The 266,800-nt window shown below is 35.9% G+C and overlaps 4 protein-coding genes and 3 long non-coding RNA genes across 15 annotated transcripts; 4 read left to right on the top strand and 3 right to left on the bottom strand.

Annotated features, from left to right (window-relative positions):
• The first annotated feature begins 26,659 nt into the window (after nt 1-26,659).
• LOC121070100 lies at nt 26,660-37,602 on the top strand. The gene is made up of 4 exons (XR_005819888.1): nt 26,660-26,996; nt 27,893-27,948; nt 36,514-36,565; nt 37,233-37,602. It is a non-coding gene; the product is annotated as an uncharacterized LOC121070100 (long non-coding RNA).
• Nucleotides 37,603-41,630: 4,028 nt separating this feature from the next.
• LOC121070150 lies at nt 41,631-46,730 on the top strand. Of its 2 annotated transcripts, none has more exons than XR_005819926.1 (3): nt 41,631-42,713; nt 42,882-42,999; nt 45,779-46,730. It is a non-coding gene; the product is annotated as an uncharacterized LOC121070150 (long non-coding RNA). The 2 variants fall into 2 exon arrangements; XR_005819927.1 differs by lacking the exon at nt 45,779-46,730 and adding an exon at nt 43,631-44,431.
• An 8,343-nt stretch (nt 46,731-55,073) lies between these two features.
• On the bottom strand, nt 55,074-60,142 carry LOC121069524. Of its 2 annotated transcripts, XR_005819478.1 has the most exons (5): nt 59,918-60,142; nt 59,734-59,820; nt 58,683-58,788; nt 56,902-56,984; nt 55,074-55,248 (listed from the first exon to the last, which is right to left on the bottom strand). It is a non-coding gene; the product is annotated as an uncharacterized LOC121069524 (long non-coding RNA). The 2 variants fall into 2 exon arrangements; XR_005819477.1 differs by having other exon boundaries at nt 59,734-60,142.
• An 83-nt stretch (nt 60,143-60,225) lies between these two features.
• On the top strand, nt 60,226-119,925 carry WDR17 (WD repeat domain 17). Of its 5 annotated transcripts, none has more exons than XM_040555887.1 (30): nt 60,226-60,261; nt 82,724-82,852; nt 83,938-84,121; nt 85,876-86,106; nt 90,484-90,735; nt 91,388-91,510; nt 91,861-92,048; nt 93,211-93,379; nt 95,278-95,369; nt 96,450-96,532; nt 97,215-97,301; nt 99,717-99,881; nt 100,331-100,533; nt 100,642-100,791; nt 100,879-101,009; nt 102,833-102,958; nt 104,749-104,904; nt 105,183-105,247; nt 105,637-105,769; nt 107,250-107,341; nt 108,309-108,408; nt 109,486-109,625; nt 112,049-112,069; nt 113,256-113,367; nt 114,081-114,222; nt 114,307-114,409; nt 115,269-115,370; nt 117,611-117,706; nt 117,890-118,073; nt 119,777-119,925. In XM_040555887.1, exons 2-30 carry the CDS (start codon nt 82,730-82,732, stop codon nt 119,894-119,896), a joined length of 3,873 nt encoding a protein of 1,290 aa, XP_040411821.1. In that variant the 5' UTR covers nt 60,226-60,261; nt 82,724-82,729; the 3' UTR covers nt 119,897-119,925. The 5 variants fall into 5 exon arrangements, with proteins under 5 accessions (XP_040411821.1, XP_040411822.1, XP_040411823.1 ...); XM_040555888.1 differs by lacking the exon at nt 60,226-60,261 and adding an exon at nt 60,300-60,589; XM_040555885.1 differs by lacking the exon at nt 60,226-60,261 and adding an exon at nt 71,621-72,449.
• A 3,142-nt stretch (nt 119,926-123,067) lies between these two features.
• Nucleotides 123,068-129,150, bottom strand: SPATA4 (spermatogenesis associated 4). The gene is made up of 7 exons (XM_040555344.1): nt 128,967-129,150; nt 128,214-128,598; nt 128,002-128,131; nt 127,491-127,609; nt 126,863-127,083; nt 124,216-124,329; nt 123,068-123,319 (listed from the first exon to the last, which is right to left on the bottom strand). Exons 1-7 carry the CDS (start codon nt 129,148-129,150, stop codon nt 123,228-123,230), a joined length of 1,245 nt encoding a protein of 414 aa, XP_040411278.1. The 3' UTR covers nt 123,068-123,227.
• Nucleotides 129,151-130,563: 1,413 nt separating this feature from the next.
• Nucleotides 130,564-159,268, bottom strand: ASB5 (ankyrin repeat and SOCS box containing 5). 3 transcript variants are annotated; one of them, XM_040556200.1, is made up of 8 exons: nt 158,670-159,268; nt 156,270-156,562; nt 136,664-136,743; nt 135,420-135,527; nt 133,693-133,843; nt 133,438-133,572; nt 131,450-131,641; nt 130,564-131,184 (listed from the first exon to the last, which is right to left on the bottom strand). In XM_040556200.1, the coding sequence occupies exons 2-8, from the start codon at nt 156,463-156,465 to the stop codon at nt 131,057-131,059; spliced, it is 990 nt and encodes a 329-aa protein (XP_040412134.1). In that variant the 5' UTR covers nt 156,466-156,562; nt 158,670-159,268; the 3' UTR covers nt 130,564-131,056. The 3 variants fall into 3 exon arrangements, with proteins under 3 accessions (XP_040412134.1, XP_040412136.1, XP_040412135.1); XM_040556202.1 differs by lacking the exon at nt 158,670-159,268 and adding an exon at nt 139,764-139,831 and having other exon boundaries at nt 156,270-156,367; XM_040556201.1 differs by lacking the exons at nt 156,270-156,562; nt 158,670-159,268 and adding an exon at nt 144,295-144,667.
• A 9,615-nt stretch (nt 159,269-168,883) lies between these two features.
• SPCS3 (signal peptidase complex subunit 3) lies at nt 168,884-176,735 on the top strand. The gene is made up of 5 exons (XM_040556016.1): nt 168,884-169,200; nt 171,495-171,568; nt 174,261-174,337; nt 175,749-175,864; nt 176,311-176,735. Exons 1-5 carry the CDS (start codon nt 169,058-169,060, stop codon nt 176,441-176,443), a joined length of 543 nt encoding a protein of 180 aa, XP_040411950.1. The 5' UTR covers nt 168,884-169,057; the 3' UTR covers nt 176,444-176,735.
• Nucleotides 176,736-266,800: the final 90,065 nt, after the last annotated feature.

Below are 266,800 nucleotides of genomic sequence, written 5' to 3'. Positions count from 1 at the left end.
TAATCACTGCAAATTATATGCACCCTATATATTATTTGTCATCAATGTTGCAATAAAAAGGAATTCAGGGGTGGCTCAGATTTAAAACAACACTTGCACCAATTCTTTCTCTGATTGCTAATATCCAAAATTATCCGTACACTTCAATTGCCTGTTAAAAAATTGGACCTTCTTAAAATAGCGAAGCACCACACTTGTGAGTGTACATGAGGAAGCACATACAAACATGCACACTTATGAATTTACTCAGGAAAAGCATAGGTTAAATACACTGTGAGGGCACCTACTCATTTGGGGAGCTCTGCAGTCTTATTTGGAATGCAAATTGGACGCTGCAGTCTAGCAATAAATTAGCATTTTTGTACCTTAATCTACGGGTAATGTGACATTTTTAAAGTCTCATCAATTCACCAAAACTGCAATGAGAACACAAATTCACTTTTTCTGTAGAATTTGCACTTCTCAGCCTTCTGGGGAAAAATGTGATTAAAACTTACCCACAAATAAAAGCTACTATGGCTGAAAATTCCTGTTTACATATAAATGATAACTTTCTCATTCATTTACTTCATGCTTCCTAAATAGAAGGAAGCAATAGGTCAATCTATGTCACTAAACAAAAAAGAAAAAAAGTTTTGGATAAATTTTATATATAAACCTGTTAAAAATGATTCATACCAGAATAATTTCTATATATTAAGTTACATTTCTATATATAAATTAAATAATTGAATACGTAGTTATTTAGTTAGCCAGTGCATTTTCTACCCCTCTTTTCCCCTCTTAACTGACCTTTCTAGGCTTCTATTTTCTGGAATAATTGAAAAAACAATGATCAGTAGTTTTAGCACTCAGATCTAAGTGATTGTCTCAAACTCAACACATTGAGACTGCCTATACACATGGAAGTGCTCCGACATCATAGCATCTCGGTGTCTTCCCCCTTTCTAGGAATAATTTGTTCATTCAGATTTAAATATATATATATATATATATATATATATATATATATATATTTTAAAAGAGAAGATCTGTGCAAGTCTCCCCTGCTATAGAAGTGACATTTACCTCAATCTCTCCAGCCCCTCCCCTCCCTCTGGGGAAAGAGAGAAAAAAAAAGTATATATAAGAAGTGTATATATATATATATATATATATATATATATAAAAGATCATATGTGTATATATATGATCTGACAGAATCCTGGGTTTGGAAAAAATGTGAAGGAGTTTTGTACAGAAACAAAGAGGAATGGAGGAACTCGTCACCAGAAGAGAACAAGTCTAGAAGACGACATGCCTTTTATTCCCCCTCTGCACTGCATTCTTTTAATCCCATACACATGCAAAACACAAACAAACAGCCACTAGCTTAAACATTGTTACTGGTACTTTTTCATGCATTTTCTTATATAAATATTAGTAAGTCTTCATATTTACAAAAAGTCTGGAGAATATTTTGATTAGGCTGGTACTTTCTTCTAAAGTTTGTTTCCTGTTGGTAGTACCAAATATTGAGATAACCAACATCTTTAACAGGGATGTTTGCAATAATTGAATCTATAGGTTGCTTATGACACCAAATAGCCTTGTTCCTTTACACAATTGTACAATGATTTGTTGTTTAAATTTTAAAAGCATCCAAAATAGAAAATAGGCTAGAAAGACAAAATTGGAAGAGGATACAACATATCTGTATAATCATGAGTGACATAGGAATGGCAAATAAGAAAAACTTGTTTACCAATTAGTTCAGTAAAGGGAGAGGGCTGAAAAAAAAAAAAAAGGAGGCTTAGAAGAAAAAGGTGTAGGAACACAGTGGGTAGTTAAACTGTGGACATTGTTGCAGCAGGGTACAGTGGAAAAAAAAAGAAAAATGAAAATCTGGATCACATAAAAAATTCACAGATCTGAAGATGCACCTCTGGATCAGGAGACCCCTGAGGTGCTAACTATTGGATGGTAGAGAAATATTTTGTAGAACTTTTTTTCCTGTACTATTTCCAGGAATATCTGCATTGGAACACAAAAAGATGAGATGTTGGGTTAAGTGAATCCTTGATCTAGTTCCTGTATTCATTTTCATATCAGGTTCAACACACCTTGATTTTTATGATGGGATTTTTAACTTCCTAAAAAAACTGCATTTATGTATCAAAAGTTAAGCTGAAATCACAGTGACTGGTGAAGCAAAACTCAGCACTGTCAAATAATGGCTTTGAGGTGTGTGCTTTTTTCCCCCCTTGCAATGGTCAATTTTTCTGTGCATATATTATTATAATAAAGGCACTAAGAGCTCCACCAGGTAAAGATCAAATCCTCCAAACTACAGGAGTGTTGAAGCTCCTTCTTAAGAGGACTCTGATAAGTTTCAGGTGTTATTAACTGCCATCCATACAGAGAGAGAGATTTTATATCAGCTTCCTTCACATTTAGCTGCATTTTATTGACATATTCATTGTACAACAGAAGTCTGTCTTTCTAGACATGTAAGAACTGTTCTGAGAACCTTTGCAGGTGAAATTATGACTAGGTGTTAATCCTAAATCAAACAACAGAAGAGTTCTGCAAGCATTAAGAGTAACAACAAAAAACAGAAAATGCAAAATTTATGCGACTAAGGTATAGCAACAGGGACTTCCATTCTTCATTGTATTGTGAAAAATGGTTGCCACCAGTGACGTACAAGCTACATTAAACCCATAACCAGAAACCACCCAGAGCTGCTAGCCTCCTCTTGCTGGGCATGCTTCTGGTGTGGAAAGAAGTTATTTTGGTAGGAACTACAGATGACTGCCTAAAATTCCCTCCTAATATGAGATGAGATTACTGGTGCAAGTGATCATTGGACAGCCATGCCATTTGTAAGCAGCAAAGCAAGACAGAACATCCAACTGTATAATGAGACTAAATAAACAGTTAATCAAGAGAATAATTGGAAGCTGATGACATTAACAGATCCCCTGGTATCCATTATGATATTATGAAATGTGGTTGAGCACTTACAGCTTTAAACAGCATGACAAGACACCTGACTTTTACTCCCAGTTTTATATGGCCTACAAATCAGTTTACCGCTCCATTCCTCAATCCTATTGATTTCCAACTACATAATAAGAATAATGCTGTGGTGCGATGATGTCTTGATCAACACATGAAAATATTATTTAAAAAGCATAATGTTATTTATGTTGCTAATACCACTACCTCAATAACTGAGAAAGAAAAAACGAAAGCCAGCTAGAGTTACCCCAGCTGCATTGCAGCACTTTGCCCGTGACCACATGAGCAAGTTGCGAAGTTTAGCTGGATGGATCTGGGGAGCAAAGCAATACCAACCAGTTCTGCCCATTTCAGGGGAACTAACTTCAGACTAACTCCAGTCTGGTCCCATGGATTCATTGCCCCTAAGGGGTTAGGAGGCATTAAGTACGCTCCTGAAAAGCGTGCTCTATTTTATTATATGAAAAACAATCCAATTTATGGTCTCAGAGGACATTCCATGATACGAGCCCAAATATAGCAGGTGGGGAAAACTGGGGCTTTCATTTTAAAAGCTCACTCCTGATGTGAATCAAAACACTAACATAGATACACATGTAGTAATTATTTAATGAAAATTAGGCATCAGCTTAGGGAAATCCGTGAAAGTCTCACAGAATAATTAAAATTGGATGATCAAATTTGTTATTTAGAGTGTGCCACAATTAATATTCCTATTTTTGTATTCAAAATATTAATATAACTATAAAATGCTGTAACAAGAGATTTCATCTTTGGATACCCAACAGAGCAGTTTTAGTGGAAACACTGAAAAACTTTACGATTTGTCCAATTACACATTCTAGAATGCCAATTTCTTATCTACAACTTCACAATGTACTTGTCAAATAAATAGCACACAGTCCATCCCAGAGTTTAACTCATGCCAGACATTCATGCAAGTGTCTGGGGAAAGGAGAAATACTTAATGATATGACAAATTATCAGAATTAGTAGGGAAATGGTATGTTAACAGAGAAAGGAAGGAAACAGAAGGTAAAAATGTAACTTTGGTTGAATGTTGTTAATCATCCCAGTTATGGTATTGTGCTCTATTTTTATAATTGCTCTATTAATCCCCAAAAATTATTTTTATGAAATGAAAACATATTCATCCAAAGGAAAAGAGTAGCAATTTAAATCAGGCCATTATCAAAGAAATATAATCTAAAGACGTTTCAGAACAGGCCTTCACTTGATACAAGTCCATTGCTACTGAAAGAAATATTCAGGTTCTGACTAGTATCAATCACTGACTGCTAAACAGAGAGAAAAAAGAAGTGACATTCAAATGCAGAATACCATAAAAGAGGTTAAAGAGGTTATTATATTCCTATTTTGCTCAAGTCTGGATTTTACAACTGACAGCCTAATGGACATCCTTTAACATCCTTATTCTCATTTCCTTTTAAATCTTTCTTTAACCTAATACTTCTAGCAGCAGGGATTTTATTGAAGGGTAGGGTATGAAGGGGATGTCCTTGCATGTAGCTTTATTATGTTCGAAACTAATAGATATTAACATAATTATCGTGTTCAGAAAAAAAAAAAAACAAACAACCCATTTGGGAAGATTTCATCTGGTTGAAAAAAAAATTTCTTCAGTAAGAAACTCTTTCACCGCTGTTTGTGACACCCTACCTTAAAACACTATAGCTAAGAATTTGTTTCTCTCAGTACTTAAATCTTTTCTGTGTGCTTTATTAATCAAGAGGAGAATTATACTAAAAGACTGATTAATAGGACCTTTGAATCAGTCTTAATATACTTCTGATTATTATCTGTAACTATTAATAGTATTAATTATATCTTAAAACCTTCACTTTTGACTATATGTGTTCCATGACTATTATTAGTAAGGTTTTATTTTTGGAAATAAGCAAAAATTTCCAATTTAAAAAGAGTTAACACTGCTAATACTATCCCCAAAAATAGACAATAGTCTTTATTGTTCCCCTAAATCGGAATTATACTTGAACTGAACATGTCAGTACATTCACAGCCCAACAGCAGCTGGCTGTTGGCATCACCTTTCAGAACTGGAGGCCATGCTATAAGTACAGCGTTGTGATCCTTCAAGAGAGCTCTTTCCCTCAAAACAGTATTGTGTGTATTGGATGTTCAAAGAACATTTCACAAGGTAACATACACGCACATTCTAGTTGACCCTGTTTTTATCAGGAAACTTGAACTACACAGTCTCCAGAAGTCTTCACCCACCCCAGCCATACTGTAATTCTATTCTATTATCCCCTACTGAATATTATTGAAATATTCCATACAGTTTTTGGTGTCAGCAATGCAAAGATGCTTCTATAAAAACTGGAGATACTTTCAAAAATGGCCATGCACATGGTTACGTAAAACATCCTTTCACTTTTTAAACCTCAAAGTAATTAGTCTGGTAAATTTAACAAAAAGGTTAAGGAGCATCTACATTACAATCAAAGTATCTGCAGGGAAATAGATCTAATTGAAAGCTGTTCAATACTGCTGGAATTTGAAAGCCAGATTCATAACAAATTATATATATTTTTTTTTCTTTAAAACACTAGAGAAATTTGTGAAGATTGATTTGTTTTTATTATTATCATCATTATTTTTGGTGATAAAGGATCCAATCAAGATCTAATATTTTCCTAGTTACATTAGAGTTTAATTCGATCATAGGAATTCTCTGATTCCTGCATTATGCAGAATTTTGGACTAGATGACCACACTAGTCCCTTCTGGCTTTTTAATCATTAAATTAATTAAAGCTGTAATGATGTTTGCTGAGAGATTTCATATCTTAATGTGTTGAGGAGCTCTGAGATTCCCTTGACTTCTGTGGTTTATGTACACCAAAGTCCACATTGACACAACTTCAAAATCTACATTTTGATGTACGTAAGAGTTAGTTACCACCAACACTTTTGCTTTGTCTTCCCTTCCCAACGATCTTTAGGTGCATGTTGTTGACACACTGTGATGAAAGATATTATTTGTCCGCATGTAACAGCTTGTATTTCTCTGGGTGCCACTGTTCCGTTAATGGTATCAGTCTATTAAAGGTTTCAAGCACCTATTTGCCTCTGTAAAGTTCCTCTCTTGTGTTCAAAGTCTGAGGCTTCTGAAAGGACTTTTTGATGTTTTCAAATGGTTGGACTTGGTCTAACATGGCTTGACAAGAACATTTCTCTCATAAGTTAGGAGCTGAGAAGACAGCTGGGCACAGAAGAGCGTGCAACACACAAAACACGCAACTAAAATAGCAAGAACGAATAAGCAGGGAAGGAAAGAACAAGAAACAAGATAAAAATGCACAGACAAATGTGTCTGTCTTCAGACAGACATAATTTCTTGCTTCTGCTTATCAGAAAGAGAAGTTTGATACTTCCCTTTGAGAAAACATAGGAAATACTGCTTCACAGGGAAAGATATCATCACATCTTTCTAGCTGAATTCATGCTCCTTCACTTCCATCACTATTTGGTGTGTGCAAGTGTAAGCAACAAAATTCAAGTTAGCACTAAAACATAATTCTTCCTTAAACCTTATCTTAAGGCTCGCTCTTTGTTACCCACATCCTACCTACAAGATTCAAATGGAAGAGTTTATTTACACTTAGTGATTGGGGGGCATATGCTGTTAAATATATATATATATATTAATTTAAATGACTCAGTTTTATGACTCAACCTCATGACCTACAAAAAGCAAAAGATAAATCTACATAAATTTGTGATCCACTGCTTTTTGTGATGTACTGCTTTTACCTTTGTCTTCCTAGCTTTATGCTCATCCATTCCTTTTGCTTTACACTTCAGGTTCTACTCTTTCTCCACATGAACTACAATGCAGACGAGATAGCCAAACTTCTGCACACGTGAAACAGACAAACCACGGAACCAACAGACTAAGCTACCCAATAGAATACCTGCAGTACCCTGGACAGTTGAAGTTATCTCTGTCATTCTACAAGTTGTAGTTTAGACACTGTGTTTGTTCACATATTATTTGTCACAAAAACAGTCTTTATAAACCTTTGCAGTAAAGAATTCTGACATCACAAGACATAAGAATAATAACAAGGAATTACCAGTGCTTGGCTTTTCACGTACTGGAGTAAAAAGTCATGTGACATAACATGAATGCAAAATATAACTATGAATGATACCATGATACCACCAGATTTTAAATCAGAAGTCCATAGGGAAAAAATAAAAAAAAAAATCTTCCATGCAAAGTTATTTTTTTCCCCTCAACAGATACTCAGAAAACACAGAAATGAAAAAAAATTATATCTCAAAACATGTTCTAACTGTTGCTTTTTAGAAACTAAAATATATAGTGACACATTTGAAAAGAAATAATACAATCAATTCTGAGACTTTGTCTACTATATAGTCATGATTTTCCTCGGGAAAAGTGCAGCACATTATGGCTTCTAATGAACCACATGGAAACACTAATGAAAATTATGCATCTAAGACCATCCGCACGTCACAAGTGCGTGGGAGGCACAGGCAGGGTGCTGAGGATGTCATTTTGCTTCAGAGAGTTGTCATGTCAGCTAATACAGTATTTTATGGAAGATTCAGCTGGGCTTTATGCAATATAAGTTAGAGAATGAAAAAATAGTAATAATACAACAAACAAGATGTCCTTGCAGAGGCAGTAAATATTTGGTTGCTAACGAGTTCAGATGCCCAACTGCAGACTCTTTACTTCAAGGTCTGGCTAAGGAGCAACTACAGTAGATTCTTTGTGTAGGTGCCAGCTACATTTTCGCTACCACTGGCCTTCCCTCCAACTGCATCCATTTCATCCAAGAGCTGAAGGGAATAAGAAAAACAGCCAAAAAAAAAAGGGGGGGGAGTTAACAGTAATGTGAAAAAAGAGAAACAAAAGCCTGCTGGGTGAGTCCTCCCACTGGCACAGAAAGCTCAAGGTTCTTGGACAATTGCGAAGCTGACAAAAATTCTAGATGTTGAATGCTTTATTTCAAGATAGAGTTTAGTTGCCTGTGTAGAGTTGTTAAAACTGAAGAGATCACAAATCAGTGATTTGCAAAATAATGCAAGTTGAACGGTGCTTATAACAATTTACCAGCAAGCTTTTTACTCCTTAGTATATCCTCTAATGAGCAATGCATCACTCTTTCTGATAGTCTATACGTGACAAACGAAAGCAGTCTTAAACAGACGTCATTGTCATTCTCTTAAAGTAACTGTCATGACAAAACTAAATAAAAACGAAACAACTTTCTTAAGAAAGTGATAGACATTCACAAGTTGCAATCTGTTTTTTCCTGTGTTAGAAGAGAGAGGACCCATACATAAAACATGCATACACATATGCATATAGGTATATACATATGTATATGAATATATGTATACATTTTATGTATCTGAACAGAACTTCATAGGCATTTTCTATGTATACGCACATGTATACATATGTATATAGATACACAAATATATAAGCCACACACACTCCTGTGTAGTTCTATTTAGCTGCAAAGTATTCAACAAGTTAGACTTTTTGGCAATATGGATGCCCAGCAACAAACAAAAGGCATATAAATTGTGTCCTAGTAGACCATACAGTATGTGAAGTGCTGCGCTACATCTCTCACCCCACCCCTTCATCGTTCCTAGAAAATTAGAGAAAGATTTAGAAACCATAACTAAAATGGACCGTGCATTCACAGGCTACAAAAGAACAGTTTATAAATATCGTCCATGAGCACTGATTTAATGATGCTGGTTCAGCAAACTCTCTGAATCCTCTAATCCCTTTTTTAATCTCTGTTATATACTTAGTGCCTTTGAAAGGATTGAAGTAGCATACAATATCCTTATTACACAGCAACACTATAACAGCACAGCTTGGGGGAAAAGGAAAGATTCAGAAAACATTTCTGAAGTGGTACATTTTAGGTGGTATTCAAGGTAGGATTCCTTTGCAAACTCTAATTGCAATTGGTTAACACAACGTGATTAGAGGATCTTCCTAATGTGGAAAGCTAAATCACATAAATGGATTGCAGATCAGTTTTCAGACAACCAAAAAAGAAAAAGATCACATGAAGAGAGTATAAGCAGGTGATCAACAACAAAACAAACAAACAAACCACGTCAAAACAAAATATATTTCCTGAACCATCTCCTTTCCTGAGAAAATACTGAAATACTTTAGATATCAGATACCTCTATGACTTCCTTGCACCTATTAAACTGTAGTACTTTAACAACGGAGGAGTTGTAATCTCTTCTAGAAATTTGGCCAAATAAGATATAATAAAAATGTTTCCGTAAATCCTTGGATAAATACAATAATTTTAAATCCAACACTTATTTTTATTACAGACTCTAAAGAAGTTTTTCTAGCCTCTCTCTCAAATTATGGTCAAAAGTATAATTAAAAAAGAAAATTCTGGCTGAACAAAACCATATTTTTTTAGTTGTCATTATGTTCGTGACATCTATCCTGCTAGCATAAAACCAAGTGATTTCGTTTTTCCATCAAGGCTTCAGATGTGGGTCACAGTAATTTGATCACTATTTCCTAAATCAAGCAATGCATTGTAAATACGAAGATTCTTTAAGTCTTCCTGAATTTGTCTTTTAGATAAATAGAATTCCTATCCAATTCATAAACTATTTTCTACCCATTTCTAAAATGTCTTGTATACTTAACAGGCAGTACCTGAAAGAAGTAATATGAGATGTTCACAGGTGTGAAATAATCACCTGCACAACCTTTTTTTTAAAAAAAGTTTAAGGCAACACTATCCTATTAGCACACTTTTTCAAATTATAACTATCAGAATTTTCCCCCACATTTTCCTTCCTCCAAACAGTTAGGTAAAATTAACTTATGGTGTCACATCTGCAAGATCTACCTCTTAGGAATTCAGCTGTAGCCATCATTCACGACTACTATTATAACAGGAAATTTAGAAGAAAGTCTGAAATACCATATCAGAGGAAAAACAACAGTAGATACAACAGGAAGAAAGCCTCCCTTGGAAGAAGAGACATTACGTAGTTTACTTCTGAAGTATGATCCCTTTTAATATTTCACACTTCCTCAGAAGTAACACGTACCTTCACAGTAGAGGCAGAAATTATGTAGTCTGAATCATGCTCCCTCTCCTCCTGAATCAGCACAAAAATGTTTATTTTTACAGATATCACATGCTTACAATGTGTCAGTTCACCTTCATGTATACTTACAGCAAAAATGTGGTAGTGGGAACCATGTTGGAAGACGTTATAACAAGGAGAAAGTGATCCTGATGTCTATTCTGACCCCGCTAAGCCTCCCTAGCTAGTGCCCGTACTTAGCCTGAGTGGCCTCTGAATGACACGACCCCACACCCTGTTACGCTAGCTTGCAGGTATAGTGGAGGATGTGCAGATGTTACAAGAGGATGTACAGATGGTCCTACCTGGTGTTCTGACATATATGACCTGTTCTTTGTGGACATTTCACACTCTTTAGGTGAGAAATTAGTGGTGGGAAAAAAGATTACCTTTAGCTGAGAGATGAGTGGTTGTCTGGTGAGGAAAAGGACTCTGAAAGCGTGGCAGGTGGCAAGGTGTGCTGAACCTCTTCACAGATGGGAATTCTGTGCAGCATGCCATGGCCACCTTGAAGAGGACTAATGCTGACACGCCTCAGCAGTCTTGGCATCAGAAGGGACATAGGATGCCTCTCACTTTCTATTCAGTAAATAGAGTTTAACCACCTATGTTTGAGTCACCTTTCTTACTGAGATCCAGAAAGACTCAGTATGAAAAAAAGAAAAAAAACTTGAATCTTTCTTAAAAGCACAAAACCTTTTGTAGCAGCAATTATCTTTTCTTCAGTTAATTGAAAGAAGAGAAAATAAAAATTGCATTGTTTTAATTGGTAACTTAACTTTGCAATTTACACATAAATGTAAAGGCAGGGGCTACCTTTTTGTCATGCAATTTTTATTCATTTATTTCTAATTCATACTTCCTTGAAAACGTGACCTCTTTTTTCATGGCAGACACACTAACTGCTTCTACACGGTGAAATACACTCCTGGTGTCTTCATATCTGCCAGTATTTGTTTCCTCCTCAGTCTTTTCAACATCAAATTCTAATGGACATAAGAGAAAAGTAAAAGGATGATAAAGGAAGGATGGCTGTTCTTCCATGGTGTACAACACTTCCAGTACAAAACCAAACTTACAATGATGGGAAGACTAAAAAGAAAAGCAGAACAAAGAAACCTACTCAAAAAAAAATATATATATTTATATCATTTCCATGACAACAGAAATACATCATTAAGGGCCAGAATACTTCAGAAGAATTTGTTTTCCTCTAACAGAGAGTACACTAGTTGCATTTTTTATTTTTAAACCAAAAAAACTCCTCCTCTGGAGTCTTCCCATTAACAGATAAGGGAATACAAGACAAATAGTTTCTTTTGATATGTAAGCAAGAAACCTTACTGCACTTAAAGGGAAGAAACAGTCATTGCAAGCAAAACTGAACACATTTGTTTCTTAGAAGTCCACCAATTAGTTAAATACAACTAGAAAAGCAACAAAGTTCTCTCACAAGCGTTCTAATCAGCTTTAGAATTTAAGGAAAAAATAATTTTAATTTTAGAATTTAAAACATGTTCATTTAAAAAGCACATCCATATAGTTTTGCTACTGAGATTGTTGTACATTGTTAGTTATAGCTACATAAATTTCCCTTTTCTTTGTTCATTATATGTGCACAGCCACCATCGCTTCATGATATGCCCCACCATTTTACACATTTATCTAAGTGCACAGCAAGACAAACAGGATCAGTTTTCCCTAACTAGGAAAGTATACACCAGTCTAACTATATCTATACAGCCCCTTAACAGAGATCCCTCCTGGGAACAAAAACGATATTTTAAGTTTTAGTTACCAAAACACATAATGCCTTTCTTTACACTGTTAAAAAAGAATCACACACCTCCTTCCTAATGCTGTCTTCATCTTGTTATTCTCCCTGATTTCTTCCAGCCTTATGCAATTACAGAATTTTAGCTATATACCAGGTTCACTAGCTGGACAACATCATTTACTGAATGAAAGTTTTCTGCTATATCCTGCTAGTAACATAATTTTAGGACCCAATCCAACTTCAACATTGCTAGTACCTCTTTTCATCTTACCAATGCCATCCAAGAAGAAAAATCTCATCTCACTTCATAGCTTTTTGATTTCTTGTTCTTCCAATTTCTTACATATAAACTGTTATTTCTGGAATTTACTTCTATCTCTGTTGCGCAAAGTGACCATTTAATTTTTTTCCCCCTCCTTCAATCTTTATCCTATCTTTAAAAACAAAATTTACAACTTCCACTACTCTGAAATATTGATACACAATCCTAAAATGCAGGCACTTTTTAAACATGCTAGGAAAGTATGCTGCTAAACTTGCAAAACAATGTACTCTAGGTTGGAATTGTTAACATGCTTCACTTGAATAGATGTCTACTTGAGACCTGGAAACTTTTGGAAACAAATGAGACTGCTACATTTGTAATATGACATAACAATACATTATAAAAGTCCTGCATTCATGAGACACCTGTTAACATCAGCAGATAGATTTCCTAACCCAACTGTTTGTCACTACCAGTTCAAGCTTCGTGGGGAGTAATAGTGTCTGTTTTGTTCAGTACAATGGAAAATGACATTGTTTAAACAAGATAAATGGACCAACACACATATCCATAACTTAAAAACAAACTATCCACTGTAAAACAGCAGAAAATTCTAAACCATGAAAGGTATCCCTGTAACAAATGATGGCACATGCGTGTTATCAATCGTGTTAAATATAATGATGGAGAATAATGACCACCTACGAAGAAGTCTGTTTAAGTTTTCTGAGGTATAGGAAAGGCATGAAATACATCTCTGGACCAGAGCACTAGGTGACAGTGACAAGAAGTGGTGAGGTCAGACATGACTGGAAAAACACCAGGACTGAAAACTTATTCAAATCTTATTTAAATGAAATAATTACAGGTGTGTAACTTTGGATAACTAGCAGTCAGTCAGTAGTACATTCTGTCCATTCAATGGTGGGAGTTTTATCCTTTGGAGGATATACACATCCTTCTGAGTGTGACCAAAGGAGGTTATACAAATAGTGTTTTGTTTTGTTTTTCAATTTCTTAGTTTTAACAACTTCGTATAGGAAATTGGTCGCTCAGGTTCATTTAAGTACTGCCTGACATTGATGAACTTCCTTCAAAAATACCTTCTTGGACTTCATGAAGCATCAACTCTGACTGGAACCTAACAAGCTACCTGCTATGAAGTCGAAGAGAACTGCTGATATGTTCTCATTATATTCTTCATTGGAAGGATATGAATATTTGGGAGTAGAACATTTAATAAAATAGTAATTCCATTAAATCTAAGTAAACTACCAATCTGCTATCTTATACATAATTGAAACTCACTGTACTACCGTTCACTTTGCAGTGCAATAGTATATAGAAAAATCTCTCTATTTCAGAAATGAGAGTGAGGACATTTGAGTAAAGACTCAGCAATTGAAGTCCAAGGTAGTTCTTGCTGTCATTTTGTAATGTATATATATGTAAATATAGTATATATCCTATGTATTCAAGTAGTACAAAAATACTTCAGAGAGAAAAAGATTTTTCTTCTCCTTTTCTTGGAAAAGGAGTACAAAGCACTAAATCAAACCAGCAAATATGGCAACTTATTATGAAGTAGAATCCAAGATTTCTTCTCTAGTAGAGTTGCACACAAAAAGTAGTCTATTTCATTGATAAATAAACAATAAAGCATAATGTTCAGATTTTTATCTCTACGTCATCTTCTATCACTTAAAGGTTCACTCTGACATTTATACAGAAAGAGCTTAAAATTATAGATTTTTTTCTTAAATGAATAGAGACACTTCCATGGTAAATTGAGGCAACCTTCTCACCAGGCAATAGCTACAGCAAAATACGTGTGTCTTGAATTCTGTCATACATCCTTAGAATGTATAAAAAAACAAGACAGAAGTGGCATTTATGTTTACTGTCTTGCCTATCTTTTCTATTGTGTTATCAAGTCTACTCAATAATGTGGATACAGGCTAGTAAAAACAGACACAAGTCACTCAAGACATACTGTGCATGCCAGAACTCTACTTCTGCCCTCTGCTACAAAACTTCAGAGCACTCTTCTTTTTGAAAGAGTAAACACATTAAACTTTACGCCACAGATAAATGTGAATTCATCTTAGAGCCTGAAGTCACAAGACAACAGTCTTACAGAAGGAGGTATAGAAGTACTGCATACTCTTATATTTGGATAGAAGTCACAAGACAACAGTCTTACAGAAGGAGGTATAGAAGTACTGCATACTCTTATATTTGGATATAAAATTTATAGGGGAAAAAACTGACGTGCAAAGTATTGGAACACCACCAAGGTTTAGTTTCTTCTGTAATAACCCTGTTAAGCATTAGTGAATTTAAATCTTATCTCTGAATACCACATAACATTTTTATATCTAGATAATTGAGAAGGGGCGGGGAGGGGAACTAAGTTTTAAAAACGAACAAAAAACTACCCACATTAGGGTGTTAATTTACATATCGTGTTAAGTACCATTAACAAATTAGAGGTCTGCATTAAAAATTGAATACATGATGTAGAAAGAGATATTCTGTAATTCGAATACTGTCTGTGCTGGGGGGGGGGCACATTTTTATCTTGAAAAGGACGAATAATCTGCTCAGGCCCTATCAAAGCATCAGAGTCATTAGCGGTCTACTTTCTATCAATCTAGAGAAAAGCCACGCTTTCCAAATAACCCCTGAGCAGTGGAGGACAAGCAACATTGCAGTAAGAGACTGAAACCGCTTTCTAACTGAATTATAACTTTATAGAGCTTCAGACAGAGAAGGAACAGAAAAAGAAAAGAGAATGTCTGAAATTGATTATGTAACTATCAGTTTGGGGTCATAATAAAAAGATGACACCTCCAAATCCACATACCATTCCATAAAGACAACCTGAGGACGTAGGGTTGCTGAAGAATGAAATCCTCAGCCAGAAAAACTGAGCATCTCATAGCACATCAGCTAGAATTTACTGTACAAAACCCACTTCTGGAACTAATCCAATATATAGACATATGCAAGGCTTTCATATCTGTTTAAATGCTTTGATGAACATTGCAAAGCTCTATTTAGACTTTCAAAAATAGTTATTTCATTAATTCTACTTTTTTACCACATTATTTTACACATATGCAACCACATTAGTTTTAAGCCAAACCTAAAAAATCTACGAATCTTTATTTTCCCTTATTTAAAGGGTTTATGTGAGGGAACTATAGGAGTATCTTCAGGGCATTTTTTGCCACTTCACATTTGTGAGGACAGCCCAATATCTACCTCCTTTTTTTCAAACCGCAGTCCCAATTTCCTTGACTAGCACAGTGCCTGCAGCTATCTTTACTGAACAATTGTCAAAACAAGCTATAGCCTGGTGACTCTGAAAAGCTTCCTTCTAAAGTAGTGCTTTGTGAAATGTTCGTAGCAGTATAGTTTTAAAGGCAAAGTTACTAGCTGGCTGTTCAGTCTGGCTGAGCTCTCAAGCATTGCTATCCAGCAAAGCAGGCCTCTTGCTATATACTCAACACCAAGAGTTTTATGTTTTCTGAGCACCTGTTCATTCCCAATAATGCCCTAATCTGCCAAATAACATACTACTCCTGAGGCTGCTGGCCTGTTTAAGACACCATCATGAACTGTGATGGATAGCACCTGCTTCAGTTATTGGTTCACCGCTTGTTATCTGTAAGCTCTGCTTACATATGGGCCCTAGCTGAGCACAACTGAGCTAGGGAGAGGGGGGCTGTCCATTTGCCTTGTGTTTGCTGCTGCTAATGGGGAAAAATTGAGCTTTTTGGAGGGCAAAAAGATTGCTTCAGAGAGCAACTGTGCACATTCATTTGGCAAATGCTTACATAGAGCACAACGGGGGCAGGCTGTGGCTGCGAAACAAGGCAGGCAGGAAAGCTGCCAGGGTATACACCGAGGGAACCTAAAAAGGAGAAAGGAGCACGCTGCCAGCCAAGCCTTAGAGATGGCTGTAAAAGCTTTGCCCAGGGAACCCAGCAGTGACTGCATTGCTTACTGCAACCAAGAATGTCATTGAAACATGTCGGGCTCACCAGGAAGGGGGAGGAAAGGATTCATCACACATTTTCACTTTAAATTGTAATGCCCAACAGATCTGAATTTCTATTTCAAAAGCTACCATATTTTAGCTTTTGTCCCAATAAAATACATCTTCACATTTACAAATCTGTTCGGTGTACACACTTTTAGTGATTTTCTGACAAAGAGTCCCATCAAACAGAACTGAAGAAAGTGATCCAAAGATCTCTGACATCCAAATAATGCCTGAATTCACACACAAGCCCACCTGTGAGAAGGCACCTGATGTCCAACACCTGTGCTTATGACCATTTAAAACTACCCCCTTTTCACAAATTGCTAGGAGCTACTATTTCCTCATTTGAGCTCTGAAATAATTGTTCATGTTTAGAAATTTGACTGAAATTTTAACTGATGCTAAGTTTACCTCCCAGGATGCCATTTTCTTGACCATTTTCATCAACAGCAGCACGATGAAATGGAAATCACACTAATTCTATTTGCACATGTCATACAAATTGAAGGGACTACAAGTATGTTAGAGGACAGGAACAGAATACAAAGTGATTTTTACATACAGGATAAGTTTTCTGAAAAAAATAATGTAAATAACTTCATTAAGGTCAAATGTAAGATGCTACAGAATCAGCTGCAGAGAGACTACAGTTCCACTGAAAAGCTTTAGATAATTGTAGTGAATCACAAAACTGAGCACCAGTAGGTATAATACTGAGAGAAAGATAGACGTCATATTGGGATATATAAATATGATTTGTAGGCAAGAAAGAAAATCTCTCCCTCTGTTTAGCATTCCTAACACCACAGCTGGAATATCACTTCCAGCACTTTGCTTCCAAGAAAGATGCTAAGAGTCCAAAGAGAGAATTGGAATGATTAGGGTTTAAAAAAAATATAAAGTACAAACAGAAAGATCAGAGAAGAAAAAAAATAAAAAAGAATGCGAAAGTATTAAAGAGAAGTACCTCACGTTACATTTTTCTAGGACATGAAAAACAATAGCAAAAAAAATGTAATAAAAACTTCATTTTTGTTGTTTGTCTGTTGTAAGTTTTATGGAAATAGTGGCTTAGCTTTGTTAAAGTCATGTTAGATATCTTGGAAATCTTGGCACTGGCAAAACCAGTGAAGTGGAGTCGTGGCATCCATGTCAGTTGTGGAGTTTCCATCCAACTGATGTCTTCAAGAATAGATAAAAAACAGATGCTCACCTAACATAGTTCAATCTGCTTTGTAAAAAGGGGGTGGACCTCACGGCATCTTTTCCATTCTTTTTCTATGCTAGCAGGAGACCATGTTTCCAAACAAGTTGTGTAAGAGGCAAATGACTGGCCTTGGTACATTCACATCTTTTATATAAAACCTTCTTCATTACTGCCAAGATCTGAATCTTCATTCCTCCATTTACAGTACCTCTGGGCTTTGGAGAATGTGATAGGCAGAAACCCTTATGATAATTATTCCTTTACACCTTCACCTCCTCATTTCCTACTCATATACATTTTCTACGTAAAAATTAAACGGGACTGTAAAAAAAGGGGGAAGAAATGAGATGGTGGGGAGGCAGGAAAACTACAGGAAAAAATATTTTCGAGACGTTTAATTTTCTTACTAAATATTTCAAGTATGTTCTAGGATATTATTTAAATTCTTAAATTAAAATGATTTACCATAATCTGGAGCAACTCTACTAATAATATCTTAATACTAGATTTTTTCCCCTACCTGGTACAGAAAAAGTAACATCAAATCCAACAGTTCTGTGAATTACAACAGGGTTCAAAGACATTTAGCTAACTAGGAAAGGATGCACATTTCACATCCTCCCACAATTGTTTTCGTTGAAGACAACATTAAAAGGAATAGCATATCATACATGAAAACCCACATACCTAACCTGTGACTGACTGACTGACTGACTGGTCCACCCCCCCCTCCTTCTTCCTTCCCCACTCCCTCTCAAAAATTTTGGTTCCATCAATACTTTTTTTTTTTATTCATACTTCATCGCATTCTGAAAGGGCTGCCAGGGTGTATGACTATTTCACACAGACCTATCATTGCCTTGCTAACTACTTACTCTTAGTGATATCTTACAGCATGATAGTCACATTTTCTGCTATAGTTCTACCATGAAAGGAAAAACATCACTAAATGCAGTACAGCAGCTTCAAAATACAATCAGGAGATAACTACTGAAGTTTTGTCAATTGCTACATTGAAAAAGAAACAAGACCCCTGAAGACCCATGTTTGGGAGTATTGCTTTGAGAAATGAATAAACATCTTTCACTCCTTCCCATTGACATCAAGCAGAAATGATAAAGGGAAGTTGACAGAGGTCACACACTAACATGAAGAGCTCAGTAGAAAAATCTCTGGGTTGCAATCCAGACTGACAGCTATCCTATTCTTTACCAGTGTTACTTATGATACACACACAATTCCTATTTCAGAGTCAGAATAACCCTCTAACTCTCTGAAGGCAGAATTTCTAGGCTTCGTCCCAGTCTCCTGAGCCAAACTACATGTGAATCAACTATTTACTTGCCCATCTGGTAGTCCAAGACAGCATACTAAAAACAGAAGAAGTCCTCAATATGCATTGTATTATTTATGCAGTTCCAAGAAAACTGGCACATCTATTACCTCTATGGTCTGAAGAAAATTGTGAATATTTAACTGTAATGAATAAATTCAGGGCACTGAAATGTAATATATGGATAAGGAAGAGAAGGAAAGCAATCCCTCTCTAAATTCTTGTAGTGAAAAAATGCTTATGTAATTTTCCATTGATGTTTCATTGATTTGGATATTTAATTTAACTGTGGTTGATATAATCACCAATTTACTTCCACAGTATCAATTAGATATGTGTTCATCTGTCCCTAAATCTGATTTTTTTTTTTTAAACTTCCTTTCCACATGTAAAATTGCACAAACATCAATTCTATTTTACCTATTCTATTAATTCTGTTTCACCCTACCCTACCCGGCCTCAATGTAACATATATCAGATCAAGGTTAACTTCTCCAATAGAAATTTATAGTTTGGAGGGGGGGGGTTGTTTTTTGTGTATTTTTTCTGAATTCACTTTTGCAGAAGAGCATTGCCTCCGACCCTGACCATAAGAGCTAAGCTTTTTAAAATGGCATCTAGGTTACTCCCACACAATGCTGCAGAGCCCTTCTGATTAACGGAAAAAAAACAATGTCCTCTTGTGCCTTAGATCAAGATGGGTCTCGAGACTCTTCCTTATTACAGTTAGGGAAATTAGTGGCAAAAATGGTCCCTCTGGAGGAAGAGGAGAGCCATCGTTCCAAAAATCACTATTTCTAGGGACCTCCAAACTTTATTTTGACAGTATTATATGATGGTATAATTCTTATGCAACGGGGAGAGAGAGAACACATAGCAGATGAAACCAGAGATAATTCAAATTTGAGAAATATCTGTGAAACATTTTGAATTCCCAAAGAGTCTCTTCTCAGTGGCTACTGAGCATTTGCAGAACAGTGCTTCAGAAGACAGTGCTGTCCTCGCTAACAATATACTGTCATTGCAGACAAATCTATTAAAAGACAAAACTCAGAAGGCTGGGATTGCCCAGGGACACAGTGATGCTGCAGAGGCTCACACACTGAACAGTTTATGCCCACAGGTTTTACCTGTTCGGTTTTCAGATTTTCAGTCATATGTGGAGAATTCTGCTTCCTTCACCTTACGCAACTCATCCGAATAACATATAGCTTCCTAGTCTAAATATCTTCCTAACCATGGTAACATCCCCCCAAACTCTCAAAGAGCAGATCTCACATTCAAATTTCTTCAAAACAAGGTGCTTAATGCCCAATGTAGTACACATTCTTTACCTGTATCTCACTTAGTGTTTGATTTCCAGGTAACTAATATCAGGCAAACTGGGGGGGGGGGGGGGGGGGGGGGGGGGGGGGGGGAATAACAAACAACCACCTTAAATAGTTTGGGCTGAAGAAAGACATCCCATTTATTTTCCACAATTTCTTTTGCATTACATATTTGTCTCAGCTACAGCTTTTATCTGCCACATATCTTTCCTATCAATTTTCAGTTCCACTAATTCCTACACTCTCTACTGGAGACCAAAACTGATACAAAGCAAGTGTAGAGAATGGAACGCTCCTACCAAAGGCTTAAAAGAATCATTTAGAAGGACTCACAATAACCTTGCTATTGCCAATTAAATGCTGATAGTTACTTCTACGGTGATGCAACAACAGTGATGGAGTAATAACCCCATTTTACTGAATTTTGAACTTCCAAGTTCTTTCAAGCACGGACAATTTGACTAGCTGGAATACCTGTAACCAAACTGACAGGATTTTATACAATGAGAATGTAGACTTTTCATTGTGTTGCTCAAAGGGAAAACTATTTAGTAAGCACATTCATCCACTTATTGGAAGTGTGGTTAGAGAACTAGCAGGCTTAGCCTTCCTCTTCCCTACTTCTATTTATAAATCAGAAGTTACTCAGAGTTTATATTGCAATGAGAACTGTTGGGGGTCCAATCTCAAAAAAAAAAAGCTATTGTAAATTAACATTAAGGGAAGACAAGGGGCTTGTCTAGGAATAAAATTAGTGTCTCAAATGAGAATCAATCTGTACATTTAAAGTGAATCTAAAACACCCTCATTCACCTCGCTCCTATAATCCATCTGTTTATCATAACAGTATATCATAAAGCAAAATCTTTGATTCCTTGCAATTAGGTGTTTTTCATTCCTATTATATAAATGAAGCCATAAAGCATGTGTGTTGTAGAATAACAGTGAGGTTTTTTTTAAATCTTCTCTCCCTTCCCTATAAACAGCAGAGGACCTTAGGTCAACCAAGATGTTGCATGAGAAAATAGCAAAGTAAATTGAAAATTTGTTTCATAATTTGTTTCATGAAAACTTTGCTCATGGTCTGGAAATTCTAATCTTTATTGTGGTAAATATTCAGTTCTTTCTCTGAAAAGAATGTTTTTTTGTATGCCCAAGATCTCAAACAAAACTCTGAAAAAATACCCACAGAGGCTTTTCTGAAAACATAAGGATTTTTTCTTCAGTAGTTACAACAAATTCTGGAATTCATGTTCAATGCGATAAATAAATGAAAAGAACAGTCATAATTTGTGCCAGGAACTTAACCCAGCTAGCTCATAAAAAAGACTTGATTAACCATATGTTCCTTGGCATAGAGAAGACAATAAACTATTTGGGCACAATATATTCAGAATTCAGCAAGCATTTTAACTGCTGCCACAAGTTACTTCAAAATTTACAGTCATAGGCACTTTAATTCTTTGACCTTAGGAAGTTATTAGCTGCAATGAATTGCTCAAAACATAGGGTAAAAAGTGAGTGAAATGGGAATACCACAAAATATTCCTAGAATTTCCTTTTTATTCCTCAGAGTTTTCAGGTTTAGGATGTATGTGTGAGAGTGTTACCATTTTTAAAAAAATGAGAGCTTTAAAAGGCGATGGAGGGGAAAGATAGTATAAGAAAAGTAATTCTTTTCTTTGCAAATACTTTGTGCCAGAATAGACATGGTAACAGACAATAGTCATGGCTCTGACAAAATCCTGAAATTCAAGATTCCAATATATAAGCCACATCAACCAGATTTTCTTATCAGATCTACAGCTTGTATGCACAGCAAACTAATGAAATGGATATTTGTTTATTATATCATACTTCAGGATGTGACCGGGTCATCTCAGATCCTCTTCTTTCTGGCTAAATGGGGCACTGCATTCTCATCATGTTTCATTATAACTGTTGATTTTATATTTTCCTCCAGATCCCTGATAAAAACGTTAGGCAGTATACAATCAATCCCTTCAGTCCTGCTTAAAACACAGGACATAGGTGCCTACTCCTTATTTAAAAGTAATATGAGAGCCATCAGCCAACTCCTATTCTATTTAAAGTGTATCATTTCAAATTTGTATCACATCTTTTTTTAATCAAAATATCAAGTTCCAAAAAAAATTGACTTTGATTTCCAGTGTCCCCTGCCTGCTTTTAAATACATCCTTGCATCATTACTTTTGTCGAGCAAGATCTACTTTCCATTAACTCCAACTGACTGCATTAATTATATTATATTCTTTCAGTTTCCGATTAACCAAGTCGCATAAGAACCATTTAATCACTTGCCTGGGATCAGCATCACACTGGTAAGAATACAAATACTTTCTTTCACTCATTGCTTTTCCAATATTGGAACAGTTTCAACATTATGCCATTTTTTGGAAGCTACTAGTTCTGTTTTACAAACAAGGTGTTTGAAGGTGTTTTCTGTTTGTTTGTTTTCCTGTTGTGGCTTGGTTTTAGGAAACCTAACAGGGCTAGTTTTTTAAAACTGTAAGTCTTTTGCAGGCTACTATTTCATCTCTTACTTTTATTTTATCTCTCAGTATAAGAGAGTAATTGCAAAATGCACATAAACAGGATGCTTGCTTTGACAGTCAGAAGGGTCTCCGAGCATCATCTCCTCCAAGCATGGAGAATAAAACTAGAATCATAGTATGAATTCACAAAAGCTGGAGTTTATTAATATTTCTTGAAAAAAGCCCATCTTTTGCTCTGACTTCTCAAACATAACTAAAATAAACATTTTTGCTAGTATATGAATGAATTTGAAGACAAAATGTTGGATTTTCAAAGACACCTGACTACATAAAAAGTTTCTGACACCAACCGTGCTGCCAAGCAAAATTTACAAGCTCTTAGGATCAACTCCATCATTTAGAAGTTGCATTATGTTTCATGACCAGTAATGACTCCAAGTAATTACTCAGTTTTTCTTACAATTTAAGTTCAATACATACAAATTAGTCTGGAAATATCAGCCTGTAAAGCATACCTGTACATTTAAGTGTATGTTAAGTGTTTTTGATAGAACAACTCACACAACCATCTTATCTTACTGAGTTGGAGACACAAAGGACTAAAAATAAAAAAATAAATAAAAATTAGTGACTATTCTATTGAATTAATAATGTGATAAATGTTGTCCTTGATTATATTTCCAGAAAAAATAATCACATACTTCCTATATTCTCTGCAATAGTAAACACTAACTAAACAGTACAGACATTAGAAATAATTTAGTTTTCTAGGTGACAGTGATATAAACCTGAGAGGCTCTTGGGGTTTGAAATTAAATTTCAAAAGCACATATACAGTATCTCATATTTCCACTAGTCAAGTGACATGATAAACCACAGAACAATTTAAAGTACTCTTTTTTTTGGAGGAGGTCTCTGACTCAATATTATGTAGCTGACTGCCACAAAGAAAGGACGCTAACTAATATTAGCATGAAGAAAATTTAATTTCTATCACTGAGCACTGATGCCACACATTTAAATCAGTAAGAATGCTGGGTGATATCTGCTGATAATTCTGAAGATTCAGATATTATGAACAGAAACACTACGGAAGTTCCTTTTCTTGAAGTGTTATTTTATCCTAATAAAATTAGCATGTTATTAAAAGAGGCCAGACAATTAATATGCAGTTTTCTGCAAGCTGAACTCTTAATTAGGCTAATCATTTAGAAGACACAGGAAATAAAGGAGTTAATTTAGGCAGTCTGTACATGAAAAGAATTAAAAGTTAACGTTAATCATGCACCAAATAAAAATGAAGCCAGATGGCATAACCTGTGAAAAAAACTCAAAATTTTCATTTTCCAAAAATTGTAATGTGAGCAGCATCTTGTCTACTAATTAGCAGAACTTGATGATCCCACTTTCAGTATATTTAACATATGTACACGTGTAACATATGTATTTGAGCATATGTACAACTTTATATAATAAATATTGAGAGAAATACCATACCGTTTATTTGATCTTTTTTCTGAAAGCCCTCATATAGCATCGGAGGAAGTATACAATACTGTATACAATACATATACACAATATATTCCTAATCAACCAGGAATGTTACTTACATGTAGAGTGAAAGTGAACAACAACATTTTTATAGTAATACTGTGGTAATGCCTAGAAATTCAGTCAAGTAACACAAACCTGCAGTGCCATACACTGTGGAAATCTGAAAGTCAGAGACAAAAGCCATGCCCTGAAGAACTTTTAACTCAACTATTAAACAAAATCCTCTGTTGCAGAACTCAACTATTAAACAAAATCCTCTGTTGCAGAAAGAAGAGAAACAACAAACCACTTAAATATCCCCATAAATAGACCTTAAAATAAAATGCTAAGTAAAAAAAAAAAAAAAAAGAGGGAGGAGGGGTGTTAGAAAAGTGTCAGAGGATTAGGAACATAGATTCTATATTCATAATTTGAGTATGATACTTGGTAAGCTCTTAGTCTTCAGAACATTTTGGGACTACAATACAAAATTCCATGCAAGACCAAAACAGCAGTCATGTTTATCTACATCTCTGTTTTCAGGATAAATCACTGCACCTAACCCCTCAAGAATCACTGCCTATACAAATCCTCACTTCTCATCTCCCACACCTTCTGTAAGCAGGAAGTAAATTATCTGGACTTAAACACCTGCTATGGTGTTAATTGGATTTATTACACCTTGAACTACGCTCTCATATGTGATTTGGTGGCTAGCTAGGCTATCTAATGCAAAAATAACACTGAAATAACAGGCTTAAAACCTGTAACTCTATATCTCTACACCAAGTACAGCCATCTAAGGAATTTTCTCTGAGCAACTTACAGCAAGAATTAGATGTCCTCTGAGTAGATATCTGTCCTCCTATTGCTCTTCATACATGATGTATCCACAATACTGAATGGTTACATTAATGTATGATAATTTGTGCTAACAATTTGCCATCAAACCACTTCCATCACTGGAGTGTAATGGCAATTCTATTTTTTTTCTGCATTCAGAGTAAGGAGAAATATTACTTAGAATATTTTTGCTTTTGTATCATGATGAACACAAGCCTTTGGTGCTCTTACAGAAAAGCTATTGCATGGATATTTCTCTGACCCTTCTGACCCTAAAATTTCTGTAAGCTCTATGATAAACCAAGTTTGCAAAAATATGTGTATTTTCTACAAAAAAGATGTATGATTTGTTAGAAATGGTGATGAAACCTAATGCTTTCATTATGTTCAATGTGAGAATTCTTGTTGCACTATCCATCAGCAACTACAAGTTTTCCCCGCATATTTCTAACCTGAAAAGACTGTCTACTTGAAGTACAACACTAGAAAAGCCAAAGAATCAAACTAGTCAAGACGCAAATTTTTAATTAGCAAAACTGAATTTCAGACTGAAAATAAGTCTTCATGTTAAAGTTAGATGTCATCAACTCACCGTGTAGGTAGTCAGAGAGATCTTCATTAAAATGATGAGATAGATTAATATTTGATGTACTTGTTCTTCAGGCTTCTGCTGATTCTGTCCCAAAGAGACTACGAAGCAATGAATCAAGACAAATTGCAATGCAAATTGTAGCTCTTTGCAGCTTACTAATTCCTTCTTCACTGTATGCCTTTGGTAAACTTACGTTTAAAAAAAATTAAAAAAAAATGCAAGATTCAAAGTCCTTAACACACACACACACAAAAAAAGTGCTGTTGTGGGTTCTAGCAGGCAGTCAATATGAACCTTAAGTAGCCAAATCTTTGTTTAGTTATTATTGCAGCTATTATCCTTACCAATGCAGTGTGAGCTACTGTGTTAGCTCCATCAAAGAGGATGAAGTTATCAGTGGAAACACTTCTGTTGATACAGGAGAAGACATTAGGAACCATCCCCATGCATTTTGCAACACTAGTTGTGTTTATATTATGACATCAGGCTGAACTGCTACCTGAAATTATGACACCATTTATATAGTCTTGATGCTCAGGGACCCATGGACCTTGGTGCTCATGGCCTCATGGACCTATTAAAACAAGTCCAGAGGAGGGCCACAAAGATTATCAAGGAGCTAGAGAACCTCTTTTACAAAGACAGGCTGAAGGAGTTGAGGTTGTTCAGCCTGGAGAAGAGAAGGCTAGGGGGAGACCTTAGAGAGGCCTTCCAGTACCTACAGGAAAGCTGGGGAGGGACTCCTTTTCAGGGAGTGGAATGACGGGACAAGGGGAATGGCTTTAAACTGAAAGAGGGTAGGCTTAGATTAGACACAAGGAAGAAGTTTTTACTCAGAGGGTGGTGAGGCACTGGAACAGGTTGCCCAGAGAGGTTGTGGATGCCCCATCCCTGGAGGTGTTCAAGGTCAGGCTGGATGGGGCTTTGGGCAACCTGGTCTGGTGGGAGGTGTCCCTGTCCATGGCAGGGGGTTGGAACTGGGTGGGCTTTAAGGTCTCTTCCAACCCAAACCATTCTATGATTCTACAACCTACTAGTCTTCGGTTTCCAGCTGAGTAGCCATTCCAGTTTCTTATTTTCTCTTGAAAGTGATCAGCAATTAACAAACCCTGATTCACTAATTATTAGTTTTGCTAAATACAAACAAAGTCTAACCCAACCACATACCATGCTATTGCATTGAGGAAAACTGTGAAAAGCTATAATGCCACACTACAGACTTAACAGACCAAACGTTTAATAACTGAGGGTTATCAGCAGGCATTAGTATATTAAGGACACTGAACTCTAGGGGCCAAAACAATCAGTCATGTCATTGAAATAACCAAGAAGCTAAGCCACAGTAACTGGAAAGGAAGAGATGATGAGGAATAGAGGTATGTTCAAAACTGGCAAGAGGATAGTAGGGATTAAATGTAGCAAGTAGACTAACATTTAGAAGTCCTCAAAAATACATCATTAAAACCTGTTACATGCATTTGAGGAAAGATATATTATTTTCTATATATACTTTTATATCTATCATCCAGACAGGCACATACACAGTTAATGTTAATTCTTCCAATGGAAAATAACTTAAGTGAGCCCAGTAATATAATAAAGAGCAAAGCAGTTCTTGGAACCATAAACATGGCTTTCAGCAAGCACTAAAGGAACTGAGTAAGAGCAGAAGCATACCTTTTATAATTTTAATTTTTATTAAGCCATTCCCTGCCAAAGAAAATAACTGAATGCTTCCAGGAGCTAGAAATATTTTCAAGGTCTATTAATAACAAGATGAACGTTTTTCATCTAATAAATATTCAGCTAATCTTCATTCAACCTATCACCTCATTCAGTGTAAACGAAAAAAAAAAAAGTACAAGCCAACACTGCATGCAAGAATTATTCAGATGCATAAATAAGGTAAGGTATTTAGACAATAGGGTGTGCTTTAAATATTGACTACACATCCAGAGACACCTCAGTTTTTAGGTATTGCAGATCACTTAGACAAGGGACAGTATTAGAAAGACAGGTAATTTCTTCAGGTATACAACATTTGCTTTTGTATCTGGCACATTCTACACAATCGTTTCTTTTGCCCTGGATTCAACTTCTGTGACATTCCTGGAAGTCGTACCTAGATTTTAGGTCATAGTGTAGGTACATATTCTTAGCCTGCCAGATTCAGACTTTTAATAAAAGCAGACCTATTATCAGTTCTTCAGAGATCATTTGATTTGTCCTTATGCAATGAGGCTGATTGAACACACTTGTATGTTTATCACAGCACCAGCTCCTCAGCAACACAGATCTACCAGAGAGCAGCATCCTACATTGCCATAGGTAAGTACTGTAGCCAGAGGAAATCTGGAACAGCGCTATTCTCCAGTACCACCAGCCTTCTCCCCAAACTGGATATCTAGTAAAAAGAAAAAAAAAGTTCTAAAGGGGAGTTTTGTACTTGCAAAAAATTAGATTTTAAAAGAGCTCCATGGAAGAACACTGAAATTCAGAAAAGACTTATTGTATTCTGTAATACCATGAGAAAATGCCACTCCATCTCCATCTTTTGTGGATTGCTCCTTATACCTAAAAAGTTACCATTACATTTCCTTAGTGCAAGTGTTGGTGATGTCCATAGTAGGAGAAAAAAAAAAAAAAAAAAGCATTACAAATTAACCAGGTCACTACAGAGTGCCTTTGCAACTCCTAGTTTAATTAAATCTTTAAAATGTAAATCTCAGTCTCTCTCATCAGAAGGTTGGACTGGCTTTAGCCCAGAGTGTCATACAATGATTAAGGTCTAATCCTTATTACACGGTTCGGCTAAGTAACAGCTTTGACTACCTCTCTAGCCAAAGTGGATAGAATCAATTGCAGACTAAGTGAGCAAGTATGTGGTAAATAGCCACAAAGAAAGTAACATTGGCTATACTACTTACACTAGCTGCAAAAGCGAATAATAATAGAAAAAGTAAAACATCCTCCTCAGAATCAGTTTCATGCAATCTTTTCTGTAAGAGAAGTCAAAGAAAAGAGTAAAAACAGTAACAAATCAGAGAAGCAGATGAGAAAAGAAACAGATGAAGACCAGACTTGAAAGGAAACTTAGGAAAGACAGCTTTTATAAACAAAAATGCCCCAGTCATATTAACTTTCTAATACCAGGGAGAAAAATATTTGGTCTGATGCTCTTATTATGTAACCAGGTTTAGTTAGTATACCAATTCAGATTATTTCAGTTTGAGATCAGCTTACTTTATAAAAGTTTAAACAATTATATGTGTTTCCAGATAGCTAAAAGGGTTTTCATGTCACTTACTTTATTATGCTATGATAAAGTCCCTAAGGAACTGAAGCAGAAGGCTCTTATTCAATTCACTGATAGGATCACATACTGGCCTTTTAAAAATTTACTGAAATTAAAAGCATATGTATATATGTAAGATATTGGTTTATTGGTTTGTTCTTCATTTATGCTATGTATCTTTAACAGACTAGCTGAGGTATGACACCTCAGGAAAAAAAAAAAAAAAAAAGGAATGGAGGGCAGGAGGAAACTTTTCTTTCCCCAAGGAGCAACTGAGAATGCTTAAAGTGGAGCTGCTTTTCTCTCTACTTTGAATAGAATTTGTCAGCTATTGGTGTACTGGTCCTACAACTAAACGAAACTAATTTTTTCCCTCTCTGTTTTGCTGATATGAAGTAATATCAAACTGCTAATAAAGCTTACTTTAGATGCACTGCTTCTTCTGTGTACAGTAGCCAAGTTACCCTGACAAACAAAATAGAACATGTTCCAAAGAGAAAGAATTATATTGGCTAGCCCAACACTTCAGAAGTACATACTGCATTTTGCTTCTCATGGGACTTCACCCATCCTTTTCAAATCCTCCACTTGTTTGGAGAGTGCATCCATTAGCACAGTAATTATTCTAGGGCTCTGCAGAGCTAAATGTCTTCGATCTTTAGCTCCTCTGCACTAGTGTCTTTTGCTAGTTGCTTTTTAAGGATAAACAGCCGATAAATAACCTTATTTGAGAAGACTGAAGCTTTAAATGCATTCTCCACATCAGTCAGACATTTCTCTTTACTGCTATAAAGATCCTTTTTAGCAAACACACACACCTATTCCATTCATCAATTAATGTAATTCATTTGGTATCTTAACCTTTTCAGCCCTATCATTTTCCTGCATTTTTTTATTGCTTTGTATTCTTTGAATACTCTTCCTTTTTCCATATTTTAATATATATTTCTATAACATTCAGATCTTTTGGGGTTTCTGGTTCAGTCTCACTGTTCTATCATTATTTTCCTGTCATCCCTCCACGTCAGGATAGCTTCAGTTCACAACTTCCTTCATTAGCAGTTAGATCTTCTGCATGATAGTTTTCCAGCAGATGGTCATCCTGTAAGTTCTCAGGTATGCTGAAGTCTTTTGACATCCCTTCATCCCTTTTTTTTAAAGGGTCATGAATTCTGACTTGCATTCATTTTCATCTAAATTCTTACTCAGTTTTTCATTTCAGGAAAGTCCTCCTTTCTACTAACCAGAGTCAAATCAAAGCTATCTCCCTTACTAGTTTTTCTACTTTTGAACAACAGATTTCCTACATATATGCTCAGTGCATTCCCTATAAACTTCAAGTCAATCCTTTGCATGTCATTCTCACTGATTTTGCTATCTCCTTTGCATTAGTGATTTGAATTAGATAGACTTCTACTATTCCAGGCGTCAGAAAATGACAAATGAGGTAAAATGAGGATCTTCTGTTACGGCTGATTTCACTTGATCTTGAGTGTCAATTGGCTCTCAAATTTGAATTCTATATTTGACATTGAAGGTAGTGAATACTGATATCTTGTTCTGTGATCTATGGGAATAAAGACAAAAGGCAGTAGGAATCCAGCACAAAGAACAGAATCTCTCTCAAAGCTCCTGAATTTCAGGTTGCTATTGAACATCCATAAGACTGAATAGGGAATATGGTGTTCTGTGGGAATTTACAAGAAATTTTGGTAGCAGTCTATAATATCTAGAGAATGTTTCTTTGTAACAAATGAAATATTTTGGTACACTTCACTTTAGTGTTTTCACAGTGTTTTTTTTAAAGCCTGTCTAATTCTCATTCCATTAAATCTATCATTACTTTCACTGACGTAGGCTTTAATTTTTTCTAGTTTTTCCTCTGCTTTGAACACCTATATATGTTAACCTCTCGATGACAGCTGGTACTAAGAAGTGCTGAACTGGCTAGTGAAATTTGAATACCAGGAACTGGATTCATTGCTTCCATTTGTTTCCTCAGTCAACATAACCTAAGGAAAAGTTCATTAACTTTGAAAACGTACTGTAGTCAGGCACCATCTTTGATCAGAAGTCTAATTTGAAAATATTATGCTTAAAATAGAATTTCATACGGTCAATTCCAGAATTGTTATTTGAAGTTTTATGCAAATTGCATGTATGCTTAGGGACTGTACAGGCATATTTTAAACATATGTAAAAGGATATTGAGATCCATTATTATTACACCTTCTACTTATTGTTGTGAATGATCCATTCCCTGCAGAATAGCACTTCACTTCCTTCAGCATTCAATTAGTTTATTGTACTCAGTATTTATTGCTGAAGTATAGTTAAAAAGTGTATTTTAGAAGAAACCTGTATGTCACAGTGGAATAACAATAAACTATAGTCCAAATACCGATGAGAGGTGAGACATTAAAGGACATCTCATTCATCATAAAAGTATTGTACATTAAGCTCTCAGTTTATTTTCTACTTAACTCTAGCTGAAATCACGTTCCTATAGCAACTCCACAAACAAATAGATATGCCTGGAAGAGATATTTACCAGTAAGGTTTCTGGCATCCAGTGTGTACAGGGAGGGCACTGCAATTTAACAACATCTTTGGGTAGTAGCTTCCATTTAAGGATTGCCAAAAAAAAACCCCTCTCCATTCCTTTAGGGGAATTATGGTCCTGTCTGTTCAGCCATCTCAAGAGCCTTACTGTTATGCACAACCATCTCTGCCTCACTGTTAGCAACCTCTTTACTTAAATCCCAATCTCATCAATTTCAGCTGGAAACATCAGCTACTTGATCATGACACTGAAAATAAAAAACGTCATTGCATCTCCCAAGGTCCTTATAACCTTTTTCCTTTCATCGAGCATCTGAAAAATATTTTCATCATGAAAACACTGTGATGGAAAATGTAATGTCTGACAAGTAAGAAATTAAATGCTTTTGTGGTGTTTAAGAATAACCTTCTCAACAAACAAACAAAAAAAATGGTCTCCATTCCTTCTTTATACTTCCTAAAAGCATTAGGACATTGGGATTAGGATGACAGTAGATATAATATGTAAAGAATGCAATGGCTTCTCTAAAGGCCACAGATATCTTGATGGATTTTCAAAAAATTCAGCCCCCCGAAGTATCAATTTTTAAAAGACTCATGATCTGCAAGCTACTTTTTCAAATGATCTAGCAGATCTTCAACTGGAAAAAATATTTTGCAATGAGAAAATTCGCCGTAAGTCTGAGAAAATCACCTCTAAACAGAACAGTTATATTCTAGAGCTGTATTAGGTCCATGAAACTATAAACCCAAATGGCAGCTTCACACATGCAAAAGAAATTGATACCCATTCCTTTGGACTCCTTGGAAAGCATTGCCTAGGTTGGCATTTAATCTCGTGGCCCCTCAAAGAGCTTTCTAAACTTTGCTTTGCAATTTCTAGAATCAGAAGAAAATAAAGTATTAAAACACAGGATCTTGGACAAGTCTCAAGAAGGCTTCTGAGGTGATTTCACTGGCACCATGCTTGTTAGGTGACAGTTCTTGCTGCAAAAACTATTTATTTCTAAGCAAAGCAAATAATTTTGAAGCAGCACCACAATTTATCTGCTATTTAATAGACATTTTTAATCAAATTTACACTATTATGGAAATCTGGAACAGTTAAAATATTAATTATTTGCAATAGAACTTACTAGCCTTGTCTTCATTATTCACACTGTAGAATAGAAATTTTGCTAGTTAAGATTAAAAAAAAAGAAAATATGTTACAGCAAACACTGCAAAAGGCAGACAGAGAGGAGGCGGATTATTTATAGCCTTGGTTATAGCACACTGGTATAGGGGTTATGAACAAGGCCTTCTGTCAACTAATTCTCAAAATGATTTAGTTACTATTTAGCCAGGAATAGAGCTCCTACAGAGAGCTTTACAGACACCACAGTGATGCTCCAGGTGGCAATACAAAAAATAGCACTAGGCTGTAGAAATAACACTGGTAATACTCAGTCCTAAATAGCATTGAACTTTATTCTGACACACACTAAGCACTTACTTTGTACCAGTCTATCCTCACTGATTTCAGTAGGGCTGGTCATGACTGACCTGGAGAAAGACAGATGAAACCCAGCCTTTTCACTTTGTTCCCATAGATCACAGAACAAGGTATCAATATTCACTACCTTCAATGTCAAATATAGAAATCGAATTTGAGAGCCAACTGACACTCAAGTGAAATCAGTCATAATGGGAGATCCTCATTTGTCTGTCTAATTCAAACCATTAATGCAAAGTGCCACAGTCTTCAAAAGAAGATACAAAATATCATGGAATTCCACAGACTGCAAACTATTCTCAGCTGAATGCAGCAGGAGATCCATATATCTCAGAAGAGAAGATCCTAAAAACACTACCTGATAAGCAGGAAAACATTACTGTGTAGAACATTTATTTGTTTGTACTCAATGTAGCACTGGGTTTAGCAATCTTCCACTGACTGATCTTGTGAACTGATAATCTAGCATACAAATAATAAGACTAATACAAATAAGACTAATACTTCAAAGTAAAAATGGATCAGAATGGTGAGGGATAAAATGGGAGGTGATAATCAGAGGAAAAGGGAAGACAGAAAACCTTATGAAACCATAGTTCTTCATCCGTCATGGCTACACTATAAAACATCCTGGACCACAAACAAAAATAACTTTTCAAGCTAAGTGATTCATGTGCTACTACTTTAAAATCTACCTAATCAATTAAGCAGAAAGATCTTCAAGCTCATTAAAAGTAAGGATTCTATCCCTTAAGAATCAACAAAGCTGGGTCACCCCAAACTAGTAAACAGCTTCCTGGGATGATAAACCTCTATGTCGCATATCATCTTGCATTGGACATCCTATATGAACAGCGTAGCAGAGATTTTCTTTGAAATCCACTGATTTGAACTCACCCACTAAATCAAGACAAAATTAAAATAACATATTGTTTAATCTGATGTTGATGATCTTTCTTTTTTAGGCTTTCCTGGTACTTTCTGCCTCTGCAGGCATCATGGCAACGTTCTAACTTGCATGAGGATTATTCAGTCAGAATTTCATCAGACCATTAAGGGTGGGGAATTAAGAGTTTTACAACCCACAGCACATTTTCATCTTCAGCAAAGATTCAGATAAGAAAAGCACCAAATGACCTTTTTTTAAACAAGACAAGAAGCAGTAGAGCATTTAGAATATTTCTATCCTTTTTTATATTTTCTTTTGCAACCAGCCATCTGTTTCATCCTAATCCAGCTACATAAAGAGGCTATAGTCTGAAGACTGTTCCTGGAAAGGATAAGGCCTTTAGACCTATGATACAGATGCTAAAACTCTAGTCAAGCAATGAAGACAAAAAGTTAGCCTGCCATATGTTAAAAAGGAGCTTTCTTAGCGGAAGGGCTTTGGAGATGGTCAGGTTTTTGTTTTGCATATGATTTTTAATCAGCATGTTCTACCTTAGATATCTCCTACATATGAATAATTTGGTATCTTGTTCTTCTGGTAGATCATACACCTTTATCATAAATCTGAGATTGACATGAAATAGCCTTGGTGATGTTTTGATACTGTAGCATACAGCTAGGAATTAAGAGATTTCACAAGAGAAAACATGGTAACCTGCCTTAAGGCGGGGAGGCGAGGCAGGACAGAAATCAAAATCCAGTGAGAGGGCTACCCTCCTTTGACAAAATCTTCATTAGATACACCATCTGAAGCAAGGACAGGGCTCAACAAGAGCACTGTCAAAACTCATGAGATAATACGAGCCGCAGCAGATCATGGTGCTCCCCCGCTTTTTATCCCCATCATCACTACTGAATGCCCATCAGAATCCAGGGCCTTCTCCATGCTACCCTTGAAACAAATTTTTACATGATTTAATTAATCTAGGGGCTATTTTAAACTATCCTTATCACATACAGCCAGTAATGACAGCAAACAGAGCATAGCCCAGAAGATGCACCTTCTGACAACAGACTGTCAGGCCTGCGTATTCCACCAAATTCCAAAATCTGTGAATTTGATACTCAGAGCAGCTGGACTTTTAACAAAGATTTCCAGTTCTCAAGACCATCCCTTTGAAAATTCTAAGCACAGATGTAGAAGGTTAAATAAATAAGAATCAAATTTATAGTTTTAAATAGGCACTACACCCAAAAAAAATTCCATCAAGAAGAAAATTAAATTACCAACACAAGTAACTGAAACTTAGATTACAGCTTTATAAAGATATAAAACAGACTTTCATGTCTATATATTGTCACTCAATTGGAAGGTTACAGAAAATTCCAGAAGTTCACAGAGCTGACAGATGAATTCTCATTTAGGTACATATTTAAGGTATTACAATTTCAAAGGAAATAGCGTATCTAGTTTCAAATGTTGAAAATAAAAAGAAAATGGAAGACTCACTGCAACATGCAATTTTAGATGTTTCTGAGAAAGGTATGTACTAATTCAAGGGAGAGTGAAGAAGCATACTTTTGTTAAACTGTCAAACTGGTAAAATCTTAAGAGTAACCACTTAACTTCTTATGTTAGTCACCACATCAGCATCTGTGATATGACTGATGCTGGAATGCATTTTTCTTTTGGAGACTGAATTAAAAATAGCAGAATATACTGCATTCTTCTGCTAACAGTTCTATGGGCAATGCAGAGATGGAAAGAAATACATAATTTTCCATTTAGAAAATATTAAATTAACTAAGTGTAGTTTGCTAGCTTTATAAATTAAAAGCTATAGCCAAAGTATTACACCAAAAAGGATGGCGTGTATCGTGTGTGAATATCTAAAAACAGTCAATTCATTGCCATAAAATAGACGGCTGCATACCATTCAAAGTTCCTTAGAAAGAGTTCAAACAACAGATGTTCTTGGAAAATAAATAAATAAACAAACAAGCTAATGTCTCCCAAACTGAGGAGAAATTAATTCTTAAGTTGTCCAGTTTCAACAGCAGAATGGTCTAAAAGCTTACCATACAAGACTTGGTCACAGCAGTCACACCAGTACACAAAGGGATGATCTCCTGGATAAAGTCTTTATATACACCAGCATACTCAACTGAGGGTATTCAACTGTCAGTAGGAAACAGGTAGTAAGAATACAAGCCCTGAAACATATCCATCCATGGAAAGAGCCTGCTGCAAGCAAACCCACAGTAAATTTACAGTACCTAGAGTTTATCATAAGTAAACCCACCTTCCCAGAACTCTTCTCAGTTCAAGACAATACAGAGAAGCAGAAAGAAGTAGCTAACATATTTAAGTAGCTAGTTGGTAAGCACAGAACTGCACAACTTCCACATTTAAAATTGATTTAAAAAATGTTTAAAGTTAAAAAAGAGTTTTAGCACTGTCAAATCCACATGTGCTTCGTGATACAAAGGATGTTAGCATTATTCATTAATTCAAACCTGTGTCAAGGGAAGAATAACTTAAATTCTATCCTTGATTTAGATTTGAAAAAACACCTTACTGGAAGAAAAAGAAAAAAAATTGTTAGTATCATATACTTCTGACATTTTTTTTTTCTCCTAAAAATATAATCAGAATGACACCAGGGAATATGGAATGGACCATGGGAGCAAGTGAAGGAATTCAGGTATTTCAGGAATAGCTTCAAGTGTCACCTCTTCCCTTTTTCCAGCTTTTTTATAAAATCCATCTTCAAGCATATTTTTTACTTGGATCCAGTGGTATACACATGAATCAAGTCACATTAGAGAAAATAGTTAATGTTTTGCTAAATCTAGATATGAGAAGCCCTTCCTCCCTAAACAACCATCTGAAAATATGCATTCTTTCTGATTGCCTTTCAGTTCATTGTCCCTCATGAGACTGTTTACCCAAACATGAGATTAACTGAATACTGGATCTTAAAATAGGTCATCTATCACCAAAAAGTACTTACTGGAGTAGACACACAGTTAATGCTTGTAGGTATTTGAGGCTGTGTTTATCCCACTTTACTTCATCTGAGTTATCGCCTGCCTCACACTTGGCTGCTGCAGCCTTAATCACAAAGAAATCCTGAAAGCTGTTTAAAGTTTGATGAACAAATACAATATATACGGAGCATTTATATAAAAGCTGAATATGGCTCAAGCTATGCCTTCATAAACAAGCAGCGTAGCACAAGAGAAATGGAGCTGCAAAGTAAAATAGCTGATGCTACTGGGAAGGGGGGGGGGGGGGGCGGAAGTTTACAAACAAATTAAAAAACGTGAAAAGCTGAAACCCTTTATTTCTCTATTAAAAAAAATCATAAGGTATCTCGGAAGACTTGGGGTTTACTAAGAAGGACACTACCAAAGGCATTTGATGATGCACCTCTTACACCAAGCTGCAGGTAGAAGGTGAATATCCAACTAGGCATTATCTCAGGAAGAGGTAAGTTGCAAGATAAAACACTTCACTGTTCACATACCACCTTTAGAAGACAGTATTACCTTGCTTCTACAGGACAACAGTAGATTTGAATTGGAGGATTTAGGCAGAGAGCCATTATAAGTAAATTTTCAAACACTTAGAAGAAGAGCTAGACAGTGTATATTTGAGCTAGATGGAATAGTTTATGCTACCTTAACATAAACAACTTTAAATTCTGATTCAAGTGGATCTAAAGCTAGAGGAGTTTAAACAAAACAATTTTGCCAGTGTGGATCAGATATAAATACCAAGGGTAATGGTATTACTATTCACACTTAAAAATAAAATATGTATTTTCCTAATATCCATGTCAGCTTTTCTGCCCCAAAGTATTTGACAAGCTATATTTAAATAAGAAAATCTCAGCTGATGCATATTTCCAAACAGGTACATCTATAATTCTTTTAAATCAGTACAGACAAAGATATTAAATACATACAGATACTATAGTATGAACTACTGCATGGTAAAGCCATATTGTCTTCTCTCTTTAAAATAGCATAAGTATATATAAATATTTTCAAATAGTGGATGAACTGTTCTTAGAGTAAGTCTTTTTGTAGACTTCCTTAGAACTCAAAATGCAATGGCAATTCTAAAATAGATGCACTGGTAAGGAATAAAATTATTTTAGCTTGCCTGGAAGGCAGTACATTAATAAATAAAAAAATCTGATTTACTTTTAGAATAGAATTTCTACTATAAATATAACTTCAGTTCAACACTTACTGAATTTCACTTAAAGAAATAAAAATGTTTGCACTTTGGGGCATTCAAAGTAACATATGCAAGTAAATATACCACTTGTCTTGGATAATGTAGCAGTATATTTTGACATATACTCTTATTTCCATTTATATAGTGGGGAAAAAGTAAATAACATTTTAAAGCTACACTAAAACAACTCCATTCGGTAACTTAAAAGCAACTCTTGCATTCACTGTCACTTGGCAGTATGACTACTCTGTTTATAGTATTGTTCTAATAACAGGAATATAAATGTTCAAAGAACAGTATTTAAAGAGTCATTGAGATTCTAAAATCTTTGCTGTTTACAAAAAAAAAATGGAAAGAAACACCTCTAGAAAGACATTTTAAAAGTCAAACTTATAACAAACTTTTCTTAAGTTAATTCATAGAACTGCAACTGCTCACTGGCAGTTGCAACCAAAGGATCCTTATTAAATAATTATTTCTTTGAGGCTTGAACAAATTCCCAGAAAACAGCACTGGAATAAGAAAAACTACTTACACAAGTAACATCTACTTGATGATTTGGGATCAGTGTGCATTAGTCACATGAATCCCAAATCAGTGTGAATTCAGAGTTATTTTCTGTTTCTTTTTTTCTTACATCCATTCAATAGATTGCAAAGTTAAATTTTAGAACTTGAAGATCTCTTTTTGCTACTTTTAATATTTAAGAATCAAAGCTAGCAATTAGTTGTTTTTTTTTTTCCTCAGAGATTTTTAATATTCTTTCGTGATTGCTACTGAGCTCATTACACAGAGCATGAGGGACCACCTGAAGTACTATAAAGATACTCATGCTGAGAACAATGGTACAATATGAATTCACTAACAGCTAGCAGGCACATTTTACAGGAAAATTTGACATATCCCTTGCTGGCCTAACCTTTGATAGGATCTTTCACTCTTTAGAATACCTTCCCACTCATGAGCAAAGAAGCCTAGTCGAAGTTCTACCAGCATACTAAAACACAAAACCACTTGAAGCCCTACTGGATCAGAACAAAACACCTCGCTAGCTCAATACTCAATTTTCAAACAGGCTCATAAAAATCATTTAGGTTGGAAAACACCTGCGAGATCTTCTAGTCCAGCCTTTAACCTAGCAATGCCAAGTCCACCATGAAACCACATCACTAAGCACTACATCTGCACATTTTTTGAAGACCACCAGGGATGGTGGCTCAACTCAACTACTTCCCTGGGCAGCCTGTTCCAGCGAAGAAACTTTTCCTACTATTCAATCTAAACCTCCCCTGGTGCAACTTATAGCCATTTCCTCTTATCTTATCACTTAGTGCTTGGCAGAAGAGACCCATCCCCACCTTCCTATAGACTCCTTTAAGGTAATTAATGAACGCTTTTAGAAGTAAAATGAGGAATATATCTTTTATCCAACACAGCCTCATAAATCATACAAATTTACTGTGTAGCACCCTAAGAAATTCCAAGGAGCCCTTTTACCCCTTTTAAAAAATAACAATGATTTTAAAAGTACCTTCTTTTGCTATCTGCCACTTACATATAGTACCAAGGCTGGTTGGAGTTGTAGGTTAAACACCACAGCTATCAATTAAGCAATTTCAGGATTCTTTCAGTATTCTCAGATGAGTTCAGTTTGATTCTGGCAATTGGTCACTATCTTACTGATTAAATACCTCTTCTACTGCATGTAATTTGAGGTAACGCTTTGGGTTTGTTCCCCATTAGCTGGGTTCTTTTTCCTCTGTATTGAGTAACAATCTGGTAAATAACGATCGTAATGATTTAGCTTTATGCGTTATGGATCATCTAGTTTCAACCTGCCTGCTATTGGCAGGGACACCTTTCACTAGATGAGGTTCCTCAAAGCTCCATCCAATCTGGCCTTGAACACTTCAGAAGAAAGATTTACATTAATCTCAAATCAGAAGCAAGATTTTTAAAAGTACATCAATTAAATAATTTGAAGAAAGCCACCTTCATAGCAGTTTGAATGACAATTATCTCAATCATTTTAAATTTTTTAAATCAGCTCTTTGTATGACCTGTATTTTTCACTGCATACTGCTTCACTGAGCCAATGAAATGTCATAAAAACCAGTCAACTGACAGAACACTTACCACGTGGCAATCAGGAAGTCTGGATTTTGCAGTTAACCTCCAAACTGATAAATGGATGACCTGTATTGCAACAGTTTTAAAATGGTTTGGCTTCTATATAAAGCAAGAGATTTTATATTTCTTAACTTCAATTTTAACTCCAGTTCAAATCTCTACAAATTTGCAAGTCTCTACCCAAACCACATTAGGAAAGACTATTTTGGATTCCTGAAAACACAGATTATATTAATAGTCAAAAAGACAAAGACATTTTAATTAAGCGTACTATTGTTGTCAGACAAGAACCGCAATGGAAGAAATTCTCACTCTTTACATTCTACTTTCCATTGCAGGAACCTAGTTATATAGATAATCCGTTAGTATAGACAGGGCATGGGAGGTGGAAGAGAGTTGAATAAATAAATAAAATATAAATATTATTTGATATAACAGAATATTGTAAACTAATAAGCTAAAATATTAAGACAAATACCTGTTTCATTTAGGAAATAATTATCAACAAGTTTTGTCATGGTTTTGATGGCACTGATCGTCAGCTGCCACTGATTTCCCTGTTTATGTTTAGCACTTCTTAGAAAACACAGCATTTTTTCATTCATGACCTACCCCGCAGTTACTGCACTTGAGCAACTTCTCACTGAAATATATGGCTGCTTCACCCATACTCAGCTGTAGAACCTGAGTCCTGCATATTGCAGGTTCTTCAGGACAGAAGTTATATCTAATCTGTTCCATTACTCTGTAAGGAAAAATACATATTTGCATAAGAAAAAATTAAAGACATCACAGACTTGACACTGATAAAAACTATTTGTAAACAAGACTGAATTGTAATGGATGTTCAGTACGACATCTTTTCTACAATAGCTACTGATCATTTACATGTGCTATATAATTTGAAATGAATTCATCAGCCTTGGATACAATACATTCCATCATCCAAGACACTCCCTTGACACAGATCTGAGCAGGTATATATTTAAAAACTTATTTTATTTTTAATAAAAGTGAACAGATTAAATATGACGTGCTAATGTGCTACTTCAGGATGTGTGGTAATAAAATGCCAAAGAACAAGCTGCAAGCTGCTTGTTACTTAAGATACTCAAAGAATTAATTTTATGCTGGCATATACTGTAATTAGAAATAGCTCCATGCATCATGATTAAACTAGTAGCTATGGAAACCAAGGCACACTCGAATAAATGTAAAAGGAGAATACTGAATAAACCAATCATAAATCTCCTTTAATCTGTTTATTTTTAATCTTTGTCATAATGCAAATTGGAATACTAAGGGTAGATATTACCTTGTTTTTCTTAACCTTTGTATGTTTGGAAAGAATACTGCTTCTTATCAAAGGTATCAGATTTTGTTTTCACATTAGAACTTCACAGCCCACACAATCCTAGGTATCAAAAGCACACGATTTTAATGACCCATTATTTAATAATTGTATATATTTATCCCTTTATGAAATAAGAGATCTGTGGTTTCAAGAGAGTAAAATCCCCATTGTGCTCAGTTCCTTTAGCTATCCTGATGGCTGACTGCTGAACTTACTCCAGTTTACCAGTCTCCTTATGGGTGATGGGAAGGATGGACATACAAACAGCATTCTCCTGATGCAATCTCGCAAGTGCTTACTAGAGGGAAGGATCACTTCCCTTGCTGTGCTGGCTACACTTACTGTGGCCACCAAGCATAGAGATAGCTTTCATCTCACAATACTGACTCATATTCAACATGGCATTCACCAGGACTATCAGACCCTTTTCTACAGAGTTGTACCTTAGGCAGTCACTCACCAGCTTGTGCTGTTGCATGGGGTTATTCCTGCCTGGATGCAGGACTCTGCATCTGTCGTTACCAGATTTCACCTGGTATCTTTTGGCCCACTCCTACAGCTAATCAAGGTCCCTTTGAATGGTAGCCCTGCACATAACCCAATGTATATACGCCTTCCCCACCCATTTAACTTTCATCCATGAACAAGATAAGGGCACCTCCCATCCCATCATCCAGGTCAAAGATGAAAGTGTTAAACAATATTTGCACCAGTATCAATTCCTGAAGAGCATCACTTGTAATCAGCCATAAATTAGGCTTCAAGCTGTTCACCTTTGCTCTTTGAGGCATACATCCTCTTTTGTGTCTCTCCAATCTGGCTACAAAAAAAAAAAAAAAAGCTATAAAATCATGTCAAAATACTTGATTAAGTTGAGGTAAACATCACTCACTGTTCTCCCCTCATCCACAGAGCCAGCTCTTTCATCACAGAACGTAATCAGGTTAGTCAAGCATGATTTGTCCTTGGTAAATCCATGCTGGCTGTTCTCAATTACCTTATTTACCTTCCTGTGCCTGGAAATGGCTTCCAGGAAGATTTATTCCATAATCTTCCCAGGAATTGAGATGATACTGACCTGCATACAGTTTCCTGGATTTCCTTCCTAACCTTTTTGAAGGTGGGTATGCTATTTGTTTTTTTTCTAGTCACTACAGACCTCTTATAACCACCACAAGCTTTCAAAAATTATAGGAAGTAGCCCCTCACAATAAGAGCAACATTGGATGCACCTCCAGGAGTCCTAGTTTGCTTATGTGGACTATAACTTGATTTTCCTTGGTTATAGGTAGCACTTCTCTCCCCTAAACTATCCCATTATGCACAGAGGTCTGGGAGTCTAGCAACCAGAGGCCTGGCTCTGAAGAGAACATTTTAAGGATTTCAAATATTAAAATGGGAAAACAGTAGGTATATTACAGAATCATAATATGTATCTACCTTCACGAAGTGACAGCTTATGACAACATTTTGTTATCCTATTAGGCTGCTAATGTAATAGACCTGTTCAGGTTTTTCAGAAGACAACTGTCATAAGATCTGGTCCAAATATATGCCATTCTCTATGCTGTTGCAAATGATGAATAAAGATTTCAGATATTATTACCTTCAGGCTTAAACAAATTTTAGATAAGAAAAATCTGACATTCACATGGTCAGAAAATATTTCCTTGTTAATTAGGACTTTTTTTTTTAAATGAAAAAATCATATAAAATAAACTATTTTTTCCGACCACTAATATAATCAATACAAGAAGTTATTGTTAAGCTAAGTTATTACACTTTCAAGTCTCTTTTCAAGAAAGCACTTGGCTAAAAAAGTTTAATTTTTTCATTCTCGCATAATATCCTATAGTGCTTTCCTGGACTATTCCTTCTGCTTCCTCTCTACACCAGCACAAATAATCATAAAACAAAATATGCAGAATAACACTTTGAAGGGCACAGCCATTTTTTATTTTTTTTTTCCTGCTGCTTCTGCCTGTGCTTTTTGCTTCAAAAGGTGTATCCTACTAACGTCTATCCCCTGCTTCATAGGAACTAACAGCACTGCATCACTGTGCTAGAGGAAAGAATCTAGTAGAAATGGCAATATCAACAGGACCTCATCAAGTTTCATCATACCAATAACACTTGAGTAAGGAAAATGGTCATGATACCCATCTTTAAATTCAAAATCTGTGATCTACACAGTAACTACATTGAACATTTTTTCTGCATTTAAAGTCACACTCTTGACAGAGGTCTTTCCAATTTGGAGGAAAACTAGTTATAAATCTCATTTTGTTTTTTCAACAGTATTTTTACAATGGAAAGAGAATAGAACGTAAAAGTCCACTTCTATAAAAACATGATTAGCAATGTTCATTTCTCATAGCTTATGCAACATTTGCACAGAAAACTCTCCAATTAATATCTTTATTATGATATAGGAATGGTTTTACTTTTAGAACCCAGTTGAACATTTTTACCTCTCAGATTTCAGGTTGTTGCTAATGAATTTTAAGTGTGGGAAGAAAAGAAAATAAAAAAGCATCGTTCAAATGAATTAGTACCCGGGATAAAGAAATCACGTCTAGCTAGAATACCTGTAAAATTTTATCAGCATCATTATTAAAAGTAAGAAGTCCTAAACACAGAAGTCACTAGCAAAATATTCACTATTTTTTCCTATGCTATATCAGTCCCTTCATTTGTTTATGCTATTATCATCCTCTTGTTCCCCACATTAACTTCAATGATTGCCCGAGCTTTCTCATACAGTATCAAAGCATATCTAACAATTCTGTGACCAATTTCACCACTAGAAACAGGATTCTAAGTGAAAGTCAAAATGACTCATGAAGATATCACAAAAAGTTGTTTCTTTTTTGTTTGTTTGTTTTGGGTTTGGTTGTTTTTTTTTTTTTTTTTTGGGGGGGGGAGTGCACACTCAAGAGCACTTCTTTTTTGAAAGATCACTGAAATGCTGCATATTCCACAAGCAACATTTTGGAACTAGTCTTTTCCAACAGACTCCCTCCTACTCACTACCAGCAGCATATATTATTTAACAGAAAACATTACTGCAATTTTGTTGAGCCACTGCTTACCCACCTCAACAACATCTGAAGCAACCGCTTCACATGTTTAGAATGACAGAAACAGTCACCTACCAGCGCTAAATAAATAGTTCTCTTGGCAAGAACCTGGGTGCGCTGGCATGATGTCACCAGCGCCTACTATCAGTCTGTACTATTGACCTGCAGCAAGTCCTGGGCCACAACAGCCAGCACCACCATTGCTGCTGTTTGGTAATGTTTGGGCACCCTTCCCGTGGCTCCACTTTTACTAAGAACAGCTCTAATATGGCATAAGTGGCAGTTTAAAACAAGTGCTCCTACACAGGATTATCATTCTGTATGCAGCGTATGATGATTAATAACAGAAATATGCACAAATGTATAGAAATATGTTCAAGTTCAAAGCACTGTAAGAATCACCTTTGAATTTTTTAGATCTATTTCTACCAAACATACAGAGCACATACTAGCATTCTGCAATTTCAATGCATGCTGGGTGGCAGTGGCAACAGCAGATCTACATGAAAGAAATCAGTCCATCAAGACTGAGAAGCTGAGAATGCTGAGAAGCACAGAATACGATATGAGGAGGCTGCACTTGAAACTGGAAAAAGTCCAGATGTGACATCAATAACACATTTGCCTTTCCTTCATTACAATAAAAGGACTTCAGAAGATAAAGAACCAGAATGAGAACATTTAAACTGTTTTTTTTTTAGGGTTCTGCTCTTGGAAATAACAGCTGCAGTACCTTGAACCACTAGCACAACCAAGAAAGTTTCTATTTTTAGCAGCCATACCAGACTGCATTATTATGTGAATGCCTTTTAAGCACACACATGATTTGCCAGAAGTAGAACGATGAGCAAGAGTGAAGTACTTGAGATTCTATACATACTTCACATTGTGGAATTACAAATATTCCAACTAGAAAAAAATAATAATTAAATCATATTAAATACATTCTTAAATTAAGGAGCTTAACCTGCGTTTTTAATCTGGGTATGTCTGATTCTATATTTAAAAAAAAAGAATCATTGATAGGCTTCGTAAGAACAACATTATAAATATAGATGCTAACATTTTCTTGATAGCTGACAAAAATAATTTATCTTTTCTGCAGGGTACAATCTGTAAAAAACTTTAATACATGTCTTCTAAAAGATGGTATGAAAACAACTCATCTCACAGACTACAGTCAAATGGAAGAGCCATTCCCATAGAAGTGACTTGGAAAATTAGATATCATTATTTTATTATGACTGTGGAGATGAAGACAACTCCACTGAAAAGAAAATGTTCAATATTTTCTACAATATTCATGTCTATGAATAAATAACAAAGTTGAGTCTAAAAGTCTGTGAAATTGTGACTCTTCCACAACTGAAGAGGGAGCCATTTCCCACTAGTACTAATATAATGCCCTATTATACAATATTTTCTTTAGAAGAGTGGAGTCTGAGGGCTCTGACTGACAGGAACAGAGATTTTTCACTCTGTCTCCTTGTACAGGTATGTGAGCTATTCCTCAATAACATACCAGACTACAGTTTCCAAACTCCATCTTACAACACAGCATTTCCAAAACAAAGTGGAATCACCAATACCTAGATTGGAAAACTGTGTGGTAACCTTACAAGCAATCCTCGCTCATTTATCAAAACTTTGTATTTTTACCCAGGTTGATTAGCACATCATAATCCACATCACTATCTCATGTTGCACCACAGTTAAAAGCTCCTAGAATAAAAAGGATGTAGTGTCTATTCCCGTGCTTTTTTTTATGCCAGACATGATACCCAAAACATTTTCTAAGCCGGTATCTGTGTAAAAACCTGCTGATCTGAAGTCCAAGGGAAAAAACAATCCCTCCTTGAGGTTTTTGGAGGGTCTGAGAATGGGAATCTGAGTCACCTGAAAAGTCTTGCTGGGAAATAAGGGAAGGTGAACAGAAGGACATAATGAGGCCTTGTCAAGGTCTTTATCAAGACATAATAGTATTATTAGGTTCTCTACCTCTAAGCAGAGATAGCTATAGTGCCCAGATGATTGTATTTAGTTTCCCCATTTTTTGAGAAAGGGTATGAGCCAATTCTCTTAGTGTATTACTATAAGCCCCTTGAATGTTAATCTAACCCATTGCAATCAACATCAGAAAGGCTATTTAAAAAGAATTAACACAACCTCTTTTATTTTCAAAGATGCTGAGAGAGAAATTCTTTCTTTCCAGATGCAGGTCCATAAAACAAGTTGAGCCAACACAGGGCTCCTACATCACGTGTTTTTCTGGTCCTTGCTTTATATTGTCCTTAGTTACCTATCACCAGCTTGATACATGCTGGCTTCAATACAAACTGCACTCCTCCATGAACCAAACCAACTCTAACCAATCAGAAAAAAAAACGGCTAATTTTGTGACGGAATTAGTGACTTGAATCAAGATAGACAATTTTGACTTCAAGAAATTCCTATGATTAGGAACTGTGTTGTCTTCTGTGTCCTCCCCCATGACGTGCTCCCTGTCAGACCTTATCTTATCCTCCAGTCCTCCATCTGCAGGCAGGCAGGCAGATGCACCCACATTCAGCACGTCCTGCTGGGAAAAACATTATCAGCCTGACTTCACTCTTCTCCTCAAAGAAAAAGCATTTCCATTCACTTTAAAAACAGATGATGAAGTCATTGTGATTTTTTAATAGAACAGAAGTGACTACCATAGGCTACAGGAAAGGGGAAGGCAGAAATAAATGTCGTAAAGAAAAAGCAGGATGGTAAGAGACAAAATTATTCTAGATAATGTTCTCATTTTCATTTTGTTCCATTGTTTTTAAATGCTCCCTAGTTAGAAATTGTGCTCCACTTCTCACGAATTCTCAGCGAATTTACAACTAAAGGGAGAGATGAAGGAATGGGAAACGGTTTATAAAAAGGTTTACAAATCTAAACCAAGAGCATCCTTCCGAGTCCGGAGCAGAAGGCTCCTACCAGTTTGCAAAAGCGCATTGCCCTCTGCTGGACGCGCTCCCGCACGGCCGGGCGCTGCAGCTCCTGGAGCCAGGCGGCTTGAGAGCACCAGGGCTGGCAGGACGTGGGTGTTCCTGTATTAGGGCTTTAGGTGTGAAGTCAGCTGCTGCAGAGAAAATATAGTCTGGGGTCTGTTGTGTTTTTGCTTGGTTGGTTGGTTTTTGTTTTCTTTTCTTTTGTATCTGGAATGAGTGGCTTCAAAGAGCCACACATCTATTTATTTATTTGTTTATTGCTAGCTCTTGCTGTAAAACGGGACCTTGCCACAAACCTATTATCCACACTTCCCTGCTGCTCTACAGGACACCAAAATAAGCAGTGTTTAAGTTCAGAGAACCCCAGTCAGTCCTCTGAGTTCACTCAACAAACGGAGGAGTCTCAAAATCCTAGTGACCAGCCGGCAGATAGCAGGTAGGAGCATTTGCAATGCTCCCATGTTTACAGGGACTGGTTTTGACCTCAGCTTCATACAGCAGTCACAGCATAAAAGAAACTCCCATGTGCTAACTTTCATAATGAGGAAATGCTTCACCAGGCTTTAACCCTGCTGTTTTCGTACAGGCTGGAAATATCTGCTCAGATAAATTGTGTTACTATCTATTTTTATGCTACAGAGCATTAGAAGATTGTAAAGAAAGCTTTAAAGAAATCTTCCCCACTCGCCAACAGTCAACTCACCTTATTCAGCTGTGCCAAATGCAGTACGTCACTGGCATATGCTGCAATTCAAATATAAATTGCCTGCATGTGGTGCAACAAATAAACAAGCCTGAATGGAGTATGGAGGTGATCATGCAGCCAGAAATACCATAACTCTTACATGTTTTTACAGGACCAACTACCATTGACCAAAAAAAAAAGAAAAAAAAATAAATAAATAAGTGCAAAATGAGCCCGCATTTCTTGACAGTGCACTGATTCCTCTGAGAACATCAATTCAAAGTCAGTATCTTTTATGCCGATCTTTAAGATTCCCAAGTCAAATAATCCTGAAAAAAAAAAAAAAAAAAAAAAAGCATTTCTACATCCTCAAAACTAACCCTGCTGATGCTACATTTCTCAGTAGTGCTGAGTGAAGCAGTCAGCCTCAACAAGCAGTGTGTAAGGCTGGGAGATGGGGTCCCAGCAGGAAGGCAAAAGCTTTGAGCCTGTTACTGGAGAAGAGCGTTCTGAAAGCTGCAAGATTTGCGGTTAGAGAGGAAAACTCACTTGGCTTATCTTTTCTAGAGCTACAAGTAAATGTACCAAGGATTAAGGAAGGAAAGAAAAAAAAAAAGGGGGGGGGGGGGAAGGGAAGGGAAGGGAAGGGAAAGGAAAGGAAAGGAAAGGAAAGGAAAGGAAAGGAAAGGAAAGGAAAGGAAAGGAAAGGAAAGGAAAGGAAAGGAAAGGAAAGGAAAGGAAAGGAAAGGAAAGGAAAGGAAAGGAAAGGAAAGGAAAGGAAAGGAAAGGAAAGGGTCATATAATGAAGAGCAAAGAATCTAAAAATATCCTTATCTATGATTTGGTTTGGATATCATTGTCTTAAGCTTCAGTTACACAGCAAAGGGGACATTATAATGATTTCAGATTTGGTAAATCATATGGTACAGAGTATTGGATTAGGACTGTGTTGAAAGTAATGGAGTATCCACTGGAACTGGATTATGAATGTTCAACATTATGAAAAGTAAAATTAGTTATTTTTTTGAAGAATATATTACTCTTGTTTAGGCAAGTCAAGCAGATATATGTAATTATTTAACAAGTATAGCAGACCAAAAAATGTTTTTGTCTTATTAACAATGTTGCATTATATAAGTTTTCAGCAACTGATAAAAAAAAAAAAAAGCAATTATTACCTTTCACATTCTGTATTTGCACAAACACATATTTTTTTTTTGCTTACGAATTCTGGAATGAAGGCAGAACACCATGTTTTTTTAAAATGTTCAAAAAATCTGAGCAAGACACAGACACAGAATACAAAACACATCTTCAGAGCTGTTAGAATGTCAGTTGCAAGAATTAGGAATATGTTTACAGTGTGCCAAGCAAACTCAATACTCTGGGCTACAGAAAACTCGACTGTCACCCTTCATCTGAAACACGTATGTTTTCTAATTGCACATAAAAGTAGATTGTTACACTCACATATTTAAGATGGTAGGTAATATGAAGAATTAGCATTCTCCAGGAGGTTAAATTGTTAACTAGAATTACAAGTCCAAAAACTCATCAGCTCCCTCCAAAATATTTGATATTAACTAATACAAAATTAAATCTATCTATATATATACACACACACTAAATAGCAGCTACAGATAGGTATTTTTCTTTAAACATTCCAAGTAAACTATCAAGATTTTACAACAAAAATTCCACTACTGGAAAAATGAGACAGTGTTTCCACAGGAAACTGGTTTATTTTAAGGGGTTATTTTCCTGTCAGAGATGTTCAATTTCATGTTTTTCATCAAAAAGAAAAGCTTGCTTTTGACAATGTTGAACATGTTAAAAACTTACATTTTATAAAATAGGGCATCTAGTTGGAAGGCATCTGATGAGAATTCACTGCCCATGATTATTTCTTCTATTAATCCATTGACAGAAGACAGCATGAAAGCCCTAGCAGAGAATAAATTGAACAGCTTTCTGGCCCCTAGACAAATTCTTAATGCCAGCAAAGAGTTTTTATCTACAATAGCTGTACATTATCAACCACTGACTCTGAAACATGTATACATACCAACATCAGAGGCTAGTAGAATTTCTAGTGTAGTTATTATTAGAAATTAACATATTGATAATTTTAATAGACTATGGAAATATGTACTTTCAAAGATAACAAGCTCTAAAACTCACTGTTAAGTGTCTAAGTGTCACTTAACTGTGCACATATACTGAAAGTATTCAACTGTTTTGCTTCCATTTGTTTCCAAAATGGATTAGACCAGTATGAATATCTGCACGCTTCCCACAGGAAAGAGGGACAAAGATTATTTCTTGCTATTCAGGTTAAGAGAGCAAGTTAATAATAAACCAGTGCAAGTCTTTCCCTTTCACCTCCCATTTTGTGTTAAAGCTAGCTATATATTTTGAATCTTTCTCAGGTTTGTTTTTTCAAGGCATCAAGATAAATTCAGATTATGTTTCATTTTTTAATTTGGGTCTTCTTGCTAGCAAACTAATTTTACAATAAGTCTTAGAAAAGATTACTCCAAACAGAAATACATATAGCTTCTGAAGTCACAAAATGGAACAGAAATAAGCAGCTGAAAAGGAGTAAAATGAAAACTCATGCTTCATGAGCAATCACATGCAGACTGAAAGAAATTCACATTCTTAGTGTAATATTAAGCCCATCAACTAATCAATATATAATACCAATTAATTATAATTTGTGCCTCAAACAAATATTTTCAAAACTCTGCCTACCCCAATAATAAATGAACTGTCACTTGCACTTATATCAATGAATAAGACTGAGTTTGTAGATATGATTAGGCAGAGACAGAATACATAATATCTATGGTCAACTGATTTTTGTTTCCACATTTAAATAACGATTTGCAGATGAAAGCTACATTCCACTCTAACACCAAGGAAGTCTAAAAGCAGATGCATCCTTTCTTCTCTTGCAAAATTTTGCGTAAAAGAAGGAAGGTATGCTTCCTATGCTTTTAAGGGTTTCAGACCTTTTATGAGAGCTAGTGGGAAGTTAACAGATTTTACGTTGATAATGAGCATGTCAATCTGAACAGTCATCATTTATTTCTCTCTTGCTATTTACTTAAATTAGAATTACACTCTTCAGTAATTTAGTACTGCACCTACAAAAAACAAGAACTTACAATGATATACAAATGAAATTAATATATCTATATAAAGCACAATATCAACCTAGTAGCAATTCCACTAGGTTTGCCATACACCAACTTAGGATATGCTTATACATAAATGAAAACTTTAAAAAGGTAAAAAATTAAACAAATGAATACTCTAACTAGCTTGTGTCAGACAAATTTTGAACAAATTTTGCCTTTTCCTTCCTCTGCTTTGGTTAAGATAGAAAAAATTACATGATAGATCAAAACAGTGATACAACCAGACACATTAGTCTAGATTAATATAAATCTGAGCCACTGTGACAGCTCTTGAAAGTAGAGTTAACTAGAGCTCAAAAATGTAGTTTCCAACACCTTAAATTGAAATGGTACAATGCATTTATCTACTACAGTAGTTCTGTCGTACTTGCCTAGCAGTACGTTTGAGGTTTCAGTAAACTGTGAAGTCACAGCATCTTCAAAACTTGACCTTGATATTCATGTCTGTTTCAATTACCTCCAAGTGAAATCTTGCTCCCACTGAAAACAACAGCAAAACTTTTGTTTGATATAATGACAGCTAGAATTCATTATCCCATTATCTCAGTACTGTAAAGTTCTCTAAAAGGCAAGTTTTTTTGGTGTATTGCTTCTATAAAAATAGTTACTGTACATTTTATTTAATGTAGATTACAGAATTTTCTCAATTTGAAAACAACAAGGTCTGAATTCTGGATCTTAGTCCAGTTCCAGTTACATTCACTATGTTCCTCTCCTGAAAAACACTGATTTAGCCTCCAGAGATGAGTAAGCAAGCATGAAGAAATTACACCTGCATGAAAGCACCTGACAAGAAATATAATATCCTATTTTATTCAATGAAAACTGAAGGATTTGAGTGACACTGAGGTGATGGGAGGGTGGATATAGAGCAGGGAAGATTTTGGAAAGAAATGTGAAAGAAGTGGAATTGTTCTTTAATCCTCTATTCTCTGCATATGAAGGGTAATACTTATACCATCCTAGTATACATAAGAAGAGTATGTGAACTCCAGATGTTGGGTTTTTGTTTTTGTTTTCATTTTTTTAATTCTTCAACTGAAGAATTAAACTGTCACTACCTGATATCACATCCCTTGGTATTGACTGAGTTATCATCCCATACTTACACTGCCAGCTTTCAACCTGTAATCAAGAGAAAATGATAGGAGAAGAAAGGCAAAAAATTCAAGAGAACTCCTGCCAAGGAGATGCTACAATAAGGTAGATTTAAACTTCAGAAAAAAGCATAGTAAGGCAAAAGGTTTAGAAAAAAATAATTAGCTGTGCACTTGGTCCCTGAAAGGCCACTCAAAGATAAAAGAAACAGAAGAGGGACTGAACGAAGTAGCAAGGAATCAAAATAGGCGGGGACAACTGAAGTTCATGGGAGGACACAGCAAGAGCAGTAAAGAGATGACTTCACAGATCCAGAAGGGCAGAGATCAGACTCTAGCTCTCCCTCATGATCTAGTGCACAAGCAGTGAACTCATAGGACTATCTTAAAAACAAAGTTCTAGCACAAACGGTAAATAGACTCCAGGCAACTTCTGGTCTCTTTCTCACAAAGCAGTGAGGTCTGTCCCAACACGTGCCACAGACCCTGCAGTGGCTGTATGCAGCACCATTGCATACCCCCATCCCACTGTGTGCCCCAGGGAGCTCCACAGCCCATACATGTATCAACCTTAGCCTTGGCAGTGAATCTGAACTCATCAAATCCACCATGTCTGGATCCAACTGGGATTGTCAGAACATGACAAAAAGACTTCTAGCCAAAGTGGTAACTTCAGTCTTTGTGTCTCAAAGCTGATGGATCCAGGCCTTAGCAATGCTGTGACATCTGACTACTTGAGACAGGGTGAGGTACCCTGTGAGACAGTGTTTCCTGCTTCCTGACATTAAAACACTTTGGTTCAGCCTTCATAAACATACATAAAGAAGCACTCAGCAACTGCTTTGCATGAATGCACGATACAAGCAAGATTTCAAATGCATGCAGGTGCCTCTGCGGCATTTTTAATAATGGCCAAACCTTCTAGCCTGAGCCTGACACTGATTTTGCACGAACAGCATCCTATTCATATGTTAGCCACGTCCTCCCACAGCCCTGTGAGGGGAGCCGTGGTTATGGACTGTAAGGGCACAACAAGGCCTGCTCTCTCCCTCCAGTCGTTTACAACAATGCTGAGACTCAATCCACTTCACCGAGCTTCACCGCACATCATTCTGCCTCATGGCATCTCATCCTGTCTCATGGCACCTCAGGCCTCATTTTCTTGTGAACCTAACTTGGGGTTACCCCAAATTCCTTGTAAGTGATAAGAGTTTGCAGCACAAACAAGGATAAATTTAAGCCAATTCATCACAGTTGTAGTAGAGTTTGCAATATATTCTTCATCCTTTCTACCTGCAAAGAGTTACTGAAAACGAGTAGAAAATATATTTATCATTAAAGACTAAAATTACTGCTGTATTCTGCAATTATCTAAAACTAAACAAATTGAGTGCTTTGTTGTTATAAAATTTAAGCAACTCATAACAGTAGCTTCTGAGTCAACACAAATATTTCAGACTTCTTTATCTATTAGTTCAAATTAGTGCCAAGATATTTAGGAAAAAAGAAAGAAACCCAGTTCACAGGGTTTAATTCATGCCAAATGTAAGATGATAATAATTGCTTCAAGTTTAATTTGAAATGTATGAAATAAATCACTTGAGAGAAAAGATGATTGCTACCTGTGAAATAGGAAGTGTTGTTAGTGGGACTGAATGACAGGATAGTTAATACCCTTCTCTTTCTCTTTTTATCTCCAAAGGCTACAAAGAGGAAGGAAGCAAGCAAGAGGGAAAATACAACATATCTTGAAACCAACAGGTCCATTGACTACATATTTTGTAATATCTGGGAAAGTTATAAATGTTAGTTCTCAGATTTATCATTTTAGGTTTTTCATTCACTTTGCACTTGATATTTAGTTATGCAATACGCTGTAGTGGCCTCCGCAGAAGACACTTTAAGACAGCAATTTCAAGCAAAATGTTAGCAGTATACCTTGGTTGTACAGGCCCATACGTTAACAGGAGTGACTGCTATATGACCTGAGCGCACACAATGACATGTGCTGCCTTTTACAATGCAACTTGTATGTACAAAGAGCAAGAATTCATTCCAATGGAGATGAAAATAATAGCTATCATCCTTCAGGGGAACCCAGAAAAAAAAAAAAAAGAAATGGCAAAAATGTTGCTCACAGGAATGGTGAGCAGAAATGCAAGGTGTTTGAGGGGTAGGAATCAAAACTCCTGAGAGGTGATAGGTGATGCATGCTGTCCTGATGCAGAGCCTAATAACAGGAATATGAGGAACAGGCAAGAGACTTAACAGAACAGTTATGAAATATGAAAAGGCCTATAATGTGAAAAAACAGCATTTTTAACTTCCAACACTGCTTTAAAATCCTCAGATAAGATAGAAATTTCTGATTTAAAAAAAAAAAAAAACAATAAACAAACAAAACAACAAAAAACAACTGAAAGAAACTGTCCACATTTAATTAATAGAGAGAGGCAACCTTGACTTATCTTAAAGCCAAACTACAGCAACCGAATGGCCCTGATAGGTCTCTTCATTTTGTTTTACAGGGTGATCCTCTCCGGAACACCAACTTGAAAAGACGCAGCCAGTGATAGAATTGTCAGATAGAAGCTGTCTTTCTGATATTGCTGTCAGATAGAAGCAATAGTGATAGAATTGTCAATTTCAGCAAACTTTTTTAAGAGTAATAGAATGAATCTAGGAACTAGAATCTAGCTAACATTAAAGGAGGATGGCAAGGATAATCATTAGAGGATACTCATACCAGTCCAATAACTAAGCTTAACAGCTGTATTCCAGTATTTCTAAAAGTTAACCCTAGCTAATGCACGATCCTAAGAAAGGTGCTAACACTTTCCCTTTGTGTTGTGTATATATGGTTGTTCAATTGTTTCCTGGAGATATAATTAAAAAAAATAATAATCTGATTCTGAAGTCTGTAGAGTACTGATAAAAGCTTACAGAGGTTAATGGCTTATGATTGCTAATATTTCAGAGCAATTTCCCAAAAATTCACAAGTCACATGGTTTTCAATTGGTCAGGTTCTTTCTGGATCTCAGTAAGAGAGGTGGCTCAACATGTATAGACGGTTAAATGCTATTTCCTGAATAGTTAGAATGTGAGAGTAATGAGTGAATCCTGTGTCCTTTCTGATGCTAAGACTGCTGAGATGTGTCAGCGTCAGACAGTCCTCTTAAAGGTGGCCATGGCATGCTGCACAGAATTCCCATCTGTGGAGAGGTTCAGCACACCTTGCCACCTACCACGCTTTCAGAGTCCTTTTCCTCACCAGACAACCACTCATCTCTCAGCTAAAGGTAATCTTTTTTTCCCACCACTAATTTCTCACCTAAAGAGTGTGAAATGTCCACAAAGAACAGGTCATATATGTCAGAACACCAGGTAGGACCATCTGTACATCCTCTTGTAACATCTGCACATCCTCCACTCTACCTGCAAGCTAGCGTAACAGGGTGTGGGGTCGTGTCATTCAGAGGCCACTCAGGCTAAGTACGGGCACTAGCTAGGGAGGCTTAGCGGGGTCAGAATAGACATCAGGATCACTTCCTCTGTGTTATAATGTCTTCCAACATGGTTCCCACATATAAACCAAAGCTGAGATTGTGCTATAAAGCCACTATTTGTGACTTAAAATATTAAAGAGTTAGAATATTAAAATTTAAAAAAGACTGGACAAAATAAGTGCTGCATTTTTTATCACAGAAGATGAAGCTAGGGCTTTGGATGGGCAACAGATTTATTCTGCATTTTTATAGTCCTAATTCTGAACTAATTTGGTTTGCAATAATTGTACTTTGGCTTTACAAGCCTTAGCCATTTCCCTGTCCTCACTAGTCCTCTAGCACAGTATCTATTCTGGTCTATTTAGGAAGGAGAAACACATAATTGCATTTTCCAAACCTTTGCTCTTTCTGCCTTGAAGGAATCCTGCCAAACCAATAATACCCAGAGAAGGGAACAAAATATGCCTTGGCGCTTTTTGGATTCTTAAATATTTGTTTTAACTAGCATCAACATGCCTTTAAAGTTATTTTTTCACAGTAGGCTAGAAATCCCACATATGTTTCTGAAGAAAAAAAAAAAAGGAAAAAATATAACAGAAAGGGAGGTGTTTTGCACCAGGAGATTCTGGTTAGTTGTTATCCCAGTAACAGGTGCACCAAAGCAGTATATGGCATTATTTAAAAGGTATTTATCAGAGTTAACAAAAAAAAAAAAAAAAAAGGAGAGAGAGAGAGAATAGTGTAGTTAACCTTACCTCCCTTCAGATGCCAGGAATCCCAAGCTGAGCAGCATCAAATCGGCCTCTGAGCAGAAAGCAGCACACTGTGCAGACCCTGTCTGTGGAAAAGGTATCCCCATGTTGGTCATTTGAGTCACTACAGGATTTTCTTAGAAGACAACTCTATTAATTATTTCTACTGCCAAACAGAAAACAGATATTCACATGAGGACTTCTTGCTGTGGTTTTAGATAAAAGCAAGGATGAAGATAGATAAATAGATAAAGGCACGTGCTGTAACTGCCAAGTCCCAAGACTGGGCCGCCTGCAGGCTCCTCTCAATGAGCTGGCCAAGTTTATCCTGCAGCTGAGGGCACCTGCACCACAATAGAGGCCTGAGGAGACCCGGCCTCTAGCAAACTGGGGTGCTCTGAGAGACTGCAAGATCTTGGGGGACTCCTGTGAGAGACTGGCTGCAACAGCAGGTTAGATAGCCACAGGCAAGTGCAGGTAATTGCCCCAGTCTCAGACTGAATCTCACCCCAGTGCGAGATTTTGGAGCTAGGGCCTCACCGTCAGCCAGGTTGGAGTAGTGAGCACCCCGGGTTGTTAAAAATGCTGCTTTTTGGAAAATATTGGTAACCATCAGCCCTAAAGAATCTGTCATTTTTCACTTCCTTAGGTCGTTCAGAATCTCTATGTTCAAAATCTAGCTAGTACAAGTTGTTATGGGCAAGTGGGACTTTCTGATTTTGTCTGATCTCATTTGCAAATGTTGGATTCTGTGACAAATATTCTACTTCCAGAAATTAATTCTAGGCAAACATAATGCTGTAACTACCAAGTGACAGCTTCAACAGTCCTGCCAAGGTGGCAGCTCCTCCCAAGGAACTCATTCTGGATTATTAAAAGCTACTGATTTTTGACATAGCAGGGACTGTATGCATGTAACAAAACAAATACATGAACTAAATGTAAGGAACAAAACTTCTTTCAAGTGTTTTCTTTTTTGACACCATTCTGTAAGCACTTCTCAGCAAGAATGGAGAAAAACCATCAGCAGCCCGATTCCTACATGGAATCCTTTGCTAGAAGCAGTTCAATAGTTATGATGAGGTAGAAGAGCACGCAATCACTGCCAGGCAGCAGGATAATGATGTCACAGGATCACTAGTGGAAATAAAACATTCCTATCGAAAAATTAAAATAAATTTGTATTTGCTGACTCCCACCAGAGGTCAGTCACATCATAGGAATAAAACGAAAGTCAGCAAAGTTTTAAATACTCATTGATTCTCCACACGGTAGAAACTGAAACTCCATTTTTGACCCATTTAAAAGTTATATTTCTACTTGTTTTATTGTTTTATTCATATCTGGGATAAATGCTTTCTATCTTGATTTAATAAAGCAAGTAAAGGAGAAACTATAGAACTCTGGTAAGAAAAGGAACAACTAGTTGAATAAACTCCAGTTTGGCTTTCAGTGATGGAAAAAGAGCAAGACGCATTTCTGTAAAAACCTAAGGCTCTGGTAACTGTAACTAATGCTCCAGATAAGATTTTGTGTGACAGAATTGGATGGCAATAAGCCAGCACGTTTCACCATGATACATTTCTTGATCTCAAAGTCACAGAGAAGTTAGAATTAGGATTTGCTCTTAGTAGTGCAGTAGAGAGAGACACCTTGCATAAAGGAGTCTGTATGTATGCTGAGATTAATCACAACTCTTGGCAGTTAGTAAAAAATTGCATTATTTTTCTAGCTGAAGAAAATAAAACACAGCATTAGAAACTTTGTAGGAAGGAAGAAATTACAGCAAAAATTTTCTCTGTCAGGTGGTATGTGTTGGAGCTGTATGCTTTCCATCCAGTAAACCATATATAAAATGAGATTCTATCTACTTCCACTCAATTTCTTCTGCTAAAAAATAAAAATAAAAAAAGAATCTATTGGAAGTGTCAGGAATTACATAGTAGGACAGCAGACAGCACCCATCTCCTCAGGCAATGGATCCTTTTTATCCAGAGAACAGAATAAGTAGACAGTTCTTTCTTATTTGAACACTACCTGAATAAATTCCAACTGCAGGATGTTGAGTTAGTTTTAATTAAAGAAATAGAGAACTGCCTTTGGAGTTTTAGTTCCCCAATTTGTAGGCTATTCCCCCACTACTGGTATTGCATTGACATAAATAACAGCACTGTTGACACAGTGAGTTGAATCAGGAAACTGTTCTAACTGAAAAATAATCCAAGGAGAAGCAGTTGTTCGGTAAACAAATAAAGTTCCCTGATGCAAGTCACCATCTAACTGCACAAACAACTGGAGGAAGGAAAAAGTAGAAGAGGAAAACAGGCAGGTGGGAAGGGGCATAACTGAATAGGGCTACAAAGCTGGTGAAAGGCCTGGAATGCAAGTCCCATGAGGAGCGGCTGAGGGAGCTGGGGTTGTTTAGTCTGAAGAGGAGGCTCAGGGGAGACCTTGTTGCTCTCTACAACTACCCGAAAGGAAGGTGTGGGAAACTGGGGGTTGGCCTCTTCTCGCAGATAGCTAGTCACAGGACTTAGAGAGGATGGCCTCAAGTTGTTCCAGGGGAGGTTCAGGTTAGAAATAGGAGACGTTTCTTCTCAGAAAGAGCAGTCGGGCATTAGAGCGGGTTGCCCAGGGAGGTGGTGGAGTCACTGTCACCGGAGATGTTTAAGGAAAGGTGCTTAGGGACATGGTTTAGTGGGTGACATTGGTAGTAGGGTGATGGTTGGACCAGATGATCTTGGAGGTCTTTTCCAGCCTTAATGATTCGATGATTTTATAAATGTGCACTGTTGTCCAGTGAACACCTGCAGACTGAAAGCCCACAAGAAGTACCTGATGGCTCCAGGTGGGTGGCATTAAGTCCAGCAGAGTAGATGTCCTGACTCATTGCTGATGGGATTATTCTGTGTGATGTGGGCTCTACAAACAAGTCACAGATACAGCTAAATGGCTCAGGATTCATGACATCTTAAAATGCTTAACTTTTTCTATGATCGGACTGAGGCTGAGTAAATACCTTTTAACCGGAAATTTTTAAGTTTTTAACAACGGGAAGTTTTGAAAAATGAGAACTGGGTGCACAACCAGCCCCTTAGCCTCCACCGAACGCCCCGTGGGCTGTGTGGCCAGCGCCCCTCGAGGATCCTGCCGGTCTCTGGGGCACTCCCAACCCCTCCGAGCCGCCGCCAGCAGCGCTGCCATGACAGTGCAGCGGGCAACCACCACCTGCCCTCCCCGCTGCCTGCCGTTAACGGCTCCAATCGGCGCGCGGCGGGGGCGGGCCGCCCGGGTTGCCGGGGCGACGGGGCTGGGGCGCCCCTGCGCGGCGGCGGCGCTGGCGGTGGGGCTGCGGGCGGGCAGGTGAGGGCTGGGCCGCGGGCACAGGGGAGGCCTCCGGGGGTCTCTCGGGGGGAGCCCGGGGTTGCGCTGGGGTTCGGGGCGCCCCGCTGCCGCGTGCGTTGTCTCCGCGGGTGTGGTTGCGTGGAAACGGACGCTTAAAATCGCGGAAACCGGCGGGGGAGCGGTCTTTGGAAGGGGTAAAAAGGCTGGAGCTGCTCGCCCTGCCTCCGGAGGGAAGGAGGGAGAGCTCTGGGGTTCGCCCTGCTTCCCTCAGCTGGGAGGGACAGAGCTGGATTGGGGGCAGAAACAAGCACGGAGAATTAAAAAATTCTCCAAGTGCAAAAGCAAGGTACGCACTAAGCAAACAAAACTCACGAAGGCCAGCTGAAGCAGGCTCTGCAAATCAAGAAGTAAATATTTAAAGCTGTTTCTTATTAAATAATTCCTCTGATGTCTTAGGGCTGTTCCTTTACGGAGAACTGGTCTGCTTTGGAAGGCTTGAAAGCAGCAGGTGTGAATGACATTGAAGGCTGAGGGAGCTCTTTGGTTGCTTGGGATGCTGTAGTAAAGGTCGCAGTCCTGGATTTCAAAATCAATAAGGGGCCCAGTGTTCTTATCTTAAGCACATCATGATGTATAACACGTATAGCTGAAAATTTGTTTTTGTCGTCCAAACTGGCTGTTTCAGGAATATCTTTGATGGGCATCCACTCAGTCTTTCAAAAACATGTGGTAGAGAGTCCATTGTGCATCTGATTCATTCTAGGGTTTAAATCTCTACTAGAAATGTAGAGCTTGCTGCTTATGTATACCTTGTTTAAAATTTTTCTCATTACGTTCTGCAGTTTTCTGATATTCATAAGGGCGTTTAAGGGCAAGAGTTTTGATAATGAACACACAGTAAATAATCAGATGTTCCTCCAGTATTATTTTGCCTATGTAATTCATGGCAAGCCATAATTCCCATTATTTTAGATTAAAGTTGCTAACCTTTGCACTTCTTTGGTAGCAAAAAAATAAGGGAAATTCCCTTAGGTTGTGCCATTTGCAAAGAACTTTTTGTCTGTGTCTTTCTTGCCTGACTAAAGGCACAGCTGTATAGGTTACTGATATATATTTAAGGTTTGTGTTAGAGAACAAGCACTTTGTAGAGTCTGTTACATTAGCTTTTGTGTTTTACATAGCAGAATGGTTCAAAATCTTCAGTTAAGACCATAGACATCTTTGGCTAATTGTTGTAATCTATATGGGGACGTGGTGATCCAAAGAATTTGAGAAGAAACATAGGTGATACAGAGTAATACTAATAATAAAGTATTAAGGTATCTTGCAGGCATTGTTTTACTTGATGATTTATTGCTAATGTATTAATTACTCTCCCTCACAAGATATCTATTATTTTCTTTCATCTCTTTGTTTCAACCATTGTCATTCTGTGAACTCTATTGCAGCAAATCTGGGAGTCACTGGGCAGCTCTGGCTATTTAAAGGACCCAAAACACAGTGATATAACTGTAATTTAGTCCTCTGCTATAAGGAAAATTTTCCCATAGGAAGAACAACATAAGTCCTCATTGTCTAGTGATCTGTTTAACTCTGTGGGCCAGTATTTATTTCCAACAGCACTAATAGGAGATAGCGTAGGGAAATATTTCTTCTTCGTGCAGTCCTTAAGTCAGAATTGATGTGGACAATACTGCCGCAAATCCTGGTGAAGATACAGCATAACTTATATTTTGCTGTTGTGCTTCTTTTGTATATGCAGTAAAAGAAGAGATGTGAGCGTCAATCCAACATTGAAATTGCAGCAACTGGTTATAAGAGCTGAGAATTCACCAGTAGGATATAGGTACTTCAGTGACATAGAGTGTCATTCAGGATAGCAATTATTTATGGTAGCAGCTGAGCTGTGCTCTGGGCATTGGAGAAAGACGGAAGCTTTGTACGGTATTTTTTCCCCATTTAAGTACTATAATAACTATACCCTGGCTGAATCCATTAGGACTGTTTATTCCTTATCCTGTTCTGGCACAGATTGGAGAAGTTGTTTTTGTTGCTGTGTGTGGCAATTTGATGGACTCTTGAAACCAGTCTCTACCTGCAGTTTGTTTTAGTGAATGGAATTCATTGCATACTTTTGATTTATGTTTGAAGATCTTCAGTTTTGTTTCTGTCTTGGATATGGCTGTTTACATTACTTGCTCCAATTGCACAACGTGTTTTTTGCCTCTTATTCAGTAGCTTCTTAATGAGATGTAAACTTCCTAGCTTGCTGATAGCCTGGACCCTAATCTCTGGTTTAGACTTTTCTGTTTTTTCTTTTGCAATCTGGTTAAAGAATTATTCTGTTGTTGTTAGAGTTGTTTTATTTATTTATTTATTTTTTCTTTACATAGACAAATCAAGATGTAAGAGCACTAATTAATGCTACAGTTTTCATTCTTTTAAATTTCTTTTCTAGTTGCTGACAATTCTCTGAAAGCAGATGTATTGGGAGACTGCTGGTATTGGAATGAGAGAGGATAAATCAGATTCCAGAGATAAATTTCATAAATAAGTTGATATGCCAGGATATAAAATTAAGACTTATTCGAGTGGGAGGTTAGTGTTGAACAGGGCTCTGTAATCATTTGTTACTAACTACAGAATGTTTTCTGTACTTAACTTGCTAGTTCTGAACATGCAGGTGGTTGTATCCTGTTCAGATTTCCAGAGAATGGAGTGCGGTCTTGTTGCAGGTAAAGGGTTTTCTGGTGACAGTGCTTCCTTTGGGTCTTCTTGCTTCTGTGGTTGTTAGGGCACGTGTCCCCTTCAAATGTCTGAACAGAACTGTTAAATCTGCAAACTGCCCTGTAAAAATTGTGTTTTAGAACATTATGTTGGAGACAAACATAACCCAGCATTGAGCTGTTTTCACAGAAAAAAACATCTTGGTCTTGCCTGTGTCCAGTGTTACTTAGCTTTCCAAATTTGGATTGTCAGTTAGCATTGGCAGATCTGAGAGAGGGTACAGTTTGATCACAGACAGCTGGATGCCATCCGCACTTTTTCTATTCAAATTCTCAGCTCACCAAAATCTGTTAATGACTACAGAGAGATGATGAATAGCACAGGGACACGACCAAGCTCTGAGGGATTTTAAATACTTGCTTTGAGCTTCACAGACAGAATTATTTCTTTTTTTTTTTTTTTTCATAAATTTTGTCCTACTTGTAAGTTATGTATTTGTTCTTCAGATGCTGAAAATTGGTTTTTGCGAAGTAAAGTTCTTGACGTGTTGAGATAAATATTCTGAGGAAACCTTTTTTTATTTCTAATTTATATTTAAATATCATTTCTATGGCAGATATTAAATAGCAAGTGCCATTATCTTAACATGCAAATCAGAAAAATACAGTTTTAATAGTTATTAAAATTTTCTTTCAGATGTGTTCGTTATCACTCCAGTCAGAGACTTGCACTACCATTGTCTAAACTTTTTTCTTTGAAAAACATGTTAGAATGGAATGACTTGCATTCTAGCTAGACACATCCTATGGACATGATACAACAAATACAGGTAGTGTCTTTCTTGTTGTGTTAACCATCTGCTGGTAAACAAATGGGTACTTAGCTTTGCGTAAGTCCAAATTTAGTACATGTGCAGTGATTATGTAACTGAGACAAATAATTCAGTATAGAATTAGCTTTAGGTTATAAGGTTAGTTATAAGGTTAGGTTATAGCTTTTCTCAACACATAAGCAGTGTGCCCTTTTTTTTCTAAGAAATTTGAAAATAAAAGATATATAAATTTCTCATTTCTTAAAAGTTGTATGTGCTCTTCACTGAATTTGAATGGAGGTATCTACTGAGCAATAGTAACTGTGATACTGCATACATACTCATTTATATTTTTTTCTTAACAGGTGTTAAAGTTACTTACTTAAAAGGAAAACGAAAAAAAATGACCAAAAGTTTCATTGAATTTGTTTTTCAAGATCCAATTAGGAAGATACGTGATCAAATCCAATCCACTGCTATTGTTGGCAGCTAGAGCCTAATCTTCATAAACTGATAAAGCCCAGTCTTAAAAGAAGCTACGACTTTGTCCTTGCACCCTTACAGGAAGGTTGTTGTAAAGTTCCGTCCCATTGCAAATCTGGTGATGATGGTGCTGTTGCATATGTTACTAACAGCTTATTCTGATCCCTGTGGGGTGGCCTGGTCATCCTGTTTGTGATCTTGTCCTGATTAATCCATACAGCTTGTTGGGAAAGAGCAAATGGGGAGAGGGAGGAGGAAGGAAGGACAACTGATTAGAGCCCTGCTTACGTTTGTACCATCCGTAGCGTGGGATGAGTAGGGGGAGACCTAATTGCTAACTGACCTCGTGGGACATAAGATCACTGTGACAGGTTAGCTGTGTTGTTATCATGTAATTGTTTATTGCACAACCTTACTGTAAACACTTATTTTAGGATTTATTTTAGGATATTTAGGATCTATACATGCTTCTTACTCTAACTGTAAAGATTCATAAAGCATTAATTAGTAAATAAAACCCGAGGGTTTTTAACTGGTTTCTTTACTGTAGATACTGATACAATTATTTTACATAATGTCATACATATTATGAAAGAAAAATAATGCATTTCTATGCTCTTGTAACTTAAGTAGTTTTTTAGATTTTTTTGTTCTTGGGTTTTTGTTTGTTTTCTTTTTTGTCTTTTTTTTTTTGTTGTCTTGAAGTAGACATTAATTCCCTCATTAATTCCTATCCTAAATTCTGTGGCTTCAAAATATGAGAAAAGAACTAATGCAAACTTGTAGCATGTTAATCTTTAGTATATAGTCAGTATATAGTTTCAGTGCTGTGACGGGGCATAGTATGAAATAACACCTACAACCTGGATTGACAGAGAATGAATTTAGTGGACTGGATATTCTCTCGTATGATGAAAAGGCTGAGAGAGCTGGGCTGGCCTGTTTAGCCTGGAGAAGAGAAGGCTGAGAATGGATCTTGTCAATGTATGCAAATATCTTCAGGGAAGTATAAAGATGATGGGGCTGGACTTTTTCCAGTGGTGCCCAGCAACAGGATAAGAGGCAATGGGCTCAAACGGAAACAGAGAAAATTCCTTCTGAGTCTGAGGGAAAACCTCTTTACTGTGAGGATGATGGAGCACTGGAAAGGGTTGCCCAGGGAGGTTGTGGAGTCTCCCCTCTGGAGATACTCAAAACCTGCCTGGACATGATCCTGTGCAACGTGCCAACCTCAGACACTCAGATTGGCTCTGTGATTTTTTTCACAGAATTAATTGAAGTGAATTCAGAAATGATGTGTAAATATAGCCCAATTATTTGAAAATCATTCTTAATTTTGAAATGTGCTTAATGCTACTGTTTTACAGCAAGCATATGTCAAACCTGACTGTTTTAAGAAATGATGTAGGCAAATGTCTGAGTATTTCTCTGTATAAGATTTAAGCAGAAACCTAAACAATGGTTAGAAATGTATTTGGAGAAAAATAGAAACACATAATTGATTTGACACAAGATATCAACTACAGTTTATTAAATAATTGCAAGCTGTCTGGAAAAAGTGGCACGTTAAGATAGGGAGATTTCTTACCCTCTTATTCATGAAAGTCTTTTGTCAAAACTGAAATGAGTTGTTGACTTGAGATGTTGCCAAATAACATGAGAGAACAGTGTCAGCTTGTTTGTTACATCTGAAAATAATCTACATGTCACTGAAATCTTCTATTCTTTGTTTTCTAGATAAGCTATGTATGTATGTTATATTTAGGAATATATTTTAGTGTATAGGGATTGAGGCCACATTACTCTTCAGCTTATCCTCTATGACACATCCCGTGTCATGCCTTTGTAGAGGGCAGTAGCTTAATCTCTTAGTGAAAAGTTACCTGCACAAGTGTCCCAAAGATCAACTTTCATTTCATAAACAAATGGAAGAAAATCATGAATTTTGTAAGTCTTGAATTTTGTAACTCTGAACTTTAACCACACATTTCGATGTTTTTATGCTGAAGTATCACAATTTACCATCACTTCCATTTTATCCTTGTCAGGTTTTTTTTTTGATGTGTGTTTGTTTATGCCTTATAAGCCAAACTTTGGGGCTAATTACTCATCTGTTTTATCTGCATTACTGGAGATAGTGACCAGCTCAGGAACTGTCATTACACTGAAATTGTACATCTATCCTTATTATCATAAAAGGCAGAATGATTAAAAGCAGTTGTAAAAAAAAAAAAATAAATAAACAAAAAACAACAATCCAAAACCTATCTCACTCTTGTTGGATACTGTCTTAAAGGAAATTTTACAGTGTATGTGCTTTCTGTGTTGGTGAAGAGCCACACTTAAAGTAATCAGAGGTCCTCATTGTCAGTGAAGTAAGTCTTCATTTGCAATGCAATCCTCCTCTTGAAGCAAGAGGAAGCTTCTGATTCTGAAATTATATTAAACAGTTTGGTATTCAACTGTTTTGAGACTAACTTGACTTAGGAGTGCAAATAAGGATTAAAGATCCTTGTATATGTGGCTGAATGATCTGCTGTTGCTTCATACTCAGTAGTTCTGTAAATATGCACATTTTCTGTTATCCTTGACAGATTATGCTCAGAAACTAGAGAAGCAATTTCGTGTGAAGTCTCAATATCTGGGACTACAAATGTTATTAAGTGGTAAAGCTAAAAGAAAAAAAAAATAGCATAGCAGAGTACAGACCTCATTTCCCTAATATACACACATTATGTGAAGAATTCCCAAACTTACTGGTTTGTGTGCTGTATTCTATGGTAGCACACAGCTGCTTACTACAATTGTGCTGATCACATATGTAACATCCTTCATAGGAGTTGCTTGTATGTGTAAGTAGAAATGAACGTTATTACCTCCTGTATGACCTACCCACCCAATAAGCTGTATACTCCATCCTTTTCCTTTATCTGCCTAGTTTGTGTTCTTCTTCCTGAATCAGCAAGCTTCTATGTATCCCTGTAGCTTGTGGTTTCAGAGCTTGCAGTTGTGGGGTTCAGTCCATCTACACTTTATATAGTCCTTTGTTTCAGCAGGGGCTTGGCTTATGGAGCATCCAGGTGTCTTTGACACTGGGGAGCTAGACAGTATAGCAGGTGCTCCCTGTCTCCACTGTAGCTTTCGCCTTATTAACCATCCCTTGTTCCACTTCTGTGTGTCCTCCCCATTCCAACTCGCTTGGAGATATCAAGCAGATCAAAACAAGAAAAAACATCTCATGGCACCAAGACAGAAGTTTTCATTTCTCTGTTGGGGTGGAGGATACCAGTGACTCAGTAAGCAGAGGAGGTTTTCAGAACCCACAGCTAGTTGAACGTTATTACCTTCTCAAAGGTAATGCTGCCACGAGCAGCTTCTTCTTGCTAATCAGTGTCATGCTGTGAGAAAATAAAATTGGCCAAAGGGTTGCAAGCTAAAGATCCTTCTAGATCAGAATCCCAAGGTGGTGACCTCTTGCCAGCCTACAGGACTGTCTGACCTGTTGGCGATGTGGATTTGAGAGTGCTGCTACTCTGCATCTCCTGCTTCACCAACACCCAGGCTCTCGTTGGCCTGACCAGCCCATAACTCTCTCTGCAGTCTCCTGTTGTAGGTACCTTTTTCCTCCCAGTGCTGGGAGTTTAACACTGTGTTCAGCAAGCTCTGCTTTGGTGCAGCAGGATAAACTTGGATCAGACTGTGAAAACAGCTAAGTTTGGGGAAAGACATATGAGAAACCTTGTCTGGGACCTCTATCCACACACCTCTGCCCACAGGCTCTAGAGCAGTATTGAAGCTTGGGCCCCTGTCTTTGTCTTTTGCCCAAATTGTGCCATGGGGATGTTGTGCCCGGCCTTGCTGTCTTCCTCCCTTGGTCTCAGATTTGCCTTGTCCTTGTGAACCTGTCTGGTTATCCCTGGACTATCAGGTGAACCTGGTTGCCATCACCAGACCTCTTGACTACCGAGGGGCTGTGCCCCTAATCAGCAAGGCCACCCCCCTGTGTGCCTTGCTGTCACCTTTGGCTCCTGGCTTCAAATCCTTGCAAAGCAGCCTACTCGTGATGCACCCTGTTAGTTTTATCACAAGTGGGTAAGAGCTTTTCTCCTAAAGGAAACTCGTCCTCCAAGCCCAGACAAAGGGATAAGGAATACATATTGCACAGTTATGTGAAGGGGATAAAACAGAGTGTGATCCTGCATTGCCAGACTACCTGCGTGGAGCTGTAGAATTTGGCCTGGCTCATTCACAGCCCTGAGACACAGCCTCAGTGTGACAGTGGGACTTGGTGAAGGCTGTGGTGGTCGGTCTGGACAGCACTCTTGAATACATTCTAATGTAACTGCAGATGCAGAAGGTGCTAAACACTGTGAAGTTATACAAAACAGCGTTACATCCAGAATGCTATTTCTGTATGCGTTTAGTTGGCTTAGTTTGCATATCTCACTTGCCTTATAAAACGTGCGTGGCAATTTAAAAAAGCTGAAGTGCTGCATCTGGCAAGATACCAGAGTATGATCTTTGATTTCTCTAAAGTATGTTTTTATAATTGTATATATTTCTCTAGAAGCCTTATATTACAACTCATAGCTATTGCAATTCCCACCCGAAATGATAAGCTAATGTTTGAGAGAATTAAACAGTAACAGATCTTTTTGACTTGAATCACACATTGACAATATTATTTTCTTTGCATCATATGTTTACATATTAATTAATACATATGCATAAAAACTTTACTTTCTAAAATATAGTTACTTTATCAGAATTGTTCCCTAGGAGGTAAGTCCTGACTCAGAAAAGTGTAAAATAATTCTTACATTTGCTGAGTACCTATTTCCAAAGGGAGGGTTGTAAAATATCTGCATCATAGCGTTTTTCACTAAGTCGATATCAGCTCAAGAATTAAACAATTATTTCTGCGTGAAATGAATAGGATTTGTGTTTTATTCCTTCTGGAATATTTTAAATAGATGTATTGGACAATCTACTTTAAGGCTGTATACACCTTAAAGAAGTCTCTTTTGGTCTGATCTATTCAAATACCTTACTAATCACAGAATCACAGAATTGAAGGGGTTGGAAGGGACCTCGAAAGATCATCGGGTCCAACCCCGCTGCCAAAGCAGGCTCCTTAGAGCAGGCTGCCCAGGTAGGCGTCCAGACGGGCCTTGAATATCTCCAGAGAGGGAGACTCTACAACCTCCCTGGGCAGCCTGTTCCAGTGCTCTGTCACCCTCACTGTGAAGAAGTTCTTTTGTATGCTGGTGCGGAACTTCCTGTGCTCTATCTTGTGGCCATTGCCCCTTGTCCTATCCCCACAAACCACTGAAAAGAGGTTGGCCAAATCCCTCTGTCTCCCACACCTCAGGTATTTATACACATTGGTAAGATCCGCTCTCAGTCTTCTTTACTCCAGGCTGAACAGACCCAGGTCTCGCAGCCTTTCCTCATAGGGAAAAATATCCAATGCTTGAACAAAAACTCAGTTTTTCAGTTTGCTGTATTAGGACTTCGATGTCATGGTACCTTTAGTTGCCCTTAAAAGAGAGAAGAAAAGAAGACTTGCTAGCTGTACAAGTGGATTTTTGGTTAACTGCATGCTAAGTGATTTAGGAAACATTTAATAATGTTAAATTTAGTTATAGAAAATTAAGGGATTATATGGTTTGAGATTTTTCACATATCTTTATTGCAATATCAGTACATGGAGTTTTACTTCATCCTCCACTGGATTACTAATGTGCCTACAGAAATAGTTTTGCCAGCAGTTGGAGACGGATGCAGGAATAGGCAAAGATAATAGGCCTGCGATGCATTTGCAGCTACTAGTCTTCCTTGTCTTATTTTTTTCATATATAATTGAGACAAAGCTTTTTGCTTTATTTACAGGTAATCGTAACAGTTTTGAGCAGTTTAAGTTCCCATCCACTGTCACATGAAGATTTTAATTGCATCTGTACCTTTGAGCTGAAAGTATCACCAGTTTGTTGAAAGGATAATACAGTATCCCTATTCATTTAGTCCATGCTGCCCTGATGATCCTGACACTAAATGTGAGCCGGTGTTAGGTTCTCTTGACAGACTCGTCGTACTAACGTGTTGGTGTTGAGACTAGAAAACTCAGTTCACGTATGTTGTGGGACTGCTGTAGGCTTTGAACAGCAACAAAGCTCAGTTAGTGCTGAACTAGGGGTGATGATTAACATCATTTGGAATCCTGAGTAAGGTGCCCTTATACAGAGGCAAAGCAGCCTGAAAGCAAAGGCTTTCCTAAAAATGGTAATATAAATCTGTTTGAAATTGTGATTTTAGGGTGTAACAAGCAGTAATAATGTGGGTATGATTCGTTTAGCATACTGTAAAATTTTCATTCCCAAGAGAGGTACATCAGTAACACCTTTATCATTTAGTCATAGACCAAGACTACTGTCAGGCATTTCTTCAGCTGCGTGAGTAGATGTGTCTGAATTAATCCTGTATTTCCCATACATTTTATGAGATCGCAAAGTGCACAGAATTGTTCGTTGCTTGTGGTTGAGGTGAAGTCAAATAGGCAAATATTGAGGCAAATAATCTGAAAAGTTTCAGTAGTAGGGTGGGAAGTTCCTTTTCGTTCTCATGTGTTTGTCTGGAGGACTACATGACAACAAACCATCTTTTGTTAGTCTGGGAATGCCACTTCCCAGAAATGTAGTGGGTGTCTTGATTTAATTTTTGTGTGTTTGTTTTTTTTCCCTGGGGTGTCATAATTTCTGACTAAGAGGTTAAAAAGTAAAAGTATTGCTTCTATTCTTCATTTGCCTGCTGTGTATCTGAGAACTTCTTTATGTGATAGCCTTAATGGAAACTGTGCTGGAATAGGACTGATGCTGACACCAAGGTGCGTACTGGTGTTGAGGGAATTCTGCTCTTTTAAAACAGAGTAATGTTGACCACCAACTCCGAGTTAATATCCGGCACTTCAGGCTGCTCTTTTCTCATTTTGCTTTGTTTATTTCTTGATTGAACAATTCTAGCTTTTGCATTTATTGTATTAATAACTGTGGGGAAACAACTCGTTAATCCAGTCCAGAAGGGCATGGGTCGTCTGGGTTCTAAGCTTCTTAAGGAATTGGGATTTTTATTTTAGTTCTCTGGAATCTCTTGAGGATTTGGTAGTTGCTGTAACCACACAGCTGGAAAGCTTTGTATGATAATGTCCTAAAGAGCACAGCTGATGAAATGTGCTGCTGCAGTACTGAATTGTGGTGTGAACAATACATCTTTTATTCCCCTTCCCACCTCTTTTTTTTTTTCCTTGGTACACTGCACTGTCTGACATGAAACTCAGGAGCATACCAAAAAAAATTATAATTAGCTGCTGAAAGAATAAATAGTCAGATCTCTGAGACTATCCTGAGGGAGAGAAAAGAAGCATTCCGATGAATTAGGGAAAATCAGGCTTTCTAAATTTACCAGCCCGTGCTGGTGGCTGTAGACAAGCCTTTCAGGCTCTGCTGGCTGTGATGGAAATACAGTGCTTTTGTGGGTTTTTGTTTGTTTTTTTTTTTAATGTTGTTAAACATAGAATGTTCTGCATTTGGAAAGGTCGTGGCCACTCCTCCTCTGCCAGTTGAAGCCACTCCCTACATAACCCAAACACGTTACACTCCATGATTCTGAAGGTATTTTACATTTTAACACTAGCTTTTGTGCACTGAACCACATTTCAGTACATTTTGGGGAAAAAAAAGAAGAGGATTTTTTTTTTTTTAGGAGGCAAATAAGAATGATTCAAACAGCACCTCATTTTCAGAGCTCAGAAGCACTGTAAAATCAAGCTTGAAGCACTGACCAGCTTTAATTTAAAAGACAACAATATATAATGCATATTTGTTTTAGTGCTGGTTTCTGTGTTCCAGTTCAGAATCCAACACATAGATAGCATGTAAATTGCTGCTAACAGTTTTTCAGATTATATATTTAAGAATTTAAAGCTTATTGGTATAGAATCATGTCACAGAGTTCAGATCTGATCTCTGGGTAGCTTGTAGTCTTGAATAAAGTTTAGCACCGAACTCATCGTACTTGCATATGTTCAGGTTCTGTATTTTTAGTTTCCACTGTGCCTTCTGTCATGGCTTGGATGACTTACATTTCCCACTGGTTTGATGAAGATGATTGGTATGAAGGACAACAACGAGTAAGATTTGTTTAAATTAATATTTTCTCTTTTTATCTCCATTGTTTCTCTTCTTTAAGCTGCTGTTTATTACATTGCTAGTACCAAAAATAATGTTTCCATGGTACTAAGAAGGGATTTTTTTAGTAATTTTAATGGGATCTAGAATCATAGATAATGACATCTAAAATGATTTTAAAATGTTTCTAGCTGGATGAAATATATTGGAAGTTCGGTGGACAGCTGTTTGTATTTTTAGTTTGCATAATTTAATGACTAGAATCCTTTAATATCTAATGAGATAGAAATCAAGCACTTAAGCTCCTTGTATGAGGAGGAAATAATATACTGTGCATGGAATAAACTAATTATAGGTGTTAATTGAATAAAACCAAGCAAAACTGGGGGAGATGAAATTCATCTAGGTTCATTTCCAAGCTGTACCTTGGATATTTGTACATTTTTATCCTAACATTTTTCTGAAGAGGAGGAGTGGTTACTATAGCAACATTTGCAGGATATCTTGAATTCTTTTTATGTTTATTAACTGCATGCCTTGGGCAAGCTTGATCTACTGCTGCTTTCACAGATTTAGGGTGAGAAGTGAACATAAGTCACGTTTCTTGCACTGTATTAAGCTCCTTTACATAACCATGTATTTTTGTAATTTCTATTCCTCATTTTGATAGTATGTTCTTAGCTATTGAATCAGAATGCAGATGATGCTACTGAAACATAAGAGACAGCAGCTTTTTTTATTGTATTGTCATGTATCACTTAGTAATGCCATTTATATGTTCGTAAATATTTAAAAACTAGCAGATTTTTAATGCTTTTTCAACTGTTGTAATTTTATATGTCTCTTACCATATGAATGTCTCAGATGTGGAATAATCTGTTAATAGCTGCTCATCGGGGACTCAGATGTAAGATGTGTCCAGAGGTAAATTTGTCTGTTATCACAAGTGCTTTCTTGGCAAGTAGCCAGCACAAAAGCAATCTTCTGGTGATTGTGATAGCTCTGGGTTGGAAGATGAGAACAGAATTCTTATGGAGGGTATGAGATGTTTTATAGCGAGATAAGACGTGGTTATATGTATCATATAAGGCATCTGAAAGCTGGAGTTCTAGTACCAGATAAATAATTAATGCTCTAGTTTTGTTACCACTGTTATGTATCTCAGTTTGATTGTATGTAGCTCAAGATTCCTGGAGATGTATTAATGAATCATCAGCATTTCTCCTTAGTCTGTTTCAAACCCTAGTATTTCTATTCAGATTGTCTTTGTAAAGTTGCACATTACAAGATTCTCTCATTAAACTTTACAAGTAGTGTAGTCAAGAAAGTCAAGAATGCTCCTTTGCAAAACTTTTGCCAAGTTAGTTTTTGTAATGTTAAATTATTATTCTTACATTTTCTAAGCAGGGTATCTGTCTTAGATTAATGTTTTGACTTTAATTTCGGATAAGAATTTGTATCTGTTTAAAATTCTTATAGTCATGTCCATGAGATGCTTCTCTGTGTGTTGTGGAAGAGGAATTTGAAATTGTGGAGGGTTTATGAGTGTGGATTATAAATATAAAAATACATCCTTAGCAATGTTTTCATAGCTAGTCAAAGTGGCTGAGTTAAAACTTCATGCAGCAGTTACTTTATTGTAATTTCTAATACCTGAGTGCTTGGCTTTGAAATAGCATTCTGTTACTGTCGATTCCCTTGGATATGATTATATACTTCTGACCTGAAATATAAAGAGAGACATTTGATCAAAATTGTGTTTCAAATTTTTTTTTTTTGTCATTTACTACATATCCTTGCCCCATGTCATCAGACATGGGCAAAAATACCAGTTTGCAGAAGGACAATTTTGATTATAATTGCACAAATGATGTATTCGTGCCTGTACAAAGGGATTAGGGGAGCAGGTGAATGGAAGAATCTCTGTTTGCTGAGCTGGCACATAGTACTTTGGCTCTGTGTTTATTGTGGAGGTTTAAAATCATTGTGAAAACTAGTAGAAAGTTTTGCTTTTTTTTTTAAAAAAAAAAAGTGTGCTTTTCCTAGTCAGTGTCTGAATAACTGATTATGCTCATTTTGAACACTTGTTAGGTTGTTTTCCGTACATTAGGAGATTTGCAGCCAGCATTTGCGTAACATGAATCTAGCCCAGGTTTCTGATATTTTTGAAGAATCTTGCTGAAATTCAAAGCCTTTTTCAATTTTTCAGTACACTGAAAATGGAACTCTCTTCTTGTCTGTGATTACTCCTCTGACCCTGCAGGAGCCGCAGCCAATCTGTGCGCTGTGAAGTGTGCACAGAAATGGAAAACTTTCTGATTTTTTTGCAGAGAAGCATACAGTCTTTCTGTCTGTAAGCTGGTCAGTGTTAAACTAACAACCAACCTGACACTTTAACAAGCAGTAGACTACCTAGGTTGAATCTTGATGGGAAGTATGAAATGCTTAACTTCTGTAAACAGCACTAAATATGTAAATCCCCATAGTTATTCTACATTGTGACTGTCAGGATTAATGTAGGCTTCTTTGCTCATCTTTTCCTCAGAAATGATTGCTTGAAGTAGTACATGTACAGTCTTGGTAAGGCTGTTTAGAGATCTATCTTAGCAACTGCAGTTTGATTTTCCGTATCAGGAATTGAAACTTCTTTAGAATTTTGTGGTACTCCACACATAGAAGAAGGAATTTTTGTTTAAAGGGAATAGCTCAACTGATACTGAGATATCTGGTTCTTAAGCAATTAAAATTGATATATGACATGGCCATCTATTTCTTTGTTTCTGACCTTTATTTCCTGTGGATCTACTTAAATCCATGACAGGTGCTCTTCGACAGTATTCATCAGTTTTTCATAGTGTCAGTCAAACTTCTCAGTCAGATTCTTCATAGTGTAAGATTTCTTCTCATCTTCTGATGTGCTTACTTTTACTTTTGAGGTTCCCCAAATTCATAAATTGACAGAAATATGTTTTATTGCTAGGATTATGAGATGTGGAATTGTGAATATTCATCTACATGAATCGGTATTTTGTACCAATATTTTCATACTTTTATGAACATTGAATATAATTCAAAAAATACACTAATTTCTTAATGTTTCTGGAAGAATCATTTGTTTAGAGTTTTGGGGAGGTTCATTGTTCTGTTTAGCAGGTTTAATTTGTCATTGACTTCTAAGTTGCCTATGTATAAGAATACTTCCAATTATCCTTTATTTGATTCTTTCACCTAAATCTGGGTAGATTATTAACCAGATTTAATTTCTTAACATGGCAATAATGTGCTTGGTGTTTTCCCTCTCCTTTGGAAGAGGACTAGCACTAATTACTCTTCCATTCTTGCATAATGCTTGGTGCTACTGAGGCAGGCACAGTCAGGTTGGTTTCTGCTCTGTCTTGCAGACGTGAAGAGACTTCTTGTTATGCTTAAAGACCTCCATGTTTTTAACGAGGTAAATTCTTTGTCCGGTGCTTCAAACTGGCCCAGTTGAATAGGGCAATGAATGTGAAATGCCGTGGTTCACACATCGTGTTTTCATCTCTAATGGATTTTCCTACAAGGATGGACACCTATGTCGAATGTTTTTGAGACTTTTTTTATGTCAGTAAAGTAGGTCTTTAATTATGACATTATCATTGACATTGACAAAAATGGGGACAGTGGACTGGATGAGAGATAATACTGGTGTGTGCCACCCCTACAGGTGTGACAGCAAGTTTTCCTTGTAAGAAAACATACAGACTTAATTGGAAGATAGTGACGATAGAACTAATGGAAGCAGAAGCACTTGACACCTGAGTACATACAGCTGCTCCAGCTGGATTAACCAGCCTTTTGGTCTATACAGAAGTGTAATGATTAGCATATGGATACTGTATATTCACTTCTGTGCTCATGCCACATTGTAGATGTACTCATATGGACCCCAAAGGCTCACAGTGTGGGTGCACGTTATTTGTTGTGCTTGATGGTTGTAAGTTTGGGAATACTTGCAATGTGCAAGCGTAGCTCCTGATAATTAAAGGGTGCCAATTGATGGATTTAAACAGCTGTTATTAATGTGTAAATGTTGCTGTAGTACAGTCAGGAAAAAAAAAAAAAAAACAACAACAAACAATGAAATGCACTGAGTACCTGAAGCAGAGGAAAAGGAATTAGTTTGGAATTAAAATGGTGCCTGTTAAAGAGCTGCAGTTGCCAGGCTACTGACACTGCTGCTGTGTGTGTGGGGTGCGACACAATGCTCAGTCTTTCCTCCTGCATCCTTTAGTAACTGCATTATTCTGTGAACATCAAGGTTTAGTTCCTTCATCTGTCAAGTTAAGTGATTTCATTCGACAGCCAGAACAAGATTTTACATTTTTGGGAGCAGCAAGGTATTGGAATGAACATGGAAATTCTTAAGTGGTTTACAAAAAATGATACCTATGCTAAGGTAGGGATTATTAGGCATTTATCTCTAAGTCATTGATATATAGCCATGTCTATGTACCTAGTCCATTCAGATGTTATTTTTAAATAATATTACCTCTGTGGTATACAGAATTTCAATTTTTTTTTCCTATATTTAGCAACAAGAAAGGACTTAAAATGTTGCTGCTCATGCCAATTGAAAAAAAAAAAAAAAGGTTTTGTTGTCCTCCCTCTTCCCCTCATCTCCTTGGAAACTATGGGCATCCTTTGATAGCTTTCCCAGTGCAGTATTTTTATATGCACGTTTTTTTCAGTGTATTCCTCAGAGCCTAATATAATTTTTTGTATATCCTTTATTTTGAAAGAAAATATTTTTTAACAAAAGATGAAAAAAATCTCCATTATTTAAAATGCAACATGTGTGGTCATATATATGTCTATAATATATATACCTTTATATTGCATTTGTAGATTTTTTGCCATTTTACTCACGTTGTTTTGGTGAATGCTGTTTTATCCCACGTACTATAAGCGTGTCCAACAGAAATCTATAATGGCTGAAAAGATCTGTGGGAAACTGCTTTGATACAAGGTACTTGAGAGATATAACAGTGTCACGCAACTGCGATTTCTTCTTCAAGATACAATTATACCACATTTCAAAGCAAATGTTTCTTACTAATTACAATATATTTAAAGAATAGGGAGTGGGAAATATTAACAAGGTTAAAACTGCACATATTAGCAAATAAAGTTTAAAGTGCTTTTTAGAATACAGCTCAAAATACTTCACATATGCAATGTAATTTAAGTTGTGAATATTTTTTCTTTTTTTTTTTAACCTAAGGAAAAAACTGTATCAGGAATCAAAGTTTAATAATGCTTCTTAGGCATAAGCTACTAAATGGAGTGAAATAATGGAGTATCACAAAGCAGCATTTTTTATCCAAATGGTAGTCTTATTGAGGGGACATTTTCATTTGGATATCAGATTTTAAGAAGAAAACATAATACCAAAAAATGGTTGCTTTAAATTTAACTTATGAGTGAGGTTTCTTATGGTGAATTTCTTCAAAAAAACATTGAATTTACCTTTTGTCTTTAATGTAAGTGTGGAATAAAGAGAAAGCGTAGTCAGATGTGTTCTTTTATTTGGGAAACAGTACTTAGTGCAGCATACCCAGTAAAACTTACAGGCATACATTTAGAACTAGGCTGAAATACTTTTTTAGCTATTTGATGACAATGATTTTTGATCATGATTAGTGTAGCCTGAAATCTAATCAGTGACGAATGCATTTGGAGACTTAAAATCCTTCTCAGCTGCTTAGAATAATATTTTCCTATGTTTCTGTGTTTCCTGTCTTTATGTAGTCAACAATTATGTTCCTCTCTCATATGAAGTTGAAAAAGACAATCTTCTGATTATGCTAACAGGATTTATTTTTTTTTAATATAGATTACTGTGGAATCCTACAAGACAGATCTGTTGGTAAAATGGAAAAAAAATTAAGAAATTCTGGTTTATCATCTATACGAGTTGTTAACTTCCAGTTAGTTTTGCCTGTAATCAAACCATGAACAAAATTTAAAATATTTAAAATATTTTCTTACAGATTAAACTTCATCAAATCAGGAATATAATAGCTCCCAGGTAAAGAAAGAAGGTAAAAAAAAAAAAAAAAAAAAAGAGAAAAGAGGATCTGTACAAAATATGAGACAAATCTGTTGTTAATTATATGAATATTTGTGGACTATTAATTTTTAAAGAAGAGTTCATTTTTTAATCACTTTTATATGCAGTAAACCTGTAAATTAAATCTATGATAATCTAATATTATGTATCTATCTTCTGATTATTCACGTGTTTAGGTTCTGTTTGTTTTTTCCAATTTTCATTATTTTTGTGTTCACATATCCACAGTTTTAATTGTTAGACCACCATTTTCTGAGTTTTGGTTCATTATGCTGTTTTGCCTTTTAGTAAATTTTTATGTAATCAGATGGATGACTTTAATTTCAGAAAACATGGCTGTTAATGGTACCAGCTATTTTTTCATCATGACTGGAAGAAATCTTTGTTGCAGTTCTAAATGCCCAAAATACAAATATTTCTGAATGTGATTGATACTTTAATTGTAAAGAAAGGACCTTTGGATTTTGTAATCTTACTAAGATTACTAATCTTACTTAGAATCTTACTAAGTGGCAAAATCAGAAACTTGGAGACTATTTACTTTTGTCAGTTTGTGAGAGTGGGGGTGGTGATGATGATTGTTTAATTAATAAGATAAATTAATTTCCTAGGGACTCTTATTGATAGCACGAGAAGGATTGTAAATGAACTGCAGGGTAATGCAATTTATAGCATTTACGGAATGTTTATGTGCCAAGTATATGCCCCAAGCACATAAGAAAAAATGGAAAATAAAATTAATCATTCAGCTTCATTTTCATCCCTAGTATGTATGCATTAAAATGAAATTCCAATAATACTTTTGTCATAAGTTTTTGTCAACATAGCCTGTTAATTCCCTTTGCACTATAGGTCACTGTTGTAGTTGTACAAAAACAACCCTTATGCTTAATCAACAATTGCTTTTAGCGTTGCTTCATATCAAAAGTCGTCTTTTTTTTTAATTCCCTCTCCTTTGTGGGGCTTAAATTGACCTGATGCTTGGTAAATTGACCATAACTCTCCTCACCTTTTATGTTTATAGGCTCAGTTCCTTGAGTTAAAGACCCCATCCTCCTTACTCCATATAGTGTTTTTCTACATAATGTCCCTCAGTCTGTTTACCAATCCACAATATAAGTATGTCCTTAAATGGGACATTCTTTAGTGTAGTTGCAGATGTTAAATTGTCATGTCTGGACCTTACCTGAGCCCGCGCTGAAGCATGCGGCGATATGGTGAAACTCAGTAAAATTTTCCTCCACCCTTCTGTCCAAGAAGAATCTTTTCTAGAGGTGCTCTTACTGATGCGAGTACAATTGTTTTCCTTGAATTCCTTCTGCAGTCATTTGGACTTTGTTCTGACACTTGGATCACCATGTCGTGATCCACCTAGTCATCTTTATCAGCCTCAGTTGCAGTTGTTAGGCTATTGGAGTGATCAAAAAGTCATAAGTATGTCTTCAGGTTGATGGAGTTGGCATTGCATCTGTTTGCAACTGGGTTGAACCTAGCTGTGTGTCACATGAAGACTAGTTTCTAAGTGAAGTCAGAGATTCTGTAAAAATTGGTGGCCTTCCCTACTTGTCTGCTGTAAATAAATTCACTGAGGCTCATTGTGAACTTTTTCTTGCATCTCAGAATCACGGAATGGTTGAGGTTGGAAAAGACCTCTAGAGCTCTAGTCCAAACCCCACCCGTGCTTGAGTGGGGCTGCCTGGAACAGACCATGTCCAGACAGCTTTTGAGTATCTCTAAGGATGGAGAATCCATAACTGCTCTGGGCAACCTGTGCTGGTGCTCAGTCACCTGCACAGTAGAAAAGTGTTCCGGTATGTTTAGGTAGGACCTTGTGTTTGAGCCTGTGCCCATTGCCTCCTGTCCTGTCACTCAGCACCACTAGAGTCTGGCTCTGTCTGTACAGCCTACCTTCAAATATTTGTACAGACGGATCCTCCGTGAGTATTCTCTTCCCTGAAGAGTCCCAAGTCTCTCAGCCTTTCTTCGTGAGAGAGGTGCTCCAGTCACTTACTCATCTTCAAGTTCCTTCATTACATTCTCTCCACTAAGTCCATGTCTCTCATGTACTGGGGAGCCCAGAACTGGACCCAGTATTCCAGGTGTGGCCTCACCAGGGCTGAGTACAGGGGATAACCTGCCTTGACCTGCTGGCAGCAATTCTCATGCAGCCCAGGATACCTTTAGCCTCTTTTGCCACAAAGGCATGGTCCCTCCAGTATTCCTATTACTACCACTTTCATGGTTTATGTATAAAAATAGCACTAAAAATTTGTTAACATACTACATAAATACTTATACTTTAATGAAGTGAGCCTCTCCTTAGAGGAGGCACTTTTTCTGTTCAAAGTGTTTTGTTTTATTCTTGTAAGCATATAACTATGCTTAATAAATAATAATTTAACTAAACTATTTCTTGATACTTTACTTTCGTATCTCGTAAAAGAAAACTTTGAGTTTTCTGCTTCTTAGTGAGTTTTTACTCTGAGCTCCAAGTTTGATATGGTCTATAAATGTAATTATGGTTGAAGTTATGCCAGAAGGTAGTTCCATATGCAATGACACTTGCATTTCTCAAACATATAAAATAAAAAAATTAACCTGTACTAATCTAAGATTACTAATAATTGTCACTACCTCAATAAAATAGTGAGAAACTAGTGCCTATCCTGTCACTAATACATGCATATGGAATAGCCAAGCTATCCACAGATAAAACCTTAGCAGAATTCTTTCTTCACATGCATCTAAATGACTTGCCAGATTTCCTTAATAAATAAAAAACAAACAAGCCCTGTTGTGTTTTTTTTTTTAAACAAAATAATTAATGAAGTCTTGATGAAAAGTGCCTATTGATAGGAAATTCTTTTCCTAATTTAGTGTGCTAGGAAAGTATGTGTTTGTATTGATTTGTTATGTTTCATCTTAGTAGCATTTAACATATTGAGCCTTTGTGTTGGTGACAAAATGTTTTGGTTGAAGATATTGCAGCACTTTGTTAACAATCTGTAGTCTTATAAGGATGAGACTGAAGTGAATTGTAATATGAAATTGAGAATAACAGTATGATAAAAGAATTAATTTGCAGAGAGTGAGTAAAGTTTCAGCAAACAATTCCTTTGTAAATGTGTGCGTTCTTGGTATGTCAATGGGGAAATGGCCATGCTTGTGCTCTATCTAGGCAGCCTTTTGACATTACCATTGATCAAATACTGACCTAGGCATATAATTGATCTGGCTCAATAGAGCATTTCTTGTGGTTTTATGTTCAAGTCCCCTCATTCTAAGCACAACAAGTAGTTTGAGAAACAGTATTAAAAAAGCATCTAGTATATGTTTTTCCCCTTAGTATTTCTTGTGTTACGCCATTCTTACAAGGATCTTGTGTTACAGCTTTTAAATTCCCTGCAAGTGGATATTTCCCTCATACACAGTAGAGAAAATTTATACTCACAGTAGTGGTCAAATAGTGTTTGAGTTATTTTGTGCGGACTTTTAGTGCTGGTTAGCAGAGCTGGTCTGAAGGAGAATCCTGTTTAGGCCTCAGACGCAGGTTGTTGTACAGTAATGCCTACAGTAAGCTTTGCATTTATTTTTCACAGTTCAACTTTTTTTTATTACATAGTAATTAAGAAAGCCTCTTCAGAAAAGGATGATAAGTAATTCATATTTGTACTAAGCTAGTGGTTTGAACACCTTTGTAGGCATGTTGCTTGACATAACTAACACCAAAGTATTACACATAGTTTATTTTGTCCAGCTGACTTTGTGGGGAATGAAGGGGAGAAAAGATCAGAGAGAGCATTATGCTTTTATTTAGAAAGTTTTGAACCTGAGTGTAGGAGAAAATAAAAATGGTGAAGAACAGCTTCAGCTAGTGCAAACCAAGATCTGTTCAGGTTTTCGTGTGCTATCTCCCACTCCCACAAATAGACTCCTGTGAGTGGTAATAAAATCCCTGCCATGTGTAACACTGAAGCCTGTGAATGTCTGCTCAGTGTATTTCTGGTTGTTCGTTTATACCTCATAAACACAAGATTTTACTGTTAAAACATAAAGGTTAGCTATATTGTTAAGGTACGTATGCATAAATTATGGGAACAAAACTGCATTATTCTGTTGTTTAACATTCTGCCTTCATGTTGTAGTTAATGATTTTCTGTTTTAAAGGCAAAAATGTCACAGGTTAAACAAGTGGGTCTTTTAGCTGCTGGATGTCAGCCATGGAACAAAGATGTGTGTGCTGCTAGTGGGGACAGATTTGCCTACTGTGCTACCCTTGCTATTTATATTTATCAGGTAAGACTGTTTATATTTAACAGACTAGTTATTTTACATTATTGCCTATCTTATTTTGAGCCCTTTCAATAAATGTTTCTATTATGCTTTTGAAAGTATGATTACTGCTGAGAAGATATCTGTATAAAACTCAGTCTTCCATTCAAGATACCTCTTCCAAAGTATTTTTTTCTGCTAGTTACAAATAGTGCATAGAGTTGATGTGTAAGCATTGTATTTGAAGTTGTATGTATCTGGAATTATTTGTAAAAGACAGGCTCTCAATCCAGCAAATGCCTGAGATGAATGAAAATCTGTCAAAGAAGAACAGCTTTTGAGAGAGAAATGAAGCAATTCTATGGTTTCATTTGAAGCTGTAGTGTAGAAGTAGTCATTTGAAGCAGTTTTTAATCCACTCTGGGAAACTTCGAAGATGGAGCTACAGAGCTGTGGATTCAGTGGCCCACCTATCTTTGGTTTGGAGCAACTTACTACTTTCTTTGTTTCTGAACTGCACAGCAGTGTGCTCATTTAAAGTCCCCAATTACTGTGCATCAACATGTAACAAAAAGTATAAATGCTATCACGTGGAATTTTCAGATTGAGAAATACTGCATGAAATAAGGATAACCTTAGTTTAACTGCCTGAGTTACACTGTTTGTGGGATTAAAATAAACTTTTCTGTGTCAGGTTTGGGGTTTCATTTTTTGTTTTTTGTTTTTAACTGGACCAAGCAAATTAAGGAATCAGAAAGATTTCAAACTCATTTCTATGTTCCATCCCTTGTAGATTAACTGTAAAGAATGCATTTTAGTATCCTTATATAAAAATCATGTTAGAGTGCAGTTTTTAAAGAAATATAATAGTTTATAAGTGAAAATGATAGAATGCTAATAGTGCTTGGGATAATTGAATATTTTACACCTTTTCTGTGTAAGTAAATTACATCGGAATTTCATTTATTGAGATGTCAAGTACTGAGAATTGTTAATCCACCACAATTTCATTTGTAAGTCTGTTACATGAGCTGTTCTCTGACCCAACAGTATTTAAAGTGAGCTTTCAAAATATGTATTTCTAAAATGAATTTTTACTTTTTGTTTAGCTGGATCACCGTTACAATGAATTCAAGCTCCGGGCAATTATGTCTGAGCATAAGAAGACAATCACAGCCATATCCTGGTGTCCACACAATCCTGACATGTTTGCAAGTGCCAGTGCAGACAGTTTAGTAATTATTTGGAACGTGACTGAACAGAAAGTTGTGGCCAAGCTGGACAACACAAAAGGTACTTCAAACATGGAGATCTATTTGTTCAATAAAGTTCTTTTCATCTCCAGGTATCAGAAATACTTGATATACAGTAAATTCAAAGCATTCAGTAGACCAGCGGTTTAATAATTACATAACACAATATTCTTCTGATTGTTATAGTTCATTTTAGAAAATTACGATAGTGTGTTCAAGGAAATTGCTGTGAACTATCTAGTAATTGGTGAAAAGTTTCTTTTCTCTAAAGTACTTGACCAACTGAAGAATTTACTTTGCCATTGATTATTGGTTGAGCAGAAATAAACCTTTTTTTATCATAAAAAAAAAAATAAGATTTAAACATTGGATCATGTATTTTCATGATAACTTTACAGAAGTGAAATCAAATAAAATGTAGCATTCTTTACAGAAGTGAAAACAAAATATAGTGTTCAGCAGGTTCAAGTATAAATTATCAATGAAATTGAAAAATAGTTTTTGTTTAAATACCTTAATTCTTGTCCACCTGCATCTTATCTAAGTTCTTGAAACTGACGACAAGACTGTAATAGAGGTCTAGGGAGGTTAAAAGTCTATACCTGTCACCTTTCCCTGCCCAGTTCTCATTCATTCCCTTCAGTCAAAACCAGCACCTCTATCTTCTGTTCTTATAGGCATTCTCTGTCAGCTGTGCTTGACTCCTACATTTGCTTTCTTGGAAAATAGGTGTAACCCAAGGACAGTCGGTATCTCAGGTTCTTCCAAGATATTTTGGGACTCTCTACTCTGTTCTTTCCAGAGGATTTGGAATACCCCTAAAAATCTTGTGTATCATGCATATCCTTCAAAAGGAGTAAGTAGGGAAACACACAATGATTTGATCTAATCCAAACAGAATATTGGCTCAAATTATGCATTAATATGAAAGCTGATACTTATTTTTCAACACATTGCTTGCTTAAAAAGCTGCTTCAACCAGTGAATACATGTGAAATAATCTTATTTTAAATTTTCTAAAAGTCATATTATTTTTAGGATAATATGCTTAAACATCCTATTAATACAGTAGTGTTAAGAAAGCAAAAATAGCATTAAAGTATCAAAATATGAACAGTTGTGAATCTTCATCTTGAGGAGTTTGTCTTACTGCCATTCACCCCTTCAGACACGTTATTAAATTATGGGGATAATTAGTGTTGGAGTTGTTAATGCCAAAACCTTTAAAAAACCTTTAAACGTCAGTCCTCACAGGTGTTACGCAACTGAGTTAACTGGCAGATGTCCAGAGAGAAATTATCAAGAGTTTGCTTTGACTACAGAGTTTTCCATCACAAATATCTGCCTCTGTTTTATTTATCCCTAGATTAAATTACATTATGTTTTGGGAAAAAAAATGTAAAATTTTCAGTATTTTACTAGCTTAATAGCAAATAGCTAGCAATAAAACAATAGTGGTAAATGGAATTGTGAATGAATGACAGGATTGTTTACAGCATCAGATTTAACCTCTCTCATATATGTGATTGGCTTTGGCACTAATGAAATCAAGAATAAGTATCATGAAATACAGCCTATCAAAGTAGTATTAAAATAATTTGAGGAATATTTCTGCTTTCTGCATATGGATATGTATAGTTTACTTTTACACTGTTTAAATTTCAGTCTAATAGTCTTTATGTAGATGAATAATTGTTTCTACAGCTTGTCAAGACAGTTGCTGATACTGGGCCCAACAGTATATATACTGAATTTCCTATTCTGGTTCTAACAAGGTTTACCTGTATGTTTCAGGAATTCCTGCGTCACTTAGCTGGTGCTGGAATGCAGGTGATGCAGTTGCATTTGTGTCCCACAGAGGTCCCTTGTACATTTGGACTATCTCGGGACCTGACAGCGGAGTAACTGTACACAGAGAAGCACATAGTTTCTTGTCAGATATCTGTCTATTTAGATGGCATCCAAAGAAAAAAGGAAAAGTAGTCTTTGGACATACTGATGGAAGTCTGTCTGTTTTTCAACCAGGTAAAAACTGATATTGGAATATATATGTATATATTTTTGTTGTTGGCTGTTGTCTCTTTGCGTGTAATTCTGCATTTTTTTTCATTTAGGTTTTAGAAATATAGGCATATACATAAAACTTGTTCTTAATTCATAGTATTTCTCTTCCTTCTATATCACAGAAATGTATTTGTTTAGTTGAAGTGTGCAGAGCATTTTCTTTGTTGCTTCCCCCTTTTGTGTTCAAGATAACACTGCAATTTTTGATAAGTCTAACAAACTTTTTGGGGGGAGTGATAACAGCCACAATTTTCTACTGAATTTTCTGTATTTCCCAGTAAGTTTGTTCATTCAAATGGACAGACTTGAATTTTTCACTAGTCTCTTACTCTGTTTGTTCTAGAGCCCCCTGCTTCATATTCTAGAGTCTGCTGCCTTTTTGTAGGTAGAATTTCATTTCATGAATAACAGTGTGTCGGTCTTTAGGATCCTCTTCTAAAAGAGACTACCTGGGCAAGAATTTTTCTCCATACGTTTGTAATGCACAGAGCATGTGGATGCATACTTCATCAGCAGAGTACTGGACTAATTAAAAAAGGGGTTTTGCTGAATGAGGACCTGTCCTTTCAAGTTAAAATTCAGCACTCTTTTATAAACAGTTTTCTGTGAAGACACATAACAATATGGGATGGACTATTTAGATTTTTTTTTCTGTCTACTTCTTTTTCCTCCACTGAAAAATAATTTTTCAACTTTGAGGAAAAAATAGTTCTTTAAATAATTCATTCATTTTACACAATGTTATACTCCAACAGCCATTGAAAATTTGTTCCCCTTCAGTTCACTGTAATAAGTTGTCACTAGGAATGTTACAGAAAATAAATTCCCTTGCTTCAGCAATGCTGTCTGACTTAGTACTAGCATAGGGAAATTAAAATCAGTTTTAATATCACCTCTAAATATGTATCAAACTGAGAGTTTTCATGAATAGTTTGCCTAGAATTATTTCAATATGAAAATAGCATTAATAGCAAAACCTTTAAAATGTCAGAATTTTTGTTATGCAAATAGAACATTGGCTAAAAAAGCTGGCATCAGTGGCAGTTCTGTATGTACCGCAGTACAAGTTCCTGTATTTTTTTAATTGAAAATTGTTCATACTGCGGGGGGGGGGGGGAGGGAACAAAAATTTTGCCTGTATCTATTTAGAGTATTTTTTAGTTCATTATTATTGTAATATTATAAATATTTTCTAAAATCATTTAAAAATAAAAATAAATAACACTGGTATACATTTTCTGTTCTTAATCTATATAAAATTCTTGGTTTCCAACAAACTGAAAATTCATAAGCAATTGAGTGAATTTTTTTTTTCAGAACTTTTCCACTGAAACTCCTGGATATAAATAATGCAGGTTACTTCTTAAATTATTTGGAACAGAAAGGGAAGTACTGCAATTGACACTTGAAAATGAACTTTTCAATTTTTTGTTTTTAAATTATGTTAAATTTCACTTTTACAAACTTTTTCAAGGAAATTAATGCATTTTATGTTGGATTCTATTGTGTGTTTTTTTTAGTTCCGAACACACTTCTTTTAATGAAATGGATGTAAGATAATTTCGTCAAATAGGATTTTTATTTGTTTTTTAGTAACAAAAAATCATGGATCTGCAGAGGTCCACTTGCCACTTAGCTCTGACAATTAATTTGTAAGTTTTACTATGTGGGATGAATTAGTTTGACAAATTCAGATGTATTCAAGAAGAGGCACTAACTGAAATACCATATTGCTGCCATTCAAAACCCAGACTTGCATGCAATAAGAAAATTGAATATTTCAACGGATTATATTCCTGTAATTAGGACAATGACATTTGAGCAATCATAATGATTTTGAAAGAACACAGACAAGTCCTAGTTTTTTTTTCCTTGCTGTCTTTACAGTATTAGAAAAAGATGAATTTATTTAGATAAAATCATAGATGTGTTGAAAAATAGATGATCAAAATTCTGATGGACAGTTAAATTAACATATGTTTCAAAATTAAGTAATATTTGAATATAGGTTGCATCATTGTGATAAAGTACAAGTACCCTTACTGTGGTTACATCTTCATGAACGACTAGTTCTTTAAATGTAATTGCACCTTCATGAACTACTAGGATGTCTTAACATTTGGATATAATTGAAAATGTAGGCTTACATAAGCTAACTAATTTTATCAACCTTGGTTTTCTAGTTTACAGTTTATAGTCAGTATTGATCAGATGTTTGTAACTGGTGGCTTTTAAAAAATAACAGTACTTTGAACAAAGAGATGTCAGTGGGTTAAATATAGGCCCTCTGTGTTTGTTATTTTTTATTAAAAAAAAAAAAAAAAAGGATGGGCAGGGAATTGGCAGTGTCCAGTACAGGCTAGTAAGCTAATATTTTGCATTCTGAGCTTAAAGTTCAGCCCTCATGTACCTCCTGTAAAATGTGTACAATGGCTTGTTGTTGGACCAGGACTTACTTAGACACCAAGTGAAATCAATTAAAAAAAAAAAAGTACCTGTTCCATTCTTTTAAAGGGTCCAGTCCTTTTGTAGGATAAGTAAAATACTTACAGGACACTTACTGATTCTTCAAAACACTCTCTAGAGAGAACGTGAACATCCACAGCTTCCTGTTAAGTGTTTGAGAGTGCAGTGTGTTGACTTGTTGAAGAATCCAGTTTTTCTATTTAAGTATGAGTCACTGCTGAATAATTAGCAGACTACACTACTTAGGTCTTTCTCTTGTAGCTATACTTTCTTTTAATTAATTCCAGATTATCCATTAATGTAGCAGAACATTTAGCGTAAAGAAAAAATATGCAAGGATTTAAGATTAGTAACCTATTTAAAGAAATACAGTGCAGTCATTTAGAACCAAGTGTTCTATACTAGATTACCTTTCATTTGTTCTCAGAATTAAGTACAGCTTACTTAAATCACCTGTGACTCAATCACATGATTCACAGTACAATTGCCTTCTTTTAATAGAAGATAAAATTTAACAGTTAGGGTTCCCCTGAGCTTTGCTTCCAGACTCTTTTTTGAAGCAGAGGTAAAATTGAATAGCTCCTAGATGTCCATACTTCCCCAGCAGTTGGTTGTGCTTTCTAAAGACGGAGGTGTTTGAACGTGACTGGCATTGCTCGTTCAAGAGAACTTTTTAGGGGGGGGAATCCTAAAGTTTTTGGCTAATTTAAGTCACTTACATAATGGTATATCCAGTGTTTTTCCTGTTGTTATTCCAGATGCTTGAGAAGAGATGATTACACCTTAGCATTTTTCTTGTATGAAAACATAAGTGGAATGGAGGAATCAGTTTATGCAGCTATTAGTTGTAAAATCTTAAATCCTTTGCTCAATTTCTGATAATTGATGGATAAAGTTAATGCCAGATACAATGTACAATAATAGAATTTTTATTAGAAAATAATAGTTATTTCAATATTAAGAATGTTCCTAAGTGATCAACATTTTTTCTTTTTTGGTTCTAGTTGGGATAGGCTTTGTTCTACACAGAATCATAGAATTACTTAAGTTGGAAAAGACCTCCAAAACCATCAAGTCCAACTGTTTAACCTAGCACTGCTAAATCTACCACTAAACCATATTCCTACGTCAATCATTAACTAATACAGTTAGGCCTTGGCATTTATCAAAATATGATTAATTATATTTTTTGTTATTAAAATTGAAAAAGAGATTTAAAACTGAACAGTTGAAGATGTAAATTAATTATTTCTAGAAAAGTGGTGCAAAATAGTGGATTTTTTTTCTTAATACAAGGTCTGTTCTGTTATGCAGATGTCAAATTCAATATCTAATGGCTTGTTCTGGCTTTAAAATGTATGAATGCTTCATAATTGCACACGTAGTTTTGGACAACCAAAAAATTTGAAAGCAATTGTTTGTAAACATTACTTTGCTACAATTTTTTCTTGTTCACATTGCTTTTCTTTTGCCTATATTTGCTGTTGTGCAAATATAATATGCCTGTTATGCATATTTACTTATATTAAAATAGCTCACATCTTCAACTGTGCTGCATACCTCTTTGCTCATGGAAATTATTTAGACAATGTATATTTAACATATTTTTCTGTAGTATAAAATTCTGTTGTTAAATCTGAAAGTTGTTTCTAACTTCTGCTGTATTAAAAAATAAAGTCATATCTGATGGAGCTAGGACTACTTTAAGTCAAATATTGCAAAGCCAGCTTCATTGATTTCACTGGTACAGACAGTAGAGCAAGCTGCTAACAATTGCAGGGAGAAACAAAAATTAGATTTGCAATCCTTGTAAGTATTCCAAGGATATATTTGATTTCATTTTGAAATAACTGTATTCTTGTACTCTTAAAGGCTCTAAAAATCAGAAACATGTCTTAAGACCAGAGTCTCTTGAAGGAACAGATGAAGAGGATCCTGTTACAGCGCTGGAGTGGGACCCTTTGTCAACTGACTACCTTCTTGTTGCTAATTTACACAATGGCATTCGACTAGTTGATTCTGAATCTCTGTCCTGTATCACAACGTTTAATTTTCCCAGTGCAGCAGCATCTGTTCAGTGTTTAGCCTGGGTTTCTAGCGCACCAGGAATGTTTATAACTGGAGGTAAGCCTTTTCTTTCCTGATTTATGGAAAAGTAGTGAATATAGCACTGAGTCTTCTGTTTCTTAACATTTCTACAAATTAAAGCATACATGTGTTGTTAAAAAAAAAAAAAAAAAGTATGGAAAAGAACAGAAAATGACAATGAGCAGTTTTTACATATTTTCTATTTGTAGGGTCCAAAAAAGTGATATCAAACTATTTATGCTAAATAATATTTTCCTTATGCACACTTAAGCAATATATATTAGAGTTTTTTGGGGAATAGGAATGCATTGCACTGAAGGGTGCCATTTCTTGTTCTCCTGCTTTTCTTTCTCTATTTCCAGAAGGTTGTTTTTTTTTTCCTTTTTCCTGCTTCTTTTCTATACTGTATAGTTTCAAGGTAGGACAACCAATGAATAAGGAAAGTGAAACTATGAGATTATTTTTTTAAAGAGAGAGTTTCCATAGAGTTTATCTGCTGAATTTTAATTAACTAATGTCACTAAATGCTATTGTTAATAGTGAAATTACCATGGAGGCGACTGTGCCTGCCTATAAATATTTTTAGGATTCTAAGTTTAATTCATTGTCATATTTTTTTTTTGCTTAAACAGACAGTATACAGTAAAAAATAATTAAAAAAAAAAAACTTTGTTTTTGTTAACCTCAGATTCTCAAGTTGGTGTGTTACGTATTTGGAATGTTTCACGTACAACACCTATAGATAATTTTAAATTGAAGAAAACGGGTTTCCATGGTTTGCATGTACTAAGTTCTCCTCCAAAGAAAAAGTGTAAGTTTACTTTTGATTGTTATTCATTACAGTGGAAGCAAGTTAAGAAAATATTTTCGTGAATCTTGGTATACCCAAGTTAATCTCTGAAAACTTTTCTTGTCTCTCTAGTTCTTAATTAAGCAAAGTGCTTGCTCTCTGGTGCCGATGGGTGGGACAAATGAATGTGTAAAGGATCAAGCTCTTTATAATGTCCTTCTTTAGTAGGCTAGGCTTTGTACAGCAATTTTTTCTTTTTTTTTTCCTTTTTAAATCTCTTTGTAATACAAAGCAATTTCCGCTATATAATTGTTATTCATTACTAAATGGAAAATTAAAAAAAAAATCTTATGTTTCTATTTTTTCTTAAGCATTTTTATCACCATCTCCAACTAAAAATCATCATACATCCTCGACAAGTGAGGCTGTTCCTCCTCCAACTTTAACCCCAAACCAAGCATTTTCTCTTCCTCCTGGTCATGCTGTCTGTTGTTTCATGGACGGTGGTGTGGGGCTTTATGACATGGGAGCCAGAAAGTGGGATTTCCTTAGAGATTTGGTATGTCTTATCTCTGTCTTTGGAATGACAATTTTGCTTATATAGCTTTTTTTTTAACAGCAGAAAACAGACAAACAAACAAAAAAAAAGAATAAAGTTTTTATAGGAATCTCAAACAAGTTTTATCATTAAAAAAGAGACTAAATTTGTTGTTAGCCAGTAAAGATTTAAGGGTGTTGTGGTGGTGGTTGTTGTTTTGCTTTTGTTTCATTTTTTTAGCTAAAATTTTAGTTTAATTTCATCTTCTCCACTGAAATATTACCTGAATTGTTTTCTATAATCCAGAATGAAGGTTCTAGTCAAATCTGAGAGAAAATGTAAGCCACTCAGGTGGTGAGGTCACTCAGTTTAAAATGACAAAGACCAAATTATTATTTAAATTTTTTTAAGCAGAAATTCAAAACTGAATTTATCACATATTAGGTAAGCATCTTCACTGGTCTGTTGGTTATTCTTGACGATTTTTCTCTTTTCCTCTTTCCCTACTCCCTTTGCATTGAAAAATGTCAGTAATTTTCAGGTGTACTCCAGAATGTGTTTGAATAGAGGTTAGTGTTCCATGTTAATTTTTAATAGATTTTTTTTCTGTAAAGCACCTGAGGCTTAACATTTTTTTATATTATCTATTTTTCATGCGTGTGTCAAGTTTAATTCCAGAGGACCGTGTCTTCGAAAACAAGCAATTGAGATGCAAAACTTCTGAATGATTGAAGTTTAAACTTCAATAGAGCAGACTGTTTTTAGAATACAGAAAACTTGTCCTAATACTAGTAAATGTTTTCAAATATAATCAACATACAGAGCTTTATTATTTCAGTCAGATCGTTTTTACCTGAAGAACAAAATTATTTCTGTTTTACAATATTTTTTTTTTGCTTTTGTCTAGTGTTTTTTTAGTAACTCATTTTCAATGGACAATGGTAATGCATCCCTGGCATTCCATCACCTTGTTGTTTTAAGGCAGAATGTTTCTGTTTTTAATAAAGATCTATGAAGGGAAGGAGTGTTATAGTCCAAGCTATTTTATGTCTTTTAATTTTGACTGATTAGCCATAACATATAGGTTATAATATGGTTTATTTTAGAGTTTGTTCTAGAGTTGGGGTTCTGGAAAAAAAAAAAAAAAGTAATAAAAGTGGATTCAATATTTGTTTCATTTAAGGGACATGTTGAGACCATCTTTGATTGCAAATTCAAACCTGATAACCCTGATCTTCTTGCTACAGCTTCATTTGATGGCACAATAAAAGTTTGGGATATAAATACTTTAACAGCAGTTTACACTTCTCCTGGTAATGAGGGGGTTATTTATTCAATTTCTTGGGCTCCAGGTAAGAATATTTTACTTTAAGTCTAAATGTTCTTTGAATTAGCATTGACTAGCAGCAATTTGTGTTATAAAAGTATTAGTTTTAGGTAGGAGGGTGTCTTAAAAGTTTTTAAACATAACTGAAGTAATATCTGTAAAACTTGTAAAAACTAGTGGTTCAGAATTCCTTGAGGCTCACCATTATAAGGACTGATCTCTGCCTTTCATACTGAGACTAGAGGAACAAAGCTCTGCAAAGTTCTTCTAGCACTACATTACAGAGATGATGAGGCTTCCTCTGCACAGTAGGCAAATGATTACAGGAATTCAAATTCTATTTTATGCTGAAAAAGTGGAATATATGTGTTCAGTTCAATCTCGTCCTTCTTCATGTAGGATTCTATTCACTGAAGAGCTCCACTTTTATTTTTCTATTTTTTTAAATTATTTTTGGGATAGGGAGTACCTTTTCCACAAAGTATCTACTCTTCCCTAGAGAAGCCACTGAAGTTGGTAGGAAGTTTTCTTGTTAGAACTGTTCTGCAATCCATTTAGATGAACCTAAAAGTACATTTCTGATAAAGTTACTGATGTCAGTAGTTGATGATAAGAAGGCTTTCTTGTGATTTAATTCTTTGGACAGCAGATACAGTTGTTTGGTTTTTTTTAATTCTAAATTCAGCTCGGTGCTTTACTCTCCTACGATTCTAATGGGAAGCTTAATGTAGTCTGTATAAGTGAAATGAGATGGCACTTTTTAAAAATAAATAAATAAATAAAATTCAGAGAGTATCTTACACCATGTTCCTCTTCACAGATAATTTTTCGTGCTACATGGAAATTATGACAATATCACATGTTATTCCATCTTTTGTGTTATTTTGTTCTAAAATTTAAATTCAGTTTGTAATAGTATCTTGCATTAAGAGAATAGTTTGTTCATGACGGTGGGGGGAAGAATGGGGGTGTTTTAAGATTTGTATTCTGAATTATTAAAAAAGTAAATTTAAGCCAATTGAAAGTAGGTACTTCTGCTCTTAACTTCGGTTCCTTACACTTCATTTTTGCCCATTCCAGACAAAACGTTTCTTGTTTCTTTCACATCCCTTACTCCCAGCAATTTCCTTTCCACCTTGTACAATCATATTTCTTCATTCCTAAAATATAATCCAATGCATGCCACCATGTGGTTTGGTCTCAGAAGACCTTTAAACATGGTGATACCTCATTTTTTTTTACCCCTGACTTTCTCCTACCTGAGTCTCTTGCCATTCTATGTATGTATGTTCTAAACCTCTTTTTTTTTTCCCCCCTGACTTTCTCCTACCTGAATCTCTTACCATTCTATGTATGTATGTTCTAAACAGCTTTCTAGACGACTCCTGTATGGATTGCCTTTTCTGCCTCTGAAGTACAGTATAAAACAACAGTGGAAACTTACCTAACTGTGTCATAGAGTTGTTCAGCAAAATTATAGCTCTACTGGCATAGATGATCACTGGGGTGAGGAGGAGCCAGTGGCTGTTGGATTAGGCCCAAGTTATGTGACCTGTAGCATTCTTCCTGATTTGTCTTTAGTATATATGGAACTTTAAAAGCAAATGCTCTACTTCAAGCTTGAAATATTGAGACTGTATATGTTTTTTAGTTTGTCATATGCATAATGGACATGACTTTTTGTCACCTTAATTGCAAAGCTTTCAGCAGGCATTGAGAATACTTTTGCAACTATTCAACATCTGGTTTGCCCTTTGCTCAAAATAGGAATATAGAAAAGTAGGTCAGGCTTTTAATGAAACTGGTATTTGTGACTTAATATCAAATGCTGGCCTTAAAGCATGGAAAAACTGCTGTTTATGTGCATTGATGACTTCATATTATGTTTATTATGAGAGCTTATAAATGTCTTTTTTTTTAAAGGAGATCTGAACTGCATAGCGGGTGCAACATCCAGAAATGGTGGCTTCATCTGGGATGTCCCAAGAGGCAAAGTGATAACCCGATTCAGTGAGGTATGATGAGCCTACTGCTCTTTTGTCTATTGCATATAAGTTAGTTATTCCCTCTAGTGCCAATAAATGAAGATCTGTCACATGTTCTTAAAAGATGATATAACAAAAATCTGTAGAAAGATTGATATGGGTACCAGTTTATCTCTGAGGCAGGTGAAATTTTTCTTACTTCCTAAGAGTAGATTTGTGACCTGAGAATCTTGAAGCACCAGAAGGTCTCCATTATTTTAAAATTGTTTCTGTAGTGATACATAGGAAAAGCAAAGCCAATTCTTTCTTAAATGTGTATGGACATAAAACTTCAAAACATAAAAAGGTGAATTGATGTTCCATATTTTCAAATGTAAGTCCCCCCCAAAAAATTAATTCCCTGAAGTCTAGACCAAGAAGCTGCATTTTGCAACACGCTAGACAGTATGGTTTATTTAGAATCTTGCCTTGTATTACCTGTAATCTATGCAGGCTTTTACAAGTCCTGAAGTGGTGCCATAACTAGTTAGTGGCAGAAAGAGCTATTTAGTAGTGTAGTATTCTGTACTGTTTTGTGTATTCTCAGTATATATTTTCTAATATTATTTTAGACAGACAGTTAACTGTGGCAATATCTGCATTGGAGGTAAGGGCTGCTCTTTAAGAAGACTGATGTGGAGAAGAACCTTTTGTAATGAAATAAAGCAAGCAAATGAACAACAAAAAAAAACATTTAGAAGTTCTCGAGTTTTAACATGTAGAAGATTGGAGCGTGTGCTACTAAACATCTGTTCTCAAATACTGGTCCTGATGCATGCCCCCAATTAAGTTTTCACATAACGCAATTATTCATTCCCACTAACGTCATTATTAGAACAAGCAGCTAACCTTTATTCAAGCTTCAGATTCATATGAGTTGCTCATTCTTTGTCTCTTGAATACTGGAGAGTAGGGCAGTTTTACTGTCTCTGTCCCTCTGTCCTCAGTCCCAGTTTTCTGGGAGAAATGGGCTGAAACCCATAGGAGAACAAAATAAAACAGATGAGTCAATAGATAAGAGAAAAAGGGGTGAATTATTTCTTATTGATAGGTATTTTGCATTTTTTGAAGCATGGAAAGAATGGAATCTTCTGCATTGCCTGGAGTCATAAAGATTCCAAAAGAATAGCAACCTGCAGCGGTGATGGATTTTGGTGAGTGTTACTGGAAGAAAAAAAAAACAAACAAAAACAACAAAAAAAAAACACCAAATGCACATCTCAAGTCAGTGAACTTTGGCAGCACCATCAGTGATTAATTTTAAAACTGTTCTCACTGGCCAGAATTTGGTGTATATAAATCTCCTGTATTGTTAGGATATATTTTTCATGATTTTAAGAAAAAATAAAGGAATTGTATCCAAAAGGAGTAGTGTCTAAAACACTTTGATACTGAAACTGATTATTGATTTCTATTTAGCCAAGAATATTCTTCCAGGTTTCTTACCTGTAGGCATAGAGGACACTTATCAAAAAGCTATCCCTCTTGTCTTCATTGTTTTGTGTTGTTGTTTTTTTTAAAGTTTGTTATTTCAAGAACTAGAAATCACTATTACAGAGCAAATAAAATTTACAATTGTATTACTACAGGAGGATAATAATTTATTTGCAAAAATGATCAAATGTCAAGCAAGAACAAGGTTGTGTGTATTTTTTCAGTACATTTTCAAACCTTTTTTTTCCTTTGCTACCCACATTCTTTAAATTCTTTCCGTATACTTTTTTTTTTAAGTTACTGCTATCTGGCTTATTTGCATATAATCAAACTTGAGTTTTGGATAGCCTACTCAGAATGGTAGCTTTTTTCCTCATAATATTCTATTGTAATTGGTTTCAGTATTATTCGAACCATTGATGGCAAGGTTCTTCACAAGTACAAACATCCAGCTGCAGTGTTTGGCTGTGATTGGAGTCAAAACAACAAGTGAGTGAAAATTAACCCAAATAATTTATATGTACTATTTAATTGGATTAATGTTATAAAGTAACACAAAGTTATTGATTTTAGAATGTGATACTTACTGTCATATTACAGCACAGAAATTGTTTCTGTTTCACAGTAGGATGTCTGTAGTAGCTCTGCATTTCCAGTAGTGTTCATTGTCCAGTATGCTAATTTTTTGTGTAAGACAAAGACTATTTAACTTCTAAAAAGGCTATCTTTGTACTAGCAGGAGGAAAACATCTCTGATTTTAATGCCGTATAATGGCAAACCTATATGACAAGGTATGGGGTAACCTCTTTGTAAGGTTTGGGAGATACATAAACTGCAATGAAATAAGGCATAGGGATCTCTAAGCTACTTTTGAACACCCTGGACATCCACTAGGGCACTGCATGCTACGAAGAGATACCAACTTCAACCCTGAAATGAATATGATTATGTCAACGGTATTGTGCCTGAGACAGTAAGTTTCAGTCTCTCAGGTGCTAGTTATTTCTGTCAAAAACATAACAATGCAAAGTAAGTACTTCTAGTTCTGGCAACCTGTACTGAACAGAATTACATGTTAGAAATATGCTGTTAGATCCTTCTCAGAACTGAAGCTTAATGTAATAAATTTAAGACACTTTTAATACATGTCTAATTATTGCTGGTTGTCCAATTCTGAGAACACTTTGATAGTGATAAATATCCATAAGTAGCTATAAGAGAATTTATGTCTAGGTAAGTTGCAATTCTTCGAAGTAAAAAATTAAGTATATTCCACACATAATGTCATCAGAAGGAACCCAGTGTGTATCTACACTTTGGCAAATAGTTTATAAATAATAAGTGTAGTTGAATAAGAGTCATGTTACAGCTCTTCAATTATTATATTATATATTTAATTTGAAAACAACTCCCTGAAGATGAATCAAAACATAACTTGAAGTAACACACTATAATTTTAAATGTTTGTACACTATGTAATCTTATAAATTGATAATAAGAAGCATTGAAAATGTATTGCAGCATTCTTCCTGAGTAACAAAAAATAATATTTGAAAAACTGAATCTATCAATATAAGGCTTATTTAAATAATTTTTCAAAGAATTATTTGAGAATACCCCAAATTCTAATATGTGGGTTTTGCTAAGTGATTTTTCAAATACTTTCGATGACAAAGTAGTCGTGCTGTTCTCTACATCTCTTCTGAATTTTCAGTTTTGTCAACTTGTTTCTTGGTGAGTTTCCTAACACATAGTTTGTTCTGATAGTGTCTATAAAGTTTCAGAAGAGAAGAGGAAAAAAACATCTGTTTTAGCCTCATCCTTCTTGACTACTTGTTTCACTCACCCATACTTTATGGGAATTGTAGAAACCTTTGTGTTAAGAAAGTTATAGTCTGTGAGGGTCAATGTTTTTCTTTACTGTGTTTTTTCTCTGTGTTTTTCAGTAAATTATAAAACATGCAGTACATGATAAAAAACTGTATATGAAAACAAATACAGATGTCATTGCATAGACTAACCAAAGGATTACAAGAAGTATAAGAGTTAATTTAGAATATGTCAATCGAGTGTGACAAGAACACACTTCTTTTCTTAGATAAATACACTAAAAAGCAAGGAATAGAGTTAATTGGCAAATGATTTCTGAGTTATAAAATTGAGTTGTACTTGCCTTATAAGAGATTAAGCAGCAAACTGAGGTTTCAGTGTATCTAATAATAGGAATGCATTTTTTTATAATACTAATACTAGCAACAGAAATAATTGTCTTCATACTGTCTGGTTTTAATGCAGGTATGGACAATTTTGTGTTGAATTTTTAATACAAATTTTTGCACGAGGATTTGAACTCAAGTTTGTGTTAAGGGAGAAGCATTGCAGGGGAATTTGGTAGCTGAAAGCTGACTTATACGTGCTGGCCGTCAGAGGCATGGAAAAGAGCAGACATTCAATACCAGGAAAGGGGAAGTTTAGATTGGCTTCCTTTTAATGACTGCTAAGCTGAATATTTAGGAGGCAACTGAATATACTGCAATATTTTTGCAGATAATTGCTAATAACAACATGAGAACTTGTTGTCAAAACCAGTTATACAGTAATTCAATATACTGATAGTTCTGTGCTGAGTTCTGAATACAATATACTCACTATTTTCAGAAATGCTTGGTCAGACTGTAGTGCAAATACTATTCCCTATTTTAACTAATGGATCTTGGTCTTTTTTTTCTGATTTACTCTGAAATACGCTTATCAGTAGTGACATCATGAAGAGACAAAGTAGGAGCAAAATAAGATACTTTAAAAGTAAATTGTAAAATATGCATCATGCTTATTTTCAAACTCAAAACCCGTAAGTACTTCTCATGATTCCAGTGACTGATTTTCCTGTTTTATTTTTGCAGAGATATGATAGCTACTGGTTGTGAAGATAAAAATGTTCGTGTTTATTACTTGGCAACCAGCTCTGATCAACCGCTGAAAGTTTTTACAGGGCATACTGCAAAGGTGTTTCATGTACGATGGTCTCCTCTGAGAGAAGGAATCCTCTGCAGTGGCTCTGATGACGGGTGTGTATATCAGAACTATTAGGAAAATTTAAGATCTTTAGTTGCACTGTTTCTGGCACCTTAAAAAACTCTGTGAATAATAGTCCAAATCTCAGTGTTGGTCAAATTCAGTGTTGCTTTGCTGTTAGTTTAACACAGTGTTTTGGCAGCAGAATAATTATCTAAATTTGTCACAACTGCTGTATCAATGCAGTTTTCCAAATACTTTCCCAAGAGCAGAAAGTGCCTGATACTTGTTAATCACAGGAGTTGAGACAAGGATGATACTACATGCTTATTCTACATTTAAAGATACAGGTGCAAGACCTTTGGTCTTGAAAGAGGAATTCTTTGAAAATAAATATTCTTAGAAATAAATATTTTGAAGTTTAAAATACTGGCTGAAGTAAAGACAGTCTTATTTCAGATAGGTGATTTGATGGACATAGATCTTTTGTATCCTTTTTCAGTACTGTTCGAATATGGGATTATACGCAGGATGCTTGTATAAATATTCTTAGTGGACATACAGCTCCAGTACGGGGACTGATGTGGAATCCTGAAATTCCTTACCTTCTAATATCTGGCAGTTGGGACTATACAATTCGAGTCTGGGACACAAGAGATGGAACGTGTTTGGACACAGTTTATGATCATGGTGCAGATGTGTATGGTAATATTTTAAATATGTTTTATTTCTGTATTAAAATGGATTTTAATCAAACTGGGTTTTAGATAAACTTAATTATTTGACTATATTTTTAAATGCTCTCTCTACTAGGATTAACATGTCATCCTAGTCGTCCATTCACTATGGCATCTTGCTCTCGTGACTCCACTGTGAGACTCTGGTCATTGACACCTCTTGTAAATCCTCTACAAATCAATATCTTAGCAGATAGAGGTTGGGATGAGGTTATTGGTAATACAGGTAAGTAAATTGCATATACAGTTGTTTTAATTTTCTGTATGTTACTATACTTAAGGAAAAAAAAGTCTAAATCTTTGTGTTTGTTAGATCGTGCTGTGGAATCTGGTGCTCCTCCTTTGCTGTGTGGTAAAGTTTCCAGGGATATTAAGCAAGAAGTGGAAAAACTGACAGGAAATCCTCGAGGAAAGAAACTAAGATGGTTTTCAGAATGTTTTTCAGTAAGTATTCTACAAACATAAGGATGTCAGTGACATCTTAAGGATGTCAGACAGGTTAAGGTTGTCAGTGTTCTCTACTCACTCTTCTAAAGTTAATCTCTAAAACAAAAGTTGCTTTCTCCTCTACCATTCTTTTCTCTCTTTCTAAAAGGAAGTTCAAAAAATATTCAGAAATCAGCTCTCTTAACAATTCTGCTTGTAAAAACATCCATGACTGAATTTTTTGTCACTTGTGAACGTCAAACTTTTGTAAAGGAAGATAGGTGGAATAGCTTAATTTTTCATAGGAATAGTTTGCTTTAATTAGAATCTTCCTTTGAAGAAAAAGAAAAAAATACATTTTATGAAACTACATTGGATTTTTTTATTTTAATCCATTAAAGAAACACCTTCATTCTGGGTGAGGTTTGAACTACCTGAGTGTCTGTGCCAGAACTGCTGGGAGATGTGGATCACCCATGCCCCAGTATCCATCTAGTGATTTTGCTCCACTGCACAGTAACATTTCCTATAAATCATTGCAGCCTTTTTTGTGCAGTTAAGTTAAAATTATAAACTACTGGGTGCCTGTGCGTGCTTACCTACATGGGAGCTAAAATTGAGGTAGAACAAGGACAGAAATGTCCTAGAAATTACAGTGTGTGTCAGACAGTTGTTATTTAAGTGAATGCCCTGATCTACAAAGATCAAGCAAAAAATACAAAATATTTTCAGTATGTTCAAACAAATGTTTGTATGTTTTGATTTCTGTCTAAAGTTTAAGGTATAATTCAGAAATGCTGAAATGCTTTTCCTCAATTACAAATCCTGAAATTTCCTGACTGTTTTATTAAAAATATTTTTAATGCAATTCTTTGTTTTACAGAAATTACACATTTGGATGTCCCATATTAATTCTTGAATAAAACTATTATGGAATACTAGAATTTTCTAACAACAGAAACTTTTTTGATCATCTCTGTGCAGTGCTTTTTAGAGTCCAGAAGCTAAGTGTTATGCTTACACTATTGTGAGTCAAATGACAGCTTTCAGGGATTGAAAAAGGAAAATTGAAAAGAGTGATTTTTTTTTTTTTTTCTGGTACATTCCTCTGTTTTTCACCAGCTCAGAAATGACTGAGCTTCTAAATATGTATCCTGTTACTCTTAAAAAAGCTCCTTCGGGTCAAAGGTTTAATATTTTTTTCTTATTATCCTTTTAATGACTCATTCACTTCTAGACTTCATTGAATGTTAAGCCATCATCCTTGTTTTACAGAGGGGAATATTCAAATATTAGACCTATATGAATGCTTAAAAGTTCAGCAACAAAAAATTTGCCTTGAGGACCTGCAAAATTTTGTGTGTATACTGTTATATGTATCTATTTTAAGATTTTAGTGTTGTAAACTGCATTGTGGCAGCTGAGACTTGAAGTTGTTTCTTTACCTCACCCATACCTTTGTTCTACAAAAGAGAATAAACAATTATTTGGTTGCACTCCAGCAGCTGAATGTTGTTCTATGCCTGCAGTAACCACCACATAGCTTGTAAACACTTGGGAGCACAAGGGAGAGCTCAAATGATGAGCCCTCAACTATGGCCACACATAAGCAAGAACGTGAATTCATGAATCTTAGTGTATCTTCAAGTCTTTGAGAAAAACGAAGAGGTTATAGTATCTTGAACTGTCATGTCTTCACGGTAAAGCTTCTAATATTAAAATGGTCTGAAATTATATTTCTTGGAATTGACTGAGAAGAATTTTCAAGGTCTTTACAAGTTTAATTTCTCTTGAACATTATTGTAATTCAACATTTTTTATTTTTCCCCTAACAATTCTAGCCTCCAGGAGGCAGCAAAAATTTGTGGGATTTAGTTGCTGTAATAAAAGGACAGGATGATAGTCTGCTTCCACAAAACTACTGCAAAGGAATTATGCATATGAAACATCTCATTAGATTTAGAATGGTAAGTGAGTCGTAAACATTACTTGAAAATGGTTAATAATCCACTTAGTATTTCACTCTTTAAAAATAGCACTTGATGCTTTACAAAAGGATCAGAACTTATCTCATGCCTGAAGATATTTGTGCATTATCAGTTCTCTGTGCAATACTAATCTGTTAGAACAATGGCATCTAGGTGAGTCTGCATGACTTCATACATAGTGTTAAAATGCTAGGCTACGTATAGAGTACTTCTGTATTCAGTAAAATTAAATTCTTTGTATAAACACAAGAGTTTGTAGTTGTGTTCAGATGCAGGGGCAGGAATTCATGTCTGAAAATGGAGGAGAGGCAGCAGAAATATGCAAATATGCTCTGTGGCTCTCTGGAAGGAGGGGTGGAAAAGCAAGAACCTGTCATTAATAGAGATACACAGTTGAAGAGTGACTCAAATGTGAAATTCCAGAACCAGGCCACAAATTTATTTGTAGTTGCATATGTGAACATGCAACCGATGTACAATTTGTACAGAATATGGGGCTATGTGGTTCTTTCAGGGACTTCTCAGAGAAACTAATCAATCCTATACTCTAATGACTGGGTTGGAAATAGAGGAAAGCAATCTAGTGGTATGGATTAGAACATGTTTAACTGTCCCCTCACAGGATTAAATACCTGCCAGGTATTACCTGATGTTTGCTGTCGTAGGCTGTCTCTTTTGCATAACTTATAAGACTCTTAAAGAATGGCTCTTAAGCGATGGAAATTTTCTACTGGTGATATTGACTGTGATTATAGCAGTTACTTTGCTAATACTGTGAGAGAGACAAAAAACAAAACACGCGACAACCATTTATCTCAGTCAGCTAGCCTATGAAGAAGAAGTTCATTCTTGACCCCTGCAGTGTAAGAAATCTCTTATCCATGTAACTGATGTTGGGAACTTAAAACTCAGGTGAGCCAGAATAACTGCCGTAATTGCTGATCACTCTGTGGTTAAATGTTCCCATTAGTTAAAAGCATTTTGTCACCTTTTTGTCGACTTGGAATCCTGCTTAAGCCCTATAGGAGAAAGGAGGGATAAGGTAGTGCTGACATCCTGTGTATGTCTGCTAATATCATTTTTTTTGTTAGGAAATTCAATAATAACGTTGCAGCAACTAGACATTTCATGAGAATGTAGAGATCTAGAGCAAGTGTGCTTTTTGTTTTTTTTGTTTTTCTTTTGTTTTTCTGTTTTTAGCAACCAAAGTTGATTTATTGATTTATTGGAAATTTTAACATAAAAACGACACACAAGATAAAGCTGCCAAATAAGAAAGTAATGTAGTTTGTTTAAAAAAAAAAAAAAAAAAAAAAACAGATGCTTTGCCTTTCTTAGCAGAAATTATTCTTTCTTTATTTGGAATTACTATAAGAGTAATAAGTAATTTCCAGCTCTATGCTGGAATTTAATTTGCAGCGCTATTCATAAATATTTTCAAAAATACTGAGATTTTTATGGTGGACAACTGGGTGGATTAGTGTTACATATGTGAAAATGTTTGAGAATGAAATGAAAATATGTAAAAGATTAAAGGAAGATAAGGAAAATGTATATGTGCATCAAAATACTAACAGTTGTTATAACAATATAAATAGTTCACTGTCATTTTACTGTAATCTCTTAGAATTAGTATTTTCTCAAAAGGATTCTTTCTTAAATTATAGCTTTTATATTTCATTGTAATGCTTGATTATAATTCATTCTTAAGAAAACTTGTTTTCATCACAGAAAACCAACTGGAGTACTCTTTAATTTTTTTTTATCAGTCCAAAGCACAAGAACTGACGACAGTAAAAATGTCCAAGTTTGGAGGTGGTATCGGTGCACCAAGCAAAGAGGAAAGGCTTAAAGAAGCTGCAGAAATACATTTAAGATTAGGACAAATTCAGCGATATTGTGAACTGATGGTAGAGCTTGGAGAGGTAAAATATCAGACCATTATTGAAAACAATAAAATACAAAAGTTTATGAAAACCAGCTACCCAAGCAAAGCTGGTATAGGAACAAAAGGGATAATAAATCCAGAAAAAAGTGATCCAGAGATATTGTTTTTAACATACACAGACTAATAAATAGCTCATTAATATTTTAAACCTTTTGATGAATTTATTGTAATGGAAGAAACATGAAAAATAATTAAAAATTCAGCTCTTTCCGAAAATAAAATGCTCAGATAAAACATATTGCTGCTTTCTTCTAGTGGGACAAAGCTCTCTCAGTTGCACCTGGTGTATCGATGAAATATTGGAGGAAGTTAATGCAAAGGTAAAGTGATAAAAATACAGTGCTGAATTGTAACTTCTGTTCATAAAATAACATAAGCAGGAAAGATATCAGTAGTACTTGGGTTCTCTTACAAGATTATAGTGATGTTACATTTTGTTCAGTAAGGTTTGGGCTGGAACTGTCAGGGATTTCAACAATGATTGGGGGTATGTAAATCAAGTTAAAATGTTAAACATAAATTACAAGTTTGACCTAAAAGTTATTATGCAGTAGAGAGCAGTATCCTTACAACTCGGAAGTCTTCTGAGATCTGGAAAAGTAGATGTGTTTCAGTGAACTTGAACTTCATCTAACACCTGTACCATAAAATGTGGTGATCATTTTTATATGTAGACCTTTTTTGTTTGTTTATTCATTTGTTTAATTAGGAGAGCTGATCAGTTGATTCAGGAAGAAAATGATGATGTCATCCCATACTGTATAGCTATTGGAGATGTAAAGAAACTAGTTTCTTTCTTTACTTCAAGAGGCCAGCTTAAAGAGGCTCTGCTTGTTGCACAGGTATTATTACATATACCAGTGTATGCAATAGCATTTATGTATTTATTTCTGATTCTGAAGATGACGAACATATTTAAAAGGCTAGCTCTGTTCACGTTTTCAAAATGGCTAAATAATGAAACCCTACTCTTCACTTTCATTCTTTATTGGCCAGTTTTTACTAAGAAATCATAAGAAGGTATCTCATGCTTACAGATTTTAAGTCTGATTCTTCTGAATTGCAGTCAAACAACTATAATGAAAGCTGGTATATTAGTGTTTGGTTAAAGTGAAAAATTAACCTGATTTTATCAGTCAGAGCTGCCCTTAACTTTTAAGGCATGTAGGATTTCTCTTGCATTTCTACCAAGGTCTTGGTTATACTGCTTCCTCTAGAATCTTCGGGTGAAACCATTCAATTTCAGTAGTAATCAATATAGAAAATCAATAATGATTCTATGATTCTAACTTTTAAATGAATGCAAAAAAATAGTGTAACCTATTATCAAGAGGGACGTGTCCCTTCTGCTTCCTAATGTAAGCACAAGTTAAAGGGTGCACAAAACATGCAAGACTGATATTTTGTTTCACTCTTTCTCCCTGTCATTTTATTCTTTTTGATTTTTTTTTGTTTGCTTAGTACAGCTTGTTAATAAACTGTCAAGATATATCCCTGGCACATTTTCTCATGCCTACCTGTTCTCAAGAGTTTAATTGGCTCATACCTGGGAACTTGAATAATAATGCATGTGAATTGGTCCCTTAGAAACTGTCTATCTGTATTTTGTTAAATTTAACAAGGTATAAATTGTGAACCTCAAAGCACCTTAACACTTTATAAATATCTTCACATAATTTTTTGGAAGACAGACATTACAGGGTTTGCTTTTATTACAATTAACAGAGTTGTCTGTCTCAAATGTTTAATCAGATAATATTAAGCAATAAAATGCCGGGACTTAATTACCATTTTAATTGAGCCTTGAATTTTAATGGCATTATACAAGCTGCACCTTAAAGGGCATGAAAGAATTTCATTTTAAGCCACACTGATCTCTTTTCACTTAACATTAGAAATAATGTATTTCAAGAAACAAAAAGGTTTGGTTTATGCCACTATATAAACTTTCCCAGATTGATTGGATTGCCTATTGAGGTGTGGCCATGGAGTTCATCCTTCACTCTCAGCCACTTGTTCCTAGGAGAGTAAAAATCAAGCTTGCAGTCTTCACTGTCCGTTTGAAGTTTATTGAAAAACTGGAAAAATCCTCTACAAATGCACAGGGGGGAAGAGGTCTCTTGCTTCTGTAGAATTTCTTATATGGCTGAATAAAAACAGGCTAAGATTTAGCTATGTATAGGTTTGTTGGTCTAAACGTTTCCTTTGTTATAATTGGGCTTTAGAAGAATTTTTACAGATCTCAAATTTATCTTTGAAAATAACATTTCATGTCAGTTTTGATTGGCACATTAATGAATCTGTCATTTTATTCACTTCTAGGCAGCTTGTGAGGGAAATATACAAATGTCACCACTCTCCACAACAACTGGATCTTCACATTCTGATTTAAACAATACAGATGATTACTATGAGTAAGCTTTTCTAAGTTATAACTAAAGCCTCATTTTGGTGCAGTATATAAAGTCATCAAGAAACATAAACCTGGTTTAATTTGGCAACAGCAATGTAGAATTTATCAACAAAATATTACATCTTCTAGTATTTAGTTGATAGGGAGACAGTTATAACTAACTGATGCTACAGTGTATAATTTCCCCAGTTATGCCACTTGCCCTTTCTAGTTGCATTTGTCATACGTATTTATTATAAGTATCCTTATATTTATATTATTATAAGTATTATATTAAGTATTATATTTATTATAAGTATCCTTTTTTTTCCTTGATCTTTAAGGAGCTGCACTATTCCTATGCACTTAAATATTTTTAGATATATAGTTTTATTACATTAGAACTTTTGGGAAGTGTAGAGTAAGACTTGGTAAGTATCTATGAGACCCTGTGTTTTATGCGTCTTCTTCTGAAGGCTTCACTGTTTTTCATCAGTGAAGTTTCTAAAATTTACACTAACAGACATATTTTCTTTGTGTGTGCTGACAAAGAAGCCATGCGTCTCTCCTTGTTAAGAACAACACTTAAAAACTTAAATCACGTTGTCATGCTGTATGTATAGTAACAAAAACAGTTTGGAGTCTGTGTAGCTACTTCATTTACACACACAGTTTTTGAGTAGTTGGAGTGATATTTATGCAGTGTTCCCAGGTACGGAATAAATCCAAACATTTGATCTCTCTTCCCTCGGTCTGAAGAGACATTTCAATGCTGGTGTGGATTTTGTGAAACTGACCCACCTGAATGTGCACCAACATAGGTGGATTCAGCTCAAACCAGTTACATTTTTGACTGTGTGGTGTCCTTATTTGTAAGTCAAATATAAAAATTTTAGGGTACATAAACAAACGTGACTTGTATCTAAATACAGAACCAAACAACTGCAACCTTAAAGTGATCTTGCTGAATTCATGTTTTGTTATTGCAGGCTCCTTCAGAAAGTCAGTAAAGAATTGGCAGAATGGTATTTCCAAGATGGCCATGCAGTGCTTGCAGCATGTTGCCATCTGGCTGTTGAAAATATAGAGGTAACATTGATTTCCTTATTAAATCTCCACATATTGACAGTTTTTTCAAATGTCTGCCACATTCTAAATTCTACTAACTAAAATTATTTGCTCTGTATTTATTTATATTGGTCCTTACAGTATTGAAGTTAGTGGCAAAACTCCCATGATTGTTTTAAATTCAAGGTTTCTCTCATGCACAGGACATGAACATATGTTGTTGTTTAATTGAATTTTAGTAAATAAAGTATTTTTTATATCAGAAAATATACAGTACATAAGTACCTTATATATATACATAAGTATTATCGTTTACTGTTTATGCTGACTAAAAAGACCTACTCAGAATTGAAACTTTGTTGTACTACAATGAATGCAATTTCCATCAAATTTGCAATATAAATGAAGTAAATAGGAAAAAAAAAACCAAAACTCAGCCCAAAAATATGGCTGATGTGTGAGGAACGTAAGTTTTTTGTTTGTAGTTTTACATATTATTTCTTTTCCTCATGGACTTTCCTCTGGAATTTGTTGTTGCTGACCCAATATGTTCTTCCTTCTCTGTCCCCCCAAATGAGTAAAATTCCATCTTAATATGTTGTTGAGAGAAAGCAATAATCAGTTAATGCCTGTATTTCAAAACAGGCAAGTTTCAAGTTTTGTATAGTCTCTTACTGTTTAATATGCTATTATCCCTATCAGGAACTCCAGTTACCCAAAGAGGATATGAACAGGATAGTCATTCCTGTTTTTTATATTCCCCATTTAATCAGAAGGGGGGAAATATGTACTCTGAATACTACTGTCCTTACCTAGGACTAAAAGGAAACACTATCGTGCTTGTTATGTATGATGTTTAATCTCTCTCAATATAGGAAGTTTCTGCTAAAGGAAATCTATTTGGTTATTTGAAAACTAATAATACATGGTACGTGATGGTCTCACTCAAGTGGCCCAAATTTTATATAAAAGTTGCTTTAATTAATGCTTATTTTGTCCTGTAAAAGGCAGTTTCATAGGTGAATGTCATATGCTCAATGCAGTGAATCCACAAAAATGCTTGTGTCCCTTAATGATATAACTTTTTCATTGAGCAAGCTTGCCATGGCAAACCTGATTCGTGGAAATGAACTGGAGTTGGCAATCAGTGTGGGTACTGTCTTAGGAGAAAATGCAGCACAAGCAACACATTATGCCCTAGAATTACTAGCAAGAAAATGTATGACAGTAACAACATGGTAAGAATTTTTTTACTCCAAAGATTTATTTATTTTTTTTCCCCCTGACAAAACAATAAAGGTGTTTCTCATTCTGAAACTTATATGTATGCCAGACCGCTATGGGTAGATAGATGTCTGCTTGAGTAAAAATTAGACTTATAAAGCATGGAGAATGCAAATGTTCCACTTTAATCTCAAAATACATTATGTATGCATTGTAAGGGAGAGAAGAGTTTTTGTCATTTGGAGTATGAAATGTGCTGAAAAAGCTAGGTACATACTTGGGCAATAACTAACATAGTAAGTCCTAGTCTGTACTCAGTAAAAATGACTGCTTCAGACAAAGTAAGGCTAGAATTGAATTATGAAGTTAATAAGCACAGAAGTTCAGGTAGGATCTGCAAAGTGATTTTAAGTACTTGCTTTACAATATAAAACCCTAAGAGGCTGACATATTATTTTACATCTGTATTGGATATACAGTACAGGACAGCTGACAAGATCTAAAGATGAAACAGGTTTACTATTTAATTCTGCAGGAGTAGGTAGTTTCTCTGTTGCATATAGGGGAAACTTCATCCCTCTGCTAAACTTTCTCTTCTTCCTCATTTTTTTACTTTGAAGGGTACGGTTTGGGTCTGTTTGTTGTCCACCAATGAAACAGAAAATCTTGCTAAGATATATTTGGAAGCTGTACAGTGTTTCAGAATTGACATTCAGTAAATAACGTGTGTTTAAACAGATATTTTAATCAAGCCTCAGTTTTGCTGCTAAAGTTGGTACTTGCTCAAGCATCTGGGGGTAGCCTGAGAGAAATATAGTGGAACTCCTTTCTACAGAGCATTTAGCCTACAAAAAGAAGCACTGCAGAAAAAGAAATAATAAGAAATGGATGACTTGCTACTTTGGATCCATAATGATTTAGCATGTCCACATTGCACCAAATCTAACAGAGTTATTCCGGCAACTCCATCTGCATCTTCTAAAGTCTCTGAAGCTCTTTCTCTGTTCTCCCTGCATTCATTGTGAAGATTGTTTCACTTTACCTGCAGTGCTTCCTATTAGAGGGTGTTTCACAATTGATGTATATATCCAGTTCCATAGTTAAAACTTGTTTTGATCTTACTGCTATAAGAAACACTAGTAAAAGTACAGCGTTTACATGTAAGTATGTATATAAAATTTCTGCAAGCCTATGGCATGTGTACATTGCAGTCTCCATGGGTGTACACAATAAAATTTTAAACTAGTCTGGTGTATGTTGCCCAAGTATACATCTGGATTTATCAGTGTGTTCCGTATGCTATACAGAATATCTGTTATAGCTATACCATGCAATCCTTGATTCTGATTTGCAGCCAATACAGCATATTTCTCCATTCTGTAGAAATGATCAGAGATCCATATTTTGTAATAAAGAGATGCTGACAGCATAGCATAAGTATCCTTTAGTCATCTGCATGCATAAGATGATGAATGGGAAAGCTGGAGTTCGAGGGCCTCTGGGCCTATTTGTTGAAGGCCTCGTGTTTTCTTTATACTGATTATTATGCTTATGGAAATCCACCAATCAAAAGTGTTTCATTGCCGAGAAACACTTAATTGTGTTAATTAACTTAATTCCTCAGGGAATACCAGACGGCTGATTGCTAATGAAATCAATTATTGATGGAATGTTTTTTTAGAAATGCTCTAAAATATAAAATCCAAACAAAAAAAAAAATGTCAAAACCAAAGATGCATACCCTTCCCAACCAATCCAAATCTGCAACCTTGGGAAAACACGTGAGCATTTGGGAAAAATGAGTGAGTTTAACAAGACCATTTTCGTTTTATGTGTTTAGTGCCTAAATACTGCTAAAATGAACTTCCTTCTGCTATCTAGAAGGCTAGTGGCATTTTACTTGAAACACTGAATTCTGCATATTCTGACTCAGACACCTTACTTTGTTCTTGAGGCTAACTGTCATTTTTTTACAATCCAATTCTTAAAAAAACATTCAAGGTAACAAAATTTGAAGCCATTATATGAGGTTTGCTTTGTATTTTTTTGTAATAAACATTTGATTTCAGTTTTCAGCTGAGCAGTTTCTAGTCACTTAAAAAAAAAATTACTACATTTGAAGTTGAGTACGTGTGACTAACTGATCTTGAAAATAGTCTAAAAAATTGTGAAATATACTATATTCTGAAAGGGCCTTTCTGTGTCTTAGAAAAGTAGCTATTGCATAATAGTAATAATAATATAATACATTTTCCAAAGACCTTTTGGCATTAGGTTTGTTAGGTTGTTAAAAGGCATTGGAGATTTCTTTTAAACACAGTCAGCTAACCTATTAGATTTGCTTTTGTAGATGTTCTATTAGATTTTTCTTCTGTATACGAAGTTAAGAATACAAAACAAAGTTTTGTTCATTACTGTTTCAATGTCTTCCTTTTAGCTCTCCATCCCTTGGATACAGGTATTTTGCTTCTTTCTAGAAGGAGAGATTAGAAAAGTGTGTGACTTCACTAATGCTAAAAATAAATTTAAAATGTGTCCTCATTATTTAATCATAGATGGGAAGTGGGGTGGAAAGCAGTTACAGATATTGGACAGCAACTTACATTTTTAAGCCAAGGACTTCATTCTGACAAGCCAGGGGAACTCAGTAGGAGATTTTGCCTTACACAGTGGCAAGTCAGTCTTGTGGGTCACAGGAGAAATGATGCCTGCATGAGTAGGAGAGACACAGAACAATAAGAATAATTAGTTATTTAAAGCTCAGTATGATTTTTTAAAAAAATCATTTGCTAGTATTTACATGCTTTCTCTCCAGCTGCTTCTTGTGTAAAGTAGGGTGGGGAAGTAAACAAATGGTAAGAAGTAGAGAGTACTTCAGAAACATCAGTCTGCTAAAGCACATTTTTTTGTGTTTAATCAGAAGGATGAAAATAGGTATCATTCTTTTCTTGTATAATCTCTTTTTTATCACAGAAGCTGTAGCCATTCTGAATGACTGAAAGATGTTTTGTGCTGATGTCATGGTGCTCTAAAAGCCTTTTACCCTCAACTTCTGGCAGTTTGACTGAGGATATGGTTTCAGGACAGAGCCACACTATCATCTTTCTTTCAATGGGAGAGGTCCTACTTTCCCTTCCAATCTCTGCTCATGTATTCTTCCATCTCACGTTGAGGTGGTTCTTACACTTGAGGATTGCACAGTTGTTTAATTCAACCACCTAAAGTAACGTTAAAAAAAAAAATAAAAATTAAATTCTCAAAAAAAAAGACAGAATTCGATTTTTGCAAGGTAGTGACCTGGGTCTGCCTACCTTGTGATGATATGTGCATCAGAGAAATTGATGAGGGACGGGATGATGCCTTTGAAAACTGGAACAAAAAGATATAAGAATGGTAGGGAAGTGGAGATATAAGGGAAGGAAGAGGTAGAACCTCCTTCTTTAGGCCTTAGTAAGCTACTGATTGAAATCTTAAGCCTCATTTATTGTACCAAAAATAGACTCACAAGTTGCTTCTGATCTTCTCTAAAAATAGCCTTTTTTTTTTTCTCCCAGTAAACTCATCTGTGTAGAAGGAAGGTAAAGGGAAAACTGTTTCCTTTTATTACAAACCATCAAGAATAACATGTCTTTGTGTTTGTGCAGGGATTTAGCAGCCGATCTTCTTATGATGATTCCTGATAATAAACTGCATTTGGTAAAGCTATGTGCTTTTTATCCTGGATGCATAGCAGAAATAAATGACCTACATGAAAAGGTACAATGAGAAAGAATTTACCTGAATCCTAAAAAGAGGTTTTGTAATGATCTGTTTCTTATTTCAGAACATATAATGCCAAATAAATTTAAGATGATTTTGTCACTAACATTTTTATATATGTTTAATACCTTTTTTCTCTTTCAGTCTTTATTGACTTTATTTTCAGTACAAGAACTTTAGTTCTTTAATTCTAGTATGTGCAATATTTCCATGGCACAGATTACTTCCAGAAGTAGCTTATGATCTTCACCATTATTTGTCAGTAGGATTTATAACCTCCTCATCACTGAAGTGCAGCCTAATCATGTCTTGGCAGATCACCTTTCTGTACTACCCTGAATTGTTTTACATCTTGATGTCTGTAATCTCCTTAAATCCTGCCCCTCCCCTCCACCCCCCCTTCATCTTCAGCAGTGAAGGAGTCTGCTCCACTAACTCCCTCCCTTAAACTCAGGCTGTACATCTTCAAAGGAATAGTAACAAATTCACAAAATCACTAGCAGTTGAAGCTGATAGTTACAGAACCTTCTCCTTCAGCAGTGTCATCTCTACTCTAGATGGCTTTTTAATGTCTATTATATGGAGGTATGTCCTTCAAACAATATCTTCAGAGAGTTTGATCTTAATGATATATACAAGCTTCAGTATTTCTGTGCATCTTAGATGGTTGAGTATTACAATAATTCTTTAGCAAAAACCTTGTTTTCTAGTGTAATCTTCCTGATGCAGAAGAATGTATGCGATTGGCAGAGACAACTGAGGCAGACGGGGATATATTTGAAACTATAAAGTACTATCTGTTAAGCACAGAACCAGAGAAGGCTCTCCCTATTGGCATTCAATATGTGAAAGGTACTTAAATGAAGAAACTTTTTTAAGCATAAGTAATTTTTACAGCCTGCCTCTTCAGATATATTTGTTTCTGTTTTTTGACAGAACAACTTCGTGGCTCAGATTGGACTTTAGATTCAATCTGCCCATATCTTGATCTTCTAAGTTACATACGTACCGAACGATTAGTGTTGCATAAATGTAGCAAGTGAGTATGTTTTACCTGTTTATAGAAGTGCAAGCTTAAAGGAAACATTTGGAATAAAAATAACTATAGGTACACATTGTTAATGTATTTTTTGCTGACCAGAAGAAGGCTACAAAAAGATTGCAACAAGCAGGCTAATTCCCAGTATGGAGAATTGAATGTGGAATTCTCCTAAATTTAGCAAGAAGAAAAAGATATTTTTCTTCTTCTTTCTCTGTGAGGCACTTACAATGGGTGAGTCAAGGTTGGCCGTATTTGAAGAAGTTCACTTGGATCACAACTTGTTTCAGTTTCCTGAAGAAAAGGAGTAGTGGTACCACACACAATATGGGTTTTTACGTCAAGGAAAAGTTGGCACTCTTAAAATTAACTCTAAAATATTTGGAGCGCTGTGGTTTGCCTTTCATAAAAAATGAGGTTGAAGCTAGGTCTGGGTATCTGCACAAGTGTATGTGTAAAGAAAGAAGCAGAAAGCTTAACTCTTACCTCTGGTGTGTGGGGAAAATTGACGGTACTGAAAACCATACAAATATGTGAGACAATTTTATTTACATTTTAGAGTTTTATTACATTAAAATGTCTGAGTGCATTCTTTTCGCAGCTTTATGTGATTGGGCTTATTAACTGTGTTATACTTGCTATTTAAAATTTAATAACTAAAATCAGTACACAGCAGATTAAATCTGTTTTAACAATTACATCACACCACAAAGAAAGTAAACAATCAGCTAACATGTATTACCCATGAAAGAAGGACTGATAAATTAGTTTTTAAAATCATATACTTGAATATAAGTTTAAGGTTTTTGCAAATGCTTGAAATCCTTATTGTTTTTGATTAATACTTGTCCATTTATAGGTTTCGGAATGAGTTGTTGATTTTGTGTGGTTACATTGGTGCTTTACTTGCTATCAGAAGACAGTACAATAGCATTGTACCTGCACTTTATGAGTATACAAGGTAATATTAAGCTTTCAATAACACTTAGAAATCTCAATCCCTATTACGGTGTATGCCATAGATAGTCCACGCTTCTCCCCCACAAAAAAATCTGAGGTCTCAGTTCTGTTAGTGGTGTATAGTGGTGTACCCATGCCTGCTATGGAGCCTTCTTTACTTTTTTTTTGTGCATTATGTTAATAAAAGTTTTTGAGTTAGCGCAACAAGTTGTAAATTCAGGATTTCACTCAAACTTGTAGTTCTTTATGAAAACCAGATTATTAGAAGTAGATGAATATTCAGCATTGCCTCCATGCATGATTAGAACTGTAACTGTAAATATATAATTTTGTATCAGTGTAGACCACTTGTGAAGACTTGTTCAGTAACGACAAGGACAAGCTGTGACTGTAGACCTCATGACTTGCTTGATTTCCCACTAAGACACCTGTCTTGACCTTCTGGTACTTGCTAAGCTAATATTCACTATCTGCAAGCATTTTACTTTGCCTAGCCCACTGACTCCTCTTGGCTCAGCCCAGCCTAGTCACTTGACTTGACCTGACTTACCTTTACCCACTTGATGTGGTCTGGCCCCTTCAACTTGATCTCACCAACTTGACCTGACATGGTGCACTTGACCTGACCTGACTTGGCTTAACCTCACCCACTTGGCCCAACCCATCTTGACCCTACCTGACCTGTCCCACTTGGTTCACTTGACCTGATCTGACTCCATGTGGCCTGACCCACTTGACCCAATCCAACTTGACCTTATTTGACCCAACCTGGGTCCCAAACCCACTTTGACTTGACTGACTTGACTCAATCCACTCAACTTGAAAGGAGAAAAAATAAGATCTATAATCTTTATCTTATCTGGTAAATAAAACAGGTTTATATACAATATTTTAGTATTCCTTCATCAAACTTTAACTATTATTTAGTCTTCCTCTCTGATTTGTAAGGACACTGCTGTCCAGATAAGTAATTTCCATTTCTAGCATAACCTCTCCCTCACAATTTGGCACCATCAGATCTTTTTGGTTTTGTCACCCATTTTGCTGTGTAGCAAAGCCATGTCCAAGATGTCGCTGATTTTGTAATGCAGTCTGCTTTGGCATTGCTCCAGCTAATATTGAGACACTATCTGCAGCTTTGCTAAAAATTACAGCTTGTTTATCTCTTCATTGAGAATAAATGTTGCATGTTGTCCAGTCCTTTTGAACCCTAAACTGTGAGCTTTCCTGATGTTTTATCAGAATTTTCTACCAACAATAAATAAACAGTATAAATTTAACAGATCTTAGATCTGTGTGTTTGCCCCATTTCTTTGACTCCTCTCCATTAGATTCTAGACAGCACTCCTTTCCTCTTAGCCACTGTCATCCCTGAAACCTGAGTGTGCAAACAGGAAAGGAAACAGCACTGGTTTTATTTCTTTTATGAGCCACAGGTTTACATATTGAAAACAACAAGAAGAAATATAAGCTTTTACAGAAGGGCTATTCTGATACGGAAACTAATAGGCTAGTAACAAACAGTCAGAGACTGTGATACTTTGGCTGTCAAGCTTTAAGTTTTCTTGGGATTTAAAGAACCACTGAACAAAACTGCTCTATTTTTTTTCTCAAATTGCACAGTATTTTTGGGATTCGTGGATTTTTAGATTTCAGGCCATCTGAAACTGGATGCTTGTATACATACATGCTTAAACTGGACATTTTTAAGGCAGTCCAACAGAGATGGAAGCTTGCTGAATTAGGTCTGGTAGTAACTGTCACTTGTATTATATTTTAATTTAAAATAATAACAATAAATCCATTGGAAGTTTTTTGAAACTCTGTTTTCCCCAGGTAATCAGATAAAACAAGGCTATCCCAGAGCATGTATTAAACCACCATCATTGTAACCATATTTTTATCACATTATATATATGCCCTTACTTTTAGTAAACTTGTCATAAGAAAATAAAAGCCTTAAAATATAGAGAGGCCTTAAAGAAACAAGCAAACAAACAAACAAACAAAAAACAAACAGATAATTGAAGAGGAGCTTAATGTAAAAGTATACTTTTTCTAGTATACTAGAATATCTAGTAATTTAATATTTCTAAGGTTTTATATTCGTGATTATTATGAAGGATCAAATGCTAAAGTTGCATCAAAATATTTTGATTTTACTATTGTCTATCTTATTTTTCTTTCAAGAAAATATTAATAGAATTGATTTGGACTTTAATTATTTTTATTCCTTTTCAGTCAGCTTTTAAAAAGACGGGAAGTATCTGTACCTTTGAGAATTGAACAGCTCTCCGAGGAATTAGATGCATGGCAAGCTTGTACTCAGTTAAGCAAGTAGGTGCAAAGTATGAAATTAGCATGAATGAGACTACAGGCATTTAAATGTTTATTTGTAAATACAGTATTTATCCTTTTGTAAGATTTTAACCTGAATGTAAAAAATTGCTATTATGTCGACATTAATTTCTAATGCATACTATGACGTATGGTTGAAAAATAAGTGTCTTTTGTTCATAGGCCTACAGATGAATTGCCATGCACCCCACCATCTGAATCGCAAAAAATGGTGTATTCAATACTGGTATCACGAATACAAGAGGAGCCTCTCAAAGGAATGATTGGGCCAGACTATGTCACTGGATCAAATCTTCCTAGTCATTCTGATGTTCACATCTCTTGTTTGACTGGGCTAAGGATACAGGTACAGTTTCAAAGAGCCAAGGTATTCTGTCTTGGTGATAGTGTTGGCTAGTTGTGAGGTTACCGTAAGTCTAATGTCTAGCCCATCATGTGGGAGGAATGTGTTGTCAGAGTAGCCGAAGTTAAAGAGGACAAGTGCTGAGATCTGCTGTGTTAGAAAAGCTATATAAAGAATTGTCCAAACAAAAAATTGCCCAATTTCCCAAACCAAAACTTTTAAATTTCCATGGGAAAGACAAAATTATTTTGCCAAATGTTCTTTTTAAAGTGCTTTCAATTTAATAACTCCTACCTCACTGCAGTTTAAACTTAAAAAAAAAAAAATCCTGTTTTTCTGTTTTCAACAACATACTGACATTATTCTATTGTTAGAAGTAATCATTATGGAAATGTATAATATAAAACTTAAAATTCATTATTTAAAGCCAAATATTAGAAAAGTAAATATTCAAATATATTTATTTTTCACTTGCATAGGGCTTTATGATCAAAATGTACTAGTCCTTTTAATGCTTCTTTGGTATATGTTAGTATTTTCGCAAAGGGGAAATTGACAGGGCCTGAAAACACTACTCAAAGGCTTCTTTCTCCAAGCACTGCTTCAATGTCAAATTACTCTCTTGTATGAGGCTGTGTCTATTTCCTCTGTCCAGTGCAAGATGCCAGCCCAAAGAATGAGAGGGTTGTTCAAGGATTAAGAGGGATGGTTTTGTATCAGAAATTGGAGATCACAAAATGCTAGTGAGGTCCTTGAGGTAAACAGAATTACAAACTGAGCATCCTCAAGTCTAAAAGATTTGCTGCCAACATCTCCACATTAGACCAGTGGACTTTGCTATAGCTCAGAGGAAAATACATGCCACGTGTTAGCTGTTGCTAACAGCCACAGAAAGATGTCATTGTTATAATCCATTCGACAAGAATAGCAAATATGGTGTCACCAGTTTGTTGTCTACAATATCCTAACCTCTGGATTAGCAAATATTAGGAGTCATTGCTTTAGGCATGCGGATCAGCTCACAATTCATTGGGTTAATACTAAGGTATAGTAACCTAATTGCTTGGTTTTACAGTTTTAAGTGGTAAGTTCAGAGAAGAAGGCACTTAAAACTAAATTGCAGCTTTGACACTGTATTGTATCAAATGAGGAAATTTAGCAGATAGCTTTTCTCCCAACAGATAAATTGGTGTTTTGTCCTTCATGTTTTTCTTAGTAAACAGTTGAAATTTTCCTGTAGACTGCATGTAGCCTCCGTGCAGGTGTTATATATACATATTTATTTACTTTTAGGATGAAGAAACCCAAAGATCACCATAGATAATTACAGCGAAATATGTACAATATTCTGAAGGGAAAAAAAAAATCTTACCTCGGACTCTTATTTTACAGTTAAATTTTGCCTGAATTACTGACAAACATATAGAATACAACAATTATAAAAATCAAAAAATAGAAAAATTACAAAATGTTGGGTCTCCAGATTTTAGAAGATAACCAGTTCACTTAACAATTGTGCATTACAAATTCAGTATCAAAGCTTTGAGTTGACTAGGTACTATTTTTGCATAAATTTAGGTGATAGATGTACATCTGATTTTTACATGCTTCTCAGATGTAACAATGTGTTCGTCATTCTGGTAGTCTTTACTCAATACTTGTGTACTTTGTTTTTCTTTCCCTCTCCAAACATTTTTGCTGTACAGGGTCCAGTGTTCTTCCTTGAAGATGGAAAATCTGCTATTTCACTGAATGATGCTTTGATGTGGGCCAAAGTGAATCCTTTTTCACCACTAGGAACAGGAATACGACTTAACCCATTTTGATGCAATGTTTTCCTCTGTTCTTTGTAGTGCTTAGAATAACAGTTTTTGGGGGTTAATAGCAATTTAACCTTGCTTGTCAAAGGACAGAAAGATGGCAGTTGATCCCTCCTGAAAGGCAATTACTTGGACTTTGAAAACTGTAATATGAGAACAAGAAAAAGATTTCTATATAAATGTTTGTTGATAATCCAAAGAAAAAGTTATTTGAGAATCCAAAGAGAAAAAGTCCTAACTTAATTGACAGCCATGCCTTTTTTTTAAAGTAAGAACTGTTGTCAGACAATGCAGACACATTTCTGTTAAATTTGTGTACACAAATGCCTTGTAAAGCAAGTAGGCAACTATCTGCACATTATCAAAATACAGGCAACAAACTGTGAAATTCATAAACACACTTTTAAATACATAGTGACTTTATGGATAGCCACTGCAACCCATTTTTAGAATGACTGAAATCCTGCAGCTGATTAACACATTGTGTCCCCCTTTTTAATTTTAACTAGTTTTTACATACAGAATTCTATAGCAAAAGTAATATTTCAAGTGCTTAGATGATTTTTTCATCCATTACTTAACGTGCTTTAATAGGAGTACAAAGACGTTTACTAATGTTTTGTTTAGATAGGTTTGAATATCTACATTATAATACTCTATTTTCTAATAAGTTCGTCTTTGGCAACTGTCCCCATTATAGTTCCCTAATCAGAAACTAAAATGTATAGAAACTTTTTTTTTTTAAACAGAGGGTTTGTAAGGGACAACCAGCAACTGTATTGAAATTATTTAAATATATTATATACATTTAAAATGTGTTTTCTTTTTACATTTTATATTAGTTATACATATAGTATGATGGACCAGAAACAAATACTTGTGCATATATTTTTATTTACTAATGCTGCGCTCAAATGGGAAGAAAAATATGTCAATAGAATACTATGAATATTTAAATTTTAAAGATGTATATAGTATGGAATTTAATTATAGGAGAAATCTTATAATTGGAATTATTCACCTGTAGAAAAGATGCCTTGGTTCTTTTCAGCTTGATGGCTCCCAGTCAGAAATCTACCTAACCCGTTGTTACATTTTTTGCTGCATCTTTAAAATAAATTTTAAAATCCCGCTAGTTATATAAAATATAAAGAAGTTACATTTAGAAATTGGCAGAATTATTTCTAGAGCAACTTCTGTAAAATCAGAAGTAACACAAGGTCTTTTTAATAGACCTTATCCAAGACAACCCTCAATAGGTCAGTAAGCAATGCCCTCATCTAACTAGAAATCATAATGCCCCATGCCAAAAAGGTGGGATGGAGATTAGAAATCAACAAATCCTTTCTTTTTTTTTCTATTTTTAAAAGGTTAAGATTTCATTTTGTCTGTTTTAGAGTATTATTACAGGATTTCTGGTATAAGAATATGTTGGAAAAAATCATAGCTGCTTTGTAATCTATACAAAAACATTTCTGTACATACCTAGGTGTTAGAACAATTTTTCACTTTTTGCAGGTATTGTTTGGAAAATGTTTTCCGTTGTTCAACCCTGTGGAGCTTGGGGAATTAGAGTTGGATTTCAGAAATAAAAAATCATAGTTTGTGAAATAATTTTCCAGCAGTCAATATCTGATGGGTTGCTTGAAAGACTAGTTATCTTTTAGTACACGAGATTGTGTAATTTAATACAAAATCTATTACACACAAGATTGTGTAATTTAATACAAAATTGGAGACCAAAGGTAAGAACTGAATGTGCAACCCTACGTCTGATGATAGGATCTGAAAGATTGACTCAACTGCCACTCAGCTGTATTTCAAAACTTATGCTGTGTCTTAAGGATTTTTACGAATACATCATAGTTCAAATATCTTAGAAGACGTAGTATTACTGCATCAATTGTTGTGCCTAAGTTGTGCCTTAACATGGAGTCTTAGACAAATTTACTCCCTCTTTAAACTAGAGAGTGAGGGTTAATAATTGTTTCATTGTTGAAATACAAAAATTAAGTCAAAGGGCACTTTTTATATTGGGATCCATCAGGTAACAGTCATTGTGAATAAAATGAGGTTGCATTTCTTTAACATAATTGTACCCCATCTGGTGAGTGAGGGGAACATGCAAAAAAAGTTAAGTGTGTCTGCTGCTAAAACTGGTTGCAACTGTCAAAACATAGCTACATTATTTTCAAAAAGAATTTCAGGTTGTTTGTTAATGTGTGACTTCATTGTCCAGCACAGCTAGTCAAATACAAGTATTTTGCTTTAATATTAAAGAATCCTTTGTCTTCAAACAATTGTTTGACTCTTCTGTAAAAATCAGTATTTCTGTTTGAATGAAGAAATTTAGCAAGCTATATACCAAGTGCTTCCTAGTTACTACAAATCTCAGTATACCTAAGGTAAGATTTTTTTACATGATTGTATCCCTATAAAATCATTGTTCTATTGAAAGAATCTGACCACTGTTACGAGTGTCTGTAAGCTTCACAGGCTGTAGCCAAAGGTGAGATCCTCAGAACAGAACACCCTCCTAGGTGGGTTCCAAAATGATTAAAAAAAAAAAAGTCAAACTGTGAACTCTTCCCATTGCAAACACTGCCTTTAAAAATTAGATATGACACTTTAAATCCATCTTGTTGAACTCTTCATTGGGAAAAAATATTAAATCCCAAATTGCAATAATTTAAGATTACACTAATGCAAGAAACTGCCTTCATTCTTTCCAGAGAAATTAAACTACGAAGTCTAGATACCTGTTTTTTCAGACTAGGTATTAGTATTTTTAAAATTTGAAGCTTTTATGTTTATATAGAAAAGAAATAAAATCCAGAATTAACTTTGCTTTAGTTAAAATTACTAGAACAACAGGAGGAAAAATAAAGCTTCTTTTTTAAAAAAAAAAAAAAAAAGAAAAAGCATTTGTGAAGATCCTGTCTTCAAGTCTTCATATCTTCGTATACTTCCATGTAGTAGTTATACTTTGTGGGTTCTGATCTTGTATCAATATCATCTGTATCAGAAAATTATACTGATAAATATCAACTCTAATAAGAAATGAAGCTGAAAAGGAAACTAGGCAATATTATAGAGACAAGTAAATTAAACTATTGTTAAAATAAATAATAACAAAAGCTGTATTGTAGAATGTGACTACAATTAAACCAGGTTTTCCAATTTATTTGGCTTAAAATAGAATTGTTCCCTAACAGGCAGTAAACTTAGATTTCTCTTTGTTGATTATACAGTCAACAGAACTGTAATTAGAATGAGGTTTGTGTTTCAAAGTTCCACATCTCTCTGGTTAATCCGTTCAGTGGTATCCTGGAAGGTGCTAAATAACCATCATAACAGAGGATCTGTCAGCTTGTTTCTCTTGGAGTTCTTCAGAATGCACATCTGTTTTGTCTCTCTTTCCTGAGGAATCTACAAGCAAGTCAGAAAAAAATGTAAAATTATTTTTTAAAAAAGGGTGTGTGTGTGTGAAGATTAGAAGTATTAAAATGCCATAATTTAAAGGTCAAAGCATTGTTTTAATCAGATTTAAATGTAGCGTACAAACTTATGGTTAAGCTTTTAAAGAAGGCCTCATTTTCCCCTGTGAAGGCACCATTTTAGCCCTACAGATAAAGTCAAAGCTCTACTATTTTCTGAGGGTGTGTTTGTTTAAATCAATACTGAGTATCCTTGATGGGAAAATGGAAGAACATATACAAACAAGCTGTAAACTGATCAGTCAGCTCAATTTGTGGCTACTATCAGTACCCAAAACAGCCCAACAAGATGACATCTGTGTGCCTAGGGCCATCATGTGGTTCAGCGTACCTACATGCTAGGCTTAGTAATTTGCTACAGAGCTGACTATGCTGATTCAGTTCCCACTTTTCCAGGACTACATTCTACAGTTCCATATGCAGGCAAGATTATTGCTTAAGTAAGGACTACATCTACCCATTCACACATTCAACAAAATGAAAATCTCCATTATGTAACAGGAGCAGAAAAAAATGATTTCAGTACGGTGAACGTATGCAAAATAAAGTTCTGAGGAAAGTAAGAGAAGCACTTTTGAATATCAGAATAACTTCTGCAGATGCAAGACCAGAGAAAACCTTGAAGCAATTTTATGTTAAAAGAAAAAAAAAATACTGCCAAACCCCTCTAAGCCTTCTATTTTCTAAGAAATTGTAGCTGGTTTCTTCCAAGTTTTTAAACATGGAATCTCTTGGTTGCCTGTATAGCAAAAGTACACCAAAACCACCCAACATTATAATCTGAAAAGATTAAATTGAAAACTTAAATGATGTGAGAAACAAACTTACATGATGGAGCAAATGCTTTTTCCTTTGGGATACTAGCTATATTTGTAGAGGACATTGTGCAGTTAAGATGGTAAACTGTACGATGTCTGAAACTTCGTTTAATGTTAAACCGTCCTTTAAAGCAAAAATCACAAGTTGTTCATTTCAGCAGTATGTCAAGCATCTGACCACTTAGTTGATCAATTCCCCAGTTTAGTTGAAAACAGTTACTGTCCCTGTCCCCCCACTTGACTTAGACACCCAGACAACCATGGCAGCTGTATAAAAATAAAATAAACCCTCTAAAATAAAATAAAGAGAAGGGGAAATATTAAACAGGTTGTATAGTAAAAATTCACTGTATCTTCATTTCAAACATGGTATTTTTTATATGTTTAAAAAATAAAATGAATTTTAGCATTTTTGGACACAATATGCATGAGTTCATAAATAAGCATGAGATAAAATGTTGAGATTGCACAGGTATGTCTCGAAACCACACATTCTGAATTTCAACAATTTCAAAATATTTCAAGAGTATAATCATTAAGTCATTGTAGTTATTAATATATTAATAGTAATAGTAATATATTACTTGGCAAAGTAGGTCCTCTACTGGAGAAAACAAAAAACAATAGAAAAAAACCTGAAAACTTTATACGTTCTGATGCAGATTCAGAACAAATTCTTTGTTTGATGTCTGTTGATCAGAATACTCGAGCCTCTTCAAACATGTTAAAGATTAAGTTAGAAGAAACGCTACTTGAAATGTGATTTCCAATTTCTGCCTGCATAAGCTTTGTTTACTCCTGCAACTACCATTGATATCAAGAAGCTGGAAGAACTCTCAGAACTCACACTCCCAGTACATGCTATGCACAAAACAGAAAAAAATTAGAAGAGACCTCAACCTTGGTCTATGCCATAGAAGAGACCAATCCTGGAATGTTAGGCTCAGATTTGGTGCCAGCATTTTCAGAAGGATACTGAAAATTCACAGTATAGAAAAAGGCTTCAATATGAAAACAAACCAGAGAACTCAATCTATTTTGTGAAATGCAATGGGCATAGGTTTGATGTTTTTTAGTTGATACAGAGCATCTTTGACCAAAGGAGGTTGAACTACATAGCCTGATGATCTATCTCTTCAAACCTCAAAATGGGTGAACTGGTTGCGATGAGACTGATCCATGACTGATGTATGTGCAAACATCTGCAAGACTGAGTTTTTTCAAAGGTCTTATCCTTTGTCTTGCAGAAGAGAAGAGCAATAAACATTACAATGAACAGAATTATAATAATTGATTTTAAAAATGTTTTTGCACTGTTGAAGATCATTCGATAATGGCAGTGAAAGGCAACAACTGGTCTGATTCTTTATCCAGGTAAGTTAAATTAACCTAATAAACAAAAGGAAGAAATAATCAGCTGTTATATTATCATTTCACATTATCTTATAGCTGAAGAAACCCAATTCTTTTCCACTTCTCATACATCATGTGCACCAGCCTTCTAACCACCTTGGTGGCCCTTCCTGGACTGACTCCAGAATGATAACCTGTTTGTACAGGGTAGTCCAAAACTGAGAACAGTACTCCACGTGCAGTCTCTTAAGTGCCATAAAGGGGCTAAAAATCAATTCCCAAACCACTGACATACTATTCTGTTACTAGCAACCCAAGATGCTGCTGGCCTCCACTGCTGCAAGGGCACTATTCAACTTGTGCACCAGGAACCTTTCTGTGCAAAGCTCCTCTCTAAGCGGCTGCCTGCAGCCTGTAGCAGTGCATAGGTTACTCCATTCCCACGGCAGGACTTTGTGATGAGCATCACATCCTGTCAGCCCATTTCTCCAGCCTGCTGTGGTCTCTTTCAGCCTGAAGGGACCTTCATCCAGCATGCCAGTCACTCCCCCACTTGCTATGAGCGCCCTCCATCCCACCATCCAGGTCACTGATAAAGACATTAGGCGGTGCTAGCCCAAAAAGTGATATCTGAGGGAAGTCACTCGTAACTGGCCATCGTCTAGATTTTGTCTACAACCAGTCCCTTGAATGTGACGCTCCAGCCAATTTTCCATCCACCTCATCAATCACTTTTCCACTCTATGTCTCAGTAGTTTGACTGTAAGAATACTGCGGGTCTTTGCTAAAGGCAAGATATACAACATCCACTGCTATCCCCGTGAACCCAGAGCTGTTTATTTCTTCAAAGAATAACAGTGGCAAGTTATAGGATCTCTGGGTATTGCTTCAACAAAGAAGAGTGAAGGAACTCGGCAGCTTCTTTCAGTAATACGAAGTATCAGAGGGAAGTATTAATTGTGTTAATGGTGGAAGTGTTATTAAAATTAAATTTGACTCCAATAACATAACATTGATATACTACCCAAGGAACGTTGAATGCAGCCACACAGTGGTCATCAACCACGAAACTTCAGAAAAAATTCAAAGATTGTACTCACAACCCAACGCATCACATCTAAAGGTTCTCACAGTACTCCCCAGCCACAGTGAGGCAAGCGAGACAAAGACAACCAATGCAGGCCTGCTACTTGCTATCTTCAGCTGTTGTTCAGAAATTTTGAGCTGTAGCTGTGGGAAAACGTGGCTGTCCCAAGCTCTGGTCCTGCTTGAGGAAAATAAAAAACAACAAGAGAAACACTCACGTGGATCCTCTTCCCTCTCTTGCATTCTCATTCTCATGTGCATATTACTGATGGCATTAGCCTTCTGTCTGTTTATGGTAACACTGGGTTCCATCATTATTTCTGTCAGCCTAATGTTATTCTTGATAACCTTGGAAGCTGTTGATCTGGCAACCATTGGTAACTGTGTCTGGTAACAGTAGTCTGTAAAATCAATCTCCCTGTCTTGAAGGCTTTTAATACTGGGGGTAAAAAAAAAAAAAAAAAAAAAAAAAAAAAAAAAAAAAAAAAAAATTGTTTGGGAATTAATTACAGTAAGAAATGGCTAAATATTAGTTTTTACTGTTCTATAATGTATGTTATTTTCATTTTCAACAAATAGAAACCAATACACAAACTAATAGCTTGACCAAAATGATATGTAAAGAGCCAGTCCAGGAGCTGAACTGAATCAAGAAGCAGTCAGTACCCAGGGCTGTGGGCTCAATCCACTCAGTTACAGCTCCTCAAGCTCTTCTTCCAGAGTCAAATTTCACTTTAAAATACATTTTTCATTTATGACTGTGCTATTTCTTGCCAAATTAGGATACGATAAGAAACGTTGATTGATCAACACCGTTGAAGCCATCTATAGGCATCATCGACTCACCATCTGTTTGTTAGCATGGAGTAGATGTCCTGCACCAGCCTTTCTGCTGCTCCTGGTTTGCAGTGAATTGTTACCTCTATCAGTTCCTGGGCCACGTTGAGGTTGTGTTTTGCAAAAAACTTTATGCAACAGGAAAAAAAATATATATATATACATACATATATATATATACACACACGTATCCTTGTGCATGACCAAGTGCAAAGATGCCTGTCTTGTTTGAATTTGTTACCCCAAATGAGATTTTTCTTGTTGCCCCATGAAAGGTTACTTCACCAAGTCAAGCTTTCAGCACGAAATTTGTACCAACCAAGAACACAACAAGCCCAGAATTCCTGGCAGCAGCAGCTTGTCCCAATTGTGCCAGTTTTACACACCTCATTCTTGTGGAGCGGGAGCTCAAAATGACAAATGACAAACTTTAGACCTCGTTAAGAAGCCACAAACTGCCCATTAAAATTTTAGGGGGCGGGGAGGGGGGGCATAGCGCGTTGCAGTGCGGAGCCCTCACCCGCCGCAGCCGGGCCCAGTTGCTCAGCTTGGCGGTCAGCGAGCTGCCGGTCCCGCAGGCGCGGCTCCGGATCTCGACGGGGAAGTAGCGCGCCAGGATCTCCGGCACCAGGTACCCGTTGGAGAAATCCCTGCCGAGACAACACGAAGGGGCGCTGGCACCGGCTCCCGTTCCCCGGCCCACCCCTCTTTGCCCGGCCCGGCTCGGCGCACCTGCGGCAGTGCCTGGGGCAGGCGGGGAGGTCGAGGCTCTGCAGCCAGCGGAGCACAGCGCGGGGCAGCCTGGGCTGACGGGGAGCCACGGCGGCGCCGAGCCCCGCTCCTCGCCTCACAGCAACTGCCGCAACGGCCCCAACGGGCGGGGCCGCGCGGCGGGCGGCGCTATGGCGCTGCCAGCACCGCGGAACGGGTCGGGTCTCCTCGCCCCGCCGTTCCCCCTGCGGCCGCACTTCACCTTTGTTTTGTTCATACAAAGGTATGGCAGCTGGCGAAGAAGGATCCTTGTAAGACTGGCTGTGTTGTAGTAGTTTCTTTGCCAGGGTTCTGGCTTGGTTCAGTGTTTGTTTCAGGTCTGATTCCTCATGTTTTAATACATTAGCTAAAATTTACCTCATGCTAAGAGTTCAACGCATCAGAGCCCCATTGTACAAACGTGACAGTTTTCTTCAATTTCTGACTAAACAAAGGATCACTTTTTGGAAGGGATTTTACTGACCCCTAAGGTCGGTTGTTTTGTTAGCGTGTGTTTCTGGTATGTGGTATTAGAGTGGTCTTATCTGCCAAGGACCTGTTCCACTATGTAGTCCTGCCAGGGCAACAACCCACATTCCCTATTTTGTTTGTCCCTGTTACATAGTAACAGAAGCCGTGCCTGTCCAACTTGGCGCAGTTGGCTCAAGTGACTCTATTTTCATATTATTATCTGGTAGCAAAAGATTAAAGATTATGTGGAGAACTGCATGTTACCTGAGATTAAAGGCATAAAAGTACTACTGCCAGCTGGTTGTGGTTGTCTCCCTGCTAGGCTACCATTCTGTAGAAGTAAAGAAGAAGCAGTTCCCAGTAGCTGCAAGCACTTAAAATGATCTCGTTTGCTTTTTGGATGATTGCAGATATCAGCGGCAATAGACACTGCAAATGCCGTGCGCATGTGAACATACCTAGGGGCGGTGAGATGAGATGGTAGGCACTGTAATGTGACTCTCAGCAAAACTAACGTTTTTTCATGCCACTTTTCCTGAGTCGAATTTGAAAATCTCACACCTGAAGATGAGAGCCTGAGTGATCGTATTCCATATATAAATGTCCAGTGGTGCTGTGGTTGGCTTGGCACTATCCTGTTTCTTGAAGTAATACACAGTAATGGTGTTGTACATAAAACCAAGAAATTACTAGTTTCTGGGTGCAAAACAAAACTACCAAACTTGCTCACTATGTACTCTAACTTCTGTTAAGAAGAGTATGCACAGTATGGGGTCCTAACCCATCTAACCTTCCTTTAGAGGGACCCCAGAAGAGGCTCCCACTGGAGCTTTTTGCAAGGAGCAGATGTAAATTAATATTCCTTTTAACAAGGATAAGGGTCAGAGAGCTGGATTTTATTAGGTGGACATAAATTAGCAACTGAGTAAGCATTCTTCTTTGTGAAAACTTCCTCTATAGTTAGTTCCTCGCTTAGCATCTTTCCATACTAACGTAACTACTGAAAGGAGTCACTGAAAAGGAATGGAAGAAGGTGAATCACAAGGGCAAGTGGTAAAATTTCAGGTATCATGCTATGGTTCGCAGGAACTGAGTGCCTGTCACTTAGGAAGTTCTCAAATGAAGATCAAATTAAAAGACAAAATTAGGAGTGCTATATTTTGATTATCTAGTCAGATCACCTTTTTTGATAGGACTGGTTATCATTACCATGCAAGAGCATGAGTGCAGTAAAAATCCTTTGGATTTTCTGATGTCTCCTGGAGCTGTCTGCATCCCTTCTCTGGCTAAAGAGTTGAAAAATATAATTTCAGTATGGTCACGGAAATGCCTGCATTCTGGGATTCTGAAACACATTTTTTGGAGTTGGGAACCTGTTTATGAAATAGACAGTAGAAGAAGTAATAGCTCTTTCACAGTGAGACCTGCCAGATTACAGGGAATTGATGTATTTCCAGAGCCTTGCGTCCACCTCCTGAACTTCAGGTTGAAGATGTAGTAGCCTTAAGAAACCTTGCAGATGCCCTACAATAATGTATTTCTCTGAGGCAAATAATTAATATGTCCCTAAGTTATGAGATAGAGTACTGTTATGAAAAGGTATGGAAAGAGCCCAAAGAATCCTGTTACAAGAGGGTACCAGAAAGTATCTCAGAACTAAGGCTTCTGAGGAATATTCTCCTAGAATTTGTAGACTTGTAACTTTACTAATTTTTAAATTAGAGAATCTACAAATTATGCATGGCTGGAAAAAAAAGTTCATAGCACAGAACTCCAGTTCACAGCACAGGCAGTAAGAAAGTATTAAGGGATTTTTTCACTGTTGTTAATGAATTGTTTATATAAAGAAAGGGAAGAAAAATAGATATGTATTTATTTTATTACTTTTTTTTAATCAATGGATATAGTGTACCTACTAACAAGTAATTTTAGGTACACAAAAAACAGAAATTTAAAAACACATAAAATAATGACTCTAAATGGACAAACTTAACAAATAATAATGAAGAAACTTTTTGCATTTCAGGTGTGTCAACCAAATTTTAAAGTATAAATACAATTAAAATTAACAGCACTAAAGCTAATTAGTAATTAGTGTTAAGCTAAAGCTATACAATCATTTCCCAGAGTATCAGCACACATTCAATTCAGCCTTATTAGCACCTTGGTACCAGTTGCTGAATGGCTCCCAATTATTATTACATATCAACACCAGGTGTCAAAGATTTGTTTTCTTAAAGTAATATGCAAAAGGCATTTTTTTTTCCGCCCAGCAGTTCTTTAGGTAAAATATACAATAAACAGAAAGAAGAAAAAGTATTTGTTATTCAAGCTTCTAAAGGTTAATTACTACATTATCTATACTGTAAGAAATTCTTCAGTATTGTTGGCAACTGGAGTTGTGGCACAAGATGCAGTCTGGCTCTTCCTATGTAATTTCGGATACGTAGTCGGCAGAGCTGGCAAAGAGAAGAAGGTGTGGCTGCAAAGAAAAAAAAAGAGAGATGTATAATTATATAAGAGCCAGTGTTTTTGTTTAAAACAGCCTTGCACAATAATGGTATCTCTGTAATGTAAATTCTTTATCCTTTTTCATTTTCCTTTATGGCCTTTTTCCCTTTCAGAGATAAAGACTAGGGGAAACCTTATTAATAAACAGGCAGATATTCAAAAAAGCAAGGTCAGGAAGGTTCAGCAAATAATTTGTTTTTAAATAAAAAACCTACACACAGAAATTATCTGATTACCTTCATGGAGTAGCAGCAGTCTCTCCACTAAACTGCTTGGAGCAGCTAAATCTACAGGCCTCTCAAAATCTGTATTTTTGGCATTTATGTCTGCCCCAAATTCAAGGAGTAAGTTTACGATCTCTGTACTTGAATGCTGGGCAGCAGCATGGAGTGGAGTTTCCAAATGCTTTCCTTTCTGCACGTTGGCACCTGGTATGTATATGCATGTAAAGAAATGTAAAGAAGAGATCAATTAAAACTGCAATCGACTAAAGAAGATGCTACCAAACAAAAAAATATCCACTGTCTGGGGATTCCAACACTTATTTTAGCCATTTTATTAATTTTATTCCATACAACAATAGCTAATCATATTAGTGATTCTTCTGATCCCATATACTTTTCCTAGACACAACTCGATTTTAAGGGAAAACACTTTATAAAAAGCTGAAAAAATCAATTATAAAAAAATTATAAAAAGTACACGTTTAAGAAAATTTGCTACAAGTAAAAATATACTTTCCTTATGTGTTTAAAAAGAATCGCTAAACTGGAGTATTTCAATTAAAATGGACTAAACGCAATTGCAATAATGAATTTCTATTCATGAAAAAATGTCCACACAAGAGCTAAACAAAATAGATAGTATGGAATAACTTCCTTGATAAGCAAGCTGTTAATCCCTCCTAAAACTGGGTTCAGCCCAATAGGCTTCTAGACTATCTTGTAAGACGAAAAAATAAAAATAAATTAAAAAAAAAATATCTTGAGAGATCTACTGAGACCAAAAATTAGCTTCTGTACCAAATTTTCTAACCGATTAAAAGTTTTTGGCCTTTTTAATTCCCATGTGAATAAAATAACTTTAAAATATCACAGGCCTAGCAATTCAATTTGGAGTCCAAATAGGTCACCGTTAACAGTATTAACAACTTGAGAGTATTTCCCCAGTATTGCCTATTTCATTGTCTATTTGCCTGTTTCATTGTCTATTTGCTTTTCACCTTCTAATACACTCTCACAAACTGATCAAATAAATTCAGATAGATATAAATAGTTAATTATATTGTCTATTTACATATCCTATTCTACATTAGGGCAATAATGAATCTAGAATATCCTGTTACTGTTTTTATTGTGTGGTAGTATTCAAATCCCAAAACATGTTAGTTTTATTTCTGGGGCTCTTAAACCTAGAAATCATGAAATAGGATAGTTAATAAGGCAAAGAAACTGACTTCAAAAGAAATAATTTAACTGCTCGCTTAAGTAACCTGCAATTAACTAGAAAAAAACAACTGAAGTGCAAAGATGACAAGGCTGTAATTATTCAAATATATATGTTCATTCATTGTTCTGCAGGATATTTGGGGATACATTCTGCAGGACGCAAAAACCTTGTATCTCATTGCCTGAAATACAACAAATGATCCTTTCTGCAGATCATGTCCCTGGACTTACACTGAAAGAGATTGAACCTCCAACTTCTATTTTTGTTGATTAACTACATAAAATGAAGTTTAGGACCAACTGCCATCTACCTTACCTCTTCTTTTTGCAGCTCAGCCTCTATGCTTTGTAAAAAAGATCTATCAGAATATGCTGAAGAATGAAAAAGGGTGGGACTACATTGCTAAAAAAAAAAAATCTGTTGAAAACACAATGGTTACTATATTTAAAAAAAAAAAAAAAACAACTTTCTCAAAGCTAATTTTTACCTTTGTTTTTCCTACGGAAAGCGAACATCTACAAAGCTGGGGTACATGCTGAAAATTCTGAACACCCATTCTTATTGGTCTTGCACCCTTTTCCCTCATATGTTTGCTATGCCGCAAAATAATGAAAGATAAGTTATTATGAGCAAGCACGCACCACAGTAAACTTGCAAATAGAACCCTGCAAGCAACGGTTCTAGTTTTGTTGATTGAGCACAGTTCACTTCAAAAGTGAGTACAGCGTGCTTAATTCTATAAACTAGCAGTACTTTTATTTAAATCATGACGTACCTGCATAAAGAAGCTTTCGAATACAGTGGATCTGCTGTGAAACACATGCTACATACAGAGGTGTTCCCAAATGGGGAAGGTCTTGGTCAACGTCTATACCCCAGGATATCAGTACCTCCAGACAGTCGCTGTGTCCTGTCAGTACAAAGCATAAAAGGTTGCTCAATGTCAGTAAGCTGTCTCATTGACAAAACTGGACATGCTTCTTAACCATTTGTCTACTACTCCATGTTTGTTCAGAGGGTAATTTCTTACCTCTACTGGCTGCTTCATGAGTTGGGGATGGAAGACAGGACTCCCACTGAGCTTTGGCACCATACTCTAACAGGAGCTCAGCGCATGCTGCGCTGCCTCTCGAACATGCGTTAAATAAAGGTGTCACTCCATCAATTGTTGTAGCATTTACCTAGAATACATAAAATCTAGGTAAGAACAGAATTGAAAGAAAAAATATTTTTTTAAACAGAATATGGTTAGAAACTGCTTTAAAATACAAAAACAAAACAAAACAACAAAAAAAAACCACAGTTTAGAGTAACAGTTTAGAATAAAATAGCTTAACTGCTCAGTCCCTGTGCTACTGTCTTCCTCTCACCACACTCCCCAGGTGAAATCAGTTCACTGGTATTCTTGTTAAACTACGTCAAATAAAACAAAATACACTTGGTATACTGAAGACTATTTGGGCAGTAAATAACTTTGTTTTCAAAAGTAATTGCACTTAGCTCTTTTCATTGATACAAAAAATCCACACCTTGTGTCGTAATGGGGACCGTCTCTGTAGCTCTGTCAGACTGCAAGCTCCATATGGGAATTATTTGCCGTTTTCTTCTATGTTTTTAATCTCTGTGTTGGAGTGATATTTCATGGGACAAGACAAGGCTAATAGTGCTTGCTGTTCTGATACCAATGTAGCCACTCCCCAGTTTAACTGAATATTCTCAGTATGAGAGAATGATGAGAGAGAGTAGGCAAAATCGTGAGGGCTGATGATACTAAAGCACAGGTATTTGGAGAGAGGAGTCTTGCCTATCCTCTTCCATGCACCCCCAAACACACACCAACAATTAAAAGTACTACAAAAAATTAAGATAGGAAAATAAAATTTGTTCTTATACTTTTGTCTATAGTATCTATAGTTTTGTATCTATAGAATCCTTGTGCTAGCTGAAGTGGACAGGAATTAGTTTTTGGAACACAACTATGTGGTTTTTTTTTCTATTACTTAGACATATTCTAGATGTTTCTCAAAATTTAATTGTAAGGACAATAAATATTTCGATTACAAAAATCAGAGATTTGGGAAACTATAACTGATGGGGAATCTGATGTCAGCACAGATTGTAGTGAAAATTGTCTGTGAATTCTTATTTTTGATTTGGGATAAGGGGGTCTGTATCAGGAGTACCAAAAAGAGCCAATGTTCTTTTGTACTCAGACCAAAGAATTTTAAGAGCACACAAGCACAATGTGACAAAACTTTTCCAGAGATATTAAAAGAAAAATCTCTAAGAAGCCACTCAGTGAAAGAGGAAACCAGCAAGGAGAGACGCATTCAGAAGTTTAAAAGATAAATGATGTAATGAAATTCAGAGGAGAAATAAGGCTGGTGACACACTGCTAGCAGATTCTCTCCAATTCATTACTCTGTCTTTGTGCCATCCCAACTCCCATCTTTTTTTCCTGTTGCTGTTCTTTTGTTTGAGATCTACTCTTAATGTATACACGTATGTAGTCTTTTCTTTTTTTTTTTTTCTTTTTCGTTTAGCCTTACATCTCTCTAATGATGCTTCTTTGACCCATCACTTTCCTTTGCTGGCTTTCAGATAGCAACTTATCAACTTATTGTAATTACATGAAATCAATGCAATTAATAGGGAGAGTACAGAGAAATATCAATATAGCAAAAAAAAATCAAGGAATATATCCTTCTCAGTTAAACCAAAGTTAGCATTGGACTTCATATATGAAAACACCCTTACATTTGCTCCTGCTTCAAGAAGGATTCTTGCACATCCTACATGATCTCCCAGGCAGGCTTCATGAAGTGGAGTTACTTGGTCAATAGTTAGTGTGTCTACATTGTAACCCTAAACAAGATATGAATGACATATGAAGATCACACAGAAGCTGTTAAAGAGTCATTTGCTCACACTACTATTCAAAGGAATAATTCATAACACTCTAAATAGGCTTAAAACTCTACTTGCAGTAATTAAATCTTCAGTGAGCATATAAAGAATCTTTCAATCAACGTAGATAACAATAAGTTGTCAGCTTTTTTTTTCTTTAAATCAGTTATATTAGAACCAGGAATAGGGGTTATGAAGAAGATGGAGCCTGACTCTTGAGATGCACAGCAACAGGACAAAAGTCAAGAGACACAAGTTAGAATGTGGTGAAATCCAATTACTTATATGGGAAAAAAAGAAAAAAATCTCACTGTGGAGATGGTGAAACCCTGCAACAGGGCTCCAGAGAGGTTGGGGCATCTCCACCATTGGTGATCTTTAAAACCCAATAAGGCCCTGAGTCTAAACTGCCCCATAATTTTAAGATTCTCTGACTTACAGTCCAAAATATAGAGAAATCTAATAAATTTTAGCAAGGAGAACACTTCTTCAGTTGATAAAACACCAAGCTCTTGAAATTTGCTACAGTAGTTACTGTTCAGTTCTTAAAAGCTAATAACTGCATTCATCAAATGTATTATTTAGTATAATTTATCAGTATTGTAGCAACTGATATGACAATACTGTGATATTAACATGTAATGGTATACAGTCTCTCCCTTTGCTCAAAATCCTTTTTTTAATCACAACTATGCAACAAACATAATCTTTCAGTGATACCTCCCTCTCAACAAGTATCTTCCTGGCTAGCTCTATTTCCTGAGGACTTAAAGCAGTGGAGCAGATGATCCTTGTGGGCCCCTTCCAACTCAGATAATTCTATGATACATTGATTTACACCACACAGGAGGGAAAGACTGATAGAAATTTAGTTACAGCTTTGGTAAAGATTATTTTTTTGAGGTTTTAAAACATACAGAGGAAATATTTTAAATATTATATCTTATTGTATCAAGAATTTGTAAATGTGTATTGCTCTGAAAAGTTCGGGTGTATGAAAGCAAAGCAAAACATACTAAATCTGCATTAATTATCTATGCTGAGAAATTAAGTAACATTAAAAAGGAAAGCAATTTTAAGAACACAGCCTTCACCTGTGACAATAAAGTCTTTAGAGAAAGAAGACGTCCTTGACTGGCTGCCTCATGCAGAGGTGAGCGATCTGCCCAAGAACCTATATAATAACAACATTTATTGAGTAAACCATAGGAATTAGGAGGCTTTTGGAATGCACAGAGCAAAGCAGAAAATATAATGCACAGAATGAAGTCAACTGTCCTGTGGAAATAACTGTTCCCCTTTAGAGACTGTATTTAAAATGATCAGTTTATAAACAGTAAAAACTATATTATTAACTGCTTTATATTATATTGTTAACTGTAAACATCTATAATAAATAATTATGTAGTACAGAGGAGAACAAAACATTGCTATATTGATTTCACTGCTGTGATGTAATAGATGCAGTGATTGCCATATTTCCAGCTTGTACTTTTTCGTTATTTTTAAAAATCATATGATTTATTTTAGCAGCTATCCTATAGAAGTTTACAGGCTTCAACAAATGGGTATTTAAACCTAAAACAAACATAAACCTGCCTGAAAAAGTGCAGGAAGCAGAAGTATTAGAAATACAATTTGGAAATCCCTCTGCATGATGAGGTTAATCTGCTGCTACATAAATTCAAGAAGAGAAATACAATGAGAATTCATACTGCAAAAGGTTGCTCTAGTAGGAACAAGATATTAAGTTCTGAAAGGCTATTAGCACTAAGAATAGGTAGTTATGCTTAAAGTAAAGGTTTGCATTTATTTTCAAGACTTGTCCTGCAACCCTCTCCCACCCAATAAAAAAAACAACTCCACAACCCCTAACTCCAACCCAAGTCCCAGAGCCCCCATGTTGTTCCTGTTGAAGAGCCTGCCCTTTCCTCTAGAAGACTGGCTGCTGACAGCCCTTTCATAGCCAGATAGGGTTGCAAGCATAGCTGATAACATTTTATTGTATGAATTTTGCAAATGAAGTTTTGAAAGACTATGTAAGAAAGAGCCATCTTCAAAATACATTATGAATTACCGATATTTATTCCTGTTAGAAAAAGTCACTTGAACTCTAAGATGCTGATGTAATTACTGGTGAAACCTGCAGCTTTCTAAATCTTGCAGTTCTTCCTAACACTGGCAGATATTTTTTTTCTCACCTAGCTGTCTGGAATGAATGTATGGGTTAGGACTAGGACTTTTTTGGCTTCCTTACCAAAGTTTATACAGTATTTTTAGCTCACCAGTCATAAAGTCTTTGTTGATTAGAAGCAGACAGCCACAAAAATGGCCAGCCGTGTTTATCATCATTTAATTATCATGGCCACTTGAGGGTAATCCCCCAGGTGAGTGACTTTATGTCAACTACCGGCGCAGGCTGCAGTTCCAACTTTGGAACCATGCTATGGATTTGTTGCCAGCTATTACCATTATGTTGAAATCATCCAAAATGTACAGTTGATAAACAGAATGATTCTGACTTTGTACTTTCTCTTCTTCCTGTACCATTTCTTTCTCTGTTCATGTTTTTCTTGTAAGAATTGAAATTGGAACTCTAATTGAAAATAACTGTATGAGGAGAACAAAAGGAACCCTAAATGAGCCATTTTGTAATATTACTGTTAGCAGCTACTATATTACAGATATATTTTAAATCAGGGTGAAAAGTTAATGTTACTTTTTTTTTTTTTTTTCTGGTGTAACTACTGCAAACTTACTAAAACTAAAAAAAATCCTTGCCAAGATTAAATGCAGTATTTTGCAATTCTTATTTCTAGTAGGAATTACTGAGCTAAAAGACATACACACACTGACTGGAATTTTAAGGAATATTACACAACAACTGAGCTCAGAAATCTTACTGACCTGATTTTTACAAAATACCAGTATTTCCTCTCTGCCATCCCAATAAGCTCAAATACAGTTACCCTACTGTAGTAGCTTGAATGTGTGTAATCACTATGAGAATTTTGACCGATGTTTTCCTCCTTCTATAGCAGTATCTGAACCAGCACTCATGTTGTTCTAATTCAAATGAAGCTAAATTCATTAAATTCTCCTTCTGGCAGCTGCAAAAAATCCTCAAAAATAGTTAAAAACTGCATTTAGAGGCTGCCTTTGAAATGTTGTCCCCTTTTCTCCTTAGATAAGAACTTCTCTCTCTTGATGGTTTGCCCTACTCCTAAATTAACAGGAAGAAAAAGACAACTGTTATATAGAAAAAAAAATCTAATAATATTGTAAAGTCTATAAAGTCTTTATCCCTATTAAATGTACTCGTACTTTGGACATTTTTGTGGCTTTGTGTAATTCTAAACCGAATGAAGATGCAGAATCTGAAAACACCATTATTCCTGAACACCATTATATCTGAAAACACCTTTCATTCCTCCATCTCCTTCCCCCATGGATTGCTCAGAAGAACAACTGTTAATATTACAGTGTCAGTGAAATTTGAAAAGCAAATGATGCCAGATCGCATTCTGAGCTCTGTTTTGCATCTAGGCCCACCTTATATCCCCACCTTACAGTAGGCATCCAGCAGCTCACTGTTTCTGCTAAATCCATTAAAACCTATATGTTTTTACCACCTCTATTAGAAAGAAAATCTATAAGCAAAATACTGCAGGAAAAAAATTGTGCAAACCAAGTTTGGAAAAAATCTTTCACATTCCAACTAATTTATTGGTAAACATAATAATCATTAAATATCACAGGGACAAGAATATGTTAAAAATAAATACGCAGCATAAATAAACATCAAAGTTGTCTTAAAATAAATTCTTTATCTAGCTTGCTGCCTTCTGCTAATCTACAAGCTTGCTATGGCTCTTACTTAGAAAGCATTAACAAGAATATAAATAAGGAAAAATTTTAATTCAGCGTTGTCTGTAACAGCAGTATTAGCAAACACAGTCTGTTCCAAAACTGCTAATGTATTAAGTCCCCACTGATGTAGTCCCTGACAGATGCTGAATACAAAGCATCTTGAACTATATTTAGAAGCCACACTAGTTCCAAGCTTGCTGGCATAGAGTTTACCAGGAAGGGCAGCCTGCACTGCTTTGTAAACACTAAAATAAGAAAGAATAAATATATTCAGTGTATTAACAGTCATAGTTAAAAACAAAATTACAAAGTATCATACAGTACCTAAATCTCCGTCTCCCCATGGCACTTCCAACCAATTGCAATTATAAATCCTACTCATTTCTTTCAATCTGAAAAATAAATAAATAAATGAACCTGCTCTTGCTAGTTGGGCCTGTTCTCAATACTCTCCAGCTATGTTTGGAAGGAGATCAGCAGCTCACTGTAACATGAAATTTCACCCTGCAGTAAACACAGCTCCGAAGATATGAGCATGTGCAGTTGCCAGTTTCTTTTCTTATGCTAAAGGACAGTGGCCTTTTTTTTTCCCCCATGTTTCCTTTTTTAATGTAACAAAAGTGCCAGCATCTGTGAATTTGCCTTCCAAGACAGCTTAACTTGAATTTCAACCCAAGAGAATCTCCTAGTGAGATCAAGAGAACCTTGAACTGAGTAAGATTTGCAAAATGAACTCCTTTTTTAACCTCATGCAATTAGTTGGTATCCTCAAACATCATTATTAGTGCATAGATTTCTAAGGGAAGCACTGCCAAATGTTTATAAGTCGTTTTCCTATTTTCATATAAAAGAAAGAAGCAGAGATATTCTGAACATGTTGCAAATGCTGCTTGATTTGCTCAGTGGAATGGGTTTGTATTTTAGCAGTTCACTATTCCCTATTATGTTCTTAACAATTCTTGGGCTATTAAACTGTTTTTAATAACTAATCTAAGCAGTGAAAGTATCAGTCCACCCCTAAGAATGGGGATTTGCAGTTCTGATTTTGATCCATTTCTGTCATTAACGTTATTTTCTTCCTATTTTCATATAACCTGCACTCCTCCACATTTACCTACAATTACCTGTAAGCCATTCCTGCACAAACGATCATAGCAGTAAAATACTAAGTAAAAATATTTTAGTAAAAGTCATTAGACGCAGTCATTCCATCCATTCAAGTGGCGTTTAGGTATTTCATTTCAGTATTTTAAATCATCATTGCTTTAATTTGACTTTATGTGTTATAACAATATATAAATATGTATACACAAACATGTAAATATACACATACAAAAAAATGAAACCTTGGTTGATTGACACCAATATTCTTTTCAGTGCTTATCATCACATAGACTTTCAAAATGTGGGGATTTCATTCCAACTGCAAAAGCCAGCAATATCCTATCCCTGAAAACCACACAAAACAAAACTTCTTTCCTCACACAGTTCTGTTTGTCCACCTACATGACATGAATGCACATTATTCTTGCCATTCTGGTGCTATATTCACTGAATTAGTATTCAGATTATTTTATGTCTCCATATCTAGTAGGATCTTGCAACCTGAACATAATATTTAATAATTGTATAGTGCCTGTTTAATAGTATTCTCCCAATACCATAAAAATACTTCAAAGCCCTTATTTAATCCACCTTCATAGCATCATCCATTCACAGTATTTTATAACTATGGAACTATAACTATTTGGTTCCTATAACTAGGTTATATTTGGTTCCTATAACTAGGAACCAAAAGATGGAATTTTAAGGCTCAAATTGTAAAACTGATATAATAGGTTTTTTTTCTTTTTTTCTCCAGAGTACTTACGTATTAGAGTGTACGTTGAAAGCATGGTTTAATTATAGTTATGAGAGCACCGAACTTCTGAAATTTCAGGCTTAGATAACAACCATGATCCACCAACAAACTTAGGTTAGATGACTGCTTTTAAAACATGCAGGGGCCACAACAAAGACAAGGACAGAATTTTCTTTTAGCGATGGGGCATAAAGAAGTTAGCTCTTTTTTCTTGCGGATTCCTGCCCTTGACTACATGCCTTCCAACCTTTGCAACATACAAGAATATAGAGGGTGTATTTCTTCTTTATATAAACTTAAACCTAATGCATTCTCAGAACACCATCGATCTTGCACAGCAAAGAAAGTAGGAGCTTTGTGGAAAAGTACAGCAGGTGAACGTGTTGTCAAATACTGTTATCGGGCATTAGAGGATCAAATCACTGTGGCCCAAGCAACATTGCTTCTAACAATTCCTAAATCCTGAGCACTTGCTGTTGCAATTTAACAGAAATGCGAGCCACTACACTGTATTAAAAGCCTCAAAAAAAAAAAAAAAAAGACAGACAGGTGCTAACAGAAGCAACACTATGCTACGTGAAGGCGATGATAGTGACGATGGCAGCGGCAGCAGCAGTTGTTGCTGCTGGCTCCAAGCCAGGCCTTGCACACCCAGGAAGAAACGTGTCAGGCCCCTTCTCCTGTCACATGAGAGCACAGCAACAGCTCCCCTGCCCATTACTCACGCACAGTCTGTTTTTTCCGTCTTTTTGGAGGATCAACAACTGGATGGATATTTTTCTGGACCAAAGTAGCTTGCAAACTCTGTGTGCCATAGCTAGAGCACCAAGATCTAAAATCACATTAACCTCTAAATCAGTAGATACTTTTAGACCCACATCGGATTTGACTTAAGCATGTGGAGCAGCTGGTGACATTGTAAGGCTAGTATTGTTTCCTTGGACTGTTATTAAAACAAGTTCTTCAACGGACTGCCAACTAGAAGCTGACAGAAGAGGAATACTGGCAATCTGAGCTGACTTGGGGCTTTGGAGCATTTCTGCCTGAAGTAATTTTGTTCATCAAAACCAGTCTCGGCCTTAAGCCAGACTGCCAGCAATTTTCCCCAAGCTGTGCTCAGAAGTCTCTGTATTTTCCCAGTTTGCCAGACTGCATGCAGCATGTGGTGTAATTCCTAGCCATAGAGGCAGTAGCTCACTGGCCAGCAAAGCTGGGGCCAGTGTGTGCTGATTTTTGCCACATCCAGGAGATTTTGCTCAAATAGCCTGGTTACGGACCCTCGTGCCAGTACGCTAAAAACCTTTTCATAACCTGGCTCTATTTTTTTTCCCTTCTACTAAATCTTAACGTTGACATATGCCTCCTGCCACCCCATCACTTTTAGCCTATTTTCCAATCCGCATATTTCGTGCATTGCTGTATGACTTCCTCTTCCTTCGTTCTGCTAGGGTGCCTGGAGAACAAAATCAGGATTCAGTAACTCTCACAGACGGGAACAGAGAGGGAACAAAAGTGCCTCCTTCAGATTTAGTATTAGATATACTTGTTATTCAAGTGAACTGCAACAAACAGAAGCATCAATTGCAACAGCAGTCTCCTGGTACTTCAGGCGTCAGTCAGTAAGTACATACACCCTGCTGGTTGGTCACAAGGAGGCTGTAAGTAGCTGAACCATATTAAGATAAAATCTTCAGAAAAATTTACTTTCCATATTTTGCTGTGATTTTGAACTTTCCAAAACTTGGCTAACTGAGGCTAATATGTTTTAAGATTAGCAAAGGAACCCTAACCCTCAAGGAGCAGCTAATGCTAACACTGGTTGACAAAACATTTGTAAAATTTTAGTCTGATGAACAAAGTTGTTTTTTGGGGGAACTGCTGATTTAACTAGCTGAAATGTTCATAAATAACAGTTACTATCAGGAAATCTTAGCCCAAATGGTGAACAGTACCATTGCATTCAAACAGCTACTTGGGAAGCTATAGTAATTGTTGCTTTAATTCTTGAATATTGCTTAATTCTAGAACTGTCAGTATTGGACTTTAGCAAAGGTATTTCTGTAACATATAGCTATGTTTTACATGGTAAATTCATAATTATGCACAACATTATCAAATCTCTCTTTCCTGTCTCCTGTCCCTTTAATACTCTTATTTTCCTTGAGTATTTTAACATCTCCACTTTTGAAACACTTAAATTTGATATATGATCAACAATACCATTTTTTTGTCTTTTTTTTTCCCCCCTCACACAGCCTTAGGATGTGGTCAATATTAATTATGACTATGATAACCGTTAAAAAAAAAAAGTCCTGTTAGACTCTCATGATTACTCAAAGCTCCCTTTTACACATTTGTTTTATAAAAAAAAAAAAAAAAAAAAAAGGAAAATGTGGCTCAGACAATAGCAGTCCTAAGCACTTCTTTTATAATACAGTTTGTTCTTCATTGCTCAAACTGCCTGTGTACAGTAACTTTATTATCTCATAAGTACTTTTTGTTGCAAACCCTTAGAATTATAACTTTGTCCTTAGTATCTCAGTTCAGGACACAATAATTCTGTCACTTGTAGTTCTTCCATTGCCTCCTGCTTCTGTTACCTATAAACTGCTCTTTATATATAAAGTTACTCCTCCCCCTCCTTTCATTCTCTAATTTGCTGTTGTAAACAATTAGCCTTCAGTATCCAGTTACCTTGTGTCCGGACAGCAAAAGTCAGGGTAAGTCAAGCCTTAAACACTGCCATAAAACAAATAAGACAGATAAACAATAAAGGGTATTTTAGATCACCTGATAAGAGTACAGAAAAAATAAAAATAAAATATCCTCAACACCCTTGAGTTAACCCATGCAAGAAAACAGAGTGCCTTTAACATAAACATACATTTATATTACAGCTGAAACAAACAACAACAGTTTGGACCTAGAACATGGTAAATTGGGTCAGGTTAGTGTATTTCAGTACACAGTTTCTGAAATGGCTGCTGTACTAACCTTGGCTGGTCAGAATACCCCAGCTAGCTTTTCGTTTCGCAGGACACTCCCCTATGCTTTCTAGGCGTCTTTTGGGGAGATTGTGGCTCCTCTGAACAGCAGTGCTTGTTGTCATTGTTTGTTTCTGGAGGGAAGTCTGGCTGTCATTGCTGCAGGTATTCCGGTCTGACGAACATCCACAAATGGATTTCTACTACCTTTTTTCCTCCTTTCGTTTTTTCACAAAGGCTCTTGTACTTACTGTAGAATAGCTACAACACTGAAATCCATTCAGTAACATTTACTAGCTTGGACTAGTGGGTACGTAGCGGGGGAAGGGAAGGATTGCTCTAGCATTTTCTATTTTTAAAGCAGAGAAAGAATCAGCTTAGCTACAGCATGAGTCTTAACTGTTTACACAATTTAAAAGGAAAGAATGTGTTAATTTTTCAATAACTACATCAAAAAAGAAACATATTGTTAAAGCATAAGTATTCAGTGCTTTGTTTCTTGAATAACAAGCAATCTAAAACAGGAAAAATAAATCTGTTTTTATCATACTGTCAAATCTTATAGTAAGAGATAGAAACAGTAATTATTACTGCAGCAGGCCTTACTCCTATGTAATTTGCAGTTAAGAGAGAGACTTTGGAATCCAGAAGAAGCTATGAAATTATAAAACACTTCTGGTTTGTTTATTTGTTTGTTTTTCTCAAGTAGGGGAGAAGGTATTCTACAGATGTCAACCAGAAACTATGTCTTTAATTTAAAAAAAAATGGTTTCACTACAAAAAAGACTTCACTGGTTAACCTTGATGGGTCTGATCCCATTATGAAAGTAAGGCTGCAGTCTTGTCATGAGAAGCAAAAGCTGCTATTTCTTAAAAAATAATGAAAACAAGGACAACCAACTACTAGTAGCATTTTTTTTTTTTGGTTATTATGTATCATACTGATACTGCACAACAGAAATCTGCGAGGAGAAGCAATCCACAATAAAATTCCAGCATGCTATTTCTTTATGATAATAACAAAGATTAAATGATTTCTAAGTGATTTGTTTCTAATAGTAACAAGTTGTGCTGCCTTTACTTCTGCCTCCCCACCCCCTAACACTTCCTTCACTAACCTTTTCTACTAATACAAAAACTAGCCATCTGTAAACTTTATAGAAGGAAATTAACATTACTGGGTTTTGCTGGTACTGTTCTTTTCAGGTACTTGACAAAAATGAATTCCTAAGATACTGGAATAATACAAATGTATTTCATGAGATTTTCTAGATCCCTCTTGTTTTTCTTTAAGAGAAAATCAGAAGCAAGTTTATAGTTGGGTGGGGTGAGGGGATGAAGAAAGAGCAGTCACAATTTTTTACCTTGAAATTACAGAACATGAGAACTGTCTTACTGGAACAGCATTATGCTGTTTACAGAACAGAAGTAGGTGGGCTGCTTCTGTTATCACAATAGAGAACAAAACTGTGCTCTCCCAGAGGTTATGCTCCTTTCAGAAAGTTATTTTCCTCAGATTTTATCTAGCTGCATCAGCCAGAATGTCTCACCAACTGAGATAAGCACCTCTATACATCCAGCAATCAGACTCTGCAAGTAAAAGCTGGAATAGAACTTTTGCAAAAGGGCATGGACATTATATATAACCTTAATACTAGAATTAGTTGTCAACTCATCGTATCCTCCTCAAGAAAGTAAATATGGGAAAATACAACAAATCAACCAGAAGCCTTACTAAGAACATGTATACACGTGTCTGTGTCATGAAGATATCAGCACTATTTTCCAGGTGAGAAATAACTGATGACAATTTCTGTACTTGGCATGGCTCAGCGGCTCATCTCAGTTTTACGTTTCCTTTGCATTTGGAATGGAATCCCAGCACTTTCAGGAGAAGGTGGTGAGGATTAGGATCAAGCAAAGCATCTGGCACTGCAGGGCAGGGATTGACAGTGGGCTGGGAAGACAAGACCTACATGTTTTTGTAGGAGTTTTGTGGGTGAAGTTGTCAGCTGACAATGAAGCTGGATCCTTCGAGTGGAGTGCCACAAACAACATGGACGCAGGTCATACTGCTTGCTTCCCACAGATATTCCAACCCCCACGTTATTATTCTCACCATCCACACAGGTGTGACCACGCAGTAGCGAGAAAAACAGCACATACACAGAAAGCTTTCATGGCTTCAGAGAAGACTCCCTGGAGAGTCAGCAGCACCTGCTCATTCTCCTCCACAAAACTGCATAAGAAGCAATAAGCTATCAATGAAGGTAGACTACCCCAAAAATCTGCCAGCTTCAAAAGTATCTCTATTCCATAGACACTTGCCATTCCAACATAGTTTAAACACTTTGAAGGACATCGAAGCACAATAAAAATATATGCTGTTTCTTCATGCTTTAAAGTGGGCAAAGCTCTTCATATTCTGGGCAAAAGCCATATCAAAACCGTACGTAAATAAACTGTTTTTTTTTCCTTTGAAGTGAAAGCTAGACCAACATCAGAAATCAACTAGAAATGTATTAAAAATATAACTGTGATGTTGATATGAAGAAAAGATGGACATATACTTAAAACTGTGTGGTAAGACTGAAGAACCAGGTATTTCATTTCCATCCCTGACATGGAATTGCTGTGTGATCTTGCTCAAGTCAGCCATCCATGCACTGTGTGCATCAACTTCAAAATAAACATCAGTTCTCTCTCAACCTCATTAAGTAATAAAACCACTACTACTACTTGAAATTACTCAGGTTTGGTACTCAGATTATGTTCTTCAGATTTTTTTATTATTTTTTTTTGCTATTGAAGACAAACATTTCCAAAATCCGTTACAAAACCTGTAACAGAAATCTAAGTAGAAACCCATGTATGGAGAAAATATCATAGACCACTATTTTGCTGCCCTGGTACACAAGTAATTATGGACAGTATTCATATTATGTATATGTCCATTCGTATATTCATGTACCCATGGGAGCAATGCAGATAACCATCCAAAAAACTGCAAGAGGAAGGGGCAAACACTACAGTTTCAAAATACGGAAACTGGGGGATTTTACTGATGAGTTTGGAATTCTGACCTAATTTAACTGACAGGCTTTGAATAAACCACTACGTTGCAGTTGACTTATAATTAGTGCTTTTATATCCCAATAGGCGAACTGTTAGAAGAAACTTCAAAGCTATTTTCTTCACAATGTTTTTATCCAGATTTTTATTTTAAAATAAAATTCAGTACAGTTTCAAACATTTCTATGCCAGCAAATAGCTCTGAGTTTACTCCACAGGGGCGAATTCCATGGGGAATTCACTCTATTTTCAAGGCTATTCGTAAGGCCACGCAGAGGCCACTATGATAACACACTAAAAGATGCTTAAATAAAAACAACAACCAAAAAAAAAAAGAAAAGAATCCTTCCAACACACGATGAAGCCCAATGCAGTATAGTCTGAACTCCAATAACATCAATTTATCCTAAGAAGGATTGGACAAAATTGCACTATTTTCAGATGTCACAGATTGGTGTTTTTTTGTATGCCACCCTCCTCAAGTAAGCCAACTAATGTGCCATTTAGCTTCCCAAACTGTTTTGTACTTTTAGAATTGGTCACTCCACCTTTATGGGCAGTATTATCAGTCAGTGACTGCATGGAGCCTGCCACGTTATATCCTGGAACAGGACTAGAAACTGGCAGCAGCAGGACAGGAAAGGACTGGAACCCCCTTAACAACAACAACAAAAAAGATGATTGCATGTACTTGTGTATTTCATGGCCAATTCAATGATATAATTAGCAGTCAAGCAGAAGCTTAGGCATTACACAGGTGTCACCAGCCAGTCCTCTGTCCTCCACATCTTGACAACGCCAGCAGATAAGCAGATAATATTTAAACGGTCGCTATTTATTTAAGCACAAAATGCTATTTTTCTATGCCACTATAAAGAAAACCAACAATCCTACTACAGACTCCATTTTACAGTATTATAACTCTCTGTTAGTTGGAAATCCAAAACAAACCCGGGCTTCGGATATTGACAGAGAGCATAAAGAGCCAAGGCATGAGACCAGTAGTCCACATGGGAATGGTACAGCGCACCCCAGAGTGAATCTTCAGGCAACTACCGTGAGAGCCATAAAGAGAGAGATGAGGTCTATTGACAGAAAGACTAGACATAGCGAAAAGTAACATCCTCTAGTGCAACAGATGGAGCATGCCATAATGGATTTATGACCAGCCAGGCAGCATTGCTGCAGTCACGAACAGAGCTCAGTACTTAGGCACGTAATGCATTCCCCCAAAGCCATCATCATCCAACCCTGGCAGAAGTTCACTCACTGCTTGCTTGCATTGCAAATGTTTGAGAACATCTCCTACAAGAGAAGAGTGTGAATAGCAGAACTCTGGCCATAACAAGTCTATGGGTGCGGGAAGGAACATCACCTTCAGGGAGCTATGCTATTTTGGTATCCCCATGGTGCCTATGCCTTGCTGCTGCTGTAAAAAAAGACCAAATACAGGTGGTGCATTTGAGCTTGCCCTAACCCAGTTCAGGAGCTTCCTCATGGCTTTGTTTTTTGAATAGTTGCCTGTAAGGCCTTGCAGGTAGATTCTTCTATCATTTGCTCCAGGATTATATTTTCATCTTACTGCTGTGCACCTTTAAAACCTGTGCCTGTTTTAAGCTACATCGGAGTTCAAACAGTTTCGTTTGTACTTGTTTGTGGTTTGAAAGCTTATTATTCATCTCACCCAGAAAAATAAATCAATTGATGAAGGGAATTTCCATGTGAACTCAGAGTACACAAATCAAGCATGCAAATAGGATCTGTGATGGTGACAAGTTAAAGTTCACCTTCAGAAAAGACACGTATCAAGGAAGCACACACGAATGATACTGATTGTAATATACAGCCTTCGGTGATGGTCTTCCCAAGGAGGTCCTAATGTACAAATACAAACAGGAATAAAATAAAACACAAAGGAATCTACATGATAGGATAGCTCACTTCCCTTTAGGGAAGCAAGCATGCAAACAGGCCCCAGCAGATACATTCACTGGAATCTTCTGTAGCCTCAGAGATTTTCTTTAAGGTGGGGAAAGAGCCAATGCTTGCCAACAGTTGTGCTTGGTTTTTGCTGCTACAGACAGCTCAGAGCTCTGGTTGCATGAATTTCCATGCCAGTCTAGTTGCATCACATAGCCTTCACCAAAATGCCTTTAAGGTGTCAAAATTATGTTCTTCAGGGGAGAACGGTTCTGGTATCTTGTAGATGTTGGTGTGATTTGCTCCACTCTAAGCAAGTGTCTAGAATCTTGAGATTTATTCTTAAGTATGACTCTTCCTTGGCCGTTATTTGTCATACTAGGCAAAGTTATTCCGCATGTAAGAGGGGATGACAAGCTCCATCAAAAAAACTCCCTTCTGAACTTTTCAAAAAGAACATTCTCACTATCTTAAGCATTCTTACACCATTAGCTTACGTGCTGCATATGAAAAACAAATGCTAAATGTGGCGCCTTACACTGAGTGCTATGGTGAATAGGTATGCCATACAATATTCCTATCATTACTAAATGAATCTCTATTGTATCCAGGAAGCTATTAGAGGTCTTATACAGCTTTTATTAATAGAACTGTGATCTCTGTGGAATGCAAGTTGAGAAAATGCCTCGTGCCTATCTTCCCTACCTAACAACTGTTGCTGAGTGACATTATCAATTGCAACTTGTTAGAGTAGAATAATAGGAAAAATCTTCTCTAATCATTTGCTACAGGTCAAAAATCAAGCTTTCCAAATAGTGGATCTCTAACAGTGTAACATAGCATTATTTCCAATTTCCAAGTTGTATTTAGTGACCTGGTTTCTTGGGTCTGCCCAAGCAGTGCTCAGCGTACAAGAAAAAGCAGGGTACAGCAGACTTAATACTATTTACCAGTCTCATAATCCTGAAAGGAGATGGGGACTCCAGTCTTAAATGGCATAATCCTAGCCATTGGCTTAATTTTGGATAACAAGGAATAACTAATGTAGTGGGCATTTCTACCATGCATAGCCATGGCAGATAAAGCAGAGAAGGGTAGCTTAGAACTTGCCATGTTCATTCAAGAGTATCAGGAGTAGACTTTTATTTTTTTAACCTATAAGAAACAAGGGCATATTCACCTCTACAGTTCTACAAAAATAGTATAATTAGCTTTGAGAAACTGTACTCAAACACCACAAATTCTGCTTTCAAGTAACTTTCAAATACAACTTAAAAATAGTATAGTTATGCATAAAGTGATAGTCTATGAAGATTTTTGCTGAGTTGACATAATTAAAATTAAATTTCATTTTGTCAGAAGTACTTAACTTCTGTACAGACCCCACATACCTGTGTAAGTATGTTTAGTTGTTTGTTGCTTACATTAACTTCTGCCAAGTTATTATTTTAAAAGAAAGTTCCTCCGAATACTTTATGCTTGCAGAAAAGCACTTTGACAGCTACTGAGTATCAGTTTTAATTTTGATAAAATTAATTTCAGCCTAGAGAAGAGAAGGCTCTGGGGAGACCTTAGTGCGGCCTTTCAGTACCTAAAGGGGGCCTACAGGAAAGCTGGGGAGGGACTCTTTGTCAGGGAGTGGACTGATGGGACAAGGGACAGTGGCTTTAAACTAAAAGAGGGTAAGTTTTGTTTAGATATTTGGAAGAAATTCTTTACTCAGACGGTAGTGAGGCACTGGCACAGGGTGCCCAGAGAAGCTGTGGATGCCCTATCCCTGGAAGTGTTCAAGGCCAGGCTGGATGGGACTTTGGGCAACCTGATCTAGTGGGAGGTGTCGCTGCCCATGGCAGGGGATTGGAAGTAGAAGATCTTTAAGGTCCCTTCCAACCCAAACCATTCGGTGATTCTATGAAAACAGAATATTTTGCCTTACACAGGTTTATGAATGGGAATTATAACTCCAACTTCTATTATATTATCTATATTAATCATGTTATGGATTCTTCCATATAAGCCAAACTTTCAGCAGTATTTCCCAGTAGAGTTTATGTCTTACGGTCCCCAAAACATCTAACAATTAGTTATGTCTGAAGATTTGATGCATGTACTTTTAAACCACAGCCTACTACCTCATCCTAAAGCAAAGGAACTATAAAAGTCAGCTCAATCTCTAACTCAGCACTTGTATATATAGAGTACTTTCATGGTATGACCAGCTGGATGGTATAGTAGGAAGAGCCTAAAGGTTGCTTTGATCTTTGGGTTTCTGTCAAGCAACAGATGTACAAAAGCCTGAGTTATTAACTCTTCACAGATCTGGAAATACTGCAAGAGAATTAATCTTACTGTGCAAGTCACTGTCACTGCAGATAGCCTATTAAGGAGCTAATTATACCCCAAATTAATCTGCAAGTAAGTTCATTTCTGTAGGTCAGTTTATAGGGCACAGAACTTTAAAACTGAATAAACATACATGTGCTATGACATCTTCCATAAAATAAATTAATAAAATTATTTTTCTAGAATAATTAATAAATACACGTTCACTTTAACACAAAAGCTAGGTAAACAGAAAAGCTAGATAGACAGAAAAGCTAGGTATCATAATCTATTTATAGCACAGCTATAAGTGCCTGATTGCAAAGCACTTAGCTCTAAATAACTAATCAGTCCCTTTCAATTCAATGGGGCAAGTATGTGTATATGAGTAAGTGTTTACAAGATCAGTGCCAAAGTAACTGATACAGTAAAATAATCCAGTAAATTGGACCTTTACAATAGAATGGATGCCTTTTTCATTTAAGTCTTTTATGCTAATAATACCACTGAGTTCACCAGAGGCAAAAAAAAAAAATACATTTTGATAGTTTATTAAGACACAGTGTTTAATCCACTTTAAACAAATGTAAAGGACTGCATAGTTCTGTCCTGCATTTGGTGCTATTCAGTGTTTTAATACTGAAAATACTGATGATAGACTATTATGTTTATTTTTTCTAAGATCTGTGGATGACACTGAACTGCAGGTGCTGCAACTGTTCAGAGGGAAACAGTTAAAAATAGATTTGAGTAAAATGGAGAAATTGCGTGAAGTTACCTGAAGGCAAGTATAAAGTATTATACTTAAAGGGGAAGAAGCAAATGCATAATACAGTGACACTGTTTTAACATGTGGTTTATAGTTGGCTACAATCCATAATACTATACTGTTGGGAAAAAAAAAGCATCACCACAGGAGGTATTACATAGGGTATCACATATACGGCACATGACATGAGTGTCCCACTTTTGTACAACCGATAGTTCCACTGGGTGCACTCATAAAGTGTCAGCTGGAGCACTCCGTTTAACATGAGGAATTAGACATGAATAAAGATGTCTGTGAACTGCATATGCACTGGCACAAGTCCAAACGAGGCAACTACAGTAATTCCAGGTCTAGAAAACAAGACTTAAGAGAACAGACCAAGTGAAATCCTTTTTCCTTTGTTCTAGAAAAGACAAAAACTACAGAGGTGGGAACATGCATGCTAGTAGTCTTTAAATTTCATAGTTGAAGAAAAACTGATAAAAGCATTTATTATATAAGATTTACGTAGATCTCAGGTTAAGTGGGAAGCATTCTAGTGATGAGAATAGTAAAAATTGGCATCAGTTGCATAAGGACACTGCAGAAATCACTATTACTGAGCATTTTAGAAACAGGTTAAACAAATATTTACCAGGCAACCCGTGTATATTTGGTACTAGAGGGTCCAAATCACCTCTCAAGGTGCCTTTTAGATGTACAGAAGAGAAGTTTTACTCAGACTTCATCTTCATAAACAAACTGTGTAATTTATAATTAGTAGAGATTTTATACACACATTTCTGGTCTTATCTGATGCTGGACACTGATCTAGCTCTTATATTTCAATGCCACATAAACCATATAATAATTTAAAATTAATTATGGGCATTGTCCCAATCCAGCTGTTCACATACATGTGAGATCTAAATGATAAATTTAACACAGTAGACTGCAGAGAAAACAAGAGAGAAGATATTTCTGAAATCTGAAGGAAGAAAACGTGATCTGTTTCACTTCTATCTAGCAACAAAACTACAACAGGCAGATGATACAGGTAAAGCTGTCTCCTTGTGTTCAACAAAGAAAAAGTCACAAAACTAAGGCAGTCAGCCAAGAAACATGTGGTTCCTAGGCCTCAAATCCTGTATTGACCCATACACCTTCAGTATGATAAAATGAGTTCCATAAAGTACTAGTGCTCAGTACCTAAAATGTCCTCAATTATTAAATCTTTGTAAAAAGCATGGCTTATTTTAACTCAAGAACTCAATTTGCTAAATATGGAATAATGCCTGTGGCTAGTAGCACATTTCCAAAGGCTCTTTTCTTCTTCAAAATTGTAACACTCTATCCTAGCCAGCCTTTATAACAGCAAAAAGTAATTTTGTAATGTTGCAAGCAAACTGAAAATACGAGTATTAGCAGGATTTTAAGAGTAACATAATAAAGTTAAAACTAGAAAATGAAAACTAACATTTCCTCTAATGGGAGCTACTCTTAAGATACTATAAACTTCAATTAGGCAATGGTAGGCTATTTTTTTGTTTTGTGGGCAGGTTTCCTGCTGAGACTTCTCTGTTGCTTAATAAAAAACACATAACAGGATCGGTAATCAGGTAGATATTCAGTATTTAATTTTATTATTTAATGGTTCGAGCTGTGGCTTCACATAACTTATTGAACATCTTCCAGATATTAGTTTGAACAGGATATTTTGTTCATGGTATTTTATAAACTCTATTAAGGTATCTCCATACTGTACTTCACAGACATAAACAAACCAAATGCCACAACATGGTGTGAGCTAAGACAGTATCATGCTCCCTTCTACAAACACAGAGCAAAGATGCAGACAGGGTAAGAGAAAATCATGATTTTGAAGAGTCTTACTAGCATCTCAGAGAGCAAGGACCAATCCTGTTAATCATGACAAATGGCTGAATTTGTAGATTATGAAACATTAGCTGAACATGTGCTTAGAACTGTTCCAAAACTAGACAAAAACGCTGCAGGTTGGACAGTGAAAAATACAGTTTACATACAAAATAGTTGCATTAACTGTTTTTTGTTTGTTTGTTTTTTAATAAACCAAACAGAAAAATAGAAACTCCACAGTATGTGTGAGCCTTTAAGATCAGTATAAATGTCTGCTACCTGAGCAAAACAGCAACCTGCAAGAGTGACAGATTTTCAACTTTTGTATGGGCTGACTACTAGAAGGTCGAACATACATTTATTTGGCTATAATAGCTCAGACATCTGATGACTGACCTGGATTCAAAAGATGACATAGGGAAGACTTTTCATCTTGATGCATTTTATTCCTTTCCCTCTATTTTCCCCCCAGTCTTTTCCTTCCTTACTCAGATTTTGTGTCTGTCTTCACAGACTGATCCGCCTTAGAGCTAGAAGGAAGTTTTCTGACAAAAGGTTCTTCTCGATTTCAAGCAAGGGTTACCTACCATGTACTCTGTGAGTATTTTTGCCAGTGGGACAGATGGTCAGTCCTTTCCATCCCACTCTAGTGAACACATGTACATACATACACCCACACATACATCTATACATATATTCACACACAAGCACACATGCGTTAATAGTTCAAATGATCTGATTAATATACTCAGATGTAAAAACCCTGGGTTTCAGAACTTTCTCTAAATCACGCAAAGACATGATATAAATACACCTCAAGTAAATGTTCTGCAAAGCAAGCTAGTTTCTTCTTTGTCCCAGTACTGAAGAAGGAAAAGATCTTCAGGTTTGTAGCTGTTTTTTGGCATATTTTAGTTTTCCCCTTCACATTTAACTCACATTATTTCTAAGGTAACTCATGTTACCTAGAAATGAATGTGATAAAAGGCAAGACAAGTCTTCCTGTTTCATTGCCGAACTCAAACTTTCAGTCATCTTGGAACACAAGGAACAATCAAAGACAAATGAGGCAGCAGGGATCCCATGCTGAACAAAAGCACAGCTCAGTCAATTAAGAAAATAGATTTCTGTCTTCTGTGACCCAGAAAAAGTATTGTATGAAAATGGTACTTGCTCACCAGAGGTGAGCTTGTGGGAACAGTAATGCCCAGTTCTGCCAAAGTTCTGCTTGAGCAAACAGAAAAAGGAATTTTCACAAGAGCTTTCAACCCAGTAAAATGTGATGGGTTTTCACACGGATGCCAAAAGCTCACTCTGACAAACATTGTTTCCTGATACATTCCAAGATGCTCATTCAAGATGCAGAAGGACTGTATCTTCCCCATCCCTCCAAGCGTTCAAGGCCAGGTTGGATAGGGCTTTGAGAAACCTGGTCTAGTGGGAGGTGTCCAGGCAGGGAGGGGTAGAATTAGGTGATCTCTAAGGTCCCTTCCAACCCAAACCATTCTATGATTCTATGATTCAAATAAATTATAGGATAACTTTAACCTAATCAATAAATAATTCTCAGAACTATCTGGACTAGCTTCACTAGAGTGTTGCCAAATAATAATATGCCAAGTGTGGAAAATTTCACCCATATGTGGCTAAAGTGGGGGCAACCTTAGGAGCAATTGGGAAAGAAAAATATATTGAATTGGGAAGTGTTTGGCAGCCTTAGGCATAGGCCGCTCTCCTAACAGGACATTGATTGTAATACTTCAGTTTTATTCTGAACTTAATATTAATATGCAAAAAAATACTTCTACTACTAATAATAATTTGCTTAAAGAATCTAACAATGTTCCTTCAGATTTCTCTTAAAAATACCAGAGAACTATAGAAAAAAACTCCTCCTACATATCATTTGACAAACTGGATATAAAAGAGGCTAGCAGATAAGTAATTGCCTGAACATAATAAATAAATAAATAAATAATACTTTAAAAAACCCACAGCAACAAAGAACACAAACTTTAGTGATAAGATAGTAAATACAAATATACCTTGTCCTTGAGGAACTCCATAAAATTCAGCAGCTATCCTTGCTGCTTCCTTACGGTTCCCTTTCACAATGTAGAAGTGACTGAGTATAGCAAGGCTGATCTTCACAAAAAGTTTAAAACAAAAGAGGGAAAGTATAGTAAAGTAGACATTGGATAGCTGCTGGGCAAAGGGGCGACTTTCTTCTATGACAGTCATTGCTGCAGCAAAATCTCTCTCAGTGTTTGGGTAGGGCTCTCAAATGTGTTGATAAGATCATATGGCTCCAGCTACGCACTCTTGGGAACAACTGGTGCTGAGGAAAGAAAATATCAGCTGGTCATGATGCTTGCTGCTCAAAATATGAGGATTATTTATACTGTACATAGTATTGAGTTCACTACCGCTCCTGCTGGCCTGGTGATATTCAAGTGGGACAGAATATAACAGACACAAGTTGCAAGAGCCTGGATTGTACTTGTTCCACTTAAAAGGTCTGTTTCATTCCAGATTCTGCATTTCTAATTCATTTATTTATCCTGTTTATACACGTTTAAAAAGACACTGTCAAAAGTATTATTATTATAAGCTACAATTTCATGTACTAAAACAGCTAACTCAGGTAAATAAGTCAGTTTCTGCTAAAATAAGTTCTTCTGCTTAAGTACAAGTGCTCTTTTATGTTAATTCATTTTATGTTTGGCTAACATTTTTCTTAAAAAAAAAGAGAATTACATCAGTAAATACCTGAAATACACATTAATAAAGATACATAGATTTTAAAATAGACCAGCTTCGACAGCCTCTTGTTATTTTGTTCAGGCTGAATGAAAATCGCTAGTATGCATGGCTTATAGCATTATGAAAAAAAAACAAACAAAACCACAACACAGTACTCAGAGCAGGTAAGAATCAAACTCTAACGTGTTTATAAATAAGATCTCAGAACATTTTAAATAAAGGCACTAGTAAATATACAGCATGGAAAATTTCTAGTGCTTCTGATACACATTTCATTGTGCTGTTTCATATTATTTTAAGCTAATGATATGGCAGGTTTTTTTCTTGGCCAGTTTTAGAAAGGGCAATCAAAGTTCCTCAGATTTTTAAAGAATTTGCTTATATACCATAAGCTTATTACTCATAGTTATCAGAAGTCACACACAAATTGTTCCATTAGTGTGAGTAATTACTAATGAGTAAATTACGGTGTCACAACATGACACAAACTGAGGAGCCACAGAACAGAACTAGATTTCTAAGCAAGCTATGGCCCTAAAATAATTGTGGCAGCATAGGTGAAGGTCCTATTTTAATTCCATTATACTTCCTATTAAATAAAAAGAAATAGCATCTTTACTTATAACTTAAAATACTCTTGAAAAACTCTGTAATCTTAAAGTGGAACACCCTTTCTATTCTACTCTGGATTCTCTTGTTTGATAGTCAAAAAAAAAAAAAAAACAAAAAACAAAAAACAACATTTTAGAATGTTGGCAACTGTCCATGAGGAACAGTGGGTACGATCCAAATGTCACTGCATCCAAAGATCCCCCTGCCTTTAACGAATAGCACAGCAGAAATTAACAATATTATACAAAATCATATTTCTAAAGGAAAAGTGGCAAAAACAAACAAACAAACAAAAAAAACCACTCTTATCACCTGGCTCCAGGAGTAATTTATTACATTAAGAAACTGTAATGTTTTCTGAAAACTACATTCAAATAAAACTTTCTAAGTGAAGAAAAGACAATGATAAAAGAAAAGAGAGTGTGCTTAGAAATAAATACCAGGATTTTTAGCAGACAGGAACTAGACTGTGCTTCTCTTGAGAGAAGCAGACATTCAGTCTTTTTCCTTGAAAAAAATAATAATTAATCTATGTAGAAGTCAAAACAGTAACTAGAAAAGGCAATAAAAAGGCAGTTTACCTTGTAAACTATATTAGTCTGTGAAAAAATATATACATTTTCTCTTACATTTTGTTTATAGACATTTTCTCATCTAGCTAGAATAGGAACTGGTCTCCTCATACCATAGTTAGAAGTAGAAGTGAGTACTTAAAATGCCAAATGAAAATCCCTTTTTATATTTGGCACATTGTTATCTGACACTGAATTGAGGTGTCATGTTTTCCGTAAGGATAAATAGGCATTATGTTCTGAGGCAGCACTGCCAATTTCCGTTTCAATCATTAATAGAAATGGTGTTTTCCTTAGTAACCTATGCAGTACTGGAATTTCAGACTTCCATATTTCTATGTGTATTACTGAGCCTAACTCAATCAGAATTCCCAAGCCACCTGAAGTACTTGTTTTTGCAAATTTACCATGCAGAATAAGGAAGAATCAATTATCTTATAGGAAACTTTTTTTTCTTTATAGTGTTTTTTTGTATGTTTGTTTGTTTGTTTGTTTTACCTGACTGTGTATTGTGTCATCCAGTAAGTGTTCTTTCTCATCTGGACTTCTCCCACATTTCATTAATTAACAAAGCAGCCTTTCTTTGTAGAGGTGAAAATCCAAATAGCAATTACTATAAATAACAGATGGAGTTAACAGCAACACTCAGAGTTAATCTTCCCCTTACAATTGTGTTTCCTACTTCTTACAACTGCAGTAGACAAATCACTGAACAGTGGAATTTCTTAGGTGTCTTCTTCAGGTTGAATTTTTCTGTAAAACGTCAACAAAAACATTTTTCAAAAATAAGGTTGCAGATGCACGTAATATTTTGTAACTGATCTTTCAAAAAATCCCAGTTGATCTGTAAATCTTCTGCTTTTAGAAATAGCACAAAAATTGAGCAGAAGGGTTATTCCTGTATCAAAGCTTATCTTCCATCCTCTCATAAATTTTCTTCCATGGCTGTAAACTATATACTGACAAAAGTAATAATAAGTTTTGAGAATTTCAGTTCACACATACAAAGAAGCTTGCAAAATTACTCTCCTAATAATATTTCTACTTTCTCTAGCTTCATAACTCTCTCACATTTCCAGCTTTACTGGAAACACTGCAACTGCACAGAACAACTGAGTTTACCCTAGTCTAAGGCTTCTAAAGCTCAGCAGAAATTGCCATTTATAGCTTGTTGGCAGACTCATGCTTCCAGGCATGCAGTCATGAAAACAGAGCAACAGTTTAGATGTTAACATTCATGTGGCATTTGGGAAGAATCAACAATGTGAATACTGAGACTTGAACGCAAAATAGCTGAGAACAAGCACATGCAGACTGGGTGGACAGGAATGGAAAGCTATGGATGTTGGAAGAGAAATCAGAAAGTAGAAGTAGTAAGGAATTAACAATTACTGTGATGCTATGCAAGAGCAGAAAAAAATGGCCTGTAAATGTTCTATTGCATGGCAATGTGGAGCAATTGGAGTCTGATCTGCAGCAGTGCAGAATACAGATAGCTTCCAAATAGAGATGCATCATCAATATGCAACAAATATACATTACAAAAATATAAAAGCACTTGAAAGCAGCAGTGATTTAATCTGGACGTTCATATTTCGTGTATAATTTTGGCACTGGAAAATGAAATTTCTCGGTGCCTCACTTCCTCACTTGGAAAATAGGTTTAACAGGACTACTCAGTAGCAGGATTCTGAAGGTTACTTCATTGCTGTAAACAAAACACTCAGATATTACGGTGAAAACAATACTAAAGCTAATTAGGTACTTATTTTTTCTTTTAATACAAAATTTGGATAACAAACCTAAAGAGAATGAAGTACTGAATGATCACTGATTTCATGATTACATAAGGGATAATGTGTAAAATTATTCTAACATTTAAGGGTATATCACAGCAGACAAGGAAATGGGATCAAACTACACTGCAGACAAACAGTATCAAAATTTTTGTTTTGTTTAAGAGCATGAAAACACTGTCACAGACAAGGATCTCCCTTGCTTGGCATGCTAGCATATTCTCAGCAAATAAAACAAGTATAATGTAATCATTTTTCCAGTATACTTTCCCCTTTTCTAGCAATTAACTATCATTTTAATTTTAAAACCATCTAAAATCTTTCATATGCTGGATTTCATGGTCTTAAATTCCTTTTTAATGTAGCTTGTTGTGTTATCATTTCTAAAGATCATAGCCAGTATATTCAAGTTAGAAGTATTGCCATTTATAATGGCAGTAAAAGTGGTTAATGTCAAGCTCTAGTCCTCAGATTAATAGAATACCAGACAATGCCAGACAATGCCAGACAAAGTAGCCTGCCCTTTAATACGTTAATGAGTAGTGGCCAAAAGCAGAAAGAAAACATTCCAGCAACAGCATATGATAATTTAAAGTGTTTAAGAAATTTAGTGCAATTTACCCACAATCTAAGCAAGTAACTTTTAGGAAAAAAGCTCTGTCTTCTACAATTCATTACATACCACAATAATGAACTCTGCATTATTTGAGGAATTCTCAATACTTAGAAGAGTGGTGTGCTTGATTTTCAGTAAGGTAAGAAAAATAACATAACCTACGTAATATTTAGTCTTTGAAGGCATCTTTAAATACAAAAGACACAGTAAAACACTTAGGAATACAATTTCTTCATAGCATATCCTGTGTATTTACTTCTGGAAAGTACACTTCTCATCAAATCTTTTAAAGCAGTATCTTTAAATTAGATTAATGTATGCTGTAGAAGAGTTATTATAAACACATTATTAACAGACTTTTACTTCAGTATTTTGGAAATGCATCTAAATATCTGAAAGCAGGTATTTATTTATTTTTTTAAAAGATGAAATATGCAATACAACATAAGGAGTTATTTGTATGACACTCTACCTGCATGTCTTTCTCTCTATATACACACATATAAGAGATCCGGCTAAGAATATACAAGATGGTCATACTGGTTTTGAAACTTTTGGTTTATACCAAATATAACAAAATATAATTTAATGAAATAGGATGCCAGGGAGAGGAATGGAAAACACTTAGACGTTTTGAAGATTGCATTATTTTATACAGTATATATAACCCACCAATAGAAACTTCAAAAACAACGACCTCAGAACTTTAGTTTAAAATAAAATTAGTAAGAAGTCACTAGTTCTTTTACTAAGTTTCTGATGTAACCATTGATGAAAGACTCAAAAATGCTGAGAAGCTAGAGCTACTAAACAATGTCTAATTCAGTAAGAAAAACTACCTGCTTTAGTGACCTGCTGACTTGTATTTTAATAGATGCATGAAATGTTAATCCTCAATGCTAAAAAATTTTATTTGACTCATCTAAAGCTGTTGAATGTTGTCATTTCCTCCTGAATATGCATTCTGAAGCATTATTTTCCCGTAATTTCCTGTTCAAAGCAATTGAACTGAATTTAGACATAGAGCAACTATTTTTAAAAAGGCATTTGCTCACGTGTGTTGTTATGCAAAATGTTGACATTGAAGGTAAAGCAAAAAATGACACACATACAATGAAACCTTTAAAAATATGAAATGTTCTTTTCAGGAATATCCGTAATAATTAGTAATAATATTACACATCCAAGCTTAAGCACAGAAAAACAAACAAATCACATCTATCTGATAGCTAGAGGGAGTTCACAAATTGGAGTGATTGGAGGACGTGAAACAGCTATTGGATCCTCTTCCAAACAGGAACTGAAGCCCTGTAGTACAACCTTTGTAAAATAAGAAGAGAAGAGGTAGTGGAAATACAGATTTAGTGTTACTAGTTTGGGGGAATGAAAAGAAGAAAAGTGAGAGAACAAAAACTTTGGTCTGGAGAAGTCAGCTTGACTCAGATCCAATGCTTTTTCACTGCATCCTGTTGCTATCTTTAAAAATTCTTCAGACCACATGACAAAGCTAGATTGTCCACACAAAAGCCTTAGAGTTCTATTGCCAATTGAAGCAACACTAAAATAAACAAATTAAAGGCCTACATCTCCTTTTTACAGCTTGTTTTCATCCTGATGTACCTTAATGCCACGTCTATCCAGAATCTACACAAACAATGCAATGTCAAGTTGTAATTGATATCCAGAGTACAATGTGAAGTTGTAATTGATATACAGAGCTATGTTTCTTTCAGACTTTTGCAGTTTTTATAAGTTATGCTAGTCTCCTGCTTGTCCAGATAATGCCATGCAGTGATATCTTACATGTTGCAAAAGGGGAAAATCAGGATAAGCATAAAACCCCTTCCCTCAGTAGTCATGCTCTGATTTCTGACACATACTCCACTAGAGGGCTATGTATTTAGACATCATTTATCTTCTCTAATAAGACTATGAAACATACCAGATCATTTAAAAACCTTTAATGCACAAAAAATTGTCTTAAGTTTTATTAGATATGTAGTTTCTCTATGTATTTTGCTTTAGAACATTATTTTTACCAGTTCTCAAACTGCTAAAGAAAGTCCAGATTCATGCCTTCGGGTAGATACAATCATACTTTTTCTTTCCTCCACTGTTTTAAAACCAGTGCTCTGATACAGTTTAGGTTCTATATAAATCAAGCTCTTCCAGTATTGAACCACATGAATGATGCAACCTTGCATTTGTAACATCATGAAAAGTTTACTTAATCTATTGATAACTTTTAATGAATTTAAATTGATTTTATTCGGGTGTTTTGTCTTTCCTGCCTGTTGAAAATACTACTCCTGTCTTTGGAAAATAGTTCTGACATACAGACTTGCATATCTGGATTTCCTGAGAATGAAATTACTTCTCAAGGATTTAAATATAAATCGGTATCTCTCGACATTCCAGATTTTCTCTATATCACATGTATTTAAAATCATAAAAAGTGATTACGAAATTCCAGTTTTCCAACTGTCTCAGTTCTTTGAAAGAATACACAGAAGTTTTAAAGCCGTATCACTTTGTTATACACCCACTGGATAGCTGCTTGTCACAATGGTGATAGATTCCACTTCAACTACAAGTCTAGTACCAAACAATCCCTGCTATCAGCAACATTATTGTATGAGCATGCTTGATCTGCTTAACCACTCCATCTAATTGCTGACAGTAAAGTCTATATCTACACTACAGAAGTGAAGCAGATATAACTGACCTGCTTACAAGTAAGTTCAATTTGAGTTCTGCTAAGAAACATTTTAAGTTTGTCCTATGGTATTTATTTCAGTCCTGTTTAGACAGCTACCACAACCCAATTGTAAAGAGTTCTATAGCAGAAGATTCCAAGAGAAGTCATGTGCGTACTTGGAGACATTACTAAAACCAGAAACATGTCAAATGGCAGGCGCACACAGATTATTGACAGATAAATTCTAAACTCCTGGGGGGAGAGACTTGCTAAAAGTTACCATCTCCAGCTGCCCATTCCTGGAAATCAACAGGAAGGAATTTGTATTGGTATTTTGCCACTTCAGTTCAAAATGTGGCAATTTAATTTTAACTTCTCATTAAACTAACCTACTGGACATAGCAGTGAAAAACGCCTCACCACCCATTCTGCTACAGATATTGTAACCTCCAGTTAATGAACGGTAGCACAAACTATGAGAGGACAGTAATGTTAAAACTCACGTACAAGCCACCTGTTAATAAGCTTAGTCATAATTTCTGACAGCTGACTGTAGTGATGTGACTGTATCTATGAGCCTTTGAAGGGTCTCCTCATTTTATAACTCTTTCCCGTTTTCATAGGAACCTTTCTTGGGTCCAAACAAATGTTTTCATTACTAACCATATCTATATAACTTCACAGCTTGCTTCTTCTGCAACTAATTCGCCCTCTTCCTTAGGTATGTGGTACTACAGCTAATATGTGTTTGATATTTTGAACCACCCTGACAGACCTAATTTTGCTATTTCTCTAGTAGGCAGTGCAACCACCCTCTATTAATCTAAATTAATGTGGTTGAACATGACATTTTTGCAGTTTTTACAGTTAATCTTTTCCTTAAACTGCACAATGTCACATTCTTATTAAATAGCTGTCTATTTAAAAATAAACAAGTCAGCCACATTCAAATACTAGAACAGCCATGATGTGAAGATTTGTTTTTATCACATGTAGAGTTAGTATATATCTAAAAAATAGGGTTGACAGAAATTTTGTTTCAGCTGATTGCTTTCAAAAGACCAGTCTTGCAATTGTAACTAAAGCCTTTCTGCTGTCTTGAGGCCTAGACAGACCTCAGCTGTTTGAATTAATACTTTCTGGACTTATAAACTATTTGGGATTTATAGAAAATCATTAATTATCTATGTGTGAGACCCTCAAACTACGTCATCCAGATGAGATGATTGTTGATTACTCCAAAATGAAAAGTTTGCTTGAGATGATATATCTGAGTTGTGAATGCTTTTTGTCACCATCTTGAAATCCTTTCATAATTATTAAATTTTATTCTACACTAGGGTCTTTTATTTTTTCATTCACCTTTTAACTGTTTTTTTTCTTTATTATAAGTGGCTTCTAAAAAAGTGAAATCATCAATTTCTTTTAACTTCATACCCACTTTCTTAATTTTTTTTTTTGACAACTTTTCTTCTAGACTAAGTAAAAGCAGCTTCATTTGTCTCCTTTTTGTGTAAAGTATATTTCGGGTGCCTATGAATGGTATTAATAAAAGAAAACTACTAAGTCAATTTCATAACTTGGTAGGACTGAGATGACACTACGAGCATATGTCCAGGGTCACTATAAGCTGACTCCCATGGCTAGCATTAATATCAGAAAGGTTTCTCCATCCACTAAAATTGGTATCAGTTAAATGATATCATCATGACAGAGCTATCAAAACATTCTTTTCCGCAAGCTGAGGCATGACAGTCTCTGCTTGGTGTTTTTACAGGAGATATAAAAATACTTGGTGATGAAGAACTTGTAACTGACTTAGGGAATGAGGTCAAACTAGAGTGAGGTGGATCAGTAGCACACATGCTTCTTGCCACAGAATGCAAAGCACACTGAAGAGTGAAAGCTTCAGCTAAACCAGTGATGCATGAGAGGACTTTACCTTACATGGCTGCATATGTCATGGAACGGGCACAAGCAAGTCTGCTGGGAGCCAAAAATGAACTGTGTTGGGTGCCAAAACATACTTGGTTGGTTATGGAGACAAGAATATCTGGTGCCATCTCCCTGTGCAACTTAATGAGACACACTTATAAAACATCAAGTTTGTTCTGAAATCAGAAATTTTAAATTACCTGACATTTTCTTGCTGAAGCACTAGGAACAGTAATGTAGGTGCAAGTGAAAATTTTTGTTTGGCTACCCTGGAATTCTCCATACTTTGTAGATCCATAATGAAAAAAATAGAGGTGAGAAGAAGGTTAGAAACAAAAACCCTTTGATGCAGTCCAGAAAGACTACTTCTTTTAGTCACAGTCTTCCCACATCAGTTGTAAAAATGGCCCAGCCAGAAGAGGTGCTAACTGAAAGGGGGCTTTTGCAACAGGGTTGAAAATTCCACAGGCTGCTGCTCATGGCCACATTTACTCTAATATCTGATGACATTTATTTTAATCTTTATCTGCATACCGCTCTTTCTCAGAAGACTACCATCTTGAGCTGCTGACTGGGATCAATCCTCTAGAAGTGCTGATGCTACACAAAAAGAGCGCATGATTAATACATCAAAGAGTACATAAGAACACAATTCCAAAGTGGGATAATTCTGGGGAAGGGATGAACAAGCGATAGTTCTAAGTTTCAGATCTGCTACCAATCCTCTCTCTGCATTTTATTCAATTATTTTATAATGAAAAATTGAGAAATTTCTTGAAACAAGAACAGCCTGAGCACTGCCAAGACTTAGCTGCTTTGCTGGTCAGGACCTTAGTACAGTGCTCAGATATACTGGCCACCTTACAGCATTGCATCTTGGAAATGGTCTCCCAAACATTTCCTTCTCTCCAAGATTCTATACATTTGTTTTAGTAATCGTGGTACTTGATACATTCAGACTTGCACAGCTTATGTTGCTGATACTAACTTCTGATACTAATATTATGCCACTAGGGATTTCATATTTTTCACAGAACAATTCATAACTTACCAACAAAGAACTATTATGAATAAACCTCTTCTCTTCTTCCTTAACAACTGCCTTCATCCTTCCAAAACTTTTTTTTCCTCTCTTTTTATTTTGATCTCTTTCCTCTCTTTTTTTTTTTTTTTTTTTTTGATCACAGAAAAGCTACAGATGGCTTCGTTGTTCTGAAAGAGTAATACATTGGTCCTTGCATAAGCAACACGATTTGTCTTCCCCTGCATACTGTGTTTATAAGTGACATTTAATTAAAGGTTCTCTTAAAATACATTCAAAACAACATGAACAACAGCCATATTTATTTGTCTTAAGAACACGGAGCTAACATGAGTTTGGCTAGATCTTTTGATTTCAACTTGCTTTGGTTACTTGACCAATGCTTTAGAAATTTTACTAATTTACTCCTACAGTTTCTGCCTGTCTCCTACAGTTTTCTGCAACAGCAGAGTTGTCTAATATCGAATATCTATTCTCACTACAGGAAGGATATTGAGGTGCTGGAGCATGTCCAGAGAAGGGCAACAAAGCTGGTGAGGGGTCTGGAGAACAAGTCTTATGAGGAGCAGCTGAAGGAGCTGGGGTTGTTCAGCCTGGAGAAGAGGAGGCTCAGGGGCGACCTTATCGCACTCTACAGGTACCTTAAAGGAGGCAGTAGCAAGATGGGGGTTGGTCTATTCTCCCACATGCCTGGTGACAGGATGAGGGGGAATGGGCGTAAGGTATACCAGGGGAGGTTTAGGTTGGATATTAGGAAAAATTTCTTTACTGAAAGTGTTGTTAGACATTGGAATAGGCTGCCTAGGGAAGTGGTTGAGTCACCATCCCTGGAGGTCTTTAAAAGATGTTTAGATGTAGAGCTTAGTGGTAGGGTTTAGTGGAGGACTTGTTAGTGTTAGGTCAGAGGTTGGACTAGGTGATCTTGGAGGTCTCTTCCAACCTAACAGATTCTGTGTGATTCTGTAATGAAAAACTCTATATTGCAACTATAAGAACTAGAAACAAGAGCAAAGGCAATCAATCCCTTTGTGTTTAGGTATAAAAAAAGAATAGTGTTAATATTTGGAACTGTTTTCAATTGTAGCAGAGATTATGTTACTTCTGAAATGTTTAGTTTCCCCAGTTTGCAGTAAAAATTTCCTTTTTGCTTCTAAGTCTTCAAATACCCTTGTGGAAAGTACCCACTTTCCAGTAACAGTTATCCAAGGTTTCAGTAACGCTTTACTTTAGACCATAGATCAAAAACCTTTACCTACCAACCTTATGTTTTGAATAGCAAATCAAAATATAAAACAATAGTGACTTAAAAACCTTTATACAAGGAAGTCTCTGTGTTCCTCGAGCTCTTCTTGAATGTGAGAAACACACAGAATTACCAACTGCAAACCAGCAAAAAGTTTATCATCGGCACACTGCTAAAGAGCCCATCCTGTTTAGGCCTGCAACTGATTTCAGTATGGCAAACGCACGGGACACACAGAAACCAACAGCACGTCCTCACAGATTCCTTCACATCCTAAAGTTAAGAACAGAGCTAAACAGAGATGTGCAACAGATATTTCAGCTGGGTAGAAACACACAGCATTAGTACTATCTTTTTTTTTTTTTTCCTTCTATCCCCTACTTTTATCTGCAAAGATTTTATTTCTTCCCTGGATCTCAAACCTGACTCATGGCCAGTTACAGGGGAGGGAAAGAAACAGCACTGTAATATATACTTATTTCAGAACAGCCTGGCAGTCCATGCTTTTAGGCACCATGAGGCCTTGCACCTTTTTAGACCCCTGTATCTTAGCTCCTGTGCCTACTCCTTGCATTGATAGTGCTGGACTTGCAGTGTGGGAACTGAAACAGAAGTGAACCACTGCTGACACCTGTTGTCCACCCTGAGGAATTTGTGTTAATCAAGCCTGGTCTACTTCATACAGTTAAATACACAGATGCTGTTGTACAGGCTCTCTTAGAAACATTTCTCACCTAGGCTTACAGTACAAAACTAGAAGGAAAGGGAGAGAAAATGACGTCAGCTGGAGTACACCCTCCGTCTTCCCAGTTCTCAGCCTTGTAACCTCTCATGTCCATGGCACAGGACTGGGAACCCAGGTGGGGCCTGGGATGATGAGCCAGAAGCCACCCCACTACATAAGCTCATTTTTGCTAGCACAAATGCTAGACATTTCAAAGCGAAATGTCAACCCACTCACGAGAGCAGGGTGGAAGGCTAATGTGTGGGACTACTGAGCCCTTTGGTAAAGAGAAAAAATTCTAATGGTAAGATGGTTTATATACTAACGTGTGCAATCAAGTGGCAAGTAATAGGAATACTGTAGGAAACAGTTAACGCATAGCAAGGTGAAGTGCCAGATTGAGCAAGATAGACAGCAAGTGAAAAAAAATCAAGCTTCACTTCGTGTTATTTCCATTTTATTAAAATAAAATTGCCTTAAAATAAAACGCCAGAGCCCTGTGAGGACCCGACTGTGACAGAACCGTGTGAGGGTACCCCAGCGGCTGCGCGCGGCGCCATTCCCACCGCGGGCGCGAGCGCAGGCGCGCGGGCGAGGAGGGCGGGGCGAGCCGAGGCGCGGGGCGGTGCCAGCCGGCGGGGCGTGCTCTCGGCGGGGCCGCGCCTCTCCGTGCCGGCCGCGCGCCCCTTCACCGCGGCCCAAGGCAAAGGCGCCGTCGCCGTCCGCCTCGTCCCAGGCCGGCTGAGCTACCCCCTCACCCTAGCCCCCCGCCCCGCTCACATCCCGCGCCCGAGCAGCGGCTAGAGCCCGGCGGGCCGAGCCGAGCGGGGAGATGAACACGGTGCTGTCCCGGGCCAACTCGCTCTTCGCCTTCTCGCTGAGCGTGATGGCGGCTCTCACCTTCGGCTGCTTCATCACCACCGCCTTCAAGGAGCGCAGCGTGCCCGTCAGCATCGCTATCTCCCGAGTCACGCTGTGAGTGCGGGGGGCGAGGGGCCGGTAACGGCGGGGGGGGGTGGTAACGGCCAGGGCACGGTAACGGCCGGGGGGTGGTAACAGCCGGCTGCGGGGCCTGCCCGCGCCCCTCTCTCCCCCTCGCCGTTAACGCCGGGCCGTGGGAGCAGCCCCGCTTCCTGCCCGCTGCCCCCTGCCGCGGCCAATGAGGGAGCCCCACGACGGCGTCCCCCGCCTCCCGGCCCGGGCGGAGCTCGCGGGGGGCCGGGGCCCCAAGTGGCGGGCGGGGCCCGGGGTGGGCGGCCGGGGTCGGGCTGCGCCTAGGGGCGACCACCGGCAGCCTGCGGGTACCTTCAGGCAGGGCCGTGGCTTACACAGGGGGCCGGGTGTATGCCGGGAAGGCTCTGTGGGCTGAGGGGAGTTCATTGCACCGGAATTAACATATATGTATACATTTTAAATTACTAGTTCCCGCAGATGCTCCTTTTAGTAACATATTTTCCCTTTTTTTTTATGGGGTGTGGGCGAGTTGTGGAGCATTAGGCTGACCCGGGTGGCTTGTCTTCCTGTGAAACCTACCAGGTGTGGAATATATAACACGGCATCGAAAGCGCCTTGCCCACATGACACAAGGCAAACTTGTGCCAGCGGAACTGTCTTTTTCATTATTTTTTTTTCAAAGGAAACTTTGTCACAGGAAGCTTGCATCAAGTTAAGCGTGGGACTGCAGTTTCACAAGCAGTTGCGCTCCCGCCGCTAAAAACTGAAGGCCTCAACTCGGGTTTCTGGTGGCGTGGTCCCTTACCAGATGGGACATGAGAATAGGGTGCGATGGACACCTTTCTGAGCTGCTCTTACTCACTGTAGAGACAAAATGTAGGTTTGTTTTCTTACCAGGTTTGGTTTTGGTTAGTGAGTTAAAGCAGCTGATGGAGGTTTGGAGCCACCCCAAGGCAAGTGGCAGGAGCGGATGGCTGGCAGCAGCCTTTGAAAGGCAAGATGAACCCAATTAAAGAGTAGGAACTGCAGTCACTTTTTGGATTGGTTTAATACCTCAAGGAAACAAACCCATACTTATAGTGGATTGAGGGTTGCAAACAGCCAAAAACTGGCATGAAAAGAGAGTGTTCTGGTGAGCTTGACAGATGTGAGGTAGCATACTAATACCTAATCTGGATGAAATTTATACTGCCAGTCCCTTCAGTGATGCGCAGATCTGATATTAATGAAAAGAAGCTGTTTTTCTTGAACTTGTAAGAAGTTCTGCATGCCCCCAGTTTACGGCTTAATACTTACAAAGGTGTTGATTTTTGTAAAGGGTTGGAAGTGCCTACCAAGTCTTAAAATGGTCAGTTTTGGTGGTATTTTTCTTGACTGCTATTTCCAAAAGTTTTTTCACTGGTAACCGTTTTTTTTTCCCCTCTGAGATTACTAAATGTAATTTTCATGAAATTATATTTTACTAATTTTCACAGTGGAATAAATGCAATTGATAAGTTCATAATTACTGATACCTTTGTTACATGAGGAATTAGGGTTCATAGTTCATTGCCAGCCTGCTTATGGTATTCTTGTCATAGACGGTGAGTTTGGTAAACTGATAAACTTTGATAATATGAAAATATCTGATGAGCCTCTGTTATTTTCTGGTTTCATTTTTTTAATGCAGTTTACTGTGGCAATGTCAGATATTTCTCAAACAGCAGATTTGTAGTAAGGTTCCAAAACAGTATGGTTTTCGCAATGTAGAGAAAAGTAAACATTTTCTTTCTACTGCTCCTTAATGACTATAGATGCCAAGGAGAATTTCTGTAAGTTGTGAGAACTGCAAACATAAACGAGGGTTTATCAGAACCTTTGGAGTGTCTTGTATGAGACTGAGCACTAGAGGCTTTTTATGTAAAGTCAATAAATATTGTTGAAAATGGTTGCCAGCAGACAGCTATGCTGCTAGTTTTCCAATCAGATTTATATAGCTTGGGATGGGTAACGCATGCTTTGCTAAAAATGAGATGTAGTGTGGTTGAGGTACAGACAAACGCAGGTCTTTATTAACAGGCAAAAAAAACCACCTATAGGCCATTTGTATAAATTACATTGAATTCTCTGGGGGCAAGGCTTGTCATTTGAGACTGGGTCTCCAAACCTTCTGGAAGGCAGGCTTTATTTTATAATGTGGTTATATTTTAAACAAATATATTTAAAAGAAAGTACTGGAAATGCATGAGGGAAGTATGCAATAAGAATAATGATTTATGTAAAGTGTGAGAGAGAAATAATGAGAAAAGATAATCTTGTGTTTTGTTTTATCTTAGCAAAAATGTGGAAGATTTCACTGGACCTAGAGAAAGAAGTGATCTGGGATTCGTCACGTTTGACATTACTGCAGATATCCTTAATGGAAAAAGTGGTTTGAGAACATTTTGAATTGAGAACATGTTGACATTTATTTTTGTTACCTTATAATCTTCAGATATTCAGGACTTGAGGAAAACCAGCAATTTGTCTTAAAATCTAAGTTTAAAGCAGCGAAAAATAGTATTTTACATAGTTAGGGCATGAAAATAGAACCTGGAATAGTTGTTATGTAAATGACACTGGGTGAGATGTTTTCTCTCCTTTTTTATACCTACTTTTAAAATAAGGTTCTGTAGGGAAGTGCAGTGCATCTAATAATGGGAAGTGCATTTTAATGCCAGGACATTATTAGCGTTAAGTGACGGTTGTATTGGTGGTTTGAGGTGTGAATTAATTGGAGGGTTTACATAACACATGGTTTGGACTGTCATACAGAATCTAGGAACTCCAGTGCAACTTTCAAACTTGCTGTGAAGCTTTTAAAATTCTGGCCACGTAATAGTTGTATACAAGGACCTGTCTTCCTCTAAAAAGACATTGCATTCCTTTACTTTCTTAGATGTTAAACTGTCAAATCTTTATTGTTTAGTAATGTGAAATTCACTGGGAAGCGTATGAGGTACTACAAAACTTACCACATTAATTTTTGACCTCTTTCTCATTACTGATACCTTTGGGCAACTTTTCGTTTTGTGTTTTCCTTCTTGACTTCCCTGTTAGTCTGCTTTTATTGGGAAGAGAGAGTGGTTCGTGGGCGTTCTTTGTTTTTGTTTGGGGTAGGTTTTTTGAAGGTAGAAGGGAATCATTCTTAGGATTTAGGATCTTGGTATTAAAATACTCTTTTTCTGCAGAAATCAGTACCGAATATAAGGCATCATGCTTTACCTCAGGTGATTACACTAAGCCTTGCTTTGAATCTGGGCTTCAAGAGATTCCTGGGATTTTTTCCCATCTGCTGTTTTTTGTCACTGTGTTAGACAGGACATAGGTTTCCTCTGTGCTTCAGTTTCCTTGTTTTGGAGAATGATACACTGTGTAAGCAACTGAAACAAATACAATTCCTGAATGAACGTGAAAGCTGGATAAACAGGTTAATCAGATTTTTGTAGGTATTTGTTGCATGGCAGTGAGAGGGATTAGTTTTATCATCTGGAAGCAGGAGAGGAGAACTCCTTACAATGAGTTTTTTTTCTCTGAAATTCTTATAGGTATTAAAACCAGAGACTGAAATTATTCTAAAGTTGATGAAATAAATAGTAAACAGCATATTTTGGAACGGAACAGGGCGAGTCAGAACAGGACCTCTGGAAGAAATGTTACTATTCAAGGATTAGTCTGCAGTGTGTGGATGTTAAAGATTTCATGTTTTATTAATTTTGTTTAATGGTAGAAGTAGTTCTAAATTTAATTATAAAAATCCTGAATTAATCTTTCATGCTTGGTGTAAATAAATTTTCCAGTGTGTAGAGTTGTAAAATACAACTTTCTGATAGTTTTCTTTGGATGAAATCTGTAAAAAGATATTGGTGCATTGGCTGTCTTAACTAATGGACGCGAGTTGTTAGTCCTAGTGAGAATTAAATAAAATGACTGTTAGAAGAAAAACCTAGGGAAAGGAAAGGGGAGGAGACGATTCTCAAAAGCTCTCTTGGGTGTGCTTAATAAATACATGGCTCCCTTTAGCAATTATTCTGGAGATCTCTCATATGGGATTCCTTAATCTTGTTTATTGTTTTGAGTAGATGACTAAAATATTCAAGTGAAATAGCTCCAGCTATACTTGTGGAAACAGCACTTAATTATGTCATTCTTTCATTTCTTGCCTTTTGTTGAATTAGAGGCTTAAAAACATGATTCAGACTTGGGGTGACTGAAAAAAAAAAGTGTTCTGGATAACTGGAGAATACTGGAGATCTGTTCTGGATACTGGAGAATAGAATAAAAAAGATGACATCTTTGTAGGTTGGAGGAATAGAAGGTTACAGTTGATCTTTATTGTCAATTAAGAGGTATCAGCAGTCACACACGGTGTGTTTTATTGCTAAATAAACAACAGACAAGTATTCAGAATATCAGCTTTATTATACTGATGGTCTCAAATGGCAGTTGTCAGTTCTTTACCATCAATCAAAATCTGGGTAGAGTTTTGTTACAGTCTAATAAACTGACTTTGTAGTAGGTAGGTAATTTGATAATTCCCGATGTCCCTTGCAATATGATAGATTCCGATCTACTGACTTCTCTAATGTTATCGGCTCTTTGAGTTCTCTACACTCTGTGAATTTTGTTTGGTTAATGCTATTATATCTTGAACCACAGTTGGATACCAGTGTTCTTTGATAGTATAAATAATAGTTTTGAAGGTATTTGCTGAAAAATCCTGTCTTGCATATTATATTTAAGATTTTACAATAGATTTTTTTAAGATTTTATAACTAGCAATAGATTATAGTTACTGATTTGTAATGTTAAATATGGAACTCTTAAATCATTAGAGGAAATAGCTGTTAGGTTTTTTTTTTTTTTTTGTCTGATTAATGAACCCTATCGCATTAAAGTGATGGAAGTATATGTTAGAACTTCTGGAAATGTTCCAATTTACAAATAAGATGAGGTATGTTGAAATGTAAGAACTCACTGTAATTATCATAGTCTAGTTAGATCTAGTAAAAATAAAACAAGATTATGAAAGTACAATATGGTGTTTTCCTTAACGTGCATACATCTGCAGAGTATATTTGACTGGAATGTTAAACAATTGTTTCTATATTTGTCTGCAGAATATTCAACAAAAAACAATGTAAGTATGAAAAAGAAAGTTGAAGTTACTACCCATTTTGTACTGCAACTATTTTTAACATTCTGAAGTTCTGCTGGGAAGAGTTAAGGCACCAGTATTTCCTGCTGGCTTGGACTGTTTTCACTGGCGTTTATGGTTATTATTTTCTTGACGGTTTAGCTGCAGGGTTGGAAGTTCAAAAGCTGATGAAACTTAACTTGCTATGTGTCTAGCAAACAGTGAAAAATGTAACACCTGCCTCGCTGTTCACTTAGAATGGTGGACTGTGGCATTTTCACCTGTTTGTGCTGTCTGTTTTACTTTTCCCTAACTTTGCAGTTGACTGCTGTTAGAGATATAGGGGCCTTTGGTTTGGCCAGATGTAGTGAGTCTTCTGTTCTTTGGTTACATAAATGTTTGCCCAGATCAGCTACTGTAGCCTCATTTGTTATCTCATCCGATTTCTCAAAATAATTGGTCTTGTTTCATCCTTTAAATTGGTTGCTACTGGTACTTCACTTTGGATAGATTTTTTCCACTGGTCTGAAAGGAACTGTGTGGAACAGCCTATGGAAGTTAACTTTAATCAACTACCATATGGTAACACTGAACGCTGGTTTAATCTAGTGTAGTTATATTGAAAGGATATAGTGAAGGCTTTTTTATCTGGCCACATAAAACTATTTTTACATTATCTTTTTTTTTTTTTTTTAAATATGCTAGTTGTTTTATAAATGCTGGTGGGTTTTTAGGTATTTTTATTAGAGACTGGAACTTCATTGTTTTGCTTCATCTTTTAGTTTTGGTTGTGTTTTGTTTTGTTTTTTTAACTTAAATCACCAGTTCTCATAAATACTGAGAAGTATTTTGTCTAAATTGGGCTGTATGGCGCTAAACAAGACTGTAAGGATACCCGTGTATCATTCTTACTATGCGACTACTTAGAAGAGCAGTATTTCAAATACTTCAGAATGTGGATCCATCTTTTAATGTGTTGATACAACTCTTTGAATTATGTTTGCAATTCATGCAGAGATTTTTTCCATTAAAGTCAGTAAGAATGTTAAGTACCTGGACAGTGTAGTTCTATTTGTCTTTTGTTTGAGACAAAGTCTAAATGCCACCTTAGATTAGAAACAAGTTTTGCAATTGAAAAGGAACACCCATCATACTTTGTAAGTCTTTGAAATTTTCAGACTTTTTAAAATAGCATTGTCATGTTGTATCAAGCTGTTCTTTGTTGTTCTGTTTATTGTGCTGCACTTCAGTGTGTAGTAGTACTAGTTTTCCCATCGGTCAATCATCTTTATTAAGTTAGTTGTATGAATTGGAAATGTACTTCCAAGGTTTTTAGGTGGATAATGCCTTGAAAATTCAGTGACTGAAAGTGCTCTGATAAGTTACCTTGCTGATTTAATCATAATTTTTTTAGGCTCTGAACCAAGTGGTCCTTTGGGACAAGATCATGTTGAGAGGAGATAATCCAAGACTGTTCTTAAAAGACATGAAGTCGAAGTACTTTTTCTTTGATGATGGAAATGGTCTCAAGTAAGTAAATTCTATTTGTTTTTTTTAACCCTGACATCTTGATTTTTTTGCATTTTTTATGTATTTGTATTGCTGTAACTATATTCTATCAGTCTACTGTGTCTTCATAGTTTAAGTGTCGGGATACCATGTATCCCAAGATCGTCATCTGCTTCTGTAGACTAGAAAACAAACTGCTTCCAATATTCTTGTTGGTCTGTAGAATTGGTTCTGTGCTGCCCTAAATTCTAAAGGAGTTTAATAATAGTAAAAAATAAAAATAAAACCAAAAAGAGTCTTATCCAGAAAATAGATAATATTTCATGAAGTAACTACATAAAATCAAAAAGCCTGTTGTTTCTGGACCAGGAAGACTATTTGTATCCCAAATAAATTAATGTTAGTATTTGTTAATTAAAGTAGTTAACTTCAGTGCTTATGCTGATGTTCTTTTGTTGCTTTTGCAGGGGAAACAGGAATGTCACTTTGACTCTCTCCTGGAATGTTGTACCAAATGCCGGCATTCTACCTCTTGTGACAGGGTCAGGACATGTGTCTGTACCTTTCCCAGATACCTATGAAACAACAAAAAGTTATTAAATTATGATACTGAAGCAACATATTTTTATACTTGTATATTGTGAATAAATTTTATTGCAATTTCTTCTCACATCCCATGCCACCCTCCAGTGAAAGGTACTTAATTTCCTCAGGTCTAACAGCATAGGAAAAGGAAATAAAAGTTCAATTTTTTTTTAATAAAACATTGAAGCTGAAACTGAAAGGAAAGGTAAATTATGAAGTAATGGTTTTGGGGGGGAAACTGAGGAATTTTTTTTTTCTTGGCCATCTGGGTATAAATCTACCTTTCTTTTAAATAAACATTTTTACACCAGAAACTAGTCTTACTGTTTTTTTGAGGTACTGTGATAGTTATTTTGTCTGTATAGAACTCAAATACATTGACTGGAATGAAATTTCTGTGGGTGCCTGGAAGTTCAGTTTTAGAACATTTCTGCTAAATGCATGCTTGGCATGTTGCAGTGAGGTAACCTTGGCCCTTTCTAGGACTGCCAAGAGCTACTTTGAAAAATGATAGATCATTGTAGTCAGACTATAGGTCTTGTTTTGAGTGTCTTGGTGTAGCACATTTGCAATACTGTATTATAAAGTATTTTAGTAACTTTATAATACAGATAATACAGCTATTCTTATTGGAAGAATAAAAATAAATCTTCTCAGTGTGATAAGCTTAAGTCAATAAGGAAAATAGAAGCTTTAGTTGAACATTTTATTTTTGTTAATTTTTATTGGGATCTGCTCAACAAGAAAAATGAGCACCCTGGTTCTGAAGAGGACTGGGACAACTAATATTAGAGGGGCCCTTCGTAGCAAGGAACAAGACAGATGTTCTCCAAAACAGTCTGGGAAAACATCTAAGAAATATGAGATTTCCTATGGGAACAGAAATTTAGGCAGATTTACTAGCTTATATGAGTGTAAGTGTACCTGTAAGCCCACCTGATCTTTTATCAACCATGAAAGATAGTGAGTAGCAGTTTCAGGCAGAACCTCTGCTGCAACAGTTGTGGCCTCTCACTGGTTACATGCACATCCTGCTCTGCATCCTTCCACAGCTATGGGCACAAATGCTGAGAGGACAGAAAGAAAAACACGGGACACGGGGTATCAGGATTGTCTTTTGGCAATAAAGGTGGTTTATACTGATCAAATAGTGTTTCTTGCTCATCAGGTATCCAAGAGAAAGAGCACTTGCCATTATTGCCTTCCTGACATGGTTACTAATGTCATGTGTATATTCAAACAATGTATGGTGTAAATTAATTCATTGCCAAACAGGAAATGTTCTGGAGGCGTTGGAGATTTTCAAAAAGAGCAAATAATCTGAAATTAAAGCTATGAAGAATTTTTTTCCCTACTGTAAATCATGAAAAAATGATTAGAAGGGCATTGTGTCAAACATCTAGAGGTATAGATGCAAAACATTGAAAACTGAAAAAAGACCACCGATAAGTAGTGGTTCACCAATAGATGAACACAGAATTATGTCTAGATAGAAAAATGGATGTTGACTTCAGTTTGCTTGACTTTTTAAGCAATGCTGAAACTGGAAGACTGAAATCAAAAAGACTTGTACCGTGTGCAATATTTAGACAAGCTACGTGGATCTAAAATTGCATGCAAGTGCTGCCTCTTACCAGTAAGGTGATCTGTGATGAGACGGCTACAAGTAGGGAGAAACTTCCCATAGGAGAGGCTGTCTTTGTTAAACCTGCTGTTCTATAGCATTAATTTCATTCTGAAAGATGTAATGTCCATCATCAGAAAGGAAATGAAATACTCTAGAAGGAGATAATTGATCTTTGACCCTAAAACTGTACTAATTAGGTCTTGTTCTTTTTCTCCATGTGCTTTTTTTCACCACCGGGGGGAGGAGGGAGGCCTGACTAAAGGGGGCCGTGACATTTTTACATTTTTTTAAAATTGCTGAACTGGAGACATTAAGTGAAGTGTTCAGCACTTTCATATGTTTCTTAAGATGGGTTATGTGGTTATTTTAATACTCTGCAATTGTAGTCATGCTTTATAAAGCAGCTGATTGCTAAATGTGATGCTTTTTAGCTAAAGAAAAAAAAATGGAAGGCTGTTAGGTGGAATTCTGTTCTTCTAGTGTTCCATATTGAGAGTTTGCTGAAGGTCATAGTATGGTACTGTTGATTTGGGGTACAGATACCATCCCTCAGAGCTACTGTTGGAGTAGGGGACCCTGGAATGGCTTGGAGCACTGTCAGTCTGGAGGGGATTCAGTTCATGGCTGGAGTGATCTTAGATCCTGTCTAACGCAAACCAAAATCCAACAGAGAGGTTGGGTGTGTTGTTCTGCAATCTCATCTTTAATTTTATGCTGCAGAAGCTATACTGCTGTTATTAACAAGCCAGCTAATTGCACCTGCTGACATTAGGATGCTATTTGCATACAATTACTACAGGATTCATTTCTGCAGAAAATGCAGTTTTGGGTATCAATGGGACCTTAAAAAAAAGAGAGGAGGTTGGAGCCACGAATAACACAGTGCAAATAGTACATTCTAGGTAAAGGGTAGCTACTAAGTGGGGCTCATTTCTTCTGGTCCATAGAGGGACTACAGATGACCCCTGGGTATGAGGACAGATGAACAGTGATGTGTTCTGTTATGACTTTCAGGGAAAGTGGTGTTCGTACTGAAAATAACACCTTTTTGAAAAGCAGAAAAAGCAAAACCAAAGCAGGAAAGGAGAACTAATGAGCGTACCTCCTGGATTTAAGGTAAAAAGTAGTGTGACAGGGTACTTTCACAATATTTCCACCACTGGAAAGGACTTAACTTTTGTTTGCTGCTTTTGGCTGCAAGGGAAAGTGGTCTCCTCCTTTGCTGGGAGCTGACCCAAGAGCTGGCTGATCTTGAAGAGACCAGCTTGCTCTTTAAAAAGGAACTTTTAATATTGATGAATTATCCCCAACTGACTATTTACTCGGACTATAAGTAGGTATATTCGCTGTTGACATAACAATCAGAGAGCTCTTAAAAAAAAATAATCCAGAAACTGCTTTGTCTTTTAACAAGCAAACATTTTGGTTTTGAAGTGTGAAAAATAAAAACTATTTTTACAGTCCTATTTTAGGACAATTTTTCATTTGTACCCACCATGCTTAAATGAATTTTACTTCTCTGAACTAGTGCTGTATTCCACAGATTAGCATAATCAGCACTCTGAAATACATCCTGTTTTTAACATGCTTTGATATAAAATCTGTTTAAAAAAAAAAAAAAACTATTATAGAGAACTTAATACAGTCATAGAGAAGAAAAAGAAGTCTTTTTAAAGATAATTGGGCAAAATAGTGGGGGGATTTTTTCCTTTTAGTTTTGTTTTTAATTGAGAAATAAGTGTTGGTTGGTTGGTTTATCCACAAATTATTTTCCTGAAATGTTTACTGAAACTTATTTCTTGTGGCTTGGCATTCAACCACATCGCTGTATGCCTTTGGCAGCACTCGTCCAATGAATGTAAAGGCTGTCTATGAAAGAGATGTTTTAACTTCAGAGACAAGGACCCACAGTCAGAAAACATTGGAGAGAAATCTGCCTTTGTTTCTGAAAAATGGTATATTCCTGCCAGCAGACGGTAGCAGAATTTTGAGATACCAGAATTGTAACTTCAAGCATGATGTCTGCAGCTTTTCTAGCCTTTTTAGGTCATTGCAGTGTTTGAGGTAAGCACTTGTTGGGGCTGAAGAAGAAACCACCACTCCTGGGTTTATGCTCAAGTTCTCAGAGGCAAGAACTTGGGTTTGTCCTGAGGGAAAGGTCACCATAGATGAGCACTTAAATGACACTGTAAGTGCTTGCTCCTGGCTTCTCAGCCACCAAGAGAAACAGGATGCTCCCTGTTCCCTTCTTGGTTCAGGGAGTAAGGACGCGAATTCCTCAGTTGGTCTCTTTAAGGCCTTTCAAAAAGCCAAATGACTACTGTATTTTGTTGTGATAATTCTCAAACCATTTCTAAAAAGAACCCTCTTTTAGGGAAACAAATGGCCTGTGGTTCATCTTGTCTCTTCTGATGCATCTTATAAAAAGAAGCAACTAGCAGCTGATTGTTCTCTTAGTTGTGTTACTAACTAAATAACGCTGGTTTATGTAGCGATGTGTACAAAATATCTATTCCCAAGCAACCAATTTACTTAATGTGAAAGGGCTTGAAACCCCTTTGTAGGAAATTTAAACCAAACCCACACCCAATGCATTTCGGATAGCAATTTATTGAGGTGCTGGAGACAGTTCTTGTCTAAGGCCAAAAAAAAGTGAACTCTTGTAGTAGCTTGGGTTTCTATTTAACGATTAGAGCATGCAGCATGAAACGGAAAGCACTATGTGCATGAAAGGAAAATAACTATTTAGAATATCTAGTTAAACCTCTACTGCCCTGCACGTACAGTCTTATTTATGGATCCGCAGTATAGATACTGAAAATAGAAGGACATGTAGAATATAAATTACTAGTCATTGTTTACTTTTTTTAATAACTTCCTTCTGAACAATGAAGCTAAAGCTGGTTGTTAAATTGTTTAACAGCCAGATTCAAACAGAGTTCCTGCATTATTTTTGGATTACATACAGAAAATATTATCTCTCTAGAAAGGATTTTAAAGGACGTTTTGCAGAAGCAGTTCTATAAAATGAAAAAAAAATGATAACAAAACTCGGAGGAGCGATTGCATTCTGAATTTGTCTCAGAAACTACATAAAAAGTAAATATTTGAAAATCTTTTGAATTGGAAGGATGCTATTCCAGTTTATTTGGCTTCTTCATTTTGGAAGAAATTTGTGCTTCCAGCTGCATTTCCTGACATTTTTGTGAACCTGCACTTTCTTAGAGAGATGAAGTTACGTTAAAGTAGGCATACCATTGTTAAGCTTTCTTATCCCCCTAATATAGTGTCAAACTAATAGTCCTTTTACACAAAGTAATATTTAGTTTATCCACAAATAATTAATTTGTTTTTATTTACCTGGATGGATAACTAGATCCTTTTCTTTCTCTCTTTTTTTTTTTTTTTTTTTTAATTCTAACTCTAACATTGTTGCATTTCTGATATCTAGTGGGTGATAGAGGAAATAGTGAAATTCTAATTCCTCTACGTATAAAGTATTAAGGAACAACAACAACAACAGAAAACAACTACCCTCTGAATCAGTCTAACGTTATCCAGAATTACAAGACATTTGATTTAAAAAATAAAAATAAAAATGGAGCCAACTGTAGCATTAAGAAGAAATTTCAAAACTCAGAAGTAGTCGAAGGTGCCATTTAACCTCGTGTCCTTTCCTCACTCCCCTAGGCTCCATGCTGATGAGGCCCACCAAAGCCACCTGTAACTCTCAGGTGTGTAACCAGCTGCATGCCCTGGTTAGCAGTGCCCCAGGCTGCCAGTACTGAAAAAATAGCTCATACTCCTTAAAATCATAACTGTTAGAAATTGATTAGAAAGAGTGTGTTTATTCCCAGCACTAGAGGCTGGTGAGAGTGAACAAGCATTTTTGTAATTTTGAGACACATTTATATTATGTCCTTAACATTGGTAACAGTAATTGTCATATATTTTGCAGCAGTAATCCAGTGTTCCAAGTGTTTTACAATAATTATCTGTACTTATTTCCACAGACAGGCTGGCATTCTGAAGCCATATCAGCACTGCTTTTGCAAGTGACCATCTCAAAATTACCATGAAGCCCTTTCTAGAATAGTCTCTGGTGTGTGACCGACCTCCTGCAATATTTGCACCACCTGGCTTCACAGGTGCTTGCTGGGTGTAATTACCTAGGGGTAATTGATGAGGGCTCCCTTCGCAGAACCAGGCTTTGGACAGCACGTGTAGGCTTTTGCTTCTGTGGTGCTACAGGGAGAACAGGTATGGTCTTATTAATTTGATCTGACACCTTGCTCAGGGGTTTCTTCTTGTTGTTAGAGAGGTGGCGTTGTTTTGTGTGTTTTTTTTTTTTTTTTTCAAGTGGGAGCTGTGGTCTTGGGTGTTTGTTCTGGGGGTGAAGGAGGTGGGTTTGGCATGCAGGAGAGGTTTCAGAGTGAAGTGATGTGAGCTATTATGAGAAAAAGTAGTTTGTATGTGGCTATAGAAGATTGGGAAATGAGTGTGGGACTTCATTGTAAGAAATGTTTCTCATTAAGAATGATTTGCATTAGATGTAATGAAGTAGTTGACAAGTCAGGAAGAGAGAAGAGCTTTTTCATGTAAGGTAGCAATTGAAGATTAAGATGGAACTAGTTTAACTGTGGTTGGGAAGCCACAGTGATGAGGTTGGTTGTGGCTGCTTAAGTGTATTTTTCACCACCATCACCCCCCTCTTTATTTCTGAAAGGTAATTTCTTTCTTTTACTATATGTTGTTGGAATCATAGTGAGACACATAGAGGGACACTCATGCTTGCAGTCTAGTCATATATGTGACAATGGTCAATGCTGGTATTCCTCTCTCTTTAGGATTTCTATTTATTTACTTAATTATTTTACATTTGTAAATGTTAAGATTCATTGGTAAAGTGACTTGTAAAACTTAAAAGTGTTATTAAATTACTTCAAATTATAGATTTCATCAGATATGTCATCTGAGTTTCCTATAAGGAGTATCTGACTTCTTAAGTTCTGATCCACTTCCAGATGACGAATGAACTTTGCTTCATTGTAAACTCTCTGTATTCTCAAGTCTCCTAAATAGAGTATCTTATCAGAACTTGTCTTTTCAAAGGTGATCAAAAACAACAGAGTTTGTGTATTTATTCATAGTAGCATCCCTAGAAATAGTGAAGACTATCAGGCTACCCTGAGATAAAACTTTTGACCCTGCCTTCTGTGATATTAATGAGTCATGGGGAAAAGATCATTAAAGGGGAAAATACCTGAAGATAAGTGTAAAACTCTTTGGAAGATAGTACAAAAGTAGTAACTACAAGGGTTTCACTATTGAACTAGAAGACTACAATGGGCTTTGTGTTTTAAAGGACTTTTTTCCTCTTCTGAAACTTGTGTTACTCACTACTCATTAACAGTAGGGATGATAGAATAGGAATTATGCATTTAGAGATTATGCTAAGAGTAGAAAATTGTAATTGTTCTGAGAGCAAAAGTAGTTAGTAAATCATATTAAATAAATCTTATGTGTTTTTCTCTAGAAAACTCACAGGTGGTTACTTTGTAAGTGCTTTAAGTGCTTTTTGACAATGGATTCTAACTCAGCTTGAAGTGCAGAACAGGAATTCATGTGTGGGTTTTTTTTTTATGGGGGGGGGGGGGGGTGTTTTTGTTTTATTTTTACAAAATGTTTAAGAGTACCTTGAGTTGTAGGTCTTGACATACATAATACTTCACTGTATGTGGGAAGAAAAATAAGTGTCACATCTCCTCAGAGTAGACAGTGGTAGAATGTGTTTTCTTAAAATATCTGTTTGAATTTGTTTGAAAGTCTTAACTTTCCCCCTCACCCATTAAGAAGAACTTTCCAGAGTTATCACACGTTTTCTAGGAAGGTATCTCTCCAGAACTCTCTCTGGAAATAACTTATGCCAATATCTATCTGGGATGATTTCTATCTAATGGATCTTACCTCTGGGAAAAGTGATGATATAGATTAAATCGTTCCATTGAGCGTACTGAAATTTTGTGCTTCTCTCATGGGTTTTGATAAAGACAGCATTCCCTACCCGTATTGCACTGTGTAAGCCATTGATGTGGGCACCAGCATCCCACTTCTACCCTGAGATGAGTGTAGCAATGGGAGACCAGTTGAAGCCGTGTCTTCCTTGTCATGATGGTAGGGCAGCAATTTGTTTATGCATCTAAAGGTTTCAGAGGGAAAGACTGTGTGGTTACAAGTTAGCATTTATACAATCTTATTAATGTAAATGAAACTACCCCAACTGACCTGAGCATATGAATTGATCCTCCAGCTAGTATATTCATGTTCACAGAGCAAGGATTCCAGGTAACTCTGTTTCAAAAGTTAAAATTGCAGGCTGTCATGAAGGGTAAGACAGCAGTTTCTTGAAACTGAAGTCGGGTCCCAAAATTTTGGTGGCTTAGTTGCCAGAGCTGAGACAAGAGATTCATTGACTCTTCAGATGCTTGTAGTGGATGTAACTTTGTAAAATGCTTCAGGAATGCAGTCTTAATTACTGCATACAATCTTAGGAGCATACAGCTGGTAGAAACAGCTCTAAACACAAAAAAATTACAATCAATCTCTAACTAAAGTACTGTTATTTTGTTGTTGTTTGGGATAGCTAGGGAAAAATGAAAGGTAGGGGAATGGTTGCCAAGAGGACGCTTCTAATGTTGATGGTTTTATTGCTTTCTAGATTTAAAAAATTATGCACATGTAAAAACAGAATGTAATATCAGATAACAAAAATAAGATGTTTTATGAAGTACTTGTGATTGAGCATTTATCCTTAATTTTCCTCATCCTACTCAATTAATCTTTATTAGAAATCTAGGCACTAATGTCTTGAGCAACTGATTAAATGAATGACTTAGAGATGACTGGCTATTTTTATAGCCTTTGTGATATTTAATGATAAACTGTTAATTTATTGCTCAGTAGGATTATGCTACATTTGTTTTTTTTTTTTACAGTTAATGCAAGTTTATTATATTTAATTTAATTTTGTTGCTTGTAGGTATCCCATTGCATAAGTGCATGCAATTTAAGTACATGTGCAATTGTGTCTGCATAATCTAAAGTACAGATCAGAAACTGGATTTTAGTTGAACAGCTTAATGCGGTAGTAGACCTGGACTGAGTAGGAAGTGTTACAAATACTTCTTTCGAAAGATGTTCAAGCGCTTTTTGCCAATAATTATATTTTAAAGGAACTTTCTGATCTCAAGCCGAAAGTGGCTGGGAAATTTGCTACGTGCAACTTAGCATATGTCACTGAAACCATTTGTTCAGTACAGGCAGAAATTCCCATAGATCAATAAATAGTTTATACCTATCATAATTGTGGAGTTTCACCAGTGGATTTAGAAATGCATTACTTATAATTGCTAGAAGTCCATGAAGACGGATGAAATAATAATTCTGAATGGCTCCAAGTAAAATAGTGCTATGTCTTGGGAAAAGGCCATACTAATCAATCATTCTTTGATGCTCTGGCATCTAGAATTGCCACCTTTCTGTCAAAATTGAAAAAAAAAAAAAAAATCTAGAAAGTAAGTCAGGCCCTTAATGCTGGGCCAAGGTCCATAATCACTTTTATTCCATATTTGTAGAACAGCTATATGGCAGGGTGTAAAGTTATTTTTGCAAGGAAGCAAAGCATGTTTTTCAGACTTGGAGAGTCTAAAACCAGAAGTCTGTGCTGTTTCAAGAATGTGCTGCCGCTTAGCTTTAGAATTAAAAATAACGTCTTTGACCAAGATATAGAACATGTTTGTGGGTTTTAATGTCATTTGCATTCCTACAAGCTGATTTTTAATGCATTTCCTTGCTATATAAATAAACATTAGTATCCTTTTTACTGTTAAAAAAAAGTAAGTTTTAAAAGCTTAACCAATGAGAAATACTGGCAAAGGAACTCTGTACCACATTATTCCAGATTAATGGTAAACCATGCGATGTCTGAAGTCTCGGAGGTAAAAAGGATTGCAGATTTAACATTCTTCATTATCTTTAAATAGACATATTTTGTTCTTGCAAGCACTTAAACCTTCCATTTGGATATTTATATAAAAAGTTAATGAGATTTGGTGACATAAAAGCATATATGTATTCTCTTTGACTTGGTGAATAGTCAGACCTATTATTTTTCCCTGTTCCCCATTTTTATCTTATCAATGAGAAATTTGAAAAGCAGCTGTTGACTTCTTGAAAATGGGCAGTAGGCCACTCCTTAAAGGTAGATAATTTCATGTAGGACCTCATCAGTGTTCATCAAAGTCAGTGAGTATCCTAAGATGAAGAATATCTATGCTTTCATGGATACTTGGCATAACAACTACACATTAATTTCATTACTTATGTTTCTTTTGTTTTATGCTCTTGTTATCCTATCAGGATACGGAAATGTTTAAGTACTGTAAAAGAATCAGACATTTTAGTGGTAAATGAAAGTTCTACATTATTTTTCTTTATTTTACGTATGTAAGTGGATTGGTTATCAACTAAGAGTTAGGCCATCAATTGGTTCAGAGACGGCATGGACTTTTTCTCTGCTGACTTAGCCCTCTAACACATTGTTGGCTATACTTGCTGAACCTGTGGCGGCAAAGGGAGAGCAAGAAATTTGATTCATCCTTTAGCATTCATAAACATGTATGAGGGTGGAGTCAGATCATGAGGAAAACACTTATTTCTTCTGCTAGAAGAGATGAAGGTGTGTGATAATATTTGTTTAAGCAGGTGTATAAGAGTTTCATCTCAGTGCCTGCACAAAAAGGATTGTGGCTTTCAAATCTGGTTGGTGAGCAGCTGAGGACTGTCAGTGGAGTGTGAACCCCCAGTGCTACCTGGGGATTAATGAGAGACTCGTTACTTCATATAGTTAAAATCTGAATTTTGGTACGTCTTTCTTTTTTTTTTCTCTCCAAAAAGTAAACGACCTGTTATCCTTTCATTGAGACCCAATAACTGCATATGCTTATCTACAGCTCAGTGTCATATTTTAAAGAGATCTCAAGAGAATTTTAGCAATGTGATTTTGGTGCTGCTTATATATCTGGGGAATCAGTTTCAAACAAGATTTGTCTGCCCTATTCTATGCAATGTATCACAAAATTAAAATAATAATAAAGGGCTGGAAGTTACTAAGAAGCTATAGCATATATAAACGACTGACTTGTCACCTCCAGGAAAGCACAGACTTACTTTTTTTTTGTGAAGCAATGGTCTGCTACTCTTCAACAATTTTAAAATTCATCTCTTTGTTTTGGTTGTTATCCTCCTTTTTCCTCCTGCTAAAGAGAATTGCAGATGCTTTGAGTTCAGAAAACTTACATGCACTTGATATTAAATTCAAGGTGCTTTTGTGCTGTCTTTCTGGCAGAATTGTAGCAAACTATAGCTTTCACATTGCATGCCTTCAGAATGGTACATTATGACATAGATCGAGCAGATGTTCTACAGGATTGTTTTCTTTGGTATAGACATTCAAAAAGAGAAAATAAAAATGAGTAGAGGCAGTATATTTTACTCTTTAAAAAATATATATATATTTATTTTCTTCATTTCATTTGGCTTATGGTGATGCTTCTGCAAGGAAAGAAAAAATCTTGACAAGTAATGTTTTTTTGTTTTCTTTTTGAAAGATCAGTTTTCATGGCTGAAAGGGTTCTGTTATTTGATATCCATAATGGTCAGTCGTTAAATTTGGAAGTTCTGAATTTTGCTGTTTTTTTCTCTTTTTAAGCCTTTTTTTTTTTAAGCAGCATTTTGTTTTTGTAAGTATTAAAGAATTTATGGAATGTTTTACACTTTCCCCTTTTCATTTATATGTTTTTCTGCTTCTCCTGTTTTCTGGCTGTTGGCTCCTTTTAATGCACAGTTTCTAAATTATGTTTTATCAGGACATGGTGTTATACAGTTGCTTCATAAAATCACAGAGCAGTCCCAATATCTTTTTTAAAAAGAACTGTGTCTTTTCACCCTCTCATGAAATGGTAAAATACTGAAAATCTTCACTTTATCAGTTTATCAGCTTGGGACAGTCCTCTTTTGTTACATTTTCTACTGCAGTATCCTTCATTTTCTCCCATGTCTTTGCTGGCTTCTAAGAAGCCTGCTTAAATAAAGGCACACTTGATAGTTTTTGTCACAATAGGGACTTTTCTAGGTCTGTATCTTAATGGGCATTCCTGCAGTCCTGCTGGTTCAGTTAGCAAGTATATTTTTTTTCATAGCATGACTGAAATATTACAGAACAGTGTAGAACTAGCTTTCTAAAAATGTTCAGTCTAAACAAAGAAGTACAATAACACTAGAACTGCCTATGCTAATTTATTAGAAGTAATGTGCACAAAAAATATGTTGGAAAAACTTTTCTTTTGAGGATTGGATTTGATCACTCCTGCAGGAAAAGTTTGTAAGAAAGTCTAAGACACTCACTATCTTATGTCTAACAAATAAAAGTAGTTGAGATGCAGTTCAGTTTTGAAAATACATCGTGACTGTAATAATTTAAATCTTTTCTTGTTTGAATAATGTTTATATTCTAAAGCATCTTTCTTCATCTAATGGCTAAAGAGTTTGATTCAACATTCTCCAGTTTATATAATTACCAGCAGATGTCAGGCATTCACTTTACAAAACAACTGAGCTCAAAAAGTGTCCATATTCACAGAAGGATATAAAAGCCTTTCATTTTAAATTTAGGTACACAGCAGTAGTGTGCAGCTTCTCACCTTTTAGTTGTGAGAGAGTTTAAGTTAATAGTGACTTTTCGGGGTGTTACATGTTAAACAGTGGTAGGCTCGATCTTAATGTGATATTTCTGAATATTTGGCATATTTATAATGGCATATGTAATATGGGAAAAATGTGTGCACATGTACATAAATTATATTTTTGCATTTGTATTCTCTACCCACTAAGTGTTTGGTGATATTTAAGGCAGTGCTCTTTAGTTTAACCCTGGAACTTAATTCAGAATCTGTTGCAAATGAAAGAATCTTTATAGTTAAAGCCTATTCCTGGAGTTAAGACACAGTGATATTATTCTTTGCTCTTCTATAGATCTCTCTCAGACCAAAGAAGAAGCTACAAATGACAAAACTATGGTTCAGAGTTTAAAAAAATATATAGGAGCAATAGGTGACTGCCTCACAAGCACCTTGAAACTTAATTTCTTGTGAATGAAAATAAAATTTATCAACTTTGAACTATGGATAAAGAATTGCTGTGTGGAGTGACAAGACTAGACAACATCATTCGACCTGTTTTTTTGATGGTCCACTGTTTTTGTGAATAGCTTTGAGGCAATTTTCAATGCATTTTTAACTGCCTGTTAAATGTTAAATGAAAGAAACAAAATAAAAATATTTTTCCTAAATATCTGGGTGGTGGAGCACAAATGGCTGTCCTTTGAAGCTGGGTGGTATTTCTCTACTGATAACCATACTGACCCCATTCCTTAAGGTAAAGGTTTATGTGCTGAGCATCTGCCCATGCTAAGTGGGAACAGCTGCTTCCCCAAAAGAAGAGACACAATTCAGTTGCTAGTGGTGCAGCATCAAGAGTCTCAAAGCAATAAGATTCACCATGAAATGAGAACTGCTGCCTTGACAGTTCCCACCGTATTAAACCCCTGTTAAACAATCACTGTTTTTATCCTCTCCATACCAAACTTTAACTGCTACAAATAAGAAGGAACAAAATAACTGGCATAAGAAAATATTATAGTTTATGTATATATGGAAAAAAAAAAAGAGGGAGGACTGTATATTCAGCTCTTCTGTACCTGTTCTAGAAAGCTGAGTTTTCATTTCTCATGTACAAGCACTAGGAAGGCCTTTTTGGTCAAAAACAAAATGGAAAGACAAAGACTAGATCTGCTACAACTAGGCATCAGTAGTGTTCATAATGTACTTTGAAAGTGCAACAGTAGAGCTAAGTCCAGACGAAATATGACATAGTATGACCTTCTGCAAAGGTGACAAACTTGGAAGGAAATCTTACATGCCTCCTCCACATAATACATCTTGGATCAAGAGCAGATGCTCCTGTAGCATGCAGTAAGTGGTGGGGAATAATTTACTGATGAACACAATTTTGCTCTGAACAAGTAAAGCATAGCTACTCTCACATCATGCAAAGAGAATCAGTTTGGGTCTGCTTAAAACCATGCTTCACGGAATCACAGAACAGTTGGGGTTGAAGGGATCTCTGGGTCCAACCCTCCTGTTGAAGCAGGGCCACCCAGAGCAAGTTGCCCAGGACCATGTCCAGGTGGCTTTTGAGGCTCTCCAAGGAGGGAGAGTTCACAACCTCTGTCAGCCTGTGCCGGTGCTTCATCATCTGTGCAATAAAGAAGTGCTTGCTGGCGTTCAGAGGGAACCTCCTCTGTTCCAGTTTGTGTCTGCCTATCAGTTTCTGATACTCAGTGTTACGTTCTTGTGACTGACAGCATGGTTATGTTTGCATATCTTTCCCTTGGACCTCAGTCATTTCTGAACTGCTGGAAGCTCAACCAAATGTTTACCTTCAGTGGCTGAGTCCAAAGCCTGAAAACAACTTGGCCAAAGGGCATCCCACCCTGCCAACACATGCACAAAATAACTTCTGGCAAAGAGCAGTATTTCATAGATTTTTTGGGACAAATAATTCATTAACAGACAAAAAAACAGTAACGCTGTCATCCAATTAATGTGTGTAAACTATGACAGGCCCTCTAGAAATGTCCTCTATTCATGGGAGTATTTGCTATAAACCTGTCACAAGAGTGGCTGGAGGCACTGCAGTGAAATCTGCCCAGGCTGGGGTGCATACCCCTGGGCTTGTAAGGCTGAGGGGAGGGAGCATGCCGGGGTTACTGCCAGGTTGGAGTTGACTGTGACTCTCCAGCACTTTTATTGCTTTAGCAGGACAGAGCTGGAGCAGCTTCTTCTGCTTGCTGCTTTGTGGGGGTTTTGCAGTGCATCAGCATGACAAGCCTGGGGCACGGTGGCACAGCTGCCCTGTGGGACTGACCTCTGCCCAAGACAAGGCTGTAACCAGCTGTGGGGGTGTGTTGCTTTTCTTCAGCCCATGCCCATTCATTTTTGGCTCAGATCTGGCTTTTCCACTTAGCCTCAAGAGTCGTATGTTCATAGTTTTGAAAGTAGTGGTATTGATCGAAGCGGTGGCGTGTTAAGACATGCACCAGGAAAAGGTTCACTTTTAAATGGAAAATATGTAGAAAGGCACATAACTGTACAGTGCATTAGCAGTATGGTCTCTAGTCATACAAATAGTCCTGTTGTAATCTCTTTCAAAGGAGAAAATACTAGCTTCTATTTCCTACTGATATAAAGGTATTTTTCATTAGCAATAGTACAATGTACCAATGAGACTTCTGAAGACCTAATGAAGAAAATCCAATCACACAGTTAAAAATATTATACAATGGCACAATTAATAAAATTTCCTATGTTATTAAGTTACGTTAATGGTTCAAACAATCTTTTATTAACACCCTCTAACACACTGAGCAAGGTTTCATTTAAGAGTGCCTGAGGTTATCAGCACATCAGCACAAAACATCCTTGCAGTATGTCACTAGATGGCACTCTTACATACAGTTTTGGGGGCTTTTTTTTTTTTTGAGAGAGAGAGAGCATCAGCAAGTTTTTAACACCGAGAGAAAACAGCTTTTGGGACAGTTTTCACGGAGAAGTGCAGAAAACGAGAAAAGAGTTAACCCTAAGACAGGTCTGTTTCCTAAAAACTGTGTATTTAAGTTCCCCAAAACAGACACATGTTAGCAATGCTTGCCGTCATTCAGTTGTGTTTGAGGACCACCAGTAGATAGTGTGAAATAGAAATTGCGCGAGGTATTTATGCAGTTTGTGTCATAGTGCTCCTTCATGAAAAGGCAGTTTGAAAGATCTTAGCATCTGCTTATTTGTGGTAGCTGCGTAATACTGTGTCTAGCACTGGCAACATGTTAAAGCTTGCAAGACCATTCCCCTTATTTTCATGGCTTGTGTGGGTTTTATATTTTTATATTTTTCAAACCTCTAGACCCGGTTTTAAGAGAGTTACTGAAATTGTAGGAAAGCAGCACTTGGCAGAGCCCAATGTTCAGATACTGCACTCGTGTCATGCTCAGAAATTCCACCAGTGTCAAAGGGAACTCCACAGGCAGAACACACGAAGGGTCCACAATGCGAAGACTGCATGAGATGAATTATATGGGGGAACCTAAGCTTAGCAGTTACCTTCTCTTATCCCAATGTGCCTGGCTATTGCACAACGGATGGGGTCAAGTGACCTCTTAATGCACATACAGACCAGTGCCCATTAATCTTGAAGGGAGGTAAGATTTCATGGTATGTAGGGATGTTTTTTTCCTCTTGTGCTGAAATAGAGAGATACAATAGGGAAATGAAGTCTTGATGATGTATTCACTTTGCACAAATGCCATATTATGTGAAGATAAAATCATATTCCCTTTCCTTCTTATTGTAATGGATCATAAAACATTGTTGTACAAGATGACTGCATTTTATTTGCTGCTAAGAAGTCACATTGCCTCAAAGTTTAAATAAGTTTGTCTTAAGCAAGGAAACAAAATTATTAATTCCTACCTTTAATCCAAAACATTAGCAACTAAAATTAAATGTCTACTTTGTTGACATGGCATTTGAAAATCTATTGCAATGGTTTTGTCAGTCTTTATTACCAATGGATACGTTTCCATTACTGTTGTTCATTCATGAGAACAAGGGAAATGATGCAGGATGAGCTGGTGAGAAAATTTAGAGGAAACAATAGTAATGACTCACATCTGAAGTCTGTTCTTTAGAAATTCCCACCTTTCAAAGAAGGTCTGCTAAAGAAAACTCAAAGTAATGTTCTAGCCAAGTCAAAATTATACTGAAGAAATACTATGGCATGCAAAGTATTGTTTTAAAAGAGGCAAACCAATCTGCTTGTAATTTTGTTCTGAACATTTTTTAGATTGATAGAAGGCTAAAAATTGCTTGCCCAATACATTGTCCTCAGAGACTGCCCTTTCTTTGGAGACTTACAGGAGTTGAATTCTGCAAAGAGCTGACTGCTTTCTCTGGGGTGAAGTTTCTTCATTCTTTGGAGCTGTGTTTTGAAGTGTTTAGCAGAATATGTTAAATACTTCAAAGGCTTAGGTCTTTAAAACATTCAATTCAGTACAACGTTACAAAAGGGAGTGCTAAAACAGGAACACAGAGGCCAAAAGAAGGGAATGCATTGCAAGATGGCAAGCAATAGATTGTGATGGATTTTTGTGCTTTAGTTTTCATGCACTTTACATATGTGTGATGAAGGAGAGATGTTTTCAAACACAACTCTCCATTTTTCTGACCCCCTCTCCCTCCAAGTTCTTCTGTAAAGTTTTTGTTTGTTTTGTTTTGTTTTTTGGTGTTTTGTTGTTGTTGTTTGTAGCTAGCACGTATAGTTCCTCTGGAGTTTCCCAAACACTTCTCTTTGTGACTACACTTGGGAACAAATTAAGTTAGACACCTAGTTTTGCTAGTGACAAACATTCTTAAGTGAATAGTTTTTCTTTTGTGTTGGAAAATGGGACAGTGTCATATATTGGAGAAAGTGAGTTCAACGTAGCAAGATTTTTATCTGCCGCTGGTATGTATCTCTGCATATGGCTTCTGTTACATGACAGTTTAGAAGGCATATTTTCTCATGAATGCTTCTAGCTGTCATGTTAAAGGACTCTTTTGTTTATCTGAGAGATGAAGTTAAAATTACAGAAGTTGTATTTTTAGTGGTGATTTGATGTATATATAGCACTGAGAACACTAATAGGGTAAAGTTGTCTGTTAATCCTCTAAACAGAAAACACTGTGTCACACAGTTATTTTCATGTTAATTTATCATTGCTCCTTAACTATGTCTGGCAAACTCTTTAAACTGTCATCTGAAAGAGTTACTCCTATGTATATGTTCTTTTTATTTTTACAGTAAAAAACATACTGAGACTTTTTATATAGGTATGTTAATGTCACCAAGTTACCAGATATTTCAGTTGCTTGTATGCTGAAAAATCTTTAAATATGTTGTAAAGTGAGTGGTTTAATAAAAATACAGCCTCAGAATATGCACAAATGTAGTGAAATATGAAAGGTAATGTATGGAAATTCACAGAGCAATACAGCCTATATAGGCATACTATGATATATTTATTGGGTGTGCAGTGGATCACTAAAAATGAGATAATGTTTATGAAAATGGATGGCTACAAAGTTGATTTCTGTGAATATTTAATTCCTTTGTATCAGTATACTGATCTTGGAGATCTTTTCCAACCCTAATGATTCTATGATACTTTTTATTTATTTTGAGCTTCTGCTTTAATCTTACTTGTGATATGGTTGCTCTTTAACAATTTCTTTGGCCCTCCCCCACCCCAAAAGCTTTTTTTATATGCCAAGCACTCTGAGCAAATATCTAAGATGGTACAATAACCTCCAAAGTGGGTCATGAGTATCTTCCCTTGGATGCCTATGAATATCTGGATTCCTGGAAACTTTGTCCATAGCAGGACAAGGTTAAATACATAAATTTAAAAATCTCAAAGCTTTGTTGCTTTAAATTGTCAGTTCAGTCTTTTTTTTTCTTTTTTTTTTTTTTTAAAAAAAAAAGCTGTTTTGTGTAAATGAACTGTATTTGGACTTTCAAGTAGATACTTATAAATGAGTCAAGGTCCTACGTTATTTTTAGTTAAGCTGCTGAACATTTTTCTAGTAGAATAATGAAGTAGGAAATGCAAAACACTTCTCAGATGACAATTTTAAGGAAATCTTTTTGGGAAGAGAATGTCTTAAAATGCATCCCTGATACTATAGAACTATCCAAATTCTTATGCATTAAAGCATTATATTGTTGAATACAGAAATTTCAGTGAGAATTTAAAATGAAAATTCATAATGTATAAAGGTACAAGAGATGCATATGATTGTGGAAGGAGAATAAAACCTTTTTTTTTCCTCTTAATGCAGAATTAAGAAAAATGGTTACTAAAATGAAAGAAGCTAGCTTTCGTCCTCCGCGCAAAATAAAAAGTATGAGCTTCTCCCCATTCTTTGGTGTTTTGCCCTCAAAGACTTTGAAATGACCACATAGAAGTTTGACTCAAAACGAGTGATCTTCAAACGCAGGTGTAACACTAAATGTACCAAGAGTCACCCAGGTTTTACTTTTAAAGAAGAGGTACCTTCTTTTCCATCTTTATATTGCATATGATATTGTGCAGCCAACCTGATTAAGCAGCATCTTGTGGTGGTTCCACCATGGGTGGTTCCATCATGCTCTTTTGTGCTTTTGACCGGTCATTTCCTTACTTCTATACGGTTAAATATGTAATAGCTTTTTATTTATTTATTTATTTTTGTGCTTGGCCATGATTTGCTGGTGAGAGCTGTACTCTTTCTCAAATGTATCATGTTATGCTACCATTTTTTGAACTGCTGATCTTTAATAACCTAATAAGCTTTCACCTTTATCTCTACAGAAGTAACATTAGTATTAAGGTTTCAGTTCCTACTACAACAGTCCCTGTTACAGTTAGTGGCTCCTCATAGCCACATAGCCAAGCAGTTGTTCTGAAGGCTGTGATGATCATCTGATTCATATGGAAGTCATTTAGTAGTATCAAAGATAATCGATCGGGAAATACACTGCTATAGTTTAAGTAATTTAGGCTGAAATTAGTAAGTCTTTCCTCTACCAATAAATTACTTTGCTCTGAGGTGCTTGTCCTGCTACTTGTCCTGGAATCAGCTCAGAGATCTCTACGCTGTATTATAGCATATAACGTACATATTATTCTGTTCCCTTGTGAGTTCTTTCTGTGAATCTGTGTTAAGTGTGCTAGCTGAAGCAGTAAGAGAATAATCTGTAATGTGAACTGAAAAGTAGAGTGTGATAGAAGCTCTTAAAGGTGAACACATAAACATGGAAACTAGTATCCTGTTTCTGGAATTACTGAATTCTTCGTGGCTTCAGAAGAGTAATTTATTCACTATCTTTATTTACTCATTTGTGAAAGAAGGATGATAATTATTTACCTCATTGGAGGTTATAATGGCTCATTAGTTTGTTTTCAAAGAGTTTTGTGACAGCTAAAGCTGACCAGCCTACATACACACAAATGTCCAGTGTCTAGAACCAAGCAGCTCAGCTATGTTGACCCTTGCCCAACCATCCGTCTCCTCTTCTGCACAGAAGCTAAGGCTGGCTTCAAGATGTCCTCTATTTTTCCCATTCCTGTCTCTGATTTTTATATTTATATGCATATTTTCTTGCAGAACCTGTTCTGTGGTGTCCTTTAAGATTGTTCCCCAAAACCAAACTAAACTAAACTAAACAGATCACTATAGGAAGGTGATCCTGTGACTTTTGAAGCTATTAAAGAACTGGGTTTTTAAGGAAGCTTATGATTCAGGTTCTATAGTAAAAATATGAAAGTTTGATCTGCTTGCAGGGAGTGGGGGGATAATTATCAGTAATGATAGAAAGAAGGTAAACAAGAATGTTATTAGTCAGTTGAAGTTAATAGAATAAAAATAATAGCATCATTTTCTGGTAAAAGTGAATAGAAAGTCAAAAAAAACAGCTGGATGAGGCATATTTCATGACTTATACAATGAAAGACATAAGATGTATTGCATTACATCTGCAGTGTTTGCCTTTGGAAATCCAGTTTTCAGGGTAGGATGTGTAAGTCCTATCGATGATAAAATCCTCCATCACATCTGTCTACCACAAAAGCCTGCTGGTTTTTGTGGTTATAAACAAGATAAAAGCTGCTAAAATGTTAGTATGAAAACTCTAATGATTTTTTTTTTCTTCCTGTTCAATTAAAGCAGTCCTCAGGCCCTTTCAGACATGAGAAAACTATGAACTAGTATTGCAAATTCTTGTAACTCTGACTGCTTCAGTTATTTAATACATAAGCTAAAAACAAATGTTCTCTTGTTCTTCTGTAATCTGTAAAGTAATTGGTTTAGGTAATATGACATAAGGTCCCATTCTCTCCTGCCCTTCTTTTCCTGTGGATTTTAAAGTCTTAGAATTTCTTCAAAAGTGGGAGAGCAGAATTGTGCCTCAGGGTCAACTCTGTCATTCTGGACCTTGATCTCCCATGTGACTTGTCACCTCTGAAGTAGTTTGAGTGTATTTGTATATTCTTGACAGCTGTAGCAGGGGAAAAAAAAGGTAAAAAAAAAAATAATCAAATGTATAAAATATCAGGTCCAGTCAGTGTGGATTTATGAAAGGTAGGTCCTGCTTGATGAACCTGATCTTCTATGACAAAGCGACCTGCTTAGTAGAAGGCTATAGATGTTGTCTACCTAGACTGTGGTAAAGCTTTTGACTGTTTCCCACAGCATTCTCCTGGATAAACTGGTTGCTCATGGCTTAGATGGGTATATGCTTTGCTGGGTAAAGTACTGGCTGGGCAGCCAGGCCCAAAAAGTTATGGTGAATGGAGTTATATATAGTTCGTGGCTGGTCATAAGTGGTGTCCTCCTCGGTATTGGGGTTAGTTCTCTTTAATATCTTTATCTATGATCTGGATGAGGGGATCGAGTGCACCCTCAGTAAGTTTGCATACACCAAGTTAGGCAGGAATGTTGATCTATCTGAAGATAGGAAGGCTGTGCAAAAGGATCTGGAGAGGCTGGATCAATGGGCTGAGGCCAACTGTATGAAGCTTGACAAGGCTAAGTGCTGGGTCCTGCACTTGGGGCAAAACAAATCCATGCAATGCTACAGGCTTGGGGAAGACTGGCTGGCGGAAAGGGACCTGGGGGTATTGGTCAGTAGCTGTCTGAATATGAGCCAGCAGTGTACTCAGATGGCCAAGAAGGCTGATAGTATCCTGGCTTATATCAGAAATAGCATGGCCAGCAGGACTAGGGAAGTGGTTGTCCCTCCGTACTCAGTTCTGGTGAGGCCCCATCTCAAATACTGTGTTCAGTTTTGGGCCTCTCACTACAAGAAGGACATTGAGGTACTGGAGTGTGTCCAAAGAATGGCAATGAAGCTGGTGAAGGGCCTAGAGAACAAACCTTATGAGGAGTGGCTGAGAGAAGTGAGGTTATTTAGCCTAGAGAGGCTCAGGGAAGACCTTATTGCTCTCTGCAACTACAACAAGGTGGTAGCAGGGTGGGTGTCAGTTTCTTTTCCTAAGCAACAAGTGATAGGACAAGAGGAAATGGCCTCAAGTTCTGCCAAGGGATGTTTAGGTTGGATATTAGGAAAAATTTATTTACTGAAAGTGTTATGAAGCATTGGAACAGGATACCCAGGGAAGTGGTTGAGTTACCATCCCTGGAGGTATTCAAAAGATGTGTGGATGTGGTGCTTAGAGACGTGGTTTAGTGCTAGACTCAGCAGTACTAGGTTAGCATTTGAACTTGATGATCCCAGAGGTTATTCCCAACCTAAATGATTCTATCATTCTAAATGTTCAAACATATTCAAAACAGTTTTATGAAATCAAACGGTCATGAGCTTTCTACTGGTAATATTTTCATATATTTTGCACAACTTTTTTTGCGCAAGTTTTTGGCTGCCATTTCTGCATGGAATAGACTTAGGATATTATCAACAATTTACTCTGCATGAAAATAACTGAAAAGTTTAGTAACAACATATTTGAAATAGTGAAAAATCTTCAGGGCGAGAGGTAACTAGCAGCAGTTTGGTAACTAAGATGTTCATGAATATTTCTCTTCTCTCTGAGACCAAACTGGCTTTTTTTTTTTTTTTTTAATTTGTATGCAAGTGTTATTCTTTTAGGGTTTTCTATAGACATATTTTAAAGTTATTCTCCCCTAATATTATGACTTTTAGAAATCATTCTCTCACTTAGTATTTTTAGAATACCGTCTGGTTTGCTTGTGCAGTGATGAATTCTTTGTAATTACAGAGCCTGATGCTTTAGAGATCTTTCAGCTGGAAGCTGTTTCCAGGACTATTTGCTGAACAAGGACTCTCCTTAGGAATGACATGAAAAAAACATTTGCTTGAGTTCATGGGGTTATGGCTAAGTAGTTGAAAGAGGTCTATGCATGGTTATTTAAAAAAAAAAAAAAATCAGTTTTGGGATAAACCGAGATTAAAATTATTGAGAGGGCTCTTGCTTGTACTAGCTCATATATGTTTGCCCTGTTCTTGCTTTTTTCAAACAAAGGAGATTAAGGTTTTTGCCTATATGAACTCTTCATCTGACCTAATATTCCATCTATGCTTTTGCTCATTACAGAGCATTACTATGTTATTACTTTTGAATTGTATTTATTTGTGTAATTAATTGAACATTTAATGAGTTGATGAAACCAGAAAAATCCAGGAAACTGTTGCAAAATCTGGATCTGCAGACTTTTCAGACAAGTGTATATTCATTATTTAAAGCTCAGCCCTCCCATAGATGTTTGTGTGTGTATCACTTTCTTAAGATATTTTGCAAGAGTCTCAATTCCTTTATAAAATTTTCTGTGCAATCCATTCTTTTCATTAAAAATGTGAAAACTTTTTTTTTTTAAACTTTAAAATGACTTCTGGTTCTTCTACATGAAGGCATTCTTTTTAAAATATGTGTAGTCAAAAAATATGTGCATGTTTTATGATAGCAATTAGAAATGAGCACTCTCCTGTGGCAAGTCAAGCAACTGTATGCAAACTGTAGGTTAAGCATTATTGCTATTGGGATTTGTCTCAGATGTTTGGGCAGTTAAATATATTTGAAGTTCTCTTTTACTTAATTCAATCTCACTCAATTGAGACAGAAACTAGATATAAAACCAACTGCATTTGAAATTAAGTTTTAGTTGTGTAGAACACATCTTCAAAAAGAAAAACAGGTGTTCTTGTTTGTTTTTGTCAAATGACTTAGATCAGCAGGACTTAGATTTACTTCAGATTTTCTTCCTGCAAGGTCCTTATCTGGTTATGATATGCCTGGAAAACTGCAGTAAAGCAAAGTAGCAGCATTCAGGATGGGTGAATGTAAGTATACTAGTGAAAAACTTCCTTTTCTTAATCACTAGAAGGTACTTTTAAAGGCTTCAGTGGCTAAGATATTGTTTGGTATTGGGCTTGATATTGTTTGTATTTGTAGTGTTTGCATACAGGACTAGAAATTTTATTGGAAGTAAGTGGTTAGGACTTTGTGTTTATTGGCAGTGGCTGTGTCCCTTCCCTCTATTAAATGTGTTGAGGTTCAATTCCATACAGAATACTGAAGATCAAATGTGGATGGAACGGTTAAACTCTGCTTTAATTCTTAAGGCTTTGCATTACATGCTGGGATTAAAGTATGTCCTCACTTACCTTCTACAGGCTGATAATAGAATAAATAGTTATGGGTTTGATATAACAGCCAAAGGTTAGATTTAAAATGTAAATTATGGTTACAGAAGTAACCACAATGTTAAGAATTTTACAGCATTTTCTTCTTCCTGGCCCAAAGCCTTTCTCAGAGTGGTGGAAGAAGGATTTTTTTTCTTGTTCTTCCTTATCTCTCTTGAGTTCTAATGCACGTTGTGTTTCAATGCTGTGGGGGGACCCCTGAAGATCTTTCATCCTGAAAAGATCATATCAAAGATTTACATGAAGCAAAATTGTCTTTCTTCTGGCCCTGGTTCTATCTGTGTTGATAGCTTGCTGAATAAAAGCATTAATATTTAAAATTGACGTAGATGAACAGAATACTGGCTAGTACTTGCATGATTACCTGTTTCCTGTTATATGTTTCCGCTGATATCTTTTCATGTATATATATATATATATATATATATATATATATATTTAATTGTAGCTAGGGGTTTAGCCTTGCTGCTATTTTGTTGTTGTTGTTGTTTTTACAAATTGTGCAGCTGAATTCACTGGTGTCCTTTGTAACTCTAGAGATTCATTTTTTAAAGTGCTGTATTTCACAATAAATCCAATTTATCTCTTCTTATACTTATTTCAAAATATTCAAATACATATTTCAGAAATATTCAAAAATTTGAAATTCAGCAGATAAATCCATAAGCTAGAATTTAAATGTTGGTTATACAGTGTTTGGATCAAGAGTAGAGCTGTATAACTAAAAACTAAATTGTTGAGGCATAGCAGGTTTTATTATTTCAGACATTGCACAGTCTAAAATTTGTGTCGAGAACCTTTAGAGTTGTGTTTCTTGTCTGAGGACTTGCAGAAACAGTACAGAGCTCTTCAGCCCCTACCTCTTGACTGTGTTCCTGCTCTCTCCTACCTCCCTCAGCAAGCCCAGTAAGGAAGACCTCGGAGCAGCTGGTTGTGTAGAGGGGTGCAGGTATAGTCACTAAAAGTATCAACAGCCTATCTACAAGAAAATTTAATTTAACCCTGAATTATGGTGGCTTTACTCCACAGGTTAGAGACCATGAGAATCATAAGCTGTTTGCAAATCTAAAACCTTTTTCTTTGTCTCATGGTATAAGAAGTGAGTTGATGTCCAGAGGCATTTCTGGCAACACTCAGCTCTCCAAACCCGCACGTGTGGGATGTGTTTTTTCTCCCTGCTCTATAGCAAGGGGGAGCAAAGCCCTGTAGCACTCTGGTAATACCCTTCCATCTCTGTGGGTTTTGCTGGATTGATATAAGAGAATTATTTAATTGCTTCAACATATTAATTACAGAGTGGGCAGAGGGGGGCTGTGGAGTTCAGGAAGGATACTGTTGTTTTCCTATGGAAGATGTGTATTACAGACTTTTGAAATAACCATGAAAACCATCTATCTGACCACCTAAACTACTCTAAATCTTAATGTGGAAACATTTAATTCTTCTTTGATTCTTGAGGTGACCTCAGTCTTTCAGCGGAAACCTGCTCAACTGTTGCCAGAAAACATTTAGGAGATGGTTGAGTGTACTAAGATTTCCCTTAATATAGCATTGAATTTTCAGATATAAAACCTGTTACACAAACATGCCATAACTATTGGTCACTGTTTTTTATGATTAAAGAAAGCAGAAGTGTTCAGGATCTGAAGTTGTTGCAATTTCTTGCCACTGCTATTTAGCATGACAAATGTATGCATAGAGGTGAGGAGAAAAGACCATGAATTCAAGATACCTTTTTCTTTTTTCTTCTTCTTTTCTAAGATTTCTAATGTCAGTCTTCTAGTCCTACATTTAAGATAGTTTGGGAACTTAAATGAAGTTTGAGTTTGTATATGTAGTTACTTACCTTTATATGCTGCTGAAATTATTGGTAGATCTAATAGACCTTTTATACCCTGAGACAGTTCCAGAACCTAGAATGAACCTAGTTTCATTAGCTAGGTTATGTGAATATGAAACCCTGGCCCCTTTATGGGGTGATGAATGCTGTAAGTCCACGGAGATACCATGGAATCCATGGAAACCATTACTAAATATAGTATCCATTGTTTCTCCTTGCGTAGGAGGATGTGAAATAGGCAGAAAAAAAATACTGAAATCTGTAAAATTTATCTACCTGTAAAATGGGTTAATGGCATTTCCTTCCTTTTTTTTCTTTTTTTTTTTTTTAAATACTCAGATCTCTTGATGAAAAATGATGTATGAGAACAAAATAGTATGGTTGTGAGTTACTGCTATCTTAAATAGAAATATAATGCAACTTGCTTAACTTTTATTGGCTTCAAATTCTTTTTTCAGTATGCAAACAAGATATAAAGTACAAACATCACTATTTTTATTTTTATTTTCAACAAGTAATTGCTCAGACTGTTCCGTTTGTAATGAAATAAGCACAAGGCCATAGATTAGCAATAATTTTCTACCAAGAGTCAAAGCTGAAAATGCCATCATTTAAAAGGCTATTTCAGTTATAGTCTACTATGAGTTGAATTTCTTTCCAGAACACAATAGTTTACAGCTAAGAGAATTTTGCAATATCTTGTAATGCTGCAACACATTATTTTCTGAAGAGGTTTGGTGCTAGGCTCTGTTTTCTTCATTTTTGAGTCAGACAGAAATAAAGCAGGTAACCAGCTAAGGATTTACTGATTTAATTTAAGAAATCATTGTTTGTATAATTACTGCAACATGTAAATATGTTTGTATAATTGCTGTAACATATATTCATCAGGACTAATATTCTGAGTTACTTGAATCTAATTAACTAATAGAATAAGTCCTTGAATAGTATGTAGCTTAATTAGGAATTAGGAGTATTCAGTTACGTACTGTAGCTATAAAGAGGCATTTTTAAATACACATATTAAGACATGAAATGCAGTGACTTTTCTTTAAAAATAGTCTATGTGTTTATGAGAAGGGTGGAGAAAAGTGTGTTGTAACTTTATATAAACGTTAAAATGTCTGTAAATATCAGGCCTTATTAAAACTACCAAATATAAAGCTTGTTTGAATACTAGGTTGGACTAGGTGATCGCAAGAGGCCCCTTCCAACCTAAGTGATCCTGTGATTCTGTGATTTCAGTACCTTAGGAACTTGGTGTTAGTGTAATAGTACATAGTCTTTAAGTCATGAAATCCCTGAATAATTCAAGGAGAAAGCGACTTCAGAAGGCCCAAACCTCCTCTCAAAGCAGGATCTTCTTAAATGCTAGGTTAGGTAGTTCAGGGTGTCCCATGGGAGGGCAGGGCCTCACCAGCCGGGGACATCCCACCACCCTAGTCAGGAAACAGGGCAGCCAGGGATAGCCCTGGGCATTGGACACCTCCCTGGGGATGGGGACAGGCTGAGGCCATTCCTGGACATCAGGGGATGGGCTTTGGCCCATGGGGTCAGGGCCCGCAGTCTGTCATGGTTTGGCAGCAACGGTCACTTGGGTAGGCCCTGGCCTAAAGTGGCTGACAAAGGCTGCGGCTGGCCAGTCATAGCAGCTTTTTCCACATGGCTATGCTTGCCCATATACCCTGTGTTGGCAGCCAGGGTGAGGCACCCAATGGCCCTTGCCACGGTCTTGCCCAGCTTGACCGTTTTCTGGTACTTTTGAGGAAGACCCACAGCCCTGATTGCTCTCCTCGTCTGTATCTACATGTCATTGGCCTATTTTAAGAGGTGGTTCTTCACAAATGTCTTTTAAAATAAGAAGACCTTTAGGCTGCAAGATATTGGTGAGTTATAAGTACATTAGCTATCTACACTGAAGATGTTATTTAACATGGTATTGTGAACTATTAAATAGGGCTTATAGCTCAGTTGATAGTATCTGATATCAAATTAATAAGTCTTCACATTACAAAATTGTGTGGTTCAAGCTTGTATATATTTGAGCTGTTTTTCTTGAAACTAAAACTCTGTATGCTAAAGTTACAGTAATAGTGGTTACATATACTGTACCTCCTATTGTTGACTGGGTCAGCTTTCTTTAGCTTGGACTGTAATAATCTGAATCTTTAAGATGTTGTTATGATTGATACTGACCCCCTTATGGTGGGGTCAGGATCTTGTGGCTGAAGTGAGAAGTATGTAGTTGCTCCAAGAGATTTCTGTTTCCCTCCTGTGTTGGCATAACTGTTGTGAATTTTAATTTTGAGTTGGGTTTAGCAATTTGGTTAGTGAGTTTGTCTATCCCAGTCTTAATTAATCTCTTTCCGTATGACATCTGCCATTTTGTCACCTCTGAAGAGATGGGGGTTAACCTGTGATGTGAATTGTGTGCATGAGCGATGTCTGTCTGCTTATTTGTCTGCTTTCTAAACATGACTGTTTCACACCCATGCCAGTCCTATATGTTCATATTCAAAGTCCTTTCCCTCTTTACTGCTCCCACAGGTTGCTATGATTAATTATGCTGGTAAGTTGCAGTGACTTACCAAAAAGGAAGGAGGCTGATATAGCAATGGCAATACCAAACAATATTTAACCTCAAAATTTTTAAAAATCTTGCATGCATGTTGTAGAAATGAAGAAAATAGGTCAATGTTATAAATCCTGAAGGTATTCTTAACAACAACTTGCAGTCAGAGCAAGGTGAGAGGGCTGCCATGTGGCAAAACTGCCATCCTTACACAGGAGCTATTGCTTGGAATCGTCAGTCCCATCAACTTCTTCCCCCTGCATTTCTAGTTTACTTTAAAGGAAAGAAGGAAAGCTACAAAGAAGCTTGAAACTTCTTTTAGTGTCACCCTGAGTGTGTTAAAGAAAACAGACTGTATTTTACCTTTAGGGACTTGAGGCTGAATGGGAAACTTATCAACATCAGCAGATACTTGTGAAAATACTCCAAAGTACTGTTCCACATATTTTACTTCATACAGCTATGAGTCTATGCAGGGCGAAAGAGTAGTTCTGGCCTGTAGAACCATCCAATATACTGCTGATACTTGTGTTATCAGTCTCTATGATATGAGTTATAAATGCATTGTCCGTGCTTCAGGATTTGAGACTGAGGGTATTTTCTGGAAAACTTTCAAAGGAGATAATGACAACAGTACTTGTCCCTTTTATTTTTTATCTTCAGTGCTGAATTATTATTATTAATCTTGTTATTTTTTTTTATAACAGGTTATCTGTGTTATTTTTCATTATTTTCTGACTCTAGGTAGAATTTTACCTGGAAAGCTGCTGATCAAGTAGCCAGATCTTGTAAGATGGTGTGCCTTTGTTAGGTGGGTTTTCTCCATGCATGTATTCAACCATGAAATTTTTTATCTTGAAGTAAAAATAATATATATATACAACCTTGTTTGCCAAGGCAAGTGAATGAAGAACATTTGTATTTCTCATTTAGACTGAAGATTATTTTTTCTGTTTATACTAATCCATTACACCTAAGGCTAAGGGTGTTATGTATGTGCCAATTAGGGCAAGTAGAAATGAGTGAGACTATGGAGGTATATTTCTGGGCTGCATTTTGTCAAACATATGCTAGTATTGGTAAATATGCATAAAAATTACATCATCTCATCTGGCTTTTAGATTTTACTTGGACTTGTAGGGTAGAAGTTTAACATTCTTTGCTGTTTTAATTGTAAGCTATATATTTGATCTTAAAAGCTTTTTAAAATATCTTCGAGTTTTTGAAGATTTGTAAAATAATTTTCAGAATCTTTTTGCTTGAAATTAAGGTTACTGATTTTTTTAAACTAAAAATATACAATAGTAGAGTACAATTCACCTGTATAATTAAAGCAGATAACATTAATTTTGCTATGATTTGCAGTGCTGAAGTTGAACAATTTTTTTTTTTTTTTGCTTTCTTTAACTGTAAACTATGTACATCATATGGAAAACATTTTTAAAAAGATCAAAAACGTTGTTAAGGTATCCAAGATGGTTTTCAGAATTTTTGTGCAAATTCAGCTTACTGACCTTTCTTTTTAAATCTACAGCAGAGGTGTATGATTTGCTCATATAAATGATAAGGTTAACGATTTCAGATCTTTTTATTTTAATAACCCTATTTAGTCTGTTTGTAATACTACTGCCTACAGAAAAGTAAAAGCTTTCTCATGCTTGCTTAAACACTTTTAATATAGTTAAGGTGCAGCCTTCAGTGATTAGCATGGTATTTCTCGTTTCCTAGAGACCAAGTGCTAAGTCTATTAGACATTTCCTGCTATTCTTTTGAATTGTAAATACTATTCTTGTAAATTGAAAAGACCAGTGTAGAGAGATAGTCATGCAATTTCCCATCTATTAAAGATGAAGATTTGAGAATGGAGAAACAATAAAATGCAGTTATACACAGAAGTTAAGACACGCTATAGATTGAATTCACACTCTGAGCATTCACAGGAGCAAATATTTGGAATGCCAGCATCAATTATTTTCATTTTCTCATGATCTGTTTGAAGCAAATATCAGTACATTACTAAAGCAAATGGTTGAATCCTGATCACAGCTATCCTGGAGGAAAGTCTGTAGCAACTCTTTTTAGCGTCAGTGAAATTATTCAGTGACATAAGTGAGATCAGAATTTGGCCTCCTGCTTTATCTTTTCAGAAAGTCCTTCGGTATACAAATGCAGATGTTGTAATTCTTAAATTAAGCTATTTGGCTAGCATTTGGAATAGCAGCCAGTAAGAACACAGAGCTCACAACCCAACGTACACTGTTTTGTAAGAATTAATGTTTATAGCCGGATACAGCTGATTTGGGGACAGGAGAGAATGGAGGGAAAGGAGGAGAAAGGGGGGGGAAAAAAACGTCCAGGGAGGGGGAGAAAAGGGAGAATGAAATCACACAACCTACTGAATGTTAGCGCTGTGTGTCAGCCTGAAGAGGAAGGGGACCACCCATGGGGAGGACAAGTGAGCTGAGCCTTTTCTTCAAATTCTGGCTTTCTAAGACATGCAGTATCCCACAAAACAGCTGCAGCAAAAAGTGTTAACTAGCTTCAAGTGCAGATATCAACTTAATGCTGTCCAGACTTAAAATGCATCCTTTCAGCTATATTTATATACGTTGATCTAGAACACATGACATTTATGGATTTGGTTAATCTGTGTTGACGTAGGAGAGCTCAGAGCTGCGTGCTTCTGCTGCACTGCAGGAGCCAGGTGGTAGGTGCATTGCTTCCTTCTCTAAGGATTCTGCCATTAATTTCATTACAGCTTAGATTCCCAGGAATTGTCTGTGAATATATGAATATACATAACTGACCTGCTTCTTGAAGACTAAGCCCAAGATACTTCCACACAGATGCTAGCAACTTCGGGTGGGATTTGTGTTAGTTCTAGCTTAATTTTTAAAGGTCTTCCCTTTTCTAGACAGAGTTTTGAGCCCTTTAGATTATTCTGCCCTTGTGGCTACAAAGACCGTAGAGCTAAAACGACTTTGAGTAGTTTGCCAAGAAACTTAAAGGCAATGTACAGGATTTAGCTGCAGACTGAAGGGGGCATGACTATAGCATAAGGACAGAGGGGCTTGCCTGTATTGCGCTCAGCCTCTTACTCTCCTGCAAATTATAATAATCTCTTCCTTCATTATAATAATTTCTGAGAAACTCACTTTAACACAGATCTTTTTCTGTTGCCTCTAGGCATTTTGTAAGTAATCTACCTTTTCCTTTTTTGCCTGACTGAAACCAAAACAACTTGGGATGGCAACAGCATCCAGAATTCTCTACATCAATTTTGTCCTTGAAAAAAAAAAAAGGCAGAAAACGGGTAAAATGAATTGTAAAGAAAGAGTAAGGGCAGCATTGCACTTCCTAACTGACAAGGTTTCAGTTTATTCTGCAGCTTTGGCTTCCAGGCATTCCTTAAGAAAGTGTAGGGCAATGCTTGTGCTGTGGTAGAGAGAGCTTGCAGGTGCAGCTGTGTTTTCCTTTCAACGTTTTGACAGTGAAAGAGCCCCCTTTCTTTCTCTTACTCACAATGGGTGTGCTTTGTTCTTAAAAATAAATGTTATCCAGTTTACAGATACAGAATACGAATGGCTTTTTTTTTTTTTTTTTTTTTTTTTTTTTTTTTTTTTTTTAGAGCCTAGCTGTGAGGCCTGGTTTTAGGTCACTGATAGTTTGGTCTTCAAAAGCTCTTCCATCTCTGGACATGGTGGAATGGTGTCTTGTTATAGCTCTCCTCTGCTAGGGAGAGAGAGGGGCTGGAAAGAGGAAGGCGTTCAAGAGGGATCACTTTTTCATTTGCAGAAATGTTTTGCTGCCTGACTAGTAAAAGTTCTCTATAGAAGCCTACAAACTTCAGCACATACTGTTTCTTTCACTTGTGCAATATGGCACACTTGAAAATGATCCGCTTTGCACTTATTAATGATACTTTCCATGCAGTGCATATACTTACAAATTGCATATGCCAGTCAATAATTATAGAAAACAGGCTGTATGGGGGGAAAAAAGAGAAAAATGTTTAGTGTGTTGTGTCATGTACAAAGACTCTAGAGCATGCATTTTACAGCTGATTACTTGGATTATAACTTTACCTCAAAGTAGGATGTTTTTAATAAAAAAAAATTGCAGAAGAATAAAATAAGATGTCAAATAACCTCTCTCAATAAAAAATGGTTTAAAGTAGAGATGATGTCTCTGATACAGGAAGTCACTAGGTTGCAATTCAGTTGGAAATTGGGTGAGTGTTCAGGGAAGGTATTACTGTACACTTATCTACTCTTTCCAGTCATTTTGGTCACTTGCTGAGAGAGAGTGTCCTTGTCCAGATGATCCTTTGGCCTGAGCCTGTGCCCTTTTGTCTCTGGAACCTAAGTGACATCAACATGAAATAGTTCTGGTTGTATAGCTGGTGGAGAAATCTGTCTAGTGGGTGGAGATTATTTTATTTTATTTCATTTTGCTACAACCTGGCTTTGTTTGTGAAAATAAAATGTTCTGACTGTGGAAGCAACAAGAGAATACTTTTATTATGACATGTTTTAAAAAGTGGATGAATAAACATTGGTATTAGTGGTGTTGTAAATGTTTGGGGCAGTATTTGAAGTGGAAAAACAGAACAGTCTTGAATAGTTGCTTGCAACAAATCTGGCCCTTATAAATCAGTGCCGGGAGCAACACATAATTCAAAACTAGAACAGCTGGGTGTCAGCTAGTGTGGTGTGGTTCTCAGATTTTTTTTTTCAAGTAAAGATGTCTTCTTTATTCAAAAAGCATTTTTTTTTTTTTTTTTTTTACTCTGGAGAACAGGAACAGTGTTGTGGGGTTACTTAACCACAGAGCCATAGAGACAGGTAGTTAAAAACAAAATGTCAACCTTATTTCTGTGGAAAAGCAGAACAGTTTCTTTCCCCATTTTAAAAAATAATCCCACCATGTTTTTTATTAGCAACCCTTTGAAAGCTGTTTCACTTTTTGACACTGGATGTTTGAGAACAACTGTGTTTTGTATTACTGTGTTGCACTGGGATATCCTGGTGTTAAAGAATATTTTCCTTTTCCCATAGATACCAGCCAAGACATGCTGGGGGCAGAACTATTATTGTGTGAAAATTATCAACTATTGTGCTTCATAGCTCTTATTCCTGTCTGCTAATATTTTCTTTCTGAAAGTGCTTGCTTATCAGGGAATCATTCACGTACCAGATTTCAAACAGACAGCACTATTAAGACCAAATTTGCATTACTTGCTGCTCTATATTGACCCTGATAGCTACAGGAAGCTATCATTTGTGTGACTGGGAGCTTGAATGGTAGGCATTAGGTGTAAGTGTCTGACTTCTGGAAGTGGTTAGGTAAGGTAGTTTGCAAACTACTGTGGAAGAGGGATACAGCAAGGCCAACACTACTGTACCAGCTACAAGCATGAAATAAAAGTCGATTATATTACAGTAATGCTAGTCCAATATCCTTCCCAAAGATATTTGACTAGAATATATATGTATGTATATATTATTTATTTTTATTCTAAAGATTCATAAACAATAGCCTATGCAGAGCAATGCAGAATAATCAGTCTCTTCTTAGGAATGACTAAGTTAAGTAAATCTAGATATGAGAGTCATGGAAGAAAGCCAATATAAAGGAATAGGAGGCTGAGATGTTCACCTCCTCCTTTCCAGCAAGAAGAGAATAGAGAGGAAGGGAGGTTTGACCACCTCTGGCAGACAATGAATGAATATATTCGGCTGCCACAGTTTCAGTTAGTTAGTTAATTTGGAAGTCTGCATAAAAACATGCCATAAGAACTGTTGGAACTTAGATTTTCCTGTCCAAGTGTAATAAACAGACCACTTAGAAAATAAAATGTTTTGGTTATACAATATGTCTATCGTGTCCCTAATATTATTTCTACTTGGATGTAATTCTGTTGTCTCCATACCTGCTCATAGAACATAATGGACTATTTATTTATTTATTAATAAGAACTTTAGCTAAATATGACAAGAATGCTTTTTTTTTTTTTTTTCCCTCCAACAAATGTCTTCTGTGTTTTGGTCAGTCATTTTACATAGGACAGATAAATTGTTACTATCCTTTAACTATATTCTTGAACTACTAATACTCTCTTACTTATTATCTATTGCAATACACCTCGGTGGATTCTCAGTCCCGTTTCCTGTTGGTGGCACTGTGTGATAGGAGGCAACCTGAAGCCATTTAGTAGGAGGATTCATATACTCATATAACTTAATGGTTTGGATACCTGTGACTTACGTGAGAGCCCCTAGGGCAGGATGCAGTAGCTTAAGGCCAAAAAAAAAAAAAAAAAAAAAAAAAAAAAAAAAAAAAAAAAGACCGCTAAAGCCTTTGTGTTGAGCTGGGAAAGGAGGCCTGTTTGCACCTCTGGCTCAGTATTTTAATTGTTACAGCCCTGTATTGTTAGGAGCCTGAAAGGAAATATTTATAAGCTTGTTCCAATGTGTGCTTCACCATTTAACTTTGCTAGCAAATACTTTTCTTCTCATGTCAACCAACTGGCCTGTGAAAGAATTTGCAGTTTTTTAAGGCCTGTGTTTTATTACTTTTCAAATTCATCATTTTATTTTATAGCTTTAGGTGTATCCAATTTATCTAATTCAAAACCTCCTCACAGAGGAAAATGGCAGGTCTGTTTAGAGGAAGAGCATCAACATCTACTTATAACCATTCTGTATTCATTACTTAAAATTTTCAAGTCTGATATCATGTTATTTGCTCTCTTAAAGTTTTCAATGCTGAGAAAAAAAAAGTCATATTGTTGCAGTGTTTCTCTGGATGACAAGGATTTGAGGTTTCTGTGTAACTGTTTTCTGGTTGTGATGAAATCACCGATGTGTTTGCTGGCTGTGTGTACATCAGTTTTGGCTAGGTCATGTTGTCTTTCCAGATGGCATCCACCTTCCAAATTTGACATGGAACCTACTTAGCTCTTCTGTCAGGAGCCAGCTGTGGTTGCACATGTTGTCTATTATACTGTGTATATATGTTGTGTATATATACAACAGGGAGAAACCTGACCCACCGCCAATCAGAAATGGCTATTTGTAATGTCAAGGACTTGAGAAGCCCAAACCAGTTTACTTTCAAGGTTTTCTGTAAATGGACAAATTCCTTTTCTTTTCCTAAAAGAAAATGTAGTTTTCTGTTTTACTGATTGTGATGCAGCTACGCTACACTTGCTTTTTCACAGGCAGTGTGTTTGCACTAAGCTTGTTGAAGTTGAGTTGTTAAGCTTAATTTAGACCTTAATATACCATGATCCCAACAATGGAAGGATTGTGGCTGGCTTCAGCTGGTGCAGGGGTTTGCAGACTTCAGCACTGTGCCTGTGGTACTGCCACTGGTGTTTGTCCCCTTTGTTCCGCATCTGGGAACTGCTTTGGGATGACAGAGCACGGATAATAAATTGTTTCTGACATCTGCAGAAGGCAGTAGCTCATGATAGAGGTCACCAGTGGGACAGGAGGTTTGTATTGTCTCCTCTTTTCCTGCTGCCAGTCATTTACTTTTTATAGGCATTAAACATTAAAGTAAAAATGATTGTACATTATAAGCACTTCCTTTGATGAAGTATACAAAAGTCGTTTGAAACAAAGTGAACTAATACTAAGACTGATTTAGATTAAACATTCCACTGGAGTACCTTTATGTTAGGGCTTGATTCATTTACATCTCAGCTGTATTTAACCACTGATTTTTCTATTAATAGAACCCAAATGGTAGCCTGTAGAAAAGGCTTGAGGTGAGCCTACTCCATGTGCGAACTTTTGAAGGGCTGTATTTCTTTATTGGCTGTGTATTGCAGTCATATCGATTGAGAGACTTTCTGAAGAGAGTTGTAGCTTAATTTTGAACATTATTAGGACAAGTACAGTCAGTCTACTTTCTAAATCCATGTTTTGTTATTTTTTGTTGCAGTTAAATATCTTTTCCTCACTTTCAATTCTTGTCCTGGGTCTGGTGGGATAATTTTCTGGTTAGCAGCCTGTATCATGGTGTGGTTTAGATTTGTGACCATAACAGTGCTGATAGCACCGATGTTTTAGCTATTGCTGAGCAGTGCTTGCACAGCGTGAAGGTCTTCTCTGTTTCTCCCCCGCTTCCTGGGAGTAGGTTGGGGGTGGGCAAGGGGTTGGGAGGGGACACAGCTGGGACAGCTGACCTGAACTGCCCAAAGGGATGGTCCATGCCATGTAACGTCACGCTCGCCAATAAAACTGGAGGGGGTGAGCTTCTCAAAGGTAGCTGTTGTTTGGAGGTTGGCTGGGCATCGCTCTGCTGGTGGGAGGTGGTGAGTGATTGCCTTTGCATCACTTGTTTTTTGCTTGTTTGTACGTTTTTGTTTTTCTTCACTTATTAAACTGTCTGTATCCTGACCCATGAGTTAGTCTCACTTTTGCCCTTCTGATTTGCCCAACTGGAGGGAGCAAGCGAGTGACTAGCCGGGAGCTGAGCTGCCCACAACAGTATTAAAAGATTGTGCATTCACTTATTCTGAGGTTGCTATAATTTTGACATTGCAGCTTAAAACTTACAGATTTATGAACTTTGTACAGAGGGAGAGATCCCAAATACAGAAACTAATGCAAACCCTCTTTTCTTGTGCCAAATCTGAAGTCCGTTGATATGGGAAATTTCTTTAAATGCGTAGACAGAAGTAGTCTCAGCTGCAAAAACAATGAAAGCTTTTGAACAAACTGGGGACCTCACCCAGAAACTTCAATGGTTTGGGGAGAAAATTGTTGCTTGCCAACTGCAATATACATAAGGTATGCTTTATTTCTTCATTAATGAACAAAGCCAAGATTAATTCTACTAGTCAGTTGGTTTGGATTTAGGGTAAAAGAAACATGAGCATAGAAACTAGTCATAGAGCCTGTGCTTTCACATTGTATTAAGTCAGTCAAACGTTTTCAAGCTTTAGAACAATGTAATCTTACATGAGAGGTGTTTGAAATACTAATCAAATTTAATTCTTGGTCTCTGATCTCTCTGCTGCAGGGCTCAGAGGAAAATGTAGTTGAATAAAACTGGGCCATTTTAGAAGTAAGCAGAAGTAACCAGAACTTTGGGGGAACCTCCCAGGAATTCAGGTTAGATCAGGACCTTCTGAATTTGGTAGTATATTCCTAGCTGTATGTAAGTTTTTTGAAATAGTATATGGCAAGGTACCGAGTGAAGTGTCAGCTCCTGATGTTGGTAGTTGTTGCAATTGTAGCTGGTGCTGCTACTACTGGAAGGTTTTTGTAATGCCCAAATAGGAAAATTAGATTACAAAATACCTTCAGTAAAAACTGCTGGGCAGATTACATGGCAAATCAATTTTTGAGAATGAGAGGTATTAAAAACGAACAAAACAGAGCAACAGTCTGCAAACCTAAAACTAAGTAATGGGGTTTGGGCTGCTCTTCTGTTACTTACAGGGACTCTTAGAAAAAGTAAGTTTTTAACAATGAAAGATGAAAAGTATCTCTGTTATGATAATGTCACAAAAACAGAGACACAGGGGATTTATTTCCTCTCTGACAACCTTATATTGTTTACCAAAAAAAAAAAAAAAAGAAAGAAAAAAGGTTATAAACTATGGAATAATTTCCTTTGTGACAAATGTGCATTGGATAAAGCTTCACTCAGGCTTTTCAGACCATCTGATCAGTTGTGCTAGTACACCTGAGGTTATTAAATGTGCAAATGTGCAATCTCATCTGCAGACAACCTCTGTTCAACTGGGAGCAGACATCTGCATTATATAAAGAATGAGTTATAAAATATCTTCTATTTCCAGTGACTGGGAGGAGAAAGTTTCCATCAGATTTTTTACTTTGTATTTTAAAATGCGTATTGCTCTCCTAAAGGCCAAAGAGCTACAGGGTTTCTACTAAATATCAAATATATTGTTTGATTTTCTTCTTCTCTGACATGATCTATGGAAGATCTCACCAAACTCCTTATATGTGAGAAAGATGGTTCAGTAGTTTGGCAAAAACTAAAAAATATTAAGCACAAGGGTACAAGATATTGGCTCGATACTGACTTAATAAATATATCAATGTGCTGCATCTGTTCTCTTGCTTTTGTCTTCTCTCTTTCTGATATTGACAATTTTTATGATATTCTTGAGTAATGTTGAGTTGTCTGAGTCTGTGCTTTGGGTACTTTTCCATTCCAGCATTGCTTTGGCCACTTTAAACTAAAAGTTATGAATGATTGTCTTCAAGTATATTTAAGATTTTTCTTATTACATAAAATAAATGTAATATATATATATATATATATATATATATATATATATATATATTTGAATGCAAATGCTTATACCTTCCCCAGAAGACTTTTTTATGTATGTTGCTTTGGTTACTGTGCTAACATAAAGTTTGTAGTTTAAGTATTTAGAAGATATTATATGGTTTAGAATCAGGTTTGTAATCCTTAATAATTCTGAGATTTAGTTGAATTTCTCACCAGAGGATGAGCTTGAGTGGGTTGTCTCCAGTTTCAGTTTTTCTCTTTGTTCTGTTCTCCCCTACCTTCTTTATTGTAGGTCTTCTTAAGCAGGTCTCTTAATGGTTATGTGTTAGAGAGCAGCCACCCAAATATTTATGCTGAAGAAATGGCAGGATATAAGTCAGTGGGCAAGAACTTGTCAGGTCTGATACCTTAACTAGATACCTTGCCACTGGAATAGCTTGTTTAACAATCAGAGCTAAAAAGAATTTCTATCTGAGAAAATTATTTTAAAGAAAGTCTGTTTTAACAAAGTTGAAGGAAGAGGAGAGGGAAATCCAGACCATTTGTAAATGGAAATGAGGAATATGCAGATAAATGTTGACGTGGCAGACTTTTATATGTCGAAAGCAGAAAAGATGTGCTTTGCTGTGGTAGAACTCAATGAATTAGAAAATTTCACAACAGCTTTTAGAACAGCTTTTTTAGATTTGCAAAATTGGCTGTTTTGAAGTACTAACAGAACAAGTTTTCTCTTTCATATGTTCCACAAATATACATCTATGTGCATATGTAATGGGCTATATAGTCTAGAAGACACCACCTAATAGTATTTGGTTAAAAGTTATTGGTTCTTTCTGCATTTTGTTGCATTTATTTATACACAGGCAAAAATATCTGAATGCTATCAATGTTGGTATATAAATGGATATTAAAATATGAAGTTCAAGATTATAGTAAATTAGAATGGATTTTCAGTATAGTTTAATGAGGTTCACACAGTTTCCCTTCTCCATCATCATCTTTGTTTTTGTTTTCAGTTTAGGCCATACATTGAAGACTGGGGGATTTTTACAGCCTGGGAAATACTAGGCACAGTTGGTGAATTTATGTAATCTAAAAAAAAATCCTTTTTACTTTTCAGCTGGTGAAAGATACGTAACATAAGTATGATACTCCTACATTACTTCAAGTAATACTTGAAAGAGCTACAGAAAACTAATTAAAATCTGAAAACCAACTCATCTATTTGTTCTCATACTTGTTTGTAAACTGATTTATTTTTTTGTAGGTTGTATTGTTCCTTTCTTAACATGTGGGTTGTTTTCTTAACTGGATGTTGACTAGGCTTCCAGATAAACAAAATAGCTGTATTTTCCCTAATTTCATTTTTTTCTTTTCCTGAGAGCTTCTTATGCCAAAGATATAAGAATCCATTCCATGAAGGATATTTACAAGTGACACAATAAAAATCACTTGTAGAAATTTCAGAACTATTTCCCTAGCAGTCCATCTTTGTTGTATGGGATTTAATGTCATACAACCCCTATTTTTTCTTGTAGACTCCTGTAGAATAAGGTTTACTCCAACTAACTGAAAACTTGACCATACAGAACTTTATTATGATGTACCTGTACAACTTTCAATGTATGATACAATTTAAAGGCCAATCGTTACTTCTCAAGGTTCAGAAATGTTAATTTCCAACCCCCACCCCCATACCTTCTTCATTTTTTTAAAGTCAGATACAGCTTCTCATTATATTCAACCAAATACACAGGCAGTGTAGTAGAACATCATCTGGTTCTAACCCACAGGTTTCGTAGTGCAGATGTGAGGACAGTAGGGTTTCAATTTCATTTGTGTTGTCACATTGATGGATTAGCCATCAAGCCAACCCTTGCCATGGGTTATGTGCCAAGTGATGTCTTTTGAATCTGATTCCAATGAAAACAACAGGCTTTCCAATCGATGAAAGCCATAAGGGGGTTATTTCTCAGTCATCTATTATTTCTAACAGCTAGAAAGTCAGGCACATCAAAATGTACATACTGCTGTGGTCACTGCACTTTACATACTGGGTAGAGCACGTGAATCAACTTAATATGATCTCCTGACCTCCATTAGAAAATTGTTCCCTAGAGATATTAAAATCTCTTCTGAAAAACAACTGCACAACACATTTATGTTCTATACAGGTTCTTCAGGTGGTGTCTATTTTTCAGAGCTATTTGAAGGAAACATCTATGTGATTTATTTTTGTGGGTTTTATCTGTTTGTTTGTTTTATACAAGAAGGGGTACATGGCATTTTTAGCCTGTTTGTGCCATTAGTTAGGGGGTTAGAATTCACGTTTCCTTTAATGGGGATTACATCAGAGCACCAAGATTGACCTTTTGAACCTGGGGTTTTTGGTTTGGTCATTCTGGAGTTGTTCCTGTGCATGGAGAAAAGAATTGACATAAAGGCATGAGAAAGTAAAGAAAGAACTAAAGATGGCAGTATTGGTGGGCTGAAGGGAGATTAGTTAAAATAAATAAAAATAAATAAATGGTACCTATCAAGATACCATGCAGTTCCTAGTATTGGTGCCTAACTATTTCTGATAGCCAAGCAAGCTCATTGAAAGATAACCAGCTTCTTTACTTTATGCTGAAAAGTGCTGTAGTTCATATATTTAGGGCAATTACCTCAACACATAGTTGAATTCTTTTAACTAAATGAAATAGAGCAGGGCAATGTTATGCAATGACCGAACAAAACAAAAGACAAAACAAACAAAAAAAACACCCTTCAAATGAAAAATTGAATGCAAACCCACTGTCAAAGCTGGTTATTAGCTAAATGGCTAATATGTCATGCTGGTATCCAAGCATGTTCCAAAAACTTTTGGGGTTTCACGTTGTTCAGTGTTTGCTAATGAGATTACTAATTCTGTTAATTCTGTGAGGCTCTTCCACTCTGAACTGTGTGTTTCTTCTGCACGTATATTTCATACACTTAAGAATGCCAACCTCAAAGTGTTAGCTTTGTTTCTATACTTCCAGTCATGGGGCTTATAGGTGAAAATCCTTCAAGCTTTTCTAGACTCCTGTAAAGTAGCTGTTATAGAAATCCCATCTTGCTCTTGAAATTCTGTCCAAGGAGGAAGCTTTGTACTCCAAGCTAGCTCATGTCTCTGGAAAAAACCTAATGTACCTAAAAGCAGGGACCGGAAATCAGGTGAGCATCTGGAATTTACCATGTCAGATGAGTAAGATAGTTGAGAATATGCCTGGCAATGTTTGCTGAGGAGGGGAAGGAAGAGGGAAGTATAGAAGACTTTGTTCTCTTGTCCTTGTCCATGAAGATGCTCCAAGTGTGCCTTCGGTTTTGCTTCCTGTAACAGGATGTTGAAGCACCTATCATGATTGTCTCATTATGGCACTAAATGCTTGAACTTTCAGCTGTGTGTTGTTTTGAGAATGGAAAGCCTTTCTGAAATACTTGTTTCGGTACGCTGCGACTTTTTTCATCTTTTTTTTTTTCTTTGTTAAGAATAAAGGTACTAGGTTTTGTCAGACGTAGTATTTTATAAGCTTTGTTTTCTTTTTTTAGTTTTTACAAGCAAAATTATCAGCATCTGGCTAATAATATAACCTGATTTCAAACAAGTTAATTAAGAAAAGTAGAAAATGCAAGTGCCAACCACATTGCAGAGGCATTGTTTAATTAAAAATACTGTAGTCTGTGTTGCTACTTAAATAGTGCTGGATCAGAAGCAGATTTGGTTTCTCCTGGAAAAAAATGAGCTCAACATATATTCCAGTGTGTACAAGATACAAAACCAAAACTTCCTTAAAATGTAAAGAAGGAAAATTATGCTTCTATGCAGGACCTTTATTATACGGAAAACAGTAATTATGATATGAAGCCACTTCAAGTGGGTTTTCAGAAATCAGTGTACCTGTGTGATATTCATTCATAAGTAAATAAATAAAATGTTTTCAATCAAATCTGAGAGATTTTGCATTGGGCTTATAGCTAGGGTTTATCAAACAGTGAAGAGATGATGTTAAACAGACAAAAAAAAAAAAAAAAGACTGCATGACATTTTCTTTTTTGGTATTTGGTGTCTTGATGGTACCAATATGACCAAAAGTGGCTGCTTCCTGGCATGGCTGTTCTCCAGGGCTTGATTTTTCCTTAATGGTACTCCAGAAGTCAAAGCTGATACTTGAAAGTGGTGTCAGGAACGGAGAAGCTTTGGACGTATTGGCTTATCTCCAAATCAAATAGAAGTGTTGTGGTTTTGGCTGGGATAGAGTTAATTTTCTTCATAGATGCTTTTGTGGAGTTGTGTTTTAGAATTTTGATGAAAATTGTTGTGATAACACACGGATGTTTTAGTTGTTGCAGAGCAGTGCTCACACACAAGAACTCTCCAGCTCCTCGCACTGCCCTGCCAGCGAGGGGCCTGAGGGTGCCCCAGGAGCTGGAGGGGACCCAGCCAGGACAGCTGGCCCAGGCTGCCCAGAGGGATGTCCCACACTGCCTGGCATCAAGCTCAGCAATAACAGCTGGGGCAAAGAAGGAGTAGAGGGGTGATGTTTGGAGTGATTGTGGTGGGGTTTCTTCTTCCCAAGAAAGCATTACACATGACGAGTCCTGCTGTCCTGCAGTGGCTGGCACCTGCCTGCAGGTGGGAAGCAGCAAGTGGATCCTGGTTTGGCTTTGCTTGTGTGTAGCTTTTGCTTTCCCTTGTGCATACCCCAGCCCATGAGTTCTTGCACTTTTACCTTCCCACTTCTCTCCCCATCCCACCTGGGGAGAGTGAGAAAGTGGCTGGGTGGTGCTGAGCTACCTGCAGGGTTAAACTACAACAAAGACAGATGTGATCCTTTGTTTTCTCTGCTGGGCCATCAGACGAGTGGTTTTTGCATATTTTAGTAGTGCATTGTATGTTTATTCATTCATTGCCTTTCAGTCCCTCAGTGGCCAAAATAGACAGCATAAACAATTTCCAAATTAAAGCTGAAAAGGGAATTTGTCACAGGAATATAAAGAGAGTTGGCTTTAAAATAGTAAAATAGAAATTGTTGCTTCCCTCTGAAGCATGCTAATAAAGTATTGGTATATTGTTTTAAAAAAGGATATGATTGAAAATTGCACATTTTTATAGACATGTGAGTTACAGCAGCTTGGAGAAGCTGCTGCTTTTGAGAAAAATTGATTAAAAATTACAATTGTTTTTCTCCCAGCTCTTCAGCACAAAGCCTTTATTAATAATCCAAGACAAATTCACACATTTCAGTTTAAGAGCAGGTTGGGAACAATTGCATTGAGGTAAGTTATTCTAGTCAGCCAGAAAAGTATTTTTAATGCAGACTGTGGTATGGGCTTCAGTCTGGAATTTCTAAATGTAATGTAAATTATTAAAAAAAGAGGTTCACTTTTCTAGGTGAACTTTTAGGACTATTTACAATTTTATAATTTTATTTGTGAATCCATATAAAGTACTTTTGAATTATGGTATATTTTAGTTTTCATAGTCAGAAAGCTGTGTTAAAAGACAGTATACTGCTAAAGCAGATCTTTTAACTCAACGCTCAGCATTAATTTGCCTCTTGTAATTGGACTGTACACAAAAATGAAGCACTTTAAAAAATTTAAGAAAGGAACTTACTTGAAATACTTGATGGATGTGAATGTGGTCCATTTGGCAACTATAACTAAATAAAGAAACAGTCTTGTAACTGTGTTCCCCCCTCATCTCCACTAAATGTGACTAAGAGGGAGTGTTTTCTTCTTCACAATAAGAGGAAATTTCATTTGTTACGTGGCAACTTTTAATGTTATCTCTGTAAGCACTGTTTAAGCACAAATTACAATACCAAACACAGTCTTAATGGGAAAAACATGTATTGAACATGGGAAAAATGTATAGTTTGGTCCTATGAAAATTACTGAGATTTTTAGGTAACCTGTTCTATACTTCAAAAAAAAAAAAGGGAGTGGGGGTGGGGGGGCTGGGAAGAGAAACTGTTTTCTTTCAAGTCCCAATGTTGGTTCCAACAGATGTTCCATGTTTCATCTTGTAAGTGATACTTTAAAGCCATCTGTGGTGGTGTTAGTGCTGAAGATAGTGACAGAAAATTAAAGCCTTCATTTTAAAATTTGGAAGAGGTTCTTGGAACTAGTCCTGCTATCTATGTTGGTGATCCAAGAACTGTTTGCTACTATGTTTAACAAGCCCTGAATGAAACCTTGAGTCTCTAGTGAGTGCATCCAAAGCCACGTTTAGTTAACTATGGTAGTTTAAAAGAAATTAAAAGATTCAATGCTTCTTGAACTCCATAGTTAAGAAATGATGAACATGATATATCAAATATGATATTGCGTGATATGGCAAATATGAGTCAACACAGAAGCCTGCTCTTGTAGATGATATGTAATGGTGTATTTTTCTAAATTTCTGATCTTGTATAAACCTGCTGAAATAATTGGATAGTATTCTGTACTTTATTTTCTTTTTGGTTAGATAAATTTTTAATGGCTTATGGATAAAAAAAAAAGTTTAATCGATATACTTCTTATAAAAGAAAGAGGATAGTCATTATCAAAATTGATGGGTTTATGTAAATTGTACAAGAAAATTAGATATAAGCAACTCCATTCCTAGTTCAGTTTTGATTTTTTAAAAATCTGTGTTCTGCCACATGCAAGTCATTTAGCTTCTGTATAGCATTTGTTCTTATTCTATAATACAAAGTAACTCTTTCAATAGCACATCTTTTTGTAAACATTACTATTAGCACTACTATTGAGTATAGTTTTGCATGCAATTCAAATTCTGTTTTCAGTTGCTTTTTGACCTTGTTCACGTGAAAGATTCTAATTGTCCGTACATTCAACAGAATATATTATAAACTGATAAAACAAAATGAAACAAAAAGAAGAAAATATCTATGCATAGTTAGGGCTGACATAGAAACTGAACTAAATGAACACTGTAGCATAAGTGCAGTACACAACAGCTGTATGATGGTGATCCAGAAGCTATTTTAGTTCCTGCTGTGTATTTCTTTCCTTTATGTATTTAGATTTTTTTTCAGTGTAAATTTCACTTTGAATTTTCTTCATTTGTAATATTGGATTTTTGACATAATTTCACATCCATATAATGTTTTTTTCTCTTACTACTGTTGATGCATGCTGTTAAATTTAACATAATTCTTAGGGAAAATCCACATAAAAATATTGAAATAATAATGTTTTTAGTTGTTGTAATGCTTTTAATAATGTTTAAATTTGCAGTCAGAAATTAATAGAAGAAAACAGAAGATTTGGATTGAATTATGCAATTTTGGTCATTGCAAATTTGTTTGATGGGAATCATCATTGATTGTCCCCTTGTACCTTGCTCTGGTGAGGCCACACCTTGAGTACTGTGTTCAGTTTTGGGCCCCTTGGTACAAGAAGGACATTGAGGCCCTGGAACATGTCTGGAGAAGGGGTACAAAGCTGGTGAAGGGCCTGGAACACAAGTCCTATGAGGAGTGGCTGAGGGAACTGGGGTTGTTTAGTCTGGGGAAGAGGAGGCTCAGGGATATTGTTCTCTACAACTGAAAGGAAGTTTTGGGGAGCTGGGGGTCAGCCTCTTCTCGCAGATAATTAGCGATAGGACTAGAGGAAATGGTCTCAAGTTGCACCAGGGGAGGTTTAGGTTAGAAATTAGGAGACATTTATTCTCAGAAAGAGCAGTCAGGCATTGGAAGGGGTTGCCCAGGGAGGTGGTGGAGTCACTGGTCTCTGGGGATATTTAAGGAGAGGTTGGACATGGTGCTTAGGTACATGGTTTAGTGGGTGACATTGGTGGTAGGGGGCTCATTGGACCAGATGGTCTTGAAGGTCTTTTTCCAACCTTAATGATTCTGTGCTTCTATGATTCTGTGGAAGTAAGTGAATGTAGGTATGTTTAGAATAAGCAAAAAGTCTCAAATTTTCAATGACTACCATCAGGAGGGGAGATCATTTATAAGCAGCAGGAGCTTATATAGAGAGTAGATTTTAAAAAAAATATATATATTATTATGTACAGATTTAAAAAAAAAAAAAAAAAAAAAGGTATCTCTTACCACTGCCAGTAATTTAGAGCTTTTCTCAGGAAATTGGTTTGCTCTTTGGAGTTTCTGTATTAGAAATGGTGCAAATAGGCACATGATACATAAAACTAGAAAAAGAATTTGGGAATCTGGGAAATAGACATTCAGGAGTGAAGCCAAGTAACCTTTACAGAGGTGAAGTTGATTTATTGGTTTGGTGACTGGTTCATCTTATGTCTCTCTGCTTCTTGCAACTCAGAAGCACTTTTTTTTTTAAGGAATTTATTCTGTAACAGAAATCATATAAAGTCATAGAAAATAGGTCTTCAAAGCATGTCAACAAGTTTTCTAGATTATTCTCTTACCCCAAAGAAGTATCTTTTGTATATGTGTGTCTTTCCAATGAATATTTAAGATCCAACTGGGCATAGACCTCCAGTATGTCTAGATGATTCCTGCAATGTTATGCTGTTCTTGTCACTAGAAATTTCAGTTGTTTTATCGGCAAAGTTTTAGAAAACTATGGCACTCAAATACTTGTTTTCATGGATTGTTCCACATATAATCCAAGTGTTATAGTAGTCTTCAGCACCTTGGCCTTAAAACATTTGCTTGATTACATCTCCAAGGTTATATCTAAATTAAATGTTTCAGTTGTTTTGAAAGGGCTTTTTTTTAGAATGATAATTGGCTGACTGTTATAGTCCAGTAAAATTCAATTGTTCTGAAACTAGTTTTTTTTTATTTCTAAAATCAGTCTGAGATAAAGTCCTCCTCTCATTATTATTATTATTTTTTTAAATATATATAGAATGTCTAATGTGTGCTAAATTACAGGTTTACAGAAATTAATTTCAACAGGAATTATATTTCCACTAGTGAATGAATGATTAGGAAACAAGTTCACAGGGGAAGAAAAGACTTTGTGTAGATTTATGAAAAGCAAAAATTATGGCCTAGATTTAATGAGTGAGAATGATGGCATATTTTGTTCAGTAATTGCAACCTGTTTTATCAAATCACATGGTACGCAAATGAACATCTTTTGTTGAAAGCTATGCCAAAACAAACTTAAGTTAAAGCGGATGTCTATTCCCCTTCAGATTTATTTCATCTGAAACTGAGATAATAAATTATTGAAGTGAGGCCAGAAAGACAATCAAGATAATCACTTCACCAGACCTTAAACAACTGCATTCATTTATTGGAAATAAGTTTTAATTTCACTGTGAATTTATTTTAATCTATTTTAATTCACACTGTGACTTTGATTAGGCTGTACTGATGGTATTAAATGCTTTGGCAGAGTTCTAATTAAATGACAACTTGGATACCAATAAAGATCAAAACACAGGAACAGCTAACTTTTATTTCTACTTGAGCAACGTACAGTAGTTGTTTCCTTAAATGTTCAGTCCAGTAATTAGTTTTGGTGTGTGTACAAGATGATCATAATCAGCAGTCTTTTCAGATTATGAAGTACTAGCCATGTTTTGATGTTCATCTAGTTTTCTCTCTCAGACAGCAAACCAAAAACTTATTAGTTTAATAGTCAAGAATATTTTCTGCTGTAATGGTCTTCATTTATTTCACAACAGTAGATATCAATGTTATAAATGATGTATGGACAATGTAGGAAAATTAATTCTTACATCATACCTGGAAAATCACTGCTGTCCTGTTCTGAAAAACAATAAAAGCAACAGTTTTTTGAGACACAGGAAGATTAATTATCTCTCACTTTTTTACCGGTGAAGTTGCATGGATTTCAAGGAAAAATTGTGTTTGCAAATGAGAAAAAGGTCTGGAATGTTCAAAAACCAGTTTCCATTAGGTGATAAATATAAGGTTTTAATTTGAAAATTTAACTGCAGAATCTGAATCTAATATTTAGAAACCTCTCAACATCAACTTAAACTGTCTCCAAGTATAGAAATGAAGGTAGTATGATGCTGTATAAAAAGTGTTTCAGTTCACAGAAGCTTTCTCTATTCCTGAAAAAGTAACCTGTAGGCTAGCTAGACTTTCTTACTGGCATTCAAGAATAATGTAACGTGAAATCATTACAGAAGTTAAAACTGGATGTTTTTTGACAGCCTGAAAATGAACTGGAGCTTATAAAGATAGAAAGCTTTATCTGTTTTATCTAAGAACTATGATCATTTCCATTTGAAATGTTTGTTAAAATATGCTGTTGTTCATGATAGTAGTCTGAAGACTAAGAAGTGCTGGGTGAAAGACAATCAAGTTTATTGTATGTCCAAACAGTATTTGAGGAACCATGATATTGTGAAGTCTAAATCTGATGGTGGAGAGAGTTGAACTTGATAAATCTTCATTACCCACTGACAGCCTGTGTAACAAATCATCAAAATAATAGTGAAGAGAACATTAAAATCTCTAGCCAGGATTAGATTGGTTCAATTCTTTTATTTGTTTCTGACCTTTTCAAATGACTAATTCCTATAATGGGCACAAATCTGTTATCAAAATGATAATTTTGTGAGGCTTCTAAGGAATTTCTTTATCTGCCGTACAGGAATAGCTGATATCTTATTCACACAGGGGAGCAACTACCATCCCACTATTATACAATACAGTGACCTCCAATGCACCGTTATCAGTAAGGTGTGTGATATTTCACTGGATATCTGTCTCAGGTTCATGTTGGCAATAATTACCAGGGAAAATATTTTGAGAATATTTTGAAGTATAATATTGTGTTGCAGTGAAGCTGAATCTTCAGCCTTCTTCTTAAGATTCTGGCTTTTGAAGCAATCATTGAATTAATGAAGCCAGAAACACAATGAGTATAATAAAATGAAACTTCTTTATCAGCACACATCTCCAAGATTTCATCTGAAAGTCATTCTTTTGTTTCTCTGCATGGACTCTTCACTGCATAGTCACTGCAGGAATCTCTGATCTTAAGTCAGACCAATTAATAAATTTAGGCTGACATAAGCATGTTAAGTATTACCAAATTCACATTGATTAAAATACAATTATTCAGTTTAAGAACTGCTTTTTTTTATTAAAAACAAAACCAAAAATAACTCCTTGTCTCTTTCTCACACACACCCATGCACATATTTTTAATAATATTTATTGGATAAGATGTCACTTGTGAATGAACTGCAGTACAATTTAAATAAAGCATTAGTTCATACCCTTAAAACACTATTTAAATATCCAACAATACTCTAACTACTTTAACATTTTAAATCTTTGTTACATTTCCCTAATGTCAAAGTTTACTTTACAAGGAGTTGTTTCACTTATAATTTCAAAGAAAGCAAACCAAAAATGAACATTTTAAAATGCTTTAAAACACTTATTTGATTTTGAAAGGAAACATGAAAAGAAGACTAATTAACATTAAGGAGTGTAAATCATACAGCACTTTATTTATTTAGGTAGGCAGGCAGAGTTACGTGATAGGGTGGAGGCAGGATATCCTAGTCATCATAAATTTTTCCCATATAATTATGAACCCTAATGAGCATTTTGTGCGTATTTTCTTTTCCCTTATGCAAACACCCAACGAAGTTGACAGTACTCTTTTTGAAGTCTAAAATCCTGTAGTGCTTCGAGCTAACTCTGTGACCTTTATATTTGTTGCAGAAGCCTAGCTAGCTTAAAGTGGATCTAATGCTTGCAACTGGAGAGACCAGCCTAAATTGTGGGTAGACCAGAGCAGAGTTGAGAATTGCTCACATGCAAAGATGGGGGTGAGCTGGATGCAGAAGCCCCATATAAATTTTGGAAGGGGCAGGAGAAACAGTTTCAAAACTTCTGTCCACTGGCATGGAAGGAGTTGTGGGAAAAAAGTGTTTTTGGTAATGGCAGAAAGGGTAATAATATAATTTGCCTACTTGGTCTGGTGGTTTTTCAAAGCAAGAAGGAAAAATAGCTGAGTTAATTCGCCAAATTAGCTTAGCTAAAGTAAGGGAAGTCTGAATAGTCTTGAAAAGATGTATGGAGATACTTGGTCATTACTCTGCATTCTTGAATGGAAAAAGGTTTCTCTTCAAAAGTAATGAAGTAAAAAAATTAAATTGTCAGATGTACCTTCTAAGGCAAAATTGTAAAGATACTCTAAATCTGGTTGCAAGTTCAGCATATGTACCTGACAAATACTTGTTATCTGTAAAAACAATCAAACTGTTCTTATTTGACACCTTAGCTATCTAGATATTTAGCTTTTACTTTATCCAGCCTCCATGCTGAGATCCTTACCAGTGTTTAAGAAAAATATTATGAAATTGATGGGACAATATATAACTAAATTTGTCAAAGGACCTTGCCTGAGAGTCATTTTCTGGAAATGTTTTGTATTGATGCATTGATGATTACCTTTTTTCCTCACTTTTTTTTTTTTTTGTCCTCTTTTTCTTTTCTTCCTTGATTTGGTTACATTTGTTTTCCATGTTGCTTCTTTCTGCTCATCTCTTGCCTTGTTGCTGAAGTTATGTGTGAAGTAGAAACTCCTGAGGTATTACTTTGTAAATGTGCAGTGAATTTTAGTAACTCTCATGCCATTGGCAGCAAAATAATACTTAGTACAACTGGAAGGGAGAAGAGGAGTCTCAGAAAGGTTACAGCAACATATTGAGTAATTTTGTGGCTTCTCTCTTTAAAATACAAACCTTTATACTACCTAATACATATACTACCTAATATATATATATATATACCTAATCATTAAAATACAAACCTTTAAAATACAAACCACATACCAATCTGAGAAGAGTCTCTGTACTTCTTCTGAGCCTGTTACTGTCAGTTGGGCTTGTAGATTTATATAGGATAGATACTTTACTGTTTCTTCAATCAAGAAGCAGCAAAAATACAGGGTTGGCTCATCACTGGAAGCATAAAATAATTTTGAATGTCAGATGTATCCTTGGGTGTGCTTTCTTATATTAAGACACAAAACATTTCTAACTTTGATTTATTTATTTATTTTTCCACTTGAGATTACTTTTATGGAACACTGTATATTTTTTTCAGAGAAGAAAGGAGATACATAACTATATCTGTATATTATATATTTAATTGGCTGGAAAAAAATATATATGAGAGAAATACCAGTATGGAACTTAGTCTTCATTTCTGTTAAGCAAATAAATGAGTTCAGATCATTCATTTTATTGTGTTCTGAAGTCTGACTTAATTTTAGGAAGAACTATAAAGTGTAGGACTTTTAAAAATAACATGCCCTTTATTCATACTTTCTCACCACTGTGTCTGTGCATGCTTTCTGAAATTATATATTGGTATTGTGTGTGTGTGTGTGTGTATGAAACTGATCAATCCTACATTTTCTGTTAGTATTTTCATATCTTGGAGGTTTTCATAGGCTGTATAATATCTAATAATGGAAGATAACTACAGAAAGATATTTGTAAATTCAGTTCAGATTCACTGGGTGTTTCCTATATTTCATTAAGATTTTTCACTTTAACAGGTACAATAAACTGAAGTAGTTGAACGTAAAGTTTGGTTTCCCCAGTTTCTTTGGTTTTAAAAATGTAAAAAGCAAGATGGATATTCTGTCAAAAACAAATATATATAATACAATTGCCCACATATAGTTTATATATGCATAGCCTATGTATGTAGTAATAATATAGCCTATAGTATGTAATAATATATGCAATATAATATTTAAAATACACATTTTTTTTGTGTGTACAATCTCATAGATATAGACTATACACTGCTCTGTTGTATGTGATTTTTTAGATTTAAAAAAAACTACCATCTTAGTGTGGTGTTATTTTGGCTTATGTTCTGTACACTCTTCTAATCATTGGAAGAAAAATCAAATATATATTAATAATCAGTATTGCTGTAGAATATTTTGTATCATTGGAACCTGTTGATTACGCTTTACTGGCTTATGGCCTTTTCCTGAAGTATATAGCAATATAAATGCTATGCAAAATTATCTTTGATTAACATGTGTGCAGATAACTAAGTGCTCTTCCTGGGTTTTCATTAAAAATTTATTGAAGGATAAAGATTTTAATGGAGATTTTTTGCCTTCTTTTTCCCTACGTGCAATATTAGAAAAGCTTCCCAAAGTCAGGCATTGTACTTAAGACAGATAAGCTACTCCGGTCACTTTGTGGCACCTGGAAGAATTAAAATAGTACGGGATTTGTGGATTATTTATTTACTTATTTAAAGTCTGTGGTCTATGTTTCTAAATGAGACAGTCCCAAAGAATACTACTTTGGTTAACTGAATTTACTAAACATAATTATTAGGAAAACTAAGTTTTATCAACTAAATTGGCTGAGATCTGATTTCATTTCCTCTGTATTCAGGTAGACCTTTACCCTCAGGAACTGAGCTGTGGGTTTTTACTTCGGAGAGCAGAAGGAAACAGGATATTGTATTCTCTTGTCCTCAGTACTTGAAGGGAGTTCATCTGTAAATTATTCGGTCTAAAATGCTAAGTCCTGTTGCAAGACATTTGAAGATGGGAAAAATGTTGTATAGTGCTTGTCTTCCTTCCATTGCTTCCTGAGTGCCTTCATTAGCAACACTGTAAAATCCTGTGTTTTATCGGATTTCATTTATCAGCATTAAGGATGACCCCATCGTGTTTGCCCATTGTCCACTTGCTCATACATTAGCTCACAGCTGTCAAACAAGTAATAGGTGGAGGTCCAGTGGGCTGGTACTTCCTGCTCACTTCCAGATGTACTGATAAGAGTCTTTGCTAGGATGTCCCTCAGGGTTTGAGGAGCTGTCAAACTAAGGTTGAAGGGTTGGTTTTTCTCCCTTAAGCACACATACAAACATATCTCAATATTGAGAATGTAATAAACAAAGCTCCCAAATCTAGAAATACAAACTTGTATTGATATGCATTTTCATTCAGTTTCTTGTCCTTTCTTTAGTCCTAATAAAAAACTTCTAGTATTTTATTTTATTAAGAAATATCTAATCAGATGCAATACAAGCAAATGAGAGACAAAAGCAAGAAAAGCTACAGTCCTAAAATATCTTATTTAAAATTTTATGCTTGCTTTTATGCATACCCTTATGCATGAGTGAGTAAGAAAAGCAAGTTGAACACTATCTATTTTATTCTACTAGTTTTGTTTCCTTAATAATCATAAAGAGCTGAAATTCGGTGCAGTACTTCAGAAAATTATGGCAACACATAAACCATGATGATTGATTAAGATTCAGGAGTGATTTGATAGACAAAAACTGCCATTAGTTACCAAGGCAAGTGAATGATAAGGGGGACAATAGGGGAAAAATATTTGTGTATACATTGGCTTGATTCAAGTCCTCAATTTAAAAGCTTCTGTTTCATGAAATGCTGTATTGGTTTTGACATTGAAATTGGATCTAGTTAGTACATCTCTCAAACTAGCTTGCACCATAGTAGAAAATCATCTTAAAATAATCTTGGCTCTGGAGTGTCGTACAGAAACTTGGCAGCTCTCTCTGGCTATTGTAATGCTTGAATTGAGCAGCTCAATCCCCACTAGGGTGTTAACTAACTTCATCCATAAATAAATTGAGAAATTATAGGTAATTATAAATGCACACAGTTGGCTCTATATATCTGTAAAATTTGTACTGCAGTGTTTGAAAGTCTATTGTCAAATTCTTATTCTGGGAATTAGAGGGTGGAGTGTTTAGTGTTTCAAAAATAAATAAATAAGAAAGGGAAAGGGTGTGTATTGTTCTTGATCAATCACAAGGCTGAGTTTGTAAGTTGAGAGTCTTATGCACTTATTGGTGTGGACTTCTGTAATGGATTGACTGCACGGGTATAGTATGAGGAAATGCTAAATACTTAATGCTTGACTGGTAATTTTCTTCAGAGATATTGATCTTCCAAGATGCAATGTGCCTTCTGCTTAAATGGATGTATATCAGTGGTAATAACCACCAGCACATTTGGGAGAGTCCCCAATAAATTCTGCATGCAGGAGTAGAAGAAAGAGGTCAACTTCAGTTAAATTTTTCATCCACGACCAGATATTTGGAAAAGTACACAAATCACAAAACTAAAGGGTTATTTGGCGTAAAGTGATGCTTTCTATTCTTTATGTTTATTGGAACAGTGATGACGTTCTACTCAAGTCTGTCCTGGAATGCCATTGTCGTTGGTATCTGCACGTGAAATGGACAGACATTGGCTTGCTGGTGAGTCTGTCACTGAAAGTCGTCTAATGAGGAGAGAAAACAAATGATAACCCTGGAGGTGGAGGAAAAAAAAAAAAAAAAAAAGCAGGCAGGGAGAAGCTGGATATTTAGGCACAGATGAGAAAATTTCTCAGTCTAATGTGAGAAAAATTGTCACAGAAACCAGTAGCAGAAGAAACAGGAAGGTGATGAAATGGATTAGAAAGAAAAATAAGTTGATGTTTTGTGGAAGAAATTAGAATTGGCATGGTATGCTAGTAGGAACAGAGACTGGTAATTGATAAGAGTTGGTTATGCAAAAGGTTGTGGCATGAGATGGGGGATAAGGCTGTACAGGGAAGCTTAGTTCTAGATCCTCATGGTTGCTGAGTGCCAACAGTAAATATAATCAAGTTATCTCTGAGTATAATTATCATTCTCTGTCTTTTGAACCTCTCAGTTCAGAGTAATATTGGTAGCTTTAAATTAAAAAGACTGTATGTTTAGGGGGTAGTCTCAATGCATGATAGTACACTGCTACAACTTGTACCTCCTGACTGCAATGCAGTCAGAGTAGACATTGCTGAAAAACAAATATCTCACTTTCCAAATAAGGCTTTTATACTTTAATTATGAACTAAACTAAAAAAAAAAAGTCAGTGGTTTAAATTGAAATCACAGTAGGTGGTTTAGTTAGAATCTTATTTACAGACATTTCCTACAAGGAAAATATTTTCCACATAACTCTCCCTTTTGACATCATTGCCAGGATGCTTAAGGTTTGCTTTGTTCTAATATCCTCAAGGAAGCTGAAATGATCTTTTATTTTTAATGTGAAATAATGTGGATTTGGTGACTTTTTTTTTTTTTTGCTTACATATAAATTGTAAAATATTTTAAACGTTGAATTTCTTACTTGGTCAATTTTTTTTTTTTTTTTTTTTTTAACTTCGATAAGTAATATTTTAGCACAGCAAGGTTATGTTTTAGTCTATGGTTCAAAATAGATGTTAAAGAGATCTGGTAATGGGACTTTTTGAAATTATCTTTCTGGTGGTCAGTGCTAGGGTGAATATTTTTGCATGTGTTTGTTCTATGAAGACAAAAACCTATTTAAAGACAAAGGTTTTTTTGAGCGTGTTACTTCCTACTTTGTCTCAGAAAGTATTTAAAAAACATGTATCAATTTATGCAAATGTCTGAGATTAACAGTTCACTCTGCTGTTCTCAATTTTTTTCATTGTAGTTGAAATGTCAGAGATACACATGATTGCAAGTCTGAGCTTGCAGAATACTAGTATTCAGTATGAAATTGAAGCTTGTGGATAACATTTGGCTCATTGATTTTGTGGGATTTGAAGTAATGAAATGATCTACAAGACTTTCAGAAGCATTTTCCCTACTTTTTGAGCAAAGACCTTTAAAAAAAACAAAAAAACAAAAAAAAACCTGTGTCTCAGTCTACTTGTCAGATAAGTATGTGAGTATCCTCTGAAAAGAAGCCTATGGTAGTTTATCAAGGTAGAAGGAAACAGCTAAAAACTTCCTTGATTGTTGAATGTTTGAGATTCTCTTTGTAAAAATGGATGTACCAATTATTAATCAGTTCCATCCCCTTTGTGTCTGATGACAAATGATGAAAAATAGCTATACCTACTCTAGACTTACTTTTCATCATGTTTATATATGGTTTATTGAAGGAAAAAATGAAAAGAAAACCTCCTTAAATACATCGTTACTGATAACTATCAGATTAACTAGATGTTAACTAGATCTTAACTAGAATTTATGAGAAAAATAATAATAAAAAAAAAAAAAACAAGATATATTTTCAGAACAGATTTGCATGAATTAAAATATGCAGTAGGTTTTTATTTTCAGTGGTCAGTCTCATATATGCTTATGTATTGGACAGAGCAGTGGTGTTTTTTTCTAGAGTCTTTTCTTGATTCTTTTTTTTCCTTTTCTTTTTCTTCTTTTCTTTTTTTTTTTTTTAATAATATGTGACACTATCTAAAGAGAATTGCTCTTTAACATTTTGTAGAGATACAAACAAAATTTGGTTACTATTTTAAAGAAGGGAGAAAAATAAAACATGCAAGCAATTTATTCTTGGGATAAAACAATAGGGATTTTTCTTCACTTTGAAATGACTATTTCAACTTTAGAAGTCAACCTAAGTCAAAAATTAAAGGAGAAAAAGGGGGAAAAATAAATTAATCAAAATAAAAATGAAATGTTACCTCTTGGATTAAGATAAATATTTCAGGTAAACTAATATACACTCCTCCCTGCCCCATTTACACATACCATTTTGAGAGCTGAAAGATATAATTCATTGCATTTCAACCTTACCAGGCAGGACCTGCTGTTGCTGTGATTTTGAGTTTTGGCATAGAAGGAAAGATTATAAAGGAGTTCCATTGACTCTTCTTTGAGACATCACAGAAGATGTTTCATAGGCAGTTACTTTTCTACCAAAAGTCACAGCCTCAGAAATGTTCTGAACAACAGACATGAAATATTTTTATCTTTTCAATTACTACAGGAGACCTATGGGAGGATATGGGTTACCATTACATGGATTGTCATTAGTATTTCTAAGGTTTGTTTTGTTTTGTTTCCTTTTCAGCTAGAGCTGTTGCCTTCCTTTACGTTTGGCTGATTACAAACCCTGGACTAAGGCCATCTGGCTCAGCTGCAATCTAGATAAGGTTGGCAAGGAAGAATCTTCTGAACAAATGTCAAAATCTGTAGCTGCTCCCTCAGTAGACAGTGCCTGTCTGCAGGCTGTCACACCGGTTTACAGCAGTTTAAACGTCTGCAGTATCATTTTTTTCCTTATTTGATTTTTTTTTTTTTTAAATATTATAGTGATTTGTAACTCCTCATTAATAAGTGACAGAAAGAGATTTAAACTTTAAGTCAGTTCTCTGATATCTCTGTGGGTGATAAATCTCTAAAAATGTAGTTGGAGCTGAGCAGCAGGTCTCTTATTTATCAGCATTAAAATGATGACAGACTTTGTGCTTGTTTATGAAGGTATTTTTGGCACAGAAGAATTGTAGATTTTAGGACATAAGATACAAGTTCAGAATAGGGCAAAAGAATAGAATAGAGATTTTCTATGAAGACAGCCAAATTAAATGTGTGAAATACAACTGAAGTTTTCAGTTAGTGTTACTTGTGAATGTTTCCTTCTTGAGAATAGAGAGCTATAACTGTCCTGGACTTTGACATTCAGTATTACTCAGCAGTTACTTAAAGGGTAAAATAGAAGCTTTTAGTTTCTGTCTATGTACGTGACACCAGACTCTGCTTACCTAAAATGGTGTATTTGAATTGTAGGTTTCCTGAAAGGGCTTCTATGCACGTGCCTGCATAGAAGAGTGGGAAGTGGTGGATCAGCTAGGTTTGGTTGTAACACTCTAACTTAATCTTGACTCCAAAATGTTAAAAAATAAGATAAAAGCTGTGTTCTCATATTCACTCGCATGGGAAAGTTCGGGGTGTTCTATATGAGCTGTGTCAAGGCAGTGGATGACTTGGATGTGGATGGTAAGGAGTAGATGACTCCTTACTGACTGTCCTCGTGCTGACTTCTGTTGCTACGCTAATCTGTTGTTAATCCCTAGCCTAATATTTAGCAATGATAGCTGACTCTAAACTGACTTCACAAACGCACACCTGAAAAATTCTCAGGCTACATTGTTTGACTAAAAAAATAAAAATATGGGAAAGCTATCCTTGTTTGGTTGGTAAAAAGGCAAAATCCAGCAAAAATTTAATCTGTTCTCTGCATTGCATAACCTCTCTTTGAGATCCTAAAGATGTATTTGACTAATAATTTTCCATTCTCTTTTTGCATTTATAAAAAATAAACCTTTATCTACATGAAAATGAGGGGATATTTCTGTATGTAAGACATGAATAGAACAGAATAGTTCAGCTGAACGGGATTTGCAAAGGTCATCTAGTCCAACTGCCTGACTAGTTCAGAGCTAACCAAAAGTTAAAGCATGTTATTTAGGGCATTGTCCAAATGTCTGTTGAATACTGACAGAAATAAGGTATCAATCACCTCTACAGGAAGCCAGTTCCAGTGTTTGACTACCCTCCCAGTAAAGAAATTTTTTGAAATGTCCAGTCTGAACCTCCCCTGGTGCCGCTTTTACATGCTTTTACAACCTGAGAAGATATTAAGTGACTTCACCAGAAGCTTAATGGACCATGAAAGAGAACTCAGGATTGTAAAACATTGCTTTTCAAAGTATGATATCCAGGTTAAATAAGAAATAAGTCATTCAGTCAATAGCATTCTTGTGGGAATTAACTCAAGGGATGGGAAGAATGCTCTGCTCCTTATATTCTTATATTCTTATATTATATATTCTTATATCCTGAGGTTTGCATTTCTTAAGAATCAGATCAGTTTTGATTCTTGTTTGTATTAGTATTTTTTCATTGATGGAGGTAATTCTTTATTTTTGATTGATTTGGGCTTTAGTAGGCTTAATTTATATACTACTTGATTGCAATACTACTTCTTACCTTTTATTTGATTTTTTTATTGTTATTTTCTTGGTTTCTGTGAAACTCTCATAAACCCTAGTAAAACTTTTTACAACAAATTTTGCATGCCCAGAAGTTTAAATACACATCCCAATGATTATATGTTCAGGCATTATTTCCAAATTAATACTTAGCTTTCTTTACGCAATAATGATAATGATGTACATGTAAAAACATGTTTAAGCAGGTATTTGGATGATCCATCTTTTAGCAATGCAGCCAAGAAAAAAAGGCTTCAGGGAGAAAATAGGTTATATAGTAAGGGCAGAGAAACAATAACATCTTCGGTTGCCAGCATATGTTTATACTGGGTGGGCTTTTGGCACAAGTAATCCTGAACTCTTTTATTAAGTGCATTTTTCCTGTAAATTCCCTGTAGCATGTTATATTTTAGTTGATGGTGTATCTAACTTGTTTCTAAGGCAACTAGGCTCACTTTTCAACTTCTGAGAGAGAAAGTCATGACATAGATATGGATATGCTAGAACAAGAGATGTCAGTAAGGAATTTAAATACTATCCACAGGCTTTTCATTCCTATCTTCCTGTCTGATTCTTCTTGCTTGTACATAGGGTCCATTCTTGTAGATCTGGCTCAGATGAATATACTAGTCATATGAGTTTTCACAAGTTTTCAAAAGAAGGCATCTGCAAGACCCTAGTGATTAAAAGGAAGAGGCTTAGTTTGAACAAGTTGTGTATTGTCATTTTATGGTCTTTTAGAAGAATAGTCAGTTCATTGTTATGAGCAAATATGTGATATTTAGAATTTTACTTTTGTTTTCTACTCGTAGTTTTACTTTGTTGACCTTGCTTTATCTCACACATGAAGAGAAAATAAGACCTAGGTAAATGTACATGAAGCAACTTCTCCAGCGTTTTCACTTATGAGAGAAAATTAGGGGGAAAGACTTTGCTTATTTACCTATGATTGCATTCAGAGGTTTTTATTTTATTCATGTCATGTTCAAAAAGTTTTACTAACTTCTTGGTTGATGGTGTATTGAGGGATGGTAAATTTATAGACTTAGGTGAGACTGTCTTGATGGAACTTTCCAGTAGAAAGTTGCACTACTAGGGAAATATGTTATTACATTTCACTATTGAATGTCCCTGTGCGGTTCATATACTGAACTTCCTATTGGAACTGAGAAAATCATGTTAAGAATTATAAGCGATAAATAGAAAAATAATGCTGAATAATGACTGGACAAATGAAGCAGTTTTTGCATGAAAGCTTCTGCAACGTGGTAATTGCATTTCAGTGCAATGCAATCTATCCTTTTTCCATTTCAGAAGCTTACCCTACCTCACTGTCAAATCTGTGAGGCACCAAATAATATTTCAAGCAAAAAAAGTTCATTTTTATTTAAGTATTTTTAATAATTTACAAGAAAAGAGATTCTCTTTAGAATTTATTTGTTCTTGGAAGGTTAGGTTGAAATTTAGTGACTAGATATCTTCTGATGGAGGAAGGCTCACCAACTCATGGTTAATTTATCTTTACTGAGTACAAATAAAGAAAAAATGAGGCTTTAGCTGTTCTTAAAATATGCCACTGTAATGCACTACCATCGAATATTGCCAAGTTTCTGAGCTGCAAAGTGGTCTTTGTATTCATGGCTCCACAGAAAAAAATTGATTTCATGCCATATGATGACATATAAATAGGAAGGCCTGTTTCCTTGGAGGATATAATTTTGTTTTATCTTGAGAGAATATTTTATCATCACAATATCACAGATAGCTCTAAATGTTATCTTGCATTTCATGTCTGTTTCTTTGTTTTTGTCTTCTGTCTTTTTTTGATGAATGCGTTCTCTAGGGGTTATTGTGTGTGTATACATCTCATTTATGTATGATAAAAAACGTTGCTAGATTTAATTCTGGTTGTAAAGCTCTTTTCAATCCTTGCTTGAGTTTACTTTGTTTCATTGCTTTTCTTTGTTTGGTGCCTTGCCATAAGCCAGATATTTCTGTAACCAGTATTAAAAAGGTGTTAGTGTATGATTTGGATAAGGTCTTGTTCCACTCTTTTTATACCAGCACAGAGTCTACAGACATGCTAATTTAGATAAAGTTTTCCAGGTCAGTATAACTTTTTTTCTTGTCAGGTTCACTCTCCCTAACCCTGAACAACTCCTGCTCACGTATCTAAGGAAAGATGTTGTCTGGTGATTTCTAAGTTATTGGCCATCAACTTCTGAGTATCTGGCCTTCTTAACCTTCTTAGTACTCACTAAGACTTTTTTTTTTTTTTTTTCTAAACCTTTAATTTAATTAGAATTTGGATAGAAATGTAGATGAAAGAAAAGTTATGTTTTTAAATATTTAGTACAATTCATGTCCCTGGAGATATTTTTCCTCCCATATTTGAAACAACATTGCTGTTATGAACCTCTGTATTTGGTATTTGTTAGCTTAAGAAATTAAGGATGAATTTCACTCCCCTCTCTATTTATTTATTTATTAAATCTTTGGAGGTATTTTCCCTCATCTTTGAACATGTTAGTTTAAAAAGTTTTTGGAGACTCAAAAATTCAATACTGGTGACTTTTCGTCAACTGATCTCTTAAATATACATGTACATTTTTTTAAACTAAACTAGGCAGCTTAATTAGTTTTTACCCAGAACCTGCTATTACTGTTTGTTTCATCCTGTGATCATTTAATGTTTATGACAAAGTAACACATCAGTAATATTGTCAGTGAAATGATATAGAGTTCCCAAAGATTCATAGCAAAAAATAATTGATAGAAATAATGCTTTTATTGATAACAGCCACTCATTCAAAATGATATTTCTAAGTAACTCTAACAATGTGTCAAGTAAAAGTCAAGAAATAAAGGCTTAAAATAGTTTGTTACCAAGTCAGATAGATTAAGTCAAGCATGTTTTCATAAGAAAAAACAAATAAACAAACAAAAGAGGCTATTCTACACGTAAGAATGATGAGAAAGAAAGACAGTTGGTTTGGGACTTATCTGATGTAATATTGACATCCGTAACACAGGTACCTTTATCAGAATTAGTCATCTGGGTTCATTTACAGACAGAAGAGAGAAACAGGCATTTCGATAGCATGACTAATCTATTCTAATATTGGTAAGAAAAAAAGCACCCTTTAAGTGACTTCCATTGACTGTAAAGGGACACAGAGGTAACTAGCTCAGGTATAGCCAACCTGTTGTGTTACTCTGTACAGAGATATCACCATTCAGCTATCCATATATACAGCATGTAATTGAAACCAGATGTGAGTATACATTACTCTTCATAAATAATACAGGCTTGTATTTTGCTGCTAAGAGTAAAATTTAATTAGATTTTGTTTTTATATTTTATTACACTTTCTCAAATTTGTAGACTTCTAGTTCAATAAATTAAAAAAGAAGAGCAACTCTGCATGAACTTCTTAAAATCTGAATTAAAACAATGATTACTATAGTTACTCTGTATTCCTGTAGTTATGAAGTTCCAGTTTGTTTTAGCTTGCTAATATAAAGTTTGCAAATGTATTAAAAAATATTAAAGCATCTAATAGGCTGGTGCAATAGTGTTGCTCAATGACTATAAAAAATGAATCATGAAGGTTGTTCATGAAAAAGGAGTAAGTAAAGGAGCTAAAAGTGATAGTAAAGTAAAGCCAATTGTGATGAATGCAATTATGGTCAGGTTTGCAATTTCACCTTTACATATCTGGGCTTTGTGTTTTACTTATTTAAGATTTAGTAAATTATGTGTTTATTTGTGAGAAAGTGGAAGAACTTCAGCTTTTTAGCTTTGTGATGAATTAAATTCCATTAGATAGAGGAGACTGAATCTCTGATTCCTTCATAAGCAATTCATCGAGAACTTTGCTTTGAGGCATTGAAAATAAGTGAATGAATGATGCAGTGAACTGAAACAAGACCTCATAGCTTCCCATGGGAAATGTCTTCCTTGTTAGACTACGCAATCAGATTGTCTCGTGTACGTTAAATATTTGAATCCTTTTAGCACAGAGACCCATTTACCACCGAGGGGAAGGAGACTTGTCCCATTACAGCCTGCTCATAGCTTATCAGTTAGGAGGGCTTGTTATTTCCTGGAAAGGTTGACTGTGCAAAGATTGTACAAAGATAGGTAGTTGCTACCATTTGCAACTGGTTTTGGCTCTCTCCAGAGCTGAAACCCTAACTGACAAACCTGACTACCTTTAGCATTGGGTTTGAACAATGTACAGGAAAGAGCAAAATTCTACATAAAGACTCTAAGAAGAAATAATAATTTCTGAGCAGTATTTATGTTCAGCAATAAGTTCACTGTATAAGACAGGAGTGCAATTAAAAGAAAGTAGTATGCATACTCCCTTTGTGCAAAGGCATGGATTAGCCTGGACAACTTGAAATTAGCATTTACATGCTAGATTTCAATGGTTCTTGTCAAGTTGTAAATTCTTAGATATATTTAAATAGTACGTATACAGATACATTGTGGAATGCTTGATAAGGTTGCAGTTTTCCAGTCCTTCTGATCATTCTTATTGAAATTAAACAAACAAAAACAATAATACATCCATTTCAAGTTTGAATGTAGTAGGGTGGTACAACTGAAATGGAACTTTACAAGTATGTGAAAATTCAGAGGCTTGCTTAATCGCTGTGTTTCTTCTTCCTTTTTAATTCTAGCACTGTTTTTCCTTCTTGATAAGTAAGTAAATATATAACCTACCTTCCCTATTCACATCTACAACTGTCCTCCCTGGAATAACCGTTGCAATTGGAGAAAGATATGAAAGGCAACATATAATTATCAAGTATCATTATCAAATTGTGCTCAGGGTTATCTAGGATTATCCTGTTCTGGAAGGGCGGGAGGGGGGACAAAAACAAAACAAAACAAAATAAAAATAAATAAATAAATAAATAAATAAATAAACACACACAATACCAACCTACTTGCTCGATATTGAGTTTGTTCCATAGTTTTTCAGCATGCTTAAGACAAATAGAAAGAAGAAGGCTTCTGGTAACTTGAAAAATCTGGGAATCTGGAGAGCCACATTTAGGGGCTTACAAGGGTAGCCAGTCCTACCACTGGGCTACTTTTGTTCCTGCAGACAGGGTCCTTCTTCCAAGCCTGAAGAAAATTATATTCGTTGCCTTAAAGAGTGGGACAAAGGAAAGGAGGTCCTGCCTTGGCAGCTGTGGGCTTTAGTGTAATATGTAACACTTCCTCTGGTGACATTCTTATGGAGTCAACATCCATGAATTTAATGAAACTCAGACCACAGTCATATAATACAGATTAAAAGAATTACTAACAAAAAGAAACCCAGAAAAACTGGATTTCAATTACAAACGAAAAACATAAGTGAAAAATAGAAAGCTTCTGTTAGGAGCAGTACCAGAACACACTAGGTGGTGCTGTAATCCTAATAGAAATTGCTCAGTATGCATCTGTTGTGCTTTCCTACTGTCCAGATAGAACTTGTTGCAGTTAGCTTTTTATAGATTTCCCAATACTTCTGCAATTTTACATATTGTCTGTGTAGTTTTAGATGCTGTTACTGATCTTTTATTTGGTGGGAACATCATAGCATACTTTTATTTCTCATGTTTTAATTTTGGTCTAGTGTAATCAAGACCAATACATTTTGATTCTCATTGTAATTCAGATCCAGCTTTTGGACATAAGCTTACCTTCTATTTTGTGATATGATGTTTATTGTTATGTATGTATTTTAATAATAGGTACTAATATCACAACATTTTTCTATGTAAAGTGGACTATCTTTCACCATGGAATAAGATGTAGAATAAAACAGTAAGGGCAGAGGATGGCAGTGGAAGCCTTAAAAAATTGTACTAGAGGCCCCAGTGCTATAAAGTGCAGCACTGGTCACCATAGAAATGCAGCCCTGGCAAAATTAGTGATAGGGACTACAAAGAAAAGTATCTGATATATTGAAACATGTTATATACAGCAGATTTGTTGTGGTGTGGAATTGTAAACCAGTGATAAGATCAATATGTAGAACATGTTAGAAAGTACATCAAAATAGTACATAGATGTTAGAGAGGAGAAAGAAAACTTTTTATTTGATCTCTCTCTCCCCCCTCAGATCTGGTCTTGATTTGTCATGATTTCAGATTGAAAAAAAGCAAGTTGTAATTGTTATTCGGTAAGATGTGTTTCTTTATCCCATGTTATCTGCACTAGTTATAGTGCAGCAAACTGATTAACAACAGAGGCTGTAATCTGGATGCAACATCTCCAGCGCTTTAATAGCACTGTGTTTTACTTCCCTGTCTTGGGGGTCATTGCACAAGGAGGGGAAAAAAGATAAAATATTAGGTAGGATGAGAGGAAGAGGAACATACCTTATAATGTAATGTTTAACAACTCTTCCATAGCGCTTTCTTGCTCTTCTGTAGTCGAGGTGTGTCTATTTAAGACAATGTTAGTATGTGCCATTGTCATGCATAATGTGACAACTTCTGTATTCATTGTTAGCAAGGAGAATAAAAAAAGAGTACAGCTTTCAAAGAAAAAAGTCATCACAGGGCTGAATTATATTGGAAATATTACTAGTACTCATTTTATACATATGGATTAAACAATAGTATGTGTTCACAGTGGTCCTACTAACAAGTCAGTAACAGCTGGAAATACTCTGTAGTCATGATGTGAATTGAGAATGGCGTGAGGGGATGAGAGCTCTCCAGTTCAACATTTAGATTAACATTTTTAGACAGTTTGAACCCATACCCTAGAAGAAACTCAAAAGAACTACAGGTTTTTATTAGTTCTGCATAAGTCCTCTATTATTTTACTGTATGATATTTTTTTTAGGTTATTTAAATACAGTTCTTTTGTCCACTGTCCTGTATTAATATACAGTTACATGCTGACATCCATTGACAACGAAGGGTTTCATTGGATGTTTGCTATCATGTTAGAAAGACTTCTTTTTGCTTTGGGTAGCCAAATATTGCAGAAATTAAATTAAGTCTAACAATATAGAAGTAGTAGCATACTGTCAGCACTGTTTGCATTTGATTTCTCCAAGTTAATTTTAATACAGGAAGTACCAACATCCATATCAGAAAATCTTTGGTCCGACTTTAATTCTTTTTGTCCATTCTTCAGTAAACAAGCAAACAAAACAAATAGTTTTCTCTCTATAAAAAAAAAATCAATAGAAAGCAAACATTTCTTCTGGAGTGCTCTTTCTTACCTGTAGAGCTGCTTCTGCTTAAAACTTTAGAATTTTTACATCAGCATCCCTGAAACAAAATAGCTGCTTTCAGTGCACTACAAAAACCTAATGTCTTCCTTTAGAATCAGTCTGAAATCTTATTTCTTAAGCTATTGTGATGCTTCATGAGAGTTAAGTTCACATATCTCGTGCTTTCATTATATCTGTTTGCCACATTTCCCCTCTAGGTTATATGGTTCACCAAGGTCATGATAAATATGCTTTGCTATAGTCACTCAGGTAAATGGGCAAGTGTAGTGACACCAAGAGCTGTAATCTGTTAGGTGAACCTCTTGAGCAGTAAATTTTAGTTATGAGATTGTATAAAATCCTTGTGATTTCTTTCTTTCCCTCTTTTTGTAAAATGGAATTTATGTAAGATTCCATAATTTAAAAAATAAAAAAAAAAAGCCCAAAAATTCAAATTTCCTGACAAAAAATAGCAGGAATTGAGATAACTTGTATTCTCAGTCTTTGGCTTCTAAATGAAATCCTTTATGGTTCTCAATTGTATTTGGTAACTATGATTTTTTATTTTATTTATTTTTAATCACATCTTCAGGCTAATTTCAGTAGATTAGGAGAATTAGGTAACTTGTAGTAATTTGAATGAGCTGGATTGTTACATCATGTAACACAGCAGGCCAGGGTAAAGCAATGCCATTTCCCCATAGGAAATTAAAACAATGTACACCTAGATTGAGATGAGAAAGATACAATCAGTTTTAGACAAAAGATCTTCATATCTTATAATTTTATGATTACACAATAAGTATAATTAAAGCTGGAAAAGGATATTGTAGAAAGTACTTTTTATTAGTACACTGCTAGCAGCTTAATAAAGCAATGTTCTAAAAAATCTCTGTAAGCAATTTAGAAAAGTTCATACCGTGTCCTTCCTTGTTCTATAACTGTTCTCTGCAAAAAGTGATTTTTGCTGGTAACGTTTTAGCTTTAGTTTGACATCCTCTGTGTATTATGCCTTCAGCTGACACAAAATGCAAGTTCTTTCTGTTTACTTAAGAAATAAAACACGTCCATACTTATGTTGCTGATGGCATTGATATATAAAGAAAGGGCAAAACTTAGGCTACTAGAGTTTTCTCTACTCTTTCATAATTTCTCTAATTTCATAATTTCTATAGGTAGAGTTCTCTACCTTTTTTTTTTTTTTTTTTTTACTTCAAAACAAAGAAATCAGAAAATTGTGATAATTAGATATCACTTCAGCTCAGAGGTTAAATCTGTAGGGTCTCTCAGACTTCATCCCTTCCAGTGCATCTCTCTTTGATATCTCTCATGATAGCAACATTCTACTGGAACCATTTAGCTGTTAATACAGGTGAGGTTCAGGAATACCTATGTTTTACAGGAATTTGACCAAAATTACAGAACTCTTCCTGCCAAAGATGATGATGTTCAGCAATTGCATCCTTCAGCAAAAACTGCCAAATATGCTTCTTGATTAGTTCGTTGGCATACATGTAGGAAAAACCTGCTAAGGATTCAAGGATAGAAAACCAGCGAAACTAGTTGTAGCCCCTTCTCCACCTCTCCTGTTGGCTAACCAGCACGCCCTGTACTTCAAACTAGTAGTAATGAGATAAGAACAAAGATGACATTTTCATACTTTCTTCTAATGTTGGTTTTTATAGCGAGCATAAACCTCAGAACCTTAATATTCATTATTCATAACTTAACAAATCAGTCCTTGACCAGTCCAATGCAAATATCCAAACAATATTCTTCCTATCTGAGAATATTCACTAATGACCTAATCTGTGGTGGTTTTGTTTGCTTGTTTGTTTTGGCAAAGTACTTAGTGACATCACATCTTTTCAATTTACAATTAATGTAAGATAATGGTAAGATAACAATGAATTAAAGGTTGAACTCTCAGAATAAATCTGCAGTTCTATAGAAATCTCTTGAATTTAGTTTGTGAAACTGTTTCTAGAATCCACGCCATAACAAAATTCCTAACATTTTTGCATGTTAATCACAGATGTCAAGGTGCCTTAAATACACTAACCAGTCTTATCCTCTAGCTTGCAGGTATTTGAAAGTTTTAGTTTCTTCCTTTTAGGTTCATACTTTACTGAAGTTACTGAGAGATTTGCATTAGAAATAGGATCGTGTTAAGTTTTAGCTTTTCTATTTAGACCTCTTCAATTTTCTGCAGCAGTTTACAATTTTGGAGAAAAAAAAATAATCTTGCATTCTTTTAGAAAGAGGAGAATTGGGGGGACTATTTAAAATTGGTATTGAGATAGGTTATGTACGCTATCAATAATACTCATCATTACTACAAAGTAACAATGATTAGGCTGTGCAATACTTATCAATCCTACTTCTGTAAAAACTAAAAATGAACATATAAAAGCCCATAGTGTAGAAGTCTTACAGAAGTATCCCTTTTGGTTTACATCAGCAAAAATGAGAGAAGGCAGTAAGTAATTTCTGCAGAAAATGAACAAATGTATTCATTCTGTCAACAATTTTCATTTTTACATTGCCTTTCAACCTAGAAGATCTCAGGAGTTTTAAAAGCTTCACCAAGCAATTTGTAAGAGCAGCCTAAGCCTGAACTGTGGCCAATGTGCTAAATCTTTCATTTTTGTGGCACTGAGTACTTTATAGTAATATAGTTTATTTTTTAAGGTACAATCAGAGAGACGGGATTAAAAGACTAAGTTGGTTAAACGAATTCCTGTGGGAGTGATAGTGATACATTCACTTTGTAAAGAAAAATAAGAAGCCACATCAAAGCAAAGAGAATTCCTTTGGATAAAACATGTAATATTGCTCTGAGTAAATACAAGTCTTAAATCTTTCAAGCTCTGGAGGTCAGGAAAGTTATTCACATGATCAGTTTAATTCCTTCTCAAAGTATGCTAATGGGGGCTAAGTGTAAAGTAGAAAAAAGCAAACAAGCAAGGCATAAATATTTGTACTTATGTCCGTTGCTCTGAGTAAAGTCAACGTGAATTAAAATTTTTCTCTGCTTATTTGTGAGGATTAAGAACAGACCTTGAATAAATTTGGCTGTCATGTTTTAGAAGGAGGTGGATTGAGTTTTCTTCTGATTTATTCTGTCCCATCAACCTCTTAGTGTCACCAAATCAGAAAAGGTTGTGGTTCTTTTTTTTTTTTTTTTTTTCTTCTTCTTCTGGTTTTCTAGTGTGTGCAATCAAACTGCAATGATAATAACTGTGACTATTTGCTAGTTTAAAATGTAACCCTGTTAAATATCAACCAAAGCCTTCCGCAGAAGGCTGCTGCCCTCAGCTTATGCGTGACTTGGCTGTTTACGGAAAACTAGCTGCATGTTTCTGGCTGTTTACAAAGTGGCTCCGAAGGTTTACTTAGCAGTGGTCTGCTTTCAACAAAGTTGTGCTCACTATTTCTGACTGATTTCTGTACTCCCATGAAAAAGGGGAATAGTTTGAGTTTACTTGTGCCTAAGCTTCACTTGTGAACTGATTTCAGAGTGTATTTTAGGAGAAAGTGTTGGCCCTTCAGTAAGAACTGTTTCTAGAGGAATTCTCTTCTGGGTGGATATAAAGGTTGTCATTTAGTTGGTACCTACCTTGATTTGGGATCCCAAAGATGACTGGAATGGGGCACATTAGATGTTGGTTTTATATGTGACTTCTTGCTTTCAGTGGGATGTGGTACTGTTAGAAGGTCCTCAGTGAATAGGAAGGTAAGAGAAGCACACTTTTCTTGAACGCTTTTATCCAGTCATCTACAAAAACACATCAGAGTAGTTTCTATCTTTATTTTAAATTGTTTAGATGTATAATCATACATATCTAATGATATGTATTGTTTCTCAAAACCAGTTCTTTACTTGACTGTATTTTTTTTTCTCTTGAGTATATCAGTTTACAACTCTGTATCTTGACACTAAAGCTGATTTCTCCTGTTATATTGTCTTGTACATTTGTGCAGGGAAATTGGTCACCCTGAGTGATAAATTTATGATAGTACAGTCCTTAGTACTCACAGATTTGCATGATCATAAGCAAAAGGTCTCTGCCTTATCCTGCAGGATTGAATGAAGAAAAGCAGGATTGTGGGGGGAAAAAATCCTTTACTAAAACAAATATTTGGAGTGATTACAATTGTATTGTAGGAAATACATAACTCTTATGTAGTCAATGCTATAATTTTCACATCTTTTCACTTAACTGAAAGTTATTCTTCATATTGATAAAGGAAATAATAAAGTGAAAATCAAAGCACACTTGCATTACTTGTAAGCCATCCCATTTCTTATTTGATTTCCTGCCCAGGTAACTGGGCTCTGGGAGGTGGAGAAAATAGTCTGGAATTCATTAGAATTTTATTTAAACAAACAAGCAAACTAAAGCAGTGGTCACATTAGGTCAAAAATAAATGTATGCAACTTTTTTGTTGTTGTTTTGTTTTGAGTTTAATGTTAATAGGCTACGTTAAAATAATTCTGGCCTTCTAATGTTCTGGTTTAGAATTCTAAAGTTACATCTGTGGTTGAGAAGAGATTTTGGAGGATCTCTGTTCTTGGACATCTAATGTGAGATACCTTTTCCTGTGTGACAAATGCATGATATTTTTCAAAATTACGTAATTGATTTAATTATGGAATAAAAAGAATATATAAAACATTTGCAGATAATGCTGTCCTACAAAGAAGCCATGAAGCATACAGAATGAGAGATTAGAATGGTTTAAAAAAAACTGAAGAAAATAGTTGAGAAATATTTGATAACAGGAGAAGTTGTACACCTAAATGAGAAAAATTATGAAGGTGGTGTAATAAAGTGGGCAGGATGCAAAAACTCTTGTTGCCACTCTTGGATTTATGAAGAGAAGGATTACATATAAAATGTGTCAGGTAGTCCTTTTGCTTTAAACTAAGCTAGAAAGATGTAAATAAGCTTTTAGAAGGCATGATCCCATGAAGAAAAATGGAATGTCTTGAGATTGTTTAGGGAAAAAAAAAAAAAAAAACAATGATGACTGGGTTGAATGGTGTTCAAATTAATGTGGGGAAAAACTGCTTAAAAATACATTTTTTTTTCTTGTTTTTAGATAACACAGAAATCAGTTGGGTTCAAATTGCAATGAGGACAGACAATTAGGGCAAGACAGAAACTTATCAATGGTAAGGACAGATGGACAGAATGCCTAGAGGGTTGTGAAATCTCTATAATTGCTTATTTTAATATTTCTTTGTATTTCTGAACTTTTCTGTTAAGGAATTATGTGAGTATGGGTGATTCACACCTTAACATATGGAAATGTATTAGAGACCATCCTGAGGATACTTAGAGGATCTTTCTACAACTGTTCCTTCTTTTTCCTTTTTTCCTGCTTGTGTTTTCACTCTACACAATATATAGTCTGTCATCTTACATATGTTTTATAAGTGCTCATGGCCAGTTTAAATAGAGTGGGACAGAACTGGAGATATTTTCTTCCTTATATATAATAAAAAATTAAGATATAAAAAAAGGAACAAGATAATTTACCACATAGAAATAATGAAGAATATTGTTAGATATCCGTGGGTGCTTTGAATATTATAATGTCAACAGTTCACGGAATCTTTTAAGAAAGATTGTAAAAATAAAATATGACAAAATACATACTCTGCTTTAAAAAAAAAAAAAGGCAGATTATAACAAAGAAAAAGAGGTATTCTTATGTTGTGGATAACCCTCCACATCTGGAATATGATGGTATACATCACTTCAAGTGTACAACTATTTCCATGCAGAATAGCATTGTGGCTGATGTATAGAGAATAATTCTTTAACTGGATATTAAGCTAGTGTTTTCTAGGACTAAACAATAGAAAAACTGGGTATTAAAAGAAGTGACACATATCTACTCTTAGGCTTTCAACTGAAAACAGATTCAAATTCAAACTCATTTCCAGGGATGTAAGACAGTTATCATAAACTAACCGGTTATGTATTCCTTTGAGCTGAAAGAGAAGAGGAGAGGCAAAGAGGAGAAAACCTCTCTAAGACCTTAAAAATGAAATAATATAGAAGCAGCGGTCAACCTTGCAAATTGATCTGACTGGTGGGCATTGTGTGCATTTTGTGCAATTCTTTGGCTCCTAGTAATTAAGAAAATAGTTTCAGTCCAACTCATAGAAAAAAATATTTCACTTGTGTATGTATTGCTTGAGAGATTTTGATTATATTAACAAGTAGTGGTGTACTTAACTCCTTGTTTAAACTAACTTGGTGATTAAAGAGAAAGCATTCATGAATTATTAAAACCAAGCTTGCAATCACCAAGAGCCCAAAGAGCCTACTGAGTGATTTGTGACTCTTCCATTTTTTTGAATAACTTGATGTATTTTATAAAATTTTTAATACAAACATGATTCTGATAGATGCATTGGAGCTGAAATATAGTTTCTTAATTAGAAAGTATGGGGAAATAATCCAAATTTGTAATGATGCTAGTCTAGCTCAATAGATGTTGAAGGAGGTGTTTGTTGTAAAAAGTACACGTGCATGGAGCTGTACTTATGGAGCTGGGAGAAATGAGGTGAATCTACTAAAATGCTGCACTAGGTTGCTGACCCTTGGAGACAAGTCATTTGTTCAAGACTGGCTTATGATTTGTTCCCTTGTAGTGCTCCATAAAAACAGTTTCCATGTGATTTAAAAGCTAAAGTCCCAGTTTTGAGAATTATACATTTGGACATTTGGGGACCTATATGTCATTGAAAATGGAAGATAACAGTCAAAACTTGGTCAGACTGAAAAATTATGTTGTCAGCCTAGACTCTGAAGAACAATAAGCAGTCAACATAGCTTTCCAAAGACAATAGCAGGAAAGTGAGCCGTTAAAGAAAAGCCTTTTTAAACTGCCACTAAGTCATTTTTGACTCTGTCTTCAGTTCTGCCACAAGATGACAGTATCTCAGGATGTGACTGTTAGGGTGATTTTGAAGGTGTTTATATGTAATATTCAGTAATGCTATGGCGTAACCTTAGATAAAAGGTGTGAACTAAAAATAACAGTATTTTGCAGGGGAGCATGCAGAATTACTTCTTCATGAAATCATAGAGGTGAAGAGGGCAGTTCCAGTCCATTCTCCTATGAGTCATGTTAAGAGGGAAATGAAATTAAATATCTGCCTTGAGGCCTCATTTTGATAGAAGTCAGCTGTGGGTTGAGAAATATGTGTGGACAGAGCAAGAGGTGTAGTGGGTATCTGCTCTTGCTAACCCCATTATGCTTTATCTAGCAAACAGGTCTGATCGAGGTCTCACTGATTTTACTCAATATAGTATACGCAAATTATATATATATATACATATATATTTTTTCCTGTTTAACTTCTCCCCTCTGAGTAGCCTTTTTAGGTTAATTCTTTGTTTCTCAAAGACCAGGCTGCTACAAGTCATGGGAGGGAACATAAAGTATTTGTTACAGTTTAGGAAGCATAAGAAGTTTCACTTACTGCAAATAAATATGGTACTTGGAGTTGTGTCCTCTTTGGCCAATCCACTGATGGTCATGAGGAGACATAATTCCTGTATATTAAGAGGCTGAAAGAAGGAGACTCAGTTGTGGAAACTTTTTTCAGGATATCTTTAATCTTCCAGGTGCATTTCATGTAAAGTTTGGTCATAAGTAAAGTAGTAATTTCTACGAAACCATCCTGTTGGAGGAGTTAAAATGAATATTAGTATTTTGAATAGCTTCATGGTGTGGAAGTGGGAGGGGAAGTAAAATCTCTGATGGCATGTGCAACACCTTCAGATTCTGGCCTGTGAAATTTGCTTCCAGACTTTTTTCTAGATATTCATTCAAAAGAATCATTTACATGAAAGAAATTAATCTCATATATTTGATAGCTTTGATTATGATAGTAGTTTGGATATTTAACTTCATTAAACACATTTTAGACCATATTCTCTACCTGTTGCTTTATCTGAAAGGATGGTGGTTCCTCCAGAAGGATGAATGTCTTCCCAGTTCCTCCTTTAAAATGCATATTACCAGTCTTTTTGATGAAATGTAGTGCTCCTTTTCTCACAATGACATCATCCTTTGAGGAAATTCTTCCTCCTTGCAGTTCTCATGCTATTCACTTTCAAAAATTTCTGCTGGGATTTTTATGTTCTTTTTGGAGCTTTTCCAACATCTGTGGTTAGTCATTGGAACATGTTGCCCAGGGAGGTGGTAGAGTCACCATCCTTTAGGGACATGGTTTAGTGGATAATATTGGTGGTATTACCACATATATTATATTATATTATATTATATTATTGGTGGTATTACCAAAAAACAGGTGTAATAGGGGGACAGTTGGACTATATGATCTAGGAGGTCTTTTCCAACCCCAATGATTCTATGAATTTACGGTCTATGACATAACATGTATGAGGTGTATGGAAAAGCCAAAAAGTACACATTGTAGAGAAACAGCAGAAACAGCATAAAGCAGAGCTCCTATTTCCCTTTTGAAATAAATTTTACTTTAAACATAAATTTTAATTTCTGATTTCATCAGAAGATATTTGTTTAAAAAGTTACATTAGTGATTTGATGCCGCAATTGTCTTCAGAAACCTTTTAATGAAACAAGTGCTTATTATCTTATCATTGTAGTTTAGCAGCAGACAGAATACAGAATTTTAAAGGTCAGTGCTTAGGTAGCTATCTTCTAAATACTGAGGGACTGGAGTAATGGAAGAGGGACAAAGATCACTGCTTTGGGAAGTTTGCTTTGCCCTGAATGGAAATAAAAACCCAGACAAACCATGAAGTCTTAACAATCACTTTGCTTTCATCATGATTTAAAGAGCTTGTGCAAAACCTCTCTCCATTATGAAGCCAAGCAGGATTTGTCCCTTTATGATTGTCTCAGAGCAGTTAAAATGCAGGAAAATGAGTTTAGCAGCTGTCAAAATTAGCACAACTCCAGGGACTAATAAAGAGAAAAACTGTAATGTTAACACATCAAATAACATCCTTGGGATGTGGGACAACACCTAATGTGCGTTTTGTCTGACCTACTATATACGTGTGTGGCAGCCCTTGAGTATAATAATTAACTTGGAGAGGGACATTCTGCTTAGGCTTCAAATTGTGTATACTACTTAAAAGAGAATAAACATTTGACTAAGCCCAGGGGATCAAAACATCATCTGAATTTGTGGAGAACTGCATTTCAATATTAATACATGATTAAAATGTCCCTTAAAAAATGTACGTGCATTTGTTATTTCTTCAGTGTATGAATCTGTTAATATATAACAATACTAATATTTCTAAAAAATTTACCAGGTTATGATTGACAGAAACCAATAAATATATATGTTCAATGCATAGCAACAAATTATAAGAATTACTAAGCATGTGTTCTTCAAATATATTTCCAGATGCTAAAACAAACAAAAATATACATAGAAACTATAAGTATGAATTTTTTTTCCAAAGTAAAATCTAGTACCTCTTGAAGTCAACATCCAAAATTAATTAACTAATTAAATCCCCAAATACCTTCTTAGGGAAGATCTCTAGGCTTACTGGGGTGAGTAGTGACTTAAGAAATAATTTCTTGCCTTTGCCACCTCCTCTCTGCCCAAACCTCCATCCTGCAAGAAAGCATGAAAGAAAGCCATTTCTTATAGGTCAGATGAAGTACTAAGGGGTTAAAATTGCCAGAATTCAGGCTGAAACAGACTTCGCAAGGAAATTAAAATAAACAGATTCTTCAGATATACCTGTATTGGTCCCAAGACAAGAGCAGTGTTTAGATTCAGTTTTAAATAGCGGTGTAAAGAAATCTGCAAAAGCCAGATGGCTAGTTATTACAAATGTGTGGCAATGGAAATCACCTCCTTAATGATCAAAACAAAGCTCAGGATGTAATATGCTACAAATGGATTATCGGTGGGAACTGGATAAGTTCTTTCAAGATTTTTGACATTTCAGGTCTAGTAGCAAGTATTAAGAAAATAAATAATATTTATTTGAAAATAAAAGGAAGGAAAAGTAGAAAAACAGAGTTAAGGGACAATTTAAGTTTATCAATAATATATCTAAGCTAACAGTCTTTGATAACTTTTAATTCTGGTAATGTGTGTAGGTATTTTCTAATCCCCCCGAATGCTGTTCAAGCATATGGCACATGCCTTCTGTGCATACTATGGTCATTGTAGTTTGTGTTTTGTATTAAATGCTCTTCACTTGCTGTGGAGTAGTGGGGTGTTTTATGCCTTCTTTTGTGCTGGGGGACAAGAACTGTTGTTCTGTGGACTCCCAAATTTCTCTTTGCTTGGTTGCTTGGATTTTGGGAATGATACCGTATGCCTGGAGGGAATTCTCCTCTAAGGAACTTCCTTTCACTTTTGAAGGATGCTACATAAACTCCTCACTATGTGAAGAATTCTTTACATTGAACTCATCAAAAGATGTTTTCTATGTAAAGACGTATAACACAAATGGCATTGCCATTTACAACCATAACCCAATGCTTCCTGAATTTTTTTTTTGGACTACTAATAGGGGACAAAATAATAGCAAATGGCTGCCTGCTTGCGTATGGAACCAACCTGCCTTTGCAGGTTCTTATCATTTGCAAGGTTGAAAACAGACCATCACTTCTTGAAATGTAGGATTTGCAACTCTACTGTTTTTAAAGAAAGAACTAATTATAAGGCCTGGAGGGGGATTAAAGGCTATGTTACGAATGCATTATAAATACTAGTTGTTAATGGAAGTCACCACCCTGACTACAATGAAAAACTCTTGCTCTCAGGGAGCTTGGAGAAAGTCTGCTTTCCAAAGGCACAACTCACTTATTTCAAGTGGCATTGTGGAAAAAAGCCAACAGCTCTGAATCACTATTTCTTTTTCACAAGCAACTGAAGAAAAATTTTATTGGATTTTTTTTCCCCCTAAGAGACAGTAGCTACTATTGGCTGACTCTATTCAGAGAAAAAAGAGTGTAGAGGACTGACTAACAAAATATTTTCTGATTCTTAACTAGAGGCTGAGATGCCTACCATTTTTACTTATTTATTATCTTCTCTTTGTCTTGCTTGGGTCAACTTATGTTGAATACTGCCTTCTCTGAATGTACCTCTGCCATTCTTAGGTAGACAGAAACTGGATGATTAGTAGAAAATAACGGCATGGTTGGTCTGTTTGCGTCAGTACATTTACTAGAAAATCTGTTGGCTATGCTATGAAGTAGTTATAAAATTACTTGAAGTATTACATAGGAAATAGATGGAATTTAACATGACTAGAGCACATGACTGTATTCTTAGGTGTTTTCTTTGCTCATATATCTTTAATCTGAATTTAGTATTGATGAACAGCTTGAAAGCCTTATAGATATAACGCTGTTACCACAGATGTTTTGTGTCATCTTTGTAAGTAAAAAAAATCTTTGTGTCATCTTTATAAGTAAAAGCAACCTCTGGGTGATAATTTAGTCTATTATTTAGACTAATAACAGATAAATTAAATAGATAATTTAGATAATTAGATAATAGATAAATAGATAATTTTAAACTAAATAGATAATTTAGTCTATTTTAAAAGAGATCTCTATTGACATTGTATTCATGCTAAATGTGTTGATAGACCTGGTCAGATTCTTTGCAGGTGTTGTCTGAAGCAATGTTTCCAATGTCACACAGACTATGCCATAATCTTCCCTCTGAAATTTGTTTTAAAGCCAGTTGTAAGTCTAATTGATCTTTTTAATTCAGACCTCCATAATGTGTATTTTCAAATGAATTATTTAAAGAACAAATCAAATATAAAGTCAGTGTCAGTGGGATGTGGTAAAATTTTCCCCTCTTAACATGTGGTGGCAGAGCATGAAATCAGGAAGAGACCAAAGAAAATAGGAAATGAGTACCAACAATGAGACCCAACAATTAGGTGTTTGGAGAGAACTCACAACTATACTAGTGCTGTACTCAGGTAGAAAGTGCTTTCTGTGCAATGCAAAATTACCATCAAGTTTTCAGCAGATGAGGTTGGCTGGGTTTCTATTCAAAAGAAAATTTGCACTGGCTCTAGTAATTTCATGCAGGGAAAGCCCTGGGGCTGCAGGAGTTAGACTGTTCAGTCTGTCCCAGAGTTGCGACCCTCCTGAGGCAGTTACCTGCCCACCAATATGGAAGCACTGAACAGGGGAGAGAAGTGGAGGTCACCCCCCGCATGTGATTAGCAGTTAGCTTCTTCCCTAACATCAAGTTGTACCTGTTGCCATGGTAGAGGAATGTATTTTATTTCCCCCATATAACATGTATAATAAATGTGTTTTTTGATGAACTAGCCCTCCCCATTGATGATACGCCCTACTTGTAAGAAATCCTGTGTTTTCTACTGCACTTTCTGCCATAAAATTTCAGTAACAGAATGAGATCTTGACCTCCTCTAAACCTCTCTGCTCTGCTGCTTATTTCAACCTTTTCCAAATTCTGCATGAGCCACCTAAGGAGGCTGCTCTGTGGATGGCAGTGGACGCAGAAGGAGTATGCCTGGTATGCCGTTAGTACCTCCAAAGTTGGAGAGCTTTGTAGGCACCTACACAGAGAAAAACTGACTCTCATTACATTAGTAGTTGCTTGTGGCATGCCCTTCCTAGACCATTTTATAGAGGAAACTGAGTTTAGATTAGTAGTAATTCAGCACAGCTCTGGCTAGACAAATAGCAATAACGCTGATGAGTGGAGCTGGTGAAGCAGGGAAAGAGCTGGTGGGACCCTTCAAAGAGGGTCTGCAAGGATTTGAAAATCTGTCCTGAATTACAATGTCTTGAATTCTAGTTTGTGTGCTTATACATGTATGGTAATTGCATCTTAGGTGTCAAGAGTTTTATCTTTTCTCTCTTTAAGTGGCACTCTCTAAAATTACCGCTGATTTTATTAAACATGGCTGCAACACAGGCTACATAACCTAAAGTTTGACATGCTCAGAAGTCAGTGCTAGTGCAGAACACTGTGGTTTCCCTATTCACAGATGCGTGCTGTATGCATGATTAATCTTTGCCTTAAAGAATACATTGCTATATTCTTTCTTTGTCACATTTAACGTTTTATCTGGAGAACACAATTTGCAAGTTTTTAACAGTGGTGTTTAGTTTCTATAACATCTCTATCTAGGTATTTTTCAACATCTGAGGACTTGCATTCAATATTGTCATTTGTTTAGGAGGATTTATAGTTTAAATGGCTATTTTAACGTTGAGGAATAGCCCGTTGGGTGGTTTTAGTCTCTATTGTGTTCGCACTTGCACATTAAATTATTTTAGTACTCTTCTTGAGCATAAATATGAAATAGCTTTTTTTTTTTTTTTGGTGTGAATACCTGTTTGCAATTGACGATTTCTTAAAAGGTGGTTATAGGTTAATTTTGCTTTACGAGATTTTTAGTTCGGGTGATATCTTAAAACAAAAATGAACAAATTAGATGGTATTTGGTATTTTCATTCCACATATAATTTTAATTTCAGAAGATAAAATTGTCTGAAATGTTTGCAAAATAAAATGATTACTGATATATGGAACATTTTCTGTAATCATACACTCCTTACAGGTTTAAGGAAATGAAATTTCATTCATGTTTGGCATATCATGTGCATAACCCCATAGAGTTCAAAGGTTTTTTTTTACACTTCAGCACTGGGAATCGGGATTTCCCAACACAATGCGGTCACGAAAAATGAATTAGCACTGACGCAGAGCTCATGACCTCCTTGGCGCCAAGGGGCTACATTTAGCCAATTTCCTGCAAGGATATAGTTCAAGGAAAGTTTCTCACTGATGCCTAATGTAATTTATATGATCACATATTCTTTTTCTTTTAACTTCTATAGGAGTGACTTTTAAAAAAAATCAATTTTTAATACTTACATGAATACCATTCCCTGGCTGAAAATAAGATTTAATTCCACCGCCTTTGTATATGCCCTGTTTTGTTATTTCAGCAGACTTCAAACGTGTAATAAATAAATTTCCACTGGGTTGGCACTTCCTTTTTGCTTCCTGATGTAGGGATTGATTGTTCTTTGGAAGTCTCTAGGGATTTTATGAGCTTTCTCAGAACGACTGACTTGACCACAAATTCAACCATCATAATTTTCAGAAACCGTTCACACAGAAAATCCAATACAGGCCATTTTTAGAACAATAGCAACTGCTGCATATTGTATGAGATCAAATGCCTTCTCAGGTGTAATAGGAGATACAAACAATGATGGAATTGACTCAAAATATTGTTAGTTCATGGGATTAGAGAGAGTTGTGGGAGAGGTTGTTATGAAAATTTATATAGAAGTGGTGTTATTGAAATAAGGACTTCTCACAGGTGGTGTCCTTATATATACGCATGAAAATACTAATGTAGTCACTTAGACTACAATTTGGAAGCTTAGCAACTATTATGGAGAAAAAATAAATAGGTATTAAAGCTACTTATCAAACCCATCTTAGGATAAGAACATAGTAAAATTTTGGTCGTAAATCTAAACTAGAATCACAGAATCATAGGGGTTGAAAGGGACCTCTGGAGATCATCGATTTCAACCCCCCTGCTAAAAGCAGGTTCCCTTAAAGTAATCAGGTTGTGCAGGAGAGCTTCCAGGCGGATCTTGAATATCTCCAGAGAAGGAGACTCCACAGCTTTTCTGGGCAGCCTGTTCCAGTGTTCTGTCACCCTTGCTGTAAAGAAGTTCTTAGACGTGTTTGTGTGGAACTTCCTATGTTCCAGTTTTTGGCCATTGCCCCTTGTCCTATAACTACACACTGCTGAAAAGAGCCTGGACAGAATCAAGTGTATACATATATATGTGGTCAGAAATGAAATATCGATTCTTATTAAATAAAGCAGGATGAATAAAAATGGTTCTTCTGGATAGGTCAAAAGACTTACTGAACACCTGAGATTTCATATATCCTTCCTTCTTAAGTACTTTTGGCTACAGCTCGGTATAATTTCTCTTCCGTGCCAAACTGTGCAAAATATCTAGGAAGGTGTTTGTGTCCAATGAAGGAAAGGGAAAGGGAAAAATTGTCAAAGTGGTGACCACTTAATCACAGAATCAAGAATCATCTAGGTTGGAAAAGACCTTCAAGATCACCAAGTCCAGCCATCAACCTGAACTACTGAATCCCATCACTAAACCTTGTCTCTTAGTGCCATGTCCATGCATCTTATAAATACCTCCAAGGGATGATAGATTTTCTAAACTCAAAAAATGCTTAAGAAGTTCATATTTCAAACTCTGTTAAGTTATTGCTCATCATTTGTCTTTGTTGGTAAGAGAGTTTCTTCAAAAAATACTTTAAAGAATATTTTATTCTAAATGTAGAGTAAAACTATTTTAAATATTATACAGTATTTGTTAGCAGATATGTTTTGTTATGGTGAATGTTGCACAGTTAGCATTCCTAGATTCACTATTAAAAAACATTACTAGACATCATTTTAAGTGACCCAGAAATAAGCATGAAATGTGCATTTAATTTATAATTTTTTAATTTTTTTTTTATTTATTCTTAACATCTTACCATTGTTACATAGTATATCCTGTATGGGTTAGAAGCCAAGTGGTCATTCTACCTGTGTAGAATGGGTGTACTTCTTTCCTTACCAGGCACCATGACTCCTGTTAAAAGGAGTAACAAAATAAATCTGCAATCTCTACTTGTTAATTCTTAATTTGTATTTGAATCAGTTAGTGTTGGAATGGTCCGTATGTGACTCTTGGAAGCCTTGGGTTTTAGAGGAAACTCTCCCAAACACAAAACAACGCATCTGACACTAGCAGAAGGTGGTGGCAGGGGATGTTTGAGGCAGAGGCTGACCTCGGGCCTTGATGTAGGTCTGGACCTGTTGCCCTGGGGCACCTGAGGAGAAGTTATCCCCTCCAGCTTTTGCACCACTTCCAGGGCTCTGCCTTCTCTCAGCTCTCTGGGGAACATGGTAACCTGTGACTCTTAGCAATGTGAAGATTTGGGCATGTGACTCATGGATTAGTGCAGTCATTCACTTGGGAATAGGTGGGTAATGGACTACTGTGCAGATGTTATACTAATGAACCTGAGTACAACGTAATGTAATTTTCCTGTGTTCTGACCACAGGAAAAAAAAAAGGCAAGGGCTTTGATCAAAAGCAATCATGTTTCTCATTTTCATCCGCCGGTTTTACCATGCTGTGTGGAAAGACATGGCTGGAATTATACATACTATATAAGTAATTACTATAGAAGTTTATATATGGGAAGTAACAAGCTCAGAAATATTTTTACAGACTGCCATTTGCTGAAAAGAACTGAAACAAATTAATTTGTTAATGCATCTGTTCCCTTTATAATCAAGATAACTCAATCATTTTAATAACTTTATGCCCAATAGCATAACTTTTAGCCTTCAGATGTGACTAACATGTAACTAGTATTATGGACTTAACATGAAATTAGAAAGGGAAAGCTACATTCAGCAGAGCAGGTTGTTTTTTTTTTTTTTTTTTTTCCACCCATCTGCATGATTTTAGATCTCTCTAAAGAGAACAGAACTTAGTTTGATCTGTGTTGCTCGATAACCGAAGTGGAAGAAGCTGTGTATACAGTTGTATGAAGATTAATATTTTCATTATCACAGCTTTTCAAAGAGAAGGTGAGTTTAATTAACGGAGAACATAGGAATCAGTCTACTCTTTATGGACTACTTAGAAACAGATCATCATCTCTGCAATGTAAATATCTGAAATTCTGAATCAGTGAGCTAAATTTTGAGACTTTGTGGCTCTATTAGGAGAGAAACTATGCAAAGTTACATTCAGACCTTCTTCCAGTGACAGCTTACTACTATGGAAGGAGGAGAGGCAAACAAGGTTGTGTGACATGGCACTGGCTCTGGCATGAACAAGGGGCAAAGAGCAATCAGTCTCAGTTTTGGAATTGGGCGGATTACCCCAAGCAGCAATACAGTCAATGATTAAAGAACCAATGGTGGGACTTGAATTGCTATACAAGGATTGTGTATGAAATTAAGTGCAGAAGGAAAAAGGTAAGAGAAACTCAGAGACTTGACCTAGCAGTTAACATAAAATTAAATTCCAGTAGTACTACATAAAATATATTTAGAAAAACTATACGTATATAGATCTCTTACAAGTTATACAATAGCAGGTAAATAAAAATTTCTCTAAATGCATTCATAGTATGTACTGGGAGGAGAAAATTATGAGAAAATGGGACACATACCAAAAGGTTTGAGAATTGCTGCAGTTTCAGACAGGTAATCTCATCAAAGACCTAGTACAGGGTTCATTTCTTTGCTCAGGGTAATATCTTGTCTTTTTTTTTTTTTTTTTTCTTTCCTATCCATAGTCATATATTGCCTAATACAATAAGAAGCAGCTCAAAACAATAGTTTTTCCCCAGTTTTCCCTTAATTTCAAAACTTAGATCTCGTATTTTTTGACCCTGTTTATCTGTATATGCTTACATATACAAATATATGTATATACACTTTGTTTATATGTATACATTTATAAATATGTCAATTCTGTATGTCTATATTTATAAACATGTATTATATCATCCTTGGCTATCTAAGTGTATATCTGTAGGAGTTGATCAGGTATTAGCCAAGACAGTAGAAAACCAGTTTTACTGTACACTTAAAAAGGAATATTCATGTTCGTTTTATTATGTTTACAGAGTAAGTAAGGACATGAAATATAGGAATTACATCTTGAAGAGCTCTCAGAATGATGCCATTTTTAAGTCACTGATCAAGAGAGACTTAAGTATCTGTTTGTTTGACTTGGATGTTGGTTCCTTCTGCCTATGAAGCATTTCCCATTCATAGCATGTCAGAATCTGAGATCTACTTCTGTGTGTAGAGTCACTGAATTCGGTGATTTCAACAGAAAGCAGAAGGAAGGTTAAAAAAAAAAAAAAAAAAAAAAGGCCTTCTTGTGGGAAGGGAAAGATGATTTTATTACTATTCTGGTATCATTATGCATTATTTTTCTCACTGTCTTTTCTGCTGTCTTTCAAAGACAACTGTTCCCAATTCCTCAAGAATTGGACCAATTAAGAAACGGGACCAATTAAGAACTGAGCATTTTGGATGTGGGTAGCTTCCTGCAGCTATCTGAGATTGTGTAGTAAACTAGCCAGCAGTTCAGGTTAAATAGACATTGAAGGTAAACTTCTTCTGCAAGATTTTGTAACAAATGATGAACTTTACAACTTAGTAAGGTGTGTATAGACGTGGCTTTTTGAAATTCCATTTGGAAGGATGCAAAACCCTAATTAATACAGAAAGTAGTTGAGGAAAAAGAATCAAAATGGATCAAAAAAGTTGGCCAGAGGCTGAATTGCTAATGAAGGGGAATCAGGCTATATATGTGCTTTATATAATATATGAAGAATATATGACACATAGTGAGACCTGGTTGTACAACACTTCAAGCATTTTTCATTCCCATCAAAGTCTGGAGTGAAATAAGAAGATAGGTCTTCAGAAATGTGTCTTGTCATAGGAATCAGTCTACTGTTTATAGACTAATTAGAAAACAGATCAGCCTAATGCCAGTCTGAAAAAGCCAGTTCGAGCGAAAAGCCGCTTCTCTTTTGTTTTCAATGTATATGTCATTTTTTAAAATTTATTTTTATTTGCTGACAATTTATGAGATACATGAATAGCACCGGAACCATGATTTTACTGAGTAATAAGAAAATCTTGCAGTGTTCTCTGTCTTATTTGCAATTAAGCATCTCTAGAGAATATGTTTAACGTTGTTTTTTTCTGTTTTATTTTGACATGAGAGGGAGATTAGATCTCTATTAAAAATACATAATATTTGTCAGATTAAAAAGCAAAACCAGAGTAATCAGAAATCTAACTAAAGAAAAAAATATTTATATGCAGTATGAATTTTTAAAGTACATTAAGGTCATATTTGATGTTCCTCTCATACTTGGTGTGTCTCAATAGATGGAAGGATCCAGATGAATAATTTCATTTGCTTATGAAAATGTTTTCTACTCAGTGATGTACAGTGACAGGGCAAGAGGCAATAGGCAGAAATGGAAACAGAAGGTTCTGTCTGAATTCCAGGAAGCACTCCTTTACGTTGTGGGTGACAGAGCACTGGCACAGGCTGCCTAGAGATGCTGTGGAGTCTCCTCCTTGGAGATCTTCGAAAGTTGCCAGGACACGGTCCTGGGCACCCTGCTGTGGGTGGCCCTGCCTCGGCAGGAGGGTTGGACCAGATGTCCTCCAGAAGTCCCTTCCAACCTCAACCATGTCTTGGTTCTGTGAATCTAGTGCATACCAGGCAAAGCTGAAAAAGACAAATGAAAATTACTAAAGCCACAGCAAAATACATTTTTGTTGTTGTTGTTCATTGTAGAACAACTGCAACTCATGACAGCAAGACCTTTAATCAAAGAAACAGAAACTTGTCATATCCTAGATAAAAGAAGCATGACAGAAGTGAGAAACAGAAATTATTTGCATGGAATAGGTGAAGAAGGTTTATTCCCATACTTGTCAAAGCTCCAGAACTATGAGGTAATAGCGAGTGATAACATCCAGGACAGTTTAGTCCTTTCTCAAACATCGGCTGGCATGTTACAAGAACATGGCAGTCAAAGATGTATGTACTGGAATCCAGGTCTTTCTGGTTTGTGCATAAAGACTTGAGTACTTTCTGAAGGTCTTCCAGCTTTTACTTTACAGGGTAAATAGAGAAGTCAATAGTTTATGTATTTTGATGGAGTTTAGGCATACCATTATGTTTCACTAACAGCACAGACAGCTACAGGTGTTTGCAGAAGTGCATCATTGAGGTAGGGAAATTTGCTTTGAAAACTTGCCTCCTGTGAATTAGTGTCGAATGAGGATTTTTAGAGTCAAGTTTGGGGTTCAAGTACTTCTCATAGTGATTATAAAGTCAATTGTGGATCTAATCCTTTATATATTTTTCCTTTGTGCATCCTTTGTGTTTTTTTTTCTCATTCTTCAGTGATAAATAATGAAATTTTAAATGCTCACTCATGAGTACTCATTAGACTTAACTAGTTGTTTGTACAGCATGTTGCAAACACTCACTGAAGGAAGAATATAGTTAATAGACCGCAATGCGGTCTAAACTATCTGTTTTAAAACTTCTTGAACACAGTTTTGCTGTCAGTATGTGTTGTTTCAAATGCACTTAATCTAATTAACACTTTATCAATGGTGAGATGTTTAATTTTCTCTTACTTTTTTCAGTCCTTCTCCATAAAGCATGCTTTGAGCTTAGCAGTGTTGTTCATTCCCCCTGAAAAGTTAACAAGAATTCTAGAAGGTATCTGTGTGCTTCACTTTGTGTAAAGCAATAGCAAAAGTTGTGGATGATGTTTTCTCAAGCTGCACTGTTCTGACAGCTATAGTTAACTCTCTGGTAACTGTTAAGAGATTTCAGGTAGAATGATGCTATATTTGTGATTATATGTAGTTCTTTCTTCCTTGAGCAAATAATGCTGTTGGAACAACCTGTAAAAAACAGGAGTGCTTGATGACATTTACCAGGCCTTACTACTGCGAAGACTGATCACAGTCTTAGAGTCATGCCATCAACATGAGTAATACCATGTAAATCAGAGGAAAGAATCAGTGATGTCAGCAACAAGCTGTCTCCTGTAGATGTAATAGTTTTGACTTGCCTTTAGCTAAACTCTTCTTATTGTTCTTCTCAGAGGTCAATATATATATATATATATATTTTAATTATTACTATTTTATTTATTTATTTTTTCTTTGCTGGGTATTGATTCCTCTCCTCGTAGTCTGAGAATCCCCTTGTCTAATACAGATATTCTTTGTGATAAGATAAAACTAGGTCAAAAGAGCTGCCCTATGGGTATGCCTCAATTGATGCCAGCACCTTAGAAGCACTGGTGGCTGTAGCCTCACCCCCAGCTTTAAATCATTCAGAGGGAGGATGTTGGTTTAGGAACCCACATGCAGTGTAGTGCAGGATCCCAGCTGGTGATAGAGGCAATAATGGAAATGTGGGTTGAGAAAGGTAAAGTTTTATTAATCTGCTGGTTTGGGCTTTTTGTCATATCACAGTTAGAGTTACTAAAATAAAAGTAGTTATGTTGGAAGTATTTTTCAAAATAAACTACAGTTAAAGAATATAAGACATACTTCCTGTATGTTTTAAAGAACAATGACCAGTAAATAATAAAGTAAAGGGAAATGATAACTGGTAGATTTTCAATAGCCAAAGACTTGTGATTGTAATGATTTGTGAAACCTGAATGTTTGTAAACTTAACAAAAATGCAGTAATGTACTGAAAGACTAGATGAACTTTTAGTGCTTTGATTCACTAAAGCATAACCAATTATTGATTATTAATCATACAAAAGAACAAAATACTAATTTATATAAATATACATGCAGCAACATTAAAATTCTTTTTATTACTCACTGTCTGTTCTTGCACATAAATGTGAAAATCTGTCAGTCTTATGATTCCTATAGAGATGACAAATATGTACCTAATATGTATTTAAAAACTCATTCTCTTATTTTTGGAAATTATCTTTGATAAACACTTAATCTCTACATAAAGCATATATATATTTCATAGGTTGGAAACGAAAGTAAACGTTAGTACTACATCTTCCTCTAATAGGTGTAACTGACTTGATTTTGTTTCAGAAAAAAATATTTCAGCATTTGTTTCTCTGAACTTATCTTAATTTTAGTTGAGTTTAATTCCAGATAGGCTTTCAGGCAGCATACCTACGCATATATTTAGATTTTTATTTATTTATTATTTGAAAGCAATACAAATCCAACGTGTCTTCGGTAACAGGTTATATGCTATATTGTAAAATAAGTATCTCTTACATGGTTTATTAAAAACTGATTGGAGCAACTGAAACCAATATAGCTGTATCTACCTTGATGCTAACCCATGGACTAAGTTGAACCTAAAGTGTTCTGTGACTTGGCAGCTTTCTGCATCCAAACTACTAGTTGTGGACAGGGCATAGGCTGGTGAAAAACACATTCTCCTTATGAAGGCAGCTTACCAATACTACCACAAGCTTACCAGTACTACCTATCCCTAAAAACAACATTACCCTTCTGGGAAGGAATCTGTGACCACATTTCATCTCCCTTCACAGTGATTTTAAACACAGAGGTGGGTAATTCTGTGATAAGGAAGAGCAAAGAGCTACAGGTTTTTGTGGTATGTTCCAAAAGTCACCTTACCTGCCCATAAGCCCTGGGTTTTTTCCAAGCAAGTGTGAATGAGAGGTGAACATAAACTCAGTTTTACAAGGCCAAACAGCCGTTTTGGATGTGGCTGAGGACTGTATGAGTGCGATGTTAGACTGGAGAGAGTGTCCAGCAGTGTTCTGCACAGCAGAATTAAAGGTGGTATTTTGTACAGCAAGGATGATATAAATTGCCTTTTATGTTTCAACTGTAATTTGTTAGAGTGGTTTCTGTAGGTGTTATTTTTATTTGCAAGTTTGCTTTGGGAGGCTCTCAATTGCATAATCATTTTTATTATTATTTATCTTGGGCAGATGGGATTTGTAGTCTTAGAATGCGAAGTTTCAGGTCATTCACTTTCAGACTTCTTTTTGAAACTTGTTCTTTCATGTATGTATAGTTAGAAGTATCACTAGGCATTTAAAATGGATTAATCCTCTTGTTTGGATGATTATCTAAAATATATAGTAGAAAGAGGTTTTAATGGTAATACAGAGGAAAACAATTACATTTTTAGTGAGAGATAAGACATAAAAGGCAAATTGAAGGGTTGGAGTTAACAATGATACGTGAGAAAGGCTGAAAGGGAAGTTCAGATATTCTTACGGGGAGACCGAGATACGGTCCAGAAATCTAAGAGAAGTAATTTAAGTCGAAAAAGGGGGCTGAGGGGAAGAGTTCAAGGACCACGTTTAGCTGATACAAATGTAGAGAATGGATACAGAGTTTGCTGAAACTCAGATGAAAGGTCAGTGTCTGTCATGAACAGATTCAGACCCCTTACCCAGGAAAAATAGCTGAAGCTACAAAGTGTGATTTTCATTACAGTGTTTTGCTGAGTAGAAAATGGAATAAACGGTAATACACAATTTTCAGAGATTTCCACACTGGTTTGCCACCAAATGGCAATACTCATATAAAAGAGCAAAGTATTGTGATTAATTTTTTTCTGGAATGTGCTGTTTTTTGTGACCCAATCTATTCCTAAGAATGGTTTCCTGATTCCTAGCTGCAGAATACAGATAAAATGTACATTTTTATAATGTTAAGTTACTGAAATGTTAGAAACTATGCTATTGTAACGTTGGTGCTTGTTACTGTTCAGATGGTTCCTGATATATTATGATTATAAAAATGTATTGATCTATCCAGAGCCTTTAAAGTGTAAGCCTCTAGTGTAGTCTGGACTCTTTAGCCTGTATTAAATTGGCCTAATTTACTTAGTTCTTTGTTCATATTTATTACATAAAATAAATAAATAAATACCTGGTTTATTTGATTTTGGCATTTTGTCACTCAGTCAGAAG

The sequence above is a fragment of the Cygnus olor genome, chromosome 4 (genome assembly GCF_009769625.2).
Source record: "Cygnus olor isolate bCygOlo1 chromosome 4, bCygOlo1.pri.v2, whole genome shotgun sequence".
Taxonomy (NCBI): Eukaryota; Metazoa; Chordata; class Aves; order Anseriformes; family Anatidae; genus Cygnus; species Cygnus olor.
Note: the sequence above shows the minus strand (reverse complement) of the source record. Positions and strands in the feature narration are given on the sequence as shown.

Excerpts from the sequence above, each read along its gene's own strand:
- WDR17 (XM_040555885.1), top strand. The coding sequence starts at position 72,384 with ATGGCTTGGATGACTTACATTTCCCACTGGTTTGATGAAGATGATTGG. Across the intron at positions 72,450-82,723 it reads GGTATGAAGGACAACAACGA|GCAAAAATGTCACAGGTTAA; the intron begins GTAAGATTTGTT and ends TCTGTTTTAAAG. Across the intron at positions 82,853-83,937 it reads TTGCTATTTATATTTATCAG|CTGGATCACCGTTACAATGA; the intron begins GTAAGACTGTTT and ends CTTTTTGTTTAG.
- SPATA4 (XM_040555344.1), bottom strand. The coding sequence starts at position 129,150 with ATGCGCACGGCATTTGCAGTGTCTATTGCCGCTGATATCTGCAATCAT. Across the intron at positions 128,599-128,966 it reads TTTTATGCCTTTAATCTCAG|CTAATGTATTAAAACATGAG; the intron begins GTAACATGCAGT and ends GGTAAATTTTAG. Across the intron at positions 127,610-128,001 it reads ACTGGGCCCGGCTGCGGCGG|TTTTTTGCAAAACACAACCT; the intron begins GTGAGGGCTCCG and ends TGTTGCATAAAG.
- ASB5 (XM_040556200.1), bottom strand. The coding sequence starts at position 156,465 with ATGACTGTCATAGAAGAAAGTCGCCCCTTTGCCCAGCAGCTATCCAAT. Across the intron at positions 136,744-156,269 it reads TGGAGTTCCTCAAGGACAAG|GTTCTTGGGCAGATCGCTCA; the intron begins GTATATTTGTAT and ends GTTATTATATAG. Across the intron at positions 131,185-131,449 it reads ACTGCTGCTACTCCATGAAG|CCACACCTTCTTCTCTTTGC; the intron begins GTAATCAGATAA and ends TTTTCTTTGCAG.
- SPCS3 (XM_040556016.1), top strand. The coding sequence starts at position 169,058 with ATGAACACGGTGCTGTCCCGGGCCAACTCGCTCTTCGCCTTCTCGCTG. Across the intron at positions 171,569-174,260 it reads CACGTTTGACATTACTGCAG|ATCTGCAGAGTATATTTGAC; the intron begins ATATCCTTAATG and ends TAACGTGCATAC. Across the intron at positions 174,338-175,748 it reads AATATTCAACAAAAAACAAT|GCTCTGAACCAAGTGGTCCT; the intron begins GTAAGTATGAAA and ends TAATTTTTTTAG.